The sequence below is a fragment of the Thunnus albacares genome, chromosome 21 (assembly GCF_914725855.1).
Source record: "Thunnus albacares chromosome 21, fThuAlb1.1, whole genome shotgun sequence".
Taxonomy (NCBI): Eukaryota; Metazoa; Chordata; class Actinopteri; order Scombriformes; family Scombridae; genus Thunnus; species Thunnus albacares.
The window spans coordinates 5,409,133-5,697,490 of NC_058126.1; the positions used below are offsets into that span (position 1 = coordinate 5,409,133).

A 288,358-nucleotide genomic window follows, 5' to 3' on the forward strand; every position below is an offset into this window, starting at 1 on the left:
TTCAAGCTTATAAATGTCATGTTTAGAATTTGGTGTTATATAGCATTGTATATCTAAAATGTTTAACAATTGCATGCTGGACTCCCATTTCAACAAGTTCAGTATCCTGTACAGGATATAAATCTCAGATATAAGAGGCTAATATATATTTTAAACTTACATTAACTGTTTTTTTTTGGCTTGGGTGGTGTAAACAAGCTATAAACATAACACTGACATATTATCACCTTAAAAAGTCAATCTGGCAAACTTGTTAGCAAAGCAAACTTTAACATTCATTTGGAGTTGTGTTTCTGGCCACCTCGCAAATGTAAGTACAATATTTACTCTCCTTTTGGCTCTGTTTTGGTTTCCACCATCTTCAAAGCTCTTTAGTGAGTGAGTAAGAAAGTAAGTAAAGTTTATTTATATAGCATCTATCCAGATCAGTCGTCACAAAATGTTTCACAATACAAGATAAAAGAAAAACAAAGCAATGCATATAAAAAGAGAACATAAAAAATGAATAAAATAGAGATAGAACTGGATAAAACGCTCAAAAGCAAGTCTGAAAATGTAGTTCTTCAGCTGTTTTTTAAAGAGTCCACAGATCTTAAATCCTAAGAGAAACAATTTCAGAGTTTAGGGGCCTCGACTTCAAAGACACAACCGACAAACCCTGATCTGACGACCTTAGAGAGACCTGCTGGTGACAAAAGGCTGCAGTAGATCTCTTAACGTGACCACGCGGAGCTCTAAAACTAATGAAAAGAATATTGAACTGAATTCTGAATTTGATTGCCATTATAAAGAGATCAGGATTGGTGTAACATGAAACCACTAAATGCACTTAAATGTAGTTCCTTGCTGCATCTGGAAATGATGGAAAATGAAGATATGTGAGAATGAACAGTACCATAGTACAGTATCAAACCATAAAACCAAAACAATGAGCTCTGTAGAGCCGAGGGGAACTGTTGAGCGAGATGAGTGATAAATCTCTATGGTTCATGACTATGAGCAACCTTGTTCACACAGAAGTAGTCTGTAGTCCCCTGATGACGTACTTACCAGTCTTTAACCACAAGGAATCTGTTTTCAATACGTGGTTTTACATAATTATCAAAAGTATTAGATGCTCCTCGAAACTTTGAGTACACAGTATCTGAACCTGAGCTAACAGATTATTCCTGAGGCGCTGTGCAATGGAGGAAAGCGGGGGCATTATGAAGCCTCAGGATCTGACTGCATAATGAAAAGACCAGAATACAGATGGAATTTCCACATTTACTATTTATTTATTCCCTTCTATGTCAGCAAGGCTCTTTCTCTCTGTGACAGAACAACCACACCCACTGAATATAATCAGCAGACTGCCTCAGATGAAGCTATGCAGAAGACTAAATACTAAGGGTATAATGGTACATGTATTCATCCTGAACCGTTGGGTACAGCATGTTCTGTTCAGTACAGACTTTCCTTTATTTGGTATGCTACATGACCCAAACGATTACTGTCAAAAACAATTAATTGAAGTCTTCAAATCACCAAAGCTACAATGTTTTGATAAAGGTCAATGCGAGACCATATCGTTCAGCCCTATTTTGAAGAAACTTTATTTTTAAAGAACTGCTGAACTGCACTCACAATACTCTTGAGTGTATATACCTCAAGAGGTAATGACCAGTACAGAACACAGTTAAGTCCATTTTCATTTAAGGCACATTAGAATGAACACAAAAAGACGTTACTAGGAGGAGGGGAGGACATTTTTCTTCGTTTGATAACGTTAAAAGTAAAGTTAAACTTATTATAAAAAAGACGAGAGAAAAAGAGAGAGAGAACTGCTGTGGTCGAGCGAGCTGGAGAGTGAATGAAGAGAGGGAGCGCTGGTAGCGAATCAGATCAATAAAACATTATTTTCTGTTTTAGTTTCACAGTGGTTATGTTTTAAATAAACACCCACACACACCCCCGCTCAACCCCTGATTTGGTCTGAACACGGCCTTACTGTCAGTATAAAGATAAAAACACCAAATTGTGGTTATGTTTTTGGATCACTGGATCTTAAGTTTGTTTTAAATTCCTTTGTGTTCAAATCTGAGTCACCACAGTTGAAGACCCCATTACCAGTGTCCCAGTCACTTGTAAGCTACACATCCAAGTCCCTTTTCAAGTTTGTTTCCAGTGCTCCAATCTGGACTTCCAAGCCGAGAACCTACAGCATTGGCAAACAGCATATGTATGGATGCCTGCTGTGTTGGCTATTCTTAATTTGTCATGACAATGGCATGGAGTGTGCATATTGTGCCATCATGATCTGACACAAGTGTTGTCTTTTCCTGGTTTTAAAGGCTGAATTACAATAAAGGGATGCAATTTTTCTGTTTTGTGTTACTTGCTTGCTCGTCACATTACTAATAACTGTTCATAAGTAATCTACAATGTGTAAATATCTTTTGAGAGCAATGACAATCATCCCTATAATATCATCACAATATCAATACATTAAGACATTCACTTAAAAATACTGATCAGAAACAGGTGATCAGTTAGGCTGATGATCAGACAGATAGATACACATAGTTGGTGGTCACTGATGAGCTCTTCTTGTCTTCCCTCCATGTACTCGATCAGGCATCTCAGGAGCACTTCTCTCCTTTTTCTCCACAGAGGCAAATGGATTCTATCAAAAAGTACCTGTTCAAAAATCACTGCCTGATGACACCAGCACAAACCACACACCCTCCGTATTTCAACTATTCATTCAAATGCAGTATAATAGACCATGCATTCTTGAAATTATGGCTCTCAACTGGTGCTACGAAGGGCATGTGAGGAGGAAAAAAACAAAAAACTTCATTTTGAAGCGTAATGGATATCCGGTACGGTGCTTTTATTTTAAATTACTTTTCCCACTGCAGCATATAAGTGACACTAGCTTCATAGATGGAGAGGAAATACAGATAAAAATGTGTTTTCCTCTGATTACTCAAAACTCCAGTTTGCAAACGGCTGGTGAGGTTTCCCATCTGCCAGACGTTCCCAATTATTATCACTGCCAACCGCTGTGCTGCAGCCCGCGAAATGACCATGGCTTCTTGCGGTGGCAACTTCCCCAAACTTTGGCCCATCTGCTCAGGGAAGAACTGGGTCTAACAAGTTAGCGAGCTGACTGAAGTTTTTTTGTGCCAATCTGTGGGTGGACTGTGGGCAGCAGATGCGGTTTTCATTTCATTGTATCGGTGGTAATGTTAAAACTAAGCATTCTTTAACAACCATGTAACAGATGGTAAAGTTTTTATTTTTCAGAATCTTGCATATTGTTTTAGTGGTGGTCTTTGCATCAGCTTGTGCAAAAGCAAAAGCACCCTTCCAAGCACAACTCTGTGTTTAGCTAACAGCATCTCCGATTCCAGAGTCCTACAACACCTGTTGAAGTCACATAGGTTGTTTAGCCTTCTGTCTGTGTTGTTGCAATAAAAATGAACACCATGAAACACCACAACTTACTTTGTCTCTACCTAGATTAGATTTTTGCAAAAAATCTACTTCCTGCCCAGAAACCACAACACTCACTATCAGACAGTCAACTACAGCTACAGTTGTAACAGGGTAGACCTGTATCGGCCTGATTTTGAGCGCAGTGATCGACACTATTATTGTTTGAACACCTAATGTGTGTCCTGTCAGTGGGGTTTTCACCAGTGATGTGGGGTGAATTGCATAGTGATGAGCTGATGGTATACAGGTGTGTTTGGGTGTGACCTCCAATCTGCAATCTGTTACTTAACCAGCCACACACACACTAAAGTCAGTTTGCTTGTCTTCTCTTTTGTGCAGTGTGGCGATGTGATGAACCTGCTGCTGGTTTTCTACTACATGAAACGGCTGGTTCAATGTCTGGAGGGCTGTATGGTGTAGAGTAACAGCTGATTAGCAGAGCCCCCAGAAAACACAGCCCAACGTTGATGCAGTGACCGACCAGCCATGAAACCAGTGACCAGCAACACCACAGCAGTCCTTGACATGATAGTTTTGGCTTTGCTGCACGCAGGGAAGAGAAGCTGAGCACACCCATCCACAGACGTCCTATTCCCCCTTATCAACTGACTCTTAACTCTCCCACCTTTGTCCTTCTTTAAGCCTCATTTGTTCATTTATTTATTAGAAGCTGTCCAATAAAACATTGTGATTTTTTTAAACTACACGGTCTGTTGCTTCATACACTGGTTGGTCAATTCTGAACTGGGTGGTTTACACAGTAAGTCGACATTAGCTAGCATTAGCATTAACTACATTAACCTGTTGTGACAAACTGCACTAGCTGCCACATCGTATGTAAAAAAGGTCCAACTTAAAAAATTTACAAAACAAAACAGAAAAAACAAACACATATTATACACACATCTCAATTTATGAGAGATCAATATGTTGGAAAGGTAAAACTCACCCTTGTAAAACCTTTTTGAGAGCCCTGCAAGACTGCAGTCATGGTGTGAGCTTCGATAATGCCTGCTCCAGTAATTTAGGGTGTACTTTGTGGAAGTTTTCTCACAAATTTCTGCATCATTTTAGGGTTCTGGGGCCTTGTAGCACCTGGATGGTTTTTCACATGTAGGTTGGTCAGTAGATGTGGTGTATGTGTGTCTGTTGTGGAGTGGTTTGTAATGGGCCAGCCAGAGGAGAAGGATCCAACATTTTTTTCAGTTTGGCGGGGATCCTCTCCTCTGGCTGGAAATAATGTGAAAGTTGTGTTTTGCTTTTTTAGCCCTTCAGAGATCTCTTTGTGCACCAGGTTGCTGACTTTGTCTTTCGTTACTTGACACAAATCACAGTTAAAATGTAGGACATATGTCGAATAGCTGACTGTTGATTCAAATTAAAGTTTTTAAAAAGGATGAGAACATTAAAGAATCTGATTTCGTACTCATTTGGCTCATCTGAAGGATAACTCATCTCCCTCCCAAACATCAAATAATGAGTGTTGTATTTTGTTGTCTCTTGGTGTGAAGGCCAAACATGGTAGACTGGAGAAAACGGTTCCACCTTTTGGGGTGATCAGCCACCACTTTGTTCAGGGATCTCAAAATACAGAATTCAAGTACAGACATGCGGAGGCAGGAGAGAATTTGGGTTTTCTGGTATGATAAAGCAACCTATTTTCATAAAGTAACTTTACTGATTAGATGTTCAGATAACAGGAAATCTTTTTCCATGAGAGCTAGAATGCATAACAGTATATCACTGTTGATGCCATTGTGTTCTTTACCTATATTGGATTTTCTCCCTCTTTTCTTTACTATTGGCTCTCTTGGCACTGTGGACACTGAACAATCTCAACACACAAACATCATTTCAAAGTTATGACAAGTTATGTCAGTGCAAATAAATGAAAACTGAAGTTATTATCAGCACACTTGCCCAAGACAGCTGCAGAACATTAGTTGAGGCAAGAATGAGTCTAACAAATAGATAAATAACAAAAATGAATATTGAAACAATGAACAGACTGATCAGTAATGATTTTCAATGTTGAGTATGAGTTTCAGAAAAAGGGAAACAATATAACCAGTGCATAATACTGTATATGTAAGTGGTGCTGATGTCATCAGTATGACAGGAATGTATGGCAGGTGGATGGACTATAAGTTAAAGTCCTCTTTATAGGCCATTAATGTGTATTCCACCTCAATATTTTGAAGATACCAACTCACCCTCCATGCAAGGCGAACAGTACTGGGTGATAATGGCACTGTTGGTTTTCTCCACTCCACAATGTCCACCAAAATGACTGCAGCAGTGAAACTCCTCAAAAATGGAGTTTGCCTCTTCTGCACTCTGACCTGTTTCTCTTGCGCCTGCAGATGTGGTACAGGTCTCCATCTGATGTTTCAGTATCATAATATTAGATTTAGTGGGAGTTGTACCATAGCAGATGATCATTGTTTCGTGAAGTCCACATGGCATGCATCCTTACACTTTATCCTGAAGGTGTCAGCTCTTCTCTTAATTCCTGCTTGCTGGTGAACCCTTCAGGATACCAGTTTTGGAGTTTGAGATCCAGTACCTCTCGAACAGTTTTGGGATCCATTTTTAATCACACTATCTGTCCCTCCTCCTGCACCTACCTCCACCTGTCTCACCTATCTACTCAACCAAGTCGCCAGAGGAAAACATTGGCATTGAACGTTTCTGCAAACCACAGAAACGTTGAATATATACATTTCAACTGGTGAATTGCGTATTATATCAACATTTCTACAAACGTAGCATATTAACATTTCTACTCGTTGAATAATGATGTTTTATAGTGCGACAACGCTGTGGTAAAGGTCTGGTTAGGTTTAGGCACAAAGACCACTTGGTTAGGGTTAGGGAAAGATCATGGTTTGGGTTAAAATAATAATAAAAAATAAAAACGACCAATGTCTCACTAAAAAAAGATGGTTTTCTTGCCAGAAAAACGGCTGCAAATGTCCTGACATCTCGCTAAAAACACCTGCTTTTGACGGTTGAAACGGGAAGCGGACATTGGTTTCGGTTTCAAGGTGGTCTCAAACCGTGTTCTCTGCTGATTTCCAACTTGTTGCCAAGAAACTTACTAACCATCCACCTGCCCCTCCTCCTCCTATATAGGAAAGATCAACTCATAAAGATCACATGTGAACTACGTCACTTTAGAAATGTTAGTATGCTACGTATTTCACGTGTTTAAACGTAGATACTCAAGTTTCTGTGGTTTGCAGAAATGTACAGTGCCAATGTTTTATTCTGGCGACCAGGCTGATCTACTCCTACTCCTTTCTCCTCCTACCTATCTACCTACTTACCCTCACCTTTTCACACACAAGCAAAATAACAAATACACACAGACCACACTGCCAGAGAGAGACACAACAAACCTACAATACCAGCCTCTAACACATAAGCACACCTCAATTACTCACCCACTATTACTTACAAGGACAATCACACAGTCACGCATTGTCACTCGGTATAACAATATCTCACTATCTCTTATCACTGTCTACTCACAACCCAAACTCCTCACAAACCCACAAAGTTGTGACATGTAAATCAAACTTATAGAGATTCCACCTTCTCCTCATGATTTTAGTTTCTACACCTGTGTGTAGTTATCAAATTTCTGTCCTTATTTGCAAAATGAGACAGTCTGTTCTGTCTGATCCGGGTGAACGAGTGTGCTGAATAATGTAAGAATATAATCGTGATGAGAGAGATAAATGTCTGTAGCCCTCAATATAAAACATGATCGATGGTATATATAGATGTTGTATCACAAGTTAATCTGGACGTATTACACGTGTGTAATGACATTTGATACAAATATAAGACTGACAAGAACATTTTGTTCGAGAGACTCTGTTACCTTGGAGAAAAAAAGACATGAGCATTACAATATATCATTGTTGGTGCCACTGTTGTTTCCTTTACCTGTATTGGATCTTTTCTTTATATAATATTGGCTCTCTTGGACTGGCACTGTGGACACTGAGCGATCTAAATAGACAAATATCATTTCAAAATTATGACTAATAGATTAGTGAAAATGAATCTCCATACTGAAAACTAAAGTAAGCCTTTGAGCATACAGTATCAGCAGGCATTATCAGCGTGAAGTCACCCAGGAAAGCTGCAGAACAATAGTCAGTGTTATATCCACAGACAGGCTTTCAAAAAACCAACAAAGTTATGTTATCCGAAATTATAAAGACTATTGCACCCCCATAGTAATTTTTATTTTTTCTACACCTGTGGGTAAAAATTATCCAATATCTGTCGCTGTTTATAAAACAAGAGTTAACAGTCATGGTTAATATGGATGATTGAGTGTGCTGAATCGTTGTGATGAGAGAGATAAATGCCTGTAGCCTTTAATATAAAACATGATTGATGGTACGAATAAAACTGGGCGTAACAGTATCACAACTTGCAACAGCTAAAACAGCTGGAAGCTAAGTCCACGCTACGTTTTGAGCTGAACACATTGGCGACATACCTCAGACTTTGAATCGGACAAGGAGCCAGTGGCGGTTCTGGAGGACAGGGGTGATGTGGTCACAGCAGCAGAGTTCTGGATGTAGTGGAGTTTATTTAGGACTTGTGCCATAAAGAATGATGTTGCAGTAGTCACCTCTGGAAGTGATGAAGACATGGATCAAAGGTTCAGGAGCAGAGAAGGAGAGTGATGGGTGGAGATGTTTTTTTAGGTGGAAAAAGGCAGTTCTGGTGATTTGATTGACATGGTGTTCAAAGGAGAACTTTCTGTTAAAAAGGACTCAGGTTGCAGATGTGTGGGGAGGGAGACAGAGTAGAGTTATCAATGTGGAGGCAGAAGTTGTGAATTAATTTACCCCCCTAGCTGAGATTGAGGTAGTACCATGAATATCTCTATTTGTGATTTATGTGACACAGGTGTAACACCTTAAACTTCCTATTATATTTTTATTTTCCTCTGATGCCTCAGATAGATAGAGTAGGTGCCCTGTGTGGGCCATCTGCTGTACAGATACAAGACTTTGCAATAATGGCAGCTCCTACTCCACAGCTGAGAGGAGCTTATGCTTCATGAACTTGTTGCTCCTGGCAACTGATAGCAAAAAGGTAAGATTTCAGTGAATGTTTTTCTTCTCAAAAATCATGCAATATCAAGATATTATTCTGTCTTTGACATTTAAAAGTGTTTTATCAAAGGGAATATCAAAAATTACACAAACTTCTGAGTGATATAGAGGTTAGCTTGAGTATATCTCATGATAAAGTGTTGCCAAAAGGAATAATACCTGACGGGCTCTGCTTTGAAATTACATTTCCATCATGTATAATGCAATGAAATCTGAAATTATTAGATCTGGTATTACAGTTCCTTTTGAAATAGAGCTCCCTGTTCCTCTACTCAGGAGCAGCTCAGACTCCTTCATCATTATTGATCCTGACATGCTGAACAGAGTTGTCACTGAAGTTAATGAATCAGCCCTATCGATCTCTTCCCGTCAACAGACTAATAATCTTAATGTAATTGCAATTTTCTGGCCAACATTCTCACACAAACAGTTTGATGGATTTCGTTTTGATTTATTTATGGATCTACAAAAGATTTCTATGGATAAACATGTTTCCGTATTTCCAAAGGTGTCTGACAAAACATGTAACATCACATGAAACACTAGTAAAATCACAACCCTAACTTAATAACCACATCTAATCAAATAAATACGCCAAAATCAAACTGATGGCTCACATAAAATTTCATTAATAATTCGTCACCTCACTTCATAAACAAGACCTGACCTGAAAGCACCTCTTGATTTTAATAACTTGTTCACTAACAAAGACCATGCCATTTGAACGGCATAAAAAGTAGTTTTATTTGGATTGTCGAGAGGGTTCAGGATTGGATGAGGATAGCGTACGGTGGGCTGGATGGGGGTCGAGGAGAGGGATGAAGGAGGTCGATTGCTGGGGGATGACTGAGGACCAAATGGAATCACAAAGAGGCTGGAGCGTCTAGGAACCCGGGGTCGAGAGTCAGGGTGGGGGACACGTGTCTCGATGGGCTTTCTGCTTCGTCATCCCCCTGTGGTTCCTAAAAAAGAACAAGAAGAGTTACTTATGTGGAAGTATTAACCCTAACAAACATGTCTTTGATGGTGGGAGGAAACCGGAGTACCCGGCGGAAACCCACGCAAACACGAGGAGAACCTGCAAACTCCATACAGAAAGGACCTGGGACGGCCAGTGTTCAAACCCAGGACCTTTTTGCTGTGAGGCATAAGTGCTAACCACTGTGAGCCACTGTGACGCCCATTGAGAGGGGAGAGAGGAGAAAAATTGGGTTTTGGGGGGGAGGGCCATGAGAACTGAGATAAACGGGAGAGAGAGGGGTTAGACACACTTATATAGGTATGCACAGATGATTGAATTAGTGAGGTGCAGGTGATTGAATTTAGTGAGAGAGAGGGGAGTGGTCTTGTCCCTGAACCTTTGTCATAATAATAACTCCATATACTTAATGGAAAGCTGTTGAACACAGGAGCCTCTGGCAACATTATTTACTCGAGTCACACTACACATGAAAGCACACTGGTATTATGGTGTTACAGATATGTCAAATAAATGACATTCTACAATAATTCCCGTCTGGTTTCAGGTGTTTCACACATGCATAAACATACCTGGTTCAAGATGCGCCTGATGGCCCACCTGGTGACTCATCACTGGGAAATGTCTGTATTACCGGAGGTGAGATATATTCTAGGTCACACTCTATTAAATCACTACATGCTCCCACTGGGTGATCACACTGGGTGAATCCTTGCTTACCGATGCTGATGATGCACAGATCCGCTTGACAATCGATACCTGTAGAAGTTACTGCAAACTGAACGTCACATTAAATCATTAGATGCAGCTCACTGTTGGATTACCAAACCCAACCAGATTTCTTCAAGTTTATGAAGAAATCTGCAGTTTGTATTTAGCCTATATTTTGACACAGTAGAGTACTAAAAAAATAATGAATGCTTGACTTGTCACAATGAAAGAAAGAAAGATAGAAAGAAAACTATTAATGCCTGAAGGGAAATTGCATTATCACATATAAGCACACTTTAAAAATTCTTCTCTGTCTGTTCTTTCTGGAATTGATTTTTGTCTTTATATGGCCCGAAACTCTTCTACCGACTGACCTCCTTTTAAGGTATCAATTCAACAGGGACGTGAGATCTCCAACAGACTTACAGACTGCATTACAGAGCCAAAAGTGTTGGCTGAGCATCCACGCTGTGAATAGCAGTTTTAAGGAGGAAATTGAGAGTTGTCTTTTTAGAATTTTTGTCCAATATAATTTTAAAAGATTGTAATACTTTCTTAATTTTCTGTCAGTCGACCATTGAATTATCTCAACAGCTATTAGACTGGTGAAGACATTCATGGTTCCCGTTCGATAAATCCTAATGACTTTGGTGATCCCCCAACATTTCAGTTTGTCCAACACTTTGTTTTATGACCAAATACTTGCAAAACTCATGACATTCCCTTCAGCCTCAGCTGCATTGTCTTAAATGCTAATTAGCAAAGTTTAGCATGCTAAAAGGCTAAACTAACATTGTGACTGACCATAGTAAACAATTTCTGCTAAACATCAGCATGTTAGCTTTGTCATTGTGAACTTGTTAGCATGCTGATGTTAGCATGGAGCTCAAGGTTCCTCTGTGCATACTGGTACCATATACACATGCAGTAGATACCACATTGGGCGCTGGTAGTCATTGTAGAGATGCAGCAACGCGGCCGCCATATTGATCCGGTCTAGTCGCCGCTCTAAATGCATACAAGTATTTTGTGGGAAGAGGTCTATCCGCTCTTTCAACTATCACAACTCATTGAATTGTCAATCAATCAATTTTCCAGCAGTTATGGGTATTTGGTGCCATTTCCAGTTTTTATTATACATGCATGGTCCCATAGCCCAGCTGCTGTATGCAGCTACATGTATATTTCTATGTATAGGTGCAGCCACTCACTACTAGTATGGCTGTATACTCTTAGCTTGGTTTGTTTTCTCTTTCTGATCTCTTTCTCCACACTTTTTGTTGCATGGAATTGTACAGAAACACACCACACACAAAAGATAATTGATTAATCTACTGAGCCATACAGTATCCGTACAGTGCTTGCTTGCCTTGCCTATGTAGTTCGACAGAGTGAAAGCTATGACATTCTTTGTCTTTCAGGCTATTAAAAGTACAGGTGACGAATCCACTGATTCTTCTTGTCTTGTTGTGACTAATTAATACACACTGAATTGATAATGTGGATATTTTGAGGAGGATTTTCTATAGACCTTTCTCTCTACCTGCCAGGAAGCTACTTTTCTTTGCTTTGTATGAGTTCACTTTTATGTATTGTTTTTATGTAAAATGCCACATACAGTATGTGTACATGTATGTACTGCACAGTGTGTACATGACATTTATTAGAGTTATGTAATACCACATGTCATATGAAGTCAACATTTCATGCACTTCTTTGTTCTGTCTCTCAGGTCTGGTTATTAAGTGGACAGCGTATCCACACGTCTCAAGAGGTCACAGTGTGAGTCGTGATGTTCTGACCTGTCCTCCTTCAGAAAGCTTTAGAGCAAGAAGCTTCATACAGTCCCGCTGTGCCAGATATCCACACTGTGTCATTGACGGCGGATTCCCTGCTGCTCATCAATATTAAAGGTCGATCTGTTTCTGTCTCTCAGGGCAACGCAGCTGGAAGACACGGTGACTTCAGTAACAGACGCTTGTGTCTTTGTCTGTTGTTGATGCTTAAAACTGAGCAGAGGGAATTTTTACCGCTGACTATCGTGACCCGACTTCACCGTCATTAATCTACTGTGAAGAAGAAGAAACTTTACTAAAGGTTTAGGTCTTTTCGGACGTGGCTTGTTGTATTGACTGGGGTCAAACTAACAATACTGGTGTCTGAGAGGTTGCAGCTACTGATCTGAAAATAGATAAATTACAAAGAAAACAAAATCAGATATTGCATAACATGGCATCATTTTTGGTCTTTCTGTCTGTATTTTTTCAATTAAATACATTTATTCTTGTACAAAAATGTGTAATTTTTCCCTTTAATAGCTTCACAGCATTAAACTTTAATATTCTAATAAGAACTTCCAGGTTTAAATAACATAGGATGAAAACACATAACATACTACACCACTGCAATCATGGCCCCCCATTTAAACTTGAGTTTAGTACTAGATATAGTCTATCTATAGTCTAGACTAGATATAGTAAAGGAGAATACACTTGGCAAGCATTTTGTAATTGTAGGTGACCGTGTCTCCTAGAAAGTATATTATTTTTGTGCTAATTTGCAACAACAAGTAGGTTTCGCCGCCCAGATTCAGTTTTTTTTATCAACATAATGAGGGAAACGTTGATACTCATGTATCTGCTAAATATTCGCTGGCAATGCATTTCATTTGTTTCCCCTTCAATACCTGCTCTTGCAATATAATACCTACTTGTAGCAATAAAAACAGCCACAGCTCTTGGATAAGATAAAGGAAATATTGTGGCCTTGGTGAAATATTGAAACACTCAAAAATGACTGGAAGAATGAGATAAGGATGTTTTTACTTTATCAACCAAAACCAAAATCTTTCATTCACCTTAAAGGGTAATGATGCCTCAAAGAACAATGAAATGATCTACTTACAAGTGTTGTGTGTGTATCCAAAGCCTGACATACACTTATACTCATAAGTTTACGCACCCTGGCAGATCTGTGAGATGTGTACCATTCATAGTGTCTATAGTTGCGACCATAAAGTTCAATTTTGAGTCTCATCACTACAAATAACTTTGTTCTAGAAGTTTTGAGGCTTGTCTCGGTGCTGTTTGTTATATTGTAAGTGGGCTGTTTTGTGGCGTTGGCACAGTAACGGCTTTTTTCTGGCAACTTGACCATACAGCCCATTTCTGTTCAAGTACCTCCTTCTTGTTCATCTTGAAACATCCAACTTTCAGCTGAAGTTGCATGTAGGTTTTTCTTTGCAATCTGAACAATTTTCCTGACACTTGTGGCTGAAATCTTTGTTGTTCTACCTGACCGTTGCTTGGTATCAACAGAACCCTTAATTTTCCACTTCTTTTTCAGAGAATGAACACCACTGATTGGCATTCTCAAATCTTTGGATATTTTTTTATATCCTTTTCCTGGTTTATAAAGTTCAACTCCCTTTTCTCGCAGGTCCTTTGACAGTTCTTTTGCTTTCCTCATGGCTCAGTATCCAGTAAAGTCAGAGCAGCCCTGGATGCAATATGCAGGGTCTCTCAAGAGCTGAGAAACTCATTGACTATTTATACACAGACACTAATTACAATCAAACAAGTCACAGGTGTGGAAACTTACCCTTCATAGCCATTTAAACCTGTGTGTGTCAGGCCAAACATTCAAGAGTATGTTTGATCAGGGCCAATGGCTTCACCTGACCACTATCCCTAAATAAAACAAAAGTTTTCAGCATGATCAGTCATATTTTCCAAAAAAAATGGCCAATATTTCACAAATTCTACCAGGGTATGTAAACTTATGAGCACAACTGTATCTTATTCCTGTCTGCTGTAGACCTCTGTTGTTGGCCTTTTGTCGCTCTAGAATAATTTTCCTTTCTTCCTGACGACGAGTCATAATTCCTACGACCGCTACAGATCTGTGTGGTCATTTTTGGGCATTTGCTGAAGCAACTCATGTAATTTTTCTCAATAAAGGGCAGTTTATCATCCAGGCATCTTCCAACTTACAGTAAATGTTTCATTAGCCTCAGTCTGTGCATCATCTTTATATAAAGGGGATGTATCGAGCATATTTCCAGGTCTGTATTTGTTTTTTTGGGGCTCTTCTTTATTTATCTTATACTGGCCTACAGTGGAAAATGCGATCAACCCATGAAACAACCTTAGCAACAAAGATTACGAAACCGAAGCTGTTTGTGAGCATGCACAAACAATGTGATGTCATCATGAGGAGGAAGTAGAGGTAACTTTGCAAATTAAGCGTTCAGAATGAGTCAGTCAGGATGATGCCCTGAGTTTTTGACTTTCAGGGAGCATTTTTACATATGTTCACCTCAAGTTTTGAAACTTTGACTGTGTATAACATAGAAATCTGACGCCATAACAGTATAAAAATAACAGAAAATCATAAAAAGCGTGATAGGTCCTCTTTAATACAAAGCTTAAACAAAATTCGAATTAAAAAAAAAGTCAAAAAATACAAATCACTATTGTGGACATACAGGATTTTCATTGGACTTTCTGCTTAGTCTTTAGTCATGCAAGTAAAAAAGTTTTTAAAAAGTTATTTTACCTTCAAAATATCAAGATAAACTGCAAACTTTAGAAAAGTTATAAATACCATGAAGGTGAAAGATAAGATACTTTTGTTCCATTTCATTCTGATCTTTCGCTCTTCATTTTTCACATAAAGGCAAAAATAACAAAAAAAAGATACTGCTGATCTCTCATGATATGAACAAGTTACATGATGGTAAATGTAGCACAGCCTTTTAGTAGCTCTAATGAGCCATTTACACTTATCACAATGGGTAATGTCACCCTTTTAACAAATTGCCTTCCTGTATGTAGTGATTTGTTTTTTTGAAATATTGGGGGTGCTTGTGCTTTTTCCAGACCTTTCTGCCCCGCTTCTGATCCATTATCTGAAGACTCTGTGCTCATTACACTAAATTTCATAAAGTGTTTGTGTTGAGGGCCCCACTAACTGATTGTAGCCCCCACGTGTAGCGTTTAATGTTCTGGAGACGATTAAAACAAAAATGGTCGCATTCAAACAAATTTAACCATTTTGTTTTGGCTGCAGCTGAGCTCTTCACCGTGTTAGTGAGGGCAGAAGCTTTTATTTCAAGTGCTACTTCAGCATGTAGCACTATAGCTTTTGACTGATTTACATATTCACATAAGTCACGGTGCTGTTGGAGTGCTAATTTACCAGAATTAAGAAGTTTGTTTTCATGAGGTTCAGTTATTTTAGGTTAAGAGAGAAAGTTCAGTCTTGATGTTTGAATTAAGATCACTTTGTCAAACTACTATTTCTAAGTCTGCTTACCTCCCTTTTGTACGTGTTGGTGTAACGATTAGGGGTGAGCCCGAATACAAATACATTATTCGGCAAAGCACAAGTACTAGGTTTTTTAACGAATATTTGTTTCATACAAATATTTGAAAAAATCTCTCTCTCTCCACTTTTATTCAAATACAAATAATTTTGCTGCCTCAACAAATACAAATACTGGGTTTTCTGCACATCCCCAGTAACGATTGAGAGAGTTGCACACAGAGATGAGATGCATCATGGTGACCTACTGCTGCATGGGCTACTATACATACACACAACAAATAGTATTACAAAGAGCAAAAAAAAAAAAAAAAAAAAAATCACAGACATTCTTACAGATATACACCTGGACCTGTTCAACAACAAAATTGATTACATAACTGACCTGGAAAACTTTATCGAATCACTGCTACCTGCAGCGCAAAATGCCAGATCTCCACGGCCACTCCAGGCAAACCTTCAGATAACAAAAACTAATTCAAAAGAAAAAAGCCTCAGACAATCTGCTCACAAGTGAAATTGAGGTCAGTGTTTTACAATCCACTAACCAAAAAAAAAAAAAAAAAGTACCTGCTTGTCACACTACATTCCAAAATAAAAGACATGCTGCAGTCTAGCTTAGAGTTTGCCCACAACCAGATAAAACACCTCCAACCACCATGAAAAACCTCACTGAACAAATGGACAAAAACAGAAATAAGCTCATTAAGGAAACCATTCTGGCTCTCAGGCACAGAGTTTCCCACCATCTGATATTCTCTAGCATAACAGAAAACACATCTGATGACCCAGAAGCTCTTCTCAAAACCTTCATGCTCTCCCAACTCAAAACTCTCTCAGTGTTATGTTCAGCAGACAAATGGACCCGAGTGTGGAGAAACAGCAGGCAAAGGATCTGAAGTATATCTTTTATCCCACAAGAGTGTAAGCAAAGCAAAACTGGCAGCTCTGAACTAACTAACTAATCAAGATAGAACAAAGGATCCAACAACAACTGAACAGAAAACCAGGACTTAGAAACTAACTGAACTAACGAGGAGATTAGGTGCAGGTGGAGGAACTCAGGAGGAGGGAGTGAGGTGACGAAACAGGAGAACAGATATGGAGCTGATTGGCTGGTGGACACACAGGGAGCAGAGCAGAGCTGATGATGATGATGCAGGGCAGGTGTGAAGGGAAAACAAGCTCAGGAACATAGGAAAAAACCCCAAACTCTTCATAATAAACGGACCTGCATTGAACCGCCACAGAATACACAAGAATACGACTCAAATACCCAAGAAACATTATAACCTCTCTTATCTGTAATGAACAGAAAGCCAAAAATCCCTCTTAATTACTGAGACTGAGAGTATGAGCTTTGAGAGACTGGAATGGAAACAAAGACAGACTAACTAATAAAAGCAACTTAATAATATCATGCCAGAAAGTCTTTTTAAAGATACAGAGAACTGAACAGGCTCAATAACCATAAAGAAGAACTGGAATTAAAAAGACACACAGAGTGAACACAGGAACCCAAAAGAACAAAAACACAGAGTCCAAAAACCACAAATCCAAAAACCACAAGTCCAAAAACCACAAGTCCAAAAACACAGAGTCCAAAAACCACAAATCCAAAAACCACGAGTCCAAAAACCACGAGTCTAAAAACCATGAGTCCATGACACTCAGATACAGCAAACAAAACACACACAAAACACTCTTTCAGAGCTTTCAAAAGCATTGAACACTTTTCATCAGTGGATGGAGATGCTCAGTGATCACATAGTAACACCTGTCTATGTTTTTAGGTTTAAAATAAGTGTGTTTTTACACTTACAGTATATCTCTATCTATCTATCTATCTATCTATCTATCTATCTATCTATCTATCTATATATATATATATATATATATATATATATATATATATATATATATATATATATTTCATGGGAGACAACTAGTCAGAAGCAAATGGCATCTACATCAAACCTGCAGCAAGAAATAGATGCTTTATTATAAGAATCATGCCATATTGAAACTGTTTTGTTTTTTTTAAGTTGTAAATTGGCTTTTTTTTTCTTCCTGGAAATAAGGACTAAACATAGTCAAACTTCTGAGAATGTTTTTGTTAGTTTACTTAGTTGTTTCAAGTTTATAAGAAGTTGTAAATTTCCTTGAAATAATGGATCCATTTATAAACCCAAGTAAATATGAATTCATTGTTTATGTATATTTGGAAACTTTATTCTTGATGTACTTTTAATTGCATGTTTGCCTGTAGACAAATTTCACATTTTTTGCACATTTGGCATAATGTCACACTAGCTTAGTGTTTGAAATTAATTGAAATATAGCATCTTATCACTCTCAATTCTTCCTATTAGTAGGATCGAATAACCAAATGATTTACAGATCTGTAAAATAAAGCTTCCTCACCATGTCTACCCCTCATCACAAGTTGCATATTTCTACAGTTTTTGAGCAGTTAAACCAAAGAGTGATTGTTAAAAAAAAATATCTAGTAATTCACAAGCAAATATAAGAGGAGAGTCTGAGAAATAATCATAACCTGACCTCCGCTTGGGAACCACAGATTTAGCATAAAGATGACTATGCTTCTTACAAACTTAGCCCACTAGAAAGTCACCCCCCTCCCCTTGTCTTCACACTCACTGTCCTGTATTTTACAAAAAACTGTACAGTTAAAGGAGTTCTTCACGTGTTAACAAACATGATGGAAAGGTCATGATTGCAATCACGTGGACCGGTGTGACAGGATGAAGGGACTGCGTGTCCTTGGGGGTGTTGAAATGTTAATTTTCCAGATGGAATCACATGCTGGATTTAAAAATCAAATGTAAAAAGAAGAAGAAAACATAATCTGCAGTGCTTTCACTGAAGGCAAGCAATCAGGATGATGACACGCTTTCATCACAAGATTCATGCTTCGAGCTGCATTACACCTCCTTGCATAATTTCCTAGGTTTGTGTGTATAATTTTCTCAAGACTTTTTTTTTTCTGTTATTCTTCACTCAACTTGCATGCTATTAAACAGCTTCCATTAACTTTGCTGACCTGTTTCAGGTGATTGAATGAGGAGTTGGCGAGAGAAGGACAGGTGCTGTATAAATATCAAATCCAAATCAGCTTCATGGCTCTCAACCAAATGCTAGCTTTTTTTTTTTTTTAAAGCTGGCAAAGACAGGAGAGATTTATTAAGTCAGGGTCAGAAATTAACTGCAGCTCAGGGCAGCAGTGTCCTTGGAGGCTCATACATTTTGAATTAACTTAAAAATGAAGGGGCAGCAGCCTTGGTGCAACAGAACTGTTGCCATGGACATTCAGTCACTGGCACTCAGTTGTGGACACAAAGGTGGATAGTCACTGCTTGTCCAATCATGTGCTTGCATTGAAGTTTGAAATTGGCAACAACTCGTCTTCTCTTGTGAAGATTATTTGGCTTGTTTTTAATGAGAGTCAAGTTCAGAGGTAGCATAGAACAGTTGTAAGTGAAGATGGAGTCTTTCATTGCTGTTCAATGAAAATCAGTATTCACAGTGTTCACAGTATTGACTTGTCAGAGAAATAAGAAAAACAGCCCAGTTTTCTGTTAAGCTTTGTAACAGATAAATTGTTTTTTTTTAAGCCACACTAGGAGATGTTGGTCTGTCTGTCCTTCAGCTGAAAACTCTGGTCCAGATTGAAAAATCCTGACATTTAAAGGATGCACCATGAAACGTGGTTCAGATATTCATGGTGCCCAGGGGATGAATCCTTTTCCCTCCTTTACTTTAGCACCACCATGAGGCTGACATTTGTAATTTTGAGTGAAAAGTCACAACAGCTATTTGGTGATCCTTTAACTTTTCATCTAGCTCCATCATCTCATTAAAGATTTAATTTGTCCAATACTTTATAACCAAATACGTACAAAACCAATAACAATCCCATCAGCCTCAGCTGTACTTTATGTTTAGTGCTAATTAGAAAATGTTAGCATGCAAACACACTAATCTAAACCTGCTAAACATCAACATGCTAGCATAGTCATTCTGAACGTGCATGTTAGCATTTAGCTCAAAGCACCTAAGTACAGACCTGCTAGCATGGCCGTAGACTCTTTGTCTTCTTAAAGAACTTTTTATACATATTTGAATTTTCTGAACCAATTAAAGAGCTTTAACAGAAACCCTAAATATCACCAAATATGGAGTTACATAGTTTTCACTGGACATTTACACAATGATCATATTGATGGCACAGCATGAACCAAAAGGCTACAGGAGGCAACGTCACTGTTCACATTTCACTGCATTTAGCTTTTCATTTATGCATAAACATGTTTACTGTCAATATCAGTGATTCAGTGAGACAATAGTATTTCTGCAGATTCTTTCTTTGAGCCTTCTGGGTGAAAAGGGTGGATTGTTTTTGATAGTATTTGTCAGACAATAACAGGACTTGCAGACCAGACAGTAGAAAATGTTTTGTGCACTCAGCAGTTGTTGAAATTGCCCTTCCTGGAACAAATTAATAAACTGCACTGAACTGAACTGAAAAGGCCGACTTCCCACTTAAACTATTACATAAACAAAATATTGAAAGTGGGTGAAACAGGTGTGCTTAATGATATAATGCAAGCCAGGACTCTTTTATTTGGCTGCAGTGTATTATATTATATAAGATGTCATGCAGGTGCTTTTATTTTATCCACCCCTGTAAAGTGAGGATTGCACATTTCCTCCTCAGTATGCTTTTGATTGCAGATGTTATTTCAGTTTTCTTCTTCTGCTGCAGAGTGTTTGATGTGACAATAAGGCACCTGATTGGCAGCACTTGGGGGTAGCAGAAGCTCAGAACAAGAGTCAATAGCAACAGCAAAATAAGCTGTTTGGCATTGGCAGAGACGATTTGGCAAATTTTGATGGGCTTCTGACTGCATTTTGTTCTGTTGTTTTCTTTCTTCATTTTCATGTCTATCTTTAAAATAAGTACAAACAAGCACAAGGTTTTGATGGTTTAAACTCTCCATTCACTTTGTTTTTGCATCTCCAAACTCTTTTCACTTACAGCTTGATGTTGTCCCCCCGTTTCCCCTGATTTTATTTCATATCTCAGGGTAAATACCTGGTTTTGTTTATCAGTTCTGATGATTTATTCTTTTGGTTATTAGCCATTGACATCCCTGGAAAGGGAAAGATGAATTAAGAATTGATTTCAGTATTGTATTTGCTCAGATTGATATACTGATGGGCACAGTTTTCTAACATTCATTGGGCCTCATGCATGAATCATGTTTTTGCACAGATTTGATCTTAAATTGTGTGTGTGAACAATTCAATACTTGAATACCTCCTGCTTGTTCTTAGGGAAAATCAAAATTACTGTGATAATATGGACTAGAATGAGTACCTTGATAATGGAAAAGATTGTACAAATATATATATATAGTTAAACATTTATTATGACAGCACACGTCATCAGTGCCCAACTGCTCGATGTGTTGGCCAACCAAACCTTGAGAAGAGAGCGTGTATTTAAATATCGTTTGCTCACTGATTCTTGAGACTTTGGCAAAAACACGTCCCACTAAGAGAATGAATAACATTTTCTTATTTAAAATAATCGGGGGTGAAAAAATTGTGAACGAATTATCTAAAATGTATAACATAATATATATATGACAGATGAAAGAGTAGAGTGAAAAACCTCCTAAAACTAAAAGCAGTACATTTTCAACAAGATTTACTTTTATTTCATTCAGAGTTTTTGTCAACACTGTCAGATATTTATGAAAAAGCAATAAAAATCAGGCAACCACATGGTCAACTACATTCCTGAGGACCCCTTTCCACCCATAGATATAGAAATGTAGATACCTCATTGGCTGCTGCTGTATGTTGCCGCTATTGGTCCGCCATATTGGGGCGGTCAAGATCTGCTGGTAAACAAATACACTGTGTATTGAGCGATGCAGACTTCACTTCAAAGTCGACTGTAACTCGCTTAATTCTGAACCGATTTTCATGAAATTTAATTTGTTACAAATGTGAGATATTGAACATGATACTGGTTAGTTATTGGAATTAAATTCAGTTTCTAGGGGCGGATCTAATCAGCTTTATGCCAAAACATTAACCCTCTGAAGAGCAACAACTTCCACTGGGACATGCAGGCTTTGATCTATAAACAGGCAACATCAAGTGTAAATTATTTAGAATTTCAGCTTTTGTGAGTTCCTCCAAAAATATAGATTTTATTTTTACTCTAAGACTATTTGTTCCCCAGACTCCAGTTAAGAGACGAACATCCAGTCAGTTCATCCGCACAACCTGAGACACATATGATAACTTTCAGCAACACCTTTTGTTCTAAGGATTAATATTCTTGAAACAGTATATTTTCAAAGAGCTTCTCTCTCAGCTACCACTTTGTAATTTCAGAGTGTGAAGTTTGGCAATGTGGTACTGCCTCAACTTGTGGAAGTTGCTGACAAATAATGACTGGATGCAGGAAGTGTGATGATTGTCAATGCTGTCCTGAGTTCCGATAATAATGGTCACCAAGATTGAACACATCCTCTGAACCGAAGTCGGGCCGGACTGTGCTGCTGACAAGAGAAAACACTGCATTGATGAGCTCCTGATGAAATGTTTATGGTTTGTCGAGTGCAGCCCTCTGCATATGGAATCATCAGGCCTCCACTGTTCTTTAAGGTCAACTCAGAAAACGATGCAGCGTCAGACACCAAACTGTGTCAGCACACATTGCATGAAAGCTGCTTCATCACCGGTCGAACAACAACTATTCCAATACACCGGTCAATTCTCCATCAGATCCCTGAGGTGAGCTGGCAGGTAACTGTGGTGCAATATCACACTACAGATGTCCTCAAATGGAGAGGAAGCAGTGTCACAGTCGTCAGCCGGCACTACAGATGACATGTCCACAGCAGACAAGGAGACAGTCTCCTCCTGGGACGTCACACTGACAGCGTTCCCCGGAGGAAACCCCACAGTGGACCAGAAAATGCTCTGGAACTGAACCGAACTCTGGTTGTTGTTCCATCCACCTGTAATTCGCACATGAAATGACATTATAGTTCTGTATTGTATCATCTAATAACAATTTTCTCCTTATCCCTCTTAGTTATAACATAGCATTGTGTATTCAAAATGTAATTCCTACCTGATGCCCTGATTGAACTGAACAGGAACTCTAATGATCCTGGCTGACGCGGTCTGCGCAGACGTAACGCTGTGACCGAAGCAGCTCTGGAATCATCAAGGTCAAGGTGTCGATGTTAATGATGAAGCTGATCACGGATAAGTGCCTTTTAAAAACTGAAAATAAATCAAATTAAAAAAGTGATAATTGACAATACTGTAAATATTTCTATCACCATTATCTCAACCTCGTTGCCCCATTTCACTATGAGGACAGAAATGACATTTGCTCTCATTGAAAACTGCCGTGATGCCGAATCTAAAAACTAATAGATGCAGCTTCCTGTATATGTAACATTTATTTCACTAACCAAGACCATGCGAAGAACGTTAGATTTCGATAGTTTAATTGAGATAATGAAAGAGAGCTGAGATGTTGATGGATGGGTTGGAGATCCTGACGAAGGGATTAGGGATAGAGGGATGAAGTGATAGGGTGAGATGTGAGAGTTGAGGAACATAGAATGGAGGGTTGAGGGTCAACGGTAGGTGTATGGTATTTGTCCATTAGATGACGACTGCTGACGGTGTAACTCTCTCTCATATGTTCTCAATGAGAGAGAGTAGCGTTTATCCCCTTCCCATTTTATAGTCTATTTATCTTTATATGAAACAGGGCAATTGGGTTAAAATACTTTCATGTGAAAATGTGACTGTGACTTATAGAAAAAAAAGGATTGAGGAAAAAAAATAATCCTGCTCACAAAAGTGTAACAACCAAATAATTGCACTGCTGCAAAGATTCAACCAGAGATGTTTGATGAGACGTATGTTGCTCGATGAACTTCTTAAACGCCCGCACATTCCTCTCGTTTCAAACGCCTCCGATTTTTTCTAGGAATAGAAAAAGATAAAAGGCAATAAAAACAAGAACAAACTGGAGCATCAAACAAACTTCACAGAAATGAACATCAAACAGCAAAAACTTTAAAGAGCAAGTAAGGATAGCTTGACAAGAGTCATAATGTCTGTACAGTTATATAAATATGCATTTTTTAAATTAACACATTTGCTGATATTGCAAATGAAAATTCAGCAACATCTCTATTAAGCCCCTGTACTTTAATCCACTTGCATATACAGTATATTATACATTTTTCAATGGACTCATCATTCATCATTTCAAAATCATCATTTAAGTATCATTCATTCAATGTATTTATGAACAGGTGTTTCATATTTAATATGAAATATGAATCTTTACTTTCATTGGTTTTTAAAAGGAAAATCTTTACCATTTATTTTAGATTCCTGCAGGCTTATTAGAGGCATTTACCTTACTGAAGAAGATGATAAAAAAGCCTGTCAGTGATATAGTGGTTTCCCATCATTCATTGCCAACGGAGTCGAGTACACTCAACTCGAGGTTGATGAGCTCAGCGGTTCAGGATCATTACTTGCCTCACCAGCTTGTGTTGGTGTCCTCGTCTGCCTTTACTGGACACCTTCAAATTAAGTAAGAAATCAATATTAGAAAAAGTCCACGAGGGACGTTAACTTTCAAAATCAGGTTTAATAGTTATTCCAGTTATGTTAGCAAGAGATCATTCTAACCAGTTTCCACTATATATTAACACTGTTTACCACGAAGAACACTATAATCTCATGACTTGAAAATACACTAACCTTGTTCAGATGATCTGGAAAGGATGCAAAAACTGAATCACACATCCCTTCACACACAGTTCTGTCATCAGCCTTGAAACAGCTGAGAGCTTTAGTGTCATTTGACTCCAAAATCCTTCTGTCTGACAGCTGTGGCCCAAGCTTTCCTCCAGTATCTAGTCCAGTATCTCTGGGGAACCTTTGACAAAAACAAGGCCATCTTAAAATGACTTCTGGCATGTAGCTGAATGGTGCAGTCAGTGCATTAAACTAGCAGCAGAAATACGGCTTACGAGATCTAGCTAATTTAGGCTAGCTGGTGTATGTAATCTCATGAGCACAAACACAGGGAAGCACAAACAGGAGGGAAATTATACAAATAATGAGGTTATTGTTAATTAAATATCACGTTTTGGTCATGTTGTGCTTTAATAACAATTCAGTAATGTAATTTTTTTGGTAGGTTGCCATCTTTACTAAAGTGTCAGATCATTATCATGATAGTCTGAAGCGATAATTTACGTTCACTAATTTACATAACAGTAAAATACAATAAAATTCACCACTTACTTGTGAAAGGTAATCCTACAATGCTTGTTTTGAATGTTTCGTCTGTTCGTACAGCCAAATGTAAAACATCCCTGCAGCATCTTTCCAAGTGATACACTTGGTAACTCTTGACTGTTGACCGCCCCAATATGGCGACCACGCAGATGCACGTCAAATCTCAAACGCAGTATCAAAATTTCTATATGTCTCCATCCTCCACATCTGCTTAATGCAAAAAGATCATACGAATTCCTGTAAATTTGCTATTTTTTACATATTTTTTACATATTATATTGATGTTGCTACTGTCACAACCCGACGTGTCAACACAGTGTCTTTTGTATATGAAGAATTATTTTAATTTATGACATAAAGTTATGCATTTTAAGTAGACACCAGAGGCAGCTAGCAACAGAGGGGAAACAAGATGGATCCTGTATACAACTCATGCATGTAAAAAAGTGTGTTTTTGTCACCACCATCAGACTTTCTGATGTCGGTGACACATAGACGGTGTTGACAAAAACCTCCAAATCATCCTCAATGGAGGCTTGAATATAATTTATGATCACAATAAATACCAGTATGGTTTGTAATGTTTCATTTCATTTCATTAACCTCTTTAATTATACATATATTCCCCTTTTATAATATATTTTTGCCTTATATTACATTTTAAACAGTTACATTTAACAGAAAATGTGAAAATTCTTTATTATTTGCTGAAATATGTTTGTCAACTTTACCAAAACTTGTTGCAGACTTATTTTATGATCATAATAAAAATCATTGGAAAGTTCAACAATCCTTTATACAGTATGAGGACTGAGTAAAACCAAATCCTTGAATTACGTAGGAATTTTATAAATAAAAGTATTGAGAGAGGATAAAGAAGAAATCTGGTCGTGTTTATATTGAGTATGAGCTTATAAAAAAAGTGATCAAAGTGTTTGGAGAAATCGTTTGTCCATCCGTCTGTTTCTATTACCATTTATTCTTCTCCAGGGTCACAGGATTAAAGAGCTGCTCTCAGTATGCAACAAGCAAAATACCTCCGACAGGTTTTCAGTCTAAAAAGTTAACACACTCACAAACACCTTTCATTCACCTGACTTGCATTTTGAATGTGATAGGAATATCTGTCAGTTATTTTCTTAGTTTGTAGAATTAAGGAGGCAAACTTGTATTCGTTTGTCTATTCTTAATCAGGATCCAGGATAATAGATTAGTCTTTTATCAGGCCTGCAACAGAGCTCAGTCCTGCTGTGCTCCAGCACCCTGTAACAGACCTTTATGTAAACCTTCCAGCTCCAGTAACCTCTCTGCACAGACCGGTGGAAATTCCTACTTAATAAGTCTATGCACACACATGCATCGCTGAGTTTGATCTGGATGTTAATTTGTAAGAACATGTGTGGCAGACGTGACTGCTCATACAAAGCCTTCGCAGCTCATTGAACAATGTTCTAAAATAGATATTATATAATAGACATTGTATTGAAGTATTGTTGTCGGCAGCTCTGTATTTCTCTGCAAGAATCCAATATGTGTGCAGCTACCATGCAGAATTTCTTGAGGTGAAGTTCTGATTTTCCACAAGATGCACTTCAGACTGCTCATCAACACTCTACCTGAGTCATTTTTACTGGCCATGTGCACTTACACAGAATAACAACACAACGATCTTAAGAAATACACACGAGCAATGACTACACACAGGCGAGTCTGCTTCTGTGAACTGTACAAAGGACACAAATAGTGCAAAGAAGGGAAGAGTGCAAGGAGTGATGAGATAAAGCCTGTTCCAATACACAGTTGTGAGTGAAATGTATTGCATATTTTGTATTTTAGACTAAAATAAATATAAATAATGTAGGTACAGTGGGTATTATAGTGTTCCAGGGTCACAGTGAGTTAACTGTTCATTAGTGTGATGGCGAAGGGGAAGAAACTGTCCCTGCGGTTTCTGTAGCGAGGTGAGAGGTTGGAACAGGTTATGATTGGTCTGTTTGTTCCTGTCTTGTTTGGTTGCCGATCCAAACCAGACAGTGATGGATGTGCAGATGTGTGAACTGGTTCAGCAGCTCCTTAGGCAGGTTGTATTTTCTAAGCTGGCATAGGAAGTACATCCTCTCGCTGGGCCTCTTTGACTGTGTTGTTGACCTGAAACCTTATGTTGAGTATGTCGAGGGGGCTCCTCCTGAAGTCCACTGTCATCTCCACAGTTTTGAGCGTGTTCAGCTCCAGGTTGTTGTGACCGCACCACAGGGCCAGCTGTTCAACCTCCTGTCTGTATACAGAATGCTCTCTGTCTTGGATGAGGCGGATGACATCTGCAAATTTCAGGAGTTGAACAGACAGGTCTCCTGAGGTGCAGTCGTTGGTGTGGAGGGAGAAGAGCAGTGGGGAGAGCACACATCCCTGAAGGATGCCAGCGCTGACTGTTCGGATGCTGGATTTGATTTCACCCAGCCTCGCCTGCTGCTTCCTGTTGTTACGTCCCCAGTCTAGGGGAAACCTGGACATAACATGTTTAGAGCCCAAGAGTGGTCAGCCCGACAACCATCAAAGTTCACTGTAGCAGTTTATTTTGCAGAACTTCAGAGCTGGGCAATGCCCAAAACAACAAACAAAAGTCAACTAAACCCCCACTTCCCCATCGAAAAACAAAATAGAAACAAAAGACAAAGCACAACCTAACTCCTAATCAAGAAAAACAGGAGAAAAAGGTTCACACAAAAAAAGGGCTTCTCACTCCTACTAATTAAACTGCTACCTAAGTTTGTGCAAATACTTACAATATACAAGAATTATCATCTAGTGAAGAAGAGCATGCTTAGCAGACCCAGCTGACATTAAATCTGTAGCACTTTACCACTCATATACATGACTAACACACACACATTACAACTAGCAGGATGGGCCTCCATCATCAGTATCAGCTGGTGTTTAAATCATCCGTTCTGGCCAATCAGCTGTCCCGGCACCCAGGCCAATCAGGGAGCACCACCTGCATGCAATCATGGCCACACTAGAGGGGTAAGGAAGAGAGAGAGCTCTATTGTAAAAATAGAAATACAGACGACCAGCAGGAGCGAAAAACACAATAATGACCCAGGGTCATAACACTGTCTATCAGGAGGTTTGTGATCCACTGACAGGTGGAGGTGGGCGCGGTGAGCTGGGTGAGTTTGGTGAGTTTGGTGGGGAGGACTTCTGGTGTTGAACGCCAAGCTGAAGTCCACAAACAAGATCCTCACGTACGTCCCTGGGGAGTCACAGTGTTGCAGGATGTAGTGCAGTCCTATGTTGACTGCATCATCCACTGACCTGTTTGCCCGGTAGGCGAACTGCAGAGGGTCCAGTAGGGGGCCTGTGATGTCCTGCAGGTGGGTCAACATGTACAAACAAGTACAAACAAGTACAAACACACAAACAATGACAACAACAACAGGGCGACACAATAATTCGAAGGACTTCATGACTACAGACGTCAGGACGACAGGCCCATAGTCATTCAGTCCAGTAATGGAGGGTCTCACGGGGACTGGGATGATAGTGGAGTGTTTGAAGCAGAAGAAGACTTCACACAGCTCTAGTGATCTGTTGAAGATCCTTGTGAAGATGGGGGGGGGCAGCTGGACAGACTTTCTCTCTCTGAAAGAGCTGACACACATCCTCATCACAGACCGTCAGTGCTGGTGGAGGGTCAGGGGGGAGATGATAGCAGGAGGTTCAGTTGGTTATGTGATGTCTGAGTTGAAGCGGGTGACTGGTGTGGAAGTGGGCTGATCAAACCTGCAATAAAACACATTCAGGTCGTCGGCTAGTTGAAGGTTCTCTGTTGAAGGTTCTCCTTTCCCAGGACCAGAGTCAGACCGGGTCCAAATTCTACTCAGGTTGGGTTGGGTCAGGTCTCCTTTTACTGCCGTGGATCTTGGATTTGTATGTCAATAGGCCTTTGTCCAATACCCAGGTGGATCAGAACAGCCCCGTATACTTGCTTTCAGGACTGATCATGTGGTCATGTGGTACGTCACAATCACTGCAGGAGAAAACGTTGTGTTTTGAGTGAGAGGAGAATGCGAACTGTGAAGTGAAGAGAATTAACATGAGAAACAAGTAAAAGGAAAAGAAGAACAAAGAGGTAAAACCAACTGGAACATCAGTTGTTTGCTTCCTGTTTTATGCAAATGAATAACAAAGATGAGAAAAAGGTTCTAACAAGGTTAATGAAGAGAAAGTGAGGAGAAAGTTTCGGTGGGCGCACACGTCCTCACAAAAGCTGTATTGAAACAACACAGATGTGCTACATTTCACAGCTGTCTACACCTCTTCTTATTGTGTAAAATGGCATATAATATCTCATGCATTATATTGTGTTACGGTTTATTTCTGGGGGAGAGCTGAGGGCGGCCTGCTGGCCTCATACAAAGCCTCATTAGCAGAGAATGACGCAAATTGTGTGAGCCCAGGTGCTTAGCTTGGTGCTAATTATATTTCTTCTTTCATTTGGAAACAGTTACAGAAATTGATGCACACGGTGCTGATAGAGATACAAATATATCTCCCAATATGAGGAGTTAAAAGCATAGAGATAATTATATTAAGAACCCACCTATTTTCCCTGTAGAGAAATCAGTCTGGGACGATGGTGTATGGTTCAAATTTCTAACTTAATAGCATATTTTTGTTATCCTCCCCGTCTGATGAATGCGCACCTTATAAATTTAATGTTCTCAGTTTGTGACATAAGCTCCCTGTTACAAATTTGTCTCCAGGCCAAAGCTAAATTACTTCCCCAGACTTGACAAAACTCCTCCGGAGCCACAGAGGACATTATGACTGAGTGAACTGATTGACCTTGACGTGTAAAAGCAGTGCAGTTCCCCTTTAAATTACCGCCACAACAGGATCAGTAAAGAACACATTCGATGCTTTTGCATGCGCTTAAGTGACCAGGTTACTTAATGTATTCTTTTTTATTATTTTTAAGGACATTTTATGCTTTTTATTTGACCGCAACAACAGTTGAGGGGAGAAAGAGAGACAAAGGTCACCAGCTGGATGCGACAATGTATTCTTTTATTCAAAATGATAATAACTCAGGCGAAAACTAAAGCGTAAAGGAAAGGAGTAAAGGAAAAGTTTGACAGTTTTGGAGAATACACATATTCCCTTTCTTTGTGAGAGTTACATGAGAAGATCAATAACATGTTAAGTAAGGAGCTGGAGTCAGGAGGTGATTAGCTTAGCTTAGCTTAGCTTAGCTTAGCATAAAGACTGGCTGTCTCCAAACTTCAAAAAAAGCCACACACAGCTACCAATTCACACATCATGTCTTCATAGGTTCATTTGTACGCAAACTGTAATGTAACAATGACAATTTGTGGTTTTAGAGGCAGCTACATAGTGTAGCTATAGTCTATCCATCTACCCAGCAAGTCTCTGCTGGTTGCCTGGCAACCTCTTTTTGTTTTGATAAGACTCCTTGAATACTGTGTCCGTCTGTAGTTTGCCATGAAATATGGATGATATATGATTATATATGACTGTTTGCACAAATGTAGACACACGTGGTGAAAGAAAAAAAACTTGAGAGTCTTTTCTCTCACTGCAGTTACTTCAATACACCTAAAATAAAATAATAAGCCATGGTTTCAAAATAAGGTCAGTTGTGAGGGAGAAATCTTATTACTGACTTGTTGCCTGTTGATTTCACAGTTACAAGGTTACAACTGTGCATGTACAAGTGTTATCTGTTGTCCTGCGTTATCTAATGTCAAGCTCTTGAATGCATGTAAACATACTGATACGAAGGTTTCTATAAGAACTACATAATGTTCTTCATTCTCAACAAGTAAAGCAACAAATACATTAACAATGTGGAGACTCAAAAGCTATGACACTGTACTCAGGGACCTGGATTTACTGATGATAATCACTAGTAAGGCTAATGGCTGGATTTAACCTTTATGCTTCTAAATGGCAAATAAAAACAGTTTTTAAATAATGAAGTAAAAAATCTAATTACAGCAAATTGGATTCTTGGTTTTGCTGTCAAAAACCTTGGCATCACATTTGGTATTACTCTGTTTTTATTCACAATATGAAAAGGAGAAAAAAACATCCTTCTTCTCAGTAAATATAACAGATGCTGTAAGCTTAGTACATCCATTTCTTTTATCACAGGTTGCATCAGACTGAGCTGGATAAGCTAAGGGTTTTATCTTTTCAACAGTCTGTTTCGTGTCAGGTGCTTTGTGTGGTTTTCTTGTGTTTTGTTGCAGACGTTTATCTTCCTGCTTCATATCAGCTCTGTTAAGACGTCCTTCAGCAGGATGTTATTCACAGCTGAGCCAACGCTCCTCTGACTTCACTGAGGTTGGAGTAATAAAAAAGAGAAATTCAAAAAATCATCTTATTACATCCCCTCATCTATTCATTGTCAGGATAGAGACGTTATGATTACAGAATTCAATTGGTGAAAATAAGACTTCTCTGGTCAGTTCAGTCTGCATGAATCAGCACTTGGGATTTAGACAAGATCTACTTGAATGTGACATACATTCAGACATACCTGAATGGTATGTGGAGCTGGATAAGTCAAAGACGGTAGATAATAGACGGGTTTTTCTAGAGTCTGTGCAGCATCAACCTCTCCACTACCAACTATACTATATATATAACTATCCACTGTAGACTGAAGGGGAGAACGGGGTAACATGAGCCTTTTTTTTTTTACATTTGATGATTTTACTGCAAAATAAACGTGTATTTGTTTCAAATAATAGTTACTATATATACCTCAGGTTGTTGTATACCCATGGAAATTAAAACAAGTTATCTAATTATTATGGTTTTAGAACAATGACCCATCAAATAAAGTTAGTCCTATGGCACAACTTACCCCAAGGTAGGGGTAAAATGAGTATGGGGATGGGGTAAATTGAGCACTCTAGGGGTAATTAGTGCTACCATTAAATACTGATATAAAAATGACACAAAATCAAACAATTGTGAGATAATTTTGAACCTTTATTAATGCCATCAATTTAACAAACTGGTCCAGGTCTGAATGCTTGACCCCTACAGTGAGGGGATCTGGGGGCTCTGTTAGGCTGTGGGGGGCACTTTGCTGGCATGGTTTGGGTCCACTTGTTCCCTCAGAGGGAAGGGTCACTGCAAATCAATACAAAGTTGTTCTGAGTGATCAGCTTTATCCTATGATGAAACATTTCTATCCTGATGACTCTCATCAGGTCTCTTCCAGGATGACAATGCCCCAATTCATAGAGCACGAGGGGTCACTGAATGTTTTGATGAGTATGAAAATGATGTGAATCATATGCTATGGGAAAGTACAAGCACTTTTTTCAGTATTTTTGATTATTGTTAACTGTTAAAATCTTTTTATAAACCAATGCCTAATACATTTTATCTAAAGCTTATGTGTTGTTTTTTAGAATCGCGCCTTATTTGAATGATGTCTTCCAAGCCTAAGTATTATGATATAATATATGAATTATATTAAACTAATTTGCTGGCACATAGTAATAGCAGCCATACAATATCAGCGTCTCCTTACTGCCCGTTATTACTGAAGCAATTATGGCGTCTATGGAGAAGTGATAAGAGACGAATATGGAGCCAGAGGAAGTGCGTCTTTGTCAGCGGTATTAATCTGAGCTTCTCTAAGTGAGGATGTCAGTCAGAGGGCTACAGTAGGTAAGAGTTGGGCTGGTTAACATATGAGGAGAATTGGCTGTAATTTCTTTGCATTTATCAGTAATTAACTGTCATGTAGCAGTGTTTGAACCAACCTCAGTCATGGGTTTTATGAGTATGGTTCCCTCTGCATGTCCCTGCTGAAGCCCTCAGTGGAATTCACTAAACCCCCCCTGCTGTAGACTGCATCAGTTTTGCCCTTTTAGATGTTTCTTTTCCCAATCTGGCATGTGAAAAATCCATCACCGTCGCCTTGATCTTCGCCACATTCAGAGGTAGATTGTTCCTCCACCGAACCCTACCACCTAACAAAAGCCGCCTATTTCCGACACTGCAGTTATCTGAAAACGTCCACAGATGACAGGATTCAGAGTTGTGCTTGAAGTCGGAGGTGTATACGAGAACAGAAAGGGAGACAGCACGGGCCGCACGCTGGTCTCTGCTCACATGTTCAGAGAGAGAGGAAAAAAAATGAGTTCTGTCCATCAGGAGCACAGCAATCTAGAAGACTGTGGAGGCGTCCACCTGCTTCCTTTGTAGCCTCGCACTCAGCAGCAGGAACTGGATTGCATTAAGGGCCAAAATCACGGCCATCACAGTGCTGCCTGTTCTTTCCATAACTGCTCTAATGTGATTGGTTTAACTCCAATCTGACCAGTCTGTTTCAGTGAGCGATGACAAAACCGGAACACATGAACAGTGTTGTTTGTTAAAATAAGGCCAAAAACATCAGATGCTGGGCTGAATGAATCAAGCAAATGTGCCGCATCATGTTCTGATTCCTTTGAGATCACAGCTTTCATCATCGTCATTTCCAATTCAGATCAGGTTTCATTTTTCTTCAAGTGACTGTGAAAATGTCATCTCTTAAGCATGAATCTCATATGTAATTAGGCTGTTTTTTTTTCTTGTACAGCATGACATCTATGTTCACAGCTGCACTCGGATCTAAAAATACTAAAAGGAAAAATAAAACATTATTCAAAGGTGTTACATGATTAATCCTGCGTGGCCTGGTTTACAAAATGTCCCCACAACAATGTTGTTTTTTATTTGAGACGCGAACCAGCCGTAGTTTCTACAAGATTTAATACAAATTCAAGTAGAAATCAGTTGCCAATCTATTTGCTGATAGATTGCAAATGAGGAAGACTTCGGTGATAAATATCAATAAGACAAAGTAAGATATGATGAGGAAGAAATGTTGGCCAGATATGATTGTCTAAGAACTTTTGAATGAGAGCCCACATTGAAAAATAGAATATATATATCGGTATTACGGCCTCTATTGACTCATTTTTATAAATACTGAGCCTATTTTAAACATATCTGTGACATTTTATTCACCAAAAGTTGTTTACACTTCTCTAAATCCATCTTTCCTTACAGCCCAGATTCCCCTCCTACTTCCTGCACCTACTCCGATTGGCTGGAGGTGTGCCCCCCCCCACCTTCATCCCCGGCCAATCAGAATACAAATAGTGAATAATACAATTTCCCTTGTGCTGCATCTCAACATGGAATAATAGCTGCCACTAGAGATGTAAAACAGTGTGAAGAACCTGCTGTCGAGATTCCTGCATAACCCATATAACATAAAAAAACATGAAATATTTCCTTATTTCTGTATTTTGTGTCAACATGAAGCAACACATAGAAAAATACAGTCTTTTCAGCATGAATGAAGAGTAAATGTTGGCAGGTAAGTTCTCTTATGATTAATTCTCAAGTTCCTACTCTGATCAAGGATAAATGAAACTGAATGTAGCTGAAATATCTGCAGCACAAGTTTAAAACGTAACTGTACACAATACTGAACCTGTGGAATTATTGCCCAATGTCAGGTAGAAGGTGGACATGTTGATAATGAAAGAACTTTATAATATAATAATTTTTGTATTAATAACAAACTGCACAAACTCCCAGAAAACTGCCAGTGTGCTGCCTCTCCTTTTTTATGTCTTATTTCCAATTGAACACTTTTTATATCGCCTTGTGCTGCTTTTACATTTTCTCTTGATGTCTTTTATGTTTTATGTGAAGCTCTTTCAATCTCCTTGTTGTTGAAATGTGCTACACAGATAAACTTGCTTTGCCTGTTTTTTTTAGGGCTGATTCTGTATTTTTTTTGTGTGTGTGTGTGTGTGATGGTGGTTACATAAAGCCACACTTTCATTTTCTCACCCACATGTTTTCAGATGATTTTCTACTCGCCACTCAGGTGTTAATGGATTTGGCGGCTGTATGTTACACTTCGGCACTGATTAAAAACAACCGGAGAGAGACGAACGAACAAATGAATATGCAGAAAAAAAACTTTCCAAAAAGTTGAAAAGTCACAGATAATGTACATATTATATAGAAATGTTGTTTTGATATAGATGTAAACACTGTACAATGACAAAATGATGTCAATTTTAAAATACCAGACACTAGATAACATAGATAATGTGAAGAGTATCTGGCTGATGTCACTCAGCTTGTGACAAAGCATGATTGGGAACCAACAACCTCTCTGGTCCAGTCAAGTAACAAGAAACTTCTGTCTGTGTGCCTCTAGACGCAACATTTTAAACATGCATTAACTGATTTTTTTGGCCACTTTAGCTCTGTTTTTGCTTTCTACCAACTCCTGAGGGAAATATCTGGCTCTTTTTAGCTGCTAAATGCTCCATTATGTTTACCAGCTAGTTGCTAACTGTGGCTGTTTGCCATTTGGTGCTGAGCAGGTCACATACAGTAGGTTTTTAGAGCTTTTTCTCTGAAAACTGCTGCCAGCTGTGGCTGAAAACAACACTATGGGAGTGAACCAAAACAATGAGCTAAAACTTGCTATAAATCTCTGTAAAGTCATGAGAAGCTGCAGAGTTGCTGATAATTCCCTGTAGGTTCATCACTACAAACACATTGCAAGCTGTCAGCTCATACATTGTTATTGTACAAAATGAAAGCTGTTGTATTGGATTCGAGTCAGGGGACATACTTGGCCAGGTCAGAGTATTTTAACGCAGACAGTAGAGCAACAAAACCCCCTCCAGAAAAGAGCAGCTGCAAAAAAATAAATCTGTGAAGAATGATTGAACATCTCTCCGCAGATTTGGGCGAGAATGGTGTCATCTAAGCCCAGGAGGATCGAATCTGTCATCAAAAATAAAGGTGGGCATAGGAAATACTGAAAATAAAAGAATGTAGACTCACTTATGATGTGTGTACTGACTTTTGTTGCAGTTTGTTCTTAAATATGGACCTTTAATTACAGATGAATTAGTCAAGAATACTGTTTTTTTAAAGTTAATTGGCTTAATTCTATTTGAGGTTTGTCTAAAAACAAATTAAATTGTATTAAATGGACAAGTTTTGTTATAACTACCATTATTAATATTTCAGTGATATTGAGCAGGGATTTATTATATACCGTATATGTATGTTTACAGCTAATATTTTCCTTTTCCCAACACACTATTCAAGTCAGGGTTTTACAAACCAGTTACATTTAATGCACACAGTGTATCTGCACATACACGTGAACACCACACAGTGGTTGCTTTAAGTAGCTTCTAGTAGATGTAATTTCATTCAAAAACTGTCTTTATTTGACATAAATTCACCAGCAATAAGAAAAAAACCCATCAGGTGAAACAACAGAAGCAAAACTCTTTAATTAAACCTACTGATCTCTGTCTGTGGTGTATACTGGCTGCATTTAACTGAATGCTTTTTGGTCAACTGAGGTTATCACACATAATAACAGTATTAAAGAGAGCCTCAGTACTTATGCCGGGTAGATCAAAATAAACTCCCTGACCCTTATTTTTCTATGAAATTCATTTCCTCTTCCCAGCACTCCAATGAAATGCATCATCTTTTGCCAGATGAGAAATGTGTTCCAATCTCTGCATGTTGCCTTTTGGTAATTATGTGTTTCCATGTATGCACAGGCACTGCACCGCACAGTCAGTGAGATGATAAATGCCGACTAATAAGGAACATGTTCCTCAAGAAAATGATATTAACATCTCCATCCATCAAGGAAGCTACTTTTTTTTACTGGTTTCAGTCAACATCAGGATAATCAGTTCTAGTGAAAAGAACGGAGCCTTTTTCACAAAATAACCTGCTGTTCCCCATGAAAAACAGCAGTTACTACATTTATTTTCTGAAGAGTCAAAAATGCAGTGATTCATTGAACGGATCCCCACCAGACATGGTGTAAAACATGTAGAAATACTCTGATTTGAATGATAATATGTGTCAGATATGATTTTTCAACAAAAAAGTTAAATGAACTCTTTGTCCCTCATTGAAAATCCCAAATATATGCTTTTGCTCACTTTCATGCTCATTTTCAAATTTAAAGTCTCATTCTCAGTGTTTGTGAACTGGAGGCTTCAAGTTTCCACATCACGCTCGTGTAAGCTGCATACCAGACCACGATTGACTCTGAATTAGTTGTGATGTCACAAATGATGCTCGTACGTTCACGCCTTGAACTCAGATATACGGCGAATGCAGAGAAACTTTCCCTCTCCAGCAGATGAACATGAAAACAAACTCATTCTGCACAGAGAAGCTCAAACATCAGACTGAAGGAACAAGAAGAAAAACACATCTTTGAGTGCAGCGGAGCTTTAAACATGTGTATTGTGGATTATCCCACCTGATTCATGTAAAGTGTAATATTATATTATTAACATAACTCTTCAAACTAACTTTTTGAACATTTCTTACATTTTCAATAAACCGGGACAAATTTAATTTAAGTTCACAGTTTGGTATTAATGGCTGTTATTGTCCAGTATAGTCCATGTGGAACTGTAAGACTGTGAAGCAGAGAACAACTGAAAGACAGTTAATGAATTTTTCTTTTCAGTGAACATAAGTGGTATATCTTCATAAGGTCATTTTTTGGGGGGAAAGAAAGAAAAGCTCCATTTATTATATGATTTAATTTTGATTAGAGTGTAATTAGGTAATTATCAGTAAGATCAAGAAACCAAAAAGAACAGTGTGATACTTCTGAAGAAGTTATAATTTGAAAATGACCTCTATTCAGTGTCTTATCATATAAAATCAATTGTTTTATTGTATTATATCATATATGTTGAGGCAACAACATCATAGGAGAAACATGGGAACATCTCATCTATCATCAACAATCTTCTTGTTCTTCTTTTTTTACCACAAATCATCAGCTGTCCAAATGCTCCAAAATCTGTAGCTCTGCCCAGTTTTAGCCTCTTTGACAGGATAACAGTCATCATCACAGGCTCAATTTCTACTCGTCTAAAATTTGAGCCCAGATAATTCACAGCTTTCCGTTTCACCTCTCTGCTCGAGCCTCTTTTAGCCTAAATCTCATTTTGACGTTGCGGGCTTCAGAGGAATACAGATCAGATCCGACTGCACATTTCTCTCAAACTTTAAATAAGTAAAGAAACGGAGTCACTGCTTCTTGGCCTAAATGAAATGCACCATTTAATTACATCTAATCAGCATGGAGAGTAGACAACGTTGTTTCTCTTATTAAGTTATTTTAATTAATCTAATCCATCTCTGTCATTTTGTTTTAAAGAAAAAAAATCTCTTCACATAGCCTATTATCTCATTTATCTGCATGCTTAACAGCAAAAATATTTGGACATATGGAAGTTATGTTCTGGATAATTTGTTAAATATTGATTATTTTCTTCTAGGTGCACTTTAACTGACAGAACAAGTGTTTTACTCAAGTTCAAGTAGCATTATTTGCCATTTGCACAAGTACAAGTGTACTGGAATCCTTGCACGGTTTTCTAAGTCATTTATCAAATCATGTTTATTTATGCAAAGGAACAGTTCAACATTTTGGGAAATATGCTTGTTAACTTTCTTGCCAAGAGTTACATGAAAAGATCAATATCACTCTCATTTTTGTGCATTAAGTATGGAGCTAAAGCTAGGAGACTGTTAGCTTAGCTTAGCATAAACACCGGAATAATGGTGAAATAGCTAGCTTAGCTCTGTCTAAATGTAACAGACTCTGCCTAAAACTACAACTTGTAGTTGTCACAATTATACTTTTGTACAGAGTAAACAAAAAAACAGCTATAACATGATAATTAGCTAGGTTTAGATGTGCTAGAAGGAAGATTTTGTTACATTTAGACGGAGACAGGTTAGCTGTTTCCCCCTGTTTCTATACTTTATGCTAGGCTATGATAACTGATTGCTAGCAGTAGCCTTATTTTAACTGTAAATACCAAGCAGCAACTACCACAGCTTGAGTCTGAAGCCGTTGCAGAAATACCTTAAAGTGCAAAACCACTGACAGCCGTTTGATGCTCCAACTGACTTCCGTCCAGTACATGTGAGTGGTATTGATCTTCTCATCAAACCCTCAGCAAGAAAGCAAATATGTATATTTCCCATAAAATCAAACTAATTCTTTAATTCTAAATGTATACTGGGTATTTTACGTTTGCATATATATAGGTCCTCTGGATCATTCTGCAAAAAGCCTCCATGTGACGACACAAAGATGCACTGCCTGGAAAACACATTAAGCTTTTTACCTCTTCACCATGTATGAATATAATTATTTTTGTGTCTGCGTGAGAGCTTCTCCGTGTACATTAACATCAAGGGAACATGGGCATCTAACATATTATCATAAACATCATGTGAGCTGAAAACATCATTTCACAGACGCGCAGTGTGCAGGAACAGTGAATACAAGGACCGGAGCCACGTTTTCTGCTCCTGGTGCAGCGAGGATGTGGCCTTGTTCCAATGATGAACGTTATATCAAAGCAGATGATTAAACATTCAGAAAAGTGCTCCATCTTTTAATTTTGCAACCTTGAATAAATGAATAAGCCTCAGATGTGATCGAATCAATACAATTCAATGTGAATCAACAACATGCGCTGTAAAGATTCTCAGTCATCCAGGTTATGGTAAAGTAGAAAGTACTATAAACTGCACAGTAAGTCAACTGAACTTGCTGTAGACTTTTGAAAACAGTGAAGTGCAGCGAGGAGAGCACAGACGTGTACACCGGGGAGAGAAAAAAACTGCTGAACAAGCACATTTCTAAAAAGTTTGTCTTCTCAGTGTCACTAAGATCAAGTTCAGCTGAGGTGCTGCTGTCAGGTCTACCGTTGCTCTAGTAAACATCAAAAGGGAAAATATCTTAGGTGTAGTCGATGTATCTCTAGTACACTATGTGCTATATATCATTAAGTGACAGGGACACCAGCAGGGACGCTGTAACTAAACCTCCAGAGCCAAATTGACCCACTCAAAGTTTTAAATAACTCTACCTTTGCAGGATTGCAACTCTCCTGTAGTCCAATACTTACTGTATGATATTTACTGACAGTGAGCTGTCAAAATATAACACTGTGCAACAGTCTGCATACAGTGGAATTCACTATTTGATGCAAGACTCATATAAGAAGTGTGCTGGAGGCCATCTTCTACAGTCTAAATGTAATTTTAATGGTAAAATTCTTAAAAGGAAAATTCTCTTAACATTAATCACTAACTATAATCTCTTCAATTCTACATCTTTAGAATGATATAACAAACAAAACAATACAATCAGCAGCAGATTTTTGAATTAAGTATACATACCAGCTAGAAAATAAGCAGCTGTAAAAGTGGAAATGGAAAACAAATTGGTAATGAAAAGGCCTGATGGGAAAGGTCAAACAGACACCAAATCAATAGGTTTCTTCTTCTTGGGGTCTTGATTGTGCAAAACAAATGTTATGGCAATCCAGCCATTACTTTGAGATATGTCAGCCTGTGGGCATCATATGTGTAGTGATCCAGTATCCATAGCCATACCAGTTAACAGTTATCACTGGCCCTTTGCTCTGCTCAGCCTCACTAACCAAGAGCCCAGCGCCGAGCCTTCTTGCTAGAAAAGTCACTGATCGAGTCTTTGAAGTCCAGCTCTCTAGCCAACAAGCCTGTCCTGGAACATCGTAGACCTCAAATAGTCTTTTTTAAGAAGTCACAGGCAGTATGCAAAATATATGTAAAGCAATGCACACTTCTCTAAAAATGCTTTGCAGCTGCATCTTACAATTTGCATTCAGGAGACCAAGATGGGAAAAGTTAGGGGGGAAAGTGGCAGCATATACTCAGGTGTAAGATCTCTGGAATATACACAGAAGAGACTTTATCACTAATCTGTCCAACTTTCAGAACAGCAGAAAATCCTTCTACAATTTTTGCAGCAGTGTGTCCAAGTCACATATGGTGTTGTATTAAAAATACGCCATTTGCTGCACTGTCCTACTCTGTCTCCTCTTGAGAAGTCTCATCACGGAGTCTCTTATTTTTCCCCTGGCAACTGTGTTCCTTCGCTAAATTGAGTTGCAACATCCATTTACGGGAGAGACTCCCGTCCGTCTCTAAGAACCTGTATCTCTTCCATTAAGACTCTAATATTGGACGCCACTGTGTCAAGTGATATTTTTCTCTGCATTGAAGTACTTTCAGCCAGACAGTGAGGAGGACAATAGCGTTGAAATCACCTAATGTAGTTCTTCAGACCACTAGCTTCTGATCTGGCCTCACTGGTGAGACTGTATGTTCTGCTATTAAGGGCCTTGATGACACAAGGTGCTACAGCCTCAGTCTATGCACTTTCTTTGTAGATGGCCCATTGCTCTGGGGTGGCACTAATAAGTGTGTAAGGGCGATTGATACAGCCAAAAAACGTTGATACTTCTGAGCTTGACTCTGCAGCCTGCACATCTACAAGATTTAAGGCGTGGGAGGCACAAGGTGAAAATGTAGCCGGATGACTTTTCTTTGATATCTGGGCTCCTTTGACTTTCCCTGCCATGTTTGCCCTGCTGTTATTACCCCGTCTATCCTTTGGTCATGAAGCACATTTTCAATCATCTCTGCTATCTCGGTTCCTTTCTTTTTGTGAAAGCAGTTGAATTCATGCAACCGTTCAGCGATCTCCCAGTCGTCTCTCAGTTCGGTATGGGGAAATGTCTGGCGTAGCATCACAGATGAATAATAAATAGCATCCTCTCTTTCCTTCAGAATTCTTTTCAAACTCTTCTGACACATAATTCAATGAACTCATTTTGTATGTCAGAGCTCAGATAATGTGTCAGCCTGGTTCCTTTTTTTTTGTCCCTGATTTTTTTGTAAGTGCTCATTCATCTGTGGATTGTAATGAGACAAGACCTCTGGTGTGCCTTGGAAATTACCATTATGGATGTCATCTAGGGTCTTTCTTTGCAGGTGCAGTGTTACATCCAGGATGCTCTGCAAGAGAGTTTTTCTGCTCGTATCTGCTTCTGTAATTGACAGTCAATGCCGATAACTGTCATTAAAGATAGTTGCAAATTATTCCACTTCAAGTAGCAGTGTCCACGTGACTTATTCCTCTCATGGCTTGGGAATTTATCATACACTAGTGAAGTGCAGTGTTCAAAATGTGCCTGTTCAGAACGGGCCGACGTTCTATTATACACAGATGATATAAATAACAAGCTAAGTACCCTAATAGTGAATACATGTTCTTTTGTCATTTCAAGTAAAAAATAATGTGCATTTTAAAATAAAGTGGATAGATTGTTTTCGTATTTTTTATGTGCCTTCAGTTCAGATTTGAGTGAGTATGTTTGCTCCAAAGATTTGTGCTTTGTCTGTAGTGGAGCCTCACAATGGTCATGGTCTTGGAATATATGAGACAAACTGGTTTTGAACTGCCTGTGCAGACCGTTCTCACTCCCAACTCATCACATATCAAAGCTTGGACCCCATGGTGTCACTTTTTAACGAACAGGCTACCCCTTTAGTGTCATTTTTTAATGTGCAGGGTAGTCCGATAGACTTCTGTTGAGCTCCCACAATATCTGAAATAGACATTATGAGACCGATGACATCTAAATAAGGTGACAGATTTCAGCCTGGTCGCCAGAATAAAACGTTGGCATTGTATGTTTCTGCAAACCACAGATACATTGAATATGTACATTTCAACACCTGTAATATGGAGCACATTAAAGCATATATAAACATTTCTGAGGTGATGTACTTCACATTACATCTATATAAGCTGACTTACTTTCTTATCAGGAGGTGAGGGAGTTGGTGGATGGCTTGTAATGTTGTTGGCAGAAACTTGGAAATCAGCACTGAGTCAGCACGGTTCGAGACCACCTTGCCCTTTTTTTTCCCTAACCCTAACCAGTGGTTTTTATGCCTAAACCTAACCGGACCTTAACCACCATGATACTACGCCTTGAAAAATGACACTAAAGGGGTACCCCGTGTGTTAAAAAGTGACGCCAGGGGGTCCTGACCAAGCTTCGATATATGACGAGTTGGGAGTGAGAACGTGTTGGTCTGTGGAAGTATTTGCTCCGTTTTACACACGTAACTACAGTCAAAACGCAGGTGACCTACGCTCAACAATGTACTTGAACGCCTCCTGTGTAGTCACTCGCTGCTGATCTGCTAAACGTGCTGCTAACGCTACACTTTCTGTCTAGACATGGGGTCAGAGTGTCCATTCTTGATTAAAAGCTCTGTTTTCACTGTCTGCTTTTCTCTTTTTAGAGCACTTTTCTCTGAGTCGTGTCTGTTCTCTCCCTGCTGGAGTCAGTCCTGCCCCTGCACAGCTCACTGAGTGCTGGTTTATTCAGAGTTTATTAATATTAAACGTATCATGTGTTCAAATCGCACCAAATTCGACACTGCACTCCCTTTGTTCCCCAGCAATGAACCCACCAAGTGTGGAGTCAATCTGATGAAAAGTTGAAGAGACACACAAAGGACATACAGACATCCAGACAGACACTCCTTCCTTTAGTAGATAGATAGATATGATGCCACTTCACATCAGACATTTTATATCCATATTGACCGTTCAGTGCACTAAAGGTCTTTGATGTTCATGGGAGAAAAGCACACATGGAATTCAATATAGTGCATTAGTATTATTACTATGAATTACCCCGTCTCTCTTTACTTTTTCTCTTCCATTGGCTGCTACTGCACTCTTCACAGCCCCCATACTCATGGGACCGCCTTGGTGCACGCTCCCTTGCAAGGATGCTTTTCAACTCGCGGATACTGCTCTGGATGCTCGTATCACACACAAATGCACACGCCTGGTATTTACGTGCGTGGGTTTTGAGACTAATTAAACTCTATCCACCTTTCTTTGTGACAAATTGGGTGACATACAGTTGCCCTTTCTTTTCTCTCCGCTGTCTTTCTTTTCTTTCTTTTTGTTTACGGAAGCCGGATTTTTCTTTAGGGAGCTGAGACGTGATGCTCCACAGACATTCCTCACTCGCATTTCACTGCTAGCGAGCACAGTTCACGCCTGGTTTGGGGGCAGGACTGAACCACAGAGGCTCTCTGATTACTTTTTGCCAAAAACAAGAAAAGAAAAGAAACTGTTTTATTAGTACATTGTAAATAAAATATTCTAATAATTTTTTGCCGCCACTGTCAGTTACAGGCCTTTGGCATTGTGTTAACTTTTACCCCCCATACACGTCCCTAATTAGTGTCTCTGGTGTCTCATTTGCTCAGCATTCACTCTGACCTTTTGACACGTCTACTACAAGCAGAGTCAACGGTGAGCTTTTGATAAGTTGATATACCTCTTGTATATGTATTTTGCATTTGAATTATGCTTTATGGAGAACATATGTGCTTCCATCTGCTGCTGCGAACAGAAAACTCAACAATTAACATAAAATTGCAGCAATTATGAGTTCAATTTCATGCATTTCTGCAGTAAATCGGAAACATATATATATATATATAAAGTGACCTGTAAGGTTATTTTGCTCTGTTACTGTGTATATTACAGCAACAGGTGAGTGAAGATGATTTACGTTTTATCAGATGAGTTTTCACCTTTAAATCTATCATGATTTCACTAAAAAAAAAATGTCACTGACAAAGCTCCTCCATCTCATTTGAGCGAGCCTGTTGCACATAAATATCCACCGGCTCAGCCTTCTCCTTGGCGTTCATTACTCTCCACTTCCCCGCTGTTTCACTCAAATAACAAATAACACCATTTTCTCTTTGGCCTTTTCAGGTGAAAATGAATCATTATCAGGGGAAAGTATGCTCGATAGGTGAGACAAGTCGGCTTTTTGTTCTGGTGTTGTTTCAGTGACACACCTTAATGCAAGGTCAACACTCTCTGCTTATTATGTGTGGGTTTTTTTTAATTTATTTGGTACTTCTTGCATGAATCTTAATGTGACACTTTGTCCTTGTATGAATGTAACTTTCCTTCCATCAATAAAGCTTAATAATCAGTCCTATATTGTGTGAATTATTAAAAGCAGAAAATAGTTTGCATCTGCAACAATGCATGTTTATCATCATAACAGGCTTTACAAATATCATCCAGTTTTTTACTTAAAATCGCTTCTTAGAAGTTCAGTGTTTTTTTTCCTTCAAATGAATTTCTGAAAGCACCATTTAGGTGAAAGGGATGTCTGGTGTTGCAGGTCTCTTGCGAAATAGAATTTTTTTTTTTTTTCTTGAGGTAGAGCTATTGTGATCAGCATGATGGCAGAGAATATTAATGCTTCTCAAGGCGACTGGAGGTGAATCATAATGGAGTTCTGCTGCTGACCATGACACATGTCAGAGGGAAAAACCATGAAGCCTGATGAAAACGTGTTCCTCTTTTTCATAACGTCGGCCTCTTTTTTTTTTTTTTTTTTTTTCATCTCCGACATGTATGTGAGTGGCAGGTATGACATTTATATGTGTCAGTTTTTCTGTTTTGTATTTAGCGACGACTGAAAAACATCAAGGTGGAATATGAAGCGCCCTGTTGTGAGTAATGTGAGGTGCACCGGTGAGTAAAAGACAAATGGCATGTGTTAATTACCCCAAGAGACTGCTCATCAGAAGACAGATTGGTTAGCTCAATTCACATGGAGTGGCTGACTGCTTAAAGGGCGAATCCACCCTAAAATATGGTTTTCATGGCAGTTTTTACTAATTTTTTCTTAACGTACAGTCGTTTGCTGTAAGAGTAATTATAAAATCAAGATATTTTATTTACACAATGACATTTTTTACAATGCCTTCACTCTAGCTACACAATATGGCCAGAAAATAAAACCTTTGAGGTAAAAGTTCATGCTGACTACTAGAGAGGAGAGCTACAGCGCTGTGCCTCTGCACTCTGTGGTAACTCAATTTGTTAGCAATCTTTTTTAAGGCATTTATCTTGCTCTTTTACTGCACTTTTCTCTGTTTCTTCAGGATGGGCAGGTTCAAGATTTTTCATGTCTCTCTTTAAACAACAGTCAAGTGTCCATATGAGCAGTGAAAGAGGTTTTCCTCGCTGTTATCATTCCTCCTGTTCATACTCGATATTAAAAGATCCCCTTCAAATGTGCTTTCATTGTAAGTGATGGAGGCCAAAATCCACAGTGTGTCCACACAGTCATTTGGTGCAAAGATGCATTTAAGGGTTTATCTGAGGCTTATATGAGGCTTCAGCAGTCAAAATTCTTTGTGTTTCCTCGGACAGTGTTTCCATGTTGAGCTGCGGTGGAAGTATAGTAACAAAAATAGGAACTTTAGCACTAGAAAGACTGTAACGTTGAAAGATATCTACTTGATTTCACTCTTTTGGACGATTAAAGCTTCATATTAGCTTCAGGACTGTGGATTGTAAGTGTATTATGAAGGGATCTTCTAATGGTCAGTATGAACAGCAGCAATGATTATGGCAAGAAAACCTATTTCAATGTTCATTTGGGCTCCTGACTGTTTTAAGACAGACTTGAAAAGTTGTGAACTCGTGCTTTAAGGTCAACTCTTTGCTCGTTAATTAACCTTCTAACTTTTGCCATCTCCTGAAAATTTCAAGCTCAGTGTAATGTTAATGTAATTTAATGAAATTTACTTCAGTGGGTCACCAAGCATATTATAAGTAAAGTATAAGTATGGTAATGTAGAAAAGAAAAGCTGTTTTGTTTAAGTTTTTAATCAGAGATTGACAAAGCTGTAACTTTCAGTTAACAGATGTGACTCCTATGTCTTTTGTATGTATCAGTTGTCAGGAACGCTCGCTAATTCCAAAACCATGGAACCATATGTTGCTGCAACAGCCTCCAGTCTTCTGGTTTCAGGCTTTCTACCAGTTTTTGGAACCTGGCTGCAGGGATTTACTCTCCATTCAACCACAGGAGCATCAGGGAGGTTTGGTGATTGATGAAATTGGTTAGTTGTTCATTTATTTCATTTTTCACAGTCATTTTTTAAGCACAAACACAAAAACGTACCTAGTTCCAGATTCTCAATTGTGAGGATTTTCTGCTTTTCTTTGTCTCATTTGATAATAAACTAAACAGGCTAAAGCAGTTAAAGATGTCAACTTAGGCTTTAGGAAATTGAAATGGGCATTTTCACCATTTTCTGACATTTTATGGACAACAGAATTGATTCATTCATTGATAAAATAATCATCATATCAATTGATACTTAAAATAATTGTTAGTTACAAATATGTAGGTGTTCTAGTTCATCACAAAGGTGTTTGATGTGGTTGAGGTGCACACCAGTCAAACTCTTCCACACCAAACTGGGAAATGTTTATCTGTGTGGCTTTTTGCACAGGGGCATTGTCATATTTTATCTCCAGGTCTCAGGAATGGGTATTGGATCCAAAATGTTACCAAGCTTTGCCTCGCTCTATGTTGGACTGTTGGACCCATATATACAGCACATATCCAACTGGAAACAGTATTTGGATGATATATTTTTTTATATGGACTGGCACAGAGACACAACTGAAGGAATTCCATGAATTCATGAATCTGAAGAACCAACATCTAAAGTTTTCTATAGTTGCTTTTTGGTCATTTTGGTGATCAGGGAGAGGAATGCCTTAAAAACTAATTTGTACTAGAAAACCACAGATACATTTTTTTTTTATTACATAGGGACTCTCACCATCCAACATCTCCCTATTTCATTACTCAAGACGTATATGTAGCTCGGAGGAGGATTTTCAGGATCAATCAGCTGTTCTCAAAGATCGCCTCAGAAAAAGGGGCTTCAGGGAAGAGAGGATCACGGAGGCAACCAGGCAGTTTTGATAAAATCTCTCAAACTGGATTCAGTACTCACCTGTTGGAAGAGACACTGAGGAAGTTATAAAGAAACATTGATGCATCATAGATACAGACCCTTCACTGAGATTATGTTTTAATAACCCTCCTCCAGTTTATAAAAGACCATCTAATCTTTGCAATATGCTGGTGAGAGCAGACCTGCCCCCCCCCACCCACCCACCCACCGCCTTCACACTTCTTGAGTCGGGTCCCTCCTGGCGATTACAAATGTGGGAATTGTCAACAATGCCATCTCACATATATAAAACTCGTACCTTCAATCATCCTCACTCAGGAATAAGCTTCAGTGTCAAGGGCCTGATATCTTGCAACATGAAGAATGTAATATATATGCTTAAATGTCCTTGTGGTCTTGATTATATTGGAAAAAAAAAAAACAACCAGAGCTCCCGAACCTAGAATCACTGAGCACAGACATGCCATTTGTTACCAGGATGTAACAAGCCTAGTTGCTGCCCATTTAAAAAAAAAAAAAAGCCCAGCACAGCATATATCCACTCTCAGATACATCGACATCCAAGCTATTAAATGCCCCCGTAGAGGAGGTGACATTGACTCTGTACTCCTGAGGAGAGAACTGTTTCGGATTTTATACACTGAATACTCTCACACCAAGGGGTCTGAATGAGGACTTTAATATCACACCTTTCCTGTGATTGTTTATGTATTGTTGCCATATTCTCCTCAGGTATTAATTAATGTTCCCTGTGCTTTTTAAATATGAGGCGCCTCTATTTAAATCACCTTAAAGGTATGACGGTTACTAGCCTGATGTATTTCTATTGTGCTCTGAGGGTCCTTTCTATATTTCTATGTATTATATGTATGAATTATCATTATTGTTTTCTTTACACATGTGTGTTTGGCACTTGTGTCTGTATATATATATATATATATATATATACATATATGTGTAAGAATGGGTTTTGCACATATATCATGTGACTGTCATGTGACTGGAGCCTATTTAATCTATTTAAGATAGCAACTGTTTATGTTTTGTTTAGTCTGAAGAAGAGCTTGAAACGTCAATGGTGGATGTCTCAATAAACTGCAGCTAAGTGAGTGACAGTGTATCTTTCTTTGCAGCCTTGTCATGTTGACTTGTAAGACTCTAACTAGCAGTTCAATTGTTTTTACACACAAGCTGGATGATTAGTGGTCAGAAGAGAATGTAGGCGTCTCCTCCAAGCAAACTGTGTGGGCTTGTGCACTTTAACCTTGGTCTTTCACACTGATTTATCCGGCCAGAATGTGTGGTACATAACATCACAGCAGGGGGGGGGGCACAGCAACGCTACTGCACAGCGAGGTTAACAACCGGGCTGTGAGTCATGTATTCAGACCAACATCTCCTGAGATAAGGTCAGATCAATACGGAGCAGAAGCGTAATAGGTTCCCCCACTCAGAATGATACGGGAGAAGCTGAATGGATTGAGGCCAGAATGTTCCCCAGGTTCTTTAAGAATGCAGTAACAGAGTTTAGCCTTAAGAAACACATGTACTATGTTAGACGTGTGGTGGTGTAGTCTCTGCCTCATCCGTTCTGGAGATGATGTGTGATGTTTCCATGGTAATGCTGCATCAGTTCATTGTCAGGCAGTTTCAAAATATTCCTCTGCCGCCCTCTAGTGGCTGCAGTGCACAAGTACAGTAAATATAGTTAAAAGGAAATATAGTTAGTAAATGTGTATAATTTTTATGAAACAACAGACACACACACACACACACACACACACACACACACACACACACACACACACACACACACACACAAACAGAGCTGCCAAACTAAAAGTATAAATGGAGCCTGTGAGATGAAGCCTTAACCTGTATTAGTTGATTTCCTTCCATGGATCTTCTGAAATGCCAAACCAGTTCTTCACTCCTCAGTTAACAGTAATTATCTTGTAATAAAACTTTTTTTTTCTGTTATTAAATACAGTGATGCTGTGTTTAATTGTGGCTACATATTAGGTAGAAAATGCTTTATCTTTATTTTCAGTCTGCTCCAAAGAAATGTTAAACATGTAAAATTAGTAAATGTGATACAGCATGTATTTAAAAAGTCAGAAAATAATCAGACCTGCCAGAGTGAATAAAAATTGAAAATTAAAGGCAATAAATTTTAATTCAATTACGCAGCTGTTCCCTGGACTACAGGTTTGACACATTACAGGCTTTTTATAAGGGAAAAAGAATTTAACAAAGCAGATACATCACTTAGTAAATGCAGGTTTGTGATGAAATGTTAATTTCATATTTCAGTGAGAATCAATGCAAATGTGTGAAATAAAACAGCAATAATCAGGAGAATTTATGTACATTGATTTCCAATTGGCCACACTGTAAAAGAAATAGTTTAAATTTAACTTTTTTTCCTTACCTGATAACACAGTCCTCTACTTTACTACATGAGAAAGTGTTTGTTTATGCGCTAAAGTGATCTTGTCTTCTCTTCCATCACTTTAATTATAGAAAGCATCACTTACAACATGTGTGACATTAAGACAATAACAGAAAAAAATTAGGCATCATAATGACATAAAGATCACATAAAAGACATGACTTCACTTCCAATTTGTTGATACAGTCAGCGTAGTAACAGGACAAAAGGCACAAGCAATAATAAATAAATAAATAAATAGAAACAATTTGTTGGTGGGATATATATTACATTATGTTATTATGCACTTATTTCAACACATTTACATGGGAGAAGCCGTGTTGTTTCCCACTGAATGTGGGCAGTTCCACGCAAATTTCCCACGTTGAGTAATTTTTCTTTTCTTGTAAATATATATATATATATATTTTTTTGCAAGTTTACAAAGATGCTCTATAACATTTCTAAACCGTCTCTGATGTTTACTAGTTGCGCTACAGATATCAAAGCCGGCGAGAAACTCTTTAAAACCATAACGCTCTGTCATTGGCCAATGACCAAATCGCTGAATCTGATTGGTCCATCCGTGCGCATCTCCGTAACAATTCCGACTAGAAACACAGGCAGTCGGACAGCGTGGTACCCAACTGGCAGCGTTAACCCGTTATACTGCATAGTATACTTCATTTCAATCTTGTTTAATTTAACCCCGGTTAAGACAGTTTAGACTGGAAGGTTTTTGAACTAGCAGTAAAGACGGAATGATACGCGTTTGTTGCTAGTGCTCCTTATTTTCAAAGGTAATTTCTTACGTTCATCCTGTCATGATGTGCTAGCTAGCTTGCTAATCGAACATGTCACCCGGAAAGCTAGTAGGATGTTTATTATAGCTGATAGCTCGAAAAATAATAATACTCACCCAGAGTGACCACTTTCTTTTCTAAACGGCAACATTAACTCAGTTAGCTTCAGTAGCTTTGTGTGTGTTTTGGTTAAACATTTGTTTTATTGGCATCTGTTGCAGCTTTAGCTACTGAAGCTCACATCTGTGCAAAGTAATTCAGTTAACGGTATTCATACTGCAACATACGTAAATAATAAACCAACGTTTTTATCACTGCTTTTAGCTTTAATTACATGACATTGTGATATGACATAACTCGGTGCTTCTGTTTTAAACTTTTTACATCAACCTGCTCAGAGAATGCAGATGAAAACTCGCTGTTTGCTTGCCACATTAACATCATAATAATGTCATTTTGCTAAGCTTAGGCTAATTTTTTTTTTCAAGGATGCCTCATTTAGATCAAGATCACATTTGAGAGACCTGGGAACTGAGTCAGTCGCTCAAAATAATCAATACTCACACAATACAGCCAGTTATTAAATCAATAAAACTATTATTGAGACCTCATCTAATGCATTCTTTAAGTTCCTCGTAAGAATGAGAGTCTCTTAGTTCAGTTTTTGCTGCAGTTCATTCTAATAGTAAGGTGAATAGTACCAGTGTTGTGTCTCTTTCCTCTCACCTTAATCTGAAAGTAACCATAACTCCTAACCTAATGATAACCTAAATAAAGCCCTAACCTCAACCATAAGAGACAGTGCTGTAGGAAACTGTATGTGAAAGGGAAACAGACTTTGATACAGGACTGAAAACAAGTTTTCCACTGTTGGGAGTAAGAGTTAGGGACTTTTAAACCTCAATGTTGTTAATAAATGTGCATTGCAGGTAATTCAAGTAAGCTGAGTAAAATAACACTTTGATGTAGGTGTATTTACTTGTGTTTCATTGATGTGGTATAAGAGTAGATGTCAGTTCTAATGTGATTGTCTTGTCTGCAGTCATGTCTTTCCATCAGGATCGTGGGGGTCCCAGAGGAGGGATGCCCCCCGGCCAGCACAGCTCCCCGCAGAACTACCGACCCGCCAACCTGAGACCGCCCCCTCCCCAGCCTCCGGTGCCCCCGTACCACTACGATCCTCAGGCTCCTCCCAGTTCAGGCTACCACGGTAACAGTGGCTACATGCCTCCGCACTCTGACTTCATGCAGTACCCGCCTCCAGCGCCTTCCCAGACTCCCAGTTCTCTTAACGCGTGCCCGGTGCGCCCGCCTTTCCCCAAGCCCCCCGTCCGTCAGGGCTTTCCCGAACCTCCACCTAACTTCCCACCTCCTCCTTTGCCCAGCTCCGCGGGTGGCCCCACAGCAGGCTCCCAGGTGTCCGCTCAGAACGCCTACCACCCTTACATGATGCCGCCTGTGCCCCCGCCGCCGTTACCGCACCCTCCCATGCCTCCTCCCATGGCTTCTCAATCTATGAACTACCACCCTCCGTACTCGATGAACTACCCCCATCCTCCCCATCCTCCCTTCCCTCCTCCCACCTTCAACCCCGGGTACACCCAAAGCCCCAACTCGTTCAAACCAGACCACAGCTTCAGGCACGGCGGGCAGTACAAGTATGAGAAACCCATGGACAACCGGAGGTCTCCAGAAAGGGGGTATCGCCACGACGACCACAGGCAGAAGAGCTATGCCTACGGTAGCCATGGCGATAGGCATAAAATGGAGTTTTCCGGAGAGAGGAAGGACCGCGGGAGGAGTCCAGACAGGCGTAGCAGGCCAGACGGCGGGCGGTACAGGTCCGAATATGATAGAGGACGGACTTCCCCCAGACACAGGAGCAGGGATCGCAGCAGGTACGCAGACGGCAGTAGCTTTCCTGATGATTGAGATTAATCTGTGAAATAATCCTCTTCTGACTACCGTGTGTTTGTGTGCTGGCAGAGAGAGGTATCGTCACAGAGAAAGTCGGAGATCCCAGTCGCCCGACAGGCACAGAAAGAGACCTCGCAGGTACGCATGTAGTCACTTATTTGTCTTTGTCTCACCTTTTCGTCCATCCTTTCTTGTAATTCTTGTATTTTTTTGTGTCTTTTTTTGTGTCTAATGTTCTTAAGCTCAGTAATTTTAGGATGAATAAGGTGTCTTTGCCTTTTACAGCAGTTGAAACATTCTACAGAGATTGCTTTTCTTAATTATATTTTCCTTTTTGTAATCCGAGTCCTTTTGAAGTGCTCGTGTGTTCTTTGGTTATGAAATGGCTTCATGATAATGTCCTTCAGGGATCAGACAGTATGTCTATTTAACTGGAAATACTTTAGAAGCTGAAAAGTCCTGAATGATCCTAGAAGTAAACATCAGAGATACTCGGGCGATGTCTCTTGAGTGAGAATGACTTTCAGTCGTATCTCACGGTCTTCATTTAGCAAACGGAACCGGCTAAGTTGACGTCACATGACCTGAACTCGGTTCTTTATCCATATTATAAAAATCGGTCATGATTGTGTTTCTGCTCGTCGCGATCCTCTTTTCTTATTTGTGCTTCGCAGCCGGTCAACGAGCAGAGACAGGAAGCGCAGCCGCTGGGAAGAGGAGAGGGAGCGGAGGTCGGAGGGCTCCTCCAGCGCCAGCAGAGAGCGCAGCTACTCGTCCGTCAGGAGCAGAGACCCCGAAGAGGCCTTCGCTGAGAGAGACCGAGACCGAGAGAGGGAACGGGAGAGAGAGAGAGAGCTGGAGAGGGAGAAGGAGAAGGGGGACGATGAGAAAGAAGAAGAGGAGCTACTGAAACCCGCCTGGATCCGCTGCACCCACGCCGAGAACTACTACTCCAACGACCCCATGGACCAAGTGGTACTGTTACCTTTGAGTTTATCTTTCCTGTCTTCAGTTGCTGATTGTTATACTTATACTTATGTTATTATACACTTGGTAACCATTTACAAGAGCTTCAGAGTCCATAACCATATAAATGTCTTTGACTCTATTGTTATAGATGTGTTAAACAGAAGAATAACTTGGCATTTAAAGGGAAACTTCGGTATTTTTCAAGCATATTTTCCATCTATTTTGCAGCTCTATTGGCCCTGAAGGGTTACATTACAACATGTTTTGTGGCTCCCGGCTGAGGCACTCTCGCTCAATACTGGATCGGTTTCAAAAGTTGTCGTCCACATTAGAAACAAAAGGATGGGAAAATGAAAAACACCAGTTTCCCTTTAGCATCGCTCATTAACGCTGAGCAGAGACTTGTTTTATCCAACCGACTAGCAAAGGAAACTTTTTCCTTTTTTTTCCTCCCGTCTGCTATTTTTTTATCAATTCCGTCTTTCAATGTGTTAAAGAGTTCGCTCTCGACTACAGTTTTTCAGCCTTTCGGTTAGTATCGAGCACTCAAAAGACACCTCAATAGCACTTTGCAAATCACTACCTGCCCTCTCAAACATTTCTGATGTCTGTGGATATTTTTGGATATTTCCAGCTGCTTTTTTTTTTTCTTCTTCTCTAAAAAGCTGACCTTTTAACATTTCTGAATGCTTGCTTCGTACTTTCTTACCACAAATTACACATTCTGGCCAAGACCTGACCAATCCCTCAATAAAACCAAAGTAAAGGTAAATGTCAAGAACTTTTTTCTTTTTTTTTTTTTCCACCTCTCCATTAAGAGATTCAGTACTGCTGTGTCTCTTTCTTCTCTGCACTAACAGTGAAAATACAAGCTTGGGGAATAAGTGTAGGTGTCCCAGAAGTGTTGAATCACAATGATGACGTTGAGAGTGCAGGTGGCGGCGGACTGTTTGTGAGGACTGAAAGCCTAAATACCCTTTTTTAACTATATTCATATATAGCTTGTTTCATTCATAGTGAAATAATTACATTTTGTTTTTCATATGTTGTGCTTTTATTTTGGAGAACTTCACATCTGGATGTGTCTGCTGCTTTAAAAGAAACATCATAGAGTCTCCAAGATGAATATAAATGTTGAGCTATAGTATGTGGGTCACTTACAAACAGATGTAAGGATGGTAAAGGCAAATATTTCCTGCTCTTTTGGTAAAATCAATAACTTCAGAGTTTATTCCTCTGAACCAGAGGTCCCCGACCTTTTCTGCGCCACGGACTGGTTTAATGTCAGACAGTATTTTCACAGACTGGCCCTTGAGGTGCGGCGAATAAATACAACCGGCATAAAAACTGCGGGTATTTTCAAAATAAAATAATAAACCTGAATCCACTGTGTACTCGTATGCAACTTTATCAGCAGCGTCCTCGTAACATCGCGCCGACAACATAACATGAGTAACATCCTCTCTGCATCCCTAACGCTCTCTATGGTTGCTATGGTAACGTGACTGAGACAAGCGTACAAGAGTAAATCATAGGCGGATGTAATGGGGAGAATCCGGTCGTTTTTCAAAATAAAACATCGTTCGGACTTAGATAATAAATAAAAGGGAAATAATGTCAGTTATTTATTCTTTCTGTGAGGCCCGGTACCGGTCCACGGCCCAGGGGTTGGGCACCACTGCTTTAAACGATTTGGTGAAGCAGATCGTAGCGGCGTCACAGCTGTTGGTTTCCACGTATTAAACAAACTCAAATGTACTTAAAAGGAAGCTTCTATGTAACATTCATACGTCAACATATTTTCTTTGTATTGGTTTACTCCAGGGAGACTCCACAGTAGTGGGGACCAGTAAACTGCGGGACCTGTACGAGCGCTTTGAGGAGGAACTGGGGAGGAGACAGGAGCGAGCTAAAGAGGCTCGACCTAAATGGGACCCACCCAAGACCAAGCTGGACGAGGATCCAGGTGAGCAGTGATCCTGCGGGACTAGTCGGGTATAATCGCGCGTCATCATCATCATCCTCGTTTACTGTTGCAGCATTGATTGATTGATTAGTCAATCAAATTTTCACCTTCTGAGATTTGCAGGCGTATTAGTTGTTTCTATAAGCGCAACAACTAAATAGCAAACAGCTCATACATCTGCTGACAATCTGTTGTTATTGACATCCATAAAAACCTGCAGTGCGTTCGACTGAAGCAGAGATTAAGTTCAACGTTCAGGATGGTTATCTGCAGGGCTGTCAGCTCCATCGTCTTCCTCCAGCGTCTCCATAGTATAAATCTCACTCAGGGAGATCTAATTTGCTAAATATGTCGCTCTGGGGGCCACTGGCTTCACTTGAGTCGAAAAAGCTGATAAGAAGTGAAGACTTTGTTTAGCTGAGAGCCAGAAACAATCCAACTGACTGGTAATTATATAATCCTCATTTCGGTGGGAGGGTTTTCTTTTCAGAAAAGGCAGAGCGACAAGTGTGAGAGAAAGAAAAGAAAACTTGAGTGCCAGATGTCAACGTCGTAGCAACCGTACGGCTCCTTTTAACCACGTTGATGCATTTAAGTCTGTAGTCGGCTGTAACAGTCATGAAAAAGAAGGTTTAATGAATCTAATGTAGCGATTGGTAAGCTGAAGCCTAAAGAAACATACCGTTAATATAAATGAAGAGAGCTGCGCTGCATCGCCGGCATTGTGTGGATAATTACTCCTCCGCCGGAGCCGTCAGGGGCCGACAGTAAAGTACACACAGTTTGAAAGTATTTTGACAGATCGCTTTACCGACACTTTCTGTTGTATAATACTCAACGAGGGTGCAGCTGAGCAAGGGTGAGGGGGGGAGCTTAACCACTCATCCAGCTCCGGCTCACTCACTGAATTATGTTTCAGTTGTCAACCCCCCCCCCCCTCCTCACCCCCCCAGGCTGATTAAAGAGCCTTTTGCACTTTGGTTTTTTTTTTTTTCCAGATGACAGCAGCAGTGACTCAGACTGTGAGTCAGACGGCGAAGGAAGCACCTGCTCCAGCAGCTCTGACTCCGAGGTTTTTGATGTCATCGCCGAGATCAAGAGAAAAAAGGCTCACCCTGACCGCCTGCATGAGGAGCTGTGGTATAATGACCCAGGCCAGGTTGGTCTACTACTACTACTAATAATAATAATCTTTATTTATGTAACACAGTCAGAAAACGCTTGTACGATAAATCAGAACATTCCTCACGTTCACAAAGAGATTCTCCTGCAGTGGAAGTGAAGGAGAACTACTTCATACTACTCTCTAGTTATGAAAATCACTCTAGGAGATATTGGAAATCAATCGGTCCAGTAGAAGAGGCAGGTTGAGGCTGAAGTGGATCTACCAAAAAAAAAAAAAAAGTAAATTGCAGCCCATCAGCGCTGATGTCTATCTAATGTTTTTCCTCTACAAGACTGTAGTTTCCTACTGTTGAAGTGCATGACTGGCAATGAATTCTCAAGTGTAGTTGAAGGCCAGTATTTTTTTATTTTTTTTTAAAGTGCTAGCTGGAACATATCTTATTCAGAGAAGTTTTTTTTTTCATGATATAACAAAACTCCAGTGAGGGGAAAAATAAAGGTAGTAGCAGGTTTATAGATGTTAACACACACACGGCGAGCGAAGCACTACTGTCTGATTTACGTAAAAATTCTCTCTGTCCAGATGAATGATGGTCCCTTGTGTAAGTGCAGCGCCAAGGCCAGACGTACAGGGATCCGCCACAGCATCTACCCGGGGGAGGAGGTATGACACGTCGTGAATAAATCAGCCTTTCATAACCTTGAAGTTCCGCCACAGACGTTATTCTAGTCACCCTAAACGTACCCTCCATACAGAGGCTGTTTTCTGTTGTATTTAAGAGACAATAAGTACGATCCGAACGCCCTAAAGCGCCGGATGATGAGGGTGAGTCGATCTGTGCCGGTGACTCATTGATTATTTCGCCAGGAGCTGAGATTTCTGGGTTTTTTTATGACTCACTTTCTGGCTCTCCTGTGATTTGGTGTATCTCAGCTAGTTGCATCTTCAACTGACAACAAAGTCAACAAACAACAAATCACAACGCGGTTTTAATATCGTAGTATTAAGCGTCTTCCTTTCGGTTGCCGGTAGAGACCGATGAAGGTCACAGACTACTTCAAGCCTACTTAATGAGTGTGTTGATCTATGAAGATGTGTTTTGCAGGGTGTTAAATTAACATCAACGCCCCCCCCCCCCCCAGACAACAATAAGTAAGTTTTAGTTGTAGAAGATTTCTACTCACCAGCTACTTCTACAGACACGTTAGCATTATTTAAAGGTGATTCTGTATCTTTTAAACGGGTCATTTAAGTGTTAAATCAGATAAGGTTGTCGCACCATCGTCTCTGATTTTGTTCAAACCTCGTCTACATCATGAATGTCTATATTATGAATAAAACAAGGCATGGTAGCATATTTTGGTCATTCTCATAGGGCTAAAATGGTTTGGTTATTAAGGGTACAAAGTGCTAATGTCCTTCTGTTTTTCCTTCATACAAAAATAGACACTGAAGTGAGATTTATATTTTATTTGTGGCAGAAAAACGTCCGTTTCTGGATTACTTTTTTTGTGTCTCATGATTATTGCAGTGTGTCATAGGAATGTAAGAAATGAAAGATAAACATGTTTTCAGTATGTTCATCGGAACAGAGGGCATTTGAGATGGGAATTGTGTCCCGGATATTGAGAATAAGTGAAATATTTGGATAAAACCTCTGGTATAATTAGGAATAAGTGGCATCCTAAATGGCTCTCTCTCTCTCTCTCTCTCTCTCTCAGGCTCCAGTGGGAGCAGCTAAATGTGTTTCCACACAGAGGGTCGGATGTGTTTATTAATTATTGATTAACGACCCATTGTAAACATGTGTTTCTTTACTCCAATCAATATTTCAGAGGCTGGGACACATAAGTACAGATAATAAGAGTTAAAACAATGCCTTTTAAGTATGTTTATTTATCTATGAAGGGAACATGGAGGGACACTTTGTACACTAAATGAACATACAACATACATACGTCTTATGAAAATGACTGAAAAATGCTTCCACGCCTTGTCTTATTCATAATATCTTCATGTCCTTTAGTGGTAGAGACCTCAAATATTGGCACAAAATTAATAAAAGATTGTATTTGAAGAAAAAATAATGATTGATACCATATGGTTGCAAAAAAATGGGTTTATAGTACCCTCGATATCACAATTTTGCAATTTTTTGAAAATCAATAAGCATGCAGTAGCAACTTTTAATGCTTCAGTCATACTGAGATCATGTTTGTCTTCCATCCTGTAAAGTCTGGTGAGGATAGGAATAATACGTTTCAAGATATTAATGGCCAAACATGGCCTCCCAGATGAGGCATATCAAGGGCCAAAAAAATATAAAAACTGAACAAAGATATTTTACAAGTTCTTATTTTTGGGATCCAAACATTTTGTAGACAAAATCTGAGACGGTGCTGAAACCACTTTCCTGGATTCTGTGTGATTTGACACAGAATGACCCAAATCTATTATGCTGGTAAAATGAACAAGGGGCTGCCCTCCTAGTAGTCAATTAATGAACTAATTACTTGTTACAGTCTATGTTGACCTGGAAATGCTCAGTCAATTAGATGTTTTTTTTTTTTTTTTATGGGTTTATAAATGGGCTGTGTGGTTGTACTTAAGGATGTCAGAGTCTTTACTGGGAAATGTCACATCTCTGCCATCACTGTGAGTTTCACAGATATGCGTTTAGATTTTATAAGATCCTTTTGTGTGACTGCATTAATCTGTGAAAACAAAAGCAGATTTTTTAAAAATTGAATCAACCATTTGGTTCGCGGTAGAAGTCACATGATGATTGAATCGACAGGAAGTAATTTGCAGCTATTTTGATTAATAGTTTAAGTCACTTTTTAAGCAAATATGGCAAAAACTTTCCTGTTTTTATCTTTTTTCGTATCATTGTAAACGTAATATAAAACATTTAAGGACGTCAACATGAACGATGGGAAACTGTGACGTTTTTTTCTGACATTTAATAAACGATTAACTGTTGCAAATTAGTCGACAATGGAAACAATTACTAATTGCAGCCATAAAATACTGTTGTGCATGTGGACAAAAAGTCTTCATTTCATATCTCCTCCTTCTTTTTTTTTTATCTGTTAAACGCATCATGAGCTCACACATGTGAACTAACAAGTGTTGTGTCTTTTTTTCCAGCATGTGAAAAAGTGTCGTCTAATGAACAACAACGCAGGGAAACTCTTCCACTACAGGATCACCGTGTCTCCTCCCACTAACTTCCTGGTATGAATTTCTCTTTTTTTTTTTGTCAAAATCCTAAAATTTGCAAAAACACTAATTTAAGCAACAACAATCAGATCTTAAAGAATGTAACAACAATCAAGCACTCTATTCTTCTTCTACTGCGGGATGTTTTGTGTAGCAGCAGGATTTTGAATGATGTATTATGGATTTTTCTACAGCATCATGGAAGCAGTAATTGCTGTGTATATATATATATATCATATCATATATCATATAAACGTGTTGCGGTGTCGCTAAAGTGTTTTGTGTTTCAGACTGACAGGCCGACGGTGATCGAGTACGATGACCACGAGTACCTGTTCGAAGGCTTTTCTCTTTTCTCCCACACTCCTCTCACCAGTGTAAGCCTGCTTTTTCATTCACTATCCGGTGATACAGCGTGAATTTTAACACCACAAAAATGTCTGACAGCGTTTGTCACTGTATAGTCAATTTTTCCCTGTTATGCCTGTTTTTTTTTATATTGAATGTCATTGTTATTTATTTATTTGCTTACTTTTCTTGACAGTTTTTATTCAAACATATCATCTTAAACTTAACAAAGGTCAAGTAGAAAGTTTAGAAGGTTGCTTACAAGCTTAAAATGCTCACAGACATTGTGATTGGTTGTCATTTCCCATACAAACAGACATGTATCATACATAAAATCTCATCTGAAGTAATAATTCCAAGTAATGTGTGATTGACAGTTTGGTTTCATATGTGTACAAAGGGTTTCTCATGCATTTGTCATATTGTGATATATGTATTAATATCTTTATATTCATTTCAGCCATATAGCTCAGTGTTGGTAATCCACCCACGTCTAATTTTATTCCCTCTTCTTTGTGATGTATGAGCCCGCCAGCATGAAGCTCTGCTATGTAAAGCAGCCGGCTCCATGATCGGTTTTATTACCCCGGCTCTCGATACAGCACTCCACGTGGCCGACCGTCCTCCCCCCCCTACATGTCTGTTAATGCGACACGTCTAATTTAGTTCAGCGGCTGAATGAAACCACCTCTCCTTTAACTCCGCTCTCTCCTCAAAAGTAACTTCAGATCGGGGATTTTTTTTGGCTTCGGGTCAGCCTCTCTTTGTCGCCTGGACAAAGTGCTCTTCTCTCACTTGCGCTGACCTTGTCGCAGAGTCCTCTCTTTCGCTTTTTGAAGGCCCGGCAATGACTGTTAAACATTAGAGAGGTCATGACTTAAAAGGAACCCTCTCTTTCTGTAGCCGTTTCAGCTCGGCGCCCGACTTCTATCCCAAGGAGGAAGTTTAAAGGGAGCGAGGAATCGATAGGGCGCCAACAAACCCAGTTTCATGGGAATCTGTTCAAAGTGTTTTTACATATTTGCATCTGTATAAACCAGCAGTGTCAACGCGTTCATAGGGTTGGGAATCACGATATATATATCACAATTTCGTGTGTATACAGTGTTCGTGTATCTATCTAAATGTAAGATATATCACGATATCTAAGAAGTATAAATATCACAACACTGCTAACTGTAGCCTCAGTTTGTGCCTCACACAGAGCTGCTGGTAGCAAGTCTTATAAGAGACGCGGTGAACGAAAGATTTATTCCTTTTCCGTGGCAGTAAACACAATACACGACCCGCCGATAACTGACCGCTATATTCAGAGCTTAACGAGATATTCGGGGCTGACGTGTGACGACGGTAGGCTTAACATTAACCTCTCGTAGTATCTGGTACCACTTAATAAAGTGCCATGAATGTGCTTCTAGTGACTGTCAAAGCTCCAGCAGACTCTCTGTGTTTCCAATAAGGGGGTACCCGAATACAAATACATTATTCGGCAAAGCACAAATAGTAGGTTTTATACAAATATTTGTTAGTTAGAGGTCTGTCCGCAATGAGGTGAAGAGTAAAGTTTTATAGTAGTTAAGTTTTATTCATAAACACTTATTGTAACACTTTAATTTTTCAAAATTAAGTCTAATAAAAACAAAAACAGGATTTTTTTAAGCCTATTTCCACTTTTATTCGAATACAAATACAAATAATTTTGCTGCCTCAACAAATCCAGATACAAATACAAATAGTCTCTCTCTGCACATCCCTACTTTCCAGCCTGGACACTGAGAGTCTGACAGCAGCTGGTTATTTTACTTGCATGCATTGCGGTCTATGTGACTGTCATCAGTGTGTTCAACGCCTCCATAAGGGAGCGGAGGGTAGTGGCGCTGTGTTAAAAGTAGCTGAATCAAAGATGTATTGATACTCGGCGCTAGAGTATCGATAATGTAACACAAGTGGAGATATTGTGATATGTTGCAATAATTGTCCCACCCCTTAGTATTTTACTGCATGTTTGAATATTAAACTACTTGGTCAATATCCGTCTCGCTTGAAAAGAGCCCTGAGGATTAGCCATGATTTGAACTGGATAATTTAAGCAGGCCTTGTTAAAAGCCAGGGTAAACGCTTCGTGGCAGTGTGGGGATTAGAAACCTTGGGAGTGATATTAGCCCCCCCCCCCCCCCCCCAACCTCTCCACCCCCCTCCTGCTAGTTAGCCGCTGGGATGGGCAAGAACGAATGTGGCTCCCAGGTTAATCTCTTAAAATGGACACCCGCGCTCTGACAACAAAGACCGTGTAACTAGGGAGATTAAACACAGAAGCGCAGGCTTATCTATTTAGCGAGATTTGAGTTACTTAAATTTGAAGAGTCAGGATCCTGTCTGTCTGTGTGTGTGTGTGTGTGTGTAGAAGCGTGTGATTTGTATGTTTGTTTTTCAAATTAACCAAAGGTTGTGCATGTTTATACATATTACAGTAAGCTACAGTAGGATTTCTGCAGCGTACGTACAGTTTCTTTACATGTGTGTGTGTGTGTGTGTGTGCCGTTTTGGGGTCGAGCTCCACGGGCGTCGATGAGGGTTTTTAATGAGTTTTCCTTGAAAAGCTTGTAACCTCTGCCTAACGCCAATGGTAATGAGTCGGCCCGTTCTTTCTTTCCTCTCGTTCCTCTCGTCCCTTTCATCATCACAGATTCCATTGTGCCGTGTGATCCGCTTCAACATAGATTACACCATTCACTTCATAGAGGAGATGGCACCGGAGGTCAGTAAAACCCCACTTTATCTCCCAGCTCTTTCTCTCCCCTTTCTCACCCCCTTTGTTTTTTTTTTTTTTTTTTTTTTTTTATCTCAAATGGCAGAGTCTGAGCACAGTTGAGCCACACGTAACCCCTCGCACCTCAGTGCCCGGGTGAGCGAAAGGTGCTAATCCCCTTTAGAAGAAGGGAAAAGAGATTCTTTTTTAACCTGCAGAGGTTGATTATGTCGATAAGGTGGCTTATGCGATAAAGTTTAGAGAACTGGATTTACTTATCAGTCATATCTACATTAAGGTACTTTGTGGCAGTATGCTTGTGCTATACGCCGCTATCAAACACTTCTCTCTCTCTCTCTCTCTTTCTTCTGTGCTCAGAACTACTGCGTCCGAGGCCTGGAGTTGTTCGCCTCCTACTTGTTCCAGGACATTCTTGAGCTGTATGACTGGAACCTGACAGGTAGGTGACACACGAGCCAAGTTGACCACCAGCTCTGTCGTCTTCTCGTTCTTTGACCTTGTCGCCGTTGTTTTGATGAACATAGTAAGCCACAAGTTCCTCACAGAGCCTTCATTGTTTGCCGTCATGACCTTCGGCAGTGGGTGTAGTTTGCTCGGTTGTTCCGTGCTTAAATGACAACAAAACATAACCATCTCCTCGACAACGGAGCAAACTCCTTTCACCGATGAAGGACACAAGATGAAAGCTCTGGTCTCTTTTTTGTTAAACTTCCAAGGTCAACGACCCCCTCAAGCTCATGTGAAGTTAGATATTTTAGATACAGTAGAGTACAGAACAGTTGCATTAATAATGTATAACTTTCTCCTTATCGCATTCAAATGTAACACTGATTACTATCTGACTTTCCTTTATAAATAGGTTTGAAATGTATGGAAGCCTGTAGTGTAATAAATAAACATGACATATTTATCAAGCTATGTTAATGACACAATAAAACAGAGTCACATATTTTATATTCCGATATGATAACACCTGTCTGTCGGGGTAATAATGAGCGGCTGAAACATGTGCGGAAAGCTTCTCAGGTTTCTCCTCAGAGGCAGAACCGGCCAACGTGTAATTATATTAGTATGAATTTCGCCTCCGCAGTCGTCATAATACGTGTATATATTTATATACACTCACCGGCCACTTTATTAGGTACACCTGTGCACACTAATGCAATCCAATACAACAGCTCCGCCATGAATTCTACATATTTTGCCCTCCTCATGCATGTTAATGCAGTAGACAAGATATTAGGAACACTTTTCAATATACTCCAGTACATCACCACCACCCACTACGACCTCAGTAATAAACATAAAGTAGAATTATCACCTTTCTGACAATATAAGCTGCATAAATGTAGAATTAACGGCAGAGCTGTTGTGTTGGATTGCATTAGATTGCACAGGTGTTCCTAATAAAGTGGATGGTGAGTGTACATATGTGTATATATAGAGAGAGAGAAAGTACATCAAAGTTGTGTTTTTCCTTTTCTCACAAATCTGTGGTGCAATGAATTCTGGTTAATAACTTTGATGAAGATGTCAACACTGTAAATCTTTAACTTTTGTTAGGTTTTCTAATTAAATGTTGTCCTCTGTTCTTTTTTTTTTCCAGGCCCAGACTTCGACAACGACGTCACCGGATGCCAGCGGTTCCACTTCATGCCCCGTTTTGTCCGGTTCTTACCCGGTGAGGCTCTGGACAACCTACACAGAACCCATCCTGCTTTTTTGCTTTTGCTCTTTGTCTCCCTCTAGTGGTTAAAACACACAACAGAGAAAAAAAAAGGAATAAGAAGCTGCATGTTTCCAGTAAAGTTTACTCTCAACATTTCTGCATACGTTGATATTTGATGGGGGTGGGGGGGGGGGGGGGAATGAAAGGGTCACTGAGAGTGACTGTGCTGCTGCGTAGCTGCATGGTTGTTCATCTTTGCTACACATGATGGTGCTGGTGCACTATGATGTTGCCACGGTGTTTTGTTATGACAACCGTGCCACCTACCTTCTTTCCATCAAAAAACAATTTCTCTCCTAGTTCTCCCAATTTAGCCGGCTACAAACACTTATCTGCCTCTTTTACAAAAGCATAAAAAAAAAAAAACCTCCCAAAAAACTGTCCAATCCAGTGTTTCTGATGTGATCTGTGAAGAGAAAGAGAGAGTGAGAGGAGACAAGGAGTTACAGAGAGAGCATGATGATGATGGTTGTGTGTGTTTGAAAGTTACAGTGAGAGTGTGTGGGTAAGCATTTATTATAGTCTTAATACATTTCCAGCACTGAGAGGGATTTTTTTTTGTGTGTGTGTGTGTGTGTGTGTCCACGTGAACACTCGTCGATGGAGGTCAGCCGATTCTGAGTGTCTATTAAAGCGATTTGACCTGTTAGATCATGCGTGCATGTGCTTTTGCTGTATTTCTATGTGCATGCATTGGTGTGTGCGACCGTGTGCTCATTCCTGATTTATTTTTTTTTATAATATTATTCCATAAGCAAATCATTATGTGCCTTCACGTATTACGTAGCATTTGACCTTGTATCAGCTCCTCCGTTCACCTGTGTGTGTGTGTGTGTTTTCCTGAACAATGTGACTACGATGCATGGGCACATTTTCACAGTATGTTATACTGTCTCAAAAACTCAGAGGTGAGGCGGGTTGAGATGCTTGTAAAAAGAAAAGAGAAAGAGATTTTCTCCAACATCAACCTTTATTATTTTTTAGCCAAGGATTTTGAACAGTGAAAGAAAGTACCGTATGGAAGCTCAGTAAAACAGTTTCCCTCGTGGAAAAAAGTCACAGCTTGTTAAATTTCCCAACCTGTGGCTATAAAGACTGAAATTTCGGCATGTTTTTCAATTAACTACCAATCCCAGGTGAACTGCAAGCATCGTGGTAATCATTTTATACTTCCCCCCTCCATACATACATTTATTTCTGGCGTGTGTTTATGCCTCTGTATGTTCTGGTAGATGGTGGGAAGGAGGTGCTGTCCATGCATCAGGTGCTTCTCTACCTGCTGCGCAGCAGCAAGCCCCTGGTCCCCGAAGAGGAGATTGCAGACATGCTGCAGTGGGAGGAGCTGGAGTGGCAGAAATATGCGGAGGAGTGCAAGGGCATGATCGTCACCAACCCGGGCATGGTAAGGCCTCCGCTTTCTCGGTTACTACTACAGGCAGGAGGTGGCCTTGTCTGCCGTTTCAAGGGCATTCGACGCCCCCCCAACCCCCTCCCCCTCCCCCAACCCCAACCCCGACACCGCAGGAATAAGGCTGTTCCTGTTAGCCTGTGACATGAGCAACCTCACCTATTATCCCCAAGGGCGTTTGCTGTCATCAACACTATTCAGACCCAAAGCTTTTATGTCACAATGAAGTTGGTTAACCTTCTTGTCTAAGCCCCATATTTTAAAGGATGTACAGTAATTGTGTCTGGGTAAAGGTGAAGATGTCGTTGCTAGCTAAAAGGTTGCATATGAACAGTGGATATGATTGTGTAACCTTTGGCGTTAGGGTGAGTTATTGAGTCAACTGCTCCTCCTGGCAGGACTGCATTGTTGCTGTTGGGGGAGGGGGGGTGTTTTTAATAGTGTTTCATCCCTAGACTCAAGTTAAAGATTGGTCTGCCAGTCAAACAAAGTCTATTAAAAGGGTCTTATAGAGAGCTTTACCCTGTTTTGGCGAAAACAGAACTATTTGGGGCAATGCTCAACTACTCTGTCATCTTCATTGTAACTGATCTTTATGAAGTATTTGTTGTTAATAATTAAATTGGTTATTTAAACACAGGTGAGATGAGGTGGAAAAGACTATTTCATTCAGTTTCAGGGTTTGGAAACCAGTCACTTTATATTTTTTGTAAAACTTCTGTAAGACTACTTGTAAAGCTATTTTTTTTTTGAAAGACTAATACTTTTATGTCCATCACAATTTCCCAGAGACCAAAGTAGCATCTTTGAAGAGCTATTTTGTCCAACATATGGTCCCAAACCCAAAAAATATTCAATTAACAACCGTATGAAACAGATAAAAGCAGGAAGTTGTCACATCAAAGCTGGAACCAGACAGTGTTAATACATCATTATCAGAACCATTGCTGATTATTCTTCTGTCAGTAGTCAATCAATATGATCAAAACCTTCATGTCTTGTCATCAAAGTACGTTCAGCCAATTTGGTTCCTTCATATCAACGCAGTGCCCTTTCAGAGCTTCCTGCTTCCAGCTCACGTCATACATTCCTTCACTTTGTGGAAATCTCACTGGCTGTTGTCAAGGTCACACATACTACTCCAAACCAAAAGGTAGGCCAGTCAAACACGGCACGCTCAAGTGATTACTTCACACAGCGGCGCGGTCGACAAATGAGGGCACGAACATCATCGACCTTCAATCAGTTTTTGGCCGCATTAAAGCATAGGCAGAGAACCGGCGTGTGCTGTCGGCCTGGTATATATATAAATTAGCATTTACAACGTATTTGTGTCGGGGATTATAAACAGGGCAATCATCAAGGCTTCCATCAAGCCAATCAAACCTGATTATGTCGCTTTAAAGACTAAATCAAAAGTGGCTGGCGACCTCTTGCTCTGGAATCAAAGTTTTGTATGCAGACCGCGACGAGCCAGCGCGGCTAATGTCAAGGTGAGCCCGAGCCTCGAGCCATCTGCCGCGCAGCTCATCACGCCTTATGCTACAGCCCCCCCCCCCCCCCCTTTTCCCTCTGATCTCGCAAAACGCCTGACAGGCTATCTGTGATTTGGGAGACAGCTGAGGACATGTTGCTTGTCAATCTCCTCCCCGAGATAAGAGCGTCAGAAGTTAGCTCGCCATCTCTGACATCACTTTATCACTGCTTACGTGCTACAAGCTGAGTCCTCGTCTCATGACGCGTCCCGTGACGGACGACCCTCACGGCACGGGTTGTTTGTTATTCCACATATTGGTAGCAGATGATTGAATGATGGCTGTATTAATGTGTTTATACTGTGCTGACTTCTTTTTTTTTTTCTCCCCCCCTTTTTTTTTTTAGAAACCGAGCTCGGTGCGAATCGACCAACTGGACAGAGAGCAGTTCAACCCAGAAGTCATCACCTTCCCCATAATTGTTCATTTCGGGATCCGGCCCGCTCAGCTCAGCTACGCCGGAGACCCTCAGTAAGATCACTAACATACACGCACATAAATGTCGACCAGCCATCCAGAGAGAACAGATCTCTCCTTTTTATAGTTCCCCACCTGCTGCGTACCATCTCCCCCGTTCCCTCCACTCCTCATTCACGGGGCGCTCTCCCAGGACGCCGTCGAAGAGGATGAGAACGGTGTATGTCGAAGAAGAGGAGGAGAGATAGAGACCGATAGGGAAAAAAAAAAAAAAGGGGAATAGAAAGACGAGAAAACGAGCGGCGTGACATTTTCACATGCGTCGTCACGGGTCCCGGGTTTCCTCTGGGTGCCTCCCGCCGTGGGAGCCGCTGCTCGCCGGTTTATGTCTGGTGAATAGTAATGCCACACACATGCAACGGGGCTGCGGTAGGGAATACAGTACTGTGCTGCTGCATAATTAACAAAAGCAGTGTATTAGATCATCAGAGCCGCTGTCTCCAAGGTGTTTCAGAGAGATGTGACAAACACGGCGCCCAAGCACCAATCAAAAGTCGGTACACAACTTGATTTCTGCTCTCTCTCTCGTTCTAAATTTAAACCTGTGGATTTTCAACTCGGAGTATCTGGTTCCCATCACAACAGTCAGATGGAAGGAAAACGGAGGTGATGAAGATGCAAACAAGAGGACGATCATTAGGAAATGCATTTAGGCAGAACTTGTTTGCTTCCTCCCTCTGACTAATGTCCTCTTCCCGCCCCCCCCCCCCTCCCTTCCCTGCCCCCCCGCCGCTACATTTAAGCCGTCTGTCCGCCGAGCACTTTCATCCCCGTGCACCCCGCTGCCATGTCAAACTTCTCAAAGCAGGCAGACAACGACAAATTTATGGATGGACTGGGACATCATTAGCTGATGCAGAAAGGAGTAGTAAGAGACCAGTGGAAAGGATTTCCTACCACTGCTAATGATGCGTGTAGCGAGGGCAGGGATCGGGCGTTGATTGCGGCGGCAGCGATGCCACAGAGAGAGAGAGAGAGAGAGAGAGAGAGAGGAGAGGGAGTCTCGGACACGGAGGCGGCATATATCTGGAACATCCCGAGTCCCTTAAAAATGCATCTACGTGTCCCTCGCTCCCGTCCTTTCCTCGTCTTTTAGTCCCTCCCACAGAGGATGCATAAAGAGACACGAGGAGAGAGAGGAATGAGACGTCCTTTCCTCCGAAGCGACATCAGCTGGAGCAACTTTAGACGGAGTTTGTCCCGCTCAGAGGCACAGGAACCATTTCTATACCGGAGGAACGCGTTTATATTATTTATTAATTATTTGCGTCTGCATTTATTGATATTTTGATTGTGGATTCATTATTTAACAACCCAGAATGTGTGTCTTTCGAACACTGGAAATGATTTATCTCGCTAAGTGTTTCAGGGGAAAATGGACGTCATGTAATTAATCAATCCCCGACACATGTGACTGAATGGAAACGACGATAAATGATGTAACGTATAAATAAATAAAATATAATAACTCTTCCTTACTTTAATTGTACCCATGATAAGAGTTAATGGAGGGAAATAATAATAAGATCATGAAAAGAGAAATCTTTTTTTAATAAATGAAGACAGTTTTTATGGTTCTTTTGTTGATCAGACTGACAATTAACAAAGAATTTTAATTAGACGTTGAATCAAAAAACAAATAAAATAGATACTCTGGAGTTTCATCTGCTTTAATTTAGTCTGTCTCCAGTCAGTGACGTATCAGATCAGTCCGATCAGCTGCAGCGTCCAATCAAAAACTGATATCCAATAAGGACGACCTTTGGAACGGCCTTTAAAAATGGCGGACTCGGGGGGGGATGTACCCATTAACTCATGAGACTGAAGAAGCAGTGTTGTCTCCTTCACGCTGCCCACTGGATGCATCTGTGTGCGTTTAGGACCGCCGCTCCAACTTCTCCAGAAGATTTTTTCCCATCACGACCGCTGAGGCAAGAATGACGACATGTCAGAGGTCAGGGGACGTAATGAAAAGAAAAAGCTGGATGGGAAAGATGGCACATGACAAAAATCCAGTGTGAGAGAGATATGAAAAGCAGAGAACATAGAAGACTTTTGTTTGAATAAGCCACGGCCACAGTCTCTTTCTTTCTTTCTTTTTTTTTTGTGTATAAAATTCCTAGCAGCAGTTTTTTTTTTTTCTGAGTTGGACCTAGTAACATTTCTTTTAAACACTTCCAACACAGCTCAAGTTTGAATTGAATGCTGTCACATTTACGCCTCATTCACACACTCTCACCCTCATTCAAAGAGGCACGCTCTCTGTGGTTTCTTATAAACCTGAAGGTTCCGCACGCGTTAGCCTTGAGAACATCATTTATATACTCAGCTTTGGTTGAGAAGTTTTTTTTTTTTCTCACATTGCTACGATACTGGCAAAGTATGACAAAGTAGTTCATTTCCCATAGCGATGCATTATTTCATTCATCTGCTTTTCCTCCATATTTTTTGAGGTAATTTCATAGTAATATGTCATAAAAAAAACAACAATGACTGTTTCATCACATGCACAATGAACAATAATACTGTGAATTAGCCAATTTTGAAGTTGTTGTGGAGACTGTAATGTAATCGCAGTCTATTAAAATGTGTTTTAGTCCAATTTTCTTCACTCAGTTTTTTTATAATTTTCAACTTTTAAGTTACAATATTTACAGGATCGATATTCATCACAAATTCTTCCCACACAACATGAGAGCAAAGTGTAATTAAAAGAATCACCAACAAACATCTTATCGTTTTTAATATCGAGGCCATTAAATCAGCTTTATTAATGAATTTACTGCGACTGGTCATCATTTACATCATTACACTAATCCTTGCTGCTCTTCACTGGTTACCTGTGAGTTTTAGAATTGATTTTTAAGATTTTTACTGCTTGTTTTTAAAGCCTTGAAGGCTCCTGCCTATATCTGCTAAATCCCTATGAGCCTGATCTTTGCTTGAGATCCTCCAGCAGGGACCTACTAATGGTTCCAAAATCTGGACTTGCCACTAAAGTTGATGGAGCCTCTCAGCTGTGTAACTCCCTGCCTGGAGATCTCATCTTATCTTGTTTATATCTGAAGTTTTAGATCTTATTTACTTGTATTATCTGTTTTTCTTATAAAGGACTTTGTAAGTATCCGGAGACAGTTCGGCAAAGTGTAATCCAGCTGAACTTCTTCCCACACTGTTCGCAGGCGTATGGTTTCTCTCAGACAGACGGCGTCCCGCGGTCAGCTTCTCCTGGTTCCTTCAGTGTTTTAGTCATTCAGGAAGTTTTTCACCGGGAGCCGAAACATCCACAGTAGGGGTGTGTCCGAATGCAAATACATTATTCGGCAAAGCACAAATAGTGTTTTTTTTTTTTTTTTTTACAAATATTAGTTAGAGGTCTGTCTGCAAAGAGGTGAGGAGTAAAGTTTTGTCTCAGTAGTCAGCACGGTCGTCTGTAATCTGGGAGACTCCAGTTCGAGACCCGGTGTGGGGACCTCCTTCGTAAGGTAGTTTGTTCATAAACACTTATTGTAACACGTTAATTTTCCAAAATTAAAAGCGTAATAAAAGCAAAAACAGGATTTGTAAGCCTCTCTCCACTTTTATTCAAATACAAATACAAATAATTTTGCTGCCTCAACAAATACAGATACAAATACTGGACTCTCTGCACATCCCTAATCCACAGGGGTCTCTTCCTCTCTAAGACAACCGGACCAACCGGTGACCAAAACCAGCAAAAACACACTGAATAAAGCAGTTAAATTCAAGTGTTTCTAGGACAGAGGACGACCTGTAGCGGCAGGTCGCAGAGTCACGTTATCACTGCTACGAACAGTTCTTGAACTTAAAATACACGTCAGATGACTAAAATCCTTTATCCGGTTAAAAAATGACCAAGATCCAAAAAGTATATCGCAAAAATGTGTCCCAAAACCGGATACAAAGCTTTTGCAAAACACAGACGCCGACGCATGCGAAGTAAACAGTTAGTCATCCTTCAGTTCATCATAAGTGCAATGATTACTTTCCAACTTCCAGCAGCCACTTTGGGCTCCCTCGCCAAGCATTGTGAGTATTGTAGCGCTATCTGAAACGGTCTTATCGTGTTTTAAATATAGTCATCACACAACATTTATGTACTGTATGTTCCAATGCCAAAAAAAAAAAAAAAAGCTGTTACTTTTTACAGATAGACGAAGCCAGCAGTGTTTTTTAGATTCAGAAAAGGACGACTAGAGATAGGAAGCAGGAAGCAGAGAGAGAGAGAGTGGGATGGAAAGAAAGAAGGCGACATACGCTAATGAAAAGCATGTGCAGGGAGTGGCGAAAGCTGCGGCAGTGCTACCCTGAGAGCACACAGCGGAATCTGTGGAAAGGTCATTGGAGCGGATTGGGGACGAGAGGGCCTCCCAGGCTGGATAGACTCTCCCTCTCTCTCTCTCTCTCTCTCTCTCTCTCTCGCCGTCTCGCTCTCCTTCTTGCTCTCTCTCTCTGTCTCTCGTCCGCTCGGGCTGCCTCAGTGCGGAGGTGGTGGTGAGCTGATAATCGGGGCGGTAAAGCCGTCTCATTCCCTCGTCTCAGTCTCTAATGAAGTCCCCACTATTAAAGCTCTATAATTCTTCTATTCCACACCAAACCCCCCCCCCCCCCACCCACCTCCCCACCTCCCCCTCCCACCACCACCACCACCACCTCCTCTCCCTTCCTTTTCTCCTCTCTCTCTCTCTCTCTCTCTTTCTCTCTATCTTTATACCTCTCTTCCTTTCTCTCTGTCAATGCACCACCCCTATCCCCCCCCCCCCCACCCCCTCAAACCTCACCACCTTACCCCTCCATCCCACCAATCATAATTGAATAACTCTTGGTAAATGAGGAGAAAGTCTCCTGAATGGGAGCAGAACGGTCACACTCGGCCCTCAGTGCATCAATCAGGAGGTCTGATTGAAAAGAGAGAGAGAGAGAGAGAGAGAGAGAGAGAGAGAGAGAGAGAGAGAGGGGGGGACGAGGAGAGACGGAGGGAGTAAAGGGGGGGGAGGCGGTTAGCGTGGTGGCTACATGTCACCTTGCCGATAACTCCCTGCCTCTTTTCAGATGCAAATGAGAGCAAAGACAATGGGGTTTTTATAGAAAATGAGAATAAGGAGGTTGTGAGATAGCTATGGAGCCATGTGTCAGGGCTGCTCAAATGTTTCATGACTTACAGCTTTTTATTTTTTTTTTTTTTTTTTTACCAGAAAGGAAAATATAGTGAACCGCAAACGTGTGCGTGCTCACAGTTCAAACGGTGGACATCTGAAACACAGAGAATCTTCTGTGTCCGCTGCCCTCACACACACACACACACAAGCAGCTAATGCAATAACGGCCGCAGGCAACTGTTAAATTATGTTTAATATCAGGCAAGCGGCAGATGAAATATTGATGTGTTGTTGCAGAGCAGGAGAGCGAGCGAGCAAGCCAACGAGCGAGCCAGGGAGGGAGAGAGAGATAGACTCCTGTCAGCTCCTGACACCACCTTTTTATTTACTGTTTTGGCAGGTACCAGAAGCTGTGGAAGAGCTACGTGAAACTACGCCACCTGCTGGCCAACAGCCCCAAGGTCAAGCAGATTGACAAGCAGAAGTTGACACAGAGAGAGGTGGGTTAAAAACTCGTTTTCCTTTGTCACACTCATGTTTTAAAATCAATGTTTTATGCGGATGTGTGTTTTTCGGAAGCTCATCCACAAGCTTTGTTTTTTTTTTTTTTTTTTTTGCTGAAACATTGGAGCTTTTGTGCACGCTCTGCAGAAACAAGAAACTCACAGCCATTAATTTCAAAAAACAAAAAAACTTATTACTGATATTCCTGCTGTGTGCATCGATTCAAATGCTGTTTATCTGCGAGTCGCTGCTGGTAGTCGAGAGTCGTTCCCTGAAAGTAACAAGGATGACACAGCCAAAAAAACATACAAATGTTTCTTTTTTGTTGGTTTTTGTAAGAAGCACAGCCTCAATTTCATGCCTTTTTGCTTTTTGTTTAACCAGAACAGAGGAATATTTAAATTTTTTTTTTTGCTTTCAGGGCCTTACCTTGGAAAAAAATATTCATTTGCTCATTAGTACCGTGTAAGGCAGATATGTTACATAATTGCTGACCTGCTTCTTTTCAAATAATGTTATTTGAGGTTATGTGCTGGTAAAAAAAAAAAAAAACTTTTAGATATAAAATGATTGGTTTTACTCAACTGTAACCGTACAAATTGTGGATCAGCAATCATCTCCTCGTCATTATTCAACAAACAAGCTAAATTAAAACTATATTCACTGAAGAGTCAAGAGAAAATAGAAGAATTATATCTTGTAATGGGTGTAAATGTAAGATTTTGGAGCATGTTGTTTGGCCTTTGCCTGATTTCCTCTCATCCCTTGAATGAATGCTTTCGTCTGTAGGTCAGATATAAATGCTTTGCTTAAGCTTTATTTAAGCATCTTTCTTAAACAGATTAATACATAATTTAGATGAATTTACAGCTCAGGAACTGCTCTCTGGAGTTCACTGTGGAGGTCAAACCACCACAAGAGACCCAGTATGGTAAATATTTAGGTTTGGTGAAGTAATGACCATGTCTCCAGGTGCTGTGTGTGGCCTGTAGTAGCTGAACACAGTCCATGTCCCAGCATATCTCTCCCATAGGGACTGCTGTAACTTCTCTGCAGCAGATGTAACTTCCCCCCCCCCACCTCTCTCTCTCTCTCTCTCTCTCTCTCTCTCTCTCTCTCTAAGGCTCTGAGCGTGCTACAGATCCAGTCTCTTCCTTTGGTCTTGTTTGATACACTCTGAACCAATAATGAGCAAGAACTCCGAGCTCAATTAGCTTGTTTCCCAGGTAGCTCCGCGAAGCTGTCTGGCTAACAGGCCCTGACAATCCTACTGTCAACCTGCACTGGAGCAATTAGTGAACCCAAACACATGCACACTCACACACACAGGGTCCATCAGGCTCCACCACAAGCATTAGCCATGTCAGTGTCTCTTTACTGCAGTGGCAGTGTGGCATCAGGGCTTATTTAATGCCCGAGGGAACACTGAAGCTTCCTGCGTAAATGGTCTTTCAGTAAAAAAGACTTAAAACGTCGTCTCCTCTGATAGGTATTTTCTACCATTAAGAACCGCCCTGTCAGAGGTGTTCACTGCTATGTTTTGCTTCTCGAGCTGCTTCTCTGATACCTCTGCGCTCAGCCCTCAGACCACGGTGCTCCGGGGAGACCAGAGGTGCGCTCCTCGGCGAGAACTGGCCTTCACACCAGGGTGCACGCACCGAGAGCACGGAGAGTTGTGTGGACGTTCAGGCTGACTGTGTGTGTTGCCTAGATGGATTTTATGCAAAACTCTCAGCCAAACATGCACATAAACTGATATTTTCATCAGAAATACTTAAATCTTGTGACTAATTTTCTTGTTTTTTTCACAAAATCTTGACATTTTCATAGTTTTTTTGCTAACCGTCTCCACAAAATAACCAATAACGACAAGGTGAAAACGTGACTTAAGACCTTTTTGGTAACTGTACTGAAAATGAAATACAGAAGTATGTTACTTTATTATCACATATCTCTAATTTGAATAAGTATTCAGGCCCGAGCCAGTACTTTGGCAGTGGTTGCAGCTTTGAGTCCTCTCTATCAGCTCAGCATATGTGGATTTTGGGGATTTGCTCTGATTCTTCTTTGCAGATTTGGCCGAGCTCAGTCGAGTTGTATGAGGAGCATCTTTTTGAAAAGATATCTTCAACTCATTCCGCAGATTTTCCATCGGTTATAAGTCTGCGCTTCAGCTGGGCCACACATGAATTTAACATCTTTTTTTTTTTTTTTCTCAGTTTATTCCAGCGTTGATTGGGATGTGTTTTTGAGGACGACATGTGCTGTTCCAACATACGTTTTCACAAGTTGGGGATTTTGGCACTTGAACCTGATTCCTCTATGATAATTTTTATGTTTGGTATAAAATCTAAACATCTTACCAGCAAAGATACAAGAATAAAATGAAGGTGACAGTAGGAAAATTAACTGTTAATTCTGTTAAACCAAAAAAAAATGCATATAATACTTGTTTACAGGGTACTCAAAATGTTTGTTCTGAGGGTGTTGCTATAGGAAGAATGATTGAATCAAAAGGTTTTAACTCAATGGGGAGTGACATTTTTACATTATTACATTTATTTAACAGATGCTTCTGTGCAAAGCAACCTAATAAATGTTCATTCAACCTTCACAGGAGCAGCTAGATGTTATCAAAAATATTAAAAGTGCACATCCCCCCCCAAACATAGAACATTTAGGCCCAAGCTTCATCCAAGAGGAAAGTTCAGGTATCTTAACATCCTCTGTAAACTATGGATGTGAAAATCTGAACATAAGTTTTGGGAGACTTTATCCAGGACCACATACATCTACTTTAATCATTTAACCTCCTCAATGGACTCCACCTGCAACAGATGTAGAGATGTAGAATTTCAGACACCGGCTTTGACCTCAACCTGATCCACAAAACACAAACCCCCCCAGGACAGGAGGATGTAATGATAGAAGTCAAATGTGCCACATCGTGACACATCTGTTTGACCAGCAGAAAGTTAGTTTTTGTTCCAAGAGACTTGTGCATCCCTACCTCCCCTTTCTGGTTAATTATTTACTTTTTGTACTTCTAGCCATTCCCTAACCCTGTAGAAAGCCCTGCATAATAAAGTATTTACATATCATTTGCACTTCTCTGTGATTACTGCTTTCCATATACAGTGGCTGGCTGTCCATGGAAAGATTTGTTGTGTGTGTGTGTGTGTGTGTATGTGTGTGGCAGCAGCGCGTGCACGTGTTTTTTGCGCGTGGGGGCGAGCGTGTTCACTTTGATGCACAGTTCAAAGTAGGATGGCATTATTTATTCATGCCTTTGTTGTTCTTATTTCCTCTGCGAGTCAGAAATTCCTGGCGTTCCATTTTAGGCAGATCACGGCTAACTCGGAGTCGATAGCGTCACGGGCCAATGAAACACTCGCGTGCACACTCACATTTAGGAGGTGCAGACTGTCAATAATCTTCCATCTTGGTTATTTGTAGGACCCTCTTGTCTCAGAGTCAACACCCCCCCCCCCCCCGCCCCCCCCCCTCCTCCCTTACTGAATTTCCAGTTATTTGCTATAGGGCTGACATGATGCTATGTGTGTGTGTGTGTGTGTGTGTGTGTGTGTAATGATTTGTGCTGCCTCTGATAAAGGTATCTCTAGGCTCTTGTTTGGTGGTCCTAATGGGTAGGCAGGTGCTTCAGTTCTCGGTGGCTGGGATTGAAGCCTCAGTATGAGCCTTCCTACACCCTGCACCACCACCACCACCACCACCACCACCACCACCACCACAGCCCACAGCTCATGCTCAACCATTGCGGCGCCTTAATTAGCCAGGCCCAGCAGTGCTGTCGCTCTTCCCCCTGTTGCTGCTGCTGCTGCTGCTGCTGCTGCTGCTGCTGTCCACCACCGCTATACTGTATGTGTGTCACGCCATGGAGGTTTCAGTTTATTGCATGTGCCAGCTTTATCTGTTGGGAGAGCAGGAGCGAAAAAGAAAAGGGGGGGGGCGGAGGGGGGTGGAGGGGGGGTAGAGGGCGGGGTGCTGTTTTGAGGATAGGAGCTGTCCCCGTAGGCTGCGCTCCAACAGATCAATAATTGACTGGCTGGTTGTTTGGCAGGAAGCTCTTCAGAAGATCCGTCAGAAGAACACCATGCGCCGTGAGGTGACAGTGGAGCTCAGCAGTCAGGGCTTCTGGAAGACTGGCATCCGCTCCGACGTCTGTCAGGTAACAACCCGTCGACTGTATTAACGCACAAACACAGACACAGACACACGCGTGCATACATTCTGCAATAAAGCACTCATGGATCTCACACATGCGACACATTCAGATGTTTAAGAGACGCACAGATTTGTACAAGCACTCACTCACACAAGCACATACACTGTTACATAACATTTACACAATGAAACTCTCCATATAGCTAAAAAAAAATCATTAAAATCAAATACAATGCAGAGCAGAGACTGAAGAGAGGCAAGAAAACCCCCTAATATTCAACATTAGACAAGGAGATAATAATAATAAGCTTGTTAGACAGATATTTACAGAGGCTGGGTGCTCTGATGGTGAATGCACGCTCACCTGTTGACACCTGTCTGTACTTTGGGACAACCAGTAAGGCTGAATCTGAAGGTTTTAGAGCATGCTCTGGTATTTGCAAGACCTTTAAGAGCCTTAAAAGTTATCAATAAAATATTAAAATCAAATCTGACCGGACAGGCCAACAGAGAGCAGTTAAATCTGGGGTGACACGGTTGTATTTAAAAGATAATTCCAGCTTATTACAACTTATTGTCATAGTTTTGTCCGAGTTTTGGCAAGAAACACAAGCAGTCAGACAGGTTTGTTGTATCGCTGTGGCTCAGCTATTAACTGGATGAATACAGTGTTATCATAACTGATAGCAATGATGGCCAAAACTGTGGAAAAAAAAGTCACAATTTGTAACACACCGCAATTATACTTGCCGAATCCGCGCATACACGCACCCAGCAGTACTTCCAATCAGACAGACACAGACCAGCGCTCGCCGCAGCCACAGTCCAAAAAAAAAACCGAAGGACCCTTCTGATCTTTCCACACATTGCATCACTTCTTCATTCAAGTGTCAAAATCTGTGTAAGGAAAGTGGACTCCCACAGAGCCTCAGCAACCATACCCTTCATTAAGTAACGTCTGAGACCTGACAGTTTACTTATACACAAATCCACCGCCACTCAGTATGGCGAGAGGACATGTGCCACGTTATCTCCTCCACACGCTAGTTAGCGGTTAAAATAAACGAAGACGGAAAATCCCATCTCCACATGCTCTTCTATTTTATCTCGAGCTCAGAGAAGTGTGACAACATATGCGGCTCACAGTTTCGTGTGCATACAGTTTAGCATAGGGGGTCCCTAATGAGACTTGAACCATAACCCTTAATGTGATAGCGCCACGCTGTGCCCACTGAAACATACAGAAGTGCATTTGTTCACGGATTTGTCAGTGTAATGAAGTGGACTTGTATGCTTTATTTTATTATTCTTTCATACATCGCCCTTCCCTCCCCATATGTTCTGCTTGTTACTCTGAAAATAATTGGCATCAGCGTCGCACATCATCTTCTGTGAGCACATACCCCATCGCCGTATGTGGCGGCGGCGGCGGCGGCGGTGAGGAGGATAGCCATACAGCTGATGCTCAGGCTCACATTCGGTGAGGAATGACAGGAAAAGTTCTAGCCTCACAAGCCAGACCCCCCCCTCTTTACAGCAAGGTCTAGCAAAGAAGGATCCGATCAATAATTGCTGCCCAATTATATTTGCTTCAAGCTGTACCGCTACGACTAATTGGTTCATGAATAATTTCAGTTTCGAACTATGCGGCGGCAGCAGCGGCGGCGGCGGCGGTACACCCCGCACAAAAAGTGTGACACCGACGGCAAAACTGACCCCGTAGTCTCTTGATTCTAAAAGCAGACACTCGATCTGGAACAAAATCAACCTCCTCTAGTTACTGACATCGCTCGGCTACACCAAGGTTATTTGACTTGAAAAGGCTCCGTCAAGGACCAGGCTACACGTTAGAGGCAGGGATGGGATTTATTTATTCATCAATGTTTCTCTTTTTTTTTTTTTTTAATATATTTTTGTGTGTATTCTGTGATTCACTGCCATTTTTCCCGCTTTGTCCTCCTGACTTTTTGTGTCGGTCAGAAACATTTCAAGGGAGAGGCAGCTTGTTTTTAGTCCCTGCAACAGTGTGTTACATTTATTTATTTATCTTCATTTACTATATACATTAATCCACCTGCTTTAACTAAGCTGGAGCACGGAGGAATATACTTTACCTCTCTCTTAATTTGTATTAGTAGCATGCGAGTACTGTAGGAAATAAATTAAAAATCTATTGCAAATTTGCTTTAATACTGCTGAAGAGATGTTTCCTGATAAAATATCTTGAAATAAGTTGGAGTAAAGTAAGTGTTTAGCCTCATAATGACATCTCTATTGCAAGATATACAGCGTACATCAAAATAAATGAATCTTTAAAAAGTTCAGTTTCTTATTTATGCCTTATGGAATAAATTAATGTGATTAAACACCCCAAAAAACAAGGTGGGATCAGCATTATATCACGTTGTAGTTCATAAAATGATCATAGTGTGAGTTTAAGTGCGATTTAAAATTCATGTTTGCAATATTTCAGCCAAGGGGGAAAAGACCACTGGTCCTGGTTGGACGATGTCCAGAAATACCCAAATGTCATCCGTGACAGTAAATTAGAAATTTCCCACCTTTTAATTACTGGAGTATCATCTCTAACAAGCCCCCCACCACCCTGCCTTTCCCACACTCACACTCATATATACTGTTGTCACTCAGACGGTCATCATCAGCACAGGTCAGGGTCCGGCTTTGTTAATTGGCTGCTTAACAAGGCCTGGGGAGTGTGTCACCACAGCCCCTGTGATGGCCCCAGGGCTACGTGGCAGCGCTGCTTGTAGCCGCCGGGGCCTCGGGGGCTCACCCTCCCCAGTACCACTAATTAAAACATGCGCGGCTCTCCCTCCTCTCTCACGCGGTGGCACGGAGAGGAGGAGGGGAGGGGGGGGGAGGGTTAATGTGTGTACACCAGCCTTTGCTACAGTTTTCTTAACCGCTCCGACCGGCCTGCTTGATAAGCCTCCGCTAATGATCCCGTAGATCGGCTCTCTGACTGTCAGAGTCGTTTGCTGACCACTGACCACTTTCCGTGTCAAATCCCCTCACACGCACACACTTCACCCACAACTCATCCCCTTTTTTTTACACTTTTATTTCTCTTTCTGGCACTCAAACTTTGTTTTTAATATATATGTGGGGGGGGGTCAGAGAGGGGGCTGTCTGAGTTTGTCTGAATGTAAGTGTGTCAACATGTCGAAATGGGCTTCGATTTGACTGTCCTGTCCAAATGTGAATTTCCCTCCTCTGTCATTCCCTCTCACAGAGCAGCGATTGGGTTTTTGATTATTTCATCTCTCTGTTGCTGAGCACCACTTAATAAATAATGACTGGCTGATTGATTTCTCCCTCCCCTGTTCCCTCTATCAACCCTCTCTCCCTTTCTTTCTCACAATCTCTTCATCACACTTTCTCTCAAAACACACTCCTCTCACTCTTTTTTTTTTCCTTTCATATAAGGCACGATTCTTCTTCTTCTTCTTCTTCTCACACTTTTCATGTTTCTTCCAATGCTGCATTGCCCTTTTTTTTTTTTTGCCAATTCTCTCTGTCCTCCGCAGCACGCCATGATGTTGCCTGTTCTCACCCATCATATCCGGTACCACCAGTGTCTGATGCACCTGGATAAACTCATCGGCTACATCTTCAAGGAACGCTGCCTCCTTCAGGTAACGCACGGTCATGACAGCTGCTTGCTTATAATGTGAGACTGTACCACAACCCAGTCTGCATTATTTAAAAGCCCGGCATAGTTAATAACTAACAGGATGGATCAGAAAAAGGAGTAGCCGCTTAGATAGCCAGATATAAAAAAAAGTAAGCATTTGGTGGAGATCCAGGGAGGCAGCAGTCGCCTCATTATTGTGCCCGTTTCACCTCTGCAGGGATAGTTCAGGTGAAAACACAGGGCTCAGGAGTCAGCTAAGGTAACCCCCCGCACACACACACACACACCGTCCTGAGTCATATCTCTGCAGCGAGCGGGGCCCGGTCTGCTGTGAGTTGCAGTGACAGTAGTCAGGACAACAACAGCCTCCTCCGTAATGCCAGCTCTCTCCCCTTGTCAGGTCTGCAGCCTCAAGCTGTGTGCTCTCAGAGTAAGCGCCACGGCTGCCTCCAGCAATATTGAAGAGCTGTCATAACCTGATACATTAGAAATCAATGTGTTGTAGCCCTATACATAGTTAAAAAGGGGAAGGATGCATTAAGATTCGCTCAAGGCTCCGCGTGTGTGTGTGTCTCTGTGTGCATGACTGCTCGGCGCTCCGGTTGTGTTTATGCGCTGGGATTTGCACGTATCGATCGACGATTGGCCTTTTTGTCGTTCGGCGTAATGACGACCTGTCATTACGAGTGCTAAAAAGGAAACACGGACCCGCCGCGAGGCCGGCCCGACGAGCTGCGGCCCTTTCATTGGAGGAGATACGCACGTTTGAGCTCGACGTCTCTCGGGAAGAAGTTAATGGGTTTGTCCCTCCCTCCTTTTTCATTCCAATCCTTCATCTTCAACAAAATGACAAATAAACAAAAAGGAAAAAAAACAATCGGTTTGATCATAACAGTCGACAGCTCGCATACAGGCTGCTGCAGTGTGTCGCCTGTCACTTATGATACCGTGACGTCGCTCTGTGTGTGTGTGTGTGTGTGTGTGTGTGTGTGTGGACAAAGCAAGGGCTGTCAGCACTACAGGGATTGAAACGGCCCAAGTAAGGAGCCGTCATCGCTGGGCTTTACAGCACCTTCCTGTTCTCCTTCACACACACACACACACACACACTCCTGCCCAGATAGGTTTGGACAGTAAGGCTGAAGCAGTGCTTGTTCAAACAACCGTCTCCCAGTCAAAGCCGGTTTCAGTTCCACCATCACTCTCTTGTTGATAGGTTGATCCCGATGAACTGAATGTTTTCCGGCGGCAGTTTATTCATTTCTAAGGAGAGAGAGAGACACTGACACCTCTCTTTGAATGTATTATAATCGTGTTTCTATACAAAGTGTGTGTGTTTTTGACCCCTGTAGCCTTGTTTTAAACACTACATGTGCTACTTCTGACAGTGCTTCGGAGCTATGAGGTGGCGTTGGTGCAACAAGGAAGTATTGTATTTACCTGTAGTATGTTGTGGAGAAGCAGTGGGTGTTTGGAACTAAACATACACATCAGTGGCCTCGGGGATGTTTGGGGAAGTTTGATTCATTGTAAGGGTGTTTGCAGACCTGCACTCTTTAATCCAGTTGAATTGGACTCTGGTTTAACTCCTTGGTACAGTTTTTTTTGGGGTAGATCTGAACACAGTAATCATACTCGGGTGCGGACTAAAACAACCGTACCAAGACCCTTGGAGGATGTGTCCTCAGTCTGGTCCCAAACTAACTTTAAAGCGGTTTGTTTGATCCGACTCATCTGCTAGGCGTACTCTGCAAGTTGCACCCAAGACACATCTGACCAATAAGCGAAGTGAACGTTCTCACGTGGTTCGAGTGATGAAGTTTACCAACTCATCCACTGATTCAGACCAGAGCAAAGACCAGACCTGAGCTCGGTGTCCTCTATAAATGAGAAAGCTACAGACATTTCAAGCCTACAGGTGGTGAATATTTGATGCTCAAAAGATTTCCAGTGGAGTGTTTCTTTAAGGATCAAATTTAGTTTTGGAATAGGGGTGACCTTGCAAAGGGGAAACCTGCCCCCCCCCCCTCCTGGTGTCTTGCAAGAAAGTACCTGGTGTCTGAGACCGGCAACCTCGAGGTGAAAGGCATTTACTGAGTTTAAGGATACTAAAGATCATTTTGCAGTTTATCCCGGAGAACGAAAGGATTTTTTCCTTTTATATGACTGCGTGTTGCTGCGAGAAAGGCTGGTTGAATGTGTGTAACTGAACATGAAGATGGCTAAAAGTACTAAACAAAGACCAAGGTTGTATAAATGACAAAAAAACTGAATTGTCCTTGAAGTCTTACATACTATATGTGAGATATGTGAGCAAATGAAAATATTAAAAATGTATTTGATAGTTGAAAATCTTCAGCTTATTGTACTTAATATCATTCAATTTATATTAATGGACAGAAACAGCACAATATGTACTTATTTAAAGATTCATAAGTAATTTGACATCAATATTAAACACACACAGTGCTATTGTTGGCTAGTGTGGGATTTCCTTATGTAGTTTTCAGGGACAATTAAGACTTTGTAGCTTGTGTGGCCGTTCTCAGTTTGGGGCGGTTGAATCAGAATTTCAGAATTGGGATTTTTGTTCTATCTTTGAAGGATAATGAGCCGTACTCCCATTAAAGGAATGAGAATTTATTTCCCCTTTTTTTTTTTTTTTTTTTTTTTCATATTTTCTGTAGAAGAGATGAAAGCAGCTGATCATCTGGGAAACCGGAGAGTTGGGTGGGTCTACACAAGAGTCAATGCTTGTTCCCAGCTCATTCTCTGTAATGTTTTAATGAAAACATATCTTACCAATCAAACTTGCAAGGAGAACATATGTCATAAATGTATAATCACTATACTATTATGCTCAGTCGGTAAATCCACGGGTACATCGTTCGGGTTCCTCTGTGTAGCTGCATACCTGTTATTGCAGTACAGAACGGCAATGCAATCATAGCATGAGGCAACTTGCAAAAACCCAGCCTGAGAAGTGGGAGCCTCTGAGCTTGGCACTTCCCCCCGCCTGGCTCCGATGGAGCCACGGCCCTTTGAAGCTCCTCTTCTGAGAGCCTCCCTGTTAAACATTTAATATTTAAAACTTTGGTGTTGGGGTGGGAGGGGGGTGGGAGGGGGGGGGTTTAGGGTTGGAGAGACATGTGTACATGGTCGCCACATGCTCCCACATCCACCAGACCCTCCTAATCCCCACCCCCCTGTTGCTTCATCCCCCGTTCTTCACTTTTGACCCATGCTGAAAGAATGAGAGGCATCACAGAGGATCTCAATAATTTAACCGTACAAGTCCTCGGCCTCGGCTCTGATATCGCATGCTTTTGTTTGTGTGCCCGCACAAACGCGGCTGTGACTCTGTGTACAGAGTACAAGGGTATTTTATTTGTTGTGTTATTCATGGCGATGCATGTCCTGCCCTGGGACTGAATTGATACACAGCATGAATATTCCTTTATATTGTATATTATGTTATAATGTAACCTTAATACTGTATACGGTATATTTATTAATTAAAACAGGGATAGGACAGGAGCTAAAATGTGTTGTGATGCCAGCGAATCAATTATAAAACATGAAGCTACAGATTAATGCTTGATGCTGTAGATTTCTATGCGTAGGTTCTGATTTATTCAGTTCAGCATCAGATTTCACAGGTTGACAACACCATTGCAACACCAGATGGATATATTGTATGTGATCAGGCCATATCATGCTTTATTATATCCCCCGTAGCGCCTACTTTTTCATTCTTTTCGTGATATAGAGCAACAACGGGAAAGTTTGGCTTTACTCATTACTGAGAGTTCGCCGTGCAGTTGTTGTATTTACAACAAAAAATGTTAAGATTACTGAGCTTTTTCTTCAACTTCATGTCGCCTTCGCTGTCAGCGGTCTCCAATAGCATCTGAAAGTTGAGGTAAGCTGACCAGCTCCCCTTACACACACCCATTAAATCCCCCTTTACTCTGTAGCTGTATCAGCCTATCCAATGCTGAACCAACTCCAGATATTAAGACAAAACACCAAGCATTAGCCTAGTGAGGCAACCATCAAACACACAGAGACAGACAACCCTACAATAGCATGACAACAGCGTCTATAATGCTGCAAGCGACTGCTGCATTGACTCAGAACCGTCTCACTGCTTTGTCTTGACGTGAGAAGAACGTGGTGTCACAGGAAAACAGCTAAATCCTCAAACGACACTTTTTCTTCCTAATTCCATTCTGTTCTCTGTTCTCCGTTAATATCCAAAATGCTTAAAGACAGCCAAATCATTAAGCTCATTTCGGCTGTTTTTGGCGACCTGTTGGACATCACGCAGGTGTTTGTGGAGATCAGGAGAGACAGAATAATTTTTGCAGATGTCATAATGTTATAAAATAAAAACCTGATATTAGAAAATCAATTTAAGAGCAGCCTTAGTTTCAGGTGATCCCAGTCCGTTCCCCCCCCCTCCGTGTTGTTTCATGCATGAACCCTTATTTACCTGTGTACCATAGTAAATGATGCAGTACACGATAATGACATTGTTGAGTACTGTTTGCCAGCAGGCAGTTTGCCCATCAGTTTCCCTGCATGCGGGTGCAGAAGCGACTTCAGTCTAAGTCCACTGCTCGCTCTCCACTGAGCGATGATGTTTATTCCCGTTTAGCCAAAGGCGGTCGAGCAGCAGCATCGAGGCAGCGATCGCTAAATCCTAAATCCCTTCCGATATTTTACGCAGTCATTATGTTGACAGGAACGGTTGCATACGTCAGACCTCTTCACAGATTCAGCTTAAGAGCCCATACTGTTGTTGCCTGCTGTCCTTAACTGTGAAGGACTTGAAGTGTTTACAGAATAACTGATGTATTTTGCTTGATACGTTTCCTTTCAGAGCACCAAACTCTGTAGTTCAGGCTGTGTAGTAGGCTTGTATCTGACATAGCACAATGGGGGATTTGAAATTGGAAGTAAATGTGGTGTTTGTTGTTGTTTTTATTCACATTTTTTTTATCAAACTGTCAAACTGCTGAGAATTGCTAGATTTCTGCTTGTGTCATGTCAAAAACGGTAAGTCGCTTTTTCTTTCTCCCTTTTTTTTTTTTTAAAAAAAAAAAAAAAGCCGTTCCTCTTAACCAAAAGAAAAAAAAATACAATTGCTGTTGAATTTGTCGTCTCTGTGTTGAAGGCTACAAAGCTGAAGGCCTCTTGAGCAACTATAAATATTGAAACCTCTCTGTTAACGTTTTACATATATATCTCATTGGAGCTTGAAATTGATTTGAAGTTGGCTGAAAGGAGACAAGCATTTTGAAAAGCAAGCCCAGGGGGGGGAGAGTAGTTGAAGTTTTCTTTTTTTTTTGGCTGAGATTAACATTCTCCTAATGTAAGATTGATAAAGGCTTGACATATCCTACTGAGCCCTATCTTTTTCCTTTTTCTTCCCTCAGCGAGTTTTGAGATGTTCAGCCGCAGCAGGCTTTCTAGGCACAGCAGTTTTTGTCCTCTTTTTCAAACAAAGCTGAACGTCGACTAATATATTTCCTTCAGAGTTATTTTACCTCAAATTAAATTCCCACTATTGCCTCTCTTAACAGGTTTGAAAGTTAATTTTCATACAAACAACTTTCGCTGTGACAAAGAGGCAACAGGGACATCCTCTCTCTCCCATGACACATTTTAAGTACAGCGCTCTCTCTCTTCTCTCTTCTCCTTCAGTGATCCAACATTATTAGACTGATTTGCTTTGACCAGTCTTACTGTAATTAGTCATTAGACAAAAGAGGGAACGGATCAGTCTCTGTGGAGGCTTTCACAAGGCTCGAGGTCATGTTGTTGATGTCTAAATGCTGGCGGTTAAGCCTTTGTTGCTCACTGTGTGCATTATTGGCCCTTTTTCAATTAACAGTCCAGAATCTCTAACCCTAACTCCTAACCCTAACCCTAAACCTCTCAGGAGAATCTAACCCCTAACCCTAACCCTAAACCTCTCAGGAGAATCTAACCCCTAACCCCTAACCCCAACCCTAAACCTCTCAGGAGAATCTAACCCCTAACCCTAACCCTAACCCTAAACCTCTCAGGAGAATCTAACCCCTAACCCCAACCCTAAACCTCTCAGGAGAATCTAACCCTAACCCCAACCCTAAACCTCTCAGGAGAATCTAACCCCTAACCCCTAACCCCAACCCTAAACCTCTCAGGAGAATCTAACCCCTAACCCCTAACCCCAACCCTAAACCTCTCAGGAGAATCTAACCCTAACCCCAACCCTAAACCTCTCAGGAGAATCTAACCCTAACCCCTAACCCCAACCCTAAACCTCTCAGGAGAATCTAACCCTAACCCCTAACCCCAACCCTAAACCTCTCAGGAGAATCTAACCTTAACCCCTAACCCCTAACTCTAAGCCCCTAACCCTAACCCTCTCAGGAGAATCTAACCCTAACCCCCTAACCCTAACCCCAACCCTCTCAGGAGAATCTAACCCTAACCCCTAATCCCTAACTCTAACCCCCTAACCCTAACTCTCTCAGGAGAATCTAACCCTAACCCCCCTAACCCTACAGTCAGGCCCTAAAAGTTTTTTTTTTTAGCATAAAATGATAAATTGCTGAGTTATGGCTTTCACCTTTCAAAAAATCAAATTCTTATAAATATGATGCACCATTTTGCCATCTATAATCCAAGATGCTTCCACCCTTTGCTTCTCAGATGGGTTGGTGGTCAACATGTTATTTTCTTCCATCCTGCATTAATGAATAACCCCGTCTTCTAACAGGGAAATAGGGCCTGATGTAGGTTAGAGTGACATTTTATGAGTGCCTGATGCACTTGTACGCTGTGAATTATGCCCATTGCAGAACCAATAAGTAACTTTTCCTCACCCTCAAAAGATTGTTTAAAAGTGACGTAAGACATGACTAGTTTTTCAGTTTTTTTATGCTTAAGTGTGTAACTGCATTGAAAAAGTTATCAAATATTGCAAGCTTGAAACTGGAAGGTCATTGGTTTAATCCCTGGACTTGGAGGATAAATTTAAAAAAAGAGAAACTTCAGTGAAACGTTCCTGAATAAATGAAGTTCAAAAGTTTTCTTTGCTTTACTGACACTCTCTTGTTTGCCCAATCTCTATCTTGCTTTTTTAAAATACTAGTTTTACACTAGTTTTCATGCTGAAGTTCCCAAGTTCCTATAAAGGTTCCTGGGTTCTTGAAAAAGTTCCTACAGTGGAAAAAATGCCATATTTATCTCGTTTGCTAACTCCCTCATCCTCTCTTCTAGCTGGCCATGACACACCCCAGTCACCACCTCAACTTTGGGATGAATCCCGATCATGCCCGCAACTCCCTTTCCAACTGTGGCATCCGTCAGCCCAAGTACGGAGACAGGAAGGTCCACCACATGTACATGAGGAAGAAGGGTGTGTGTGTAACCCCAGTCTCTCCTTTTTCTTCTTCTATCCTTCCTCTCTGTCAGATGACCACTCTGTCTACTATGGTCTCTAACCCCTCCACCCTTGGGATTTTTCTTTTTTTTTTTTCTTCCAGGAATCAACACATTGATTAACATCATGTCTCGTCTGGGCCAGGATGACCCCTCCCCTTCCAGGTAGGCTGCCCGCGGGCACATATCTGTTCATGCTATCACTGACCACAGGAGCAATCAAAGGGACGATTCTGGTGATTAATATACCCAGCAGGCCCGCTGACAAGAAAATTAACTTTAACTGTGAAAGGAAGGGATATCTCAAGGGAAATGAAATGAGCTAATTTTAAGGGCAACGACTACGTATTATTGAATGTGAGCTGCTGTTACTCTCAAAGCGCTGATCAGGTGAGCAGGTATGTGTGTGTGTGTGTGTGTGTGAATGTACGTATGTGTGTATTGCCTGAAGTCTGTTTTTCTCCTCTACTTCTCCCAACTATCCTCATATCTCCACCTCTCTTCCCGTCTCCTCCCCTCATCCCCGTCTCCTCCCTCCCACCACCCCCCAGGATCAATCACAACGAGAGACTGGAGTTCCTGGGTGATGCTGTCGTCGAGTTCCTCACCAGGTGAGAAAGCGCTCGCACATCTTTGATAGACTCAACCGCTAATTGAAGCCGACTACAACACTATCGGCCTTTCTCTCTCCCCCTCCCGCCCCCCCTTTCTCACCCTCTCACTCAATTTTCCTCTCTTTCTCTTTGTCTACATCTGTCCACGTCTGTCACAACCACGCTCTTCCCCATACTTTCGACTCATTCAAGACAGTGATTTACTGGTAATTGGAACTGGGATGTAATCCCCCCCCCCCCACCCCCCCCCCCCCCCCCCACCCCCCCCCCCCCCCCACCCCACCCCTCCACCCCCCTTTTAACGGCCTGAAATTCTCCATGACAACTTGCAATTAGCTGTCTGGAATTGCTGTCTGGAATGCTGACTGTGTTATTGACTCCCAGGTGAGTGCGGACGTTACTGCCCGGCACTTACCTAAGCACTGTGCTAATTATATGTAGCTATTATTAATCTCACACACCCACCTATCTTGGTAGCAACCCACCTACCTTCTGTACTTCTATCTCCTCCTCTGAGTAGATATTACCACAAGAAAATATAAAGAAAAAAAGGGATTTCTGTCTTGCCACAGGGTGTAAGACTCAAAAAGAATAGATTATCTCACTTCCTTTTGCCCGACTGCATAACTTCTACCACCAAAATCTAATTCGTAACCCTCAACACTAACACTTCCACAACAGTGAGCATTCAGGAGCAGGATTAAACCTTAACAGGAACTGACACCGGGGCACACAGGACGCCGCTTCAGCTCCTTATGTAGAGTGCAAGAGTGTTACTAAGAAGGTGGTTAGCCTCTGTTTCTCTAGATATCTCTGGGTATGTTTTGCCACTTTTTTTTTTTGCCTCCTTCCTTCTTCCCTCTTTTCCCTCTGCCTTCCTTCTTTGATTGTTAGCGTCTGACGAGACATGCTTGGCCTACGCTCTGGCCCTCTGAATTATTTATCAGCCTCTTGTCCAGTTAAATGGGTACAGCAGATCCCAGCCAACTGCCTCGTGCACCTCCAGCGCGCCGCTGCCCTTGGAGGCTATCAGTGCCTTCCGCTGTCCAGCCAACAGAATATTTTTGCACATTTGAATTGCCCCAACACGAGGAGTTAGTGCTGAACACAGGGAGGTCACAAGATGATTTAAAAAAAAAAAAAAAAAAAAGGGATCAGCAGCAGATGATGTAAAAGAAACAAGTCCACTTGCAATATTTGTGATCCTTCCTGAGCAAAAAAGTAAATATTTCATAAGAAGTAGTTCGAAAAAGTTAAGGTAAGTTTTTACATTAGTGAAATTGAAGATACAGGGTCTGAAATGGCCAAACTAGGAAGTCATCTTTTGGAATCACATGTTACAACACAGAGCCGCCAGCCTGCATCACATCTGTTCTGGGATTTCTGAGCCATAAAGTTTAAGAACCGACGCCTCGGAGCGTGTAAGGAGAAAGCACGTGAGAAATTGATGAGAGATGAGCTTCAGAATTACTGTCTGGAAAGAGCCACAGTTTTTATATTCACTTAATGACCCTTTGATGTTCTGCACAGTCGGCAAGGTTGATGGTTTACGGCGTTATGAACGTTTGAAGGCCGTTTTTCTTCATGAATGGAATTTATCTAGAGAGGATGTCCCAATCTATATAAGATTTATACTTCTTGACATATTCAAATGTATAGTATACATAGTAATTCAGTATTTCTCCAGTAATCTGCTCAGGTTTTAGCTCCGTTCAGGTACAAACAATCTTTTTTTGGAGCCCAGTGTGACTGACACTTTTGCCAGCAAACTAAGTGTCTCTTGTCTAATTATTTTTCATTACACTAAGTGGTTTTTATTAATTCCAAGTGCTTTGTTTTCACACTAAGATCCCCAAACATCCTGACAAATAGACCTCTCGTGAATTTGGAAAAAAAAAAAAAAGAGAGAACACCACCTGCTTTCCTCTCTTTGTCAGTGATTAGAAATGACTGAATTAAATGGCCTGTTTTTAATTCAAATGAAATCAAATGACACGCCGTGGTTAGGGAGACGCTGGACCGTAATGAAAATGGAACCTGCTCGCCCAGAACCCAGCTGTGGAACCACTGAAGCGCATGCGGGCCGTTTCTGGGCTTCCGACACAGACCCTGGAAAGGCTGGAAATCTCTGGAAAATGAATTGGCGGTCTTGAAAAGTTTGGAATTATGAAGGACCATAAAAATAACACAATTTTCAGCTGGTTTTTTAGATTTAAATAGTTGTAAATCCACTTATTCTTACTTTTGTTGGTCTGAAGAGAAACTTTCTGTAGGTGTCAAGATGGTGATGTGTGGCTGCGACTTTATCTGTTGCCTTTTTTTTTTTTTTTTTTTTTTTTTGAACATTTATGGAATATTTCCAAAAATAAAATGTCTACAAACCATGAAATCTGTGATCTAGTGACTTGTTCTTCATTGTTTAATCTACATTTCGTTCCTCTGTCCACAGCGTCCACTTGTACTACCTTTTTCCCAGTTTAGAGGAGGGCGGCCTGGCCACCTACAGAACAGCCATCGTACAGAACCAGCACTTAGCCATGCTAGCCAAGGTAAACTCATAACAAGTCGCTCCCTCCATACAGGTCAAAACAGTGAAAGGTCTGCGAACTGACAGGAGAACACGTCGGAGCCGGTGTTATTGTTTTCTGTCTTGCCGTTATGACTTTGCTTCTTTCTAAGGGGGCACTGGGGAAAAGACTAATTTTGTCTTACTGCCATTCCTACCCTTATTTTTTTTTTTTTTGCCCTCTCAGGTTTGTAATTGGAGTTAAAAGGTTGTTGTTTTGGAGGACTAGACTAGTACGGCTGGGGTCCCTCCGGGCCCCTAGAGGTCTTCCTGAAACACTCTCCAGTTCCTGTTATTGTTAAGGCCCCCCCCAACCCCCCCTTGCTTCCCTCCTTCTCTCTCTCTCTCTCTCTCTCTCTCGCTGGCAGCGTTATAGAGCCGAGCAGCACTCACTGGCACGTTTGTAAAGAACACAACAATAATCGTCCCGTGATGTGGAGAAAGCAATTAAAAACTTCAATCTTTCATGTCGCTCCCCGCTGAATACAAAGATGCAGCCGCCCGAATCTGCATTAGTGCTGTGTAGCAGTTTGGCTTGTTTCAATTTGCCGCTCGCGGTAAAGTGAGTGTGATACAGTGTTCGACGTTGCCAAGTTGTTTACCAGGCTCCTCTAAAGCCGTCTGCTCAAGAACACTCGCAATTATCTTTCAAAAAATATCTTCAGCGAGCGACGGCGCAATCCGCCACTTCACTTGGAAGGCTTAAAAGTCAGAACGGGTTCCCTCTGAGTTGGAGTATTTATGAATTGTGATTTAATTTTGTGTGTGTGCGCAATCACGGGGGGTGGGATACCACCAACGGTTATCAGCCATAATTAAATAGCACCCTGACTGTTTTTTTTTTGCCGGGGACTCGTCTGTGGTGCGCTGCCAGTAAAGTCAAGTTGGGCTACTTTTGACTTGGCTCAGAGAAACAGTTGCAGAAAGTTTCACTGACCGAACAGTCCCACACGCCAGACACACATTTACATTAAATGCAAACATTATTATTGAATATTGAATAACTTTACCATATAGGCTTGTTTAGTCTTAGCATTGATACTGGTTTATTTGTGCAACCTAGTGATGACATACATCATCTCACTTGGCTTTACACACATCAACAACAGCTCCAAACACAGCTGAAGCTCCATCACAAAGAAAAAATTACCTAAAAGGCTTTACATGTTTATAAAAAAACATGGAAGAGTCCATTCAAAGAATATACATCTTTCATTCAAGGACAACAGTGAGGTCAATAAAAATGTCAAAAATTAAATAGTTGTAAACAAGATATAAAGTATTTTATTAATACCAATGAAAAATGATGGTGTTGCAGAAGCAGAGTCACATAAAAAACCATGAAACAGGACACACAAGAAGGTGCTGTAGCTAAGAAACGCAACACTGTACAGATAATAAATAATGTTTGTACAATACAATATATGCACAATATTGCATTCTGCGCAGATTGACCTTTCATAGATTACAATACAATTAACTTTACACTGAATATATGAACTTATAATACATGCACACACACATAAGCAGAGGTATTTTTATATACAGGTAAGTAGTAACACAAGGACATGAGGTAACATTATACGACAGCGGTGAATAGCACACTGCAGGTTGTTATTATAATAATAATAATAATATACAGTCTAGCGTAGCAAGTTCAATATCAGTTTTTCTTATTTTTTTTTAGCGTTATTGAGGTAGAAGGTCAGCGGATGCTGCAGCTTAAAGCCCACGTCTCTTTTCTGAGTATTTGTAATACTAATGTTCTGTATGTTGTAGAAAGTAGTGAAAGAACGCACTTCTTTTCAGAGAGAATGAAGGTCACCGCTGTACTATTTCACAATTTATCTTGGGATTATCTATCGTGTCCGTGTGTGCGTGTGCCAGTGTAATTTGTTCACGTGCGTACACACGTGTGTGCGTGTGTGTGCGTGTGCGAACAACTCTCCTCCTGTGTCGGCTTAGTGCATCATGCCACAGCTGGACAACACATGGACACATCTGTCAGTGCCATGAAGTAGAACCTTTTCCAGCAAGGGCAGGCAATCTTTTTCATTTCCCTCGAGTTTCTTGCACCCCTTCCCAGCCCCCCCCCCGCCCCCCCTCCCTTTTCTTTTTTCCCCCTTGTTTTCCATGGAGAGCCTATGAAAATGTGCAATACCCCAAAAAAAAAAAAAAAAAATGCTATTACTTTTTGAAGAGGCTATTACCGGGGGTGTCGGCGGTGGCACGCTGATATGAATATGTTTGTCTTTTTTTTTTTTTTTTTTTTTTTTGTTACAGAAACTGGAGTTAGATCGCTTCATGCTCTACGCACACGGACCGGATCTGTGCCGGGAGTCTGACCTGCGACACGCCATGGCCAACTGCTTCGAGGCTCTCATCGGTGAGATTCCCACAAGACATAGAGATAGGAGGAGGAGGAGGAGCGAGGGCGTTGGTGTGCAGGAGAACAAAAAAAAAAGAGAGGGAGTGAACTGAATATGTTAATGTATTCCTAATAGGGTAGATATACTGTACATACCATGAAAACAAATACTGTCTCTTTGCTCTTATAAGCACAGCAGTAGGGGGTTTAATACTCTAGTGTTAGTGGAGGTATCGGTAATGCCTCTTCGCATTTATGTGTTTAATTCACCTGCTCAAGTTCATTTGCTTTGAATAAAATTGAATCTTTTAATAGTCTAATTCAGGTTTGTGTGTGTGTGTTAAGCTGTGTAAATAGCTGCAGTGGATCTCCCATTAGATCCCGGACACATTACCCAGCTTTTATTGATCTCAGGAGATGCGGTTTGACCTCTCTGGCTGGACAGGCAATCCCCAGAGCACATCTCTCTCCTTTTACCCACACCAAACACATACACAAGCTGGCTATTCATCCCCCCCGCTAGCAGTTCAGCGGTAGAGTTTGTGAAGTGATTAGGACCCCTCGCTGGAAAAAAAACACACACACAAAACACACACAAACAAAAATCTTGTTGTGTTGGGGGGGGGAACGGTCTCCTTCTCTCTCTCTCCATCCGACCCCATGGGCGCAGCGCTAAGCTAAGCTTCACTCCTGGAGAGCTGCGGAGTCGGCAGCTTTTCCTCATCTTATCACCATCTTGATTGAACCAGTTCAGCCATCTCTGCTCCCCCCCACCCCCCCACCCCCCCCTCTTCTCCCACCATGATGATAGATACAGAAAGTGGGTGGCTTTAAAAAAAGAGAGATCCTCGTCTCCCTCTTTCCACCCCCTTGCACCAAAAAAAAAAAAAAAAACACAGCATGTGTGTGTGTGTGTGTGTGTGAAGAGTGGCGGGAAAGTGCTGACTGGCACCATGGCCCCCCTGTCGGCCCCGGGGCCCTGTACTTGTTACGGGTTCATTATCGGCAGAGATGAAGTCATAATCTATTCTGTCCCGTGGCTGTCGCAGCCTCGTCGCAGGCACACATCCGAGCAAGGCAGCGGGGGCCTCGACCGTCTTCCTCTCCTCTCTCTCTCTCTCTCTCTCTCTCTCTCTCCTCTTCTATCTAAAAAAAAAAAAAAAATTTCAACTTAATAAAAGTGATGAATAAACAGGGATGTTGTTATAAAGGAACCTGTGAGGGGGAAAAAAACTGCTGTCAGAGGAGAGCACCCTGTTGTCGGTGATGGATTACTAACTCGAAAATATATCAAGACGCACATGCGAAACACACACGCGCGCGTACGCACAGATTTGAGACATTCAAAGCCACTCGCGTCGAGAACGGCGTCTGATGTTGCCACTCTTCTTTCACTGCGACTTTTGTCATCTTTTTTTTAAGCTCAAACACCTCCTTTAAGACCTTGTTTTCAAGCAGTCTATCCGTCTCCACCCCCCCCCCCCGTCTCTGACTTATTCTTTGTCTCTTTGCGTTCCTCCATCTCTCTCTCTCTCTCTTTTTTTTTTTTTTTTCTTCTTACCCCCCCTGTGATCTAGAGTTTGGGTGTTATTAGGTGAAAGATGTGCCACAGAGATGATGAGTCATCCTGTCACTGTCATTTCCTCCCTCCTCTCCTCTCCTCTCCTCTCCTCTCCCTCCTCACCCTCCAGCCTTCCAACTCTCCCACTGAACATTTTTTTTTTTTTCCCTCCTTACAAGACAAACTCAGATCGCTCTCACGTGTGCCGTACGATGCTTACGAGGGGGCACGGCAGACGCTGTCGTTTCATGCTCTCTCTCTCTCTCGCGCGCGCGCACGCTCGTGCTTTTCAACCTGACAGACGTCAAAAAACCACCACTTTCCCCAAAAAGCAGCAGGCACCGCATCAGCAGACGTATCGTCGCCTTGTTGTCCAAAGGTACCATCAGTTTTTTTTTTTTTTTTTCTTTTTAACACCTTTTTTTCCCTCCTAGCGCGCACATGCATAGAATTCAAATGCGCCCCTTCTTTCCATACGCTCGTGATGGAATATGAAAATGCTCATAATATTTTCCGAGGCCCCGGCAGATAGCTTCGCCGGCTTACTATGCATGTTTTTTGACCTTTGTTTTATTTGTTTCTCTGCCACAGTGACCGTTGAACCTGGTCTGTGTTGGAAATGGCAGATAATCTCCTGCTTTGCATGGGCTGAAGCTTTCCCTCCACGGGAAGCCCGAGAATGTGTCTATCTCCCTAACCCTAAGGCAGGGCCGTTCTCTTGTTTGAGACAGACAGACAGAGAGAGAGAGAGAGAGAAAGAAAAGGGGGAGAGAGAGAGAGAATGGAGAGAGAGGGAGAGAGCAGTAGAGGAATGGAAAGCAAAGGCATCTGCAATGCAAATGGGTGCCCTGCAACCCTGAATAATTCAAAGTGTTGAATGGAAATCTTGCTTTTCTGATCCCCTGTCATTAACTTCTGCCGGAGTGGGCCATTCTCATTTGGGCTCTTTTGGCCTGCGCACCTCCCATCCTGTACCACCCCCCCCCCCTCCCCCCCTCCCTCCACCTCCACCTCCTCCCTCCCCTCCCTCCCTCTATACTTTTGCTCTTGCCCACTTTACCTCTCCGTCTTTTAGAAAGCACTTTCTCTCTCTCTCTCTCTCCGCTTATTCATAGAAACTCCTGCACGCCTGTTGCCCTCCCCGTTTTCCCCTCTCAGGTCCTCTTCACTGATAAGCCACGTCGCTTCCTTCCTACCGAACACTTTTGTAAAAAAAGAATTGAGAAGAAGAAGAAGAAGAAGAAGAAGAAAAGAGGCCCCCACTCTGTTTTTATGGCCCTAATTTCCTTGTACAGTTGATCTGTGGATTATACGCTGCCAGCAGCCATGGGGGATACAGATGGTGAACCTTTGTGAGGGCCCTCTCTAAGCTCTTCCTATTAAAAGAATGGAGAGAAAGGATTATCTCTCACTTGCTGAATATCAGATTCATACACAATGCAGCCGGTGTATTCATTGAGCGAGTACTGCTTCCTTTGTTAATTGCTGCGGTGGTAGCTGTGGTGGAGTTCTTGTGCGCCCTCGTTTTTTTATTTATTTTTTTTTTGTTTCTATGTCTTACCCCCCCCCCCACCTTCTCCCCTGCTCCAAGCCACATTTTTTGAAAAGTAAGATGTTTGATGTCACAATGCACTCAGCCTGCCTTTTGTTTGCCGCTGTGGTGTAAAAAATTCTATTTTCATGTTTTCGTTTCGTTTATTTTTATTTATTTATTTATTTTTCCTACCTTTTTTAATTTGTTGCTTTCTGTGTCCGTCCGCCGCTTCAGCCCCCATTGAGCTGAGAGGGAGCGGCTTAATATATTATTTGATGGATTAGAGCCTGAGCGTTTTTGAATAATTCATTCTAGGTTATTAATGTGACTGTCAGCGGCTGGTGTTTCATATGCCCCTGACTCTGGGTTTTTATTGGTCACTGAAAGCCCACAGACATTGGAATTCTATTCCTAAACATAACACTGTACAGTCGACATGGCTGTCTGAATTAGACTTATGACAGATGTGGAGATTCATTAATGGCCTTCACTGGCCATGACTGATATTCTCTACACACAGTACTGGATAAAAACTTTGTTAGAGTTTGCACACTGTGTTCTCTCTCTGACCTGTATCAAATTTGCACTTTTTAAAGTTTGGGCTCCAGTAGGCTTTGGTTCCATTTTTGGGTCCAAAAGTTGATTAAACACCCAGATTTGTTAAGCTAAGTGTCTAACAGATTGCAAAGACCAACGTATAAAACATTAAAGTGATAATTTACTGAAATATCAAGCAGGTAAATGAGTTAAAATGCAAGAGATTTGACTTAGGAGCAAGTGGATCAATCACATTGTCCTATAAATGTCAAAAGGGCATCCACTGCACACTCAGATGCAGTGTCAGTGATTCTCTATGTGCATATTCAAAGAAGGTTTATCTCTGTTGTTAGGCCCTCCTGCATTTTGCCTCCCTGGCAGAGTCGACAACTCAGCGGGTCGAACGCTCTGAAACTCTGAGACTGCAGAGATATTTGGCCGGAGCATGATGTTACTGCAGGATGAGCTGCGGAGAGAGAGAGAGAGATGCTAGCATATAATTGCCAGTTGAGTTGGCTGGGCGTTCAGGGCGTCAGCTGCAACTTTGCAAGCGCTGGTGAGGCGGACTGTGAAGCACAGATCTCCCATTTAATGATTGCGGCAAGTTGTACGACTGATTGGATGGCTTTGGGGCACACTTTTTGCATGGACAGCCCTACTTGTCAAGAGCGTTCATGTTAGAATTAACTGCATATCTTGGTTTTCTTCATCCACAGGCTCTTTGATTGACACCAAAGGTGTTGCTTTGAGATTTGTAATACCTTTTTTTTTTTTTTTAAATCCCTTGAGGCTCTCCTGGCTTCTTCCTCCTCTTTCCCTGCTTACCTCACACACCTTCTCCTTCCTCTTGGAAAAAGTTTGAAAAATCTAATCAGAAGCAAAAACTTTTAGTTTCAATGACTTTGAGGCCTCCATTTTGGGGGAACTTTGCAAATCTGCTGTGTCATCAAAACATGAAGAAAATTGCCTTCCGGCCCCACCCACACCCCCCCCCTAGCTTCAGCAGATGAATGCATTATGAGTGATAGTTGAAAGACATTCAAAAACTTGGTCTTAGGAGGGAGCTCTTATACTCCCACAGCTGGTCTCCAGAGGAAACATCTGCTGTGTAGCAGCGTTTAGAACCGAGGTCCACATTACGGTAAAACCACAAATCCTCAGTGCTGATGCATAGTGGAAAACATCCTACGAAGAGCTGCTCCCCTCTCTAGAGCCTCCTGTGGTCAACCTCAGCGAGACGCTCTCCCCCCGTCATGCCAAGATTACAGAGGCCTCGCTCACTGGTGCACATCTGCAAGGGGTTTAATGGCGTGATGCGTTCGCTGACTTTGACAAGAGTTTAGATTTAAAGATACTGATTTATAGGCCTTTTTGTGTTCAAGTTGCAAGCGTTTTTTTTTTTTCTCTAAAAACCAAAGTGGCTGGTGCCTTCCAAAATTCACAAGCTACTTTCATTATTTCACCACTCAACTAGGTTTTTATATTAGTAAAAGGCCTCTGAACGAATGCGAGTCTGTTACTTGCCAACAGAGGCTGCCGGGTGAGACAAAGTTGTCAGGCTTAATCAAATTTTACGAACATTTGGGCAATGGCTGGTAGTAATTTCCCACTCTGTTTAGAAGTAAAGGGCATGGGAGGCAGATAGAGCGGGTTGAGCGTTTGTGTGTTTGTCTTTTGTTCTAGGTGGTTTGTTTGTATTTCTTTATGGTTTCGGTTATGTAGGCTGCATCTCGACTGTTTGTGTGTGTGTGTGTGTGTGTGTGCGTGTGTGTAAATGGTCTGTTAGCCATCTGAAAGCAGTTTCCCTCCCCCAGATGATGAATCCCTCATATGTTTTTGATGTAGTCCGTGAAAGCAGTTTTTGCGCATTTAGACCGGCGACCGCACCGCGCCCCATTTCCACTGGCTCATTTATGCACATAATAAAAACCGCTGCACGATTGTATACCCAATTTGCCAGGTGGTTATTGCTTTCTAAATTGAATGAGCTACCCTAAGTGTGATGGTTCCAAGTTGTATGCAGCTTAAAGGCACCGTGATAGTTCCACTGATTTTTTTTTTTTTTTTTTTTCTGTTAGGAGAAACAGTAGAGGAGCAAAACAACAAAACACACAAAGGAGAGCTGACTCGTGTAAAGGAGCTGACTATTGCAGCGGAATGAGCTAAAGATGCTGCATATCATTCCCATAGAGAGACAAATTTGGCCTACTTGTCTTGATCGTTGCTTGCTGTGACAGCATCTCTCCGCAATTTAGGTCCAATCCTCTATCGAATTTCTTTCTTTGTCCCTTGTCTTTTGTGTGTGTGTGTGTGTTGGTGTGTGTGTGTGTGTTGGTGTATGCACTCCTTGTATAAAAAAAAAAAGTTGTTTTTGTTCTTCTCAATTCAACTTTTTTTTTTTTAGTGCATTCTGTGTGTCGGTGTGGACATCTGCACAGATAAACTAACGGCTGAGCGCGTAGGCGAGCGACAAAGAGGACAGTATACTTTTTGTCCGTTCTGACCATGACTGCGTTACAGCATAAGTACATAAGTGTTACGTGGGCTTCTATTTGTTTGTCAGGCCTCTTCTCATATCTAAGCATCTGACACAAGCTCAGCCTTGCCGCTCTGAATTCAAGTCGTTGATGTTTACATGACCTTGGCCGGTGATGCAACTATCCCTTCCTCTCCTCCTCCTCCTCCTCCTCCTCCTCCTCCTCCTCCTAATACTGCGCTCTGACAAGAGGGAGGTGGATCTGCGCAGGAACCCTGAGGTCATTTCACCGTCAAAAAAGCAATAAAAATGCACTCCTACTTTTAATAAAGCAATTATAACTCATTGCCGAGTTCAATTAATTTTAAGTTTTCCATTAGGAGAGAAGTCTGAAATTGCCTGAGAATTGCAGGAATTTTTTTTTTTTTTTTTTTTTTTAAACACAAGCAATGCACTGGTGGAACGTCATGCTTTTCATAGATATTTTAAATTTGTGTTGATGGTGGGGGGGGGGTTGGGTAATGGTTTATCCTGCATAATTTCCAGCAACACACTTCCTCATTGAACTTTGTTGTTTTCATTTTGTCCTCATTCATCCTTCTTCTTATTTCTATTTCTCCTCAGGTGCTGTGTATTTGGAGGGAGGCCTGGAGGAGGCCCGCCAGCTCTTCGGTCGACTGCTTTTCAACGGCGAGGTAACTCACGACATGTATAATTCAGCTCTAATTCGGTGTCTGCCACATGCCTCTGTAGTTTTTTTTTAAAAATGTCTTTACATGAGTGTGTGTCGCTGTCTGTCTTGTCATATGCGTGTACAGATCAGTCAGAGAACGGGAGCCGCGGACACACTAGATGAGATTTTCTTCCATTTTAAACTGTGGAAGACATAACTGTAATGCTTTCACCAATCTGGTCTCTTTTATTTGTTGAAACCCACACGCTGCATGTTTTAGCAAAATACCACACATTGCGCAACACCCGACGCTATGCAAGCTTCAGAACCTGAGATCTCACATAATCTCGCTTTATCCTCCAATACTTTTTGACTATCTGCTTACACTGATCGTGCGAAAAGATAGAACGATACGACGGGAGGAAAAAAAAGGGAAGATGAGGATGAAGCCGTAAGCTGAACATGGCTTGTATATTTTTTGCAGAATGAACTGGAGGTGTGGAACATTGCAGTTTGGCAGTCTTTAGCAGGACACCTGCTATTGTTTGAGAGTGTGTGTGTGTGTGTGTGTGTGTGATCAGCAGGCATGAATAATTGATGAATGAATCAGTATTTGCATTTATCTTGGCGAGGAATGTTATGAATCAATTAAATGACTTGCAGCAGGTCTAGTGTGTAGCAGCAGGCTCGGCTCTAATTGGCTATTGAGGGTGTTTGTCTGAGATTCAGTCGGCGACTCCCACACACTACAGGACACGGGACACGCGGCGATCTATCGAACATGTTTGATCCAAACCGGTGGGTCTTTGAGAGAGCGAATCAGAAGCTTCAGGACTGAATCTTTGAAGACCTCACACCACAAAACAACTGAGGAAGATTATCATTAATTAGGGATCACTTCTCCCCAAAACCTCAGAGTGGCTGAAATTTGCTTGAAGGATAAAAAAAAAAATAAACATTATTATTATTATTATCTTCAGGACTAAATAATTCAATGTGCAATTATACATTTTAGCTTTTTCATTTGCATGTTTTTCACTCGGCCAAATTGATTGAGTCTCTTTTACTGTGTGGTCTGCCATTGTGTTCGAGTGCTGAGTACTTGCTTCTATGTGGAAAGCTGAAATGTCCTTGGTTCTGTTTTTACTGTCATCCTTTGGCAATGAAAGAAGACAGCAGTAATCGAGTTACTGGGTTTTCAGTGTGTGGAGGTCTTTATTTGTTAGGACAGATTTTTTTTTTTTTGGAGCTGCTGAACAGAAAAGAAACGCAATAAATTTCAAACATTATATCATTTTATTATGAGGAGTAGTACAGAATCTATTGGAGCAGGCCAGAGGATAGGGTACGCCAAAATCAAGATTGTGATTTCAAATCTACATTGATAATTAGCATATAGACAAAGAGAAACACAAATACGTCCGCTCATGCAAAAGAAATCTTCAGCATTGAGCACATCAGTATCCCATGGCTACAAAAGATACCTGCTGTTGCATGTTTCCTTGATAGTCCTGCTGATAAGATGTGGACTGCGGGTGTTCACTCGGGGAGACAACAGAGGAGAGGAAAAATAGGTGTGTTTATGATGGTATTTTAAGACGTGGTATCCATGTTCAGTGAGTAAAGAAGAGGCAAAAACAGGGTGTAGTGTTTGCATGCTGCATGGAAAAAAAGGAACCTCAGTAGACATATAGACTTATCAGATGCAGAACTGTATAAACTATGGTTAATTTTAGATGAAGTCAGTCTGTAGTTATTATTCCTGATGATGATGATAATAATAACTGCTACACTATATTACAAGATCTAAGATTAATGGTGAATAAGGACGTTAGAACTCAGAGATACAAGCAGGACAAGACAGGAACTCTAAATCATTCAGCACTTAAGTAACTAGCAAGATCTTAAAATCATTTCTAAAATCTAATGGGGGGCTAGTAAAAGGATTGCCAAATGGGAGATATGTGATCTATATTCTATGTTCTTCTTTAGAGTGTCAGCATTAGCATCAGCATTTTGAAGCCGCTGGAGATGAGTGTGGGCTTTGCAGCTTAGGTAAGAAAACAAGGATTTTAATGGGTCGATACAATAGAAATTCAGAGAGTAAAAAACTCAATCTGAAAAGGATAAAGAACATATTTTATATATATAGCCTATATATCAGTTGAAAAATGGGATTGAAAGATGCTTTGCACATAACCTTCAAAACTTAAATTAGGGTAAAGCCATTTGTTGTTTTTTCAGAAAGTTTAAACGGAGCAACTTTGCAGAGAAAAACAAGATTATTTGATTCTGATGGGATAAAATGGTACGTACAATTGGTATTATCTGCATAAAAATAAAAGGAGAGATCATGACTATGAGTAATATTAGCACAGTGGAGCATGTAAATAAAAAAGAATTGGGAACCCAAAATGGAACCTTGAGGGACTCCGCCTTTGATGTTAAAGGGAGGAAGTGGAATTACTTAGAAAAGAAGAGAAGAAGAGTTAATCATTCAAATAGATAATAAACAAGTTTCCTCAATTCCAACAAAGGAATAAAAGTTTTATGATATCTAGGGTTCAAATCTGTTCCATATTGGTTATTAAATGACCGACTGAATGTTGCTGCATTATAAAATTAACTAGTACCCCACAAGAAGCCATGATTTACACTCAGAGTTCATCAATACAAAAGGTAATTTCACATTTATATTTGAAGAAATAGTTGCCACAGTCACAGGAGTAACTTTTAGTGCTGCACAAAACATGTCATACTACTTAAGTTAACAAGAATATACATTTACTTATTCATCAAAAGTGACAAATGATGCAGTGATATATTTAGGATGTATAGCAAAGTGAAGGTAACGCAATCATATTGACAGTGTTAAAGCTCAGGATATCTGATGGTCCTTAAATTATACTGATGGCCTTCAATCTCCACTCTGCCATTACAGTTTTACCAGCTGACATGACTTAGTTGCAGCGTAGCCTTGAATACTACTGCTCAAATTACAAAAACACAAAAAGACTTCCCATTGAGCGAAGGTACAAAGAGACAAAGACGTCATATCAGTGTATAAAACACACCAGCTTCACAGTTGCAGACACTTTCTCTTTCTCTTTCAAGAGGGCTTGGTAAAAAAAAAAAATAAAATATTGCCTCTGCTAGTGACATACATCACTCCACTCTATTCCAGTCCATTTTATTATCAAACCAAATAAGGCCCATTCCCATCTAACATGACCGCCAATCATGAAACTTGTGGTACTGTCACAATACTCTGTACAGCCCAGTTTGTCCATTGAAAATATTTACTATGCCATGCAATGAATGATAAAAATCTCACTCATTTAGCTCAACTGCACTGTATAGTAAAACCACACTTAATGCCATACTAATAGATGCTGAGGGAACACATAGGTTGCATGTGATTGAGATTCTCCAGAGAACAAATATAAGTGATTTTCAACAAAGTTTTCAGACTTGCAGATCACGGATTGAAATAATATGGCTTGTCACCCCCCCCCCCCCCCCGCTGAGTCCTCCTGATGACTACTCTCTCATACAAAGCTGAGAGGAGACAGATGGACGCAGACCAGCAAGCCAAACACCAGCCGGGGTGGTATGATGGGTATGGGGGTGGGGGGAGAGAGTTGTGGGGCAGGCTAGAGAGATAGACGGACGGAGGGTGAGATAAATTTCTATGGTCTGCAGGACCACTGGAACCCTTATGTATTTCTAGCTTAACACATCAGAATGGGTCTTCACACAGCACATTACCAAACTAATGAGATGCGGTGCAAAACTGAAGGACTCTAAATTTCTCTCTATTACACCCTGGAAGGCTTTGCCGCTCCTATTTGTCGGTATGGTATTCCGTTCACACACGGGTGATCAGTCCCATACCCTCCTTCGCTCTCTCTCTGTAACAACAGGATGCTGGCTGGTGTCTCCTTTTTTTTTTTTTTTTGCTCCCTCTTGTTCTCTTCCCCTTCCTCTCCATTCTTTCCTCTCAGTAACACTCAAGAAAGTCATTACCCCCACAGATGTTTCACACCAGTCCTCTTAAGACCAGTCAAAACAAAAGCTCCACAACTCCGGAGGTAAAAAAAAATTCAGAATTGACTACCTAAGACAAAGCACGCATGTAATTTCCACCTCACAAACCTATCCATACAAACAGTTTTTTTTTTCCCCTCTTAGTCTCTCTCTGTTATTCCCTAATTGGTATGGCATTCATGGCTGGAGCGCAACAGTTATTTCCGTCCCCTTGTTTTTCTTTTCAACATATCACCTTTGCTGGCACTGGTTCCCAAACAACGGAGCTCTCGCCGAGGATGGAATCTAGCTTCATTGCACACAGAAGCCCGGAGGAAACAATAGATGCTAATTTGCTAATGACATTACTGTGGAGGTTATTAAAGCATCAGCAGAGAAGCAGGAAGCATCTTCTTCAGGGGGAGCTTGCTCAATTGCTCCCAACCTGGACTCAACAGCAGGGCAATATTGCAGGGAAAAGATGTTGATGCCACTTTGCTGTCCTGAGGGAAGTGCCTCTTTTGAAGAGCAATCACCATAATGATGATCTCACTACTTGCCCATGGGCTAATCCTTTTGCCTTTTATTAACACCACCACCACCACCACCACCACCACACAAGCATACACACTCAAACACCAACAAAGGTTGCTGTGACAACCGAGATGGTCACCATGGCGCTGCGATAGTTGCCTTTGGTAGTATGGCATCGCTGCCTTCTTTTCTACCTCCCTCACTTCTGGGTGCAGTGCCAAAAAGGTTTTTAGAGCAGCTTGTCTCTAACTGACTGGAGCAATGATAGCACAAACAGTTTGAGTCTAACAACCTTTTCTCCCCGTTTTAACATTAACTGTCATGTATTTTGCATTGAGGTTTTTTTTTTTTTTTTTGCAACAAGTGCCAGTAAATCAGATTTGTCTTACTGTGATATTATTTTGGTCTCTTGGTATGCCAGTTCAGTGTGTGTGATGTGCTCGTTGGATGGTCAAATGGCTTCATAAACCACCCCCCCCCCCCTACACCTTTGTGATGTCAGAAATTCGGGGACAGGGGCTTTTCTATAACTTTCCAAAATAGACATTCATCCAAACTTCCCACAGTGATTGGTTGCAGAAGTGAGACAGTTGTCAAGGTCTTCTCTAGCTCTCTTTTTTTTTTACATCCCCCACATAACCATTTCAGACACTTTTAATGTGAACAACTGAGTATAACACTATGAACACCCTCCTGGAGAGACAGTTTAAAAGTATTTGCCATTATCCCTGAATTTAAACAATATTATATCTCCCACTCTTCTATAACGGACTGGCTTTTCACTCCGCCTTCCAGCGTAGCCATTTGGAACAACAGTAATCACCTTTGACTCCCAATGCGGTCGGACAACACTTCCTACGAACCAGCTCTCTCATCAACCGTAGGGCCGTCTCGCCGGCTTGCGGCGAGGGTGTGATTCGAACCGTTCCTTTCCGCATACACCTACATTATTCATTTGTATTTCTTTAGAAAAGAACATCCACTGTACACGAGTCATTCTGCGAAAGAGTGAGTTTCTAATTTCTGTTACATGAACCTCAAACATACGCTCCACTTCTCTTTGCACTCAGCCGGTCTTTACCCCTTCAACACCTTTAACGTCCTTCCGCCCCCATTCTCTGTTGACATCTATGCACTTTGTACACTTTGTCCTGTAACTGCGGCTACTATTCCCGATGTTTGAATGAGAAACGTGTATGCCTTCTTCGCCGTGTCCTTTTGTTTGGTAATAGCTGGGAAAACGAATGCATGCGCGCATTCACAGGCCATTTTCCATTCACGCACGCTTTTATTCTGCCCACACTCACAGAAACTGAAAAAAAAGGGTGCACTTTTCACCCCCCCCAACTATAACAGACTTCACCAAAGCGTCGACATTAGCTTTTCCCCCCATATTTGGAAGATCACCTTGATCATTCACTGATAGAAGCCTCCGTTTTGGACTTAGGGCCGCTTTTATGTTGGTATCGATCAGTGACGCTATCTCTTATCGATTTGTCTGCTACACTACTACGTTTGATGGATTGATTGGCAGCCTGTAGCTAGAGACCAATTTGTCAGGGAGCATTGGACCTTGTCAGAGAAGAGCACCATTATGTCCCAATCATGGATGGCCAACTTTCCCCAGGGGTGTGTGGGGGTAGTGAGTTTATGTGTGTGTGTGGGTAGAGGTTATAGTGGCGTTGCCTAGTCACGGTTGGCTTGTGAGCCCTCAGTATATGCAAGACTGAGCCTGGGTCTTGATTCCTCTGTGGGTTAGGGCAGCGCTGACTGAACCCCACCTTTTTTTTTTTAAAGTGGAGATTATAGGAGGTTTCACCAAGTCGCCTCTCATTTCGCTTTTAATTTCAACTCCCATAATGGGTAGCCCGTTGACATTCAAATAAGCATGTTTGCATATGTTTGTTTTTCCCTCCCCCCCCCCTTTTTTTTTTTTTTTTTTTTTTTTTTTCTGTTTGTAGCACAAGAGCTCTATCCTCCAAATGGCTGTGATTCAGCTGCTGCACATGATGATTTGTTCCCCTAGTAATTATACCTTCCTCACGCTGGGAGAGAGAGAGAGAGAGAGAGAGAGAGAGAAGGGTGAAAAAAAAAAAAAAAAAACCTGTTGTTATTCTTAAATCCCCACTCGATGCTGGCTTAATCATTGTCTGCCTTGTCTTTGGAATGGCTGTAATTGAAACATTAGCTGTTCGGGTCTATATACAGCATGTGGGCGGATCGTGTGCGCCTTGTGGACGGATTTTAATCATAAGCCTTGATCACAAGCCCCACGAAACTTGTGTGTACTTCACTTCGTCTCTTTGTTTTTTTTTTTTTTTTTTTTTTTGCTCGTTCGCTCGTCCTTTCTTTCTCATTGTCCGTACGCCTGTGCCCTAAGCTTTAAACGCATCACTCCTTTCATGTGTATCGTGGCAATTTGTGCGGCTGCAAAATCACTACGTCGAAAGCAAAGCGATCCATTAGCCGGCGCTATTGACTTTTCTTTAAGCGATGCCATCCTCGACAGCACAAGGACCCATGCTGTATTCACATGCAGGCTCCCTGTTGTCTCGATACCTGTTATGTACTTAGTGCTTCTCCACTCCGGTTCCAGCCTAAGAGACAAGTAACCAAAAGGAAGCATTTCCTCAAATGTATTGACCTCCTTCATGCATTTTTCATTGGCTGCTCAAGGCGATGGGTCGCCAGCTGGGTGAGTCGAGAAGATGAGGCGCCCATTTGATGCCGTTGACCACACACAACCCCCACGCCGTGGGCTGTTACCACGTTTTAAAGGTTTATATCCCTTGAACCCTTTTAAACACCTGAGCGATACTGTACTTTAGAGACCCCTCAGCACATCTCTATCACAGCTAGACTCACCCAACTTAGACCCCAGGCCCAAAAACTGCCTCTCGCTGGCATTGTTCTTGGCAACAACCTCTCTCTCTCTCTCTCTCTCTGTGTGTCTGTCTCTGTCTCTCTACCGTTCGATCTCGTGCGGTTACCCTCAGTGCAGGATTGAGGAAAACATGTTGATCTTGCACATATTTCTCTCCACAGGCGAAAGTGCAAAAGCAGTCCAGAACTGTCAATATGTGTCTTTAGAGACAACACACCTCTCAAAGCCAAACCGCACCGACCATCCACCTGCAACACCTCACGCTCAAATCCACATCTCCAACACCCCCCCCACCCCCCCCTACCTTACTCCCCAGTGGGTGGTCAATATACAGACCCGTGGGTCTGAAAATGAGACGCTGACTCATTCGCTGTTATTTCACCGCCACCCACTGGGGCTGCTGATGGCACCTGAAAACACTCGGACTAAGGAATTCAGTGCGTCCACGACATTGAGCCAGTTTTTCCACAGTTTTTACGTCCACTGCGGAGTCTTAGTGGAGCATTTAGCAGCTAAAGAGCCGGATATTTCCTGCAGGAGTTGGTGGACAGCAAAACAGAGCTAAAAGTGAATATTAAACATATATTCCACCGGGTGTCCTGAAACAAAGACTCCATATGAATAATGAGCATCTGTTGAAGGTTTAGCAATTATTTCCAATGTATAACATGTCTATAATAATGTTTAGAGCTTATTCTGCTGTCTCCAAGTGGCCCTAACAAAAGCAATTAATGCAAGCTTTCATGAATGCAGTTAATCAGGACAAACATAATTAACAAGAGCCATCACTGTCAACCACGCCGGACAGTATTTTATCCAAACAAATCAGTTCATAATGAAGCCGTTCTTCAGAAAACCTTACCTGTAACACACATCAAAACAGTCCTTTTAAACTCGTGGGCTCCTGCTCTCATAATTAAGCTTTTATTGGTTTTCTTCACATGTACTGGATCCCAGTGAGGCTAGTGTGTCTCCGGAATAGACGAAATGATCAACACCACCGTTGTATCCAACGTATCACTCAGAATTCATGAAATTCAACAACTTCCTCAGCGTGTAAAAGCAGTTTATTTATTATTTTAATGATGTAATTCGTCATTACCATGTTTATTTCGTACAGATGATCCTCACACCTACGGGGGGAATACCGAAATCTCTTTCCTCTGACGGCTCATCTTTCTTCCCTTTCCCTTTTTTATTTTTCTCTCTCTCTCTCTCTCTTTGCAGGACCTACGGGAGGTCTGGCTCAACTACCCATCACACCCCCTGCAGGTTGGTTGAGATATGTTTTTATTATTGATGTTTATTTTGGCTAGATGCCTCTCATTAAAACTCACCTCACCCCCAAGACACAAAAGCGATCTCCCAACTTTGAAGTTTCCAGCCTGAATGTATGTTTTTTTTCTGTGTGTGTGTGTGTGTGTGTGTGTGTGTGTGTGTGTGTTGCTAACAGAGGTGGGCAAGCTGTTACTTATGTTGCCTGAGGGTGACTGAGTCTTTTATAGCTGTCACAAGGCCCCAGTAGCCTTCCACCAGTCTCCATTGTTCTCTTCCTGTGGTTTGCTGCTCTCCATTTTCGGTCGAGACCCTAATCCTCTCTTTCATTTACTCCGTCTCTCTTCCTCTTCGCCATCGCTCCCTTTTTCTCGCGCTCTTTTCCGCCCGCCGCTCCATTCTTCCTCCGCTCTATCATCATGCTCTCTCCGTCTCTTTACAGTCTCTCCCTCTCTCTCTCTCTCTCTCTCTGTGTTCTCTGCCGTTCTTTGCTTTGCATGATCTGCCCAGAAACATTGAACATGTCAACAGTGTTTGTTTGAAATTAGGATATGGAAGAAGAGATCAAAGATGCCATAACAGGATTACAGTCCCGAATCATATGGGGCCTCCAGGGACCGTCAGGCATCCTTCTCTCTGATGTGTTTGTGAGGAGAAAGTGTTTCTTTGTGTGTATGCCGAGACTCGTCTTTAAGCACTTTATTCTCTTCATCTCCCTGCATGTGCACAAGTGTCGCTGCGTTTTTCATATGTACATTTTTGCATATCCATGTTTGGCCCAAAATAACACTGTGTTCTTGTTTATGTACATCTCTGTGTATATATATTTGTTTTTTTTTTCTCCCCTGACTTTGCCCCCTCACTCAGTTTTTTTTTTTTTTTTTCATCCCAAAATGCTGAAGATCTACTGGAGCGGCTGTTTTTGTTGAGCTTGTCAGTGCTCAGAATAAACTCACTGTATCCAGCGGTCTGTTTTTTCCTGGTGAGTTGCACAGCAGAGGCCCCAGCGGTGGGCACCGTGGTCAGGGTGGTGCCCCGGGGTCAGCCCTACAACCGCTCTGTGGTGCGAGGGGAACCTCCACAGTGTGCTGCATGAGTAGTCATTAGCTGCTTCAGAGAAGCGGCCTCATTACCGCACACTGCGCGCGGCTGAGGTTTACTCTGGGTGGTCCCTTGCCGGTGGGGTAACGCCTGTTAAATTGTGCCAACCTCTTGGTTGCTTGATAGCATCCTGACCTTTTGGCTTTTGAGATGATATAATCTAAGCATTTTCACACAAAGAAAAAACACCTTTCCCATCATTATTTATTTAAATAATGATTTATTCTATAATTGATGAAGGCCCCCTTGGAGTTTAGGCTAGAACATTACGCCCCAAATTGTTGCTGAGAGGTAACAAGGTGTCACCCCCCTCCCCTCCGCTCCTCCTCGTGCCCACCAAGACGAGAATGACAAAACGGAGGTGAAAGAGGAGCTGCCTTAATGAGGTTTGAGCGGATGGCAATGGCAGCTCGCCATGGCGTGGGTAATTATGCGTACACCCGTCTTTGGCATACACGCATACATTAGCCTTGCCACCGACGTGCCCCGCAGAGCGCGGTGGAACGCTCCGTGGTTGACAGGCACATCTTTATGTCTTTCGTGTTCGCTCGATCCGCACCAGCGCATCATCACCCCCGGCTCTCCAGAATAATTTACCAGAACGTCATTTACGTCGAGTCTGGATTTCAAAAATTTTCTCCTTTGGTTTATTAGGGAGATACATGAGCGTCAGGGTTTTTTTGGGTCTCAGAAGACCTCGACTCTGATTCTGCTTTCTGTCTGGACTGAGCTGAAAGTGATGCTTTGAAGCCATTTCAGAAGTGGGTTTTTTTTTTTTTTTTTGATAACTGCTGTTGATTCCCCCCCCCTACCCCCTCCATCCTCCTCTCTTCACTTCGTTTGAAGCCTTGCTGCTGGCCATTCCCCCTGAAGGACAGCTAGCGTCTATGAGTGCTGAACTCGTCAGATGTCGTTAGTTGTGATGCATGACATTTAAACGCCTTTCGTTAATTAACAGAGGAGGGGGGGGAGAAAAAGGCAGAAATGAAATGTTTCTTAGGACATATTGGAAGATGGAACCATGACATTACCGGCAGCACTCCAATTAAAATACTGAATTTAAAAATACATCTCTGCTCCACACAGTTGCTTGACATGGGAGACACTGAGAAAGCTGTTTACTTGTCATTTCCTCATGAAAACACAGACAAGGAAGATGCTGGAAAATGAAGAAAACGTCCGTCTTCCCCTTGAGTCTTAAATTGTTGTTCTTTATCCTTATTTTGGGGGTACTTTTATAGTGTATAGCTAAATGGAGCAAGCTAACAAGGTCAGCTGAATGCGCCTTATTTCCCTTTTGAATGTCCAAATGAAATTATGTTGCTCAATGTATCTTTTTCTTCGGAAAAGATGTCTTGGTCAAGCTTACAGTTGTACCACGCAGAGACCAATTAGAGGATTCCAGCAGCCTAATTAATGCACCCATAAGGATATCTCTTGATTCAACAAACATGCACGCACATATTTTCTTAGCATATAATTTCTTTTTCTAATGAGCAAAGGCATGAGCAAATATTGTAGTTAAATCAAGCAGAATGTTTTCGCTGAACCCGTCTACCTCTGAACTCACCAAGCCTTAAAGCTAATGTTTAAAAGCATAATCTACACCGATTTTCGCAACTTTGAAAACATTCTTTTTAAAAAACTCATCAAAGTCACAAGGCCAAGAGTCTCTTGATATAGCCCGCTTTAAGAACAAGTAAGGAAACTTACAGTACGGCTGAGTCACCAGAGATATTAATTGACTGTTTGAATCACCAGATTTAGACAGAGAGAGAGAAAAAAATGAGCTGTTTGACTTAAAACTTAATGAGTAAGATATTCCATCTGCTGCAGAGTTTGTTTTGAGGGGGGGGATAAAAACACACACACCCTAAACAGGCCCTCAAGCAGAACATAGTGTAGAGGTTCATTTCATTTATCTGACACGCTTATGTGGAATGACTTCATTGAGCAAGTAGCATTTTTTTTATTTTTTTTTTTTATGTTTATGTTTCAAGGATCCTTGAAGTGGTCATGCTGGTTGTTCCTGGACACATATTTGCTGTTTTTAAATCCCAAACCTCCTTTTTATCAATTTCTTCTCCCTTTGGTTTGGTTTATTCTCGCAAAAATGTTCACACAGTAATAAATGTACATACACAAACCTAAACAAAAAATATCACAGATTCAGTAGAAATGAGATGTGTAAACTGAAAGAAAAAAGAAAAATAATCTATAAAATGAAATAAAATAAAACAATTATAAATAGCACAAGACACAAAGTAGATGTTATACATAAAACTGAATCATAGCACAGGAATAAAATAATAAAAGTTAACAAATGTCTTTCTTAAATTAAAGCAACAAAGACTATGTTGCCTACGTTACTGCCTTAAATGAGAGTTGTGTCATGCAGTAATGTACACTATTGTGAAAAGTGCATATTAGGGATGTGCAGAGATCCCACTATTTGTATTTGTATCTGTATTTTTTGAGGCAGCAAAATTATTTGTATTTGTATTCGAATAAAAGTGGAAAGAGGCTTAAAAATCCTGTTTTTGCTTTTATGAGACTTTTAATTTTGGAAAATTCAAGTGTTACAATAAGTGTTTATGAATAAACTACCTTACGAAGGAGGTCCCCAAACTAACTAACAAATATTTTTAAATATATTTGTATGAAACAAATATTTGTAAAAAAAAAAACCCCACTGTTTGTGCTTCACCGAATAATGTATTTGTATTCGGGCACACTCCTAGTGCATATGCTATGATTAGCAACCTTTTATTCACTCCTACTCTTTCCATTTACTTTTACTAAAAAAAAAAAGTTTCACCCTCTGCTTTTATTAACTTTAATCACTTCCAACATCTTCTGGTAGGCTTCTGATAATCTTGACCTTCCACACATTGAAAGGATTCACACCACATGTGGACACACAATGTGATCGTATTAACATCCAACATGCCCAAACCACGGGCATGAATGAATATGTTGCTATGACAGCCTCCTCTGCTCTGTGAAGGCTTTCTACAAGATTTTTTGGAACCTGGCTGCAGGGATTTGTAGCCACTAAGAGCATTAGTGAAGTCGGCCGCTGATGTTGGGTGATGAGGTCGGGCTCTCATTCCAGTTCATTCCAAAAATGGGAAAACCTTTGTCATGCTGAAACAGGAAAGGGTCTTCCCCAACCTGTTGCTACAAAGTTGACCGCACACTATTGTCTTAAATATAATAGTATGCTGTTCAGGGCTGTCATGCATCTTCTTCCTTCATTACAGCCTCCTAATGTTTATGAGAAATGTTATTCATGCCTTCGCACAGTTACAGCACAAATCCAGCACACCTGCAGAGCAGCTGCCCTACACTAACCTCCTGTAACAGCCTACATGAGTCTCATGTTTTTACCCGTAAGACTTGCGTTTTAATGTTGTTCTTCATCTGTGATGTGAAAACATCAGATTTCCACACAGAGAAATATAAAGAGTCTGTCCTGCCCGGCTGCTGACAGCTCCGTCAGCCCGAAGAGTCAATCTAACTGGACAGTAGAGCAGGTTGTACCAGCATCTGGTTCAAAAGAAGTTTAGCCAACTTTGTTAATATTCAACACCGGGTTGCTCCGTGTTGGCCCGCTCTGCGCCATGCTGTCCTGTGGTAAAAGCTTACAGCCTGTCATGCTGTCACGCTGTGTTACTCTAGAGAGATGAGAACTCCAGCAACACTTGTAGTATGAGGAACAACTTGATTAGTTGACTGACGGGTAATAGACACATTTATGGATTAACAAAAACCCAAGTACCACCCCCTAGTTGCACCTTTCTAGCTAATGGACCAAATATGGTGTCACCCATGCCCCTTGCCTCTGTTGATCTTGGACAACGATTGGCCTGAAGCCACATGACCATATATCCAACCCATCTTTGTAGATGCCCCATTGGCTGATGTGTGTCTGGATGGATATGATTGAACCTTTTTTTTACCTTTTTTCATCCCAATCTTACTTTATTTAAATGCTGTTTGTAATGTGTTTTATGATGACCCTGATGAAGGCCACAAGCCGCAATGCGTCGGTCAACTAATAAAGTTGTTCTTCATACTACAAGTGTTGCTGGAGTTCTCATCTCTCTAGACTTCTTTCCCTTTTCTCCGTGCACCTTGGAAGTAGGTGAAGTTGTGCCAGAGACCCTTAATCTGCATACTTTTTAGCAACGTCACTGTGTACAGTGATTCCACATAGGGGCTTCTTGAATGATGCATTGAATGATCAACGTTTAGGAGGAAGCCCTAATGCTGTAAGGTTTACCATAATTGGAATGAAGGGGCCTTGTCCAAACAATGAAAAACAGCTGCAGAGTACACAAACCCATGTGGACTGAGGTCATGTAGTGTATTAGATACATTCGCTCTACTCTTTCCATTTCCCTTTATCAAAGTTTTACACTAGTTCATAAAAACAACTTGATTCAGAGAATCTTACACTCCCTGGTTACCCCACCGCTCCCAAACACTTTAAGAATTCATATAAAATAAAGAACAATATCTCTGACTTTTGACTGAATGATTCCTTGGGCAGGTCCAGGAGCCTCAAACAGACAGGCAGCTGATTGAGACGTCTCCAGTCCTGCAGAAACTGACCAACTTTGAGGATTCTATCGGCGTTCTCTTCACACATGTGCGTCTGCTGGCCAGAGCCTTCACCTTGAGGACCGTGGGCTTCAACCACCTCACCCTGTAAGTACATTCGGTGTTTGTCTGTGGATAATAGAGTTACAGCCAATTAAAATGCAAAGTGAGGCACTAGCTGGCCAGATGTAATTTGCAAGGATGCTGCAGAACTAGCCAGACTTTGTCTGTTTTTTTCCCTTCAGAGGTGATGAGGCATGATGCATTATAATTTATAATATGATCTGAGATAGTGGGAGTTTTATCCTGCGTCGAGCATTTTAAATTGTTGTATCTCTTGTAAATGCAGCAGCCTCCTCCTCCCACATCATCATATGTTTACCCCCTGCATCTTCAGTCACTAACACTGACTCTATAGCAAGTGATGTCTTGAATGTCATGTTCAAAGTACCTTAGTGAAAGATTCACTTGTTTTTGGCTTGGTGCCTAATCCAAGGGTTTCACAGCTGATAGAGAGAGAGAGAGAGAGAGAGAGAGAGAGAGAGGAGGGGGGGGGTTGGGACTCTGAAGTCCCCATATCTGTAGTCTGCCTGTACCTGTGAGGCCATAACCCCACTGCCCCATGGGAAATGGTGTTTTGATTCACTGGGCTGTCCAGGGCAGAAGGTTTGAAATTCCTCTTTATCATTCATTGCAGCCACATACCTCATTTGACAGATTTCTCCCTCTCATTGTCATGCTTCTCTCCTCTCTGTGAATCTCTCTTAAATTTGTTTTTTTTTATCCAGATTTAATTTAGACTGCATATACTATACTGTACAATAATGAAGTCTCTTCTGTTTTGAAAGATATGCATTTTATTTTTGACCTGTTTTTTTCGCTGTTAATCGCACAGTGACGCCGTAGTGATTTAGCACCGACATCGGAAATGTTTTTTTTTTTTTTCTCCTCTCTCGGCCTCTGTCATGACATTTGTTCAATAGCCAGTCAAGTTCCAAACTTCTCCGGAGATGACTTCAAATTGATCGGAGAGCGCCTCAGTCTGTTTTGTAACAAACATGACATCGTTGTGTAGCTACAGTGTAACCTTGCTCCTTCGTTTGATAGAATGCAAGTTTGAAAAGATTGCAACTTTCATGAGGAAAATGTTTTCACTAATGAGACTGTTCACTCCAATTTATGTTTTTTTTTTGTTTTTTTTTTGTGATTTTGTGTATGAGAGGATTATTTGAACGAAAGCTTAGCTCACTTCAGAGCTTTACAACAAAACACAATAGTGAGTTTGACAACTAAAGCAAATTAGCATTGGCAGCTCACCTCTGATATCTTATTGGCAGGCTGCACTCTGTAATTGCTTGCTTAGGTTTGCCACAAGGACATTGCTCTGTGTGTGTGTGTGTGTTTGTGTTTGTGTGTGTATCCTGCCCACATTCACACATACTGTACACTGTTGTGTACGGTCTAATCCATCACTGAAATGTCAAACCTCTCCTCACTCATGGTTAGTGAAGTCGATTAGAGGTCCAGAGGTTTGTCTCCCGCCGATCTTTTCTTTCAGGACTTTCCAACTCAAGCTTGATACCAACTTGGAGGCATCACATCCATGCTAGGTGATTTAATCAAATGTGTTTTTTTTTAGTTCACCAAATAGTATTGTTAATTTTCCTTGAGCAAAACGGAAAAAAAATATTATATTTTTCTGGGTGATTTATGTTCATTAGCTCATTAGTGGCCGAAGGCAGGTTGACCTAAATACAGCCGACTGACTTGAAAGCCGGAACAGAGCAACAACTGCCCATAAGGACCAAAGGTTATACCGAAGTAGGTCACGCTGTCGTGATGGAGAGAAGAACGAGGTCAGATAACGGAGAGGAAGGTCAGACAATAAGGTAGGCAGCAGATGAGGAGACAGGACCTGAGTTGGCCTTCGGCCTATCACTTTATGCAGAAGTAGAGGACAAACCGACCTAGAAGAAGACAGCGAAGATGGGAGTTGACCCTGTCGAGAGGCGGCGGAGACCGGAGGCTACCATCAGACAGCAGAAATGGAGAGTGTTGGCCCCCCCCAGGCGCTGCTGGGCTTCCTATCTCCTCTCTCACAGCGGAAGAGCAGGGTGTTGCAAGAATTTCACTGTTAGTGAAAAAGGATCCATCTCTCCTCAAGTTCAGTATTTGTTAAATCAAAGTACATTCCACCGTGCGGCTTTCAGAGCGGTTATTTGAAATATTTATACAAGCAATTATACTTTACTAAATAGATCGAGGTTGCACAAAATAGAAACAAGCATTTCCTCAGAGAGGCCGACACTTCTGGCTCCTTAGATTTTAAAAAGCATATTTTTTAAAAACAAATACATGACAAGTAAAATAACTTCAGCAAATTATCTACATCATAGTCATTAGTGTCAGTCAGAAAATAGTGTTTAATTGCATGAATAAACAAGTGACAGCATGCTGAGGTGATTCCAGTATTTTCTTACACTTTCATTTATGTAAGTAATTTTCTATATATATATATAAAAAAAAGCTTCATCAGGTATTACTGTATTTAAACAAGTCAAATCAAATGTTGTAATTCAAGTTTTTATATCATTCTTACAGTAAATCTGAAGCCAAGGTGATTCTTCTAATATGAAAACTCACTTTATTTATTATCCATTTAGGACCCTGAGGTTACATTATATATATATATATTGATAATTTAATATGTTACAACAATTTCTTTTCTATTGCTTTTACCCAGAAAGTCTCTGCATGTGTGATACCAAAGTCACTCCCCCACTCACTCCACCTCCTTCCAGAAAGTAGCTGCAGATTACACATTTGAATCTTGCGCATATGAAACAAGAACATTATTTCCCTATGAACGGAGAAGGGGGGAAAAAAAAAAAAAAGAAAAGGCCTTAAAAAATGCAGTGCTCCCCTCGTTTGGAGCGGGCAGCCCGTCGCAGCCTCTTCAGAGGGGCTGTTAAAGGTATTTTAGATCAAAGTCAAAGGCGAATAAAGACCGCGGCTCAACACTTTACTTCAATTTCCCCCCACCTTACTGGAGCATTGTGCCTCTGCTGTTGAAGTGAATAAGGGATGGCTCTTTGTGCCGCTTCACACGGCAGCGCATTCCTCTTTGACCCCCTCCTACCCCCCCCCCATCTCTCCTTTTTTTTCCCCCCTTCTATCTCCTCTCTTTCTTCCTTTCGTCTCTCACTGTCACTCCGCTGTTCCCTTTCTCACTCTGCCTCCTATTGGACATGAAATTAGCTCACGCTATACTCTCTCAATCCGTTTCTAACCCGGTATATTCTCCCCGGCGTACCCGGCGTTTCCCAGCTCACTATATGTGGTCGATATTTGAGAAAAATCCACAACGATCCTGTTCGCGTGTGCAAGGAGACTCCTGATGGCCTCCGTTTCCCGCCCTTTTTTCCCCTCTCATCCCAACCTTTTCATTAAGAAGCTCTTAAAAACCTTAAAGACATTAAAAAAGTAGCTTTTCACCTTCTTATTTATCATGTATCCCTGCATGAAGTGTCCTGTTATCTTTGGATTCATGTCATTTACGTAAAAAAAGAAACATTTTTGAGCTTTAAAAATCAAAATCCCTGTACAGCACTTTTGATCAGTGACCAGTGAATCTCTCCAATCATATAAACCGACCTTGACTAGTCAATAGACAAGAAATTAAACAATATTTTCACCATCATACATTGTGAAAGTCCTTTAAGAAGCAAAATTGTCAAACATTCTGTCTTTCCAGCTTCTCTATTGGCTAAACAACACAGGCAAACTGGGAATGTGAGTTTGGACTGGGCATTTCATTGACTACAGATGAATCAATAATGAAATCAGTTACAGATCTATTTCACAGGTCAGATGTTTGTGTTTGGATGTAAGTTGGGAAAAACCTTTTTTGTTGACACTTCCAATAGAGCCGTGGCTGGAATTGATTGATTTTTTTTTTTTCTCATTTTTCATTTCATCCTCCCGCCTCCTGATCTAACAATGTGGGCGACGGAGGTGATGATGATGATGATGATGGAGGCGACCGGCCCTCTACAACTGAATAGTGGAGGGGGGGGGAGTACCCATCTTGGAATCACTGTGGTTTCTTCAGCGACTCCGTCATTCCCACTTTAGAGTGATAAAACCCTCCGAAGATCCCTTCCAAAGTTATGCCCACATTTCCTGTTTCATATCATGACATAAGCTAAACCTTAGTGTGGAAATGATAAGCCAATCAACAGAAAATGAATGTGAACATGTATCTTTTGACTGTCGATCAGACAAAACAAGCAATTTAAACATTGCGATGGGCATTCTTCACAAGAATTGACCTTGATTGATCAACAGGAGGAAAAAATAGACTGATTAATCATAAATAAAACAATAGTTGCAACCCTTCCGAAGATGCCATCTCACTGTGTCTTTGGCTCAGATTTCTTCGGATAGGCTGTGGCTCATAAAAGGCAGAGGCACCAGAAATCAGACAATAAACTTTGACCTTTTTTCTCTCTTTGATGTCAGCCTCCTCCTCCTCCTCCTCCTCCTCCTCGCCTCTTCTACCTCTCGAGTCTTGCTCTCTCATCTTCAGTCCTTCCCCTCCTGTGAGGAGCTCATATCTATATGTGCTCCGTTGCTGTATGTACCTCCTCACTTGTACGGCCCTCGCTTAACGCTCCCCCCCCACCCCTCCCCCCTCCACCCTCCACCCTCCACCCCGACGCTTCCTGCCCTGGCACAGCACCAGCCCCACATCTGCAATGCTAATCTATAATTCTGTTTAATTAATGACCATTACAGCAGCAGCAGCAGCAGTAATGCCCCCACCCCTCCTACCACCTCCACCACCACCTCCACCACCTCACTGCCCTGTCTAGCACTGTGCAGGGGAGTCACAGTATGCTCCCTGCCTTTCACTGCTGCTGGGTAGAAAGGCGGGGGGGGGGAAGTGATGTACAGTATCACAGCGCTGCCATTAGCTTTTTTTTTTTTTTTTTTTCTAGGAATTGTTAGAAGGATGGAAGTTGTTCTCCAAACCTGCTTGCTGCTGCTTTTATGGGCTTAGGATTTTTTTTTTTTTTTGACAGGCGCTCTTGCAGGTGTACCAGAGGTTTTATAAGCATGTTTTTTTTTTTTCTCTCCCCCCCTCCGTTTTATATTTGAATTGCAATCAAAGCCCCGTCGTTTTTTTTTCTTCAGAAGGGGCTGCTACTTCAGGCAGCCTCCAAGTTGTCACACAGTCTGTCAGTGCAGCTGTTCCCAAAGGCCACCCATGAAATGTACATCAGCCGACTTCACTGTTTCTGTTGAAAGACTAAAAGCCTGGTAGATTTGTCGAGAGAGCACAATGCCTTTCATGCCCCACTGATGTGTAGCTGAATAACTTCATGTGAAACCCTCCCTGTCCTCTCTTTTTTTTTTTTTTTTTTTTTACCCCATATCTCCCTGCCTTCCCACCTTACCCTCTCTACAATTTAATTTTCCCTTGTATCCGTCTTTTATCTCATGAGGGTTTTTTTTTTTTGTGTTTTACCCTTCCTTACTCTCATCCAGCGGCCACAACCAAAGGATGGAGTTCCTGGGAGATTCTATCATGCAGCTGGTGGCTACAGAGTACCTTTTCATCCACTTCCCCGACCACCATGAAGGACATTTAACAGTAAGATCAAATCGCTTAATTCACGTGTGTCATCACACTCTCACCCACCAGCGTGTACTTTTCACATTTTGCGCCTGTGTTTTGTCATTTTCCCCCATCTTTGTGCTTCTGTCGTCTGAAGTTGAATGAAACTATTGTTACCTTACACCGCTTTTCTTGAAGTAAAGTTTGTGTGAGTGTGTGTGTGGGTGATGTTTTATCCCCCCCGCCTCCCCCCTCCCTTCCTCATCCTTCCTTCCCGTCAATCTTTGAATCTCCAAGTGCAAGCCAGGTATTCACACAACAGAATACAGACAGAATAAGACATCCAAAGTATGTCTGGTAACTTAACTAGATATTTGGCAGCTAAAGAGAAGATTGTCATCATTGTCTGGTGGCTGTTTTTTCCTCCACGCTGAATTAAGAGGACTGAGTTTTCCTTGCTTTTAAGATAACATAAATACTATATGAAATAACACCTCAAATTCCTCAAATTAGCCTCCGTTTGCCTTGATGACAGCTTTGCACTTCCCTGTTTGATGAGATAAAAGGCAGAAATCTACTGTATAGTACAGTTCATTTAAATAATTGCTTTCAATAACATCACATTACTGTAATGAGTTAAAAAAAAAAAAAAAAAAAGTAATCATTTAGCAGATACTCGAGATATAAAAAGCTGCACACTCACAGCGAGGCAGGTTCAGTCTCTTGCTGTAGTGTCTCCGGGTTTTGTTAGGTGCTCTTTCAAACACATTTGGCAGCGTTTTGTGGGTGGAAAAACCTGTCAGGAAATCATGTTGTTACAGTAGTGACTCCTATTATTGGTCAGCTGGTCAGATGAAGAAACCCCACAATGCCGAGCGCTACTCGCTAGCCTTTCTCTCTGGATGAAGTCATACTCTTCCTCTATGAAGTCACTTGTAAACCTGAGTGTTAGACAGATAAATTGGCCGGGCGGATATATATCAGCTACTGTTAGCTTACTGCCGATGTTGTGTTTGTGTGTGTGTGTGTGTGTGTGTGTGTGTGTGTGTGTGTGTGTATCCTTCCTTCCTTCCTTCCTTCCCATCAATCTTCGAGTCTCCGAGTGCCAACCAGGTATTCACCTCCTGCCTCTTTGCTTGTTTCCACAAAATAACTGTCTTCCACTCCTCTACCCCCATACTGCGCCTGTATGTTTACTGTACTCCTCGTGACGGGTATTGTCATGAGACAGAATCTTTCAGCGGTTTTCAATAACACATCTTTGTCGACACATTTTTTTTTACTGAAGCTGTCAAGTGTCTGAAAAATAAAGTTTGTGTGTGTGTGTGTGTGTGCGCGTGTGCACGACTTGTAACCACAGGTACAAAGCAAAACGATCACACTTTTGAACTCGCGAGTCCATTTTCCAACAGCGTCGGACGGAACTCCCTCTTTTCATTTGAGCATCAGCGCTTCTCCTTTACCTATTCGAGGCTTGAGGGATTGTACCGGTCTAAAAGTGAACACGAACCTCCGCGGTTATTTATTTTCGGTTATTCCTTATAGATGGAAGCCGTGACGTCATTTGTATAAAAGCTTCTACGGGCTTTTTTGTTAAAAGACCGAGAGAGAGAGAGAGAGCTCCAGCAAATGCCCCAAGAGTCAAGATGAGGTACATCTGAAATGGATTTCAAATCGGGGGGAAAAAGGAAAAAGTGCTCATTCAACTAGTGTGTGTGTGTTTTATTGTGATTGCGTGTGTGTGTGTACTGTTAAGGAGGACACATCACAGCGAGACAGATCCAGACAAGTCATATTGCATTCCATTTGCTTTTTTTCCCCCTCGCATCTTGTAGCTATATTTAACATGTTTGTGTTTTTCCTTTTTAGAGACGTAGATGTACCTAACCCAGTCTAACATGTTGTCATCCGCTCAGCTCCAAGTCACAATGTAATATTTAACAGAGCAACATGCAATCTCCCTGAAACATTTACTCCACATTACCATTTCCGTCTTTGATGAATTATTCCATGCGGGGTTTATTTTGATGTTTTTTTTGTACACAGTGTGTGTTTGTGTAGGTATATGTTCATATTTCTTGAAAGCTGGACATCTATAATCTGTTGGTTTCTCCGTAGCTACTCCGCAGTTCGCTGGTCAACAACCGAACGCAGGCCAAAGTGGCGGAGGAGCTCGGGATGCAGGAGTTCGCCATCACCAACGACAAAACCAAACGACCGGTCGCCCTTCGGACCAAGACTCTGGCTGACTTGTTGGAGTGTATGTTCACAGCTCTTTGATTCACTCGCTGAGAATACAAAAATGAAAAGAGGAAAAGAAAAAAAAAAAATCTTTATAGACCTTTATAGACCCTCACTCAACCTTTTTTTTTTTTTCTTGTATGTCTCTCCAGAATGTGCAGTTTAAGATGGCAGCATGAAGTACCATTATTGATTTCTTTGTTCCCTTTGTGTTAGATGTCAAACACAGTCACTTCACTGCTGAAGACACTGGGAGATGTGCTGAGTAGGAGGGGAGTCGTTAGTGATGATTTTTTTTTTTTTTTTCTCTTTTTCTTTTTAAATTCCACACCAGCCATAACCGCCACAATATCCCACAATCGACAAGCTACTCGTGGTATTCTATCAGCTAAAAAAAAAATAATCTTTTGAAGAGAATAAGACATCCAGAGTATGCTTCATAACTTTAATGGACGGCAGCAGAGTCACATTTAGCAGCTAAAGAGACGATTGTCAGCTGTTTTTTTTCCACCCTGAATTAACCCTTTCATGCATGAATTATGATAACCTCAGTCAGGATTTTTTTCCTAAGTGTTTTTATTCCTCTTTAGACATGAAAAAAACATATTTGAACTCTTGAACAGGCATTTTTCAAGGAGTTTGTCCAACTTAGTGGACAGATGATCAATTGTCTCCCAACATAACATCAATACTTGGAAATTTAAACAATTATAGTACTCCTTAGTTATTATAAAATTTAATATACCTGCAAGGGTCTGTTACTATAGAAGGATTGGCAAGATATTCCTGAGCTGCTGAGGCGGCCATCTTGGTTTTGAGAAATTTACGTTGCACTTACAAAGGCTGGCCAATGGATGACAGTGTATGGGATGACACACTAGAGTCCACTGTGTCGGCTGATGTGCAACTATACCATTAAAACCCCATGCATATATAAGAAAACGACCTTTGAATAGCTGTCCACTGTAGTGACTGTAGTGGTTAAGACTCTTAAGATAACATATAAATACTATATTGAGTGTGATAAACTGTCTATTTCTAGTAAAATGAACATTTTACTTCCTATATTATATGTTGTACTAGTCTGAAAAGTTTAGACACACCTACTCCCTGAAGGGTTTTTCTTTATTTTTACTATTTTCTACATTGTCAAACAATACTGAAGACATCAGAACTATGAAATAACACATATGGAATTATGTAGTAAACCAAAAAAAGTGTTTCATATTTTAGATTCTTCAAATTACAGCTTTGCTCACTCTTGGCGTTCTCTCAACCAGTTTCCTGTTTGATGGGATAATAAAAGGCAGAAATCTACTGTATAGTACAGTTCATTTAAATAATTGGTTTCAATAACATCACATTACTGTAATGAGTTAAAAAAAAAAGTAATCATTTAGCAGATACTCGAGATATAAAAAGCTGCACACTCACAGCGAGGCAGGTTCAATCTCTTGCTGTAGTGTCTCCGGGTTTTGTTAGGTGCTCTTTCAAACACATTTGGCAGCGTTTTGTGGGTGGAAAAGCTGTCAGGAAATCATGTTGTTACAGTAGTGACTCCTATTATTGGTCAGCTGGTCAGATGAAGAAACCCCATGGCCCTTTCTCCCACAATGCTGAGCCCTAATCGCTCGCCTTCCTCCTCCTTCCTGTTAGACAGATAAATTGGCCAGGTGGATATATATATATATATATATATATATATATATCGGTATATTTAGCCGATAATAAACAAGAAATAACATGAAAAGAGGTAATGAAGAAAGTGTGTCACCATGACGGCACTGACAAGTATTGACAAGTGTAGTTTTGAACTGTTAAAGGTTCTGGGTCACAGTTTCGATATTTTATCAATATTTGAGAGTTTTAAAATAAATCTAGTAACAATATATCAGCTCATAGTATAAAACTATGCACCATAAATTCATATATGCTGAGCCAAGTGCTGCATATATGTTTCCAAGCCAAAAAAAAAGTCCAAAAACTAACTTAAACAACTTTCACAAACAATAAAATTCATAAATCACTGACAAAAGCATATATATACATATCTATACAAATATAAAATACTGGAAAAGTCTGAGTAAATACTAATTAAATAGTAATTTGTGCCTTCTTTTATAGACTTTGGAGACAAAGTTAGCAAACTGAAACACATCAAAATTTAACAACCATTCAAATCTTTTATCATTTATACAGAAGAATATAATATTTCAGGGTTTTGTTGAGTCATTTCATGAAAATGGGAATCAGTTTTCCACCCCAAATCCCACAGCTCTCTCTCTCTCTCTCGTCTGTTTTCCTCCTGAATATTTTTACCAGTCTCAATGGCCAGAGGAAGAAAACCAGCTCTCGAGTGCAACTAAAGATATTTGGCTTCTAGATAAACGAGACAAGAATATATGATTAAGGGCCAAACGTCGGTTTGATATGCATATATATTTTTAATTCTGGCTCTCCACAAGAAACCTCTTTTTCTCAAACTTCTTCATAAAAGCTTACTTTTAATTAAGTTATTCCGGTAGATATACTTTGCAGAAGATTGAGTAGATTTACTCCATATAAACACCTCATTTATTCTACCTTCTGCCATTTAGATTCTGCAAATCAAATACATGTTTCTACAGCGAAATGGTTCCTTTTTATTTTACTTTTCTGCACATTTTATGGTTTCAAGCCTCCTGTTAAAAGACGGCGTTACAGCAAAAAAAAATCAAGGTTTGTGTATGTACAAATTCATTTTTATGATGTTTCCTCAATTTCCTGTTCTTAGGGGTATTTTAAAACAAGTTAGTATTGCTCCACACTCAGAAAACACCTGGCGAAAATGGGAAAACACACAAATGGAGTGTATGGGCCTAACTGGGATTGAGCTGATGTGTATCAGAGGACACTCAGAGAGTGATTATGTAGTGACAGGGACTGTAATATAAATAGAATAGACCTTTTCCATACTGGCAGAAAAAAAGAGGGGGGGGGAAACAAACAATGAAGGAAGCATTAATGCCTTCCGGGACGCTATCGAACGGTCGGGCCTTTAATGCATGAATCACACGTGCAATTCACAAACACACACACACACACAAAAAACAAAGCTTCATATAATTTGCCTTTCATATTATCCTTCAAAGTTTAGACCAGATCATAGTCGATGACACGGGAAGGGAGACGACGAGGGGTCAGCGCTGAAAATGAGCGCCGGGGCTCTTCGGCATATGAACAGTTGTGCCCCGCGGCTACGAAAAAAAAAAGGGCCCTCACGCCGGCCTCCTGAAATATTACCTATTATTCCTCTCTCATGTCCCGCACACACACCGTCTTAGTCACAGAAATGAGTGAATGCACTGGCAGCTAGTGGAAGAGGAAAACAAAAGGACAGCCGTGAGATGAAGATGACACCCAGGGCACCTTCTCTGCTTACATTTTTATATCTTTTTTTTTTTTTTTTCGGTTCAGTTAGACCCGCCAGTTACTCTCCATTCAGCTTGACACACAGCTGAATGGAGAGTTCTATCTTATATATTATATAGATGTTTCTCTGAACTCTGTTTGGCCTTCCCTATACCAATTTCCTGTTTGATGGAAAAGGCTGGCGACTACTAACCAATCTATTTATAGTCCTTATGATAACGTCACACGTGAGGTTTGTCCTCCTCATTGTTTTATTTACTGTAGATGTTTTAGCAGGACAGATAAAGAAGCCACTCTTTTTATTTCTTTATGTTTTTTTATAAATGCTTTCTTTCTCTTTTTTTTTTCCCCGTCTGTCTGCAGCCTTCATCGCCGCCCTCTACATCGATAAAGACCTGGAGTTCGTGCACACCTTCATGAACGTCTGCTTTTTCCCTCGGCTGAAGGTGAGCCCCCTTATTGATGGCCGTTCAAACGACGCTCGCGCCTGATCAATGAGCCGCTGAGCGGGTACCTCAGAGAGAAAGAACCAGGAGACGACGATGATGATGATGAGGAGGCAGTTAATGGCTGAGCCCTAATGGCGCTAGCATCGACACACGAGGCTTGAAGTGGTGCTCGGGCTCTTGAATGCCTCTCCCGAAGGCGGCGGCGGCGGCTCGGATCGCTATTTTAGTCGTCTTTAATGGGAATCGCAACACTGTCGGGATGCATTTATTTGGGTTGTTAACTTTAGTCGTCAGTGTTGTCTTCTATCGATCCAAGAAGTGCCGTTGATGGTGTCCACTTCTCGAGTGTTAGCAGGAGTTTAGTCAAGACTTCCACCGCCATATCTGATGAAAGACAGATGTTTTATCATCAAGCATCATCGAATCGTCCAAATTCCCGATAGAAGAGCCTCTTAATACAGCTGCTGCGGTAAAAGACGCAAACTATCACACACACTCTCATACCTGAACCAGACGTGTACACAATCGGGCACACACACACACACACGCACATGTACGAGTACCCACACCGCGCGGACGACTCCTTGTGAAGCTGCTGCAGTGGTCTGATACGCCATACTAATTGCTGTCTTGGTGTGCCTCTCCAGGGAGAATCCCTAGCTCTGGAGTGAGCTGAGCTTTGCGTCATGGTCGCTGCAAGAGAGCACCTCATTTCCACTTCCAAGAGAAAAGTTGTGAAACAGCCAGCAAGTCTCCTTACATAGCCTTCTGGAAACCACAGCGTTGCACACTGTGCTGCTTCATCCAATTTGGATGGAAATAGAGAGGCAATACCAGGGACATAAAAGCTCCTTTCCTTATGTTCGCATTTTTTTTTTTGCTGCACTGTGTGATTACGTGTATAGAGGAGGGGGGGGGGGGGGTTCGTGTGAGTGTGAATGCATCTGTGCATTTGAAATGGCTTGTAGTAGAGCCGGGCTATATGCTACGCTCCTTTCAAAACAGCCAAATTTCTCTGCTTTAAGCAAAAGGGAGTGTAGATGCCCCCCAGAGAGAGGAAAAGTGGGAAGTAGAAAAAGGGAAGTAAAGTGCGGAAGCAAGAACAGCACAGAGATGGAAGGAAGGGGTTTGGGGAGGACGGGGAGGGGGAGCAGTAAAGCGAGAGAGTAAGAGAGCGGCAAGCAACAGAAGCAGAAGCACTCTTTGTAGAAAATTAATAGGAGCAGACAGTTCTGGATTCAAAGTCTGCCTTTTTATGACAAGGCTGCTTCCCTGTTAATGGAAGGGCTTTTAGAAGTCCCCCTTGGATAAGAGAAATGTATCAGGGCTGCACACCTGGGAGACTCCCAGGCGCTCTTTATTTCTGGCCGGGGATTGGCTTTTGTCTTAAGTAGCCTGTGATTTGTACTCACTGCGAAGACACAAATGGAGAAGAGAGCAAATAAGTGAGTGCAAAAAAAAAAGGAGGAGAGGGTAAGGGCGGAGAGGGTCATGACAAGAATGAAATAAAAAAAAAAAAAAAAAAAAGCAGGAGCAACCGAGGGAGACGGTTTTTTTGTAAAGGCAGATGATTTTTTATGTCGTACGTTTTCTGAGTTTGTGAAAGAGGCGGTTTTGATTTCATGTGTGTGTGTGTTTTTTTTTTTTTTTTTTTGTCGGGTTTGTGTCGTTGCAGGAGTTCATTCTGAATCAGGACTGGAATGACCCCAAGTCTCAGCTGCAGCAGTGCTGTTTGACCCTCAGAACAGAGGGCAAGGAGCCTGATATCCCGCTGTACAAGTAAGACCCCCAGAAAAACACACACAGAGAAACACACACACACACTCTGCACTAGCTGGAAGCCATGGTGAATTATAGTTTTTTTTTTTTTTATTAAAATGTCTCACTCTAAAATCCATCTTTGAAAGTAGAGTTTTGACGGCAGAGATCTTTTAAAGTAGACCCGATATTTTGATGTTGTTTTCAAGATCTATCACATTTTTATATTGCAATATCATTATAAGCTATCATATTGTGAGTTTTTGTGTGTTTGGTTTTGGTTAAACGAGCAAATTAACTACCTGACAAATGACAATACTATACAATAACACAATATCCGTGCTCATTAATGTGCGGTTTTGCTCATAATGGTCTTATACACTGGTTCCCAACCTTTTTCTTTGGTATACTTCTTCTTCACTGCCATTAATTTCAATCTTTGCTTTTAGGTATTTATTTTAACCATGCCTCCATTACTTTTAACAAGCTATTTCAACCATTTATCCATCATTTTTAGCTGTGCTCTGCTAGAGCTGATATTTTTTTCATTTAAATCTCCATTTTTTTCAGATTACATAAACTACTTCTTCCCAACAAAGCCACAATTTTAACATGTGCTCCCAAGCAACTGCAGAAGTACCTTGGTTGGGAAATCATTGGTCTAACACACCCATAATACACCAATACTGACCTTGATATTAACAGTGTGCACACTCGTGATATACTCTAATGTATTTCACTCTATTTTTTTTGAAGAATCTGAGATCGGTGTACTGATATAACCTAAACATGTGCATGCACTCATTCACGTGTACACTCTACTTACAAGAATAAAAGCAGTCACATCTTTCCTTCTCTTCAGCGTGTGACCCAGCGTCTACAGTCGAGATGGGTATAGTCAGGCATCACATGGGCGTCAGTGCACATTCAGAAAAATGGAACGGCACAAACATAATTTACAGGACTTTTCTCCTTCCCGTTGGTCCCTGAACATTGTGAATAGCTGTGTAAAGGTCTCTGTTGTTGTGATAAATAAACACTCCCAAAGAGACCTCTTATTTGACAGAAAGGTCAAGGAGCAAGTGTCATTTGACAGAATGCTTTTGAGAGCTGCCATGAAACAGTGTGTGAGTGTGTCGCCATGGAAACACAAACAGTGTTTTCTCTCAGAAAAAAAAAAAAAGGGGGTCAACTCGACATGCAAGGGCGGTTGGAGATGGAGTAGTTTTATGTACAATGAACTCCACAATCCATCGTTTAATCAGTTCCTTCTTCTTCCCGTCCTCTCTTCCTTGTATTTGTTTGACTGTCTTCTCAGCTCCCCTTCTGTTTGTTATTCGGTCTATCTGCCTCACGGATGGTGATTTTTGACACAGCGCAACTCTGACACCACAATCAACACTTCCCTCTAACTCTATCGCCCACAAGAACGTGAACTAGAAACAAATAGAGCTCCTGGGTGACTTGAATTTCAAAATTCGAACACACATTTACAAGAATAGACTACAGATTAATTTGAGGCTTTCGCCGAACCCTCGAGTGTAATTATTAGGGCCCGAGCACCGAGTGGTGCGAAGGCCCTTTTGTATCTGAAGGAATTATTATTCTTCTCCCCAAAGAATAGCATCTTTGAGGAGCTAAATGAGCTCAAAAACTCATAAAACTCTGCACATGCAACACAAATGGTGAAAAATTTAACATTTTATGGGTCGTGGGCATGAGTGTTGCAAAATGGCTCGACGGTGCCCCCTAGAAAACTTCAAAGTAGAAGCTCCCACCTTTAAATTTGACGTAGATAAACGAAATTTGGTAGGCAGATGTATCATGTCCAGATTTACAAAAAAGCCTCTTGGAGCCATACCCTAAGTCTAACAGGAAGTCAGCCATTTTGTTGAATGTCGATGTTTCGCCATGAAAGAAGAAGTCGTTGTAACTCCTGTGTACATTGTCCAATCTGACCCCAGATTTCTCCTGCTTGTTAAGAGTCCTGACCTGAACACACCTATGTGTCAATATCGAGTCATAGTCATAGGACCACCCACTCACAACAGGAAGTCAGCCTCATATGACAAACATCATCTGATTTACATGGAATTTACACGTTGTGGTCAACCGTAGCACCTCCTAGTGGCAACAGGAAGCAAACCTTATGTTACAAACTTCCTTTGATTTACATGAAATTTAAAATGTGTGGCCTACATTCGATGTGCAGCAACATAATGTACATTTAGTGCGTGTTTTCTAGCACCACGTATTGGACACAGGAAGTGATAGTTATCTCCTTCATGCAATCTTTAATATTCATGAAAATGTATATCCATAAGTCAGAATGGTACGCTTTTTTTTTTTTATAGCATTTCAAACCACAGCCGCTTGCATCACATCTGTCAAAGCTGTCTTAAGTCTGAATTTGTTTACAAGTGTGAAGAGTAGAGAAACAGAGGGCGAGACAAGAGTGTGAGTCAGACAGAAAGAGACTAAAATGACCGAGAGAGAGAGGGCAAGAAAGGACACATAAAGGGAGAAGGAAATGAGTTAATGCACCGAGCCCCCCCCACCCCCCCCCACCCCTTGCTAAAGGTTCCCTGGTGAATGTGTCTGGCTGATGACAGATCCACACCTCAACCCCAGCACCGTCACTTTACCGTACATCTCGTCTGGGGCAGGACACACCAGGGAGTACAGACATACACACTTTCACATGGTGCAGAGGACGGCTTGAGCCAGTAGCATCTTTTAGTGTAAGCTTGTACGGACCCCTCTACACTGCTCCCTCTTCTCCCTCTCACACTTCCATCTGCGCTCAGCCTCGGAAGCTTGACAACTTCCCAACAGCCTCACAGATTTCCTTTTTTTTTTTTTTTTTTTTTTTTTATCCCGTCTCGTTTTGTGTTATTTTAGCAGCGTGATAATTCCGAGTGACACGCCGCTCTCCCTGTTGAGATTTGGCTGAAGCAACGCGCACACAAGAGTCTTATTTGCTCCTCACATGCTTATGTGCTTCTTCATTTGTAAGTGAGAAAGGGGGTCTGAATTATTGATAAAGTGTCATAAGTGACCACATTGCATTAAAAATGGATCGCTCTCCTGAAATAAGTAAATTGTCTGTGAATAATTTAGGTGACTCACAGCTTGGTTCTGAGATGTTTATGCTAATGTTAACATTTCAAGCATCTCCCCAAGTTTTGTCTGCTGTCTTGTACATACGTCCCTGTAGAAATGGAGCAAAATTGACAGCTTGATTTTTTTATTTTTTCTTCTAAATGAGGTACATCTGTAAATTAGTCGATTGCTATTCTCTCGCCGTCTCTCTTGGATTTTTTTTTTTTTTTTGGTCCCTCTTTAGCTTTTTCTTTGTTTACCCTTCTAGCGCACCAAAAGACTCGTGGGTCCCTCAAAGACGATTGTCGTTCTTTATTTCAATTCCTTTCCCCATAATGTCATATGTTTTTTTTTTTTTTTTTTTTTTTATTTCTTTTACCGAACACAGATCTCGGTATCTGAACATGATGGGTGTGGGGAGTTGGGGAGGCTTTAAAAGTTGTTTATATGGTCCTCAGATGGCTTCTGTGTGCTCTCAAAGCACGCTACTGAATCAAAGCGCTATTCCCCTTCTCTCAACCCGCGGCTTGAGATGAATTATATTTGTTCCAATTGAAAACTTTTTTTTTTTTTTTTTACCTCCCTTTTTCTTGTTATTTTTTTCTGAAGGACATTGTCCCTGAGTGTCCTTGTGCCTTTCTCCTGGGTATTGTTATTATTTCTCAACTCTACCCTCCTCTTTCTCATCCCATATTTTCTATGTTTGAATTTGCAGGACCCTGCAGACAGTGGGGCCCTCGCACGCCCGCACCTACACCGTCGCTGTGTATTTCAAAGGGGAGCGAATCGGCTGTGGCAAAGGCCCAAGGTGAGTAAGACAAGCACAATATAATAAGACACAACAGGACGAGGCTCCCTTCTTCTCAATGCACACCGCTAATGGGCTCAAGAATAATGGCTGTGCTTTATTGATGGTGTTTATTATAGCAATTAAGCTCTTGTTGGCCTATTCTATCGGGAGAGACATTATGCGGGATGAAAATGAATCGATTCATTATTGATTTGACGTAAATTGTGTTATGGAAATATCACTGTGACGAAGCGACGTGCTGCATTTGGGTCTACCTGGGATTTTGTTCACAGCAGGACAGTGTGTGTGTGCGTGCGTGTGTGTGTGTGTTTGTGTTTGACTGCGCACCTTTTTGTATGTGCTCATGTATTCACGCTTTTGTAAAGTAAAGAAAGTGAATATCTGTGCGAAGGCCTTTTCAGGGTTGAAGGGGTTGGCGATAAAGCTGCAGCTGAGCCTGCGAGAAATGAAACCTAAATCCATCAAACATCACCCCCCCCACCACCACCACCACCACCACCACCAACCCCCCACCACCACCACCACATGTGGAAATCCCCTCCACGGCCCCCAAATTGAAAGCGCTCTCTCTCTTGCTCTAAGCTGGCGATAAGTTTGTCCCATCCATAGGATCTTTGACAGCTTACTGTTTTTGTATTTACATGACTTAAGCTCCCAGCCACCTCCGCTGCTGGGCTATGATCACACACCACATAATATATACAGAGGGACGGTGAATCGCAGGCGTAAACAGTGCCCAGCGCCGAGCCGCCAATAGGCTTACCTTTTTTTTTTTGAAATGTGTGCACTGTGTTACCTGGGATTGTTAGGCAAAAGGGGCTCTTTCAAAACAAATATAAAGCACTTTTGATAATCCTCTCAATATTGGGCCTGTTTTTTTTTGACAGAAATTCAAAAAAAAAAAATTTTGAATATGCTAAAGACCTTTTCTCCCTCTTTCTCTCTCTTCCTCTCTCTGTCTCCCTTTTTTTTAAAAAAATATTTCTAATCTAGCATCCAACAGGCGGAAATGGGAGCTGCGATGGATGCGCTTGAAAAATGTGAGTTGTTTGGCATCATGAACCCCTCCCCTCCACACACACACACACACACACACACACACACACACACACATTTTCACACTTTAAGCCTTTCACATGCTTTGCCTCAGTGTTGAATATTAGCCTTGGCTGTACAGTATGCAAGATGGCTGGCAGAGAGCTGTGGCCTGACCAGCCGGTTGGCTGCAACATATAGGATATTAGGCTGTTTGAAGTGCTAGCCCAGAGCACAGGCATGAGGCCTAGCCAGAGATGGAGAACCAATAAAACAAGGACGGGGGTAAAGCTAAGCGTCCTCGACCGTGTCAATCATCCCAAGAGACTACAAGAAGTTTGTGTTGAGGGTTTTACGCAAAGTTTTTTTTTTTTTTTGTGTGTGTGTGTGTGTTTTCGAGCCCTTTTGTAGACCACGAGAGCGAGCGAGGCTTCACACCACACTCTGAGCCGCTCTCTTGTGCTCCTCTTCAGATTTGAAGGAGTGCAGCTGATGCGTTCCCTATGTGCTGCTTCACTCCTTGGCTGTTTTTCCCCCATCTTGTCATCAACCACCACTTAAGGAAAATAGATAGTGTTTTTTTTTTTTTTTTTAGGCAGTTACAATGTCTCATTCACTGCCAAGTAAAAATACAATTACAGGGCTCTCTGTAACACGTTCACCCACCGTTTCCATCATCTCCCATTCTCCTCTTATATTCAATACATATGGATGCATAACATCATACATTTTACTGTATAAAGGGGTCGTGTTCAAGTGTAATTTTTTTCGGACTGGCCTCGCTCGCCGTCACCTGCGACCGCCGCATTAATCAAATGTACAAATTGTTCATTACACAACTAATTAGCTTGAGGTGAACGCAAATGGCTTTGTTGGAACAGGCCTGCAGAACTCACAAAGAGCAGGAAGGTCAAACTTTGATTTCATTTGACTCATAAATGAGGCCTCCAGCCACTCGTGATTGATACTGTTTATGCACCTAAGCTTTAGCTTTTTATGAAATATTAGTGTTAAGGTTTTATTATTTTAAAGCAGTTATTTCTGCTCCCCCTCCATGTCTGCTTCTGGCTCTCCCCTCCCTCCTTATCACGGGGGGGCGTAATTCAGTGCACACACCTCTCTCCTGTGTCTTCCTCCCTCCCTTAATTCCTCCCATTTCCTCTCCCCAGTGTACACCTCTGTCACCATGATTGATAGATGCTCATTGCTAGTAAATGAACATTCCCCCCCCCCCCCCCCCCCTCATAAATTGCTGTTTCATGTGACTAGATTAGCAATGCCTTTTTTAAAAGGTCAGTTAATTTAAAATCATCTCTTCAAAAGTCTTCCTTCCTTCGGCGCAAAACGCTTCCAGTTCGAGGGCTTTGTTTGACTTTGTATTGTCACTTAATTTAAACCCGACAATTTACAACTCAAACCCCTTCAGCTCGACGCGCCGTCGTCTTTCACCCCCGCGCTCCCGAGTATCTGAGGTCAGCCTGTCAATTATATGACTTTAATTAATTAGTAGAGAACAAAACCTAGATAATCTGCTAAATAATGTGATGATATTCAATCTGTTAATGGAATTGATAAGATTAGATGAGTAAAATGTTAATTAGCCTATTGACACAAAAGGTTTAAGTTTTGATAATCAATAATTTAAGTCATTTATCAAGAAAAACACAAATTGTTTGCTGGTTTCATGTTGTTTTTGGACAAAATAAGCAATTTGAAGACATCAACTTGGCTCCTTGGAACTTGTGATGGGCATTTTTGGACATTTTATAATAATAATAATAATAAAAAGTCATCAGTTATGGCTTTAAAATGTTTGTGTGAGGTTGGGAAATCCCCACGAGTGGTTGAGGTTGATCCACCATCCATCATTTACATGTAGCGCTCATTATTTAGAGGTCATATTTTTTAATATATAGTCAGCTGATCATTATTTATCTTTCGCAGCTCACTATTCACACCTACATTAATCACTCCGGTGTAAGAAACCTCCCCCCCCCGTAACGTTCGGTTATCCCGTCGTTGAAAGTATTCTTGTTGAGATAAATATGCAAGGTCAGTCAGCAGGTTTCAAACACGCCTTCTGAAGGATGTGTGCGTCTCCTGACCATGAGTTTTATATAATGAGACTCAAGCTCTTCTGCTGCAGGAACCGCCTGACGCATCAACTCCTATCGGAGCCGCATTGTCTCTCATGTGATTGTCAAGGGCCTCGCTTCATTTGTTCGCATAGCAAGACTAATCAAGGACATTAGCCCCGGTGTCATGTAATTCGTCATTGATTGTCTTGTTGGCCCTCGCTGCAGCATTGGCTACACCATTACTCCTCTTGTACAACAGCCCCTACCTTGTGTTACTCTCTCGGATCGAAAAACGCACCTCCCCTCCACGCGTCAGGATTCATTTCCATGTTTTATTTAAGGCCTCCTTGAGTTATCAGGAGCACTCGGAGCAGGATTGAACTTTTTTTTTTTTTTTTTTTGGTTTCCTTGGCTGACGGAATCCGCGGCCGCGGCGGTGTCGGAGAGGTGAAAGACACGGCCGTGTTCAGTCAGACAGCTCAGAGCTCATTAAAGAGACCGGGGGGGGGGGCCCCGATATTTGGTGTGTGTGTGCTGTCTGTAGCCGATCCGCTGGTGGCTCAGCTGATTCACATTTCATTATTTGATGGCCCACGTTTTGACAGTCTCCTGCCTGTATCTGTCAAGGCAGAATTAAATGTTAACCAAGGCCCAGACCGGGAGAAACATGAGCGCAAACAAATCGAGCCGAGAGCAGCCAGGTAGTTGTAGCGCGGATCCAGCTGAAGGAAGGAGTCGGCGGTTGCCGGGGTTTCTCGGGCCCTGAGGCTCCATGCGCCATGCACCGTTAGGTCTAAGGCAACATCAAATATACATGGAAACGGCTTAACCATTTATCATTCATCCTCTCAGATAGTACTGTCTCTGTTTAAAGTCTCCAATCTCTCTCTAAGACTCAAACCCCCCCCTCCCCTCCCTCTTCCCTTTCCCCATTTTTTTTTTCCAGCTTCCTCGCAGCTGCTTGTTTCTCGAACAATGCAATATCTGTTGAATAAGAGAAGGAGCCTCGATGTGGCTAGTAGCTGGAAGGGGGACTACATTCTTCCCTCAGCTTTCTCTAAACCCCTTAATCTCCGGATAAAAGCATTGGATGGATAGAGGCAAAGTAAAGTACAGTATGCAGGATCTCTATTCACTGGCTTTAGTCTTTTGTTTGCCCTTTGGCATGGCAGGGAAATCCCTTCATCAGCACCGCTATACAGCCACACTATTGGCTTGTTGACTGATGTGGTGTGCGTGAGCTCTAGGTGATAGACTCAGCCCGCCGCACAGTCTATTGTGGAGTCTTCTCACAGCGCAGGCTTAGGCTGAATAGCGAATGCCTAAAGTGAAAAGGACACTGTATGTTCTCATGCCCTTAAAAGGGGGGGGGGCTGATCCCTCATCACAGATTTCCAACCTCCAGCCCGCTGCGTGAGCGTGCGTTTCGGCGGCGTCAGCAGACACAACAGGCTGCGTCGTTGCCGAGGCCCAGACCGCCGAATCTCAAGACGGCAACCTCCGTCCTTGAGAGGAATTACCGCATTGTCGATAAACAAAAGACCTGAGCTTGAGCTTCGAGTGCGTTAACGCCTTTTACCAAAGGTGATCAGTATGCAGAGTACGCCGGCCGTTTTTTCTCAAAGGTACTTTTCTCCAGAACGCCGGACAGCTGAGAATTCTCAATATGTCTTCAACGATGCCCAACACAGACTGAAATGAAAAGCCTTGTGTATTCTTTAGCATCTCCCCATTCTTTGACGCCTGCTCTTGCGCCGCATGTTAAACAGTGTAAATGGCCAAAGCTTTTTTTTTTTTTTTTTTTTGTCTCCTCTCGAGTGGTTTATTCTCAAGTCATCTCCCAGGGAAAAATGCTGGTGATTTCCATATTTTAACTGCAATATGTAGTTTTCTCTCCAAGGCTCACCAAGTGTTGCTTACTCACCGAAAGCATATTGAAATAGATTGTGTGTTTCTGTGTGTGTGTGTGTGTGTGTGGCCATGCATGTGTGTGTGTGTGTAACTCAAATTTTCCCTGAGAATGATTTCTCAATGTATTCTTTCTTCAGGATTTTTTTTTTTTTTTTTTTTTTTTTTTGATCCGTCTTCTTTTTAATAGGATATTGCTGTTATCTCGCACTTTTCCTCTCTGTTCCCATAATGAAGAATTAGAGTGTTGCGAGAGGAGGAATAATACATCGTGCTCTTCTATTCACAAGTCAAACACATATGTGAATTGCAGCTTTTGCCAGTGTTTTCATTTACTATAGGAGGCTTCTGAATTTTGATTATAGGAACTAGTTGCAGACAACAAAGCACTTGGCCTTAAGACATTCATAGCCAATTCCTTCTGGCAATCAGCTGAAGTATGTGTGTTGTACTTAGTCCCAGACTGTGGTCAATCACTGTTAAGTTCACAAAATGGCAAAAAATAGGGAAAATACCTATAACAGCTTCCTAGAGCTCAAGACGACGCCTTTAAATCACGTGTTTTGTCCAACAAAGAGTCTAAAACCCAAAGATATTCAATTCGTTTTGCTTGATAAATGACTAAAATCATAAATTCAGTCGTTGACCGTTCATTTTCTGTCAACTGAATAACGGGAAACACATAAAACTCTTCTTGTAATAAACATTAAATGAGGCATTCTTTAAATAAACCGTACAAGTGATGTATTTTCAAACCACTGATTTGCTGACGAAGTGCTTATCACCGCCATTGAGGGCGTTAAACACAAAGCAGATGGATAATGTGTCGCTCAGACACGTGAGAACCCATTTTTACTTCCTGCTCCCGCGGTGTGTTTCTCCGACTGTGGATACGTGTCTGCAGCAGTGGGACAGCAGCCGTTTCCAGAAAAACAACACTATCCGCCACCAGATCGTCGAATAGTTGGCTCAATCCCTAAGGCGCCATATTATCAGCTGTGTGTCCACTGTCTGGACAATGGTAATAATTAAATTTGTCCATTTATCTGAGATAATATACTCTATCTGCACTTGATACAGCACAGGCTATAAGTGTTTAGACAGTGACACATTTTCTGTTGTTTTGGCTCTGTGCTCCAACACTTTGGACTTGAATCAATGTGTGAGGTTAAAGTGCTGACTCAGCTTTTAGGCATGAGGGCGTGTGTGAGGGTGTGAGGTCTCTACATCCCCTAACTCTGTCACATATTAAAGGTTTCTTTGTACTAACTGGCTTCACAACACACAAAAGTGATCCTGGAAAACCAGTCACACGAACACTACATTTAAATATGACATGTGAACGAAAATCACATTGACATATATCATATATGTGTTTAGCTGGAATAAAAGTAAAATATCTAGAATAATCATTAGCTACTGTTCAACAACTGAGGATGGATCCAATCCTAATCCAATGTTTTTGTGTTTTAGCTTAGAAAATACTTGAATTTCAATGTAGATTTAATATCTCTCTGCCAGGAATAAAGGAAGTGATGCCATACAAACGAGTTAAATGTAGATATCAGATGTCTGATACTGAGGTGAAATGGGAAAAGCTCTTTGTAAGCAATGCTCAGCCATTTTTCACTGGACTTTATTATTGTTCCCATTTGTTCCCATTTCATGTCCAAGGCAATAAAACTAGAGATGCAAATTGTAGGTTTAAAGTTTACTTATTACAATTTGCATAGTAAGCTGTGATTATCAAATGAGTAAGAATGATGAAACAAATTTGTTTCTCACTAAAATGTGTCTTGACTGCAGGCTGGTTATAGGAAAATGATGACAAATTTCTCCATTTCACACTGACTTCTGCTCCTGAACACTGCAATACCAACATAAATTCAAACACAGCTAAAAATTAAGACACAAAATTGAACAAAAATCAACCTAAAATCAGAGTTACACTTTTAACCATACAAATAAATACTCACAAATTGACAGTGCTCACAATGAGACCAGTTACTAACCAGCAACTTGGGCCCATGAAGCAATCAACGACTATTCTCTGCTCCCTTATGGCAGCTGAAGCTATCATGGAAAGTTTGGAGTTAGCAAACATTTTCAGAAAACATCTTCAACCAAATATGCTGCAGTGTTCTTGTCAGTTTTTGCCCAGAATAAGGCAACAAGTAAATTCATGTTTGTCATTCAGCAGAGAAATGGAACTGGGAGTTACTGGGTTCACTCACTGACTACTTTAATGGTTCGTTTATCCATTAAGTATTCGTGAATGCCTGGAAGATGTCAAAATATTGTCCCGCCCACAACTCAACAAAATATGATTGGCTAAGACAACTGTCAAAACCTAATTTATGCCCACATTGACTTGAATCGCTGATGAGTCACTGATTTACCCAGATACCAATAGAAGAAAAACTGTGATTGGTCCATTTCCTGTTCTGTTATAATAACCCACTGTTTGCCAAGACATATTAGTCCAAGTTTGTAACGATGATCTAGAAACTATTACTATTATTTCAGTGAATAAAAATAAAAAATATTTATTAGAAGTACAAAGATTCTTAAAATATTTTTTCTTAGGCCTTCACTGAATACCTTGAAGGCCCGGAGGGTTTCCCTCTGGTGAGTCGACACAAGCCACCGGGCGTCTGTCATGCGTGCCGTTTTAAATTGAAGTGTGCAGTTGGTCGACCCAGTAATGTAAACACTTACTGGAAAATTACTTGAGCTCCGAATATCAAAATAACAAACAGCGCTACCAGGTGGGTCATTGGGTTAAACTGAGCTGCCGCTCTCATGACTGAAGCCGATCGTCGCTTCCCAGTGAAGAAGGATTACGTGTTCCGCTATGCGTTGGGTTTATTCTTCTGTTTGGGGTATGTTTTCACCTAAACAGACCTTCGAAAAGCCCATCAGATTACCTGAAAGATAAATTGTCAAAAGGCTGAAAACTGTTTCTATTAGGTAATGAAAAGTCGATACTTTGAAAGATACTTCTTTTTTTGCAGTACCACAAATGACCACTAGGTGCTGCACAGAAGAAGTTTTCATAGGACACCTTTAAAAAGTTATTGATGTCTCCAATGAATTAAAGAAGATTTGTTTCATAATACATCATGGTCTTAATAACAAATTTGTGTTTTAGTGGAGATTTTAAAAGAACTTTTAATTAGTTAAAATGCTTCATAACCAGTGACAATCCACCTGTGTTTGTATATGTATTTGCCAGAGTTGTTTGGTTCCAACCAGTTGAGCAGAAAAACCCAAATCAGGACTTGAAAACTTCTCCTTAGAAACTAATTGCTGATATAAATAATGCTACAATCATGTTTTTTTTTTATTGTTTTTTTTACAGTTTATTTGTTAAAGGCCAAGTAGTAGCATTTGTCAGCTCTAAAAGATCATCTGTTCCTTAACTTTAGTAAATTCTTTTGTTATTTTGTCTCCCGCTTATACATTAACATCCTATCAGCATCCTATCTGTTTTTGTTTTATTTTCTCTGCTGTCACATTACACCATCTTATTACAGATCTCATTTAGAAATGTTCACTTGTAATTATGTTATCAGATCTCATCGTCATTGTGCTGAAACCAAACAAGGCCTGTCTAATTTCTTGTTGCTTCATCATTATTAATGAAATAACAACATGAGGGGCAATTTAATCGCAATACTGCCTGCAACATTTTTGCTCATTTGACCAAAGTGACAGCATGACACTCGCTTTGAAAACTATAGTCGATGCAATTTGAGCCCTAAATTGCTGTCCGCGCCCAGTTGGAAACTGACCTTGTCTCTTCACACTTCTGCCTGTGTGTGTGTGTGTGTGTGTGTCTCTCTCTTTATCTGTTCTCCTTGGTCGACTTCTCTCTCTCTCTCTCTCTCTCTCTCTCTCTCTGTTTCCTGATCTGCCTCTTCCCTGTACCAGATAACTTCCCACAGATGGCTCATCAGAAGCGCTTCATCGAGCGGAAATACAGACAGGAGCTGAAGGAGATGAGACGAGAGCGGGAGAGGCAGGAGAAGGAGACCGACGAGGCGGAGGAATGCAGGAAGTGACAGCAACTTTTTTTTTTGGTGGGGCCCAATCAGGGCCTACGTCCACATCGAGGAGCCTTGTCTGCAAATGTGGCAGCTGTCTAGGCGAGATTTGGCAAAATGGAGGTTCCACTAGTTAATCATGGAGCCATGATGGTTGAGAATGGATTATTAACTGTTCCATAAGTTCTGTATGAACCTCAGCGGGACAAAGAGGAGGACTAGTTGGGTTGTTAGGACTCTTAACTCAGAGATTTAGAGTTAAATTGGGGTTTTTTTTCATGTTTTTTCAAGTTAAAATTGGGACAGAAGACAAACAGACTTAGAAATGAATCACGACGCTGTCATGTTTTATGCTGTTTGGTACTGTAGCACTGTCAAAGGTGTCCTTATGTTGCCTTTTTATGTTTCTGTTTATGTTGCTTAATCGTTAAAATATTGAGTTGATGACTGACTTTTAAATCCAAAAAAACCGCAGCAGGAGCTCACAACGTTACTCTGGCACATGCTTAAGAAAAAAAAGAGGAAAACAAGTTTTTAAATGGATTGTGAAATGTTAAATAAAGCATCAAAGTTAATATACTGTAAATAAAGTTTGAGAATGTTTTCTGATAAGTCAATAATCTGATTTATTGTGTTTATCGTAATACTTTCGCTAAGAGGCCTAAACCAGAAAAAAAAAAAAGGTTGAGTCAATTAAATTCAATCACTACAATGTCACCATCTGTCTCACATCTGCCACTCATCCTCTAATAATCAAAATGTGATTTTTTTTTTTTTTCCCTCTTCTCTTTTTTTTTTCCAAATCCGATTGGCTGTCTAACTGATCTTAATTATAGATTGTCTAATTAACAATTTCCTCAGCTCAGTAGCCTCTGGATCCAGCTATTTAACAACCGCCGTAATATAAATTACTATCTGACATGTAGAGCTGAGTCTTTTATACAGAAACTTATTGTAGATAATACATACATACCTGTGAGGACGGTACTTTTCTAGCTGCCTGTGGGTGGTATCACGTTTCAGATAACGGTTACATTTTCCTCCTTTAACCAGAGGAAGAAATCAGTCCACTAGAGTTACCACACGAGCACGTAAACCTGTCAGAATGATCAACCCTCCAGTGTAAAAGTTTTCACAAATAAAGTAGAGGCTGATTTTTAAAGATATTTAATTGTGTCATATAAATATTCAGTACAAAATATCACGTTTTACAAAGCAGATTGATGAACGGCCAATGACGTAGGGCCCCTTTACACTACCACGACCTCTCGAATTTGTTTCTACATTGACAAAACTCAACTGCTCAATCACATTGTCACCAACATAATATACCTTTTTTTTAGTAGAGGTGAGCCCCGAGGCCGACCGTTGTCTACACATCAACAACCACAGATCTATTGTATCTGGAGAAAGAGGACATCAGCGTCACCATCTAGTTGCCTCAACTTTTTAAAAAAAAACAAAAAACAAAACAAAAACCCAGAGACGTGGCGGTGCTTTACGTTACGATGTGCAACATTTTCTGTTATCTTAGCCGAGCATGGCGCCAATGCTCGGAGGCGATTATACTCTCCATAGGAAAACACAAGCACGTCTTCGTAATGGCGATATGCTGACACTCTGTATGAAGACAGAAAATAGTGAAGACTGAACGGAGAAAAAAAGTGCTGCTGTCATGTTGATTTCCATTTGAGACCTCGCGTTGTACCTCCAGGCAGAAAAGCAGTTTTCTTAGAGTGAAGGGTTTTTTTTTTTTTAAAAACCCATTAAATGCTTATCATAGCAATATTTGTCGCAGTCTGAAACAGCCACTTATACGACGGGAGCTCCAGCAACAAGCTAATAAACAAAACAAGGGGGCACATGTATACAATAGCTGAGCATAAAGAACTTTTTTTTCAACCAATGTTATCAATTGTATTGTTTAATGTGCTGCAGATGCCTGATTCAGAGTATACACAGAGAGAAAGAAGTACCACTATGGCAATTATGCCGTTGTGTTTTGTTATTACTGTTTCAAATGTCTGATAAATGTCAGCCTCCTCGCAGGTTGGCCTTTCGCTAAAGTGAGGGCAGAGCTTGTTTTAGCTGGCCTGTTTTTTTTTTTTTCTCTTGTTTATATCATTCTGCCTTCCCAGTTCAACCATCTCTCTCTTTATTTCTAAGCTGTTTATCCGTAGTTAGGAGGTCGTAAAATAATTTGACGATATCGCTGTTTAGAGTGATCATTTCCACTTTTTTTTTTTGTTTTCTAAATCACATTTTAAAAAACCTTGTGTTCTTGCCGCAGGATAATGTTTTGACCTTCTTTCTGAGTCAAGGACACACCTTCTGGGTTTAAGAACCTTATTCCGCACCAATCAAAGGTCAGGGGCCCCTTGATAAGCATCTTTATGGAAAAAAAAGGCTGCTCGTCCCGCAGGAAATCAGGGTTTAAAGCCTGAAACACTCGGACTGGATTCATGTTAAAACACTACATACAGGTACATGTAATGAAGGGCAGGGGTGTAGGGTGTAGGTAATAGGAGGATTTTAAAGGAAAATACTGGTGTTCTTTGCTTTTTGGCACATTTCCATTAGTGAACTGCTATGTTACATTATGATACATTCGACAGAGCCCTTCTCAGGACACAAAATCTCTCAAAGAAATTCCTGATTGTGTAGATTTTAGGGTAGAAAATAAAATATACTATTAAAAAAAATGCTCTAAGTACATTTAAATGGTCATTCAGGCTTATTTTTTTTTCCTTACGAGAAGAAAGACCTCAAAACCAAGAGTCTACAGGCCATTTTCCATTGCGTATATTAGTTTTTATAATCGAAGGCAACTCTTTTTTTATACATAACATGGAGTTTGACGCTTTGTCACATGAGATTTCACACATAAACAGTCTCAGGTTTCAACACGAGTATGTCATTTTTCTAGAAAAATCCAATCAAAATATCATTATTCCTGCTCCTAGTACATCAACTCAAATACTGTTGATTGAGGGAATTCGCTCCTGTTTTTCTTCATTACCTGACCGGATTAAATGAGCCATTTAGAAGAGGGGGAAGTAAAATTGCACAATGAATTTTAATGATAACTGTCCACTAAATGTGTCATCTAATCTAAGTCGATGCCATCAAGCTCAGCCTCATCTTCATCTCTCGGCACCGAGAGTTAATGCGACTTACTGATCTTCCCGAGATGCTGTACAGTGTGGAAAAAAAAAAATTGAGATGAGCAAAAAAGTCCAACAAGACCAGTATTTTCCTCTAACTGGAGCCTGGTGCGCGTTAGATTTGTGGATTTTTTTTTTTAACAACGTCATATAGAAAATAACACTATCCTGTGTATATTTCATATTCAGCCACAGAGAAAATGGTTCTGATGACATTCAGCTCAATAAGGAAATATTTGGTATTTTGGCTCACCTCACAGTGAATGCTCAAAGCTGTGTAGAGATGAAATATCAGATACTGCAAAAAAAAAAAAAATGACAGAATGATGTGTTTGCAAGGTGTTTGCGGTCGCCGTAAATCCCCACAGTCCTTCACCGCGAGGTTTTATGAACATCAGCGGACAGCGACGTGCTACGACCGACATAAAAGTTTTATGTCGTGTTCCTCTCGCATCCGATCTGTAAAGAGATTTCTCTTTTTTTTTTTTCTCATTAGAGATGACAATGCCCCCAAAAATGTTCCCGGCACTAACATCTGAAGCATAATTGTTGGATAAAAGTGGCTAATGTGAGGCAGCCGTCGCTGAAAAGGGGAAGGGGGGGGTTGTGGGGTCATTTTTGGATGATAGAAATCCCTAGAAAAACAAAACAACTGTACAGCGTATTGTATCATATTACCGTACGTACACAAGCTAAGATAGAACTCACAATATGCAGCATGTTTTTGTCCCAGAAACACTGAAAAATACATAGGCATATCTGTTGGTTTACAAAACTGCTTGTTGAACGTGTCCATCACAGGCAGCTTTGGAAAAACAAACAAAAAAAAAAAGATATCGGTATAGATATACTTGGGCCTCATGTACACCCCATACACACACACACACACAACAAAAAAAAAAAAAAAAAAAAAAAGTCTTGACACAAAGTTTCTTTTCACTGTGCCCTCGCGAAAAAACGCAACTAACACTGACTGGACACACGAAGCCTACGTCTGGTCACCGGAGGGACAACTGAATGGTGATCGATGGCGTGGTGAAAGAGCACTTGGACAAACAGTGCCCGTTTCTCTGTCCTTTCTCGCCATTTTTCTTCGCCACACATGCACCAGAACCCGCCCAAAAAAGTTTATAATGTGTGTTTCTCGAACTCGAACTATCCCCGTCTGCTGTGTGCCAGGCTCTCGTTAGGAATCCCTGTCGCTGTCGTCGCCCCCGTACATGTCCGCCAGTTTCTTAAACCGGGGTCCCCACTCGCTCAGGTAGTTGTAGTCCTGGTCGCCCTCGGTGGTCACCGACTCCAGTGAGCTGAGGGACTCCGCTACCGAGCCGTTGCCCTCGTAGGCGTAGGTGGCCAGGGAGTCATAAGGCGGCGCCGTTGGGTCGCTGTCGTTGTCCTGGAGCCTCTGGTTGATGAAGTCCCTCACGTCCCCGTTATTGTCCCGGGTAGGAGGAAGCACTGGCCGTCGGACCGGAGGGTAGAAGGTTTCGGGGACGATGTCCCTTCTTTGCTTGCTCTCCTCGATGGCCTCTGGGTTGCGCAGTGTGCCGATATCAAAAGCCTGAGTGTCCTCCTCTCCGCCTCCTTCATCGTTGTAGCTGACAACGTTGTCTCTAACATCCTCCTTGGAGATGATCAGAGGCTCCTTCTTCCTCTGCCTCCTCAGGGCAGCAAACAGCACCACGATCACTGCAGGGAGAAAATAAATAAAGAGAACAAGATAACAGAGTTTGGTGACTTTTGCTGTTGTTTCTTTTGCTCCCTCTTCTTGTTCTGTAGGCCAGTCACTTTTCCTGGGGGGGAATTTGCTGATGTTGCATGAGTGTGTTCACTGATGTTCTGGGACTTTGTCTGACTTTGTAGAAAAGGCTCAGCTACCACAAGGATGCAATATGTATTTCTCCTTCCTCGGGGGCCCCTGCTGCTTAAGATCACAAAGGGATGCAGTTTTGGGAACACAGCTAAGTACACTGTGGACTAGAAACACAACTTATGTACCATTATGTAGCATTATAACATTTGATGGATGGATATGAAGCTGACCTGGCCTTTTTTTGGGGTTAAGTCAGACATCAGTACCTCTTTGATGTGAATGCTACATGGGAGAAAATGTACATGTGCTTTGGAAAACTCTATGGACCTAAAACCAGTGCTGTAACATTTTTCATACAGTAGACATAAATTCCCTTGAGCCATTTCTGTTTTATAATGGAGAGGATTGATTCTTAATGTTTTAGACACAACTGAGGTTAAAAAGTTTGTTGTACTTGCAGGAACTCAACCATATGTGAGGCAAGAATACCACCGCTGAAACATCTGCACCATGCTCAGACTGAAAGGACAGGTAGTGATACCGTTCCCGAAGTTAAAACAGCTGCAACACCAATGGCTGCTCAAAGCTGTGCTGAAAGTTTTATGTTAAAATGCACCTGTCTCGCCTTTTTTTCTAAAGCACGATGTTCTGTGTTCCCTGAGCTGAGATGCTGTAGATCTTTGCTGCTTCGCTGTTCAAATCAAATTAACATGTCAGCTGTGGTCACCGGCAGAATTATCCACCCACAGGAAGTGATGAATCAAATTAAGTTACTGTTTTTTTAACACCTGCGAGTGGCAAGCTGCCATAGTCGGAGAATGTTTACTTCAGTCTTAAGTAATTTCCAGTGCAGTAAGTAAGGGTCACATTAAATTAACAAATTCTTGGGAGATTAAATTATAGGAGCGTTTTGTTATGTTTCTCTTGCGGCCAGTACTCACTAAGCAGGATGATGACACAAAGCAAGATGGCCACCAGGGCTCCCGTGCTGAGTCCCGCCCTCGCCGTCAGGGCCTCGGCGTTGCACAGCTTCATGTTGCCCTCGCGGTCGCAGGTGCACACTCTGATGGTCAGCGTGTTGGTGCTGCTTTGCATAGGGTACTCTCCGTCAGAAATGACCACAGGCACGTGGTAGATGCTCTTCTGTAGGCTGTTGTAGCTGTTCCTCCGTGTCATGATCCAGGCTGTGTTGTCTGGAAAACAACAGAATATCCGGTTACTACTGGATGCGGCAGTCGATAACCTTGGATGAGTCGTTCAATAAACTTTTTTTGAAATTGAACTCTGTCTTTTGAATGTGCTTGAAGTGTTTTGAGATGAAAAATGACAGAATATCAACAGATCCCAACATGTACAGTACATGACTGAAGATTTAAGTGAATCTGATGAGCACAAACACCAGCTTCATCACCTTTGTTATCACGAACAGAGAAGTTAGCCTTCCCAGCAGCCTCCTCCGCAAGACTGAAGAAGAACCGATGTCCTCCCAGTGGCTCGTCAGGATCCGTGGCGCTAATGGTTTGTATCCTCTGAAACGAGGAATAGACGAAGGTGACGCAGCACGCAAAATTCTGGAGACCAAACTGAAGATGCAACATGAGCTATAAACAACTGATAAACATTCAAAGTCGGAGTTAAATAGAAATGCTATAGTTCTATTTAACAGGGAATCTAGCAATTTATCAGATTGTTTATTATTCCTTTGTGTGTGATCAGCTAAACACTCCAGATTTGTTAAAATAGGATTGGGCAATCTAGATAAAATATCCTATCATGGTATATAAAATCTATCATTTCTCTATCATTATGACAAATTAGATTTTCGTTAAAATCAATTTAGAAACAGTTAATAAATAAAATATGTACTTTTTTTGTTTGTTTGTTTGGAGTTTTTTTTTTGAAAATCCAGTGTATTATACCTGACAAATCAAGCTACCACCCACAATGGCTTATATAATATAAATACTGTATGTATAAACAATACAGCACATTTCTGTTCTTGTTTATATTTTCATATTGCCCAACCCTCACTATAAAACATCTAACTAACAAAGGTATCAACTGTGCAACCTGGTTGTACATGTTAATATTAACGTGAGCTGCTTTGCTAAATTACCCAGCTGTACAGTATGTTCAGGTTAAATGGATAGTTAGTTCATAGAGACAAATAGTTAATGGCAAGCTATCAAGTAATAACTATAACCAGTTACTAATAGCTTTAAGATGCATGCAAATACAGACAAACACATCCAGCACTAAACAGATGTACACAGAAGAAGTTTTACTGTTGTTGCTTAGATCAGTGCTGCAAAATTTTTCACATTTATTGTGCGTATTTAATATAATTTCACCATTTTAAATCAAGGTGACATTTATGTTTTGAAATATATTAAATCATGAGAAGTCAAAAGTTTCAAAGTCAGGGCTTCCATGACAAAAAAATCTTATGAAGGGTGCTGTCGTCTAAAAAATTTGGGGCCTTTGCTGGTCTAGAAAGGACATTTTTCATGTCATGTCCTCTAATGTCAGCTGAGATCTGATATACAATGTTATCTACAAGATAACAATGTGAATAGACTCTTTTTGTGTGAGTACTACAGAATGGCAGCAGTACAAATGAGTGTTTTCGTTACTTTAGAATGAGCCCTTTATATCTACATAAGGGGCGGGTCCTCTTCCATGCAGCCCGCCGTGTCGCACCGCCATGTTTCCACAGTAGCCCAGAACACACAAGCTAAACACTGGTGTTTCGTGTTTCCACCCATCTAGCACCCCTACTAGCTTAAAACACATGTGACAGATTTACAAACACTCTCTGCGGTCTGCTAATTATACGCTGAACTTGAAGCGTACATATAATACTAACAGGGAGTCGAGATGAAACCATGACTACTGCTTTGTGTTTGGTCATACCGACCTGATTAGCCTTAGCGTTCTCACACACAGACATCTCGTAATTGGTGGCAAATGTTGGAGCGTTGTCGTTGACGTCCAGGACTCGGATGTAAACCGGCACACTGCTGGTATGTCGCGGGTTGTCTAGGAAACACAAAGGTAGATATAATCAATTTACACTAATAATTAAGCCCATACATATGCATAATAGTATATGTGTAGTATGTGTGTAGATTGCATGTGTTTCCATGCAAACAATGCAAGAATTTATATATGAAGGTTTATATAACCAGCTGCCTCTAGTACACTACATTTAGAGGTTAGTATCAATCCCAAAAATCCAGTTTGGCTGGTAGAATAGGAGGAACAGAAATGTCTGCTTCCCGCCCTGCTGCACTTACTGTACTCTGAGGCAATGACGGAGATATTGTGCCAGGCGTTCTCTTCTCTGTCCAGCTGCCTGAGGATGAACACTGACCCGTTACCGGCATGGATGTTGAACACTCTGTCCATGTCTGTGCGCCGATCAATAGCGTACCTGCAAAAAAAAAAACCACACACACTCACAGGGAACAGCTTCTAAAAGTGTACACTTTACAGGCTGTGTGTGTGGAAGCGTGTTTTGTTTCCTGAGTGAAGGATACCGGGTGGGTACACTCACATTTACAGAACTTTTCAGGTGTGAACCGAACTGGAAGTTTTCACATTTGCTGTTGAGTTTTTGGTTAAAATTGTCATTCTGTGCGGTGAGCAGGGTTTCAGCAGGCAGGAGGTATTTAAAACATGTAATTTCAGTCGCTGCAACTTTGTTAAAACATGATAGAGTTGTCGGCGCCCTGTGCCATCATTTCCTTTCCTTTGTTATTCATATACACACACAAGAACACATTAAGAAAAAGATGACTTTTTGCATTAATCCAGGCTACAGTTTGCCCTCAGAGCAACTTTGTTGCCTAAATGAACCAAACTAAAGGACTCAATAAACAGCTTTCAAACATTTCAGACTCACATTGTTGCTTTAAAGGGTAAGTTTGCACAAATCACAAAAAACCCCTAACCCTATTTTCTCAATTACCCTTTTTGTTATCTAACCGGGCAGATAGTTTCAGGGTTACGTGCCCACAAAAATACAATGAGGGTGAATGGATTGCATGTGTGCTGTTCAGAACATTGAAAACTGACTTTTTTTTTTTTTAAAACTCAGCAACAGAAAACAATGTCTTGGTAACTCTGGGTAATACACAGACCTCCATGTCAACATGTTTTATAGAGACTTTTTGTATAAAGTACTTCCAGTGAAAACTGTTGACAGCAGGGTCTGTGGATTATCCAGATTTACCAGGAAATTGTTTCTAGAAGAACAAGTTGCTTTTGAGCTTTTCAAATGTCACCTCCCATGAAATTCCTTTCACCTCCATTGGACTGGCAGCAGAAATCTTAAGAGGCGGATATTTTTCAGAAAGAAAAACAAAATGTATGGTTAGACACCACCGGAGATAATTGTATTTTTTTTTTGTGATTTTTGAGAGTTGACCCTTTTAACTTTTATGGGTTACAGTCTTCTTTGAAACTAAGAGTCTTGAATAGTCTGTCCTGTGGTGATGACCGATTTATGTAAGTGTTTGCAGTCCCGCTCAAACACACACACACACTTACACAAGCCAACAGGTTATCCAGTCGTGTTGTTTTTCCTCTGCTTCCCAGACTACTGTGATACATCAGTGTGATTAATGGAGTAGCAGGCATCAGGAGGGCCAGCGTAAGAGGAAGGAGACCCCCGAGGGGAGACCATGAACCAGGACTCTCAATGCACCGCTGCACCGCTCTCCTCTCTCTCTACGCAGATCCTCCCCTCCCCTCCCCTCCCTCCACCCCTCCCTCACCCCCTCCCCAGCCCCCTTCCTGCTGCTTCTCCTGCATCAACCATTTTAGTGTCTTTATCTAAACACTCCCTCCTACTCTCCTGCCTGCTTGTCCGCCACCTCGCCGGTCAGACAGTAACTCTAACCTCGTTAAATCTGCGTCAGCCGTGGGCTTTACTAATTGCTTTTCTAATATTCCCAATAATTCAGCTGGCTGGGCCTAACCCTTCCCCTGATTAATGACAGAGAGATAACAGTGAGCCTCGTCCTGACCGACCATCCAAAGTGCTGCTCTCAGCAGGCAGGCAGCTGGCTGGATGGGAGGCCGGGCAGAAGGACATGGAGGGTTACAGAAATGTTAGTGATCAGCGGGTTGGGACATATTTCCTCTTTCCCCTCTACAGAGGCTACATGACCGGCTGGCTTGCCACAATATTTTCTAAAGACATTCTTCAAGAACAAGAGTCATTGTAAGTATTGATTTGGGGATTTGTAGGTCAACAGATGTCTAGTTTGAGGTGGGCTAATTTTAGATAAAAGGTTTTTTTTTTTTTAAGATGTGTAGGTTAAAGTGTTGTTTCAACAGAATTCAATTACACAGTCATTAAAATGCTGTTGAAAGCAGTTATACGAGGACTAAGAAAACTAATTTAGCCAAATTGACAAAACAAGCTCACATCAAGGTTCATTTAGTAGTTTAGCTTTTGCTTTAGCTTTTGATCATCATCAGTTTGCCAGTTGTCATGGAATACAGATGTTCAAATATTCAATTTGTCAGGGACTTTACACCTGCAATAACAGCAGAAACAAGTTTTGAACACAACTGACATCTCATCACCTTTCAAATTATATGTTGAACTGGTTAGCAAACGCTTACTTTTACACATCCAGCAGTTACGGAGCAACATTATCATTCATTTGGTGAATGTAAGTCCAATATTCACTTTGGCTCTGTTATTGCTCTCTACCAACTCCTGAAAGAAATATATCTGGCTCTTTATCTGCTAAATGCTCCATTATGTTCACCAGCTAGTTGCTAATGGTTTGCTATCTGGTGCTGAGCAGGTAGTGTGCAGTGGGTTTTTAGAACTTTTTTCGCTGAAAATAATACTATGAGAACGCTATGAGTGAACCAAAACAGTAAAGTTGTAGCTGGACAGATAAACAATGAGCTGAAACTCGCTATAAAGCTCCGTAAAGCCGAGGGGAGCTGCAGAGTCACTGATAATTCTCTGTATGTTCATCACACCTCTCACATTACATACTGTCATTTGATCTGGACCTTGTCCTCTACCTGCAGGAACCTGGCGGGCAGAGTCGACAGGTTTGGTTTTGGTTGCGTTTGGTTTCATTTATCTTTTAGTTATGTACAATAAATCTATTTTTAGTTACCTTTGTCCAGCCTTGAGCCAGGTTTAAGGATGTCTACACCTGAGCAGAAATTGACATTTTGAATGCAATTAAATCTCTAGAATGTTTAATTTTTCATATCAAAATATAAAAGTCTGTTTCCCCAAAGTCCGCCCTTGGCAAGCTGAACACCAAAAGCATCATTTGGACTATTGCAGCACTAAAACGCTTAATTGAAACCGGGATTAATAAAACTCTCTAAGAGTTAACAGCTTCTGGCCAATCATGCCAACAGCAGGGCAACTCTGGGATAGACTTGTGACTTCAAATGATGAATAAAAATACAAAAAACATATTTAAAAACGTGAAAAGAAAAGTTTCAGACTTCACTGGCTTGAATATTGTCTTGTTTTCAGCTTTGACTGACTCGGATATCGGGGGAACTCCCATCTTGCTGGCACTGGATGACATTGAGTGATTAGCTGACATCTGATGTGAAATAGGTCATTATTATCCTGTTATATCAGCTAAATCCTTGTCATGCTCATCCTTGCTTACTGACTTCTATGCGTGCATGTGTTCATGTTTAAATGTGCACGTGTCTGCGTGTGTCGTGGCGAGCGGTGTGAGCTAATAAAGATAACCGTCTCAGTGACTTCCTCATGCCAGGCAGCCCCCAGGCTTCCCGGGCCCTCCTCTTCCACTGCGCGGCTTTAAATGCCACGGGGTAGCTACCTCATTGATGATGGGTGATAAAAGAGAATGATATCATATTTGACACCTGCAATAAAGTGGTGGAACTTCAACCTTGAGAGCCAACTCCCTTAGTGCATCATAAAAATGAAAAAGTCTTTCAGACAGAGTCGAGGTGCAGCCTCACACCCCACTGCCATTACTCCCATTTAATAAAACACTTGCATAATTTTGTTTCTCTATGAACTAAGTTGTGTAAGTGAACTTAAGTCACGTTTTTCAGTTTTAAGTAGGATTTGGTATGTCTAACAGAACAATGTGTCTGTCTGCCAAGGCCTCGTAATGCCTTTTAAAGCTGTGTTTATGTTATATTATGAAGAAAATCTAAAGACAAAGGTCCACTTACTACCGTCAGAGCTTTTAACCACATCTCATATGAAAGTTAATATTTAAATAGTTCACTTAATGGGAGCTCCTATATTACTAGAATAACGAAAGTAATAAGTTGTACAAGTATTGTACAAATATGTAAATGGCTCTCCAATTAGGGAGACCACTGGTTAACATAGAAATTGAGAAAAGGGTACATTTTACTGTAATTTTAGTAAAAAATGACCACTCTTACAATATCTGTGATTAAATAATCTGAAGTTTTTTCTTTCTGGGGCTTTCAGCCATATTCCACGGCCTTCTTCATTACTAAAAAGCAAGTCAATGAACCTTAAGTTTAAAACATTTTATCACAGATATGTGAACCTTCTCGCTAAGATCTTACAACAGAGTTTTACTATAACCACGTTTCATACAATGTAGAAGTGCACACAACTGAAAATCAGCCCATGTTGCTTTACATGATACAAAATCTATGAATGAGTCTATTAATTTATACAGTATTGCTTAGATGCAAAGTCCATTACATAAAAAGTATAAAAACCCCTGAACATCATAATAGTGATGTGAAGTTATGTTTATTTGGACCACAAATTATACTTTTTTTTAAATCAAATTAACAGAGTTTATTGGTTCTATCATCAAACCCTCTAAAATCAAATATTATTTGTGTCTAAATTCCTTCCAAAGATCACGATGTTTGGTCTTTAGCTCTCTTGGCTGTTGCACATGGTTCTCTGGAGTCTAATGCAGGAATAAATGAATTTGAAAATGAATGAAAAAAACCTTTAAAACCAGATCGAGACACCAGAATTAAGCACTTAAATTAGGGTAACTTGCCTTGTAGACTTAAATGTTATTAGCAACTAAAAATCTGGTATAATTTCCATGTTTTCAGGCTGTTATTTATTTTCATTTACAGATACAGATAAAAAACACAGGCTTGTGATGGATATCACAATTCAAGCTAGTTTAAACAGTCTACCAAGTGATTTCGATATACAAAAATGAATGGAAACCAATGGCTGCCTGACAGGAGGGACAAATATATTCAAACATATAAAATACTAGCATATAAAAATGGCTTTTTTACAAAATCTGTGCTGTAAGGTACATGTGATATTTAGTAACCAGGCTGTTGAGATGTGATGGGGTTCAGTACCTGACAGGACTGTGTTTGATGTCGGGATCGGACGCACTGACGGAGCCGATGATGGTGTTCTTGGCTGCGTCTTCTTTGACCTCCATGACGTAGCTGCCGCGTTCAAATGCCGGGGGCTCGTCCACGTCCTCCACAAAGATCTTGATGGAGGCCTCGTCCCTGAAGGGGCCCATGGAGAAGAAGCGAGGGTTGATGTGGACGTTTTCCACCTGAACCCGCAGAGTGTACTGCCCCTTCCTCTCATAGTCCAGAGGCTGGAAAACAAAGAGGGGAACATATATGAGGAAACTGTGCCGTAACTTCATATCCTTCTTTGTTTTCTTAAATGTGACTTTTACTGTGACTTTCTGCTTGGCCCTGTTAGTGGCAATATTTAGTTTTAAACATCCATTTGTATGCAGCAACATGTTCAGCTGTTGACTTTGGGAAAACTAATCTCCATTCAGAGCATCCTGCCACATTTAATTTTAGGTCAGATTGGGATTTTATTCATTAAACTGACAATCTTTTCCAGAACGTCTTTTAATGAGTATGTTCAAGGACACTAACAAGACTGTTGATGGACACACATGGGCTGCTGCATAGATCAGACCTGCGCTCTTTCGGACATGCAAAAGGCCTTTCTCTAACTGCTGCCACATGCTGAATAATGTGATTGATGTGGCATTTCGGTGGAAAACATGTCATGACAACAACATGGTGCAAAAACAGGACTCGTATAAGGATTTTTAAGTATTTTTAGTCAAAGGTGTGTTGATAGTTTTAAGTCTATAAATTTGACAAATAGTGCATGTTTCATGTAACTGTTTTAACAATATCTCCTCCTGAACTGAGTGTCATTATTGCAATCATTGAGTATTAATGCTTAATAATATTTATACTATATAACTGTTTTTCTATGGTGCAAGAAGTACTTAGACCCTTTACTTAAGTAAAAATATCTGTACCACAATGTAAAAATATGTCATTACAAGTAAAAGTACTGCATTAAAAATCATATTTAAGTAAAAGTATATATATTAGCAGCTAATTTACTTAAAGTACTTCATCCAAAGTGCTTGTAAAATCTAAAAATTGTACTTAAGTGCAGTACTTGAGTAGATGTACTTCGTTCCACCACTGGATCTTTCTCTTTCTCAGTCACCTTCTTGGATATATGTGCTTAACAACTTGATTTCCTGATCCCTGCAACTCTCTGCAGCTCAATGAAACAATCAATCAAAGTTGTCTGCGGGTGTTTGCTAGGTAACGTCTGTTCATTTTGTTTGTTGTTGGGGTTTTTTTTTTCTTGTTTTGTTAAATGAAGAGATCAGTATATCAGATAAGTATTAAAGCAACAGAGAGAATATTCAGGTTTGGAGCCGAGGGAAAGACTTTGGTGTAGTGTGCTTTTTGAAATTTAATCAAGGTTGTACACATTTCTAAATTTGAATCTTTTAATTAAACGAAGAAAAATATTCAAACTTAATACAACAAACAGCAACTACTTCAAGGTTAATACTTAAGCTGTTTATTTCACATTGAATGGGTAACACTCATAAAGCATTGAGTGTATCTAGTTAAACTAGATATGGGTATTGCACGTACATTTCAAAGTTAGTTACCAGGAGGAAAATGGGAATCATGACCCTCCGAAAGATTTAACAAAGTATATACCATTTTTTTATTCATAGTTGGCTTTAGTTTGTGGTCCTTGCTTTTAACAGTAAGTAATACTATACTATATTTATGCTAGACCATTTTCTACTGGTATACAGGCTTTCATTTTACCCATTTGTTTGCTTAAAAGGAAGCAGCTTTGATATTTTTAATGTATGATCCCCTATAATCCCGCCTGTACTGTACACTGCTCTTGCATCCTATAATTTATGGACGATGCAGGATGATTAGCGGTCTGATTCCTGCATGATTACTAATGTTTTCTGTCATTATGCATTCTAGTGCAGGTTGGCAGTCAGGGGCGCTGGATTTATTTCAGAAGTGCGGGGGGCCAAAAACTGTGTGTTAATGTGAATGTGTAGCGATAGATAGACCGGAGACTCTCACTAAACCTTTTCGGAGTAACTATAGCTTGCTTTCACCACAGGGTGGCAGAATAGTTCCAAACACAATGCAGCTAACTAGTGTTTGTGGGATTAAATACGAGCTTTTTTGTTCCATTGCCCAAAACAATGAGTTTACAGGACAACAACACTTCTGTGGCTGAGTAACAGCAAGCAGGAAACAGAAACGTTGTCCTTGTGTTGTAAGCAGACATGCCCCAAATCCATATTTAAAGATAAATCAGAAAAAAAATATTACTTTCCTACTGCTTCACCTTTGCAAATTATTGACATGCCATGCTGTTGTGACAATGTCATTCAATAGCCTACATAAACTTTGGGGAGCACCTTGATTGCCTTTACTCAAAAAGGAGCACTGGTTCTTTTGACAATGTTTGCAGAAGCACGCAGTCTATTTGCAATATTGATAGCTGAGGTTAGTTAACGGCTCAAAGAGACTTAACGTAACACACAGCATTGAAACAGTTTTAGTGGTAGTTGTACACTGTATGCATTTGATTTGTGTGACAATGTCCTCTTTGATTGGATTAAAATGTGAATATTACGCCTACTTTATTTCACCTAATGTCTTAGAATGGACAGGAATGATTGAGATGTCTTTTTACCGTAAATGTTGCAATATAGGGGCATTTGCGGGAATACAGTGTTCACAACTCAACAGTGTGAATTCACAACTTAAAAAGAATGTGGGAGGAGGGTAAAGTGAGCGGTCCAATGGCCCCTTGGACCCCCTACTTCCAGCTCCCTTGTTGGCTGCATGTTTCTGCTTTTATGTTCTTTCTCTGAACTTTTCTTGAAGTTGTAGCCACCGAAGGTATCCCCATTATTGATGGAAATAATTGGGCAGTGGTGTCTTTTAATGAATGTGAGCAGGAGCAGCTGAATCGGAGCGAGCTTCCTCGCAGGCTGCCTATTGTACATATGAAAGGATGCCGGGGTCCGTGATCGTTGGAAACAGCCAATGAAAGCTTGAAAAATCCAGATGGTACAAGCCGTTTTCTGAAGCCATGAATAATAACATAATATGAGTCATTGATTTTCGCCGTTTCGTGTTAAAGCAAGGGGGGGGGGGGGTCGGGTGGGGGACTGCACGTCAACGGGAGGAATATGTGGCTTTGAAGGACCAGCACAAGCGGAGATGGGACACACTCCCACTTGACAAGCCCATTTAATTAGTAGGTTCAGAATTAGGGCATGCTCACTCCCCACACACACTCTGCCCGCACACCACATCCACTACAGCACTGCCGCAGCTACAAAAGGCAATTATGTCATCTTCCACTTAATGATGGCATGATGGAAGCGATCGATCGAAGGCTGCAGAGAGGGCGCTTGATAAGGCAACTGCCAGATTCTGTTGAATACATCAGAAACACACCACAGCACACCGCTGAAGGCTGCAATCCATACTGAGCATCTACATTTCTGCTTCGGCCTCAGCTGAGAAGGAAGAATGAATCTCACTCAAAACACATGTACAGGGAGTGTGAGCGAGTGTAAAGGGAGATCTAATTATTAATGTCCATCTTCTGGGTGTCAGAGTGTATGAAAACAAAAAAGTTTCTGTCACCTATTGTTTCTTTACCGACTGCGGTTCATCGTGTTGTTCGCCAAGATGACATGCGATGCTCATACACCAGGGTGTAGGTTTGGTTTCAGAAGCGGCGGAGACACATTGAAGTCAAGGGTTAAGCAATTTCCTGCATTTATTTATTTACAGGTGATAAATTCTTTATTCCTTCAAAAGGGAGTTGCACTGTACATTATTTATCTATAGACCTTCTACCGCGGAGACCGCCTCGCTATCTCTGCTCTCGCTGTGTTAGGTCACAGGATATTTTAACTTTATCTACGGCTGCGTGTTCAAACGGAACTTGGAAGGGACTGGTTTTAAATACTACAGTATGCTTCTCACAAAAGTTACAAAGAGCTTTGAAATTTAAATCTCTCATTTCTTTTGAGGGTTTTACAAATATCATACTGACGCACTTTGAATTCTACTTGTAATTGTTCTTTTTTTTAATGTGCAACCGCTGTTCTGTGCTTGTAAATTGTGTGTTTGTCATGAATTTCTGTGGTTTTTTTACCCGTGCTCATACAGTATATATCCTCTTGTGCACAGGTCTTTCTTGAAAAAGAGATTCTGATCTCAAAGAGACTATTTGTTTAGATAGAGGATTAAATAAATAAATACACTGATATCAATCTAAAAAATTAATCAGACACACCATGCTGCTTTACTAATAACCATATGTGAAATGTACTTTTAAATGTTTAAATGACAAGAGGCCTAATATAATGATATTTTAGGTATCATATTTGCATATTTACTACAAAGGGCCCTGTCCTTTGCTGCCTTGTGTTTGTTTGTTGTTCAATCCTGGTTTATTTTTTATAGGATCAGCCAGACCACATCTGGAGATGGTCAGAGATGGCTTGAGGCCCCAGTGAACTCATCAGAGGGTTAGGGAAGCCTGACAGGCAAAACTGAGGGACAAAAAAAAAATGAGAAAGCACTTTCTTTTGTTGTGACGCTTCTTGCTGGGAGTGAACATAACAACAGAATAAGAATAGCAACTTTAAAAAGTATGTGTGTCCATTTTCAAACAATGGGATTTTTAGGATGACATGTCCCCATCGTTCCCAGTTGAAATTACATCCTTTGCTCACCCCCCCCTTACATAACATCCAAACAGAGTCCCTGACCTTCCTCAGCACAATGACGCCCTCCTGAGTGCTCCTATTGGTGGTGATATCAAACATGCCGGGGCCGTCGCTCCCCATAATCCTGTAGTCCATCTCCGCGTTCTCTCCGATGTCGGCGTCCGTGGCTCGGATCACTCCCACTGAAGACCCCAGCTCGGTGCTCTCGGGTACTCTGAAATCGTAGAAGGCTAAAAGAGAGAGAAAGAATGTTATCTTTGTGATTTTGGTAGTCACAAAAAAAAAAGAAGAAGAATTGGTCAATCAGGGCAACATTGTCAAGATGTTCTCTACAGAAAAAGAAAGAACAAGCTGGAGAAGGCGAAGCTCAGGAGTTTAAGTGAGTCAGAGATTGAGTGTGTGAGCAGGACCATGGCAACCAAGGTCATGGTTGCTACTTCTTTTCATGTCCATTTCTATTTTTCTACTAAAAGATGCAATTCATTTAGACGGTCAATCAAAGCTTTTAAGATTTTAGAAGCACATACGCCCTAAAATACAAAAAAATAATAATTTACAAGAAAATCAGAGGGTACTCCAGTTAAAAAAAAAAAAAAGAAGCATCATCACACCTGACATCCGACCAGTGTCATGATCGAAGCGCTTGTTATGACCCCGTTAGTAAAAGAAAAAGTGTAAGTGAGTGAGTCACGGTGCGAGAATACAAGAGAACAAATGAAAGAAAAGGGTGAGTCAGAGCCAATCAGGGAGCAGCAATATAAGAAGAACCAGCCAGGGAGGGAAAGCATGTGTGAAAAAAGGGGGGAGAAAAAAAAGGCGTGTGGGAGATTTAGTGCTGCAACATTTGTAGATCAGCTGTGGAGCAGACATTTCATATGCGGTAAAACATATTTCACTTCCAAAAACAGACATCTGGCCTTTCACGTAAGTCGCTACAAGTGGTATTGACTCGCCAGCCTACTCCAAGTTTAGGATGGAACATAAATTCTGGGCCAATTTGCTGAACATAAATTAATTGCTTCTTCTTCTTCTTCTTTTTTTTTGTAAGATGATTTCCTGGTTTGAGGCGGATAAATTGATGGCTGCCTGTCGGCCGCAGCGGTCCCGGCTGCATCTTCTATGCTTAAATAAATAGCTGGACTGCAGGAGGGGAGCGGGCGTGATATACACACAGCCTGCGGAGACAAACAGCACTGACACACTAATAAAACATGCTGACATTGTTTTGGCAACGCCTGAGTCGGCAGGTCTCTGTGACGTTGACACTTGCCTTCCATACACACACACACACACACACACACACACACGACACAGCACGAGAAGGTTTCCCTAGGCTAACAGGTATTTAGCATTGGGTGGAAAAGAAGAGGCATCACTCCGGCAGACAATAATGATATCGCTTCCAGACACTCTTCCTCCTCTGGGTGTCCCATTACAATATCTCTTCCTCTTTCTCCCTCTTTCAATCTTCCCCCCCTCCTCCTCCTCCCCCCCCCCCCCTTTCCATCACTGTCTTTCTGTCGTCTGCCTCACTCTTCCTCTTTCTTCCTCTATCTTCCCCTCCTGTCACCTCCTCCATCCCTGTCGTATCCATCTCCCTCCCTGCTCTCACTGTTCATTCATTGGCGGAAGGGCTGAGATGGCAGCATCTGTCTCCCCTCACCCTTTACCCCCCCCCCCCCCCCCTCCCCCCCTCTCTCTCCACTGGTGAGAGAGAGGAGAGGGAGGGAGTGATAAATGGTAGTGGTGGTGGTGTGAGGGGAGGAAGGGGGGGGGGGGGGAGCAGTTCTGCAGTCGCGCGTTCGCCCTGCGTCCGCCGCCGCGCGCACGCATCCGACGCTCGCTGTACAGTCGGCGCTTCGCTGTTACTGAGAGGAAACACGACGGCACCGGTAATCTGTCAATCTGATCTGGCTGCCTTCGCCGTTTGCCAGATGCGAGAGAGGAAGTGAGACGGGCGGCGGCGGTGGCGGTGGGGGTTGGGGGTGGGGGGTTTGGAGGGGAGGTGGGGGTGAGAGAAGAAAGGGAGACAATGTGTGAGACTGAAAGAGAGTAGGAAGGCAGAAGAAAGGAAGGATTGATGATTGATGAGTGAGAGGGGGTAACAAAAAGAGGAAGAAGGAAAAAAAAAAAATGCACCAAGGACAGTTAGAGCACTAAATTGAGAACATTGGTTTTATGGAGTAAAAGGCAGCAGAAGAAAGACTTAATAGCAGCAGATAGACAAAGAGAGAGGAAGAGTAGGGGAGATAAAACCCAGCGAATGTACTCTCTTCATTTAATAGGGATTACAGGGCTGATCTGATGCACTTTGCAGGACCCTTCGCTTTGTCATATGGCTCTATATTTAATTATTCTCTGCCTTTAAGAGGCCAGCCTTAGTCGCACAAAACCCAGAGCTCCCTCAATAATCCAAATTCATTTTGAAACTGACACCAGATGGGGGCTGCCAGCCTGGCACCGGCTGACACTGACAAGTGGTTTTCATGGGCTGAGGATTGGTCACTCTCTCTCTCTCTCTCTCTCTCTCTCTCTGTGTGTCTGTGTGTGATGGTGTGTTTCCAGAAGGCTGTACTCACTCTTGGTGAAACGTGGAGCGTTGTCGTTCACATCGGAGAGGGTGATGCTGACCGTCGTGGTTCCCGAAAGCCCGCCCATCTGTCCCGCCATGTCTTTAGCCTGGATCACCACCTCGTAGTTCTCTCTGAGTTCTCTGTCCATGTCAGGCAGGGCTGTCTTGATCAGGCCTGAGGAAAAAAAAAAATCAACAGATTTACCAAAGAGGAACATCCGTCTGATCATTTAGGAATATCTGAGTTAAGTCCAGCTCATTTATTCACCCCCAAAATACACAAGGGGGCTTTACAAGCTGTATACTCATCGCTTTTTATTTATTAATTCTTGAAAAACTGATCTCATTCATCAGTGTTTATTTTGATTATTTAAATCTGGGTGAAAACCAGCTTTTTAAAAAACAAATTTGCAGCACAGAAATCTTTTTATTTACTTATACTTTCTTTATTCCGACGGTCTCCGCTGCATAATCAGCAGCTCGTTTATCCATTTCACTCTTCGCTTTCTATTACAAAACATTTTTCGAGGTGGAAGCGGCACAAGAGGACCTCCTTGACCCTTCGACTGCAGTCAACGGTTGTTTCGCTGCAGCAAACACAACTTTTGAGTGTGTGGGAACGTAGCTAATTGTCTGTTTTAACCTGATTCTTTTAAAAAATTTATTATTTTTATTATTTTTCCATGATAAGTGGGTAGAAAATTAAAAAGGATCAGCCGCTGTCATGCTGTATATTAGTTACTGAACATTTAGAGATACATTTTAAAGGCTACGCTGCTAGTTTTAGAAGTTATTCACTCCCACATGCAAATTATTGAGGGATAGTAGGTGTCTGGTATTATCTTAAAAGTGAGAAAATGAGACATATAGCAGCTTTAATACATAGATTAAATGAAATGACATTACAGTCAATGCACAGAGTTGCACCAGTGCAAGAAAATGCAGTTTAGCATTTAACCGGATGGTGCAAACAGTAGCAAAGTGCATGAAAATAAAGATGAATCAATGCACAGAATGAGCAATAAACCAAAAAAACCATATGTCAGTAATGTAACTATGATATGTACAGTACAAACAGAGGTGGTAAATAGTATGCATAGCTCTAATGCTCAGTTTTAAGTCATTTTTTATTAAATATGCTAATCCTGCAGCTTCATAAAATCAACCTGCCATATGACACACCGTACGGATAATGAACTGTTTCCTCGGGTGGACTATGTACATCAAAAATTCCCTGAGCTCACCTGAAACACATCCTAAAATAGGCCTAACCGCATCAGCTGTATTGAATTAATGATATTTCATTTTTTTCTTAGATTTATGCATCTACAGTACAGGCCAGATAATTAAACCACTAAGAACATTTTATTACTGAAAGGTCAGTGCTCTTGCTCAGTATGCGAGGCAGCACGGAGCTGAGCGGCCACCCAGGAGCACATTTCGGTGTCTGTGTTCTCATGATTTAAACCGGTAAGTGGACCAAAGGGCCAATCTACTAAAACCACGGTGTACTCCTTTAATTTTCCTCCGAGTGTGTAGCGTTCGCCATCCCGAATGCATTCGGCGTCATTTATCTTCTCTTTAGAATTAAGACTCCTGTTAATGTTTCAGCCTTTCAAGTGCCGTTGCAGTTGCTTATTTCTCTCTAACGCTCTGACACGTTAGATCTCTAGTTTGGAGTCAGGACAGAGAGCGAGTGAAGCGGTAATTGGCAGCATATTCAAAAGGTGTGCTCCATCTCCCATCAGAGCCGGTCTTAAATCCTGTCTGCTATTACATGTTTGAATTTGAGGCATCATAAAAGAGAAGCAGGTGGGGGGGAGACAGAAGTAGAGGGAGAATAAAGATGAAAAAAAAAATAAATTTCACCCTAAATAAACTGCTTTAACAAACTTCACCACTTTCAGTCTCCAACAGATGATTCATTGCATATCAAACAATAAGGAAGAGGGAGAGGCTGACGTGTCGCATCACTCAGACTGGCCTACGCTGTTTAAAAGGCCCTCCAACTTGCTCTTTTTTTCTTCCTCCTCCCATACATAACATGGCATAAAAAAAAAAATAAAAAAAAAAAGGCACAATGCGACTTCTTTTTTTATTCCCCCTCCGTAACGATGTGCAATTTATCTCGCGGACAACACGCTGTTAAGAGAGCAGTGATCATTCAGGCGGTGATGCAGGGGAAAAAGCAAACGTATAGCAGCTTTAGAGAAAAAAAAAAACAAAACAAAAAAAAAAAAAACAGCATCATGCTCGCTCTATATCTCTGTCTACCTTTTGTTATTGCTTAATGACTACAACACACACACACACACACAGGAGGAGGAGAAGAGAAACAAATCCTGCTTATAATGTGATGTCCAGGCATGTCTTTGTGTAAGAGGGGATGTCAGCTTACATACCACATGTGGGATAAACCATATTACTGTTAATCCCTCCGCTAATCTGCAAATGGCTTTTTTTGTCGTTTTCCCTTTTGTTTAAGCAAAAAAAAAAAAAAAAAAAAAAGACACGAGCGGGATGTGTTCCAAAGCGCACATTAATGATTAAAACTAGCAAGCGGCTAGATTTTGGGGTTGGTGATTTGCCACTCTTTCTACTATAAATCCCCCCACCCCCCTCCTCCTCGCCCCTCCAGCCTGCGAAAAGAGGCAGACGAGTTTTTTGGTTAGGGTAAAACGGGGGGAAATTCACAGTTATATTGTGATAAATTGTTTTAATTTACTTCCTCGTTGAACCAGCGTTTCCCTCTCAGCTCGCCTCATCTGTTTGTGCTCCGCTTCTGTTCAGTTCTGTTTCTCAGAACGGCGGCGGCCACCTCCGGTCAAAAGGTGTTAACTTGTTGCGCTCTGCTGTGGGTTACATATGTAGGTGGAGAGTGCGACGGCGGTGTATTGTTAGAGCGGGAGGAGGAAGGAGTGAAGAGTTGTGATCATTAGTCAGAAGGAAACATCTCTCGTAGCTGCAGTTCACTCCGGTGAACCGAGGCTGCAATGGAGGAGGAGTGAAATTATAATCGTAGCCTCTTTTTTTTACAGTGGATTTCTCCTTTTGGTACCAAATGTTGAGTCTACAAGGAAGCTCTTTGATCCTTAAGTGATTGACATCGAAACCAGACGTTCACTTTTGATGTTTTAGAAACGTTCATGTGGTCGATTTTTGAATGTGGTTAAACTGGAAATATCTCAGCGCTGCAAAAAGTCTCCGTCTTAGCATCTAAATCAAGTTGTTTCAGTCTGTTATTGTGTCCTGAAAGTCAAGTTTTGGTGCTGCTGTGGCTCAGGAGGTAGAGCGGCTCGTCCACTAATCCGAAGATCAGCGGTTTGATTTCTGACTCCTCCAGTCCTCTAGTCCTTGGGCAAGGTATCAGTGTATGAATGATTAGATTTCCTCTGATGGGCAGGTTGGGACCTTGCATGGCGGCCCCTGTACCCATTCAGCGTATGAATGTGTGAATGTGATTTGTAGAGTAAAAGTGCTTTGAGTGGTCGCTATACAAGTACAGTCCATTTACCTTTTACCATTTAAAACCAGTGAAAAAACGAGCGCCATAAGATTAGCTAAACCTGTTTCCAAAGCTAATCCAAGTTTCATTGTTCTTGATTTCTGCCCTGTTCTTCTTTGTTTCTTGATTTCTTGAGAATATTGAAAGCAGAATTGAAACAAATTGGTTTTTGGACCCCTACATTGGGAAAAAGTTCAGATTTTCTGTCTTTTTCTACTTTTTTTTTTTTTTTTAATTTTTTAAGAAAATAAGGTTGTTAGGACTCAATTACAGACATAAATTGCTTAAGATGGGAATTAAGCTCCTTTGTGAAAAGCCCCATCGTTCATGGATAAAACATCAAGCTCCGCCCTTTTAAATATTTGGTGAAAAATAGTTGAAACAAGCTGATTTCTGCTGGAAAAACAATATTTTTTTTTCCTGCAGTGGCAGTTTTTCTGCTTGTTTTAAGAAAGTTTGTTCTTTGAGACTGAATTATTGATCAAATTGACTTGAAAATATATATTTTTTTAACTTAACTTCTCATTGTCTTTGAAAGAAAAAAAAAAACAAAAAATGGAAACAAGAATATAAAACACACCAGTAGCTACTCAACACTGACCAGTTTCCGGGTCCACAGAGAAGTACGGCTGGCCCTCCAGGATGCTGTACACCACCTTGGCGCTGTTCCCGTATGTGGCATCGTCTGCGTCTATGGCTGTCACCTGAATTACTGAGGTGCCTGGGGGAAGAAGATTCATGACAATGATTTAGATCAACTCCTCAATACTGCTGAAAATTGCCTGCTGGATAATTGGTTAAGCTGATGCACCTTCTGATGAGGTGTCGGCTCCTCTTCTAATCACGCTCATGCAGAATGTGACTGATCATTTCTGTCCCTTTGCATTACCCAAACCAATCTTTATTCCTCGGCCTCTTATACCCTTATACGTGATTGATTTTCACGGGTAATCGATAAGTCCTAATGTATTTTTCTAAGTATATCTCTCTAAGCATACAAGCGGCACTGATACTGGCTCTTTGCAAACCCCAAGAAGCCTATTAGTGTATCCACAGATCTGGAGTGTCTAAGAAGCCAAATATCTGATAGCAGGCGAACGACTGTGATCCATTTTCTCTTCCAGAGAGGCTGAAGCCCTATTTCAGTAGAACAAAGGAAAACGGTTAGCCAAGTGCTACCTCCCAAATGGCGCCTTGCGGGGCCAAGTGTTGCCTCATTACATGCAGTAGAAAATTAATTGAGTAGAAATATTTAATGGCAAAGTGGTATAAATATAGAATTGTGCAATACAATGGGATAACGACCCCATGAAACTTCTCTAATTTGATGTCAGTTGAGATCTGCGAAGGGGTGAGGGGAGAGTTTCCCCTCCTTTGAAATCAGTGTCATTTGTACGGATGAAGGATGTAGTAGAGAAAAATTGGGGTGGGGGGAGAGAAAGAAGACCAAGGCTGTCTGATTTGGTGCTGTGCGTGGCGCAAGTGACAGGTTGGGAGGATTCCTGAGCAAGTTCACCCAACCTTGATCACTAATACCTTTAACTAGGGAATTAGACTCAAAGAGGCTTTTCTGACATGGCGGCTTTTAGAAAAATATCACCGATCCACATCACCCCATCTCGACTTTAAGCTTTTTTTTTTTTTTTTTGAGAAAAGAATTCTCTGACAAACAAGTCAGGAATAATTTTTTTTTTTTTTATGTGTGTGTGCAGGCGGAGTAAATTACCTCGACTGTAATCATTCAGTTGTCAACAGTAGGAGCACGTCAGCGTCATCCCTGAGAGAAGAATGTCAGAGCCGTGAGACTATAATAAAAACTCAAAGCGTATGTCACATTTAAAGGGGCAGTGTCTCGACGCAGTCACTCGTGAACACATGCTCTGCCAAGCGGTGACATCACACCTCGGTTGTTGCCATGGGCACCCGTGCTGCCCTTAGATAAGTGCCGGCCCTCTCTCTTGGGGTTGCTGAACCAAGTGACAACTCTGTCACATGTCTGGGCTGCAGGACCGATGTCCCTCAGCCCCTGAAGCACGGCAGCGACAGAACAGAGAGTTCACTCCGTGTTTTCATGCAAGTATTGATTAGGAGCCTTTTTTTTTTTTCATATTGTTTATCTATATTCATGAGGCCGGTATGTACTTTTAGACTAAGAGCTAGAGCCAAAGTGAACCGTATATTAAAGTTTCATTCGGCGCTGAATGACAAGAACAAATGATAAATACAAAAACAGCAAATGGTACTGTCTCGGATACTGAAGAAATAGAATCCGCAATTATTCACTGCGGTGACACAGCTGACAATGCTGGTAATTAAATTAAATACTGTTTTAATAAGATACAATACTGTATTTAAAAGATTATCTGCACCAGCGCTGTAACCGTCACAGAGACGCTTTACCTTGTTTATTCTGCCATCATAAAACAGCTCCTAGTCTTTCTCATTTAATTAGTCGGGCCCCCTTTGTCGAGTCGGCGTCATTATTATGATTGATAAAGTCCCATTGATCCAGTAAGACCGGCGTTTTAGAACGTCTCTATCCTATTTGGATCATAAGCCTTTTAATCCAGTTCCTCACACACACACACACACATGCACATACCTTTATTTGTGTAAACACTTAATTACTGTCAGTTTTATGATTAATAAATATGGTTTTATGTACTAAATGCAATTTTCTTTGCCTTCTAAACACAAACAAACAATGATTTTTTCTTCTTTATTTAATGTCCTGTTACTATTTATCTATTTTTATCTTTTTCTTTGTTTATTCTTTTATCTATTTTACTCATTAACATCCATATGTGGGAGAAGAATCTCAGGGGGTGGGGCTCAGGGTTACAAGGTCTTGGTCAGACAGGATGAGGTGGGTGGATTAATATGTGGGCTATGCAATAAAATGTAAAGACAGAGTAACAATATAACAGAAACAATATCAACAGTGACATCTGGACTCTTGTATTTCCGTCAGGTAGTTTTCATGTCCGCCTCAAAACCGAGAAACTAGAAGTGATTCCTCATAAGAAAGAGCAGCCGAACAAGGTCAAGTTTAACAATAATAAATATGGATCCCAAAGGTAGTTTTGACACTGATGTGAAGAAATCATATTAATATATGCATATAAGCTACAGTCTTATAATTTTGAAGCTGGTATGCATCCAAGGGACCAGGAACCAGGAATAAATTGAGTGTCAAGAGAAGCAGTGCAGAACCGGACAGAATGATGAGTGACCTGGGTTAGCTAATGATGCTAGTATAAATTAAGTAAAACAGATATATATACATATATGTATGTGTGTATAATTCAACCTGCAAGTTGCTCTTTAACTAATTGAGTTAGTTAGTTAGATTAGACTATTTATAAGGGCAACATATAATAATTAATAGAAAACACAGATATATAATTGAGAAGAGTTTTGCGAGTCTTCATCTGATGTTAAATAGCATCCAAAACATCAAATAAAACTTTAATTTGCTACAAAGTTTAGACAAAACACGATATAAATGGCAACAAGGTAAATGCACATAGTGCTTCCAGACCAGGACAGTAAAAACACATATAATACATTTGCTAATTTGCTATATTATAAGTTGCAACATAAAGTAAGTGTCACTCTAACATGCTAACCTGAAGACTAGTGTAGTAGGACTCAATAAGGTTGAGTAAAAAGTATTTTTTGGGTTTTTAGAGTTGATATGTACAAATGATAAAATAATAAAATTGATCTGACCAAATGATCTTAACTCAAGGTCCACTCACTTGCTTTTTCCAAAGCTTTCAGCCATCTGCTGACGTAGACTGTGAGACGCTATTGAAAGTAAACGGACCTTGGGTTACGATTACTTTGTCAGAATACAATGTTCGAGGTCAAAGATGAACTTCAACACTCAGTCAAACTGATTTTCAGTGAAATAAACCATCGTTGGATTGTTAAAGCTGACCTGTGGAGGTTTTTTTTCTTCCAAACAAACAAAAGTTATGTTTACATTCAGTCTTTCTCACTAAAACTCATCGGCCCTCATTCATAAACTAATCTGTGCTTAAACCATGCGTACAACCATTTCAAGCACAAATGCAGGATTCATCAATGTGTTCTTACCTGAATTTGTTCTTACTCTGCAAACAAATTTACCATGCATGTGCACAAAACACCCCACGGCCTTAAAAAAATGATATAATCAATATCTATTCAGTGTAAACAGTATATTAGAACCACAATTACTTAAAACATGATTTGGCCTAAATATACAACATTTAAAAGTGTGAAATTGCTGATAATACCCAATTTATTTACTAATTATAAAATTAATAGCTAAGACGTTGTAATCCATAAATCATCGTTATAGATGTAATAACATTATTAACATATTAAAACTGTCCTGTTCCCACTTTTAGATAACAGTAGCTTATATATATCGGAATTTCCATACTGGAGTGTGACAGCATCAGACTGGGTTGTGATATATGCAGCTGGTTACCCAGCAGCCTGTTCAGCGTCCTCACAGTCTGACAGTTCAGTAGTGACACAGTGAGACGTTCTGCTTTCACTATATCACAGCCTGTTGTGGACACGAGATGTAACACGATGCCCACCTGTCGCAGTAGTAGAGAATTATTTAGATCAATTCCACAGATCTACACATTTACCAGCTTTTTATCTTGTTATGTTGAACCTATTGCGTGATGGTGGTGCAACAGGTATGCAGGTTGTACACAGTTTACCAGCCAAATCTGCCTTTTCTGGCTTCTACTTCTGAAACTTGTTTGTTTGCATTTCACTAGCAGTAAAGTTTTTCTACCATCACAGCCCTCTTCGCAATGACTGACAGCTCTCTCCAACTGCTGCACCGCTCCAACAGAGCTTTCCTTATATAGAGTAACAGGGGGCGTGGTAGTATGCTAATTAGCGCTAGCGGCCACGTGCCCGTCAATTTAGAATGATTCTGTTTCACTGACGTACACACGTGGTGGTAAGAACAAAACTGTCCGGTGTGCACGTGTCATGAATCCGACGGTAATTTAACTGATTTTGTACACAGAGTAGGAACATTTCTACACACATATTAGTGAATGAGGCCCATTGTGAGTAACCTTGAGGTCTAACAAAAGTGTAACTTCCATTTCCTTCCTCATAAAACATTTGCAAAGCTGAATTTTTCTTGAAATGTTGTTGCATTCGAGGATTGCTGTAATTTTTGGTGCATTACCACTACCTGTAGATCAGTGGAACAGACCATTGTCAGGAAGTGTTTCACGTTGCATGTGCATGTGCTTCCTCGTGCACATGCATGAGACAAAATAACATGGGGACTCGCTCTAAAGAAACTGCTGAATAGTGCTACTAGAGAACAAAACCTCCACAGGGGACCTTCAAGCATCAGATCATGATATGTCTCCACTACAAGTCAGTGAATGATAATACTGAATTATAATAATAATCTCCCTGACCTATAGTGTTAAATACTGTACAAATATATATTTCATGCAGGTATTTACCGATGTCGGTCATCTCAGGGACTCTGGCCATGTACACGTCCTTGGTGAACTTCGGCTCATTGTCGTTGATGTCGTGGATCTTGATGATGAACTCGGACTCGCCCTCCAGCGCCTCATTAGTGAAGCGGTTGACAGCTTTGGCGTGAAGGATGTAGAAGGCCTTCTCCTCCCTGTCCAGCCTCTTGGTGGCGTGGATGTCCCCCGACTTCTCGTCTATCCTAAAAAGGGTCCCCGCTCCGTCCCCGGTGAGGACGTACCTCACACTTCCATCACCTCGATCTGAATCTGAGTGAAGCTGTAGGAAAAAAAAAAAAAAAGAAAAAAAAAGAAAGTGTGATAAAATGGATCCCTGCAGCACTGAAACAACAATTTCAAGCAACAGTTTGTGGTATTTTCATTTTAATAAATTTGCACTTTGCTTCTCTGCTGTTGCTAATTGTAATAGCACAACACTGATTCCAAACCCAGTTTATGGAAGCTTTCAAATTAGCTTAATTTGCTCTTATAAACACCAAGTGTCAGCTAGCGCCTTCTAGGGAAAAAAAAATCTCCTGGTTAGTATGAGCAGAAATGGCCACAATGAACAGAAACTTCCTCAGAAAGTCCAAGAAAAAGAGAAACATCACACCACTGGCTACAAGGTGTGATTGACAGGTGATTTCTGAGAGGTGCAGTGTATAAAAAGACATCCCAGCGTTGAGCACTTTGTACCGAAGACGTCAAAAAAAATCAAATTTCAAAGCAGAATCACAGTTTTCCACTTAAGTATTTCTGATACACTGTGTACATATCAGTGATCTGACCAATCTGGGCTTTGGCAAAGAAACACTGACAGCTTTGATAAGTGCGCTTGGTGTTATTTAACAGATTCATATCATCTTTAGTAAACTGTCATCACGCTACAACGATACACGTTCGTGGCTTCACCTCGTCTCTGTGAAACTCAACATCCTGCCAAGAAGAAAACACACAGCCGTTTAAAACGTTGCATTTACTGGTATTGCTACACGCAGGTTGTCATCATGCTTTTTTTTTTTTTTTTTTGTACCGCAGGGCCACGGTGGCATTTTCACAGTGCTGTAAAACAGAATGCCAGTGGGTCGAAGTCTGTGAAGTACCAGCATGAGTGCGCGCACGTCCGTCGCCTGCCAATCCCTGATGGATCAGCAACATGACCAACATGCCAGAGGACCACAAGAGTCCACTTGTCTGTGGATCTTCTCATTATTATTTGCTCTCTCTCTCACTCTCTCTCTCTCTCTATCTCCTGTTTAATTTTTTTTTTCTGCATGAACAGCAGCTTAGCATGCTCTGACATTTTAATTCCACCACCAAATCCCCCCAACATATTTATCTCCGAGAACTCATCAAAAGCTTGTCCAGTCGTTTCCCCTCCCACTGCTTCCCTGCCTACTTCCCTTTCCCCCCCCCCCCCCTCTTTAATAACTAGGGACATGGTAATAATTGCAGAGGGGAGGTAAAGGGCAAAAGGAGAGCACATGTTTGCAGACACGGGCAAACATGTCAAGTACAAACTGGGGCACACGGCATCTGAACGTCGTAGGCGTAATCCTGAAGTCCGTTATCGACACCTCGTTAACTGGAGTGAGCCGCGGCGTTTGATTTTGACTGTTTGAATGCGTATTTCCCTTTGAGCTGAGAGAGCTGTTGTTGTTGTGTCTACAAGCGTTCTTGGCTCTGCCGGTGGACAGACTGAGGGGGGATATTGTGCGTTTGCGGCTGGGTCACGTGGGAGCACATTGCAAAGTCTCCCTTCTCATCATATATTAAAAAGCTTTTCATCCCAGGTGCTCGGAAGCTTTACTAATTCATGCTGTTTTATCAGGGCAAAGCTGGCACATGTGAGACGAACAGCTTTGTGGATTAGCATCTTTAACACTATTTTGTTTGCCTGCTTGAATGCTGGTAAAAAATGACTGTTTTCATTCCTTTCTCTGTCTGTCTAACCAAGCCGGTCGAATGTGCTGCAGAATTTTTTACCATCTTCGGATTAGGATCTAGAGTGTAGCACTGTTTCATTCACCCACTTGAATTCTGTTCAAAACAACTCCTGTTTTTTCTTTTTTTTTTTCTCCTTATTCTCTCCGTCTAACCAAGCCAGGAGAATATCCTGCAGAATTTTATTTGTTTTCTGTTCTGCCTTACAGTACGTGCTTCCAAACAGAGACTCAGTTGGCTGAAAACAATCCACTTCAACATTATTATCTTTCTCCCGCTGTTATAGCTGCAATGTCCTTTTCTATGATTGTCTATCAAGCTGCCTATCTCTGCCGGCACAACAATTCAGTTAATAACCGTTGAGTCCTCTCCTTTCGGCTGAGATGTGAGATAGACAGTGTGACATATGCTGTGTCGACTGTCATTTCTATGGAAACAGAGAGATCTTGTGGTTCTGAAGAGTTCCCCCCTCTCTCCCCCTGAAGGATATTACAAGGCAGCTCAGAGTATCGAACCCCAGCGCCTGCTGCAGTGACCCCGTCCCTCCCAGTTGCCCACCTTGCCGGTGAGGAGAATTTACTGCTGCCCTTCTACTCAAATTAAGAGAGGGGAAAAAAAAACCTCTCCCGGAAATCAATGTGGCAGCCCAACGTGCATCCACAATGGCCCTTTGATCAATTTATATCGAAAATACAATTAAACTGTCACAGGGGGGAGAAAAGAAAGCCACATGTGCATTCAGTATGGTCACCAAGAAGCCCTGGCACATCAATAGCTAGCCTTTTCTCCTCTGCCCTCCTACGGTACCAAATCGTAAAAAAGGCAGAGTGCATGACGCTATATCTATTTACACTGGGACTTTTGGCCTTTTTCAGAATCAGAATCAGGTTTATTGCCAAGTGGGGTTGCCTCGGTGTTAAATATACACCAAATTAAGTAATATTAGATAATATTAAATAATAATAATAGTAATAAAAAGGAAAAGTATTTACAATAAAAAAGTAAAATATATTCTACATGAGGAGAGCTGCTGCAGGTTTAAATTTTAAATAATAGAAGAGAATGAGATGAAATGTACAAAATACTGACCAGGAGTAAACAGTATAAGCAATGTGCAATAATAATAATAATAATGCAAGTTGTGTTTATGTAATGTGCCATGTTAGATCAAAGAGCACAGATGTGTAAATATGAGATTATGGGGTGTTACGTTAATACAACATGTAATGTCCATGGGGGGGATAGAATCCATGTCAGTGGGGGTCCCGGGCCTTGTTGATGAGGGCAGCTGCAGATGGGAAGAGTTCTTTTGGCGTGAGGTTTTGGTCTTGTCAGACCTCTTCTTCAGTCCGGGGTGGGAGGGGTCGGCCATGATCTTTACTGCTCGCATCAGTGTCCTGGAGGGACGGCAGATTGCAGCCAATCACCTTTTCAGCACAGCGGATGATACGCTGCAGTTTGCTCTTGTCCTTGGCAGTCGCAGCACAGTACCAGATGGTGATGGAGGAGGTGAGGATGGACTCAATGATGGAGGTGTAGAAGTGCACCATCATTGACTTTGGCAGGTTGAATTTCTTCATCTGCTGCAGGAAAGTACATCCTCTGCTGAGCTGTCATGGTTTAGGCCGCTGATGTTCTGCTCCCACTTCAGGTTCTGGCTGATGATGGTTCCCAGGAAGCAGAAGGACTCCACAGTGTCTGACTGGGGGAGTCATACAGGGTGATGGGGGGCGAGTGGGGCTTTGTTCTGAAATCCACAACCATCTCCACCATCTTTAGAGTAGTGAGCTATCTGCAGACAGGAAGTTGATGATCCACCTGCAGGTAAAGTCAGACATGTGCAGCTGGGAGAGCTTGTCTTGCGGCAGGGCCGGGATGATGATGTTTAATGTGGAGATGAAATCCACAAACAGGATCCTGGCGTAGGTTCCTGCAGAAAACATGGAGGACCATGTTTATAGCATAGTCCACAGACCACAGCTCTGGGCCCCTGCTGAGGTGGGAGAAGAGGAGCTGGTGGTCTGGAGCTGGTGGATGGAGTCACAGGGGATGACGTCAGGACTGGCCCATCGTTTTTCAAATTGACAGTAGAACTCATTCAAGTTGTTGGCCAGGCATGAGTCATTAGTGGAGTGGGGGGCTGTCGGCTTGTAGTTGGTTATCTGTCTGAGGCCCTTCCAGACAAAGGCCGAATTGTTTTCTGAGAACTGCTGTTGAAGTTTCTCAGAATACAGATGCATCTCTCATCACCTTGCTAGACCAGTCAGCTCTTTAAACTGGTCGTTGTCCCCACTCCTAAACGTTTTCTCCTTTTCCAACCTAAGCTGGCTGGCGTTTAGCGTTAAACCAGGGATTGTCAGTGTTGTAACTAACCCTGGTGCATGATCGTACACAGCCGTCCTCACAGAAGCTGATGTATAATGTCACGGCCTGTGTGTACTCATCCAGACTGTTGGTAGCAGTCCTGAAAATATCCGTACATCCGTACAGTCCAAGCACACGCGAATGGAGCACCTTTGACCAAAATGTCCAGTAATTCCATAGGTGGGACGAAAAGTTGGGAAATAGTTGTCTCCCTGACGTTCATGAGCTCTTCTCTGGTGAAACATTGAGTTTATGAACAAAACAAGACAAGAGAGTGTGCACCAACACACCGAGGCAGCCATCTTGGTCTTATCTTGTATTCTCTTATATTTAATGAGGAGGAGCACAATGCAAAAAAAACATCCTTCTAATCAAGTCATTGCTGTCTATAATAGCAGCCTAAAAGCCTTATTGATTCCACTCTCATGTCTGTGTGGTAAATGTAAGACTACAGCCAGCAGCTGGTTAGATTAGCTTAGCATAAAGTTTAGATTAGCTTAGCATAAAGTGGTTGTTTTTACACTTCAGTTTTTGTACAGATCAAACAAACAAGATTTTGATAATTGGTGAGCTTTAGAGGTGCTGGTAGGTGGACTTTGTTACCTTTGGACAGAGCCAGACTAGCTGTTACCTCCTATATCCAGTCTTTATGCTAAGCTAAGCTAAGCTAACCTACTGCTGGTGGAGTGAACTACTCAACAATATCGAATAATGTCACTGTGTCAAACTGTTTGCAACAGAGAATGACTTGTTTCAATAATTCTATAAAAATTGTTTTTGTATCTTGAGACTCAAGTCAAGAAAAATGATACTTGATTTGAAAGATTACTTGAAACAAGTTGCTTTGCATTGGAAACAAACTGAAATATTTCTACATCTGTCAAGAAAATAAGACTTTAAGGACCCAAAAATGAAGAGAGAAGATTTCTTTCTGAATCAGCTGTGAAGAACTTAACATAAAGCGTTTACATAAAACATGTCAATAAGATGTTATATCAAAACCTTCAATTTAATTAGCCTTTTCTGCTAAGTGACACCATCATTTCTCTAATGGTTTACATTTTTTTTTCACAGAAGAAGATATTTATTTCTATTCCTACATGCTTCATCTTCCAGTTTGAAGTGGGCTGAGAAGTGAAGTGGTACTCATCAGACATCTGTGCGTGAGAACTTATAAACGAGCCGTCTTTGTGAAATTAATCAGCTTCAAGTGCAGCAAATGTTAGTGCAGACTCGATCTGGCCGCCATTTGTGCTTCACTCGAGTTAGGCCATAAAGATGGCACTGGAAATAGGCTGCTTAGGGCAATTAGCCAGTTAGCCTTTAAGGCCTTGTGTCCTGGCCTGTCGAGAACTGGCTGCCTTCTATGTAGCCAGATGGTAGCCTCAGACTGTGCACAAAAATAGCTTATCAAATGTCTGTTGATGTGTAAACTTGAGATAGGCGGTCAGAGCTGCTGAGACTTAAAGGTGAAATGTCAGTTAACATACATTTCTCTCTTGAGGACATCTGACATCTTTTGTTTCGTGTCCTTATGCATAATATCCAGCATGTTATCTTGTAATTATGGGCAATTCTCATCAGCGTGTATTCACTTTGCTGCAGGGCTGTAGCTATGACCGAGGACGGCGAGGCCACGTCCTCAGTGTTGTTTCTGGGAAATTATGTGTTTTTTCACATCAGGATTTTACATTTTACAATTACACACAGAAACAGTGTCTTCTACAGCTTCTACATCTCTTTAAATGTAACTGTTTTACACTGGAAAGTCTCCCTCAAGTTGCTTTTCTCTAAATTTAGTCTTATTTCAAGTATTTTCTACAATCAAGCTGAGATGTTCTTGATTTTAGTGCAAACATTCATTATCCTTGGAGACGCAGACACTAATTTAAGTTGATTTTTTTACTGTAAACACTGAAATCTTATCAGTGCACTTGTAGATTATTTACTTTTTTTGTGGTCAATTCAGAAAGAAATAACTTAGTAAAATTGAGATTTCTTGCAGTGTAGGCAAACTACATAAATGAACAAAATAAATTAAAATAAAATAAGCTTTATGAAACAGCATTTAGACCATTATGTAGGCTGGAAACATGTACAAAAATGTAATTAAATATAAAATGAATATTAATTGATTAATAGAAAATGATTTTCCCCCTCGTTTCAGTACAACAAGGCCAACTGAATGCTCTATAATGGAGACAAGACCTGAATGTTTGATGATAGAAAATCAATTAATCTCAACCTGACAAAACCGACGGGAGTCTGAAACAGTAGTAAGCAGGTGATAGCGCGGTAACAATCGCGAGGTGCTGCGGCGATGTCGGCGTATCTTGCTCAGACATCGCTTCGCTTCCTGCGACGTTGTCAGACAGATGTTTGCCGGGCGTCTTCTCCGCATGACCTCATCACACCCCTTCTTTCCAACCGCCGCTCACACCACGAAGGAGAGGAGCGTAATTGAAGTCACCCCCCCCCCCCCCCCCCCCCCTCTCTCCCGGCTCACAAGCGGGAACTTATCGCCTAATCAACAAACACTGCCAATGTGTGCTCCGGGTCGCCGCTGGAGACCGCAGGGGTTGCCATGGCGCGGGTACAGCCAGGCCTGTGCCATATTGCAATCTCCTTGCCTCTCTGCCAAGGTGAGCAGCTGGTAATGGGGGAGCGTGAACAGAGACCAAAAATCAACCCCCCCCCCTCAAAAAACAAACACATAAATCCCCGCACCTTTCCACTCTGCTGCCATAAGACGTTTGAGTCCTTCCCCCAGGTTGCCTCAACCGCTGAGTCATACAGGACTGGGAAGCATTTCATGTCTGTGTTCATCTGCTTTTTTTTTTTTATTTCCTCTGATTTCCAGCCCATTACTGGAGGCCAGTGGTTTGCAGGCATGTATGTGTTTGCGTGCATGCTGCTGTGTTTGTTCACATACAGAGAACATAGCTCACTTGCTAGGGACTATGTTGAGGAGTCTACCCACTAGGCCCAGAACCATTGGGGCCTATCAGGGGCTGTAAATACTTTATGAGATATGATAGTGCAGCACAAACACTCCTCAACCACAGGCCATTAACCATTTTCAGTGGATATGTGCCCTTTGGTAAAGTAAGAAATAATGAAATAAACAAACATTCTCTTCCCCCAGTGACAGCCCGGGCCCTCCAAGGCCTGTATGCAGCTTGCCTGCTAATGAGAGGCAGTGTGTACGATTCCCCTCCTGCAGGGAAAAAAAAAAAAAAAAAAAAAAAAAATCATTGGCCAATACAGCAAGATTAGCAAGATTAGCAGCCAACCAGCTCCCCAACAAGACACTGCCAGAGTCTCCTTCCCCCCGCCCCTCCTTCTCATCTCGATCGCTACCCTTAATTCCTTCCTGTTCCGACCGCTTTTGTTGCGCTTGTTCAGGAAAGACTGCAATTTCATTTGTTAGCACTTCACAACTCGATAAAGCCGTCGTAAAAAAGAGAGAGAGAGAGAGAGAGAGAGAGAGAGAGAGAGAGAAAAAAAAGCAACTGGGAGAGATTGAGTTTACCAAATAACTGGAGATGGGATGCTGTAATTCAAGTGCAGTTTCATCATTCTATCTTTTACTGTGTGTCAAGAGCTTCTCCCTTGTTTATAATAACCTGCCATTGTGTTATTTCCAATTCATTTTTTTGCCACCGCAAACAAAAGTGATTTCGTTCCATGCTGTGTTCTCCGGTTGCCATGATGTCACTTGCAATGACAAAAGCCTTCCCTTTTGTGTTTCTTGTAGTTTTTTTCATTGTTGTTGTTTTTTTTTGTTTTTTTTTTGTCATTCAGACTACATTGTGTAAAACATGGCCTCCACCTGAGGGATTCGGATGCAGATGGTTGTTCTCTATGTCGAGACCACGTGTTCAACTCGAAAGCTATTCATTCCTTTTAGGGCCTAATTCATCATTTGTACTTTATCTAGCAATTAACAAACAGTAATTGCAATCAGATAAGATCTACGTACTCCAATCCTATGTGACAACTGGCTAGTGAGCTGACAATGAAGAAAAGCCACCAGCTGCATGCACTTGGGTGGGGTGGAGGGGGGGAAACAAGCGCTCAGAGTCATGATTAAGTGTGGTGCTCGAAGGTTGATGCCTTAATGGCATCTTCAGGAGACAGGCTCTCGGGCCGTGGCCTCTGACTCTCTAAGTGTATACCACACTAGATAATCCATTCTTCTTTTACTATTAGTCCTTTTACAAGCTAAAAGGATGAGTGGCACATCAATCAGCACTCTCTAAAGACAAAGTGGTTTGATCATGCTCAGTACTTACTTTTGATCTTCATTCGCTCTTTGTTTTTTTTTTGTTTTTTTTGTTCTTTTTGACTTTTTTGTTCTTTCTCGTATTTGTTCGCCTCACACCATAGCGGAGCGTTGTAATCCTTTTAGGCCGAGGCTGAAAGTCAGCCCTCACTCTGGGAGGACGTATGTTGCAGAATCTCATTTGGTTGGATGACTCTATCCTCCGCGGACACACGATAGGAATGCAAAGCACTAGCCCCATTCAACTCCTTGCACAAAACAGCCCTTTCTTCCTCCTCAGTCGTCCTGACCTTGCCACGACGCTTCACAATCTCCTCAATTACAGTAGGTTGGAAAAGGAGACTGATATCTTGACTTCCGCTCCGCTGCATGTAAAGCAAGCATTATTTGGCCCGTCTTCTTGTACATCCCCCCCCCCCCCCCAATGTTATCTGGGTCGACACTGTGTTTTCATTTTGTTGAACAAATAATACCTTCGGAGGAAGTCATATTTTACTGTAGGGCAAAACAGCCGCTTTAGGATGCCTTGATGTGAGTGGAATGGACATTGTGCAAGCAGCCACAGAGCTGACAGTAAGCACAAAATATATTGGACAGCTAACAGCAAACAAAGCCCCGAGGATGGATGGATGGATGGAAGTCCGATACACGAGCATTAGCCAATCGGAGTACCATGTCATGTCGACTAGCAGATGATATGATGATTCCTGTATTCTCACAGAAAGACACACTCATGTATCTCATGTATACAGGGTGTAATTTGTTTTGAAGGATCTCATTATAAGGAGTTTTTTTTTCCTTTTGAGTTTGTAGAAGATGATTATGTTATCTGACAGCCCATTATTTTACTAAAAAAGGCACCACAGGTAGGTTTTTTTTCCTCTTTAGCGCTATTATAGAACCTAAACTTTCCAAAGTCATGAATTCATTTATTTTTTTTGTGACTGAAATATGTAAATAAAGCAATATCTGGTGAAATTTGCATTCATTTGGATTGATGGATAGAGAGGAAGTCCAGCTTCATAAATATGTATTGACAAGACAGAACATAATGAGACATTTTTTAAATGAACAAAAATAGCAACTTTTCAAATGTCGGCATGTAAAAAAGTTCAAGTTGTGTGTTGTGTTGACAGTGGCTTCGTGGGAAACTGAAAAAAAAAAATAAGTAAATTCCCTCAAGAATAAACAAACAAAAGAAATTGAAGAAAAGACTGAAGGCTGTAGAGTGAAGGCCGCAGGCAGTTTTTGAGTTTGTATGTGAAAATCTGAGATCGAAGATATGTCGCTTTGTCTTTGCAGCGCGCACGTTTGTCACTCAAGTGGTCAATGCTGTGATGTTCTCACTTCTTAGAGAACAAGTATCTCTGTGTCTTCTAATGATGCAGTTGTTTCTGTATGTGACACTCTTTCCTTTCTCTTTTTCAGCTGTGGTGGCTGCTCACACCGACTACTTCCTTTATTACAAACAAACAAACCGCTGTCAGGAATGGAAAAGCTGATGGGACGTTTGAGGGACTCAGCTGAGCCAAAAACGCAAGTTTGGTTTAGTCTAAAAATTCAAATTAAATACCTATTCGGTTTTTAATGGCAATTTTTTTTGACTAAGTAGGCAAAAATTAAATCAATCTCCTGACAATTACACAGGAAACCCAGTCGACAGAAATAACCTGATGTTGTAATTGATTTTATCTGATTAAAAACAAGACGATCAAACTGTTTTTTCTGTACATGGGCCTAAATGTCAGTTTGCAGAAATAGTGCAAAACCTTTTTTTTTTTCCATTTAATAATGAAGCCATAATTGTCAGGTGTTAAAAGGAACTTTGGCTAAATAAATTATTCTAAAACTGGAAAAAAATGATGATTGAAATCAGAAACTATCTGATAAAAAAAATTACTAACCAGAGCTATGAATCTGACCAGACTTTCAATGCTCAGCAGTTTCCAGCTGTGCTACAGACATTTTGGTCGGTACAGAAACAGAATAAGACTGTGTTGTAGTCATAAATGCATATATAGTCTGTTGACTGATCTAAACATGATTGATATACTCTATGTGATATTTTTGTGGAAAGTAAAAACAGAAAGTACATTCTTAAACTACCTTTCCGACATACTGCAGGTCCGACCCGGTGTACTCCTCCAGCAAAAAGAACTGGTTCCACATCCAACCTCGTTTGGAGCGCCTGAGCGGCACACCGTTGGCGTCCTGTCCTGTCAGTCCCGCGGACCCCCTCCGCCCCCCTGTAGTCCTTCGCAGGGCCCTGAGTCCGTATCCTGGAGAGCTGAGGTGAGCCATGGCCCACAGCGCCATCAATACGTAAACTTTCCTTCTATCCATGCCCACCACCACCACCACCACCACCACAGCCTTCTGTCTTCTTCCCCCTCAGCGGTCTGTGTCCAGCAGTCTTTGGTCAGAGTATCGGATCAGTCCTCATGCTGTAATCTACTGAAGCAGGAAAGGTTCCTCAGTCTCACATAGGGCGGCAGCCAGCACCTGGAACATTTACACAGAAAAACAAACTGTCAATACTGGGAGGGGAGGCGGCAATTTGTTACTGCACAAGCTCTTGTTTCTTAACCTGCAGTGAAGACCAACTCAGTGAGTTCCAAGCTTTTTGAAGATGCGGTACGGTTGAAAGTCAAGGTGGGGAGTAGAAAGTAACCAGGAGACACGGACTCCTAGATATGTGCTTCAAGTTTTTGTTAAAAATCAACAGTGAATGAAACCTTGGAAACAACAACACAACAAGAATAAGAAAGTTGAACCATAAACAAAAAAAACCCCACGATGAACTGTAAATGACAAATAGCAGAATTGTTTAAATGGAAGCAGTTGCCTCGGTTTTACTGAGCGAGTACTAACTTTCACCCTCAAATCCCTCTTTTCTTCTCCTGTACCCTCATTTCCAGTTTAGATATATCGGCTCCTAAGATTTTGACCTGGTTTTGACATCAAGCTTTTTGGTTGTTAAGTGATCCCCCGACCGTGTTAGCATGCATGCTGTTGACGAGGTTGTTAACATGACACTGTTAATTTCATTTCAAATACATGAACCAAAGCGACATAATCTAAATTCAAGAAATGGGAAGACTTGACAGGAAAAACGTTACATTCAACAGAGGGATTTTGTGCAATTAAATACAATTTCCTTGCATTAGGAAGAGAACGAGAGGTGCTGAGGTGTCATTTAATCCAAAATGGAGCCAAAATCCAAGGCCAATAGACAACTTAAAAACATAATTGCTTGCAGCCCTACAATTTTGTGTTTATTAGTTTAACTGGAAGACCTTTCGCTTCAGGTTTGGGTGTCTTGTTTACACTTTATGTTTTTCATTTCCCTTTGCTTTCAGACTTTTTGGGCCCCAAACTGACCTCCCATATAGTGCTGAAATGATTACTTGATTAATTGCGTAATAATATGAGGAAACTGAATGCCAACAACTTGATATCAAGGTCATTTATTGAGGTAAAATGCCAAACCATCGCCGGTTCCAGCTTTTCAAATGTGAGGATTTGCAGCTTTTCTCTGTTATACATCAATATAAATTCAAGATGTTTTGGTTTGGGGAGTTAGACAAAATAAGCTATTTGAAATTCTGGGAGTGTTCGCTGGGCTTTTTCAACTATCTCCTGACATTTTATAAACTAGACAATCAAAAAGTAATCTACAGATTTTCCAGTAATATAAATAATTGTTAGTTACAGTCTTATTTAGGTCACATCTGCAGTAAATCTATACCTATAAACACAGAAATGCTCAAAGCAGAAGATTTTGATTAATCAAGTGAAACCCAGGCATGAAACCAACACGATAAAAGTGATGCGGAGAGATCTGACAATATGTAACACAGCTCTGACTGCACAGCCCCCCCCCCCCCCCATCCACCCAAGCCCTGATATACATTCATGTGCACACACATACTGTATGTTGAATGTCAGTCATCTGATTGATGGGCAGGCTGAGTGCTGCCTAACCTGATAAATATCAGATTAGAAATTTTTACACATCAATGTATAGGCTTACATCTTGTACTGCACATGTAGAGCTACTTTATCTGCATTAAGCCTCTGAATCAACATCTAATGGAGTGCATGGCTCTGCGTGGAGCGGCCCGTTCTATCTTTTTAAACAATCTGCCTCGGCACACTTTGTTATCAGACCCAGCAGAATGCCAATGGAGACCCTGGGCAATGTCAACCCCAGTTTATTACCTTAAGATCAGTGTAAAGATACTGAACAAAATGACTGTTTGCAAACCACAGAGAAGGACCCTGATGTGGGCAGCGGAATATCTTCACTTTACGTCTCTCAATCACTTCTCCCACCCATCCCCTTTCTTCTGTCTCTGTCCGTCATCCTCTGAAGGCCGATACAACCTTTTTCTATTTTTTTTTTTTGAATTTGCCAGCAATGCACTGGCAAATGAAAAAAAAAAGAAAAGAAAAGAAAAAGAAAACAGAGAGGAACAGCGCAGGATGGAGGTGGAGGAGGAGGAGGGGTAGGTAGAAAGAGAAAGAAGGCCATGTATTCTGCTTTTGTTCTCATTATTCCTCCCTGGCTGGGCGATATCCAGGCCGCCAGTGTTCACTGGCTGGGGTTTGGTAGGAGGGTTATCAGTGGTACCACTGGGGAGTGTCTGCAACGTTCCTCCATATCGCACGCTCTCAGAAGGCGGATGGAAAGGGATGGTGGGGGGGGGGGGGGGAGCGTGGGAGGGGGGTTGGAGGGTGCAGTCTACCCCCAATGTACTGTATGGCAGGTCTGGTCAGCTTCCCCCTCACACGGTATGTTGGGGAATGAGAAAACGATGTCTCTGGACATGAATTAAGTACCCTGACCTGCATGCAGAAGTGGAGCCAGACAGACTGAAGGGAGTGAAGGAAATGGAGCGAGAGAAGAGGAGTGAGAGGAAAGGTGCCGGTTGAGGTTAGTAGAGGCGGCGGTGCTGTCACAATACCGCAATTTTTGCCTTGGATACCAGTGCTAAGTTTAGTATCTGAAAATCTGATACCGCAGAAATAAAGAAAAACCATCAAGCGGTGTCACAGAACAACCACTGTGCTTTATCCAAACAGATGTCTCACCACATTGGCTGAGACGGCTTTGTAGCAACTTTTTGTACAGGGGTTTTGATGTTGACTGGGTTTCTTTGTTGGCTCGATAAACAAAATACAGTAGCTGCATATTTCTCACTCCTGTGCCAGTCTGTCAAGCTGTATGTGGTGAAGAAGGATTTGGTTCAAAACATAATGGAGAGTTTGATACAGTTGTGTGTTTTCAGCTATTCTGTCTATTCTGCTGGCAGAGGTTCATAAAAACAGTTTGACTGTCTTGTTTATTTTCACTCCTACAAGCCCATCCCAGAGTCCACTGAGGGTACAGCCTCCGATGACATGTAAAGACTCCTGTCCACTCATAACTCCTCTTCATCAACAATGCTGTGATGACAGCCACAGTCTATGGACGTCATAGACCACACACACACACTCGATGAAAACAGGGAGTGGTAGTTCTAAACTTCTTTTCACAAGGTAGAAAGAAGGGATAAAAGAGACAGAAAACACAAGAATACAAAGTGTTCAAACTAGAAGATGTGAGGTTATAGATGAAATCAAGAAAAAGCCAAAGAAAACAAGACAGCTGACTAGTTAGCACACAAGCTCATTCACTTGCTAATTAGCTCACCAGTTGTATTTTGTGAACATTTAAGGCTGCAACTAATGATTCATTTCATTTCATGACTATTTAAATCAATCGTTTCATCTATAAGATATCCTAAAGTACTGACAAATGCCTATCACAAGTTGTCAGAACCCAAGTGTAGGGATGGGTATCAAGAACTGGTGCTAAATTGGTACCAGTTCCTGACTGGTAAGTACTGAAATATTGATAAACTCCTGGACAAACTGTGCAGCTTTTGATATTTATGTAATGTTAATTCATTCTGACATAGCTGGCGTAGGTGGCGGTAATGCTCCTTGGTCGCAGTTTACAGCACACAGTAACTTAATACGATATAGTCTCTAGCTTTTGTTTGATATCACCCGCTAATAACGTAGCGTAGTTAGCACGCATTAGCTCGGAGGGCTAACTTGGCTTGTTTACTATATTACGAGAACATTGCTTTTTTTCCCCATCGTCCAGTCGATTGGTTGAAGAGTAGGTAGAATTTTAATCGACCAAGATTTTCTTTGGTTGACTACAGCTCTAATAGTTATAAAAATAAGTCTGTAGTTATTCACTCAAGACTCAGTTAGCACTTCTAATTCAACTGTTATGTTTGTAAATAAATAACTGTTGAATCTTTTCACATCTTTTTATGTCATGTCTTTATTTAGCATTTAGCAGTATAAGCAGTATCAGTATCAATATCGTAATTGATAAAATCCTAACGATACCCATCCCTACCCAGGTGACAACTAGACTAAGGATCTGAAACCGAAAGTTTTCATTTAAGAAGCTGTAAGCAAAGAGTTTTAAGTATTTGCTTGATAATTAACTTAAAAACGGTTGGATTTTTCTTATCCGTTGATTCAGCGCTACATTATTTACATTTAGACAAGTTCTGGTTGGATACTGATAGTCTTGGTCTCACAAAAAAGCAGCCATCTCTTCAATTCCATGGCTCAGTTCAGCCTGGCTGTATTTGTGTCAGAAAACATCAGGTATCACCAGCATTGCTTTTGAATTCACAAAAGCATCTAGCATTGTGCCACAGCTCAGGTAATTCTTCTGAACCTTTGCCATTCTTTAAACAAATTCTAATCCCCAGTGTTTGTTTACGTCCTCTAGATGTGACGGTAAAACAGTTTCGGCTTGCAAAACACACTTTGGCGAAAGTTTTTGTCATCAGATGTAGTTACCGTGACAACACTGAGGGGCAAATGGGGTAGAGAGAGAGAAGGAGGGAGTTGAAGGAGAGGTAGAAACGTCCTGTCAGAGCAGCGTCAGCAGTCAGGCTGGGAGACCGGCCCATCCATTACGCTACCTGTCTTCCAGAGGCAGCCAAGGCATGCCCTGCTTTCCCCTTATGAGGCAAATTGCGGGTGGTTGAAGCTGGGGGTTAGGTCCCCTCTTTCTATTTTCCCTCATGCGTTGCAGTTTATAACACTCCCACCCTCCACCTCACCCCAACCCCCCCCTCACCCCCCCTCCTGCCTCCACATCCCATCCCCCTGCCTCAGCCTACTTTGCTTGCATAGGCCCAAGCTGATATGCATTATCGCTGGGCTTTTCGCTGAAAGCCAGTCACTTTGCATGTGTCCTCTGCCTGGCTCAGCACAGGGGAAGGAGGGGGTGAAAGACTCCCGGGTCAACGGTGCGTTTGCTGATGGAGGCAGGTGAAAGTGAGATGGACTGTCAGGCTTCTTAATAACGCCCGTAGAGGAAAAAAGTCTCTGAGACCAACACTCTCTACTCCCTCTAAGCCGCAACTCTCATGGCAGATGCTCTGTTTCCTATCCAAATTTACTAGATGACTGTATGATTTTCCCCTGCTCCCTCTCCCCCTATCTCTAATATTTCCTCTTTTATTTCCCTCCCCCAACTCCCAGCGCACTCGATTTTATGAATTTACTTAATTGACGCTGGTGAGGAGCATGTGGGACTCTGAGCTATTGATTTGCTGTAGGCTTCAGCGTGGTTGGAAATACCAGTCGGTCTCTGGGGTAGACTCATGAAGCTTTCTACCTTGAGTCCCCCAGCACTGGGAAGCCGGCCTTTTCAATGGATTTCTTCATAATGTCACTGTGGAAAGCTAATGCTTTCAGTGTATGGAAGGCTCCGCCGTCCCTAAGGACCGCTCGCCCCTTGACCACATTTGTCATACCCTGGAAGCCATATTGTACAGCTCCCTGCTCTGATAATTCTCTTGACAAGGGACCACGACCAGGAATAAGTCAGCTAAAGCTTTATTTTTGCTACGTCAAAAAATGTCACAGCCGGTTAAGAATGCTATGGTGCCACATGTAGCCCAGTGGCTATGACAAAAATGCCTGCCTCTTTACATTTGCACTGTGTGAGAGTGAAACTGAGAGACAGACGGAGGGAGACTTAAAAGGATAATTCTGGTTTATGAAATCTTGGATCTTATACTCGTAGCTTTGGACTTGGAGTCACCAAACGTATTTCAAGCGAGACATTGCTAAGAACAAGACAGTTAGACAGGTTTTAAATGAATAACTAGGTTAGCCACACTTATCTGGAAGGGAAAATGTAAAAGAACAGTACAATTACTACTCAAATTGCTTGTTGGAAACATCGATCACAGTTAACAGACTGAAGTCCTGGTTCATTTTTGACCTACTGTGCTTTATTCCTGACATTTCAGGGATGCAAACCTTTGGTTTTACCTCCAAATAAAGAAGCAAATTAGCCTGATAATGTAAACCTTCTGCTTCACACTCCATCAGACTTTGTTTCCAGATCTCAGCGATTAAATTTATGAGTAGCATGTTATTATATCCAATGAAAATGAACCACAGTTGCAATAAACCGGAATTTCCCTTCAAATAAATAGAAACCGGAGCGCCACTGTACATCCACGGCAGAGAAAGCGAGAGCGAGTGTTCACAGCCGTCTTCCTCGAACGCCCGTCGCTGTAGGTGATTTTTGAAAAAGAGCCACAGGTCTCGTCTTTCCCTGTTCGCTTTCTCAGGGAGCACCGTCGTCATAATGAAGGTGTGTAATAGAACATGACACCATAATTATATTCTCTCAGTTAAGAGGCAGTGTTTACAACAAGCACAAGGCTGCCTTTATTTTTCTCCCTCCTTACACACACTCACTCCCTCTTTGTCTCGCTCTCTCGCCTGCCCCGTCCTCGCTTCATATCATGTGCCATTTAATTGCATTAAAAAAAAAAATGCTTGATGAAAAAATGAAAAAAGTAAATTGCTTTAAATTGCCTGTCACAGATTGTGCGGAGTTGCCATAGAGCAATAAGACTTGGTGCATTGTGTTTGGGTGCTGGTTAAGAAAGATTAATGTGTCTGCTGCCAATTTTCGAATGCCCCGTGATTCTACGCTCAAAGAATTGCCTGGGATAACATTTTGAATCACAACAATTAGCTATTAAATGTATCTATTGGTTTTTATCAAATGCAGGACCATGAGGATAGAGACAGGGACACAGCAAGTTACACAAATGCATTTGTCAATAAATATTGGATCTGGCCAGCTAATGGCCTTCCCAGTGCACATGTGCTGTTGAACACAATGGGCCTGGGTGGCATTTTAGCCTAATCTAGACTTGGGAGTGACCTCTCCGAGTAGGCTTTCTCATCTCCTCTTTTCTTCTCTCCTCCTTACCTTCTTCTACCTCTCCCACCTTCTCTTCCTGTTTTTTTTTTTTTCTCCCCCTAACGAGAGATATGAGCGACACGGCAAAGCACCCTATCGCGCCCGTTGAGCCGAAGACTTCCACAGCAACCCAGAAAGAGCCCCGGGGGTGCAATTAAAAGTGAGAGAGGAGAATGTCAGCCAAGGGGGGTGAGCAAGGGAGAGGAGAAGGGATGAGGGAAGGAGGGGGGGGGGGAGAGGGAGGAAGGTTGGGCACTGGTGCCACAGGTAACATGGTCATGTTACAATCCACAGAGGAGGCCCTTAAAGGCTGTTAATGTGTGGAGGTGTCAGCAGCAGGTTGTTCCACCATCTTTTCTGTCTCTGGCCTCCTCGCTCGCCCCTTCCACCCTCCCTCCTGGCTCCCTCTTGGACTCGGTTTGTTAAGAGGACTCAGACTCAGACAAGGTGTCATTCACAACCCATGTTATGCTGCTCGCTGTTGAAATTTTACAGCTAAATTTGGGAAACCAAACTCGACCCAAATCTAGGGTTCTCCATTTGTCTTATCGCCCATGTGGGTTACTGGTTCACAACAGATTTCCCAATGGCAAAAGATCAAAAACTGGGTAGCTGGATGAACTTTTGCTCCCCTAAAATGTAGAAAAACAAGCCTCATGTGTCCCTTGTCCTTGCAGCAACGTGGATACAGATGCGACCAAACAAGGAAAAAAAAAAAAAAAAAATTCCCCCAGAATCCTGTCAATATATATCGATCTTTTGTTTAGCTGAGAAACACCGTCTAGACACAGTGCCGCATTGTCTTGAAAATAACTTCACCCCCCCCCCCCCCCCCCCCTCACTCCAATCTGACATACAGATGCACACGCCTCACAGATTAAGGCAAGGAAATTGATCACTAAAAGGAGATTTCAGACAGATGGAGGATATTACCACAAAAGAAAATATATATATATATATATATATAAAAAAAAATCTACGGATTGAGGAGGGCAAAATCATCATCATAAAATGTTGGCGAATAAACAGCTGAAAATCCCCCGGTCAAATTGGAATGCAGAGATGAACTGGAATTCCTGACTGAATGTCAGACACTGTAGAGCAAAACACCAGAGTCCTCTAGTCGATATTAGGATTCAACCTGCAACGCTGGAATACCGCAAAGATTTAGTTAACGGTTCTCTAAGTCCCCTTTCTGCTTCTAAATAGCACATTAAGTTTCCTTCCAAGATGTGATACCAATTTACCAATATCATCAGGCTGTTTCTGGATGTTTATCCACAAATTACTAACATATCACAGGCCCTTTATTTCAGGAACATTGTGATATAAATTTTAGGTGACAGCTCTTTCTTCACAAAAAAAAAAAGGACACATGGGTGCTTTGGTATGAAAAACTTTCCTGATCATACATGAATGTGCTTTTGACTGAATGACAGTAATCCAAACAAATTAGCTCATACCATCCCTGTCAGACGCAGCGGTGTGCCCACAGCATTCATCCCGATGCGCCACTCCAGAGCTCACTGCAAACACATTACCTTGCCTCGCTGCCCAAATGCATACCAAATAACCCATATAAATCATACAATCTGGGCCAAGTCAATGAGAGCCCCCCCCCCCCCTTATTTTCCCTGTTTTCTAGTTCTTTCCACCATGCCATCATTCAGCAGAGCTCGCATCACTCAGTCCGAAGCTCTCACAACCGTCGTCGGAGTGGCCCAGTTTAGAACCCACAGAGGGCTCCTGAAGTAACCCTTCCTCTAGTGTACTTGATTTTATGTCTCCACAGTCTGGACTAAATTGCGGGTTGCCAGCTCTCCACACACTGCTCTGTCTCTCAGCTTGCTGCCTTTTCTTTTCTCCCTGTTGTCACTTTGACAAAAACAAAGATGGGTTTTTTTTTTCTATGAACTTGCACCAGTGTTTCTGGCTGTGTTTACCATCAAGCAACTGGGAGGTTGAAGAGAGAATCCTCTCTGAATTCACTACGGATTTACTTAGTGTATTAGGGCAGCGTCGTTTTGTCCCAGCTCTAGTGCCAAATAGTGACTTTCAGCCCTGAAATATGGTTTTGAACTGTGCCATCATAAACAACAGACACTCACTTTTTAGTGAACAGTTTCTGATTCCACTTCTCCGAATTAATTGACTAAATGGGAGCTTAAAGTCATTATCTCCCCTCGCCAGTTCTCCAATCCTGCGCTAGGGGCTAATAAATGGAGGTTTGATTTCGCTAAATGTCCTCTCGCGAAGATTAATAACGCCTAGTACCCTGGTGGCAAACAGATGTGGTCATCCTTGCTCCGCGGCAGAACAAATGGGCACGAGACATCCTCGCACATAAAGAGCAAAGGAATAATAGCTTAATGGCCTTCATCCGGTGACACGTTAGCGGGTGAGACGTGCTCGGTTGTTTGCTTTTTCCTGTGTGTTCACCAGAGCACATGTTTTGTCACCAGCAGCCTTGTGGTCTGACACAGCAGCTCTCTTTCTGAGGGACTGACAATGGCAGAAGTGGTGGGGGAGGGGGGGGGGGGGAGGATGGAGGAGGCTCAATGGAGGGGTCTGCTGGCTTCCTGCTTTCCCCACTGTGGCCTTTGTGGTAATACACTGGTGGTTATGGGAGCCTCCGTCTCTATGCAAATCAGTGTTTGCCCTCCCGAGTGTTTGTTTGTGCCATGTGCAGTCGAGCACAAGAGTCTGTTTTTTCTGTACGTTTAGCCTCGCACAGTCTGGAGCCAAAAGGCCAGAGCTGCATCAATGTAGGAATAATACTCATAATAAATCTGGTAATTAAAAGCTGTTATTTATATATCAATAATGTTGTTTACCGCTTAATAATATCGCCCTACCATTATATTAGATCATGCGGCAGTCGTTGCTTTTAAATGAATAGTGCGTCTCTGGGAGCAGATGCATTGATTGGACTACACAAAGGTCAAACTTGGCGCAGTGAATTGAAAATCAGTGAAGGAGCTGTGTTCCCACGTTTGTCTCAGCCTCCCCGTTGTGACAATTACATGAGAGGGAACGACGTGGAAGCACATTTCCATCCAGGCGTATATCGACTGTAACAGCGGGTCAGCAGCAAGATGGCTACAAACACAATTGTCACACAACACTAAATAATACATGGAGCTAAAACAAAGACATCACACACCTAAAATATGGCCCTAATAAAAAGCCGCACAGAGGAAATGTGTTCCCCCCCCCCCCCCCCCCCCCTCTCGACTAAGAGTAATGACCTTTCCTAGAAGCCCACCATAAAATAACACAGCGACAGTTAGGAGCTCCTTGTTTTTACATTATTAATAGCGGAGGCTTCACACGCACTCGTAAGTTAGAGATGCGCGCCGATACTCTGGCTTGTTTTTGACTGTTCTTAAATTGGACAAAAGTCTCTTACACTGCACCCGACTAAAACTACTGAGGCATTCGGGTGTTAAGAAAGCCATTTGTCACAGGCAGGACTTCTGCCGGGGATATCAGCCCGGGCTCGGGATAAAAAAAAAAAAAACAAAAATAATGCGAATTGTGTGAATACCATTCAAGAATAAGGCACACAATTTGTGGTGACATCTGAATTCAAATGCTCTGTATAAATACATATTTTCTTTGTGGCGCTCCTCCAGAAATGAAAAGGGGGGATATTTGCTGGCTTTTCATTTGTCGTGGTATGTTTCTTTGAATAGATTTTTTACAGTATCGCTGCTAAAATAAGGGTTCGGTTCAGCCAATCACATCAAAAAGGGGATTCAGGCCTCCTCTGAGCTTGAACAACAGACAGACTTGATCTCCTCTGACCTTAACTGTGACTCATGTTTATTTACCTCGGCTAGTTATTCCTGAGGGACAGTGGCCTCATCATTGAAATGAGCGCCGCGATGGGTTTCTTTTTTTATTGCCACTCCTGGGAACAGGACGACTCTAATGAACAAAGATGCTTGATTGATCCGAGTTAGCATTTGATTCCCGGAGCACCGTCCGGACACACGATTCAATATGCTGGCACGCCGGTGGAGCACCCCTTGAACTTTGCTGTACACACATCTTTAATCACACTCACCTTTTCTGGTGGCTGGTGTGACTTCCAGCTTATTTGTAATTACCAAGCTCCTCGGGGGGGTTGGCTGAACAACAGGCCCGGCCATAGGTCACGGAGAGACACTGTAGCTGGCCATATGGGCTCCGGGCCCAGGGGCAGAGGGAGAGTAGGTGGACGCCGGCGCTGGCATCGGGAAGTTACCAGAACGGGTCGGGGCGGGCGATTGAATTATTCGGAGACAGGAGACAGCCTTATCGAGCAGAGGCCACATTGCACTGACGTTTTCACCTCAGTTTCTATTTCCCATTTCACACCTGGACTATTGCCAGATAGGATATGTTCAGCCACCTCGTTTTTTTTTTTTTTACCCCGATATTCACAATCGCCAGCCACCAGTCAAAAAGAGGGTATAGCGCGTTATCTATCACCACCTTACCACCCGCGGCACCCTCCCCTCTCTCCCCCTGAACCCTCTCCTGCCTCCTCCCTCCTCCCTGTTGTCACCAGCGCGGCAGCAGCATGGTGTTATTACAGATAAACAATCAATACTGCATTAACGTGTCCACTGAGGCTACCTGGAGTTAAACAGGCAGACGAGGAAAATAATTCAACCCAATGTCATGGGCGGACTTCAAGCAACTAATCTTGCTCATGAACTGGCAAACCGATATATATATATATGTATTGAAAATTCAGGCCACTTTCTTTCATTATCCTCAGCCATCATTTCTTTGTGTTTGAGGTCACCAGATACATTTCTTTTCCTTCCTCTCCTCACTGGTCACAGAATGAAACCCCACTGCATTAAAGAAGTAATACCCTACTTTATAGCAAAGGTGACCATGGATATTGGAGAGCAGGGACCCATACGATCGATTTGGAGCGAGGAATGGAAATTTTAACATGATTCCCGGCCAGGCATTTTAACTCAGGAGTATTGGAGCCTCTCTTTTGATGATTGCTTCCAATCCAACTCGCTACTCCCATTTCAAAATTCTGATGACGTCTTTATTTAGGAAAAAGGGCAGCGATGTGAGGCAGACCCCTGGTGCCCTGCTGATAGCTGTGTGGTCCTGTTCCTCTTTGCAAAGCTTGTATGCAGCAAATTTGCATCTACATTCCCAACGCTGCCCATTGAAAAAAAAAAAAAAAGAAGGCTTTTTTGTTCAGAACCTCTGTGAAAAAATGAAAACAAAGGCGTTCTTATGAAGAGGCCCGACAAATAGTCCCTGCCTCTCCGTCTCCCAGACTGGAATTAAATACTCCTCATTCCATCCTCATTCATTAGCCCCCACGCCCACAACCCTAACACCATACCGGGGGTATGAAATACCTTGCACACACACACACACACACACACACACACACACACACACAAAATAAAGGAGTTGGACTTGGCTGAATGATTGCAGAGACTGTTTACTAATACTGCTGCTCACTCTGCTTTATTACAGAGTGCCAGGCTTTCCATTACTGCAAAGGGAAAGAGAAAAGAGGGGAAGAAGGAGAGGAGGAGGAGGAGGAGGAGGAGGAGGAGGAGGAGGGAGCAGGGACAGAACAGAAAAGGAGAGAGAGGGAGAGACTGCCAACGTCAGATTAAAAGAAGAAGAAGAAGAAGAAGAAAAAAAAAAGAATGGCTCAGTTGATTTACACCTTCATTACTCTCCCCTAACTCTGCTTATTGCAAATCATGATGCTGCTTTATGAGCTGAATCCTCTATTACGACAAGGCCGGGAAGACAGTGCTTTAGTCCATAAAGCAACCGTACAGTAACCGCCACCCGGCAGCACCCAACCCACTCATCCTACCACCCAGCTGCCAAGGGATGGGGGGGGTGGAGGTGGGTGAGTGGGGGGGGAAGGGAAGCAAGACAGAAAAACCAAGCCACTGACGAAATTTGGTCCAGCGCACAAACCCGGAGCTTGGCATCTAGTTCAGATTTCTCTGAGCTCTATGCCAAAGAAGTATGGGTTACTGAGCTCAAAGCTCTGCGGCTATGTCGGGGAAGGAACTCACAGAGAGTGTTTAACGTTAAAGTGAGCAATGCCATATTTAAGTCAACAAACACGTAGGGCGCTGGAGGTGTGTGTTTACTGCCTCCCCTACCACAAACTGAGGAGGTGCTACTGATGCGTTTACTCTACAAGCTGTTGGGGGGAACATGGGTGTATTTAGATAGAAGACAGAATGTATTTTTGTACTTTTATTTATTGAACCAAGAGGAGGACTTGCTCTTTTTTTTTCTTGCAATGATTGAATTTGGGTCCATGTGTGTGTGTGTGTGTATGTGTGTGGCTAGCAGGTCTAAGAAGAAATAGTTGAGGAAGCCAGGTGCAAGACCTAATAAATCAGCAGATAGGATGAGGCATGTAGGTGAGCTCGTGTGTCAGTGCGCTGATATAAACAGGGCGCGGGTGCATGAGACACACTGGATGGAGGTTTGTTATGTGTATGTAACACGCTGCTCCGGCCTGGCCTGTCTGACTCCCATCTGGAACAGGGTTGACAGAAAAGTTGACAGATGCTTCACCAACGTCCATTATTTATGAGACTGAGATCCACACTGCATTTCACAAGTGTCTGCTTCTGCTACTGTAGGTCGAGTCCTGACATTGTATTCTCTGTGTGTGTGTGTGTGTGTGTCCACGCATACACACACACACACATACATCCGTTTGCTTTCTTGTGTTTGTGTGGGAGGCTGATGAGTGGGTAGCTGAATGTACAGATCCGTTTTTTTGCTCAAATGCACGAGTGTGTGCTTACATATTTGTGTCTGCACATTTGCGTATGTCAGAACCCTAAGTAACCACTCCACCTGCCTCTGTGAGTCTAACCCTTGACCTCTGGAGTGTCACTAAATCCCTGCCAGACAGTCAGTCCTTTCAGCTCCTGCATGGAGGACCATACACCAGCAGACTCCAGCTCTCTTAAAACCCACTTAGAGGCTTACAGCTGGGAGGCCCGACCATCGGATTGAATTAAGGCTATGATTAATTGAATCTAGTGGTGAGTAACTTGAGTGACTGATGTCTCGTAGGACCAAAGGTCTAGACACAATGCTTCAGAATAAAGCTATATTCATTCATTCAGTGACATCACAGGCAGTTTCAGTGTGCCTCAGGCATGGATGGTTGCCTCTAATATTATTGCTTAGAGTGCTGCTTTAAGCTCAATACCACCGGCAGCTCTGCTGCTGCTGCTAAGAGGGCCAATGTTAATGAGAGGCACAATATAATTAATACAAATGGAATGTTTAATGCAATTTTTCCATTTCAAAGAAATTCCCCCGGCATCTTTCTGAACAACAAATTCAACTCTCTTACATTGTCCTCAGGCAAACAATAACGCAAGTTTGGCATTGCCTTCATTAGATCAAACTCAATTATTGCAGAGTGCTTGCAGCTCCTCTAGCACAGGGGTGGACGCTGAGGCCGCCTTCTCCGCCAACTTGAAGGTCCGCTGGCAGGTCCTGTCCCATTTTTCTTTGACGGACGGCGGCGTCAAACAGTAGTTCGAGGCCTTTGAGACCCGTACACATCCATTTGTCAGTTATTCATGTCAAAGCACAGTGTTCAGCTGTTGGAGGTCTCAAAGAATGACCTTTTCTCAAAGGGGACAGGTTTCCCCTCCTGTCTGAAAGATGCCCTGGGTATTATTCAGCCCAATACAGTAGCGCGCTGTTATTACTGCATGTCCCATGGTGCTGCAGAAAGCTTGTATTGCGTCCTTCCCAGAGGAATATACGGCCCCGGAACGGTACGTGCGCTTTGATTCGGCAGGTAGTTTGTATGGAGGTCTTTCTATTTCTCTCGTTCACAATGAACCATCCTAATGTTTTGAGAGGTAGCAGAACAATGGCAGAAACCTCTCTTTTTCACTCCGGGGATTGAAAGTAAATAGGACCTTTGCTGATGTGTTTGCCTGTTCATTTACAGAACCTCAGAATACAGCTTGCACATTGTACCTCTGCGGAAAAAAAAAAAAAAAAATGAAAAGAAAAAACTCACAAAGGCATTCTGCAGGACAATAGCGCAGCGGAGGAAAACAGGCGCACAATGGAGTCCAGATATCATTCACAACATAGACAGGAGACCATTATCCTCAGAAGGAGGGGCCCATCTGAAGGTGACAGATTTGGGAGACGGAGGAATTGTGCACACAGCGCTGCCACCAAGACAACAGTCCCCCCCCCCCCCCTGAAGCCTCACCTATGAGGGACAGGGTTTTTTGCAGTAGCATAGCCCGCAATGTTGAGGTGTTACACGTCATCTGCAATAACCTGGATCATTACTCCTGGAGGCTGTTAGAGAGGAAAATCACATCACTCTGCTTTCAGTGCTGCCAAGAAAAATTGACACACTAAAAGTCACACACCTCAATATGCACATGCACGCACAAAAGGGCCCCACAAACAGCCTCACCTCCACCGTCCCCAAACAAACACATACACACATGTGTAATTACACACCCACAATCTATCACATACTGTCAGCAGTGACTGGGGGGTTAACATACCAAGTGGCATCCCAACTGCGTTCCACCAGCCAGCGTTGCCTGAAGCTGACAGCTCTCACTGCGGCTGCCTTGCAGGAGTAAAGTAAGCATCATTATCATCTTCTCTCGCCATACCTCTCTCTCTACTTGGAACAAGCATAACACTCTTTTAAAATCTTCCCTTCTTTTATCCACCAGCCGACCCCCTTTTCTTTCACTGTCTTCATTGTACTCCAGTCAGGCGCTAATGCTCCTTGTCCTGTGGCTGGACTCTCTGATCTCCTATTACCCTCTCGTCTTCAGACAGTCAATATTATCCCCCCCCCCCCACCCCTTCATGACCAATCCTCCTCTTTCCTATCCCTCCGCTTTTACAAAAGTCTCAAAAGTCAGACAGACAATGTTGACCCCCATCCACCCCACCTCCTCCACTCCTTCATGCACTTGCTCGTCTTCCATAGACTTATTAACTGGCTGTCATGTTGAGCAGCCTTCCCCCAGACAGTGTTTAGCGTTCCTCCGTCCACTTACTGCAGCCAGAGTTAAGCCTCTGGGCTTTGCACAGACAGGAATCCAACTAGAGGGGAAAGGCAGGACCTGCGGACATGATCTGTCTGCTGCACTCACTCACATTCTTCCTCCTGCACCAACTACCTCAAGGCAGGGCTGAAACACACACATCATACAAGGCATTACCTCCAGGCGGGTTGTTTTTTTTTTCTTTCCTGTAGCACCAGAGCACCAGAGTAGCAGATGATGAGATTAGGAACATTTAAATATCTTTTTTTTTTTTTATAAAATAACAATATTTAATTTTTTTAGGGTTGGAGGAAGAAAGTCACAAGACAAATTTTTCTTACTATAGCATATTTTGTCACATAAGTTTAATTAAATTCCATATTTTTTTAAAGTTTCTTTTTATACTAGTTAGAGAACAGATATCTTAACTTGTTCAGAACCCCATTATGTTCCAAACACCAAAAAATACTTTAATGGTGGATTTCTACTCTAAATGCACTCATCAATCATTGGCAATCAATAAAAATGGATTAAAATGCTTTATCATGTGTCATTTTTTTTTGTCCATTCCAATGGACGGAGAATGTTAACGTGAGAAACCCCCTAGTAGTAAAAATGACAAAAAAAAGACTTTTTTCAAGAACAAAATTTTTCATGAACAGTTAACTCATATCAATGCATAAAGTGATGCTGTGAACACATTGCATATTTATTTTTTATTATTTAATATATTGACAAAATAATAAGGGGTCAGTCCAGAGTGGTTTGTTCAGTTCATTGGGTTGTAAATAATCAATAGGATGCATTATATACATGTATATGTATGTATGTCCCCACCTATTAATAAACTTGTGGCAACACCAGTGTTATGATAACACCAGACATTACACAAGATGAGATATTCCTTGTTGACGTTCAATATCTGTAGAGCGCTTACTTTGATCTTTAACGTTAGATTTTTAGTTTAAATGCCTAACTTAGTGTTAGGGATCTAGTCTTAGTCTTAGTTAGTCTAAGAGTTAGCGACGGCCGGCTTCAGGCTGCTGCCAGCGGGTCGTGTACAGCCGGGCTGTGGTGCACATAGACACGGGGACGAGCCAGAGGATGACCACCGCTTCGACCCAGAACTGGAGCGACCCGTCTGCTATCCGGAGAGAGACACGCAGAGAGCAGGCTGAGCAGGCAGAGAATGGGAGAGTTTCTGCTGAAAACAAACACCGAAACCTGGGGAGACATGAGAGCAGCTGCTCACTAACAGCTCTGTGTGTTTACAGCAGAGTGCAGGAGGGAGGACAGACGTCTCGCTCTGCTACTCTGTGCTGCGACTCTTTCGGTTTATAACTGTAGCGTCCGCTGCCTGAGTAAGTACTGATAACACACTTAATACTTTACAAATTAGAGTTTTTTTATTTGATGAACATGGGCACTGATACGCAAAAATGAACTAAATGGGTTTTATTTCTATAAAAAGCAAAACAACGGTTTTGTATGTAATGTAATAGGTGTATACCCCAACACCATGTAACACCAGTAACACCGACTACTACCTGTTAGCCTAATCTTGTATCTTGAGTACTGTTCAGTAACTTGCAAAACAGTCTTAAAAACCAACATGAAAAAGAATCATGATAAGCTAAAAAATCGTGATATGATATTTTTGCCATATCGCCAACCCCTACATCCAATCAAATAAGTCTGTGCATGTGGGTGGAGTCAGATGACATCATCATTAGAACGGTTGTGGGATCTGAACGGGTTAAAGTTTGACACTTCCCTATAAAAACTACGAAGGCGAGATGCTCCCAAGATGTAATTTTGACAAGATCTAATTTTTGATGAATGACTTTCTTAATTGGGAAACTTAAATCAGTGGGTACATTTGTACCTCTGCCAAGGAAGTTACATTTTCACCCCTGTTAGTTAATCTGTGCGCCGGCAGGGTGTCTGAAAAACTCATGAACAAATTTCCATGAAATTTGGCGGAGAGATTGTCCTCAAGCTACGGAACAGTTGATTAGATTTTGATAGTGATCTGGATCTGTGATTTTCACTATTAGATGATTATTGTTTTCTCCCCACACATATTGGATATAGAGATTTAATTCCAAATCCAATCCAAAGCCTAACGCTACGCTCGCAGGGTCAAGAAATCGATTTCACCTCGAATTTAAGAAAGGAGGAATGTTTGCCGTCCTTGAAGGTGGCTTCCTTCTAGTTTTTTTGCTCATATTTTAGATGACACCCCAAAAAAAAAAAAGAATTCAACTCTCAGGCTAAACTCGGCATTGTGTGGTAGCTACAATACTGGATTTGTCATCTGCCCCTTCCTTCTACACCCTCCCCTTCCCGGGGCAAATGGTGTAAGAAATGAGACGTGGCTGGTGGATAGACTTTCATGCCCCTGCTTTACCAGTGTCATTTCCGCAACTCTGAAATTGTGCCATGGTCTACAGGGCTTTGTTGTAAATCACTATCTCCCACTGTCAGACTGCAGTCTGCTGCACACTGTGGATGCCTGGCTTTCTGCTGCCTCCTGGGTGACTAATATATCTTGTTAAATTGTGCTGAGAAGCGTGCGGAGAACTCTACACCTTCCTTCTTTGTACTGTGTTTGTTTGCTTGCATTTGTGCCTGCCTCTGTGTGTGTGTGTGTACTTGAGTGTGCCTACTTCAAAATGTGTGTCGCTCTGCGTCTGTGCATCCGTGTCTATGCGTCTGCATTTCGTGACTGAATAGGTAGGTGGGTATGTTACTTTTGCAAATATGTTCACTAAACTCCGCGAGTCTGTCAGGCTTTGTTGGTAATTCAGTTAGATTGCTATTCAGCCAGCTTCCGCTCGACACCACCACAGTATCGGAGTTGTGAAGCTATCTCTCAGCCACTTCATAATTAGAAAAGCTGTGGAGCCAAGCCACAGTTTGAGAAGAGGGAAGAGGGAGAAAAAAAAAAGCTGTTGGCAGACTGCATTATTCAACATTGGCAGCAATTTACTCTGTCTCCCACCCCAAAGACATGAATCTAAGTGATTTCATAGTCACATCCGTCCTAGTGTGCCATACTGTATAAAGCTGGACTCTTCTCTTATCACCAGTTCTTAAGCCATGCACTGTATACTATCAGCTTTATCCAGCACTGTACACACACACACACGCCGCACACACACACACACACCATATCTCCGTCTAACCGCTTTTGAAAATAGATTTATGAGTATATTTCTGTGTAATTGGTGTTCTCCTGCACAAAGCAGGGAGAGATAATTACCCATTGTTAAGTGAGGTGTAAACTGTCTGATCCATGTGTATTTATCTTCTCAGCACACACAGAGTAAAATAGGCCCTTTTTTTGGGGGAGGATTTAGGCAGACTCTACAGTATACCGTTCTACTCTCCTGGCCACCGTCCAGCTTTAAAATCCCTTTTGGTGAAACCTGTCGAGAAACAGCCTTTTGGCTTAACTGTATCTTGTCTAATTCTAACGTCTTTTTTTGTTTTAGTCATAGCAAATTCAATCTAGAACTCTGGTTGACCTTCAGAGGGAAGGTGACGCCAGCCCCCGCCGATAGATTTAACTCCAAACAGACGTCAGAGCGTCGGCGGGCGAGAAAATACGTCGTGGCTTATTTTGGGGTTTTTTTTTTTTTTTGTTGTGCAATTACGATTCTGACTGCTCCGTAAATAGGTGTCCCTGAAGGCAATCTGTCTCAACAGTGAGGAGCAGTTGCCAGTCTGCCTGCAGGAGCTCCAACAGTCAAAACAAGCCTCAAGAAATAAAAGACAACAGCGTCATGGTGTTGGGGGAGAAAAGTCAAATCTGCTCATTCCTTGGTGAAACAGCTAAGCGAGTCTGTCCTGTACACCAGGGGGCATTGTTTTGGAGATAGAAAAGAAAAGAAAAGGAAAAAAAAAAACCCAGTTGGGTTGGCACTGAAAGCAGCAACTCCCAGATAAATATTTGGCACAAGAAAATCTTAGGAGGAATCCCGGAGCACACGCTGTACAAACAACGTCATGATTTATTATCACATCATACAGACCGTGACTAATGCAGTCAAACAATCAAGGTGCGTCTAGTGAACTACAATGCCCCGGAGGTGCTCTCCGAAGCCGCTGACTTCAAATGTTTGGTAAGCGAAGCACACGCGGAAGAGCCACACGCTGCACATGCGGGCTCAACAAATGTCCACAAGTATCTACACACACACACACACACATACACAGAAAAGGAAAGAAGGCCGTAGACATTCCCATAGGGGGGGGGAGAGTACGCTTTAGCAGAGACAGCAGCCACTGGGACATGATTTTATTAGCTCCAGATGCCGCTGAAGAGAGGACTAGAAACGTTCAATATTATGAGCAGGACACATCACAATGATGCTGCCCATCTGGAGCACAAATAATGTAATCAACTTGGGTCACCGGTCATCATCGTCTGGCCGTCGGGTAAACCCACCATCCTGTGACGTCACCTCTCACAGGGACAGGCTGGAGCCGGCCGGCCGGCAGATAGAGCTTCTCCAGCTTTTTTGGAATATCCCTTAAGCTGCCGCACATGACCCGCGGAGTGAGGATATTTGGATATTTTTTTGGGGTGGGGGGGGGGGGGGGGGGGGAAGAGAAAGATGAAATGTGAGGGACTGTCTTTTGTAATCTGAGCTCTGGTTTAAAAAATGCAGATGGCTCTGATGCGTCTATTCCCCTGCCTGTCAAATCAGTTCTGCAATATTCCTTTTAACATCTTCATACAAAAGCGCTCGCACAGTCCGGACCGTAAACACATATATATACACCACGCTGTATGTTACCACACACACACACATGCATGCACACACGCAGAGCAACTCTATTTGCAGGGCCTTTAAATATTCAGTACCTGCCGTGTTTTCTGTATGACTTTGATCAGCCACAGATTCTACTCTGTCCCTTTCATCTCTGAACTTCAAACCAGCATATGAAAAACCTGGACCACAAAAACCTGTTCTGGTTCAGACAATCTCCTTTCACCAAGCTGCTGCTGCTGCTCTCTACCTTATAAAAACAAGCAGGAAGTCGTTGAAATATAGAAAAGAAAAAGAAGGAGAGGCAGTGAAGTTAACCCTGCTCTTGTTACAAATGTAAATGTACTTTTTTTCCAGAGCCGACATCTTTGCCCAATCTTCCCTGATAAGATAAGCGCACATCCCTGTTTGTAATTTAGAAAGTGTGTGTGTGCAGAGGAGTGATTATTGCAGAATATTCCCCCGGGTAGTTTGACAACTCCCCCAAACAACTTCTTGGCCGCCTTCTAGCATATTAACTGAGGCTTACATTGAGCCAGAGCAAAAAAAAAAACTTACATGGAGCAATCTGCAAGGCAACAGAAAGGACAGTCAAACTTTCTCAAGCACTAAATTCAATTTTCAGTATTGCACACGCCTATTAGTCTCACTACACCTCTCTCTGTCAATACCTGCAACTTCTGAGCAAAGAAGTCATTCTTTTTATAACCCGGCCTGTATTATTCAGCAAAAACCCCATTAAATATTCACAGGCACATAACTGATATCATCTTGTTGTCAATAAAGCTGGAGGACATGTTTGATAAAAAAAAAAAAAAAAAAAAAACTTGAGTCAACTCCAGCAGTGCTCTCCCAAAAGCAAGGCCTTTCCACGGATCTCTAACAGCTAGTGCAAATAACAACAACAACAAAAAAAAAAGGCAGCAAAAGCATCACAGTGAGACTGCAGGCAACCGCAGATAGACAGTCATCCGCCTTTATCAGAGCATGCTGTCCCACCTGCATCGATTCGCATCCCGTGGATTTGCCACTGGCTGCAGCAAGATCATCGGTGGAAGAAGAGAGAGGGAGGGAGGGGGGAGAAGAAGGGGGGAGGAAGGGAGGGGGGGATCAGCTTCACAGGTAGATTCAAGCAAGCATTGCAAAGGCCTTCAAGTTTCATGCGTGACAAAATACGGCAAATGTGCTTTTTATTTATTTATTATTATTATTATATATTTTTTTTCAAAGCCCAGGCCTTGCTCGCATCACTTCAGCGCGGCGGGGCAGCACTCGTCGTGCACCTCCGTGCAGCAGGAGGGGCACACACACACGTTCTGGTCTCTCTCTCTCTCTCTCTCTCTCTCTCTCTCTCTCTCCCCCTCTCTCTCTCTCTCTCCACATCGACGTTCATCGGCGAAATGAATGAGAATTACGCACACATTCAACTGAATACAAAAGTTGACGAATCCTCTTGGCCATCGATTGACCCCGGCTATAAGTTGAACGAATAAGCTGTCAACGCGAATACAAAAATAACTTCCGATTCCAACTCATTTTAAATTCAAAGCCCGAAGTTATTCCACTAATTAGTCTACTGCGCACAGACTATATAGATTTTGATTCCACTAGCGATTTCATTAGAATCTATATAAGCGGATATCAAGCCTCTATATAAGCGATACAACTATTTCGCTTTGGTCAGTATGTGAGCAACCCGGAGTAACCCGGCTCGGACAATTCAAAAATAGGCTACAAATGCTGCAGAAGAAGTAACTAGTCGCTTATCGAGCGGCGAATATGTGCCACAAATGTGCCAATTTTCCACAGTGGATAGAAGTTGTAAAAGCAAAAAAAAAAAAAAAAAAAAGCCTCGCTCACCTTATAGTGAAGTTTATTCTAAGAGGATATTTTTTTTCTCCTCTCCAGGCTTGTGAAGGCGCACGTCGGGAACCAAGTGTATCCGTTCACTGCAGCTTTTTTGTTGCCCGTTGTTCCACCTCAACTGCGCGTCTCAGTCGCGCTGCATCACTTCTCGCTGTGGATGTCAGGGAGGAGGCTGAGAGGCTGAGGGGACTCAACCCTCCCATTGGCTGCCATTCACAAGTCCCCAGCAGAACACGGCGGAAAAAAAAGGGGAAGGGGAGGAAAAAAAAAAAAAAAAAAAAAAAGACACACACATACACACACGCGCGCGCGCGCACGCGCACACAAAAAACAAAAGGAAGATAGAATAATGGGGGGATTACAGCTCCGGTGTGGCTGCATTTCAACTGCCAATAAGGGATGTTCAAGTTTAATAATAGGAGCTAAATGTTTTTGTGTGTGTGTGCACGCGCTTTCTTTACATTAGCATAATCCCTGATTAATAGTTGCAAAGTCAGAGGTTGAATGTGGGTTTAAATCAATCAATAAATGGTTATTTTTTTTGTAAAAAAAAAAAAAAAAAGCCTCCAGTTAGACTCGCTGCTTCCTATAAAACCTTGTAAGACGTAGATCATGTATGATTACAATAGCTAATTCAATTTGGATGGCTCTGCATGAAGTAAATGGATAAATGCACCAGCAGCTGCCAAGCCAGGACAAATTAGCATGTGTTTTATGATACCACCATGTTACTACTATACAATACTGTCGTTACTCTGCTAATAATAATACTTTCTCCACCACTCAAGACACTTTCTAGTGATTTTTTTAAACATATATTTATTTATTTATCCACTTTTCTGAATCCGATAAGCACTAATAAACTTAGTTTAGCTCTTAGACAATGAAAATGAAGTTTTTGAACTTATTATATAAATTAATAATCATGCTATTGCAGCTATGACCATGCATCTGCTATTACTGCACTTCTACTCTTCTTATATTACTCTACTGCAACTATTGCATGCTGTTGTTTCCACTAACCTACTTTATGACTAGTGCTACAATAATGCTACTGCTACTGAAAGTTGTGCTAGTTCAAGTGTAATATGTGCACCAAATGATCAAATACACCCGGTTGGACCTCGATAAAAGAAATGCAGTGTAATACAACAGCCCTGCAATACAGCCGACCTTTATGAAGGTTACAATGTTCAGGTTTTTTTTTTTTTTGCTGAAACTGTGTTTGAGACGGAGGCAGTTAGTTTGTGGTGTTAAATTGCCTTAAACTTACAGTGTTTCTCATTTTATTGGTGAGAAAATGTTAAAAATCTTTAACTACCTCTGTTGCACAACATTAATAATAGTGAGAGGATAATAAGGCCATGAATAGAAAGAGAATAAATGTCAGCTGTGTGCTAAACTTTCTGGCTCACTGTGGGTCCACCATGGTTCAAGTTGTCCAAACTGAATCACCTCAGATATGTTTTACTGTTATCAGCAGTAAAGTATACTGAGTTACATTTGCAATTTAGTTACTTACTCTCCTGAGTTTGTTCTACATGGTTCATTGATGTTTGCAATCCTGCTGCTAATGATGTCAGATTCTTTTTTTCGGGGGCGGGTTAAAGGGAAATCTGATTACTGACCGAGCCTGTAAACTGTGGGGTTAAAGAGTAATCAAACTAATGCAGCTCATAAAAGCTTTATCCGGGCTGCTCTGCCTTGACCAGATTACTCTCTGTAATCTGTTATATTTCATTTGTGTGTGTGTGTGTGTGTGTGTGTGTGCATATACAGTACATGTAATAAAGTCTAGGTACTTTACTGTGACGAGGATACTTTACATGAGCTTTATGGACGATTGAATAATGTTGACGTGTGAGAAAAAAAAATGATTTTGTCAGAATCCTAACTAATCCTACATTATTCTAACTTTGTCTTTGTGCCACTGCTGACCTACAAATCCAGTAAGATTAATAATTTAGCCAGAGTTTATAGACACACACACACAGAGTGGAATCAACAGCGTTAAATGGAGATACTGTATGACAACTTGCCTAAACGTAAGATTTCATTGTAGTTAAGCTACGATGCAGCAGGAAGACAACCATAATCAGTCACATCATTAAGTCATGATGTCAAGAAAACAGTTCAATGTCGTCTCATAACGAGGAGATAATGAAATTATACTCACAAGTAAACAAAAGTATGATTTCTGGAGATAACGGGGATAATTGTGATCTTAAGATAACAGGAGAAAAATTAAAATTAGCTGTTAGCTGCTATCTGCTTCTGCACTACCACTACATTTTATATTCATTCATAAGACTTAACAAATGTGTTTTAGGTATTAAAAAATATGTATTGAACACAACTTATTCTTTTATTTGTCATGCATGTAACACTGCTTATGCAAGACACAAGCCACAAATCAAATGTCATATCTAATAGAGATGTAGAGCACATACAATGTGCAATATGAAGATGGACGTAAAGTCTGCAGGCGTTTATGGTTTTATGGTTTCAATTTTTTCCTCTTTTTTTTTTTTTTTTTTTTTCCAAGCCAAAGACCCCATGCTGTGCATGCGTTACCACCCATGCAGTGTTTGTGTCATGATGACCACTGACTGCTGTTAGATTCATGAGTTTAATCCCTGGAAGCACTCCAAGCATCCACTTTGCTGCTGTCCTGTCCTCTCAACCAAACATCAAACTCTTGCCTATAGCGCAAAATGCAGTGAGCCAAAGGGATGTCTGCATTTGGCATCATGTTCTATCAGGAGATCAGCCTGAGATGAATAACCGCTGCCCTTGACTGCATCATTGCTACTGAATGAGCTTACATTGCCTCAGTTTTTTTTTTTTTGTGTGCAGTTTATTTAACAGCATGTTGCCTTAAACATATCACAACAGTAAAAGCAGTCTACAGACACTAAATGTGTCCCGGTATGACACATACTGTATCTACGACTTGTTCAAAACGTAATGTAGAAATGTGTCTCCTTACGTTCTAATTAGTGACTGTGCAAATTAACATGAAATATTAAATAATTACGATCCAGGCAGTGTCTCTGTTTGCTTGTGTGTGACTATTGCTTTGTAAATGACCTCTTCATATTAGAATTAAAAGGCTTAGATATTCATCCTCATACACCATGTGTTATATTTAGAGGAAATTACATTTATGGGGCATGGAGTTAGAGTTAGAGGATGTAGAGGACAACCTCTGTACAGATGTGTCCTCCTGTTATAGATCGATTCAAGAGGATGTACAGAGAAATAAGATTTATAGTGATGAGGAGGGTCAGTAGAAAGTTATATTTGATTTGTTATTTTTGTTTCCTTTTTGTCTCTTATTTGTCACATGTTGGAAGCAAACAACCATATTATAGCTGACAGCTGAGATTTCAGGATTTGTCAGATAATAGAGCTGTTCAAAGAATCAGATTTGAAGATTAAACCTCATTTGTTGCCAATATTCTCTGCTCCTGTGTTTATAGACGGCCGTATTTCATTAATCGGTGCCTCACCTTGCCAGGCGCCGCCTGAAAGTGACAATAAAAACTGATGACACAATGAGCTATGTTCACCCCGCATGGTAAAAGTGAACCAATCCAGCTTCAGACCTCCTCCGAGCTCTAACCCCCCAATGTGAGCTAAACCTCCAGCATCAGTTATTAACTCCTTACAGATGGCGATTTGGCTGTTTAGGTTTAAAACTGCAGTTTATTATGTGGATTGTTATGAGTGTAAACACAGTAAAAATAGGATTCAGATGTGAATTTTTTTTCAAATGTAAATGTAATAGGAAACAACTTCAGAACTTGCAGCCATGTTTCTTAAAAAATATGTTTTTGTAACACTAATTTACAACAACTAATACATACTGAAAGTAAGGTAATACCACTTAGATTCAGTTTTTATCCACATAATGAGCAAATAATGAGTCTCAACATGTTCATATAGAACATATATGCAAAACATTCACTGACCATGTGTTTAATTTGTGTCCTACAATCTCTCCCAAACTCTAAACCAAGTTTTTTTGTAGTCTAAATGGGATACTGGATGAAAACTAGCAATTACATTCCCTCCAAAACATGTTTACTACAGTTTATTTATGTTAAAAGAAGACCTTTGTCATTGATAGCCACCATGATTGATAAGAAAAGAAGTGTGCAACTTATGGCAAACTTAAATTGTTTGAACAAATCAGTGGAGAAGAAGAAGCGAGGTGTTTGAAAATGAAGTCATCTTTAGAAAGTTCAGTGCAGAAACACATCAAAAACATCAAACTTAAAGGAAAACATAAAAACGAGCATTACCACCCTAAGCATTAAATAAAATGTTTTTTAAAATGAAGACTCATTAAGTATGATTAATCTGACTTATTTTATTATGTACTTAATTTTATGGGAGAGCTAGAGCTCTGCTGTGGCAAAACCTCAAAAAAGGAAATCAATAGGTCTCCTTTTAGACACACAGTCCTATAAACAATCCCAGAAAAAGATCAATACGCTACAGGAAAGTGAACAAGGGAGCACAGAGGAGTCAGGCGCCCAAGCACCCCATATCACAGATATCATAGTCTTTTTTTTTTTTTTTTTTTTAAAGAATATCAGATACACTGTTGTTCTGTGAGGCAAAGATAAGTTTTTATCAACATAGTTTCCCAGCTCCCGAGAGAAATAAAAAACACTGCAAAATGTTTGGATCTTTCGCCTTGGAGGATTCTGTGGCATAAATATTCATTATGTCGCAAATAATGCTGCATCTCCTGCATGAGATCTAACTGGAACTAAGCCTAAAGTCGACCGTATTTCTTCTGTCATTTCCAAGCTGAGATAAAGTGACAGTTAAACACAAGGAAGCCATTCAGTCTCAGACTTGTTTACGGCACATATATAGTACATTGTGCAATTATATTTGGAGGCGTCTCTTGAATCGGTGCACTGTTTTGAGTAACTCACACTTAAAACAGCTGATGGTCACAAGTTCTCTATTGGTAGATTGTTTTCTCCGTTGCTTACGGGTTTGACCTTAATATTGGGTTGACATGGCTATATGATACACATTTTCTTTCACTGCTGACCAAGCTGTTTGTCTGTTAAAGGCAGAAAAAAAACCTCTTGGTCCTCCCAAGTCCTCCCCAGTATGGAAAAACACGGGGTAATCAGACAACGATGGAAATGCTATTATTTCCAAATGCTGAAAAGATGGAAGTTGCAGCAGATGATGGATTAAGGTAAGATAAACTAAAGCGGATAAAAAATGGAGTTATGAAATCTCTTTTTTTTCTCTCTCTCTCTCTCTTACACACCACTGAAAGTGAGTTTGAAATACTCAACAATCACACCTTTTCCAGCCAATGTAGAGATGAAAATAAGGCCCCAACTAACTGTCACAGGTCTTTTCACACTAAGGATGTCTCTGCTCCTCTAATGACTGTGGAACATGCGACATTACCTTTAGTACATGTGAAGGAATTGGAAACCTGCTGTGAGGAGGTCTGCATAACTCTATGTAGAGCACAATTAAAGGCTCATACATAGTATGGACCCTTTCATTTATAGTTCCACCCAGAGGAAAATGTGGGAGAGGACAATATTCACCGTAGTCATAATGACGCTCTGCTGATAACGTTTGGTTTCAGGGAATACTCAGTGTTATAGGTTTCAAAGGTTTCTCCTGATAAACTGTGGTCAGACCAGCATCCATGTGATAAATTATATTTTTAAGGGCTTCTGGCTTGCTGAATGTTGCTTGAAGCAAGGCTATGTAACTTTTGAAAGAAGAAATAGCACATTCTTCCTCTTACTAATAAAAACTTTTATGTATAAGCAATAAAATGCATGGATTTTAGTCACTACAGCCCTACTTGGTCTGGTATGACCAGTAGTTTATTGTAGCTAATTTTTGCTAATAGCTAACTTTACTTACACATTACAAACCCACAAACCCATTGACTGTTCTGTACTTTACTGTTGCTCTATGTTTTTAGTATCTGCCATTATCTTCTGATTGCCACTTATGGTCTGTGGCCACCGTTTAGCAAAATTTACATGGATAGTCCCAAAGGAATACTCCACCGAAAACTCTTTGAATGTCAGACACTTTGGAAAAGTTTGTAGCTTGCTTCTTTTGTAGAGTTGTAATCACAGCAGTCAAAACTGATTCATATGGCATCCCACAGTTATAGCAAAACATAATATCTTTCTCTGCCACTGATATGTACATTAAAATGTTCTAAACATTCATATTTCTGCAAAAAACATGCCAAAATATGGCTATGTGTATAGCTTCTGTTTGATGCTAGCATGGTTAGCATAGCTACCTTTGCCGCATGCGACTATGTGAGCTTGCATTCGTCATGAAAAACAAAGGCAAACCCTACTGGTGATGAAATGCAACAGCACTAATATGGGATATTTTTGCATTTTTGTGGTTGTACATAAGATTATAAGACTCGCATAAAGATAAAATAGATAAATAGGGCCGAGGCAAAGTTTAAATTATGGTATTTTGTTCTGCAACTGCCAACTGATCGACTTTTTATAATGACCATGGAGTTGTTGTTGTTTAATCTAACTTACAGTGTGGTACAGTGTCTCCATATATAAAGTGGTTAACATGCTTTAATAGGACACTGGCATGGGCACCTAAGCATACACTGAAGCCAATTAAACTGTGGATCTGCATGCTAACCGTGAGACAGATTTAGTGCTGTTTCTTCTATGCACATAATACTCATTTGGAAAACTGACAAGGTCTTTACACTTGTGTTTGGCCCCCATGTGTACATACTGAACATGAGGATATGGCTTCCTCTGGTAATTCCCAATAATGAGATGACCTTTTCCAGTTTCCAAAATACCCTTTTCAGCTTCAGCAGGAAGTTATTAGTGAATAGTGTTGCATTTCTTCCCTATTTAAGAGAAGAAAAACACATACAACACAAGGCAGGGATTACGATCTGTCTTTAGCTATATCTGTCCACTGAGTGGAGATTGTGTTATGCAGAGGAAAGCCCCCCCCCCCCCCCTCCCCCCTCCCCACCACCCTCCTCCACTCAGTGCAGATTTTCTGACATTGTGCAATAATCAACATAATTCTCTGCTGACAGAAAGGCAGCCACACCTCATGCTGATCAGCAGATTAGTCAATGGGAATATTTTAAAAAGATTCTCAGCAGCTTAAACATCCAAGAGCCTAATTTATCCCAGATCATGAACATTTTACTCGAAAACATTCATATTCCCTACAAAGAAATATTGCAAAGATGTAACTTTTTTCTTTTCCGATGAGACATACGCTGAGCCAAATCATCTGGTTTCAATTGTCATGTTTATTGAAAAGCTAAAAGAATAGCATAAAAATATCTCCACTCTGCTCCCTAGAAGTTCTCATAGCGCCTCTGCAGCACCAGGAGTGGCAGTTTTAAAGGGGCCTGACACTATTGAGCCAGTTCACTTATAAATCACAGTGAAGCATTTGAAAAGGATTTGAAACGGAGCCGGATCTGAGGACCTGAAGACCTACAGAAACTAAAAAGCAGAAGTCGAAACCATACTTCAGGGCCACCTTAACAATAGTGAGGGAAAGTGGCACGCAGGGACTGTATCGAACATGCAGTAAAATTGCCAAGGGAAGTTTATATTTGCATGACACTGTGACACCCTATGTTTATTAGCATGCAACCACAGCTTTTGCACTTCACATCGGTAAAACCTCTCCCCTCCACCCCTTACCCCGCCCCTCCCTCCCAGAGCCGAATCTATTCCACCTCTTTAACGGCTGGCATAGGCGTCCGGGCATGCTCAGTGAGCGTAGCTAATCAGCCAAGCCGAGCCGTGTCCTTTGACGAGAGAAATCCTTCTCTCTGTCAGAGCACCGCTGCAGATGAACTGGTGGTGCTCTGACTTCAGCGAGGGGTAGGAGGTGTGGATGAGCATGTGGAGGGGAGGATTGGAGGGGTTGGGGGGGGTTGGGGGGTGGGGATGAATTAGCCACACATCTAAACAGTTTGTCACGTCGCATTCGGTCTTCCAGATTTGGCAGGAAACGCACAAACAAAGTGTCCCGTTAAATGATAATAATTCCACTTCTTCCAGAAATTTTGCAAGGTGTGTGGGAGTTATTTTTTCACCACCTGCAAGGGTTGAATAGCAACAGCTTCATGCATATGTAGAGGTATAAATTCAGCGGTTCACATTTAAGGTAATATTCAAAGCCTGATAGTCTCCTCTATGTATGTGCAGCTCTGCAGGTTTCTCTGGTAATTGGTGATAACATCTGAAGACTATGTAGGGAATATAGCATCTAAGATACTGCTCCTTTCCAGCAACAAAGACAGAGAGTTGACTCTATCACAGCATCAAGGAATAAAAAAGAATATTAAAATTGCAGAATTAGCATTTTAACATCACATTCAGGCGTATTAGATAAATGGACAGCGGCTGCTGGAGATTAGTTGTTCTTTTTTTTTTTTTTTAGATGTGAGAAAGCATCACAGCACACTGGGAGATAGAGGCATCTAAGACAACACAGTGACCCTTGGTAAAGCAACAGAAAAAAAAACAGTGTACATTTTGACGGCATCATAAATCATGGGGCTCATGGCAGGCAGCCCAATTGTCCTGCGAGGGCAGGTTGAAGCTACCGTCATCCCTCCTCCTATGCCCCCTGGCTGTGTCTGAAGAAAGAAGTGGAACGGCAAAAAAACATGTCTGCTCTCTCTGTCTCTTTCTCTGTCAGCATTGATCTCCGGGATGGGCGTGGCGAGCGGCTACAGTCACGGTGTAGTCACTATGCTTTTTTTGCGGCGGTTTTATATAGAGTTGACAAATTATGGACAAAAAGAGCACATGATCCCCTCGCGCACGAGGTTTAGCATGGTTGAGATCCACTGAAATACACTCTGGGAGGAAGTGTTCTCAGTCTTTTTAACTCGGAGAGAGACAGAGATGAACATGAAAGTACTGTATGAGTGAAAACGAGGAATAGAGAAGAAAAGACAGACTGTGAGAGTTTGCCAAAAAAAAGAATCTAAGTCAGACTTGGTGTGTGGGTTTGGAGGAAATCATCTTTATCCTGAAAGTGGAAGTCTCTGGGCTTAGTGATCACAACAAAGATGGTCAGCCTGGGTTTCAGTTTTGGTTAAGATGACTCCAGGGAGTATGGACAGTGGGAGGAGGCCTTGGATGCTTTCCTCTCCTTTCCCTTTGCTTCTCATCCTCCCCACCCACTCCAGCAGCTGTTGACGTGGGCCATCATGGGGAATTTGTACAGTCTCATTCAGTCGGAGGGAAGGATTAGGCCTGAGCTCAACCACAGATGGACTGAGACTGCCCCCTATTAATAAATCCTCCTGTGATGCTGTATATTCATCTGGACATTTTTTTTTTTTTTCTCTCTTTTTTCTGAGTTCCAAGCAGCTAGTGGACATGAACACAGCGGCATGCTAATCTGCCCGTTATAAAAGTTACAGAGAGAGAGAGTGAAAAAAGTGACATGACGAATTGAAAGAGGGTAGAAGGAGGAGGGGGGTGGGGGGGGGGGGGAGAAAAAATGGCCTTCTTCTTCTTTTGCATAATTTGGTTCCTATTAGCGACATCATTCAGTGGGTTTTTTCAGATGATAATTTGGAAATCTGGGGTTGCGGCGCTAATCCAGCGGCATTACACTTTACCGAGGGATTACTGAGTGACAACTTCAAGTGAAACGAAAGATGTAAGGGCCTCTTAAGCCGTGTTCCTATTAAAAGCCACAGTACGGCGTGACACTGTGGCAGGCTTCATTGCACACTTGCCAACTAGTTGGGGATATATATCCCCTGATAAACGCTCCAACGCTCATAGGGATTTCTTCATCTTTTTTTATTTTATTTTTTATTTCCTCACCCTCTGCATTCAGATATTTTTAAATTATTTTTCAGACTGTCTTTTATTTTTTTTTTTGTGGGTTACTGGTTGTCGTGGTTTGGGTTTTTTTGAGAGGCTTGTGGTACTAAGGTTGCGAGTTTAAGACCTGCTATCGGAGGAAGCGGTGAAGTCATTTAATGCTTGATCCAGGTGACTCTGACCTGAGTTTTTTCCTTTCCTTCAACCACCTTAAATCCTCTCAGTGGTTAACAGAAATTAACAGAGGATAATTCCATATTATTGCAATTTGGGTCTTATATTTGTAGTTTCGGCATCATTGCTACTGGCAATGATAACGTTGTATTCTCCGAAGTGAGACCTGGGAATACAGCAACATTGCTACTTAGCGGTAAGACAGTTGTATTCCTAGGTAAAACTTAAAGTGACCATCCTTGAAATAGCAGTACTAATGTCCTATTGTACAAGAAAACTGTGCATAATCTTACATCTTTACATATACCAGGACTAATTAGCTCTACACTGCAATACAAGGTCAATGCTATTTCTTTATTTTCATTTCCTCTACGTGGATGATCAACTGGTGAGGATGTTGATTTTTTTTTGTCTGGGACGTGCAGCTTTCATCTCAGTCTTTTAGCAGGATATCATGTATGCAGCCATCAAGTGCATTGACAAGAAGTTATAAAACGAGTCAGTTGGAAACATTATGAAGTCATTTTCAAGCAGCCCATGAAACTAATGATAACTTAATTAGCTTGCTAGCTACAGCTGATAAAATCTACCAGATCTGACAGTTGTCATCTCAGTTGGCAAAACCAGTGGTCGCTGGCTTGAAATGTGAAGAATGCTTTTGTCTACCTGTGTCTTAAATCAAAGACCCATTCAATGGCGATTTAAGGGGTTGGCTGGGATCTCATGTCAGCTGACTTTTGACCATGAGTCAGAAAGAACAGCAGCTCTTGAAATCAAAAGTATGTGCTAGCCATCAGGACTGGTCACAGTGACTGCAAGCTGAGCCACAGTGATATGAATAACATCCCTGACAACTGTTATAAATATGTTTTGCACAGGTAAGAAAAGTATAATGGGACTGTTGTGGTGACAAAATAGAGTCCTCCTCCTCTTACTCCTGTAAACGTCGTGGACATTGGTTTGGGGTCGCATACAATGTGAATTTGAATGTACGTGTGGGGATATGTGTATGTGCTGGAAGCATTAGCATTTTGCATGTGTAATTCACAGTCTAATACATGTTAATAGATAGCATAAATGGCCATTTTGATACAACAAAGCTTGTGAAATGTTTAGCTCATGTACACCCACCACAGCAGTATGTTTAGTTTTGTTTGATAGCATTTGTCATGTAGGTGATGTTATTTGTGTTCAGAGTGTATAAGAGTGAGATTATTGCTAAAATACATACAGTTAACCAGCCAAGTTAAACCTGTGAGCCTGTAGAGATGTAGGCTAGAGAGCTGGGTTTATTGTATTTCTCAGCCACTGTTAGACTGTCTAGTTAAGACTGTCACAGTTAAAGATGTAATGTGATGTTTTCAATTATTTAAACTGAGTAAGAGCAGCCTATGGAACATAAGATAATATAAGAAAATATGTTTATGATTGTGTATGCATAATATTGTTTCTGTATTGGTAGAAAATGTTAAGGTGCAGTTTACAACTGTAGGTATTTGTGTACAGGAAGTCCAATGAGAACTTTAAAGCAGGACTGTAAACTAAAGTTATTACAGTGAAGTTCACAGTTCAGAGATAGTAGAGCTGATACAAGCTGAGTTAATGCCACAATGATATCAATAACATTGCTGACAACTGTTTTAAATATGTTTTGTACAGGTAACCCCTGTGAATAAATGTGTTGCACCAGTTTGAACCCAGAAAGCTTCATTCTGAACCTGTAACATATAACATATTTACTCCACTACAGGGAAATAGCTCTTAAAAAATGTGTAGCCTATCCTGAACAGAATTACTGATCGAAAAAAAACATATTTAAATAACCACTGCTTCCCAGAGACTGTGAAAGGAAATTGGAAATATAATGTACATGGAATAGAAATCTGAATAGAACGGTAGCTGCATGTTAGTGCTGTTCTAGGTTGTAACATCAACTTTAGTTGTTGTGGGTGGTCAACATGGCACCTTTAGTTAAATGCTGCATGCACATGAGTTTTGGAATTCAGTTATGATTTATCTGTGCACAGGTTGAAGCAATGTGATGCACTGAACATCTGTATTTACACATTTTGATCACCTGCCATTCATTAACCCACACTAGCTCTGTGTCCCATCTTGGCCACCCCAGTCAAAATGTCCTGGATACACCAGTGGACCCGTTGTTTCAAAAAAATTACTAAGAATTTCAAGTAGAAAATCTGCCACTGTTATTGTAAACTACATATGTGCTGCTTGAATATGGCAAGCTTGACAGGCGTAGCAACAGGAAGTATGGGTGCAGGGCTCAGCGAGCAGCCTGTTATTATTTAAGAGAATTTAAGAAGGTTCATTTTTTGCTAGGACACCATGGGAGGATGTACAGTATTTGGTAAATTGCTTTGAAAAGTAATTAATTCGGTCATGTTCTTCCTCTCTTTTCCAGAGTAGCTAAACAAAAAAAACCCCTGAGAAGTAACCGTTACCTTCTCAGTATCTCCATACTGGGACATATTGGTGTCCTATTGCTCTGATGAAATGAGTCTGACTCATGAGCCATATGGGGAGATCAAAGAGACACACAGGAGGGTTAAGAAATAAAAAAAAAGGTTTTGTTTTTTCCACAGTGACCTGGATATGCAGCCAGTTCAAGACGCATCGCTTTCCTCTCCTGTCTGCTGTCTGGATCCCCGGAGAGGGACAAAGTAACTGTTCAATCCCAGGTAATTAACTTCACCACGACCCAGGGAACACTCGCACCAGACATCACAATCCTTTAAGCACAACACTCCATTAGTCATATCCCACAAGGCCTTGCAAATGGCAGGACAAAAACAGGGGCATGCTGGGGGCTCATCCTACCCATATAATCACCGACACACACAGCTAAAATATGTCTATTAGCCTGGATCATAATGAAAGAGTGTGTACGATAGATACACACCGTTCAGGGTGAGTTGGGAGGAATTTTGCTTTATCAGTATCGGTATGCTTGCCAGATTTTTTTTTCTTTTCCCATGAGGTCAGTTTTCACAAGGAATACATATAGTATTACAGTGTTACTTTAATCAGTATGAAGCATCAAAACATAATGCAGATGTAGTCAAAAAACAGAAGGGAAGCAAAGCTGAATCAGGTCCTTTGTGTAACATGGCCAGGTGCTGTTTGGATGGAAGTAACAGCCAGGGCAGCGCATGCAAAAATCTCTCTAAATATACACCAAGAGCTGCTTATTAGGAGTAGTTAATGGTAAGAGGTATCTACGTGATAAATTCACACTATTCAGAGATTTCGCATGTCAAATGTAAGACATCAAGCTTAAAAACATCCTTTCATCATGGGAAGCATTTCCCATGTGATATACATTGACATGCAGGCAGCTACAGGCACATATAGGCATGTGATGAGAGACATGATGAATGTTTTTTTTGGACATTTCACATGTGAAATATTATAAAGGCACATGGCCAGAGTAAAGGCTAATCTGGAAGAACATGGTGGCGTCTTGTTATTAATCTATTTCTGGTGCACAAAATACAGCCATTGTGATGTTTCTAGTGATACAGAATAGTTTGGATCACTGGTGGGAAAGTAGCTAAATACATTAACACAAGTACTGCACTTAAATACAATTTTTACTTCAGTATTTCCATCTGACAGCTGAGTTACTTTGAAGATTAAGATTTTAAATGATATATATATATAAATGATGGGTATATAAAATATGATATAAAACAGTTTATGAAGAATTGGACAGTAAAAGTTTGAAATAGCCTCACTTTGAACAGCTTATAATAAAGTACTGTTGTACATTAATATAACAATTTATACTGTATAATAATAGGTTATTCTCTTGCATGAGTTTTTACTTTTGATGCATTAAATACATCTTGCTGATAATATATGTGTACTTTTACTTAAAGGGGACGTATCATGCATGTACCCAGGTCTATATTTATATTCCGTGGCTCTACTGGAATATCTTTGCATAATTTACAGTTTAAAAAACGCCTTATTTAACTTATACTGGCCCTCTATGAAACCCCTCAGGTCAGCCTGTCTGAAACAGGTCATATTAGCTTCTGTCTCTTCAAGGCCACCTGATGAATCCACTCTGTTCTGATTGGCCAACTTCTAAAGTTTCGGCTCCTGTGGCTACATAAACAAACAATAGTAGTAGGATTTCACTTATTTTTCTCGTTCTTTACTCAAAATGTCAACTTCTCCAATACATATATACATGTTCAAGCCGAAATACCATCAGAAATATGCACACTGGACGATGTGAACAACACATGGAACAACATTAGCAACAAAGACTACAGAATGTTTGTGAGCATGCACGAATGATCTGACGTCAGTAGGGCTGTAGTCTCCCGGTTGATTGGTTGATTGGTTGGTCGATATGCTCTCGACCAAATTCTCATTGATTGGACAATCAGTGGTGTTACACCCAGACCCATCTCAGGTACTGCATTCAGGGCTTCCAATCACTGAAAGTTTAGAGAGAAGATAGGGCTGTATTTGTTTGTGGGGGTAGATAACAACTGGTTCACACTCCAACATGGCAGGTGGCGGTAATGCATCTTAACACTGGTTGCCACCTGCCATAAAACGGAAAAAAAGAAGAAGAAGAAGGTAGCGTTGCACACCTAGCGGGCATGCTTAGGAGACAGCCACCGACCGGGTGAGTCTGAGACAAGGAGCAGGAGCAGGAGAGCTACCCAGTGGAGGAGAGGCCTTGTCTGGACTTGTCAAGCTCTGAGATAACGTTATCTTCTGCCTTCTGCTTAGAAGTGGTGAGTTTACAGCTCACAGCAACTTAATACAATATATATAATATCTCTGGATTTTGTTTGATATCTAGTGTCTACAAAAAATGTAGCCGACACTAGATATCGACTGCTAACAATGTAGCGTGCTAACTATGCTACGTTGTTAGCATAGTTAGCACTCATTAGCTTGAAGGGCTAACTTGGCTTGTTTACTATATTACGTGAACTTTGCTTTTCTTTCCCCCATCGACCAGTTGATTGGTTGAAGAGTAGGTACTATTTCAGTCGCCCATGATTTTCTTAGGTTGCCTACGGCCCTAGAGGGTAGTCAGTGGCAGTAGAGGGTCCGAGCAGGTTGAAGCCCTGGTTTTTACTTTCAGGGAGCATTTTTACATACATTCACATCAAGTTTTGGAACTTTGACTATGTTTAACATGGACGTCCAACGTTACAACAGCATAAATATGAGAGAAAATCACAAAAAAGCATGACATGTCCTCTTCAAGTACATTTTGCTAATAATACATCTGTACTTTTACTTTCCCTAAAGTAAAGGATTTGATCACCTTGGATAACCTATTTTTGCTGGAAGCTTAATTTATAGTGGCCTATATGCTCTGCTGCTATGATTTACTATGCTGATAATGCAGCTCCGCCTTCCTAAAACATTAGAACACAAATACTTTCAGTCTGAAAACAAACATAACATCTAGGCCTAGCTGTTATATTGTCAGTTCCTGTGTAAAAAGCCTTGTTATTTTCCGTATTAATGTGCAAACACCTGGTAAAGTGCAAAGAAGCGTGAATGCCTTATGGGCCTATTTACAGTCATTTCAATCAAAACAAGGCAAAGGTTGGTAAAAGTGTTTAGTTCAATACAGTTAACACAATCAAAGCTGTCTATGTATCTAACATACATTATGTATGGATCAAACTCTCTAGCAATTACTTTCATGCAGACATGTGCTGTTATGAACAAAACATTCTCAACATGCTTGATCTTTCCTTTCAGGTGTGCGTCTCATTGTCATACGAGCCAGGCAAAATCAAATATAAATACAGTCCGTGTCCCTGGGTGTAAAATAGAATGTATTCAGTCAATAGAATATCTGCAAATGTCAAAGCGGCTTGAGTGAAAAAGCTTATTGAAATTTGAATGCAGCTGTATGGGTGTCTCTAATGAGGTAAGAAAAGAACTGTGTTTCTCTGACTGTGCAGCAGTCTAACCAATTATCAGACTTCCCTGCTGCTGAACCATGGGAGAAAGTCCATAGGTGATGGTGGGGAGGATGAGGGGGAAGCCACGTTGTTTAAGTGAGAGAGAACAGATAATGGACTTGGAGCTTCTCTCCCTGCTCCCCTCTCCCTCACTTCCTCCCCGACACTCTCAACAAAGACAGGACTGGCGCTTCTAGCCGACAGCCATCAGAGAACCAGGCGTGTGATTTGACTGTATATGTCAAAGAGAGTTTGATTGTCTTTGGAAATGTTTTATTCATCGGATGGGGTTTGGATGCTGCTTACCTCTGTTTCTGATTTGCTGGCAAAACAAGTCTGTCAGACAACATAATACAGAATGTGTAGCAACTGTTACACTTGCATAAATGCTTATTTCAACTCCGATCCTATCTTTGCAGCTTTTTTTAAAAGATGAAAGAAGATAGTCAAATTTAAAGCTAACAACTTTTTGCACAAACATTTGCTCAATATTCATAGTAAATTTTTTATGCACTTGGAGTAAAATCTGTATTTTAAATCACCCAATCCCATCTGAATCTCATCTCCCAACATCCTGTTTCTTTTTACAACACTGTGGATCAGAGTTTCATGAAAATGCTGTGAATGTACAGTGCAGTATAATGTGATGTATTTAATCTGACAAGCTATCAATACTGTAAGTACGGGTGCCCAACAATTTGTTTTCTTTTTCTGTCAACTACAGTCAAAGTTTACTTTGATGCACTTTTTTTTTTGCATTTGGCTCATTTAGGTCAGCGCTGGCCAATTATAAGCCAACCAGAGCTTGTAAACAAAAGTCACATGGACTCACATGTATCTTGTTAATTGGACAAAGTTTTTGGTAACTCGTCATCCTGCCAGGTTAGAGCTTTGGCGGGGGCAGCGGGGGGTAGAGGCGGGTGGTCGGGCATATAGCTCAGATTTGACTCCCTGTAGCATCCCTGTCTCTAATCATTATGGGATTTCTTTGCTGTGACTTACCTACTCTGGTGCTAAGAACATGTATGAGGACAGACAAAAAAAATAGCTGAATATGAGTTTTGCCCTCAGTTAATCTTTTTCTGCTTGGCTTTCTGGGCATGATGAACTGCTGGCCATCACATGCCAGTATCTGCCTCTTCATACTCATAAACTCTTATGTTTGAGGTTGTCGATGTGGTCTGGATATTATTTTTTTTCTCCGAAGAAGCTGTCCTGCAGTTCTCCTGAAAGAAGACTGCGACCTGCATTTTCAGGTGCAGTTATTTCACGCTACCTGAGTTTAAATGGCATTGTCCTCACCTGCCCAACTAAACCGAGCAAGGATGCGTCTAAAAAAGTCTGCCTACCGACAAGTCAGACCTGGCGGTGACACCGCGGGGCTGGGAAGCGGACCTGAAGCCTGAAACGCGCCTCTGGGTCACACAGGAATCAAAAGAGTGGCTATTCCAAACAGGTTCCTGCAGGGAGGAGGGGAGCCGAGCTGTGGCAGGCCGGTCTGCTGCTTTTGACAGTCAGGCAACGAACGGCGGTGAGTGGAGGTCGCGGAAGAGCAGGAGATGACTGATTCATGGGCTGGCTAGCAGGCTGTGTGCGGACATGCACGCGTGTGTGTGTGTGTAGACATGTGTGTGTGCCCTGCAGGACACACAGTGGATGACAGATTGGCAAGGCCACGGATGGGCCAGGCTCCATCAGCACCGCAGGCTGCTGTGATGTGTCCATTCTCCCTTCACTCACTACAATCGGCCAGGCCAGAGCTGTCTGCATGATTGCCTGTATGTGCGGGTGTGTTTTGTTGTCTCTTTCCCAGTTATGGGCGTGTTGTTTCAAAATCAGAGGCACAATCACTTTATTTGCCAAGTACAATAAAGGTGAAAGTTTGTCTTGGCGGTAGTGTTGCAGAACCGTGTCGACAGCTAACATTGTAAAGGAGAGCACAGAGGCACAGCAGCTGGTTATGTGAGTGTTTCTCCCTGTGTTTCTTTTTTTTTTGGTGTGTGTCGGTAGCTGGTCATGGGTATTTCAGCCCGCATTTGTGCATGACTGTGTGCGCATATTGTTTATGTTTACAAATTCTTGCACATTCAGATTCAGGGGCTGGACAAGATAACACAAAAAACCTTACAATTAGTCACAGAAGAAAGCAGAATAATAAGCACATCTGTATCATTTCAAAATAAGCCGTATAATAATGAATTAATCTTGTTTCATTTTATCCGTTTGATACTCGTATATATTGAAAAATCAATAAGAAGTGCTGTGTGCTTTAGTAAAATATTTAATTTGCATGCTCTGTATATAGGCATGAGAATATTATAATTTAATTTAGTTCCACATCTGTTTTTGTACATGACATGTAAAGTAGAGAAAGAGAGAGACAAATATAGAAACATTGCATATTTAAGTAGCATGTTTTTCTATAGGTGTGCATTCCTTGTATCCCCTTTCAATGTATTTATTTTTTGTGCTACTAGCCTGTAATTTCTTTCTGTTTTCTCCTCTGATTGTTATTTCAGCTCAAATGTTCCAGCGGTAATCCATGTAGACTTTTTCAGTGACTTGTATTTTAAGTGTCCATTGAGTAAAAAAAGTATTAAACTAACTTGACGAGTGTGGACTTTACTAACACTGGCTCATCACTCGGGGATAAATTAGCGCAGACTCCTCCGCGGTGTATTGTTTGACTGTAGATGAGATATTTATGTGTTACAAGTTTGTTCGGATCCCTTTCAAAGTAGGGGAAACGAGAATTCCCTACGAGTTGAGGTGAACATTTTCACCTCTCTTCATCGCACTTTGACAGATTATGACTGATGAAGCAAAAGAAAGTAACAAGCCTGGCACCTCACTGACAGCACCCTCCATCCTCCACTTGTCAGTGTCAGGTAACCATTTCACAAGTGCCACCTTCAATTACTTAGGATATTGCTAATGATTATACATTGTGTGTGAATGCAAATGTGTGCCAGGAAGTTACATGATATAAAGCTTGAGTGTGTTGTAGCATGACTGATGATGTTCCAAATGAAGGGTAGACTTCAATGAGTGTCTTAAAGAGCAGAAGAGATTTTAATTACTCATCTGTCTGGCTGCTTGCATGACCTTCAGTCAGGACCTGGACAGAAGTCAATTACAATGATGATGTGCTATCTCCATATCTGGCCGTATACCTTGCGACTGGGCTGGCCTTGGAAATGGCAGATTGTCAAAGGTCATTGTAATATTAATCTGAAGGTCAGAAAAAAAAAAAAAAAAAGTTTGAAATCAACTGTGCAAGAGTAGATTCCTTGGCAATGGCGTTAGACTGCAGAGAACAGCTGTAGGCGAGTACAGTCATCGCTGAAGGTTTGTGATTTATTACCCTCACTTAAGCTGTGAGCAATTTGCGTTCAGTAAAACAAAGAAAGCTGCTCAAGTATCACTGTAAACTGTATAATTATTCCCTCATTCATTCATTTTTTAATCAGCCACCTTTTGGCTATTTATTTCAGTGTTTTGAGTGGATAGCAGCACCAATAAACACGCCGACTCTTGGCGGCATCACCACCCACAGCTGCACTGGGAGAGAGCTGTTTTACTCAGGAAGTCAGTTGCTTGGAGTCTATTTGTCTTTTGTAATTACCATTCAATAAAGGAAAACCCTTGGTAATTATCCTTGGCGCTCAGTGAAACCAATCATTGTGAGTTAACATAAACACAGACCCGTTTTTAAAAGAGTGTGATTCAGACGCGGCCCAGCCTCACCGGGAACTGCAGCTCAGCTCCGAGATCAAACACGACGGCGGACACGGGGCGCTCGGGCCCCATCTGTGGCCGTGATCCCCTTAGAGAGCGAGGTCGCGACCTCATCTGAGAGTTCAGAGTGAGAGGGAATCTCGCCAAGGTGGTGGCCCCTGCTGAGTACCGCATCATGTGCATCATTGGTTAAAGCATTCTCTGGGTCAAAGGCAACTTGGGAGAGCTTACTGGCCTCACACGCCGATGGCACTGAGGTGGCACGTGGCTTTAATTTGATTAAGTGGGAAGTGAGTGTTGGAGGGGAAAAAAAGACAAATCAGACATTTTCACTTCACAAAGCGAGTTTGTTTAAACTTATTTGCTTTATTTATTTTGATGGCGTAGGGCGGTGGCCTAGATAATGGGACTTTTTTTTTCTTTGCGAGCCGTATTGCGGCACTCGAAAAAGCTTGAGGGATGAGAGCGAGGCGCCTGGAAATTAGTTTGCTTCATAAGTATTTGCCTCCAGTAAATAAACGACACTTAAGGAAATGGTATGGATACGGGCGTCGTTTATTGCTGCAGTCTTATCAGTACTCGCCGGTTTATCTCAAACTAAAGAAACTAGCAGTGATAAACTTTGGATCAGAGTGTGAAAAAGGCATGGCAACGCTACACAGAGAGAGAGACTATTGCACTCGGTGTGCAGCATCCGTCAATACCTTGCTCTGACACATATACAATTCCTTGCTCTCTACCTCTACCCCCGCATTGTTGAATGTGCCTTGACACTGGTCTACTATCTGAGCTTTTATCTCTCTGACACGCCTTTGCCACTGACATTTACATGAAAGCTATAGGCCTAGCTGGGAATAATCTGCACTGATAGGAAACGTCTTGCAGCTGCAGGAGAAAGAGGAGTTGGAGTGCAGGCATCTCTTTACTCTGTAGTCTGGTGCATCATAAGACAGCTTCTGGATGCAGTAAACTCAGTGTATAGGAATGCTGGCAGACACTATAGAGATACAATCAAAGATACAGCCACTGCGCTGTACACAATAGAGGAAAAGATGCAGAAGATATGCTGTACTTCTGTATAAAATGTTTGTGTATACAAGAAACATGGAAGTTATCCTTGCTATCATTTGATTTATATCCCTTTCTTGTCCACGAGGTATAGTATGTAGATAAACTGTATATATAAAACGTCCAGTCACTCTCAAAATTTCCCCTTTAAATAAATTAGAAAATTGAGAAATGTATTTTTTAGAGATCCATTAGGATCTTAGAGGTTGCCAATTAACAGGGTCTTAAATACAATGATTGACATCGCTGCTAGGACACTCTGAGGCACTCAGCAGTCAGCGTGGCAGCAAAATGACAGCTCACAACAGGAAAGGCAAGCTGTTATTACTCTGAGGAATGAAAGACTGTCTTGAAGAGAAATAGCCAAAAAATCATAAAGTATCTTTGAGCACTGTGGTTTTCACTATCAAAAGACGTCTGGAAACTGAGAAGGGCTGTGATCAAAAAAAGGCCCTGGCAGACCTAGACTGACAGCAAAATCAAACAACAAGTTCATAAGTTGCTCTGACTGGTGTAACACAAGACTGGCTTTAGCAGACATCAAGGCACAGCTAATCTCTATAAACAGATATCTGCATATAAATGCACAATCTGTAGCCAACGGGATAAGATTTTCAGGCGTTCTGGTTTCCGTTTTATAGTCCGAATGGTATTGACCAATCCCATTTAGAGTAGGCTTTGGTTGCATGCAGGTAAACGATCTGTGTGGAGAGCAAAAAAGGTGGAACACTTTGGCCGAAACGCAATCTCAGAACCCATCAGCTATCGTCTAATGATGATTTAGCTTTTCATTCATATGCAGATATCTGTTTATACAGATTAGCCAGAATGTCATCTGGACCATCTCAAGTTGCTAATCGGACTGCAAACAACGACCGGCACATGGAAGAGGAAGTCTTGGCCCAGATATCTGGAACCCCCCGAATTGCTGGCTGTTGCCCCCAGAGGCTAAGTCTTTGTCAGACAGATAGCCGATGGGATCTGAGACTGAGGCACAGCTGAGTGAGAGTCAACATTGAGAAATTCGACTGTGCGGAGAAGTCTTAAAAAACAGGGCTGATGGGTCGTGTAGCAGCTCAGAAACCTTTATTGAGCCATCAAAACAGGGTTAGGAGGCTTGCTTGGGCTAAAGCAACATAAACACTGGACTGCTGAAGGGCAGGAAAAAGGTATTGTGGACTGATGAGTCCAAGTTTAACATTTTAAGTTCACTGAGCAGGTTCCACTTACATCAAAATCATCCCCAGTAAAATCCATACACATCTTTTACTTGCAATTACTCCTTATATGTATTTTCTAATTTATGGCATTTACAATTGCACTGCGCTTCAGATTTATCCCCCCAAAAATGCTAAAATATAGGGTGTTCAAAAACTTTTGACTGGCAGTGTACCAATGCATAAAACATGAGGAGAACAGCAAAGGGGAAAACAAGACACATTGCTAATTAGCTTCCTGGTTAACACCGGGGTTGGCATGGTAACCAATAAAGCCGCAAAAGCCATGCTTAATGGGAAATATCAGCATGGATGGAATGCTTCTTTGACAAATTAGATTGTGCGGCTGTCGTACGTGTGACCATGTGTGTGTTATGTAAATGTGTATACAGCATAAAGAGTAGGAGTCTGATTCTTTCTGACTGCGTAGTACATCCAGGGGCATTAACACAAGCACGCATCTTTTCAATGCATTTTAAACACCCTTAAAGAGTCCTAGGGGAGGAAACCGGCTCTCCAGTCTTACAATGGACATATTTTCCTGTGTGAAATCAAGCTGTGGGCATAAAAAAAAAAAGCAAAGCTGGAAAAACAAATACACATAAAACAAATGTTTATGAATGATGAATGAGAGTGCTTTTGGAATTAGAAGTGATACTTAATAAGGAGGCCTTGTCTGCGTATTCATCAGCACCAAGGCCAACAAAAGTTTTCTTCACCTCATTTATCTCGAATAAAATCCCCCCACCAATAATGATAATTGTCCAAAATTGGTGGAAAATTAATCTGGCAACATGTCTGTATGAATAAATTGTGTCATTATTACCTCATAAGGGAAGTGAAAGAGGGAATTTACACTGCATCATAATCCAATCAGCTCATTAATTCTCACAAATGTCTTTTTATCCCACTGTTGCAGGGGAACATGTGTGACTGAATCAATACCACACTCATGCTTTCAATACGTGATGTTATTCACATCAGATCATCCTAGCACACGAGGCCTTTGAAATGTATGTCTAATAAACAGAAGATTTAAAACCAACAAGGTATATTTGCTTATAAGATGATGACAAAACAAAACATGTTTTATATTGAAGATTGATCATTGTTGAAATTACAGGACTGCTTTACCCCTGCATCTACAATTAAAGTTCATAAACAACTCATTTATTCTGCCAGGTTTTGAAAGAAACTTAATTGCTGACTGGGTTATGTTCACTAGTAATGTTACAGTACAGTACATCACATGTTTGTAGGCTTAGGTCAGACTGTCCTCCAAAGAAAAACGATACAATAGGCCGTGATGTCATTCGCCCAGAAACTGTATGTTTGTGTGACAGATGCAGATGTAATTATGTAGTTCAGATGACGTCTATAAAAGTTGCCATTTTCTTCAATTGGAGGAGCAGGTGTGGATGGAAGCATTAACCTAGCAACAAAAATAACACTATATTTTTCCCATTTGCAACTGCAAATCGGGACCAAAGCCGTAACTACGATCGTCCCCTAACCTTAACTCTGTGGTTATTGTAGCAATGACGACGAAGGTCACCTCATTTTAAGGAAGTGGTAACTTTAACCCACACCACATGTTTCTCTCACCTTAACAAAGTGATCATTTTAACCTAGACCATAATCTTTCCCTAAACCTAACCAGACCTGAACCACAGTGTTGTAGATTTGAAATAGTCTTAAAAAGCACAGACAAATGATGTCATCCTGTCAATTACAACTGATATGGGCCTTAGATTAGAAAAAGCTCCTATGTGTCGCTCTGGAGTCACATGATTAAACAACCTATTTGGTAATTTAATTTAAAGGACTTGTTGGTTCAGCCAACTGAACATTAGGGGAAATGTTCAGTATTTAAAGCTGTGCGAATCAACATTTTTGCACTCAGCTCATCAGGTACACCTATAAACTAATGTAGTCGAACAGCCTTGCAGTAAATCCTGCCTTCTTGAAGGTTACAACATTCAGTATTTCTTTAGAGGTAGTATTGTTGGATTGTATAGATTTATAGTGAGAGGAGTTTCTAACATTTTATATAACCTTCACTGTTATGACATACCAAATTTAATATCGCAGCTACATTCGTTATGAACTTTTGGCTTTAGCAGCGAATAGTTTGCAAATACATTCAGTACAAATGTTTTCCGAAAAGGTTAGAAAAAAAAAATAGTAATCTGGGTGGCGTTACGTTTCTACAAGCCGTATCTGCTACTGCAAAGTAGTTGTGTATGAATGCAGTTGTTAGGGGACAGGTTTAGTTTTACTACCCTCACTGATGTAAGCAAACCTTTAGTAGCATCCGAAAACATTAATTACTTAGTTGTTGTGTAGATGTTTGTAGTTGTTTGTTTATCAAAAGAACTGTCAGTTTGGACATTAAATGATTTTAAGTCCTAAAAAAGCTCAATAAGTGATCAATTTACTGAAGGAATGACAGTTTCACTTCACTGTAATGTTGCCGCAGTTCCGGTAAATCCTTCAAACGAGCTAAATTGCACAGAAACAAGCACAATTACCGTAGTTTATTTGAAGACATCTTTACTCATTTGAGGAAAAAAATAACATTGTTCTGATGGAAAAGCTTCTGCAACGTGTTATCAACTGCAGTGAAACCCAGAGATGTGTCACACAAAGGGCCTCTTTTGTCATTTTGTGATATAGCAATGGGGAAAAAAAAAAAAAACGAGAACAGAATCATTTTCAGGTAGAGGGGTGTTGAGGCAGAACCTATTCATTTTGACCTACATAGGATGGGTCCTCCAGAGTGAGGTTAACGCTCCAGCACCCCTTTCCAAGCGTCATGGGATCATTAGTATCCTTTGCTGTAGCGCAGAGCTCTTTTGATGCCCCCCGTCTCCAATGAAACTACACTGGGGGACGGCCCATTTTCCAGGGCCTTTTTCAAAGTGGCCATTTCCATTTTGAGGATGACTCCCCTCTTCTTCCTCTTCTTTTTCTTTTCTCTCTCTCTCTCTCTCTCTCTCTCTCTCTCTGGTTGAGTGCAGCCCTGTAGAAATGAGGTGAGGAGGAAATTGGAGCGGGGTCATCGCTTGAGCGTCGACAGCGTCGCTGTCATCCTCGCCTGGGAACGTTCACCTCCGCAATAAGTGAGCCACACTGCAGGAAGATTAGAATATATTTTAACAATGCAGGGACTCCGTCGGCAGACAAAGTAATAAAGGAAATGACAGGAAACCATTGGTTGTGTTTGGCAATGAAACGCTGACAGGTGGCGGGGAAAGTGGCGCCATGTCACTTGATTCACATTATCCAGCCTAAAACACAACACTTAAGTGGATCTATTTCACTTTACATGCAGCCTGTCAATATTGTGTTCAGAAAGTATTATTCCCATTGAATGTGTAACAGCTGTACAATGAAAATATGCCTTTTTTTTTTTTTTTGGTTCATGCGACACAAAATATTGATTTATAGATGATGATAAACCCTCGATGGTGTCAGCAGAGCCCCCCGCTGTGTTTACTGGAGAGTCTCCAGCTAGATGTAGAAACATATTTCACCGCAGACTACCTGAGAGTTAGGATTTATTCTGATACAAGTTCAAATTTTCTCTGGGGCTTTAGATTGACTGCGACATTTGAGAATGTAGGGCAAAACAAAGCCTTGAAATTTAATAAGCTGCAGCAGTTTTCATTTGCATGAATACCACTGGATCTGACTGGCCTGGCCTGTCCTTGCAGCATTGTAAAGGCTTTTTTTTTTTTTTTTTTTTTTTTTTTCCCGAAAGCAGAGGTGCCTCGCTCGATCCATTTCCAAACCTATTATCCATTCATTTTCATTGAGACCAAATGTTAATTTGATTACACACATTCTCACAATAACCTTTTCTAATTTATCTCCCTCCTCTCGTTGCCCTTATATTTTCTATTTCTCCTGCCGCCGCGTACCAAGTTTGTATCACTCCATCCTCCTCTGCCTCTAAGTGCCAGTGTCAGTGCCTCCAAACGTTGTCTCTTTTCTCAACAAGCCTCTCAGCTTCTCTACAGTGCTGTCTTTCTCTTTCCTCTGTCATTTCCCAGGCTGATTCAGGACTCTTTAGAGTTATTATATGTTCCTCACAGTCTGTCATTAGAAATCGGGGGTTGAAAAAAAAGGCAGCATCTTGCCATCTAATTGCACATGCTCTCGTTGCTTGAAAAGAACAGTCAAACCACTCCTCCTCTTTTGTCTGCCTTCATCTACAGCTTCAGACTATGGCTTACCCTTATCGTACTTAAATGCTGAACATTTTCATACAAACAAATATCTGTTTTTCTACTCGCTTCTGCTGATATAGTCTTCCAATGAATTACTGTGAAATCATAGCGGGTGATTCGCCTTTTAAATCCATTGCCAGCATTCAATGCCAGTGCAGAAGGTAAGTAGTGACCTTCACACAGTATGACAAAAAGTAAAGGTGAGACATTCAACTTTGGCGCTGGAGACTGGGTGTCACATTCTGTCTTAGATCAACAGTTAATGATAGCTTTTTGAAATCCCTTATGTGTAAGATGTCATACCGGTGCTGTCAAAAAATGTACTGTGGTAGACAGGAAGGAAGGTCTGAAAGCAACACATAAGACTGTGCCAACTGTCATCAAGATAAATCAGTTGTTTCTGTTTATTTGTTGTAGTCTGTCATTGTGAATATGTTAAGCTGTTTTATTGTTTTGGGGGGGATTATTTTGCTTGTAACCGTCGACTTTTGTCAATTTATCATCCTTTATCGATGTTCTGTTTGGTGAGTGGGTTGAATTTAACAAAAGCAGCGTCTCCACACAGTTTATAAAAGTTTTTACAGTTGCTTATTACTTAAACACTAGTTCCTAGATACAGCAGGAAAAGCTTTTTGTTTCTTTATGCGGCAGTGATTTCTAAAATGGATTCAAACTTGGTTAGAAAGCATATTCGTGGTTGAACAGACAAAGAAAGGAAGTGCCGCTTACTGAAACCCAAATTTAACAGCTGACAATTCAAAGGAAAAAAAAAAAGTTTCACAGTACCGGTGGCATTGTGCGACTGACGGCTGATCTGTGCAAAGTGCAGTGCAGGAACAGAGCACTCTCAGCACCTAAGATAAAAATAACAATAGAAGCTTCTCACGTACTGTAGTCTGAAGTAGTAACAGCAAAATTATGCGGCACAAAAAGTAAATAAATGTTACTTGAATTGTTTTCATGGCTGATCACTCGTATAGAGGTTTTGTGATCAACTGTAGCATGAAAAACAAACAGGTCAGTGATACTCTGGTGAAAACTGACATTATATGAACCCCTCGGTGTGGCCGGTTCAGTGGGAAAAAAAAAAAACAACAACAATTTTTTCTCTCTTCATCCCAAACAGCACATAAAGACTCCCCCTCATTCCCGCTGCTCAGCCCTTTTGGCCTCGGTCTCTCTCTCTCATGCTCCACTCCCATCTCCTTGGATTCCTGTCCTGCGAATGTTGTTGTGACACTCGGCTTCCATTACACCCCCATCAGAGCCTCTGTTCACTGCCTCACTGAGGAGGAGGAGGAGGAGGAAATTATAGCTGCTCCCTTAACCCCTGCTGTCCTCTAGTCACAGGGTTTGTCAGATAGATAGACTGACAGACAGATAGATATATAGATATATATATATATATATAGATATATAGATAGATAGTAGGGATGTGCAGAGAGCCCAGTATTTGTATTTGTATCTGTATTTATTGAGGCAGCAACATTAATTGTATTTGTATTTGAATAAAAGTGGACAGAGGCTTAAAAATCCTGTTTTTGCTTTTATTAGACTTTTAATTTTGGAAAATTAAAGCGTTACAATAAGTGCTCATGAAGCTTGTTCATGAAGCTTGTTCATGAAGCGTGTGTCAGCAGCTCAGCTTTATCTCTGGGGAACACTCCCAACTCTGGAAGTGATGTCCAAATTAGGAAATATGCGTCATGTAGCAGGTGGATGTGACTCCCCTCACTGAGACCTGCTGATACACGTAACAGCGGAGCAGAGGAGAGACACTGAGATAGCAATGTAACCGACCTGCAAGCTGGTATTTGAAATGGTTTATTTTTCTTCCTGAAAACAAGTAATTTTTGAAATATTTGTATGAAACAAATATTAGTAAAAATCCCACTATTTGTGCTTTGCCGAATAATATATTTGTATTCGGACACACCCTTTATAGATAGATAGATAGATATATAGATAGATAGTAGGGATGTGCAGAGGGCCCAGTATTTGTATTTGTATCTGTATTTGTTGAGGCAGCAAAATTATTTGTATTTGTATTTGTATTTGTATTCGAATAAAAGTGGAAAGAGGCTTAAAAATCCTGTTTTTGCTTGTATTAGACTTTTAATTTTGGAAAATTAAAGTGTTACAATAGGTGTTCATGAAGCTTGTTCATGAAGCATGTGTCAGCAGCTCAGCTTTATCTCTGGGGAACACTCCCAACTCTGGAAGTGATGTCCAAATTAGGAAATATGTGTCATGTAACAGGTGGATGTGACTCCCCTCACTGAGACCTACTGTAACCAATCTGCATGCTGGTATTTGACATGGTTTATTTTTATTCCTGAAAACAAATAATTTTTGAAATATTTGTATGAAACAAATATACGTAAAAAACCCACTATTTGTGCTTTGCTGAATAATGTATTAGTATTCGGACACACCCCTAATAGATAGATAGATAGATAGATAGATTACTTTCTAACATTTCTGATTTTTCCAGACTCCACAGAGACCCTGTGGCTGGCAAACTTGGATTGCCTGCTATTTTTGGTAAAATGACCTCTAATTTCACTGTTTTATCAAAGTACCAGAATATACTGTAGGTGGGTGGAGTGGAAGAGAATAAAGAGAGACAGAGAGGGAGGGAAGAGGCAGGGAGGCAGGGAGGGAGAGAGGGAGGGAGAGGAAATTGAGATGAAAAAAAAAGGCAAAAAGACAGGGTATAGCTGAATTACTGAACAGCTTTGAAAAAAAAATCTAATGCCACCCGCCATAAGTAATGCAACACCAATGGCTTCCGCAACAGATGTCAAATAGCATTCCCGTGGCTGTGTGCAGACGCAGTTAAAACAAGCTTGTCAATTATAGCCGAGATGATGAAAGTCTTTTTTTGCGAGTCCACAGAACTGTGAGTGGTGGACCACAGAGAGGCGTTGGTGGAAACTTCTCCATATGGAGGCCATGTGCACGTGGGTTATACAGTCATGACAATCATATTTAATAGAAAAGAAATGTTTCTTATTCTTATAATTAAGCTGACACGTGCACAGATTGTGAAGTATGAGCCCCTCAAAACCAGGCACACGAGATGGTTTTTCAATATATATATGTATATATATATATATAACAGTTTGTGGAGATGAGATCAAAAATCTACACAATGCTTTGCAAACTGAATGGTAGATGAGTTATTATTAGTAGTCATAGAAACAGTTCTCCTCCTCCTGCTGCAGGAAACAGTACAAGGCCCTTGTCATTGTCCAGGAGTCAGGTGCAAGAAAAAGAAAAATAGTGAAATTAAACATCAAGCACTTCACCCACGCATGGCATTTTAAGCTTTTGAGTGTGCGTGTGTGTGTGTGTGTGTGTGTGTGTGTGTGTGTAAAAGCACTTTGTCATGACCTTCTTAGGAGTTCTTATTCTCTGATATTATTTTTGATACTGTGATGATGCTTGTTTTAATCTATTTTGTTTTGATGTCTTTTGAATCCGTATCACTGTGATGTCTTGTTTTTTTTTTTTTTTTAAATCTGGAATGCTGAATCTCTCCCCCCGTCTGCACAACAAATTTACCCTTGGGTACGAATAATGAAACCTTGAAACCATAAATCAAATTCTGTTCAGTGGGCCTGGAGAGCTCAGCTGCTCTGCAAGAAGTTTTTTAAGAAATATTTCTTTCATTTCTGCGCCGGGGCGCTCATAATTCAGTGCTCCTCCTTGAGTCTCTCCACGGTAGGAATTCACAAACACAGCTCGCTCCTTTATTATTTCTGAAGAGGGGTATGGCAAATGAAGAGAGCCATGCGGGGGAGAAAGGGAGGGAGGGAGGGAGGGAGGGAAGTAGAGAGGGAAGTTGATCAGTTTATCAGAATACCAAAGACTGACATTTCCAACTTTCAGTGTTCCAGCGTTACGTTCCAGAGTATTCTCTATATTCCTGGCACACGCGCTTACTGAAACACTCGCACCGCTGTGTACTGACTGGTACCATGCAGATATCTGAGACCAAGCACCCCCCCCACCACCCCCACCCCTCCCTTTACACACACACACTCAGAGCTCTACTTGCCTGCTACTTCTTCTCTTTCTGCAGAACTTGTGAGATGCTGTTAATTATATGCTGTGGGTGGTTAGATGATGTTTATGTAATTATCCTCTTTTGTATTCAGAAATCAAATCCGAACGGGGTTTTGGAGAGGTTCGTGAAAAGGACCTATTTAAACAGTCGCATTTGTTTTCAAAATAGCGGTAGGCCTAGTGGGTCCGCTGCTGGCTGGCTTTATGGGATGTTTTTTGGCTGCGCATATAGTCTTAGGGAATATTGTCTATGGGTTTTTTTTTTTTTTTAAAAGGAGGGCTCAGCTGTTTTTGAAAGTTATAAAGGAATGATAATTAACCAGGAGAGTGGCCTGGGAATCTATCTGGGAATCTATTGTGTGTGCAGCAACAAGCGGTGGTGCGTGTCCGTGCCGCAGTATTATGTTGGAAAATATCTTTTTTGTAAGTGCAGGAGAGAAGCATCACAAGCTATGCCGCAGTGTTACTTTTAGCCTTTCGAAAAAGAATTGACGCCCATGATGGAAAAGGTTCAGAACACGCCCCGCATCCCCCCTTCTCCTCCTCCCAAAATCCCACCTAGCGGGTCATCTGCCCGGTTATCTAATATGATCTAATCTCCAGGTTTTTCTCCTCTGGCAGGGGACACATGGGCAGACAGCTAAACATGTCAGGGATATTGGATGTGTTATGGTGGTGTTGCTAGAGGTGTCTTCCTCAACTTTTCCTTGGACTCTGATGAGCTGAGGGACCGTTATTCCCCAGGTGATTCTGCCCGAGATTAACTCTGCTGATTCCCGGCGTGTCATTTCCTTGTGTGGGTGTGTGTGTTTAGCACCAGAACTAGTAATCTCACAGAAGAATTGGTAAGTTTTTCTTTTGTGCAACCTTCTTTTTGTACGGGATATTGTTTCTTGCTTTATTCTAAGAAAAAAAAAAAAAGTGCGGTTCTACATTATTTTTTTCTCCTCCTGATGCAATCTTGAGATTTTTCTGTTCCTCTCTTCGCAATGACAAGTTTGAGGAGAGGTGAGGGGTTTCACCGGCAATTGTACTAAAACAAGAACGCAATGGTATAATATTCTATCAGAAGAACAGAGATAGAGATGCTGCCTTGAATCTGTAGCCTCAATTATCTGTTCAATAGAGTTGGCACTTTCATGTTTTTGTTGAGGGATGCCTGCAGATTGCGGAGGCTACTTGCAGTTCATTTAGCACTTCTAGTTTTTGAAAAAAAAAAAAAAAAAAGCATCTTCATACTGTAGGCTGCTGATATTAATCTAAAGTGAGAGTAGATATGATTTACACTGGCCTCTTTTCAAAAAATCTGTGGGAGGATAAAAGAAGGCCAACAAGCCATCAACTGAAGTATCATTCTAACTAATTTGTGATTTTGTCTGATTTTTTTTAATAAAAAGGACATTGATGGAAAATTTATGGAGAGAAATTTTGAAAGCTTTAATAGTTCAGCTCAAACTTTCCAAAAAAATTTAAATATTGATTAAATCGACTGGATCTTGACCTTTGCGATATAAACTAAAACAAAGGCTGAGTCACGGGGCACCTACGAGGACTGTAGCATAAACAAAAGATAAATAATTCCCCTTGCTTGTTGCTTGTGTGATTAATTATTCAAAGAAACCTGGAGGCTGAATAAAATGATTACATGATAATACATGTTTCTATAACAGAAACATGATATTTCCCATAAATTATCTCTCAATCCCTCCTGAGCCTTAACAGAGTCAGAATCATCTACTATATTGTGCAAACTTTTTTTTTTTTTTTATATATATTTGGCTTGTTTTCATTCAAACTGCCCAATTACAAGCAAACAAGGCTTCTAAACAAAAGCAGCTTGTTATCTGGACGGCGTTTTTGGAAGCCTGTCATCCTGCCAGGTGGTGACTGGAACAGATCTGACTCCAGTACCCCCCCCCCCCCCCTCCCCGTAAGTTCAGCTAAGCATGATGGACCTGTCTGAGCTCTTTTCTGTAATTTACCTCCTCTGAGAGTAAACTCCTCTGAGTTTTTGAATACATGCTAGATGTGATTGCTTTACCGCGATTCACCCATAAAGATAAACCCCCCCCCATCCCCAACCCTCCCTATGCTGCTGCCCCAGAGCGAAAGACTTTCCCTCTGAGCCTCTGATGGATGGCTGGCATTATTTTTATCACTGTAACATAATCAGCCCGTGTGGCTTCTATGTGTGTGTGTGTGTAAGCTCTGTTAGCATAACTAAAAATACAACCATGTAATATTTCATACTGTACATACGCAATCTATCAGGTGAAATTGGAGGTGAAAGATCGTTTACTGTATTAAATATGCATGACTTATTGGGGGATCTACCGCACACAAGCATCAACCATGTCTCGTACAAGCGGCAAGAGCAGAGTTTATGCAGCAAACAGTCAATCAGGTAGCTCGCAATAACTCTCACAGTGATCCTAATATCGGATTATTGATAATTAAAATGAAACTGTTGAGTTTTGGAACTTTTCTTCTTCTTTATCTTATTGTTTCTGAAAGTAAAAAACTGTTTTTGTTCTTTTTTTGATCAGTTTTGATAAGCCACTCAAAATGCATGAAAATACATGTGGGTCATAACACTCAAAATTAGGCTAATTTAAGATTCTTTCCCCTGCCTCTAAAGCTTAGAAGGTATAACTAGAGGGCTCTAACAAATAAATTATGAAATGCCTGCAGTTTTTTGATAGAGATAAAGCAGATACAATATTAAATCCTTTCCAAATTAGTGGCGGATGTATAATTCAGTAGGTGGTGAACATCAGCTGGGCTGAAAGTAGGCACTAATGAGATGTGGGCAAACTGCATCTGAGGTAACTGCCCTGCTCTGTCTCTCTTTGTCCCTCTTTCTATCTCAGTCTCTCTTTAATGTCTGCCTCTCTCTCTCTCTCGGGTTTTTTGGCTGAATCAACCACCCCACAACACCCATAAACACAAATTTGCTGTAGGCCTTGCGCGCGGAACAGAATGGGATGCTGAACACATGGCATAGCACAACAAAGACAGACAGTTTCATCAGAAACACAGCCAAGCTTAGAGCAAGCAGACATTTCTTTATGAATCCTTGTGTTCTTTCCCTTTTCCCCAAGTTGCACCAATATTACCAGATTAACCATCTGAAAATGACACTCAGAATAATTGTGCAAACATTGTTTGGTTCGGCACATTTAACTACACACTTTTCTGTAAGGCTTTTTTTGTTGTTGTTGTTGTTGTTGCTTTCCACACCACTGAAGGAGCTTTGGTTGAATGGGTTTCTGTGTCCTGATGGATTTTGGGTGGTGCAAGTGGCTCCCTTACATATGCACTGAACTGCAGTTATAATGTTTTGGCCCTTTGTAAATGCACTGGTTTGCTGAATTTCCAACTACCCATTTTGTGTAGAATGAAACAGTCTGAGACAACAAATGCAACCTTCCAGTAACATTAGCTTATTAACCATTTTAATGATGAAAATGGAAGTGCAGCACATATGAATACATACTTTTCTGTAAGGTTTTTTTTACTAAGGGTTTTGGTGGATGTGTCCTACACACTGCAAGCACTTTGGTTGAATGGTTCGTATGTCCTGATGGATTTCCAGTGGTGCAAGAGGCTCTATTATATATGCGGTGAACTGCAGCTGTAAAGTTTCGAACTGCTTTGTCTTTTGGTCTTTGAAGTTTTACATTGGTTTGCTGGGTAACAGTTCATCCCAAAGGTGTTGGACGGGGTTGAGTCAGGTTGAGTCTGTGCAGGCCTGTCAAGTTTTTCCACACCGAACTGGGAAAACGATTTCTTCATGGACCCTGCTTTGTGCACGTGCATGAGGGGATTGTCATGTCGAAACACGAGAGGGCCCTCCCTAAAGTGTTTCCTAAAAGTTGGAAGCACACCATTATCTAAAATATCATGTATTGACTGAGGTATTTCAGTGTGTGTTTTGTATATGAGACTTACTGTTACAGTAACTCCAGACATCGACAGGAGCAGACCCACCAAACATCCCTTCCTCCATAAAAACGTGTGTGATTTCATGAAGGATACATCCATATTTTTACACAGTCAATGATCTATGCATATATGTTATTTCAGCTCACTGACATTGAGTACTTTACTGCTAAACCTTGACTGCAGCATTTTCATTCTTGGGCATTTCCAAGAACTGATTCTTAAAGGTTTCCTCTAAATAATGGCAATTCAGTTCAAGTAAAAGAAGATGTCAAAATAGTTAAGGTCTTATATTGTTATGTTAGTACACAAAGGCGACTGTGTAATAATGTGTGTATTGTGTATCTGAGCTTTCATTTCTCAACACAAGCGCTATTCACCACCCACACTTCTGCTGTAGGTCAACATCTACATCACTCTGTGGCCTTACACCACATTGATTACATTTTACAACTATACTGTGGCCCTGACAGACATAAGCTATGTATTTTATATGAACGTTTTCCAGGTATTTGTATTATTACTGAATCTGTTGCACTATAGACTTTGCAGTTTATAACTATTTGAGTCTTATTTTTGTATTTTCATTGTTCTAAACCAAACAGTGCTGAGATCTAGGAAGTTCAACGTGGCAAGAAACACACACAAAAAACATGGCTGTGTATAATTCATGACTTTCTATACAATAGACACTGAATTGTTTACTCAAAATGTGACACATTGCATTGTGGGATTGTTGGGAGAAAGTAGTGTAGTAGTGGACACTATGTTTTTCGTTCTGTCGTGGAACTTTTAAGGACACAATTATAGTGGATAAACTTGCACATTCAGTAGTGACAGTGACAGTTAATATAGTGCATATAGTTAACAGAGAGTGATTTCAGACACAGAAATAGGTCAAAGTTGAACCAGTAAAATGCTCCATAAACCCTGATGGATGTTTACAAGATAGTTTGGGTAATAACTCTACTGTCGTTTTAATAATATTACCACATTTCCGGGTCTCAGCCATTAATTTGATGAGAATAATGTTATTATTACTGCAATAAGGATTGCCAAAACTACTCAAATAAGACCCAATTTTTCATAAACCAGAGTGAACCTTTAATTAGGAATATGTCTGAGGAAATGACTTGAAAACTGTTCAGGGTCTACTGTAAAATGAAATTATCTGCTTTGGGGTGAATGCGTTCGTTTTGGTTCATTAGTTTTTAGCAAATATACAGTAAGTGCAGAGTATTGAGCCACAGTACAGTGTGTCCATTGACTAGAGGGGAAAACAAATCATTTATTTCCACATTAGTGCCTGTTGCAACATTGAGCTTCATCTTAAATGCACATATTATAAAAATAACTTCATACGTCATGCGCTTTGTACGGATTGTCTGCATGTATGAATAAAAAGTTGTAGAGAACTGGGAAGCTTTGAAAAGCTGTTATCAACTTTGTCATCCACTTTGCACTTCTCAGGCAGAGTTGTGTTCACCGAACAAAATCACCCCAGCATGGAAAGAGAAAACATAGAAATTTCACTGGTTGTTGACGTCCGCTGAGTGAGAAAAGTTCAGCTGCGGCCAACACTTCTCGGCCAACAAGCTTGTTGACGGTCCACATGTCAGCCAGGGGTCCCCTGTCTCTCGGCTCTATAGGACATGTTGACTTGTTGTTCACAGCGCTCTCGGTGCTCGCGGTCACAGCGACTGTGCCGAGAAAAGGGCCACTTCAGTACTTGGAATTGTTAAAATTTTTAATTAAAAACACTATCAACATCAATCATTTCATCAGTCAATCAGTGGCGGGATGTGACACTAGGAAGTGAGATTTTAGATTCAAATGATGTTTCTGCAGATTATGAGTACATCACAAGGTTATAGATGATTTTCTGTTTCTCCCGACACATTCTCATTTCATACTTTAAGCTGGTGCCTGGTTGAATAATTTCATAGAAGCATAAAATCTATAAAAATAGCTCCAGAATAAAAAAAACTGTAGGAATGCCCACCAATAGAGGTTGCCCATGCACCGCAGGGAAACATATTAACAATTAACTTTAGCAACTGTTACAGAAATTATCACCTTAGGGGACCATATGGGTCTACATGGAAGAGGCAGCTGTGGAGCTTAACTAAGTACATTTACTCAAGTACTGTACTTAGATTAATATTTAAGGACCTCTACTTCCCTCAAGTATTTCCATATTCAGCAACTTTAGGATCCTGTAGTTCACTCTGTGTATCTGGCACCTCTTGCTGTTACTGCTTACATAGAATAAAAATATGTACATTGGAAACACATAACAGATTCATGAAAATGTTGTAGTTTAGAGGTTTTAGTGATAACCTATTAGGACCAGGATGGAGTTAGTATATCTGCATGTTAACCAGAGATTAGAATGACATAAAGAAGGAAATTCAGCAATTAAGTATGCTACCAAATGCTAAAAACATAGCATTTATTAATCTGTTTGTGTTTTTTAAGTACTGTAAATAGCTTCTCTATGAAGGCACATGACCACCAGAGCAATGCTCTTATGATTAATTCCCAATTTCATTCGTCTCTACCTCTGTCCAAATGTGAAGAACACAGTAAAAACTAAATGGCAATCACAACATACATCATTGAATTAGCTGCTGTCAGTTAAAACAGACTGCTGTGTTTGCAGACGGACAATATGAGGAAGCAAAATGTACAAACATTAGTCTCATTTCTCTTCTGACACTTGTCTGTCCTCACAAATACATTGTGATAGATACAGTGGTGAAATACTGAATTAATGACAACTGGACCTTGTTGTGGAAATTTTCCATCGTTATCGCCGTCGTTGCTCAAGAACCACACAGAGACATAAAGAAATCATTAACATTGATACTTGTTGAAGCAGTTGTAGACACCGTACAATCCATCACACCATCAGTAACAATTATACAAATGTCAAAACACAAACAAAAATACAGAGAAAGCATGTTGTTCAGCCGGCTCTTTCTCTAAAGGTTGTGAACCCAAACTAGACAGCTTTATACCGCTCCAGAAGCAAAGCTAAAAACAGTCTGGTTCCTAAGTGGACACTTCCATAAACCCTTACCCTAACCCTAACCCCTAACCCTAACCCCTAACCCTAACCCTAACCCTTCTTACAAACAAGTATGGTCACACGATCTAACAGACCTCATGGTCAATCAGTAACTTCAAACATGGACATCCTTCAACTTTAGCTGGTCTAGGTACCTCATGATCCACACAGTCTCTAAAACAATAGGCTTAAGACAAAGATATCTCCAGCTAACCCCAGAGGTCAGCAAACAACCCTCAGATAGAAACAGGTTCAAGAGTTCAACTAGAAGAAGGATTTCTTCACCAACATGTATCCCCAAAATGACAATCACATTACATCACATTCAGTTGATAACGAACATTGACCCCCTAGTTTAAAAACATTTGTAACATATATACAAAAGATTCATAAAATGATAACCTACTATTCAATTTTCTTTCACAACATCCAAGTCCAAGCAAATGCATTTGCAACCACACAACCTTCAGGTAAGTCTTGCGTGCATATGCAGTATTCTGTAAGATGTCCTTTTATAGCCACTTGCAAGTGGCCACTTTCGACAGCATTTAACAGCTTGAACTGCGAGAAGGAAAAGAACATGAAACCATGCTGCATGGAGTGCTCTTAAGAGTTGCCTTCGTACAGTAAGTGATGGACTCCTAATTATAGTTATTAATACAACAGATGTAGTATTTATATGTTATTAAAAAATACTTTACAGTCTTGGATGGTATACTACATTTGGGATGTAATGATTACTGTAAACAAATTGAAGTTACAAGCATCTCAAATGATGAAAATGCTGTGATGACTCTTCAGCATCACCGCATACAGATACTTCCCTTCTGGCGATCTTAAAAAATTTAAGAGAAACTTTTGCTTTTGTAAATAGTATCAATGTTGAATCTGCACTTCAGCTACACAGCAATACAGCAACATACAGAGAAAAACCCCTCACAACAAATCTTCAAATCATTGTTGAGAGAAGACGCCTTGTGATTCCAAAATGTTCTCTTTAATTTTTCACATTTTACAGCTGAAGTTGCAAATAGTTTTTATCCTCAGAAGCTTTTCTGGCACTCAAAATTGAAGAAATATAAACAGATTTTCCCCATAGTCCATTATGACTTTTAAAGCTCAGAATCAGAGACCGTCTTGAAATGAAAGGTCACTGGTTTTCATCATTCCAGCAGACAATATACTCACCGAACGGCCACGTATCCTGTCAAAGTGTCCTTGAACAAGACTCTGAACCCCTGCCTGCTCACTTACTGCAAGCCACTCTGAATATGAGCGTCAGCTAAATGCCTTAAATGCAAATGCAAACCATTTTTCACTCAAATCACATTCAGCAAAAATGATGAAATTGTACCTTGCTGTAGCAATATTTTTAGAGCCTATTATTTATCAGTTTCAGACCTCAACAAATGCTGCTGCTGAAAGTAAGTCCTTCTTTACTCAGAAACATGGGAATTTACATGATATTCATATTATAAAAACAGCAACAATTAGCGTCTTGTAAATTGGTGAGATCTTCATTATCTATCCCGGTAAATTGAAACTTTAATGTATTTTTTCACATGCAGATGTTTTACAATTAAAACACTCTGTAAGACATCTAATTTGCTGTGTGTTTTGATTTGAAATGAGTTAGATATATCACATATTTAGAGTGCCTAGTTGAGTGTTTCAGCTTATCAGAGGACTACCTGGTTGGTTTATTACAACGCATTCCCTCACCATCCATCACCTTTTAGCACCACTGATTATCCTGGTGAAAGATAATTACACGGCACGGTGCTGCACTGCAGAGAGGAACACTAACAGTTATCTGACCACCTGAACAACAACCCTGGGAGGAGGAGAGGGTGAGACAAGTGTGCAGGTTCTGCCCCTCAGCATTCATGTGTGTAGTCGTGCAAATCAGTGAGCATCTGAGTTCATATTCAGGTAAGCAGCTCATTTTTTTCTGAAGTTCAAAACAGTTGTGAAAATGTAAACAGCTATTTTTTTTTTAAAGCTGCATTAGTTTTGGCCACTTGGAGGCAGAAGAACTCCACAACAACCTGAGAAACACAAAATGTAACATATTGCTTTATAAAGTTTTGTGAGCAAATGTGTTAGCAAACAATTGGCTATTTACACATCCAGCAGCAAAGGAACATTATCATTCATTTGGAGTTGTGTGTGTCGTCAGTATAGTTAAGACCAGTATCCACTTTTAGCTTTGTTTTGGTTTCCACCATCTCCTGATTAAATTATCTAGTTCTTTAACTGAGAGATGTTCAAATGTCCTCACCAAATAGTGCAATAGTTGACATTTTGGCAATTTTTGCCATGGTTAGATGAGAAGATTCATACTTACATACATGTTATTATGGAATAGATTAACTAAAATAAAATTAGCTTTAGAGCTTTCCCTCTGTTTCCCATCTTTGCGCTAAGCTAAGCTAAGCTAAGCAGCTGCTAGCTATGTCCTTATATTTATTTAATTGTTATTTAAGGGACAGATATTAGAATAGGTTATCTGAGCTTTTTTGGTGAAAACAGCTGCTTTCTCCTGCTGGACACTGGTCGAGTGAGAGTGAAATTAGCAGACTGAACAACCAAAACAATGAGCTAAAAAAGGCAAAAAAGGTGTACAGCTCTGCAGAGCTGGCTGGTAAAACTTTTGTGGCTTCTTCACTATGAGCAGCTCCTTTCATAATCCCTGTGCTGCAGTCATTTGATTCATTGTTTATGAAATATTGATTAGTAGAGATTTACATTTGAGCTACAATTCATGGTGCATCTCAGATTGGTTTTTCACATCTTAAATTCTGCAGAACAAACTGCTGGAGACCGCTGTCATAAAAAAGAATTAAAAAAAAAAAAAAAACCCAGAATGTTTCTTTCATAGCATGAAACATCATTATGTGCTACATCCTTAGCTTGTACGTGTCAACAACCAATTTCTTTACAACTTTACATAACTATATTATCCAATCTGACTCGGCCTTCTCTCTTAAAAATGAATCGTGAGTACCAACAAAGCAACCTTTACTTCACCTTTACACTATGACTGAGCAGTGTTTTTTTTTTTGGTTGAGCTGAAAATAAATAGGTAGTGTGTGCAAGAGGGAGGCTGTTTTGTGTGTATTTAGGTGTGTGTGGGTATTGTGTGTAATTATCACCTCCGTCTCAGTGGTGGTGGTCTTGTCTCATTACCGTCGTGGTGGGGCGCCCGTGCTTTCAGTGAACAGCATGATGTCTGCTGCCTCCCAGCCCCTTGAGCTGAGGACATGGACACAGAGGTGTCCAGTCGTCTCCTGCACACCCCCTCCTACGCTCCTGCCACAACTGTACCTGAAAACCTGCTGCTAACCTGCTGCTAATGGGCAGCCCCTATCTGCAAATAAGGCCTTATTTTACCTCAGGTACACAGTGATGCATTCACTTGGCCAGACCTATTATTCCCATTGCCTATAATTCTCTCTCTCGCTGAGCATTGTTTTCACCACCTCTCCCTCTCTCCTCTTCCCTCGCTGTGTATGACGTGGTCCTCCTCTCCTCATACAGAGGGAGTCGTTATCTCCAGTAGATAATAATAACGCCAATCTAAAAGGAGATTTTTTTTGTGCCAGATAAAAAAAAAAAAAAAACAAAAACCCCGGAGTGGATCTTGGATACGCCTGTCTGCCACAGCCTCGGTCATACTGTGTTATACAGTTAAGCCAGAGCTGTTTGGGAAGATGTGCTTCAAATGCTGCATCAGGAATCTGGAACTGTGCCCTTGGGTGTGTTTCAGAGACCCCAATCTCACCTCTGAGTCACATCTGGCACCTCCAGCCATAGCTGCAGAGGTGTCTGTACTTGCTCAGTGGTAATTGCTAATGGTAATTACCAACCTTTTTCCATGAACCAGGAGGCTTATATAAATAAATGACTGGTGAGGTGGGCATGGCAATTTCCCAGCAGCTCCCCGTATCTCTAACGCCGTCCTTCACCCTAATTCCACCACTGGGACCTTGCCTGGATCTCAGGTTCTCTGGCCCGCAGACTGCACCTATTATCTTCAACGGCTGAGGCTATTAACCAATGCACTCATGTGCTGTAGGTTGGCTCTCTTATTAGTTTGGCCTGGCGAGTCGGTTTTCCTCAGTTCCCAAGTCTCTCTCCCCATCATTTACTCCAAAGCCTCGCGTGGGCTGATACCTCCTGACCCTTTTGAAACTCTTTCAGAAGCCGTGCCTCTCAAGTTGGTTCTTAGAGACTCAATTCTACACTCCCACCACTGATAGTCCATCTGCTGAGATTGAGGACTCCTCTCTGCATGACTACCTTTCCCCCTGGCACTTTCACCAAGGCCACCTGCATTGTACAGACAGAAAACGGCTGAAATGGCTGCAGTGAGATTTGCCTCCAGTGCAATCCCCTCAACATCTAAGTTGGAGGCGAGTTGACTTCTTAAGACTGGAGGGATTCAGCTCTGCCTCCTACTGTGGAGAGAGTTGCTGTGAGTGCAGTGGAGAGAAGGAGACAGAAGGGGAGGGAATGTAAGGTGGGAGAAAACAGTATGCGATAGTGAGTGAACTGGAGTCTTCCCTAATTAGGCACTGGGCCTTCATTCAGCACATTTATAGTCTAATAAAGCATGGAGGGTATGTGGTGCACTGTGATTAAACAGACGTTTGCTTTAATACATGGTGGCTGGAACAGTACGTGGGGGCTGGTTTTGGAGATGTGCCACAGACATGAACAGCTCCTGCTCATCTTCTGGACTAATTATCCCAATGTTCTCGGCTTCATGATTTCAGCGCTCAGCAGACAGCAGGACGGGGCCGGAGCAAGCCAAGGCAGCCACAGAAATTGTCAAAATCATTTAATCCATCTCCCGAGCATGCTAATGTAATTGCTTTTTGATTAATTGCGCCGGTGGAAAAAAAAAAAAAAAAAAAAAAAAAAAAAGAGCTTGCTGTTGTTGTTGTTGTCAGATTATAGTTCAATGAGATTCCTCAAAGTGATTGGTTGTAAACATATCCCTTCATTTCAGCTCTTAATGAAAGACTGCGCTTGAAATCTTCATGAAATGTCATTTTCAATAATTATGTTCTTGAGTTCATCCGAATGTTGTTGCGAAGGCTTTGACCTGCTTTTTGACCCTTTCGTCAGAAAAAAACTCAATATTTCAGTGATTAAAACTTTCCCTGCATGTCTGCTCACAGAAAACTGCTCAAATGAGGTAAAAGCAATATACTGAGTTAGGGATGTGCAGACAGCCCAGTATTTGTATTTGTATCTGTATTTGTTGAGGCAGCAAAACTATTTGTATCTGTATTTGTATTCGAATAAAAGTGTAAAGAGGCTTAAAAATCCTGTTTTTGTTTTTATGACACTTTTAATTTTAGAAAATTAAAGTGTTACAATAAGTGTTCATGAATAAGCTACCTTACAAAGGAGGTCCCCACATCAGGTCTTGAACTGGAGTCTCCCAGATCATAGACGACTGTGCTGATTACTGAGTTAAAGCTTTACTCATCGCCTCATGCAGACAGACCTTTACTTATTTATACACCCATAACACAGAGACAGCACACCATGTAATGTGTAGGGAGGAACTTCAAAGGTGATTCTTGCACAAATAATCTTTTTAATATTTGTATGAAACAAATATTGATATAAAACCCATTATTTGTGCTTTGTCGAATAATGTATTTGTATTCAGGCACACCCCTATACTGAGTTTCTATAGCAGACAATACATATTTATCAGTTTTTCACTGGTATTTACATGTATAACTATGCCGCAGAAAGCTGTTTATGTTGTTAAGACATCACTGAAAAGACCGTATACCAATAGGCCTTTGTGGGAAGACACACAGGTGTAAATAATGAATTTAATGATGGCTGAATTCCATTCAGCTGCTTTGGTTTCATGGTCATGGCAGTGTGCATGCTGCCACTGTCATAATGGAACACAAACAGAACACAGCCATTGTTAATGTTATTAGCAACACCTGTGCATTTCTTTCTATGACAAGTCAAAATGTCTGCTGTGAAAAAGGCTTGTTGTTCAGCTGGTTTTCTTTACCCATTTTCTGCAGATCACATATACTTTGCATCACAGCAAATCATTTTGCTACTGTGTTTTAGAAAACTGGATGTATTTTCTTGTTCTTATTTATGATTGCTCTGTTTAATATGTATTGTAAAATATAAATTAATGGCCTGTCAATGCAAATCAGTTGCCTCAAATCTCAAGAATTAATGGGGTGATTTGTCCCTTTATATGTTTTTGGTTTATTGCAGTTTAAACTTTATTGCAGTAGTTTTGGCCATCATTTCTCACAGTTGCAAAATAATTGCCGAGATCTGGAAAAAGGGCAAGATTGCAGAAAAGGGGACAGATGATCAAACAGGCTTTCAGAAATGGCCAGACTACCAAAATATATTTGAGAGAGAGAATAACAGAATAAAATTGTTAAATTATTACTTCTTGGTTCAACTTTGACCCATACTCTCCTTTTTCTGTTTTTGGTTTGGTTTGGGTCAATGACAACATTCTAATATATTTATAGAAATGCAATATATCAGACTTTTACAGCAATAGAAAGATAAAGATCTGGACTCATTTTCATAGTTTTCCCTGGTGTTTTATTTTGGTGTGAACACAAAGTTTTCCTGTGCAATGAAGGATTATTACTGACATTATGGGTGTGCTTTCTTTTGGCTTTAGATAATCTGGCTAAACAACTGGTGGTGGGATAAACTATGAAAATAAAACCAAATAGTAATAAACTGGAACTAACCATATGGCACATGGAAATGTGGGACTTTTTAACTACACCAGCAGGATCTCAGCTCTTAAGGGGAAGTGAACTGTTTTGTGAACACTGTTTGTGGTGCAGTAAAGAGACTCAGCAGTGACCGCAGGTTCTTTTACATTCAAACTCACCGACAGTTCTGCGCTCTTCTGAGGTTTAGAAGTGGAGATGTCGGCCGTATCTGCTAACGTTTATGCAGGCACAAGGAAGAGCGAGAGGCAGGAGGGAGGGACTGCACAAGGAGTAACTGTGCCTCTGACAGACAGTGTTGAGGCTAGTCTCCGGTTCTCAAAGGGAGCCTGCCTGTCTTTTGTAGAGACAGAGACTGCAGGCTACCATAGTCAGATGCAGAGCTCCACTACTAAAGGAAAGTTAATAGCTTGGCCTCCCCTCAGACAAACAGGAGAGACAAAAAGAGCAGAGAGGAAAGGGAGAGAAAAGGAAGAGGGATGCAATGTGGTAAGGGTCCATTAGCATTCCTGCTCTCAACCTGACACTGACAGCTGACACTGACCCAGTGTCCAAGGTGAGCAGGAGACATGGCACAGGAAGCAGAAACCCCCTAGAGGCAAACCACTGGGTGTTTTTATGCTGTTCTCTGTTTCCTTTGTGGTTGCAGTTGAGTGGATTCTAAATGTCACAGTTCTGTGACACATGTAGATGACTTTGACCCTGTTACAGCCCAGCCATACCTTCCCTTTGCTACTTAAAGCTGCAAAAAGCGAGAATTTATGAGATGAATACACTCCGTTATATCAGTTTAAACCATAAAGATGAAAAGAATGTTTCATCTAACCTGGTTGATACCCTTTAGATTTGCCTAAATGAAGTTTATAACAGTTATAGTGACCTCTCTACCTACAGAAAGTGACAGTTAAACAGGGCCAAATGTGAACAAAAGAACTCTTTATTAAGAGAAAACTGGCTGTTGGTCCCTTTGCTACTGACTAGTATGAGCATGCTATGTGAACTTTACTGCACAATTTCTGGATTTCTTTTTTGGGTAATGAAATTCAGAACTTTCAAACATTTACATCTTGCTTCTGTCTGCCACCAGATTTTTTCCAGAGCAGCTTTAAGCAGCCTCAGTGGATTCACCACAAAATCAGAGCAGAAGCATAAAATACTGGACAAATCAAAAAGAAAGAAGTCAGTTTAATTGTGCTGTACATCTGGCATTTGGATTTGACTGTGCTTCAGATATAGTCAACATGTTTACTTTTTCCAGTGGAGATGAGATTTGCTGTAATGCATTCAAAGACTTTGGCAGCCAATGACGGACATCTGGGCCAGAACAGCAGGCAACCTCAACCTAAACAAAAAGCATGCAAATAATTATGTTAGTACACAGATTCATATGCTTCCCACTGCAAACATATTGTCATTATCTCTCCCTCTCCCTGTGCAACTTTCAGATTTGATTTGAATTAGTGACTCCACCAATCACACAGAAGGGTTGAGGGAGAACAGGAAGAGTGGGAAAAGCAACAAGTTTTAATTGGTCTGGTCTTGTCTTGCGCTGAGTTGAAGTGGTTTCAGGATGACAAGGATTTCCTCTGAAATTGGAGAGAAAAAAACATCCCATAATGTTGAGGTCACTGGCTCAATCCCTGCAAAAGCCACTGAGTTCTTTGACAAGACTTCCCTTTTTCCTTCCTTTTCCTGCTCACTCCATGAATCTAACTCTGTTTTGCAGTGACAGTATACTGCTCCATATGTATATTTTGCTTTTCAGCTTAGACCAATCACCAAAAATAAATAATTAATCAATAATGTCCACCAATCGACACATTCTATTAAAAAAATAAACTTAAAAAAACAGGCAACAAAGACATTAAACTAGAGAAACATATCGATCTGAGTGAAATAAACAATATAGTGCTCAAAAGCTAACACCTTCATGGTTACAATATGAAGTGGTGTAATTTATGTCACGAAACAAAATGTTTTAGGATTACTTGAATCATAGAGATTATTGTGCATAAATAGAAATCCCTGTGGGAAGAAGCATTGAGATGCTAGAGAAGAAACCCACAGCTCAAGTAATTCCAAATGTAAGACAAGCTATAATACTTCATTGTTAGTTGCTATAGTGCAGCAACCTCATGAAAGCTTACTGTTGGGTAGGCTTTGGCCTGGAAAACTGCCCTGGCACACTGCAGAGAGCCACTACGGCTGAACAACCCTGTGTCCTAGGAATTACTTTCATATATGACTCAATTTCAACAGCAAATATGTTTTTTGTTAGATACGTAATGTCAGTTGAATCACGTCTTCTCTCAACGTAATGAAAAAGATGTTGTTAATTAATGTATTTAGCACTTTGCGAAAACGTTGATACTGACCGCATGAGTTCAGAGACAACGTGGTTCTTTTATTTTCCACCACAATTTATGATCTCGCAGTGCTACATCTGCTAGTAGAAACTACGGCATCATTAAATTTATTGTGGTTATGTTTAGGGACTGGCGGCGCTCGGTTGAGGTTAGAGAAAGATGGTCTTGGTTTAATACAGAAAAAAGGCAAAGTCGTCAATCTTTTACTAACCTTAACCAAAGTGGATTTGTTGCCAAAACGTACCACACATGTGACTCTGATGTGAACCCTGATCTCTGGTGTCAGAGTCCTGTGTTTTCTACGCCCACCATCCTATATAAATGGAGTTTCTAGGAGACAACGTTGGACTGAAAAGACAAAAAAAATGTGAACAACAGAAAGTTACAACCTCCCATGCTGTTTGAGTGCCAGGGCATGCATTTATTATGTGAACTTTATCACGGATGAGGTAAAAAAAATAAAACTACAACCATGGGAGAAGAGTCCAGATTTAGGCTCATAGTTAATTTCCATCTGTGGTTTCTCTGACAGGTGGATCAACTGATGTCTAGTAAGTCCTGCTCAGAAAACCACACCGATCACAGAAGGTTCGCACAAAAGGTGTTGTCAAAAAAGTATTAAACGCTTCTTGCAGATTATCATTTTAACACACCACTCAAGGAAATTCCAATTAACTTGCCTCAGCTGTTAAGAACACAGCAATAATAGGTGTTTGTATGTGTGTGTGTGTGGAAGGGTGGAGGGGTGGAGGGGTGGATGACTGCCTCTGTCTATCTGTACTCAATTTTAGAGAGTTGAACTGTCTGACTAACTGTTTTGCAAGAAACGGTTGGCAGATGTTAAGGTCGATCACAAGTCTCAGAGAGCACTCCCCTCAGTAATTTTCTAGCACTCCGGAGGAGTCTGCTATGTTGAAATCAAGGTTCTTTCTGCAATTCTGAACAGCAATCAATCGTATTTGAGATGCCATATGTGTCAGAGATGCAATTAAGTGTGTGTTTGGAGCGACTGTAATTTGTGGGATCAACAGATGACTTCCAAATGTCTCTTAAGGTCAGGTTTTTTTTTTTTTTTAAGGCTAGAGCTCTCGTATTCACAGCTCACTGTTTTTTCAGCGTTGAAGGTTAAATTATAGAACATGGGACCCATTGAGGAAAGCGACGCTGACTTATACCAATGTTTGGTTAACTGTGTTTGCGGAGGGTTAACAGCGCAAATTAGTTATCTTTTGAAGCGGCTGGATTCGCGAGATCACGAGATCATACAGACCGAGACTTAAATTTATGATTGAATTGAATATATTTGCCCTTGATCCTGCACTGCAGGAAATGAGAAGTTGCTTTAGTTTGAAATGAAAAGTAGAGCAACCTTGCACACTGAATGATGTTTAATGGAAAGTAACATCGGCCCTGAGGCTTCTGCAGTGCTACTATTTCCCAACCTAGTAGTACAAAATTAACTCTGTCTTAACTTTTATCTTTGCTATCCTCTTCTCTCTTTTATTCAACTTTCTTCCAATAATTGCTGGCGCCACGTATGTATAGGAGAGTCAAAGAGTGATAGGCGGCGGTGTAATAAGGTTATAAAAGAAAAGTGCACTTTTACAAGGGCCACTGGAGCCTCTCCAGTATATATATCTATGGCTCCCATCATCGCCCATATCTCACCTTTTGAAAAGTATGAGAGTTGTTCTTCGCTTTATTATCGGAGAACATCCTGTATTTCAGGTGGTCTGATAATGTAAAATGCAAGGACAGGACTGAAATAAAGTGGTTCTGCGGAAGAATGTGCAGAGCTCCTCATTAGACCACTTAGCGCCGCATGCATCGTCTTTAAAATCCTCGTCTCTCATCCCTCCTGATGCATAAAATTTATGTATACAGAACAAGTCCAGCGTTGACCCTGACTCCCATGTGCATCGACTAGTCTTAATTTCAAAGTACTGTATCGCTGTGTTTCAGAAATTAGCATAATATTCTTCCAAGTCTACATGTACAGCACAGAGGATTATTTGATATAACATGCGCGGTATATGATGTCTTGTCTGTTCACATCAAATCACACATTACTCCTGTATACCCCCGCAGCCCGTACATTACAATCTTTTATGTGTGTTTTTCTCTTTTGATCAAATGCTGTTGTCAAAGGACTGGACAGGTGACCCCTGGGCAACGTGAGTGGAAATCTCTTTTGGGGTTGCATGATTTTACCTGGCAAGGTGTTGTCTCTCTCCATTAGCCATGCAACCAATCATGAGTAATTCAAACGTATTACCGCGAGGTCTGTGCATTTTCAACCCCTAAGAGCTTTTTTTTTTTTTTTTTTGCGATAGAGATGACTATTACCAAGAAAAAGCATGTTTCGTTGTTTGTCTCTTTGATTACCTTAAGTTACGATAAAAATAAAGTATCTCCACTCAAGATATTAAGTATGATGATCGTGTGGTTGCGTAGAGAGTGCACTTTATGGTTGAGTGCTTGGACAAAGAAGGGATGATGGGCAGGTTTCCAGTTGTGGTTAAAAAAAAACAGCAAAAATGGGGCCACACACTGAAAATGCCAAAAAAAAAACCCCTTAAAAAAACCCCCAAAACATACAGCATAGCAACATCACATTCTGCAGAAAGGAACAAAAAAAGGGATTTACTTTCATTTATTATTATTTTTTTTTATGTAAGAGCAAGTTTAAATTTCAATTTAAGAGCATGTTAGTGAAGTCATCACTCATAACCCGAACCTCTTCTGAATTTAAATCTACAAGAAGGCAGAGCTGTTTTTTAATTAATCTACCGAGTTTACGGCTCCATCTGTTTGTTCTGCCAGCGAGTTTTTCTCACTTTATTTATCTTTTCACTAAGTGTGACCTCCCTCTGTTCACCTGTTCCCCTTCATTTCCTCACCCGCGCAGTCAGTCGCTTGCTTTTTTTAATGCGTCATTGCACATTTTCTCATATTTAAATTGACAACAGTCAGGTGCTTTTAACACCATCAGATCACTTTATGAGTCATGCTGTGAGTGCTACTCCTGAGTGTTTTGTGAGTTTGTAAACAACAGAAATCTCACTGGTGGGGTTAGATGCATTTTATGACAGGAGTACCCTCTGTTGACATGAACAACTTCCATATCGGTTGCTTTTTTTTCTGTCTGATTTAAAATTTGCATTGTAATGTGGTTAAGTTATATGGATATGTACTGAATATATTTGAGAAGTACTATATTTTCTCACACATAACTCAACCGGCCAACAACAACAACAGCTAATTTACTTCAAATGCTGCAAATTCGCCTGATTGGCAGGATTTCGGTAATTGTTTAGTGACTTCAGCAAATCAACAGTGAAAGCAGTTGTGACTGTTGACTGGAGTTAATCTACAACCGCCTGTAAACAAGCACATAATTCATGATAAACTGCAACCGGTCTGGTGTTCAAACAACTCACACGGGATTAAGACTGCAGTTTCTGGTGTTGCAAACCTCTGTGTTGCCAGCGGAGCTAATGCGAAGAAATGTGAGACAGAGACTCGTGTCCTGAAACAGCACATAGAGAGTAATGGATCCTGAAACTTTTAGAACAAAGACTGAGTGACTTTAGCAGCAAAGAGACTGGATTTTTGAAAGTGTAATAAAGCAGATCTGAACATAAATCTATGTGAAATAGCTGCTGTTTGGCAAACAATTACATCTAAAAAGGGAAACATGATATTAAATCTTTACGTCACAGTTAATGTTTAGGAACATGAAAAAGTAATGCACTTAATAGGGGTGTCGCAACTTTAAAGAGATTTAAATTAAAGTAACTCTGTTGCCAAAACAGTGTTCTTAATCCATTTTCTGTCTATTTGCATGTCCAAATTGTTTCATCAGAATGTCAGCCACAGTGTTCAGTAAGACAATTAGCAAAAAACAAACAAACTGGAAAAAAAAACCCAAAAAACAGGAACATCATGCATTTGCACATCAGTGATTAAGTTCTTGAGAATATTAAACAACTGGGGTCAGTAGATGAAATGAAATACGAGACAAAACAAAGCAGTATGCATCTTTAGATCGGCTCATAATAACGCAGTGATAAGGATTAAAACTGCAACCGTTGTAAACCAAGGTCAGACACCTTTGTATTGAACAGATGGCTTGTGCCACAAACACCCTACATGATACAGTCTAATTGGTAGTAACACCTTATTTATTGACCATTTACTGAATTGGTCAATTAGGTTAATAGGTTACTTCACTGTTTACTCTGATTTACAAACCTGCAACTCATGAGCACCTGCCTAATTCCAAGTAATTACAATCAGCCATCATACGGATAGTTAAGGAGTATGTAGACATTTCAGCTAAAAAAACCTCCATTGATGCATTGTAATGTGTCTCTGGCTTCTTCCAGATACAGTTTCCCCTCCTTGGACTCAATGTATAGGAATGTTTAACAAAACTATCTTGTTCCATTTCAAAGCTTAACTTGTTTTAATGCAAGTTTTATATGACACATGTCACGCTAGTCCAAAGAATCTGTCATATAGATAGAACCTTGACTCATTTAAACCAATTTCTTAATGTCAAGGTACAACTCATGGAAATCTTTGGCAACCCTGACAGCTCAACGCTAGTTATCTTTGAACTTGGATCCATATGGTGTCTCGCTTTCCCTTGACAAGAGCTCTGCCCGTCTCGGCGGTGAACTCCGGATCTCCCGCCATAACAGGTAGACAGGAGGCTGTAAGTTGGGGGGGGGGATGTGGAGGAGGGGTCCTCGGCGGCGGCGGCGGCGGACCTGGCTGCCACCCGGTGTCGTACGCAGCACGATACCCGGCACCTTGTCTTAATGAATACCCCGAGCTGTCACTACGCTCCTTCCCAGCATCCCCCAGAATCCACTTCATTTTGTTTATTTATTCATTATCTCATATGTTCCTCTAATAAGGTGGGGCTTGTGCGAGACACACCGAGGGGTTGAGGCGTCTGCAAGAGGATCTGAATGGCGGCGCTGTCTCGGGCAACAAAAGTGCCAGCATTGAAGGGTAATGGGCCCACCCACAGGCTGACAGATCTAAAAGGGTGATTAACGAACACCCCAGGGAGAAAGGCAGTGGGAGGTGAGGGTGTATGTGTGTGTTCATGGATGCCTTTAGATACTTTCTCTCATTCTTTCTTTCTTTCTTTCTTTCTCCATCTCTCACTCTTAATGATATATATTTTTTTTCTGATTCTCTGATTCTCTCCTTTGAGAAATTGTGCACAAACTCGCTCTTTTCTCCTCCAGATGTGCATAAAAAAAACCCAACAACCATACACGTACAAATGGGTCTTTCTTTCGCTCACTCATATTGATTCACACCATGTTCCCAAGGTAATCTGGATCATTTTGCTCACAAACATGCGCATGTTGAGATGCTGACAGGTTGAGCAGCTTCTATCAATCTAAATAAGATTCAGTGATGTAGCCCATACATTTTCCTCTGCCTGAATGCCCCCCCCCCCCCCCCCCCCACACACACACACCCACACACACACACAGAGCGAGTGTTCACAAAAGCAGCTAGTCCTCAGATGGTGGGATAAGTTGAGCTCAATCTCCGACGAAACATGGAGGCCTATTTTATCGCGCTATATAAAGGCCAGGTTGATGGGGTTCTAAAAATATGATGGTCTTAAATTTCTAGACATTCTTGGCTCTAATAAAAGGATGCAGCGGCTCATTGTTCTACTTTTTTTTTCTTTTTTCTCTGATGTGTTCGGTATGCCTGTCCTGAATTCCAATGGGGGAGCATCTTTTCCTTTATCACTTTCTCTCTCTCTCTCTCTCTCTCTCTCTTTTTCACTCCTCTAATCTCTTAACCTCCCCTTTTACTGCAACGTTTTCCACCAAAAGTCTCCACTTCTACAACTCCTCCCATTCGTCACATCTTGTTCTACTATCCCCAGCAGGCAGTGTGACGTTTCAGACCTCTAGCTTCCACAATTACAGTCACAATCTGAGCATAATTTATCTTGCTTGTGATCGAAATCACGCTTGGGCCATAACTTTCCTCTGGCAGAATGTTTATGTGTGTAACACCAGATTGCCAACTTGTTCTGTATACACCAGATGCGTAGAACTATAAAGGATGGTGATGATGATGGATGATAATAACGATGTCAAGGCTGGCAGAGAATTTCAGACCAACAAGGATATTGGGGTTAAAGCCCAGATGGAAGGGGTTAAATGATTGCTAGTAACCCCCCCCCCCCCCCCCGTCTCCAACCCACTTTGGAAAATGATAAACAAGCATAACCAAGGTGGTAAAGAAATGAACACAGTGTTTCTACAATACGTCTGGCTGGTTTCTGGGATTTGAACTGTTCATCTTTCCTTAATTTTCACTCTTTCTGTAAATCATCCTCATTCTGTCACATCCATCTGCTGGTCATTAGCTATATTCTGTCATTGCAGGATTAAGGGAGAAAGTGAAGAGCTTGAGTGGCGCCAGCAGCCGCCGCAGTACAACAGTAACAGCAACAGCCGAGGTGCCTTGTTTTCAAATCACTGACCTTCATCAGACATATGCTCCTATGCATGTGGTGCTAAGAGCGCCGCCGAAAAGCATATGCAGATATGTGACACTTAATGCTCTGCGTCCCAGGCATCTGTCACGGCCACTGGCTTGTGTATTCGCTGGGGAGTTGCCATGTGGGTGCTTTGAGCTGAACACAGGCTTGTTCCGTTTCTATTCTGCTAATGGTGCACTGCCATGACGCATGGATCCTCCTTTTCCATTTTGCATGTTTGAAGCCATCAGTGTGCTGTCATGCTAACATGGGGTGGGCTGTTTGATCACTTCCTATATGGTGAACACGAGGAGGATTTGTCGTATTTTGATGTGGAAGAATGGGTTTTTTTAAAAAAAAGACAGGCCTATTACTGAGGCCAGAGATGGAGAGAGTGTGAGACAGTGAAAGAAAGACTCGACCAAGTTTCTATTCAGTTAGCTGTGGGAGGAAAATGGAATGTAATTTGTACACTGAAAATTGGCCATTGTCTTCAGGAAGATTGTTCTATTCAAATGATGACATTGAAACGGCATTGGACGTTGAGCCTGCAGACCGTGCAAGGACACCACAGAAAAGACATACATGAATAGGATTTTTTTTTTTTTTTTTTTTTTATGATTATGGTTAAAAAGAAAAAAAAAGATGGAGCCTGAATCATAATCTGGCAATGAGCACGAGCATGAAATTGAAAATGAATTGAATGTGAGCTGAATGAATGGCACTTACTTTGTTTTTCATCTTTTAAAACAATACATACCTCTGATCAACTCAAGTCTTGTTTTCATGCTGATAAACAACAGCCTGTCTTTTGGGCAAATCGGCTCTATGGGTGGCCCTTGTCAGCTTTCTATGTCTGATAGTCTGTTATGATGGCCGCCTTAACGTTCTGTTCCTAAACTATGTTTTTTGTTCTAATATTTGCACATTTCCAGTATGTGCTCATTGACATTTGGATTTCCCAGAGAGTGTCGAGGCAGGATGCCAGTCCCCCTTTTTTTTCCCTGTTCCCTCTGAGCATGAATTTATAAATTGAAAAACCAGGCAAAAATGACCTTAATCCGCTCTCTGTCATTCTGCAGGAAATGTTCATGCTCTGCAGGGACTGGGTTTACAGCCACCATCTGTTGCATTTTTCATTAACAAAATCTATTTCTTCATTTAACCATGCATGCTCAGACAATGCTATGGCTCCCATAACACCCCTAAATCCTGGATTGGAAAAGAATGAAAACACCAACTTGCCATAGAGAACATGTTTTCAGATTAGTGCTGTAATTGCAAGTATAATGCAAGCATATTCATCAAGGATTATGGCTATGACATTTTGTATGTATTCAGGTAACAGGGGACAGCAAATTCATCTAATAGAGCTGAGTCAGAATGGACCTGAGAACAACTTTTTGTGATGACTGTTGCTGACTCTCTTGCCCAGAGAATCTTATAATGCCTAAACAAATGGGGAAGTTCACGATGTCTCGCTCAAGGACACTTGGAGAAGACACACTGCTGATGTTGGGGTTTGAACTTTTGTCTTCTTAATTATCTGAGACCTTCTTCTAGCCACAAAACCAGTTTATGCCTCAGATTTAAAGGTTTCAAGAACACTAAATCTTACTTTTTGTGATAAATGACAGGCTAAGACAACTACCGATAAAGTTTTGTTTTTACTGTGCACAGTTTATGATATTTTAAGTAGCGTATATTCATCTTTTCATGGCTGTGCCAAGTCTTCCTGCTCTCGCGGAGCCGCTGCCCAGCCAGCATATATCATGTCACCATTCTCTGATAGGTTTATTGATTTTGCACTCCCCTCAGCACCATCTCTCAAACTTTTCAACACCAGAACTAACTGAGACAGATATTTTCCAACTGCTCAAAATAGATCATTAGCCAATTGGAAAAGATGGACTTTAAGCCCTACAGATCTATACAAAAGATTAGGAGAAATGGAAAGAGAAAAAATCCTGACAATCTGCAGCATAAGTCCATGTAGAAAGGAGAGTTTTGTTCCATGTGGCTGGTGATAAATGCAAGTGAGTAGGAGGGACAACAGCTGGGCAATGAAATGTTTATGGTAAATATATGAGAATAATATCTTGTCGGGGGTGATAATAATATGCAGCTGTGCCAGTATTTTTCCTCCACGTATCATACCTTCAGGACCACAGACAGAGAAATGATGGACATCGCAGAAATGAAGACCATCGCTGCTTTAAATCCTCTCTCTACTGATATGACTATAGGTCTCTATCACTGTGTCAGAGCACATCCATATCACAGGGGACAATCTACCCTCTGGGATGGGCTGTTGTCTGAATGGTTTCTGCCAGCTTCCTCTTTCTTAGGACAAATAGGGTAATAATTCCATCAAGGGGAGAGGATGAGGCAATAAAACATGCAAGAAAGGGAGGGGATTTTTTAATGTGCTTCGTTGTCTCAGATGCAATTACAGTGCCCATCATGTGATGCTTTATCTTTCAGTCTCCATGGGTTTTGCCCTCACTCTCTCTTTTTCTCTCTCTCATATGCACCCTAATCGACATGCAAAAAAAAAGAAAAAAAAAAAAGAAAACAGCAGTGTGTAGCATGTGTGCCGAAAAGGAAATAAAAAACAAGCAGAAGCCAAAGTGTCAAATTCAATTTTAATTTGTTTGTTGTTATAGTACAAACCTGTTCAACAATGTTCTGTAAGTTGAAAAAAACAAAAAAAACAAAAAAAAAACACCTTGAGCCAAATAAATTATGATAGCACATTCCCAGATCACTTCCCCGAGAGTAATCTATGAGGATTTAAAATTAGGCTGTTCTCTATGCATACTAATTGCAGACAGCTTGGGATAAACATATGATTTCAGAATTTTTAAGGTAGTTAGTCATTGGTATGACATTTTTTTCTGACTCTACTCCGACTTCAGGCAAGGTCTTTTCTGATCAAGTTAATTACTTTGAGGGGAGCAGACAGTGAGGCTAATTAAGAAATATGTCTAACTGAACTATGGTCAATGACAGCCCTACTTCTACCACTGGGTTCTGACCTAGATCACTAATGCCTCCTATTTAGGAATTACCACATGACAAATATCCAATCAAACCTCCAGAAATTGCCCTCCATCATAGCAGGCTGAACTGTCATCACAGACAGGTTTCCTGGGTGGCTTATGAAGTCACCAGTAATCAGAGGAATTCATGCCAAGTTGTTGATTACCTCAAATTAAACGTCTGGAGGCCATTGAGACCTAACTGTGTCACTCATGGCTCAAAAAAGATGCACAATAAGACACAGTGAAAATTATAATCAGTGATACTGGTGGACAGCAAGACCTTGGGAAGATACTCATCAGTCTCCTAGCTTCAAAGGTGTTAGATGTTTAAATCAAGAAGTTGCTCATAATGACTTGAACTTCAATATGAGAAAAAAAAAACATTTTTCCTCTAGACTCCCTTGTACAAGCAAAAATCAATACAGACTGTGATCTCCGGCCATAGAAATCTACAATGTTCTGTAACTTTTGATGTATAGCAGAAAAGACTGCAGTCTGATATTAACATGCCTTGGACTTACATTGACCCTTAGTGCATACCGTAGAGTTCTAGACAACATTCAGCTTCACTGAAAAGGTTATAAGACCAGCACACATCAACTAAATTTAATAAATCCTGGTTGTGAAATACATCACTTCCATTTATAAGATTTAAGGTTATAAAACACACCAGTTCCATTTATAAGATTTAAGGTTATAAAACACACCAGTTCCATTTAACAGATTCTGGTTTAAGATCATATCAGTTCCATCTCACAGTTTCTGGTTCTGGATCAAATTATGGATGTATAAATTGGATACCATGTTCAAAGATGGTGACCATTCATTCCTGGGCCCATTTGGGCTGGTTCAAGCATGCATGTCTGCGACTTCCGCTGGCCGAGCCAGCTGACTATCAGGTTGGTTCCCCATTTACATGAATCAAATAAAATAATTAAATCATATGGCTCCTCTAGACTTTCCAAATGTTATTGGACCGAATGGATCATATTAAAAGTGGATGGATTATATTAAAAGTCATTTCGCAGTGTTTGTGACGCTGAGTAAAATCTATTCACCGTTTTACAGTCGCTCCTTTTCCCATGATTGTGTAAAGAGAAAATGCTTTTTGGACCAGTATGTATCACGTGATGGACACAGAAATTGTAATTACCTGGTTTGGCCACCATCCGGTTTGTTCCTGGTGGCTTGGATCACATCAATTTTCAAATTTAAAACATTTTGGTTCTGGAATATATCTGCTCTATAATACTGAACCTGCGTTCTTGAATGAAAATGTTTCATTTACTAGATTATTGTCCAAAACGCACCAGTTCTGTTGAACATATTCTGATTCTGGAGCTCAATGGGTGATAAAAAAAAAGGTTCTCATATTTAATTGATTCTGGCTCTAGAACACGTTACCTAAATTTACTAGACTTGAGCTCAGAATGAAAAAAAGTTCCATTTATTAGATTCTGATTCTAGAACACATCTTGATCCATTTCACAGATTCTGGTTCTGGAGCACATCAACCTCATTTAATGGGTGATGAAAAAAAGGTCAAGCACAGAGTGATTCAAAAAGACCACACAATGGCCGTTCCATCGCTCATCAAGAGAGAAGAGCAAGAGACAGAGAGAAATCTATGTGTCTGTGTGTGGGGTAGGGGAAATCCAATACAGAGGTAGGGTGACTTCAGTGGCCATAAACAGTCTTTCATGAAAATATCCCATATAGACAGAGGCGCCGGTGGCCATAAAGGCAACTGAATTATTTATGAGCAACATTTTGGAAACAGCGGTGAGAATTTGTGGATAGGGTGATGCATGTCCGGTGGCCTTATTCTGTGGCAGTCCTCTAATGCTTTGATAAATGGCTGTTATCTACACCCTTTGGTGTATGACGGCCATCTGCTATGGACTCCTTAAGGGCCAATTGGAGACGTTCAGAAATCTGGGTCAGCTCAGGTGGCTGCATTAGAGGAAAAGGTTGCTGACCGTGAGAAGTCCGGCAATCTCGGTCTGAGTCATAGGGCCACGCTGACCTCCTTATCAGTGCGGACAGAACTCAGTTTTCAGTTTGTACTCGGAGGCTTGCCTCAGAGGGATTGGCTCTGAATCAGGATAGATTTACCCGCTGCACTGCCATTTCTGCACACTCATGTCTGCCTGAGCAAAGCACCACAACCTCTGAAAAAGTCAAGTTTAGTTTCATGTTGAGAGTTATTGCTCACAGGCAAGAGACACAGTCAGCTGCTCGTTCATGCACATGCATACACATACTGATAGAAAGGTTGAGCTTAATAAAGTTAACAATGAAAACCTAGCCAGTAAATGATCTCATCTTTAATGCTGTTAGCCAGGGAGAAATTCAGTTAGATGTTTTAACCTGCCAAACGTAGGATAACCTTCATATATCTGCCCAAAGATGCAGAATGATTAAGAGTGCAGTGTTGTAAGATTCATGCTTCCCTTGTGTCCATGGCTGTCAGAGTGTATCCAGGTGGGTGGATTGAGTAGTAACCAGAGGCAGAGGAAGCACTAAATGGTTAAGTAGGTTTGTTTGTTCCTTAGGGGTTCAGAGCCTTTTCTGGACTAAAAGAGATGAGACCACCCCAGCAATTAATCATGCTGGTATTGGCATGGTGGATACTGTATCCACTCAAGGACAGCTTTGAGATGCATTAGGCCGAGTGCTGCCAATCCCAGGGCATCGTCAGCCCAGGGGGATGCACACATCTTTTGCTAAACCATGCATTTCCCTGGCCCTTACACTCACCTACTTCTATTTGGGTACACCGGTGCTGGTGAGCTCTTCTAACGATTCGTTACTCTGAGCTGCTAGAACTGTTTTGGCTCTGTCAACCTCTTCTGTCAGAGAACAGGAAGCTGATGTGTGTTCACAGCTTCACTCTTCCTCGTATCGACTATGCCGCCAGTGCTTTAATCATCCTTTACAATAAATCTCAATCAATTCAGCACTGAGGATGCGGGACACGTGCAGATGGCATGGGCTGATAGTCCTGACACATTGCAACTCAATCAAATAGTGGCACAATAAAGCACCCCAACCCCCTCCCTTTCTCATAGGACAAGGATCTGTGAAGCGGCACTCTTGCTAATCTATGCCATCATTGTGCCATGTAATCAGAGCTAGTATCATCCTCCTCCGTTTTCCAATGTCAAGCCTTGACAACGATATGAGGACTTATTAGTTTAATAGGCAACATAAACAAATCACAACCACTTAGCAGAGCGATCATTTCAGCAGCACTCAGTGGACATCTTCTGCAAGATTCCAAAATTGAGACTGTGGTCGAGGGGATTGGGTTATGGCGTGACTGTGGTAAACAGGTGGCCCTATCGGCGGTTTGCCAATACACGCTGCACCAAATGGAATAAAAAGGCGAAACAGATGTTCGTTCTGCTGTGCTGTGCCTTGATTTGAGCGGTGATCACAATTTTACTACAGATCTAGATTTTTTTCTCCAGGGCCTGGTCTAGCGGTCATGGTACGATGAGCGCAGTCAAGCTCTGGGGGTGATGTGAGAGTCTGTTCGCCCAAGACCTCAACCAGGAGCTGAAGAATGTTGTAAAGTGACGACAATCGATGTACTGTGGAAGGCTGACAATACGTGTGTTGTTTCTGCGACTTCTACCCTCCAGGTCTGTGATTTTAGCCCTTAGCTTAGCATTGTCTTCGGTCAGTGGAGCTAACATTGTTTCCAGGGCCTGCACACTCTGGGTGGTTGTGTCAGCATGCAATTCCAGTGGTGGTCTGAATTCGCTTCAAGCTTTGCGAATGCTGAATTGAATTTTATGGTATGATTCATGTTAACTGTGTTTGTTCAGTTATATCAAGCTGCGCTGTCAAAGCTGAGCTAGGCATAGTGGCAATGACAAAGATCGTGGGAGCGTGGAAATGTACAACTACTCCATGCTGGCGTCAACCGGAAGTCCATGCTCACGTTTTTAATGCCTACTGAAGTATTCACTGTCCCTGGCATGCCTGCTGGAGGACTTGACAGCAGCTGTGAACCCAGTAAGTACTGACTCTGACTCCTTGCTGGGCATGGTCTGACAAGGGTGTCAAGCAAATGAGAGGAGCCTGTGGAGGGGAGAGAAAGAGACGGAGGGATCAGACATCCAGTTGTATAAGCAATGCAGCTGATCCGAGACATGCCATGAAAGAGAAGAATATGTGAACAGAAGCCATCGGCCTTGGTGTTGCAGAGCTGCTCATGTCAGTGACACTGGCCTCTGTTGGGTTTGCATGACACTCCGAGGCCAGTCAAATGTTTAGGTGCCTCTGCCAAAATCACTGGCCTCTTCCCTCGAAGGAAATCAAGCAGCATTTAATGATGGTTAGAGAAGTAGTTAATCTGCATGACAGTGAGTCAGTAATAACATTTACAGCCAGAGATGAGTCACTCTGACTCAAGAAGGTTATCGCAACACTCCTCCTGCAATAACGACAGTTGCGGGAAAGAGATTGGATGATCAACTAATAATTGCCATTTTGGTTTTGATATGCTTTTAAGAAAGGAGGAGGAAGTTCACAATGAGGAAGAGGATCTGAAAGCCTATAATGACAGTGCCCGATGCTGAGAGAGATGGAGCGGGGGTGGGTGGTGTGGATAGCTGTGAAATTGATGCGACCTTGAAAAGATCTGGAGACAGGGAGAGTCTGCCTGGTAATTACGGTGAAAACGTGTGTAACTAACTATCATGTTCAGCCCGCCAATGAGCACAGGCTCCCTGACCACGCACTATACTCAATTACAGGGGAGAGAGACAAGGAGAGGGCCAGCAGGAGAGAGGAGAGGGAGGAACCAGGGTCATTTTCCCCTTCAATGACCTTCAGACTAATGCGGCCCAGGAGAGCCAGCTATTTTCTGAATCTCACTGGAAGATGTCCCCACGCTCTTAGAGATATATATATATTTTTTCTTTTCTAGCCCACATCTAAGATGCAGGTGGGGAAGGAGGGGGCACTAAGAAGGAGTAAATAAGATAAAGTAAACATGTCTGCATGTGTTAAACAAAGAAGACTGACTTAATTGAATAAAGAAAGTCTTCATCATAAATCTGGTATTCCCTCATCACATTTGTTTCATTTATGTCTTATTTTGTTATAGATTAAACAGTATAAGGTGTGGGAGGTCTGTCTCAAGTGCGACATCTTTTATTTCTGTGACGCATGCACTGGTGTTTCTCTGATGGCTGCTGATGCGCCTTTTGCACCAAGACAAACTAATGCACATTTATTCTGTGAAGCAAATGAAATGATTCTGATCTGAATGAGATCACCATGAGGGAGTTATTTATTTAAAGTTGCCATGATTGGCAGATTGAGAAAAACTTCTGAAATGTTTGAATATAATTAGAAGGATGATGAAATTATTTTCTAATCGCAGGATCAAACCTCATGGCATGTTAATGAACTTTGCCTCCTAACTTTGAAGCCCCAAACAGATTGTCCATCTGTATGATGCCATATGTGACTAGAGGCTGCTGCTGCAGAGTGAATAAGACCCTGTATGATCACACAGCCTGTTTGTAAAGGGATTGTGTTTGTACAGTATATGAACAGCTTTGTTCTGAAATTAGATATACAGCATCTGAAAAGGGGTGACACCGATTCATATTAATTGATTTATTGCACACAAAGTAAAGGATATATGGAATGTTATTAGCCTGAAATAACGTTTGACATTTTGACAGTCTGGATCCTCAGATTTATTGAGCTCAAGGTTATGATTTATTTACATGATGAATATGTTGTGTTTATTGTCCCTTTGGTTACAGAATCATAACGTATGTCTCAAATATTATGTTTTCCTTGTCAAGCAGAAAGTATAATACCAGGTCACTGCAGTTTGTTCAGATTTATTTTATTTCAGACTGCAAGGTAAGGAAAAATTAGGTAATTTATATCCCAGCAGACCTGCAATTTTTTTGCACTTAAATTATTTGTTTATTTATATAATTTGAACGCATTCACACCTGTGAAAGACTGAATAACTGAAGCAGCACTGGGGTTCCATACACATATGTAATTACCTATTGCAGTAAATAATCCTCCATCTCCATCAGAAACTGCAATAATAAATGTGATGAATACTAAAGGAATAATTATCCATTTACCTTGTCTCACCAAATGATGGCTGCTCTCTTAACTCTACATATTACACAAATTCTGTCGATTTAGAGTATTTAGTACAACAGCCTCAACTGATGCAGTTAGTGCTCATTGATTGGCTGTCAGTGTCAGACTTGGGTAGTAATAGTGCCCATAAGGAGAGCGATTTGAGGAATGAGCAAGCCCAGCCAATGCAAAGATCCATTCACACATTCAATATTGCTTTTCCCCAGTCACCACTATTATAGCCAATCACTTATCCATCTCTGCCATGATTACAGGTAGACTATGAAAGTGCTACTATATTTAAACTTGGAACACATTTAAGTAAATGTGTACTCCAATGGAAAGCTCAAAAGCAGCAATATATATTTATATCCATATCTATCTATCTATCCATCCATCTATCTATATAACTTTTTAAGCAGTAATGGGAAATAAAGATATGAAGATAAAATACAATACAATAAAGAAATATACAGATGTGGCTGGAATTATTGGTACCCTTGCATTTTATTAAAATAATGCATCATTTGCCCTGAACAGTGTTGAAATTAAAAAATATTTTATTATCAATGCATGTCTATGTTTGGTTTGCAGTGGAACAGAATCAAAAAAAGTTGTGAAAATAACTGAATTCACGTTTATTCTACAAAGACATCCTAAAATAGCCTGGACAAAATTATTGTTACCCTTTTGAAGTTGTAAGAAATAATTGATTTGTAGTGATACTTAGTAAGACTATTGTGTTTTAATTAGTATCACAGGTGTTTTCAGTGTTATACTCACTCATGCAGCCAGTTTAAAAGGAGAAAATTACTCACTCTGCTGTTTTGTGTCACTGTGTGCATCACATTAAACATGGAAAACAGAAGGAAAACTAGAGAGTGGTCTGAAGACATCAGAAAAAAGGTAACAGCCAAGCATGGTCAATGTAAAGGTTACAAGAGCATCTCAAAAGAGCTTGATGTTCCTGTGACCACTGTTGCCAATATTATCAAGAAGTTTAAGGCTCATGGAACTGTAGCCAACATCTCTGGATGTGGTCGCAAGAGGAAAATTGGCCCGAGATTGAACAGAAGGATTGCTGGAATGGTCAAGAAAGAATCAAGGAAAACTTCAACACAGATCCAAGCTGATCTTCAAGTTCAAGGTACAATAGTTTTACACCATCCGTCGCTGTCTGAATGAAAATGAGCTCCATAGTAGAAAACCCAGGAAGACCCCACTTCTAAGAGGGAGACGCAAAAAAGCCAGACTGGACTTTGCCAACATGCATGTTGACAAGCCACAGTCCTTCTGAGAGAATGTGCTTTGGACGGATGAAACAAAATTAGAGCTTTTTGGTAAATCACACCAACCCTATGTTTACAGAAGAAAAAATGAAGCCTTCAAAGAAAAGAACACCATGCCTACCGTGAAACATGGAGAAGACTCAGCGATGTTTTGGGGTTGCTTGGCTGCCTCAGGCACTGGGTGCCTTGAGTCTGTGCAGGGCACAATGAAATCAGAAGACTATCAGGGCATTTTGGAGTGAAACATAGTGAGGGCAGTGTCAGAAAAGTGTCAGAAAGCTGTGTCTTAGTCACAGGTCATAGGTCTTCCAGCAGGATAATGACCCCAAACATGGATGAGGAGAAAACATTGAACTGTTCTAAATTGGCCGGCTATGAGTCCTGATCTGAATCAAATTGAACATCTGTGGAAAGAGCTGAAACTTGCAGTTGGAAGACAGCCCCCATCAAACCTTAGAGAACTGGTTTGCTCAAGAAGAGTGGACTGAACTACCAGTGGAGAACTGTAGAAACCTTATTCAGAGTTATAGAAAGCGCTTGACTGCAGTTATTGCCTCCAAAGGCTGTGCTACAAAATATTAAGTTAAGGCTACTAATATTATTGGCCATGCCATTTTGATTTGTTTTATTGTATTAAATAATATATTAAGTTGTAAATCAAAAGCAAAGTTTCAGTTATATTCAATGTGAAATACAGAATGATGGTTACCATACACTCCTGTCAGTTTCAATTTAATACAGAGAAAATTTAGGTTTTTTTTTTCTAAAAAAGGTGGAAGGGTACCAATATCTTTGGTAAATGAATGCATTTTGATCATCATGAGATTTTCTGAATCACTGGAAACATAGTCAGAAATTTTGGCAGGGACCTTTTCCATATGGTCACACCAAAACCTTGCATGCTTGTGCTAAAAAATGTGAGAGGGTGTTAAATGACAGTAGCCTGGTTCCAGACCTCTGAATCGCTATCTCCCTGTATCCTGGGGTTTAAACAGGTTGAGTGTTATGTTAATTGTGTGTCCGTAGGATTAAGAGTGGATATGTTGTCTTTCTGTGACAGAGCCAGAAAGATGGCAACTGCAAAATGGATAAAATCGACACAGCTGTACAGGTTGTTGTGAGCCGACTTACAGGAACAACATTAGATTAATATTTGGATATTTCCTCAAACAAAGAACTTGCAAAGCGACCTCTACTACAGCTTCTGTGACTGACAGCGACATGATGGACACATTAGTCTCTACTGATTAAGGAAATAAACCCCGTCCTCTAAGAAACATTAAACACTGTCAGACTAAATAATGAAGGGAAAATGAAATGGCGATTTAGTCTGATTATCAGGGTATCATGACAGTAACCTCTAATTTAGGTACATCAGTTCCTACTGCAATTCATAGATATCAGATTTTGGCACCCACCCCTGCAGAACCACTCGCACACTCACACCTGCACAAATAGAAAGCCACTGGATACTACTATTTGAAAGTCAGTTTGAGGAGAGGTTAGACAGATATCTCGATAACCCAGCAGAGCTATGACCTAGTGGACTTGTGTTACTTTTTTCCAGCTGGGGGTAGACAGAAGAGAGGGAAAAAAAACAAAATCAAGGCCCTACTTGACTTTTCCGGCACTTTTAAGGTGCTCTGATGCTACTGAAGTTTCTTTATAGAATACTTTCAGTGGATACATAAAACACTCTGAAGTTATCACTTCCTCACAGTGTTATACAGCCAATGCACACTACAAAGACTGAACCAGACTCATGACTTCCTATTCTGAATGTGCATCAAGTACATAGTTTGCTATGTATCTATTACAAAATGATTTAGTCAATAAAAATGCTATTTGTCGCTAAATGGATGCAATGTTTTACTATTGTTTATTTACAGTGTTTGACTTCTTGGCTTTAGTTTCATGTTGAGAAATTGTTTTAATGTGCTCAAATGACCTTTATGTTTTTTTTTTTTCTGTGAGTGTTGGTTCTGGTGCTTCTTGTAACGTTATTATGCTGCCATGTTGGCCAGGACTCTCTCTAAAATAAGATTTCGATCTCAAGAGGCCATTCTGGTTGAAAAACAGTCAAATAAATAAGTAAGATACATGTTTTTTTCTTTCTGTTAGAAAACACCTCATTGCCACAGGTACTAATTTTTCTTAATGTGGCTATCACTTTGGAATGAAAGGGTTTGTGTTTACAAAGGGGTTCATTTCAAGATGCTAAATATCAGTGTTGGAATAATGTGTGAATATACGTGTAGCTCTAGGAAACCTTTCTTTGCTACTGTAAAGCACCACTTCTGCAGAAAAACAATGCCTCCTCTTGGCCAAAGTGAAGAAATTTAATTAAAAGCTTCTGTGCTTTTTCCATCACCAGATACAGACTAGACCACATGAAAGAAATAAACAAAACAGTGAGTCAATTTTCCAAACAGTGGCTGATGAAGACACTAAAAAAGAACAAGGACTCCAAGAAAATATAATTTAAAGCAGACAGCTTGACTGTCTTCACAAACTACAGTCCCCTCTTAAGTTAGGAACTATTCATTTAGTCTCTGTCCCCATCTGTTTTCTATCTCATCTTGAAATTGTCAGTTTCACTTATTGTGCAGCTTCCTTGAAAAATAATATTCCAGTTGAAATTATGCTCATAATGATAACATTCACAGGCTCCCCCCCTTGTAGATTCAGATCAAAAGTTTTTTTATTTGAAATAGTAGATAAAAGAATAGAGAAAAAATTACATTACAGGGTGCCACTGAGATCGACCCATCCAAGAAATTCAGTGGAAGTGGAATTCAGGCTCTTTTGCAAGGCGCTTGCAGCTGACATCAGAGAGACTGCAGTCTGGGACCATTAAAAACATACTCTAACTTTAGTTCAAGGATTTCCATAGAATGTGTTCATGGTTGTCCTGAATAGTAATTTTCTTAGATTCATTAATATCTCCAAGCACACATGCATGATAACCAAAAAAAAAAAAAAGATTATTTGGGGTTTTTTCCAACTTTTATCACCAAGATGATTATATACAGCATTTTGTAACTTCACTAATTAGCCCATTTTGCAGAGAGCACTGCCCACCAAAAACACACCAACTGATATTATTTAATCTTCACCAACTGAACCAAAAACGTGATTAAAACATGTCCTTTAAAGACAGTGAAACCCAGAAACTGCCTAAATATGATTTTTGATTGTTCAGTGGCCTGGAAGATGCATATTTAATGAGATATTTTAAAGGATCATTCCTATTTTTTTTACAAGATGGATCTTATTTTTGTAGTTTTGCCAACTGTTTCTATCAGATATTATTATTATTGTTAATATAACATAGTACTTAAATTGCTGAGATTTGGGAATGTTGTAAAATTGCTTAAAATATGCACAATGGACCAGTCAGTTAGTCAGACAGATTTCCCCCAGTTTGGCCAAATGTATCATCCAAATGGTGTGTTGTAAACATTGTCAAACATTCTCATTCTTGGTTTTAACTCCAAATTAAATGGTCTAGATACTCTGGTTAAACTGTTTGCCTAACTGATCTGACTCCATTGGATTTTGTTATTGTTACCATCATGTTTTCAGATCTTTGCAATTACTTTGGTCAGTATAATATTATCATAACTGCTAAAAAATTGAGTTAAAATCAAAAAATAAGACCTGAATTGTAATAATTGGGGATTATCCTTTGACTAACGTGAGGTAACATGAGAAGTTGTTTCACCTAGTCCGTCTATGTACAAAAATATCAAATGGCCATAAAATGTGAGCCTTTCTGAAGTGATGAGTTGGACAACATCCATACTGTCTGAGCAGAGTCTCCAGCAGTTTTCGTGTTTCATTCAAGCAGATGTCACAGATTTTATCTCTAAGTCACATACATATGCTGACTTCTGTTTGGTTGACGACTAAGAAACTTTTCTAAAAACTTTTTTAAGAAACTTATCAGAACTTGTACATATAACACAATAAAAAGGAATGGATATAAGCAGAACCTACAACAATGTCTGACAGACTTGTTGTGATACCTCCTCACTACAATTTAAACCGACATCTTGTACTGTGTCATTTGTGGCACTCAGTTTAAAACTGAACATCAGACAAAAAATGCACCCAGACACCCTGATAGAGACAAACAGGTATACTGTGAAGATATAAAAAGTGAACAACTGTGATTACTCCTCTCTAACCAACGGAGAAGGAATTTTCAATTGATTACCAATTCAACCTAACACATGATTTGGCCTGAATAAAAGCAGCACAATGGAGTAATAATCCTCCTGAAAGCCTAAGAGACTCCTTTTTTTGTCATCAAGGATACAATCAAGCATACAAATCTGTGAAGCTTCACTGGGACAAAGCTTATAATGCTGCAAAAAAAATGAATAATGAACTTGGTACAGCCAACGGCCTTTTTAATGTAATCCAGCTACTGTCTCTCAGCGCATTTCATCAAGCTTCAATAAAATGATACATGAAAAGTGACACATTATTACTGAAGGCAATCTGAGCTGCTCAGAGACAAAACAATCAAAGAAAGCAATCTGAAAAATCACAGACAACAATCTCGACAAGTACTGGGTGAAATTAGAAAAGATTTAATTTTGGTGGCACGGTAACAATCAAGAAGCGCTTCAGGCTTCAGTAACATTAGAGGGCTAACTTCCCATGATGCAAGCGGACACGGTTTGTTTGATTGCAAATGAAAAAAGTCATGTCAGAGGTGTACTTTTGTGTTCAAACAAAGAACACAATCCCATTAGAGGGTAAAGCGCCCATTGTTGCTCTCTGGGCTCAATCAATAAAGACTCACTCTAGTTCAAGTTTCTAAGATTAGATCCAACGTTTCAGTAGGCTGAATGCTTAAGTGTGCTGCTATAGTGCTGTGTTGGTATAACAAGGTTACATCAGCCAGAAAAGGCTTTTGGTACGGTAAGTTAATTTAAGTTCAAGGGTAGATAACAACACAGGTCTCAAACAAGGTCTTGTTGAAGATAATTGTGCCATGTAGGGTTTTGTTATGAAAGAAATTAATATGAGTTATACATCTATATAAAACAAAATCAAATGGATTTTCAACTGACTGTTGTATGGATTTGAAAGTGTTTTGTTCCCAGAGGACTGGCTTATGATTTCTTCTTTTGACTCGGTCAATTAACATGTTCAGCTAAGAATGCACCAGAAGTGCTATTTGCAGTGAAAGCATCACATCCAAGCTTTTAAGAGAACTTGTATGAACACTTAGTTTGGACACTTGGTGTGCTGAGATTAAAAACACAGGCTGAGTCATACTGACTTTAAAGCTCAGCATTCAAAATATCCACTCCAACCCTCAACAAGTGGTATAAGGGAGACAGAACTGCATTGATTCAGTGATTTGCGGGTCAAAAGATGTCTAGACATCTGGGTTAAAATTGAAAGCAAAGTTATCTATAACTGGTGTTTCAATACCATTAAAAGTACTTTAGTGTGAAGCAGGTCCCATCTACAGATTGAACTATAGTTTAAGCATTTACAGGTCACGTAAACTATGTCTTCTAAAACATTAAGAGCAAATGGTTTTAGTGGAAATGGCTTTGAAATTATCACTGAGCCTTTCTTCGACTTTCTCATGTCGTTTTCACTCTCAACAGTCTCTACTGGCATCAGAAACATGTGGGAAAAAACATAAGTAGACCAAGCTGACCACCCACACATGACTGAAGTTTCCACGTTATTGCACTACAGTGTAGCTTCTGAAAGTGTCTGAAAGTGTTATATGTTAAAATAAAATGCAGTACATTTTTAAAAAAATACCCTTCCCTGCCATTTTTTTCAATGTAATTTTCTGCATTTGTCATAGGTTTTCCATCAGCATTTTGACATAAAGTACAGATATTCTGTCTCTTTTCAGTTAAAGTTTAATTCATGTGGACCAACCACCATCAACAAACCAGGTGTTTTAACCAGTTTCTGGTTGCCTGGGGTATCATAATGTAAAAACACGATAAAGAGGCTACAGCCCCGCTAGCAGCTCTGCTAGCATGCTTTGAACTAACATCAGCATGCTCACAATGACAATGCAAACATGCTGATGTTTAGCAGGTATACTGCTTATCATTCCCACCAACATAGTGTGTTAACATGCTAACGTTTGCTAATTAGCACTAAAAACAAAGTGCTAACTGTGGCTGATGACAATGTCAGTTTTGTCATCAAAAAACCACACTGCTAGCATGACCAAAAACCTACAATTGCTTCACACCTTTATACCTTTTTCTTCTTTGCAATGGATATTATCCATAAAGCATTAAAGAGTTCATACCATTATGCAGCCAGCTTCATTAAAATAGAAGTAGCGGGCCACTGTGTCTGTTCTGCTGGATGGACATGAGATGGGCCACTGAAAAATGTTGCTGAAATCCATCCGCTATAGGTGCTAGGGTGTGTAAAAACTCTTCAGGTTGAGGTTACCCGTGTATAGTGCAAGTAAGTTAAAAGTGAGCCAGCTGAAAACTGCAGTTGAAATGTTTCTTCTGTGGACAACCTGTAAACTAGCACGCTAACTTATGACAGTTGCTACAAAAGATGATCAAAAGGGAGGTTAAACTGCAGTAGAAACCAAATTATTTCAGTCTTCACCACTCTGCTGCTATAATCACTGCTGCTACTCGCCATTCAAGCATTTCACCAGCCCTGTCTCTCCCCAACTTCCACCTGTACACTGTGATTCTGATGCCTTGTCTCCTCTGAACGTGACTCACCTGCATTTTTAGTCAACTATCTATCTAATTCTGAACTGCACTGCTTTCATTTTACCCGATGCTGCATTCTACGCTGGTGTCATCGCAGCCTGAAATGGTTTCTTATGCCTCAAGGCTTTGTTTTTCGAGGGTGTAAACATAAAGCTCAAAAGGATCAAAAGGCTTCAATTCACTGATAAATCTACACTGAGAGCCCCCATCCTTCAGCGCTGTTAAATAAATATATTCAGCAAACTATATAGAGGGCAAGTGAGTGAAAGAGAGAATTTTGACCCTGGATCAACTTTACAACGGTGCGATGCAACATCATCCAACAACACATTACTTTCGTCAGTGGAATACACAATATGGCCAAAGGTATGTGGACACCTGATTATAACAAACGTGTGATAGAACATCATTCCTAAAACCATCTGCAATAATAAGCTGCTATAAACCAATTCAACCAATTTTAAGATTTTGAAACCTGGCAGCAGGGATTTGCACCCATTCAGCCTTAAAAGCATTAGTGATGTTGGATGATAAGGCATGTAAATGGTAGCACTCAGCTGATTCTGTTGTTTATCTGGCAATAAACACGAATGCCGTGATAACTTTTCAGAGTTGTACAGTCTCTCAAAGCAGTAGAAGCATTTGTCTTGGTATCTGTACATGCTGGTTAGTATTTCATCTATTTATTGTTAGCCTGTAGCAACACGACAACATGGCCCCGCCCATGCAGCTCCTTGCTTTTGTTTCCTTTAGTGCTCTTTCACAGTTTTAAAAAAATTACCCTGTAGAAGTTTAAATTGGATGATTCTTGAGTCCCTTAAAGGTAGTGTTTTAAATCAGTGGCTGATGCAAAACAAAGAAAGAAGTAGTAACCTGAAAGTAGACATGTACTTAAAAATGCACAATGGAAACGTGATAAACTTCACAGGTGTCCGTAAAAAAGCACAATATGTGTTTGCAAAGATCAAAATTCAGGACAGACAGTTAGTTATTTGTATTTTTCATGTTATGCAAAACATTTGGCTCATTCCATATGGGATTACAAGACAACATTGTACATAAAACATCAATTATACAAAGACATTTTCCAGTAACATATTCAAATGATTCATGATTTCAAATACACATACAACAGTTGCGAGGGTACTAATTGGCTTTGCGACTACTGTGACAACTGTGTGTGAACGTTTACCTAAATAAACACTTGTTAGGCTACTGAGTAAAATATTTTGGTAGTCTTCACCTTGCATGCCAACTGAGCATACCCCACACTCACAAATCTAGCATGTTGCAGACCTGTGGGACAGCAAATACCCTCATTCTGCATGGGGGGAAGGAGCAGACACAGCCAGGTATGAGACAGAGTTGGTTTTTCAGAGGAGAGAGAAAATGTGCCAGGTGGTAACAAATCGCTAGAATGCCAGGTCAGCAGGCAGACATCCCTGAGACGAGACAAGGTGGGTGTAAATACATCCACTCAACGGGAGGCTGGATAAGTTCTGCAAAGCAAGGTGGCTCTAGAAATGAGTTTCGCAAGAGTGTGTTCATGTGTGCATGAGTGTGAGTGCGTATGTGTGTGTAAAATGTCTTTTAAATGCCTATACTCAAAGTCTATGAAGATTTGCCTGTAAAAATCAAACTGATTTACGCCATTTGAGAATAGCAGGAAGTGGAAAACTGACAACTGACAGTCTTCAAGCGGTAATAGAGTAAAACACCTCTCAATACTAGTGCACTGAGAATGAACATCATTCTCAAGAGTATCTTATCCTTGAAACATATGCAGCGCACATTTTCATCACAGGCAATCGAGGAAAAAGGAAAGATCCAAGGACAGCTGCTGCAGTTTAATGACTTTATCTTCATTTGAATGGGTACCTTTCTCAAAGGAATCGTTCCACATCACTGCTTGAAATCCATTCAGGCAATATGATGGCCACCTGAGAGGCGCATCAACCAGGATTCTATGGCTGTGAGCTGGTTTTGAGAAACATAATACCTTCCTCTCGGCAGAATTATCTGCTCAGAGATAAGTTTGGCTATGGTGAATTGGTGCACCTCAGTCTCCTTTTTTGGCTGATGTGTGACAGGAACCTGAGGCGGGGATGAAAGATGGAGCACCCTGCAGTGTATACATCAACACCAGAAAACTTAATCTAACTCTGTTTACCATGGAAGACTGCCGGAACTAATTGTGCAGTATCTCAAAGCACTGGACCTGAGTCATCTCTAAGCATCTTTAAAGGGTGTGTGTTCAATATAGTGTATATGCTACAGTATACTGCAAAAACAGAAGAAAATAATTACAGCTGGTCTCTGAACACAGCTGGGTTCTTAATGCTGAATGGAGCTTTACTGGACTCAATTGTGCATTTTATGTATACTTAAAGCTCTACTTATCAACATTTTTTATAATAAAAATAAATCACAGCACCACCTGTAGTATAAGCATAGCAGTCACCAAAATTTGTAATTCTTTTAAGCTTTTTAGCCCATTTTAGCTAATTGTTTTCACTTTACAGCCCATTTACTATTGGTTCAGTGTCACAGATCCCAGTAAAGCTCTGATAAATTGTACACTACCTGCCCAGCAGCAAATGACAGAAAAAGTTGGCGACTAGCTTGTAAGATAAGTCAAATATCTAGTGACTAAAGAGCAAAATATTTTGAAAAGCAAACAAGAGCTCAAAGGAAAGTCAATATTCATCAAGTCTGAAAGACATCTCAAAATCATCTGTGTTCTGTGTCTGCTCAATGTAAAACCAAATGATTCAAAAATCAGTTGATCAATTATTGCTGCTTTAGTAATAGTTACTACTATTATTTAATCTTCTGCGTCCCCTGTGGGTCCTATGTGGTGTTCCAGATTTTCTTTTGCCTGGAAAATGCAATATCTGGGATGAGATATGCCTTCAGTTCGTAGCACATGGCCCAGCTGCAGCCTCTGCCTTATTTCAGCAACGATGTTCTCACTTTTGTTTTTTTTCTGTATAATTCCAAGGATATGATCTTATTAGGCCAGAAGATGCAACACAGTCTTCTCAGGCGTCCATTGTGGAATCCCTCTATCCTTTTCATTTCAGCTTTAGTTACCCACCAGCATTCAAGATTAGTTAGCATGTTAGTTACCTTTTTTTTTTTGAAACAGTATGCTAATCAAATTCTCAAAAGAGGTTGAATCTCAAATAATAGATGTGAAACAGCTGTGCAAGATGTGTCGAGTTTATTGCCAGTGGCCTGACAGTGATCTAAAAAAAGTGGTTGGAAGTGGTTGGAATAAGTAAGTAATTGAGAAATGCAGAGTGGTGAAAATGACTTGTACTTCTTGTTGCGCTGATGGTATTAATGCTGTTTACAAGGCAACAGGGAAACATAGAGGAAGTATTGAATTTGCATTGAAACAGACTGCATTAACAGAAAATTAAAATGGGAGCAAATTAGAAAACAAGGAGACTTGTGATGAAATAAAGGAAAAAGAAATAAATAAAGGCCTTTTTTCTCTCTGCAACTCCTCTTATGAATCTGCTCTTATGAATTTATAGTATATGGCATTGTGCAAAAACAAGATATGAAAATTGAAAATTAAGTTTGATTATAATTTAGGCTCTGTAGTTTACAATATTGTTTGAAATGCATTTTTATTTTTTATTTTACAGAAAGTAGCCTATGTTAAAGTTGAAACTGTGATAGACACTTGTATGTTATTTTTACTCGAGCCAATAAATCACCTTACCATTTGAGGGAGTGAAATCCTTGTGTGCACAACAATTAGAAGTGGATAATGTCAACCCAAATGCTCCCGACTATTGCCAACTGAGCCTCTGAAATCAGATCAGGGCCCACCTGAGTTTCTGTGCAATAAACCATGGCCCTCATGGGTGAGAGCTGGAGCTGTGCTCTCCCTCCACGTCCTGTAATGACTTCAGCTAAGCAGGTCCTCAACAGATGGTGACATTCAACACCCCAAAGGTTGTCCCAAAGCTTAGACCGGATGTTTGAGATATTGTTTTTCATATGTAGGGCCAACACTTGTCAGGAATGGCAAACGGGGACTAAAGAAGTTTATCAACGTGAATCAGAACTGGTTCCAGTTCTCCATCATACCTACAAATGCTGCCAGTGGGGTGAAATAACCTGCCAGACGGGCGAGACGATTCAATTTATTTCTTTGTGATTCTTCAGGTGTTTTAAATACATGCTTTTTTACATAATAGTGCAGTGACCTAAAAAATATAGATCAAGAATAAATGGCATGATATTATTTTCAGTCTAATTTAAATAAAATGAGACAGTGCTATTTACCAGGACTGACAAGTGACAAGTCACATACAGTAGATGTGCAAAAAAAATCCCAATCTGACATGATTTTGTAATGCAAATTCTGTAATTTATAATCTTTCAGAAAAAGAGAAAACTATAAGGTTTGAGAGAGACTTGAGCACTGTATAGGAGCATTTTATTTTATTTATGCTAACATAAACATTTCATTATGAAAGACCCTTGGCTGTCTTGTCAGTCTGTGTTCATCTCCCAGGAATGTTGACTCCACCATCTGGCCTCTGTCACCGCAGCCACCTCTGGGCCTCAAGGAATAAAATCGACCCTTAGAGCTTCCTTACCTGACACACTGAAGGGCAGTTCTACTTTTTGCTGCATGGCACGTGAAAATGCTATTCCAATGCACCCTTTTCCACAAAGGGAGGATTTCATTTGCCAGCACATATTCAGGGTGTGGGTGGAGAATGAGACAAGACAATTAGGGTGTTGAGTGTTTTTTCTCCTGGATGCTAGTTTCACCACATGCCCTACATCCACAAGATGAGGATTATTCCAGCAGAGTGGATTTTTGCATCAGCTTTATATTTATGTCTAGCAACATGTATTGTGCATTAAAACAGGTGAAAATAATGGGGATTGACACTGTGCTAAAGTAAACAATGTGGACTCTACCGTGAACCAAGCAACTCACAACACAAAAGCTCTCGACTTTCAAGCGTGATGAAATCTTTGCAACATCGATGCCCCTAGAGTTCTTGTCAGTGTCGAACTGGGCATGTGACACTTCTGAGCGTGTTAGGAGCAGTATTCTTTGTGTTGGATTCATATTTCATGACAGCATAACCAAGAGGAGCCATATGGTAATCCAGACTGGACCTGCCTTAAATTCAGCCCCCAGCTAGAGGTGGTGGAGTGACCTAATGAAGCAGCAGACTGTGTGCTGCCTGGGGTAAGAATGGGAAAGGAGTTCAGATGGCTCTGGTCAGTGGCAGCAGCAGCTAAGCCCTGTGACTTGAGCCCTCCAGGACACACAGCACACTGGCCAGCCAACCACACAGGACAAGGCCCGATGTTCCCAATAGCAGCACAGTGCCAACAGGGATGGAGGTAATCTAGCAGGCTTAGTCATGGCTCTGTGGGGTAGGTGTGCATGTGAATGTCCACATGTGTGAGAGGGTTGTCTGTTCCCTTTTCCTTTGTGGGTGAAACTCCTCAACACAGATTAGAAACCATGCACCCCGTAACCTCACGCTATATCTTAAACATATCAACACCTGACGAACTTTACTCTTAAAGGCTACACCAGCAATTTAGTATTGCACTTCCAAAAAAAAAGAGCAAAAGTTGAAGCATCAGAGGGCAAGATATCTTGATTTGTAGTTCCAAGTTTGGGTTAACCTAAAGCTAAACTAGATCCTACATTTCCAGTAATGCAGCCAATAGATATATTTGTGGTAAAAGCCCAAGTTGGCATCATCATGATTATTTTCTCAGACATTGGAAAGCAAAGACACATCACACAACTGTTTTTACAGTCTGAGTAGTCCTCCTAATGACTGGCTTACTCACCTTTTACTTGTAAAATTGGAGTTTCCTTTTAAGCAGGACCCTAACTTAAGCCAAAGCAAAATTTTGATGTCAAACCCTGAACCCAAGTCCAACAGTAACTCAGAAACTTTAATAAGGATTATAGGGTCTAGAGATATATAATTTACATTTACATTACATTTTGTCATTTGGCAAAGCGACGGTTTTATTCAAAGCGACTTACAAGCGAGGCAAGACAATCAAGCTTTAGAGGACAGTCAGTCAAAAGACCTGTGGTACAAATTCTCAAATAGCTGACGAGGTACAACTGCAATGAAAAAGAGCGCTAGACAGTTTCCAGACAGAGTTTTATTTTTTCTAATTAAAGTAAGAAATGACTGGAAGTGGACACGTGCATAAGAAATGCCATAAACAACAACAAGAAAGTAATGCAACAATCAACAAATTGCTAAAAGGTTAAACAGGCTCAAGTGTTGAGGTGTTGATGGAAGAGTTTTCAGACATTTCTTGAATGCACCAAGGGAGTTAGCAGACCATGTGGAGCTGGGTAGCTCATTCCACCATCGCAGAATGAAAAACAAAAAGAGTCTGGATCATAATGTCTTACCAGACAGTGATGGTATTACCAGACTGGTGCAGACAGGAGGGGACATATGGCCTGATGAGTGACTCAATGAAATATGATAAAAAAAAACATGTAATTGCAACCCTATAGGCAAAAAGAACATGATCTCACAAAACCCTGAAATACATTCAGTGACATGTTTGAACAGTAATGATATTAACTATTCCTACATGGCAGCTACAGGTTATATTTAAGATTAGGCATCAAAAGAGATACATAAAGATTGGGGTCATTAGGTATAGTTAGGTGTAAATTACTTGGCTGAGGTTGAGGAAAGATTGTGGTCATGATTATAAAAGGCAACCATAATTGGTTATCTAAGGCAGGATGTTCACTGTGATCTGGCATGAATATTGGACCTTTATATTATGAATGTTGGGCACACTATGCACCCATCCACCACCCTGAACTCTTTACTTACTTTTCACACTTTGTGTTGCAGAATCCTCTAATTGGGTGCTGCTAAAAAAAATCCAAAATGAACAAAACTCCTAGGAAAAGTGGTCTGGAAATGGTGTTAAAAATCAAAAAGCAGTATGCATTGTATATAAAAAAGAAAAAGTATGTGATTTCAGCCTCTCTCTAAGAAATTAGATCTTCTCTTTTGCATCCTTTGAACACCCGAGAACAAAGAGTAATCACACCTTCGCTGAGCCCAAGTGAACTCAGCGCTGTGTAGATGAAGTTAGTGACAAGATGGACTCAGGCAAAACTGAAAATGCGGACACACTGTCAAGTTTTCAGTCCGCTGTGTGGCAGAATTTCCAATTAAGGAAAGGAACTGCAACAAAACAAGTGACAACACAAAGTCTGCCAAGAAAGTAAGAGAGGCTTGCATTTTAGGTAACAAAGGCAACATACTGCACTGTGTACACCCACATAATACTGAAAGACCCCAGTCAGTACTATATTTTTTATTATGCTTAAATGCTGTGTTTGAATCTTAAACATTGTGTGAAAATGTAGTTGTCCTCTTTTGCTATATTTCATCTGAAATTAGCATTTTGCAGTTTTAAACTCAACAGAAACATGTCTTCCATGTTGTTTCTTTTTGTTTTTCAGCCGTATTTGTCAGGCATATCAATATAAATGATGAAAATTCGATCTGAAAATATAGCAACATAGTGAATCACACTAAACTGCAAACTGAATGTACTGTCTTGTTCCAACCTTAACCCTAAAGTCAGGTATTTTACTAAACCAACCTCTTGTGGAAGTGCAGAAAGGAAAAAAATGTCCTCACTGTGAAGGATTTTTCACATTTTTCTATCCTAAGATGGACATTTGTTCATGAAGTATATGAAAACAGACACGACTACACATTGAATAATCATAAGACATTGTTTTGACACTTATAGTAAATGGAAAAGATGTTTTAAGGCCATACAAGAGTCATAAATATGTTTGGGCAGGCGTCCAGTGACTATAAGCCCCCTTTTGATTTTTCTATCTTCTGGCTCAACTTGGCAGTCAAAGCAAGACCCATAAACTCTGTGCCTACCTCCCACTCCGTCCCCCATCATTCTCTTGATCCGCATCCTATTGGCGGATGCCAGAGGAGGAGGGCCATGAGGAGGGGTTGGCGAGACCGGGCAGTAGTAGCTTTGGGCAATGTGAAGGCTCAAGTTGGCATCCTAAAGTAAGTAAAGTAACCTTTTAAAATGCAAGTATGGTTCTGAGAAGCCAGACCTCACAGGGACAGGTTTCAGGTTGAGAGCTTATCTATTCTGCAACAACACGTAAGTCTGCCAAATTACTGCACTAAGCAGCACGGCGGACCAGGGAAAGGTCACACACAGCCATATGCAAAACCAAGTTGTCTTTTTTTCCCCTACACACACAGAGAGCTGCACCCTTGTGAAATACATACAATATTAAACATCTCGGGAGTGAGAGAAATGCAATTTCGAGAGACATATCTGATCGATTTTTCAGTGAAATAACCCGGATCTTGTGAAGTGTTATTGCTTTCATATCATTTTGTGGATATATTCATAAACATCCCTACTAGCAGATAGTGGTATGCTCAGCAGAAATATGTGACAGATAAATGAATCATACAGCGGGCCAGCAAGGACGCTGTCCCCTAGTTTACCCTCAAGATGGCTGCTTCCGCAAGGCGCTGAGTAAGGATTCCCCCATACAAACCTTAATATTCTTGATCATTTATCTGGTCGATATTCAAACACCAGGAAATAACAAAATGTTTTATGCATTCAGTTGCCATGGGCAACATTCTTTTTGCTGTACTCTTTACTGATAAATATTCCATTACAGAGATAAGGCTACGGTATTGAGAGCTAAGGCATACAAATAAATCTATATGCAATTTATTTTGTTTTCCTTGGGTTTTTAGACCTCTGAGCTACTGCATATTGCACTTAGACTCAGTTTTACTATAAAACAATACACGGCGGCTACTGCACTAAAATAATTGTGTGCATTATCATCAGTGTTTGCAGAAAGCAGCGTGACAGGGAGTTGAAAACAGGTTGAATCACTTTACTTTGGAGTTGTTTTCAGATTTCATGAAACACGCATTTTGATCTTGATGGGAGAAAATGGATCTTGAAAGGGAATGACAAGAGTGATAACACTTATCTGAGAAAGCAGGGCAATACCCAATACTCAAACGGATGTTCTACTATCTGTACAAAGTACTATTCTTAGAAAAGGGTGGTCTCTGATGTTCAGGTTCCAGGCTTTGCACCTTGCAGTGTAATAGAATAAATGCCCATATCTTTGGACTGTAAAAAATGAGATTGGAACTGTGCAACTGTAATCCAAAGCGGAGGGAAGCTTTCAGTGTAATCAATCTCCAAAAAGGCTTTTAATGGAATCAATGGAGAGAAAGGGGATTGATTTCTGCACAGTATACTGCCATTTTTAGATATTCACTTTGTCAAAACTCTCCTTGGTGGACTGAAAACTTCCATCCAGCTATATAGGTTAATTGCATATTGAGCAAAGCAGCCCATTTGTTAAGTGGCACACTTTTTCATGGTGACCATTAAGTTAGAGAAAGCTATACAGCAGTGTGGAAATGTAACACTGAGCTGTGATCTCAATCCTTTAAAAACATGGCCTCAATTGTATTCTCACCTCCATGCGGACATTCAAAAGTGAAACATTTTTCTGGTTCTGTTCAAAATAAGATCTTTACCCGTTGAAAACTACTCAATGTACTCCATGTACATTGTACATGGAAATAAAACTGCTATTGACATTACAGCAATGCTAATCAGTGCTTAGGAACTATTTACCAGTAAAGTTTCAGGAAAGTTAGAGAACTGCACATATGACTACAAATTTGTGGGCACCTATGTACTTTTCAGTGCTTTGGGTTGGGGGTTATTATTCATAGTTTAGGCTTAGTTGCCTCAGTTCTAATGGGAAGAAATCTTAATTGCTAAGGCACACAATGATATTTTAGATAATAGTAGCTCCTTTACTCTTTTAATATGACAATGTCTGTGCACACAGGCCATGGCCCTGTTTCCTATAGGCTAAGATGATCATAAAATCCATCTTACGAACCTTTTTGTAAGCTTAAAGTCCAACTGAAATTAAATTGCCTTTTTTTCCCTCTACCACAGCATACATATCTGTTCATTAAATCACTTGTCTCCTGTGTTCTCCTTTGAGAAAAAAAAAATCACCAAAAGAGACCAAAAGGGAGAAATTCCGCCATCTGTTTACATAGCTGGAGTCCTTATTTCAATACAGCAAGTCAGATCTTGAAAAAAGCATTGTGTTCTATCATAGGCAGAGCAGACGGTCACACTGAGCCTGATAGCATCCTGCTACACAACACAAGAGCCACATTAGCTTTCCTGCTAAAGTCTCCTTCTTATCTAACTTATAAACATGTCTTGTCCTGCACCTTGGCTTGTTGTAAGAGCCAAACAAACATTCACTGGGGAAAAGTGCACCGCTAACGTCAGTTGGCAAGCTACAAAGCTAATTAGCTGCTCAGCTGCAACACATTAAACAGCATGTAAACATACCTGCAAATGTCACTTGGCTATGCATTGGGGTTAATGTCCCCAGGCACAAAGTGGGGTCTATAGAGAAATGTTTTCCCCAATTTGGTGTGGAAGAACTTGATTGGCCTGCACAGAGACCTGACCTCAACCCCACATCCAGCACCTTTGGGATCAACTGAAATGCCAACTGCGTGCTAGACCTTATCGCACAACATCAGTGTTCCTGTGGCTGAATGGGAGTAAATCCCTGCAGCCAGGTTCCAAACCCTTTTGTAAAGCCTGCTATAGCAGCAGATTAATGACCATGGTTTTAGAATGAGATGTTCAGCAATTACAAATGGATGTAATGTTCAAACATACTTATTATAGGTGTCCAAATTTGCAGTGTCTATGAAATATATCAAGACAACTTGTATGGTTCTTTTGCAACAACTGAGGTACATACAAAATTGCTGGGTAGAACAATGCCACACACACACACACACACACACACACACCCCTGGTAGCCACATATAGCTAAAAGATTCAACAACTTCTGCTGTTGGCATAGAAACAGAACAGGGACCGTTAAGGTTAAAGGGTAATACCACTCAATCTCAGCTTTGAAAAAAATCATTCCCATGCTCTTAAGACAGTTATGTCTTTACCAGTACATGCACGCTGTTATCTTTCATCTACACTGACAAGACATGAAGTTTGTGACCCTGTGATTTGTCTTGTCATGAGGCTCCACTATCTATAGACAGCTGTGCATGCCTGACGAAGAATCCATAATGATATGCAGGGTGCAATTTACCGAGGGAGATGATGGGGATTTCCCACCCTCTGGTCTATATATCCCTGCCTCCCCTGAGTTATTTTTATCCCCAGTGGGGACAAAAATTGATCCCCCCCTCATAGCAATTTATGCTGCTTCACCCATAGACCATAAAAAATATCTAAAATAAAAACAAGCACTGCAACGTGAGAACAGTCATTAGCGCAAACAACATTAGATTCAGAAATGGACTTTCGCTGTCAGCGCTCGTGCTCGTATGACAATAGAGATGACATCGCGTCTAGGCTGCGTGATGATGCAGTAAATGGACCAGGGGTCGCCTCCTTCCCCGCTCGGAGATTTGTAGAGATAGGGGCGACATGCCACTGATGACCCTTCCACAGAAAAGCATAAAAAGAAGACAGAGGTCCGTCATCAAAGCAGACTGTTTTCTTAGTCTGACAAGTTGGCATATACTGCAGCCTATGATGACAGCACGTTCTGCTATTGCATGTTGTGACTATTTTCTCTTCAATATTGAAGTTTCTCTTCAATACTGCGCATAGAGCTGAATTACAGTGACTTGCAAGAATGACATTGAGTGGTGTTATCCACAGTAGTGAAAGTAGCGTCAGAGGATTTAATTGTAGCTTGTTAAATTAGCATTTAACCTTTTGTTTTGTTGTTTATGATCACATCTCCTATGTGACCAGAGGAAAGAACAAGGCATGAACATGATATCACATCCCTGAGAGTGAAAATATTGCACTACTTCATGAATTAAATTTTTAAAAAGGTTTAAAAAGATTAAAATATTTCTGCAAATGCAAATTCAAGTTTTGTAATTGTTTTATTAAAGTTAATGATTATTTTATAAATGTTACTGTAACAGCTGCAAGAAAAGCCTAATAGCCTTCATAGTCTATATAAGCCTACTGTGGTTTCATGAAAAAACAAAACAAAACTGTTTACTTCAAGTCAGTAATTCGTAAGCTCACTGTGATTAAGATGATACATCGCCACGTTTGTCACCTTTACGGAT

General features: G+C 41.0%; 2 protein-coding genes across 3 annotated transcripts; one reads left to right on the forward strand and one right to left on the reverse strand.

Moving 5' to 3' along the window:
* Nucleotides 1–50,876: 50,876 nt before the first annotated feature.
* On the forward strand, nucleotides 50,877–143,166 carry drosha (drosha ribonuclease III). The gene is made up of 32 exons (XM_044339545.1): nucleotides 50,877–51,072; nucleotides 52,118–52,973; nucleotides 53,062–53,130; nucleotides 53,667–53,967; nucleotides 55,786–55,927; nucleotides 56,926–57,086; nucleotides 57,636–57,716; nucleotides 60,204–60,290; nucleotides 60,566–60,652; nucleotides 63,310–63,381; nucleotides 63,751–63,832; nucleotides 65,000–65,074; nucleotides 66,355–66,524; nucleotides 68,412–68,536; nucleotides 74,063–74,162; nucleotides 78,248–78,355; nucleotides 81,900–82,007; nucleotides 89,282–89,420; nucleotides 89,548–89,608; nucleotides 89,995–90,054; nucleotides 92,507–92,606; nucleotides 94,907–95,009; nucleotides 101,724–101,794; nucleotides 110,444–110,488; nucleotides 116,148–116,305; nucleotides 121,748–121,853; nucleotides 123,936–124,077; nucleotides 127,833–127,915; nucleotides 129,594–129,697; nucleotides 133,494–133,586; nucleotides 134,583–134,629; nucleotides 142,544–143,166. The coding sequence occupies exons 2-32, from the start codon at nucleotides 52,120–52,122 to the stop codon at nucleotides 142,672–142,674; spliced, it is 4,065 nt and encodes a 1,354-aa protein (XP_044195480.1). The 5' UTR covers nucleotides 50,877–51,072; nucleotides 52,118–52,119; the 3' UTR covers nucleotides 142,675–143,166.
* Nucleotides 143,167–143,807: 641 nt separating this feature from the next.
* Nucleotides 143,808–206,132, reverse strand: LOC122972771 (cadherin-10-like). Of its 2 annotated transcripts, XM_044340102.1 has the most exons (12): nucleotides 205,909–206,132; nucleotides 183,002–183,397; nucleotides 172,288–172,582; nucleotides 167,391–167,510; nucleotides 163,292–163,459; nucleotides 160,755–160,942; nucleotides 155,986–156,239; nucleotides 150,930–151,066; nucleotides 150,551–150,672; nucleotides 149,045–149,162; nucleotides 148,575–148,826; nucleotides 143,808–147,509 (listed from the first exon to the last, which is right to left on the reverse strand). In XM_044340102.1, exons 2-12 carry the CDS (start codon nucleotides 183,236–183,238, stop codon nucleotides 147,007–147,009), a joined length of 2,394 nt encoding a protein of 797 aa, XP_044196037.1. In that variant the 5' UTR covers nucleotides 183,239–183,397; nucleotides 205,909–206,132; the 3' UTR covers nucleotides 143,808–147,006. The 2 variants fall into 2 exon arrangements, with proteins under 2 accessions (XP_044196037.1, XP_044196038.1); XM_044340103.1 differs by lacking the exons at nucleotides 183,002–183,397; nucleotides 205,909–206,132 and adding an exon at nucleotides 175,457–177,051.
* Nucleotides 206,133–288,358: the final 82,226 nt, after the last annotated feature.

What these genes read in the sequence shown, in the direction of transcription:
- drosha (XM_044339545.1), top strand. Translation starts at nt 52,120, where the DNA reads ATGTCTTTCCATCAGGATCGTGGGGGTCCCAGAGGAGGGATGCCCCCC. An exon ending in TTTTGTCCGGTTCTTACCCG is followed by an intron (nt 65,075 to 66,354) that starts GTGAGGCTCTGG and finishes ATGTTCTGGTAG; the next exon opens with ATGGTGGGAAGGAGGTGCTG. An exon ending in CCTGATATCCCGCTGTACAA is followed by an intron (nt 129,698 to 133,493) that starts GTAAGACCCCCA and finishes TTGAATTTGCAG; the next exon opens with GACCCTGCAGACAGTGGGGC.
- LOC122972771 (XM_044340102.1), bottom strand. Translation starts at nt 183,238, where the DNA reads ATGGATAGAAGGAAAGTTTACGTATTGATGGCGCTGTGGGCCATGGCT. An exon ending in CCCTGAGATGACCGACATCG is followed by an intron (nt 167,511 to 172,287) that starts GTAAATACCTGC and finishes TTCTTCCCCCAG; the next exon opens with GCACCTCAGTAATTCAGGTG. An exon ending in CTCTGTTCGTGATAACAAAG is followed by an intron (nt 148,827 to 149,044) that starts GTGATGAAGCTG and finishes GTTGTTTTCCAG; the next exon opens with ACAACACAGCCTGGATCATG.